The sequence below is a fragment of the Arvicola amphibius genome, chromosome 4 (assembly GCF_903992535.2).
Source record: "Arvicola amphibius chromosome 4, mArvAmp1.2, whole genome shotgun sequence".
Taxonomy (NCBI): Eukaryota; Metazoa; Chordata; class Mammalia; order Rodentia; family Cricetidae; genus Arvicola; species Arvicola amphibius.
The window spans coordinates 76,336,648-76,598,417 of NC_052050.1; the positions used below are offsets into that span (position 1 = coordinate 76,336,648).

At 44.7% G+C, this 261,770-nt stretch overlaps 2 protein-coding genes and 1 long non-coding RNA gene across 7 annotated transcripts; 2 read left to right on the forward strand and 1 right to left on the reverse strand.

The window, feature by feature from the left end:
* Positions 1-30,532: 30,532 nt before the first annotated feature.
* Positions 30,533-31,169, reverse strand: LOC119811279. Its single transcript, XR_005284964.1, has 3 exons — positions 31,078-31,169; positions 30,856-30,973; positions 30,533-30,665 (listed from the first exon to the last, which is right to left on the reverse strand). It is a non-coding gene; the product is annotated as an uncharacterized LOC119811279 (long non-coding RNA).
* A 58,051-nt stretch (positions 31,170-89,220) lies between these two features.
* Positions 89,221-205,960, forward strand: Adra1b (adrenoceptor alpha 1B). Of its 5 annotated transcripts, XM_038324708.2 has the most exons (8): positions 89,221-89,372; positions 89,529-89,817; positions 91,493-91,620; positions 147,513-147,707; positions 149,915-149,961; positions 150,468-151,609; positions 202,172-202,318; positions 204,820-205,960. In XM_038324708.2, exons 6-8 carry the CDS (start codon positions 150,661-150,663, stop codon positions 205,416-205,418), a joined length of 1,695 nt encoding a protein of 564 aa, XP_038180636.1. In that variant the 5' UTR covers positions 89,221-89,372; positions 89,529-89,817; positions 91,493-91,620; positions 147,513-147,707; positions 149,915-149,961; positions 150,468-150,660; the 3' UTR covers positions 205,419-205,960. The 5 variants fall into 5 exon arrangements, with proteins under 5 accessions (XP_038180636.1, XP_038180638.1, XP_038180635.1 ...); XM_038324710.2 differs by lacking the exon at positions 89,529-89,817 and having other exon boundaries at positions 89,222-89,372; XM_038324709.2 differs by lacking the exons at positions 89,529-89,817; positions 91,493-91,620 and having other exon boundaries at positions 89,234-89,372.
* Positions 205,961-232,673: 26,713 nt separating this feature from the next.
* Positions 232,674-257,476, forward strand: Ttc1 (tetratricopeptide repeat domain 1). Its single transcript, XM_038328330.2, has 8 exons — positions 232,674-232,769; positions 234,000-234,362; positions 241,986-242,046; positions 243,813-243,925; positions 246,844-246,880; positions 247,809-247,957; positions 250,020-250,074; positions 257,219-257,476. The coding sequence occupies exons 2-8, from the start codon at positions 234,033-234,035 to the stop codon at positions 257,350-257,352; spliced, it is 879 nt and encodes a 292-aa protein (XP_038184258.1). The 5' UTR covers positions 232,674-232,769; positions 234,000-234,032; the 3' UTR covers positions 257,353-257,476.
* The last annotated feature ends 4,294 nt before the right edge of the window (positions 257,477-261,770 follow it).

Genomic DNA, 261,770 nt, shown 5'->3' on the forward strand with positions numbered 1-261,770 from the left:
ATAGCCAGAATCTGGAAACAGCCTAAATGCCCCTCGACCGAAGAATGGATAAGGAAAATGTGGTACATTTACACAATGGAGTACTACACAGCAGAAAAAAAATAATGGCATCTTGAAATTCGTAGGCAAATGGATGGAGCTTGAAAACAACATATTGAGTGAGGTAACCCAGACTCAGAAAGACAATTATCACATGTACTCACTCATAAGTGGTTTTTTAAACATAAAGCAAAGAAAACCAGACTATAAATCACAATCCCAGAGAACCTAGACCACGAGGACCCTAAGAGAGATATACATAGATATAATCTACATGGGAAGTAGGAAAAGACAAGATCTGCTGAGTAAATTGGGAGCATGGGGATCATGGGAGAGGGTTAAAGGGGAGGGGAGAGGAAGGGAGAGGAGCAAAAGAAAAATGTATAGCTCAATAAAATTAAATTAAATGTTTAAAAAACAAAAAATCTTAGCCAAAAGCTTGTTTTTAACTAGCTCTTAAAATTTAAATTAACTCATATTTCTTACCTATCTTCTGCTACATGATGGTATCTTCTTTTAGTGTAGCAAATTCATCATGCTTCTCACGGCGTCTCCTCACAACCCTGAGACTCCTCTCCCCTCTTCAGCCCAGTATCCTCTTAATTTGGTTCTCCCTCCCACCTAACCTCATCCTGTCAAGCTATAGGTCACTCAGATTTTTCGTTAAGCCAATCACAGTGACATATATTAATACAGTGTAAAGGAATATTCTGCACACATGAGCTTATGGAGGGCATTTTAAGTTCAGCCCACCACCCTCATTAACCATGAGTCTACAATTGGTTCCAAGAGAAAGGGTTATCTTGGAAAGGATGCAATTCCATGCCCTCTCCCATGCTCAGGAGCAAGCAAAGAGAAGAATGCAACCAAGATCATCATTCAAGGAGCTTAGGAACACTGAATGGCCCAACACAAAATCTTAAACTTAACTAACACGTTATGAGATTTTTTGGAAGTTGTTTTGTTTTAAACTCAGCTGTACAATTCTGAAGAAGAAACTTAGCAGATGACAATGTTGTGAATTGAGGCTTGCATCTGCCTGGGTCTTTGCAACATTGCAGAATGGAAAGACATGCCCTTTAGTGATGGTTTGTGTTAACAGTCAATTGAGTTAAGAATCATCTGGGGGCATGCCTGAGGAGAGTTATCTTCATTACACTGACTGGTATAAAAAGACCCAGACTGAAAGTTGGCAGTACCACTCCCTAGGCTTGGAGTTCTGTCCTGAATGAAAGCAGAAAGCAGGCTGAGCAAGAATTCAGCACTCTCTTCTGAGGACACAATGTAACCAGCTGCTTCAAGCTCCTGTCACTGTGGCTTCCCGACTGTGACACCATAACCTGAGCTGTGAGATTAAAAAAAAAACGCCCTTTCTTCCTTGAATTGCCCTCCTCGGAGTATTTTATCAGCACCACGGGCATGGACACAAAAACAGCCTACCCAGGACAGTGGTCAAGGAAAGCACAGCACAGCTAACATACTGTGACATGCATTTGGTGGTCTTGGTAACCTCAGAGCCTGGTCAGCCTAAAAGGTGGTAGGTAGAGTGGAACCATGTACCATGGTCAGTCAAAAGATGTGGAAGTGGGGAAGAGCATGCTAACAGTTTAGTCAAACAAACATGAGAGGTTTCTCGGGGACCATGAGAGCCCACAGCCACTGCACTTCAGTGGTGCTGTGTTGTTTGTGGAGAGCACAATCAGGGTCAGAGTGGATTCTCATCACAGAAGGTCAGCTGAGCTATTCATTTAGGGCTTCTGAAAACTTGCACACAACCATGTTTGTCCATCCAGAAAACATCTGTCCCAAAGAGTGATAATGGCCAACTGGAGTGCCGCTGTCAGAGCATCCATTTTCTCCTCATCCCTACCTCTCTCCTGGCTCTGAAGGATTCAGATTCTGGGACAGGGAAGAAAAGATGCTCTCACCACCAGCACCTATCCAGGCCTTGCCTAAGCCCGTAACAGATCCATGTAGCCTGAGCTAGGGTCAAGAGAGACTTTAACAGCAGCAGTGCACCCAAGTGTGGTTAATCTAGCCTCGCAGAAACCATTTAGTACCTGAAACTGAGTGCAACTGACCAAGCACACATGTCAATCAAAACCAATAAAGGCAGTATGTGCATATATCCACGGTTCCATAAGGCGGCTGGAGGGAGTCTTCATAGTATTTCAGAGCTCAGTGTTTGAAGAGAGAAAGAACTCTATTTCCCACCTGAGTTCCCACTGAGCTCACCCCACTCAATAATTGGCTCTGAGGTGGTAGCATAGCTTAGCAGTCAGATGGCAATGACTACGAATATCTCTTGTGTATTTTTACATATGTAATGAGCATGTGTATGTGTTTGCATGCTCAAATATGTGTGAACACTCTTGTACAACTGTGGATGTAGGCCCAAAGTTGATGCCAATTATCTTCCTTAATCACGCTCTACCTCATATTTTGAGGCAGAGTCTCTCCTTACACCCAGAGCTCACTACTGTGTATAGTCTGGCTACTTGTGTTTTAAGTAGGTCCTAATCCTCATACCCATAGCACAGGCACTGTAATTATTGAACCATCTCCTCAACACCCTATTATTATTGTTTTAAATCATAACTTTCATTATAAACTGACTTACACCTTCTTAGTCAATACTGAAATACAACATACTTTGTGCATAAGAAGATGAAGAGATTTCTTATTCTCTTTTTGTTTTGAAGTTCTATATTTGGGGCTACAGAGATGACTTTGTGGTTATCAGTGCTTGCTGCACAATTATGAAGACCAGAGTTCAGATCCCAACCCCCACTTAACAATATGGGATCCTGAAAAATGTTGTAACTTCCAGCTCCAAGGGATTCTGCATGCTCTGCTGGCCCCTATCTGTCACACATAAGGGCAGATGTGGTCACAAAACACATATGCACATAAATAAAGAAAAACAAATCTCTAAAATGTTCTCATCTTCACAGAACCAATGTACCAACAAACATGTGGCCATCTGACTCTAACGATGTCCTTACAAAGATGAAAACTTCTTTAAAATTAAAAAAGAGGGCCTTTTCATGCTTTGAAATATGGCAATAGAGCTGGGCAGTGGTGGCACATGCCTTTAATCCCAGCATTTGGCAAGCAGAGGCAAGAGGATCTTTGTGAGTTCAAGACCAGCCTAGTCTACATAGCTAGTTCCAGGAGAGCTAGGGCGACACAGAGAAATCTTATCTCAAAAAAAACTAAATATGATAATAGCATGTCCATGACAATAAATGTGTGGAGAATGGCCTAGCTGGTCATTGTTCTGGTGAAGGCATGGCAATCAGAAGATGCTGTGGATCTCTGTCGGAACAGAATTCCTGTGTTATCAGAGCCCTTCCTCCTGTACCACATCAAGCTCTTCCTACCCTAGAACTCAGTTCCTTTAGTTTCTGTTCTTCTTTCTTAGAATGCCTGATCCATCAAGCTAACTCCAAGAAGCCAAGTCTCATAGTCACAGCCTTGTTCTGATAGTCACCCTTAGAATGCCCTGGCTAATCATCTTCCCACCTGGCTTCTACATTCCAACCTGTGAAATGGGAAGAATAGAACCTACACTATTTCTCTTACAAGCCCCTTCTAAGAATCAGTGTAGATGTGAGAAAGCTCAAAACACGTCCAAGCACACTCAAATGATTTCCAGGAATTCCAGAGTGTGATATCACTTATTAAAGACAGATGATACCCTTCATGTGGCTAGGTTGGATTTCAATGCACTTCAGACTATGGGAGTTCTAGTGAGGTGGCAAGACCAGGACAAAACACATTTTGACAAATCAGTGTCTTGTCCCACCATGATAGAAAGATCCTGTAGTGCTTCTGATAGCAAAATATCTAGACTTAGTGTTTGATCTGGACAGTTGAGAGTCTCTGTCCAAATTTACTGCATTGAAAAACCAACCCTTTTGTAACATTTTGTATGTGGGGTGTGTATGTATGCATATGTGCACATGCATGTGTACATACGTGAAGGTCTGAGGACAACTTGCAGGAGTCATCCTCTCCTTCCACCACGTGGGGTGTGGGGATTGAACTCAAGCTGTCTGGCTTGGTGGCAAACACTTTTATCCACTGAGCCATCTCACTAGCCCTGCTGACTTTTTAAAAATATTATAAAATAGGAGATTTGTCTAGAATATTCATTCTCTTTTGAAGTCTCCATTCCTGAGCTGATCACTTGTCTCATGTACAACAGTCTATCCTTTGGCTCATCCCAGACCTCTGCTTGCATAAATCTGATGTGGGATGTCCTTCTTTATACGTGTTGCTTTTATTGGTTAATGAATAAGCTGCTTTGGCCAATGGCTTAGCAGAGTAAAGCCAGGTGGGAAATCCAAACAGACATCTAGAGAGAAAGTAGGCAGAGTCAGGGAGATGGCATGTAGCTGCCAAAAGAGACAGATGCCCCAGAACCTTACCAGTAGGCCACAGTCTCGTGGTGATACACAGATTAATAGAAATGGGTTGATTTAAGATGTAAGAGTTAGTTAAGAAGCCTGAGCTAATAGGACAGACAGTAATTAATATAGTTTCTGTGTGATTATTTGGATCTCGGTGGCCGGGAAACAAAAAAGCAGTCTCCATTTACATAAACATTGCTTCTTATTTGATTGTGCCCATGAGGGTTGGCTCAATTGATGATCTAGTCACTCACCTGGCCTGTGTTCTGCCCTGGTTCAGGGTCTCCTGAAGAGGTGGTTTTGTGTTTGCTGCTGACAAGCAACCCCGGGACTCTCGAGCCAAAAAAAAAAACATTTCCATGGTTCCCCAAGAGGTAACAAAGTCCAGTTGTGGTTTCAGCAATTTAGATCAAGTAATTTAGATCCGAGTCTGCCCCTGCCCCAAACCTCAAACATGTTAACATCTTGCACGTGTCAAAAGGCTTATTTATGCAACTATTTGCTTGTCAAGCCTAGGAGGACATTCTGTACTTCTTTCGCTGAAATACTTGTATTTATGAGCTGTGGCTCGAAAACTAACTTTGGCAGCAGGAGTATTTGTCAGAGAAACATTCTATCAGCCCTCCATGAGGCACAGGCCCCACTTGGTCATCATCGTGGTGGCCGGGGCCGTCCTGCTAAGGAGTTGGTCTGCGGCTGGCTTCTGTGGGGAATGGATTCCAGATGTGCGCTTTTTTTCAAGTATAAAGAATTTCAAGTTGAGATAAGCTGCTTGATATTTCCTCCTTCCTTTTCCTCTCTTTCTCCCCTCCTCCAGCTCTAGAACTATGTGCAGATAACCAGCCCTGAGCATGAAGAACCTACCTATCGCCTCCTGCGTTTTTGTACCATGCCCCAGCGTGCTCTCTGACCTCCCTGCTCTAGTATCTGGTTATCTGCAGGGTGGCACACAGAGCGTCAGTCGCTTGGAGAACAGATTGCTCAGTGCAGTGTGAATGCACGCATATCTGGGACAATAGAATACCCACAAGAACCCAGTTGACAGTAACTTCTCTCAGAACTGCCCTTGTCAAACCCATGCACCTCTACCATGTCCTCGTGGTCGGCTTCATTGGCCAACAGTGTCTTGTACTGACAGGGGCCCTGAGCCCATCCATCATCACAGCTGATTTCTTGCTTTTTCAGAGCATGGCCAATGAACTTAAAATCATTTTTCACTCTCTTCGGGGTAGAAGGACCCAAGGGAGGTGTAGTCTGTGGGTGTGTACATTGTTCAGTGACAGATCTGAAAAGACAGGAGCATATACACAGGGACCTAGAGAGACTCAGAGGAATAGAGATGTCTTCCTACTCCGAGGGGTAACCATGGGACAGAGCCTCCAAAGTCTCTGCAGTAGTTTCGTTAGCTGCTACAGTACATTCTCATCCTTAAAAAGCCCTCTAAGCCTTGACGAAGGGCTTATTTCTAAAGGTCTTCATTTGTGGTGACATACTTGGTAATAATGGAGATAAAGTAAAACCCTTTATTCGCTTTCCTTACCATGCCACACATCAGAATAACAGTTTAGCATTATCCTCATTTATTAAATATTAGGCACGTTGTACACTCTCCTCTGGTTGTTAACAACAGAAAAGATTGGCATTAGGAGATGCCATCCATTAAAGCGCTTACCACACAAGCAAAAGGACCAGAGTTTTGCTCAGGCATGGTGGCCCATGCCTTCAATCCCAGAGCTCAGGAGACAGAGGCAAGTGTGATCTCTGTGAGTTCTAGGCAGCCAGAAGTACAAACTGAAGCCCAATCTCAAGAGCAAGACCCAAGTTCTGATCCAAGAGCCCATAGAAATCTAGTATCAGGTGGGCATGGTAGCCCAACTGTTACCACCAGTAACAGAGGACAGAGACCATAAGGGCATCTCCCAAGCAAGCTAGCTACCTACACTTGCCGGTATACTTGAACTCCGGTGGGAGACCTTCGTTCCAAGAACAACTTGGAAGAGCAGTGGAGGAAGATTCCCAACATCAACTTCTGGACTCCATGCATATACACCTGTACATATATATGTGGCCACACACATTTGAACAACTCTACATACCTATACATGCCTGTATATACCTGCACACACACACACACACACACACACACACACACAGAGAGAGAGAGAGAGAGAGAGAGAGAGAGAGAGAGAGAGAGAGAGAGAGAGAGAGAGAGAGAGAGAGAGATAAAGGGAAAAGTCTGTGAAGATTTATCATCTCTATTTTCAGGTTGAAGACAACCGAGGCAGGGGGAGTTGGATCAGTTCCCTGCAGTTACAGCTGATGATAATGGACTGATATCTGAACCTGGTTCAGATGGGAGAGAAGAGAGTAGAGATGAGAAGTGGAAGGAGGGAGAAAGATGGGAAGTTGAATCACAGAACCATCAGCTTGCTTTCCCTTCACTGCCCATCTAGCCCTAGTTGACCTTCCTGAGACATGCATGCTGCCTGAAGGACATGTCCCTGGGAGGAGGGCCCAAATGTGCACATCCAAAAGGCCTCTGGGGTTGAAGGCCTGCATGGGGGAGGATTGCATGTGGCCTGGGAAGGCCTTTTGGCAACAGTGGTACCCACAGATCCAGCAGGGGGTTACTTGGGGCCAAATCCACATGGAAACTCCTTGAAAGCTTTTAGGCCTGGCTTCTGAAACTCAAGGTCCCCTGAGTGCTTCACTTCACCAAAGCCAGTACACACAATCAAGCTGTCTACATTCATTCATCTCGTGTCCTTGGCTTTAGCCCCCCTTTCCAATAGTGGGCAATGCTTTCTGAGAAAGGCAGAACCAGGGACTTCATTCAGGTCACAGTCCAGGTTGGAGAGACTCTGGAAAAGTCTCCCTGGAGATTTGAAGGTAGACAGCTATAAACCCCAGATTTGGGCATGGACATAGTCAGTTGACTCAACCAGCAGAGTCCATAGAAGAGAAAAAACCGAGGAAGAACTCAGCAACTTCCAGAACTTGTGGGGGGAGAGTGGGGGTGGTGACAACTGTGCCTGGAATCTTCACTGAAGCAGAATTATTTCTTGAAGTCACCAATACTGCAGTTCTGAGTCTCCACATTCTTACAAGTTTGAGCATACCTAAGGTCATCATAAATGCTGTATCGTGTGTGTGTGTGTGTGTGTGTGTGTGTGTGTGTGTGTGTGTGTGTGTGTACAAATGAGTGCAGGTATCCTCAGGCCGGGGCCTCAAATCCCCCAGAGCTGTAGTTACAAGTGTGGTGGTTTTGAGCCACCAGTGTGGACGCTAAGACCCAAACTCTGGCCCTTTAAAGAGCAGCACTTAAACGTTGAGGCATCTCTCCAGCTCCAGCCATCCCAGGTCTTATCCTTATACTGCTAATCTGTGCACTTGGTTATGAACTCTGTCGAGAGATCTCAGTCTACTCCTCATACATATAAAAAGGAAGAGCACTTTTATCCTCTTTTGTGGAAGGTGGACAGGGTGGACAAGAACTCTTATTTAAGACAAGTTGCTTTTCTCGGGATGTGTACTATGGATGAGCTACACTATCTTAGAGTTTTATTTGATTATTTTTTCCTTCGCTGTGATAATACGCTCTGACAAGAGCAACTTAAAAGAGAAAAGGCTTAGGTCCATATTCATCCTACACTCCACTGTTACTGGGCAGTCAAGGGAGCAACAGCATGAAGCTATACTGCTTCTACAATAAAGAATCAGAGAGCAGTGAATGCATGCATGCTAGGGTTCAGCTTGCTATCTCTACTTTGTTTAGCCTAGGATCCCCTGCCCAGGGAATAGTCCTACTCACAATTAATATGGGTCTACTAACATCAATTAACCCCCCAAAGGCATGCCCAGAGGCTCATCTCCTGTCCCCAGATGACTCTGGAGTCTGTCAAGTTAAAAATTAACACTGTCATGGTTTCCTAGTCTTTAAAATGGGACTAGTGGTGTACATTCTCTGTAGAGGTGTTGGAAGGATAAATGACAACATGAATACAAAACGTTTGTGTTCCTGGCATATAATAAGTACTTGATAAAAGAGCATTCAATAGTAGCAAGTTAATTAAACATGAAAGCAAGACAAAACCTTAAGAATGGGAATGTATTTGAAAACTGTCTTAATATGAAGAATAATTAGTCTCTTACACAGATGGGTAAATCAAGTTCACAGATAGCAGATTTGGTCAAGTTGTAGACCCCAACTGCATGGGAAATGGACTCATTTCTAGAGTATAAGAAAACTGCTTCCAAGTTGAACATGCATCTAGAAATATTCTTTGCAGAGGAGGGAGAGAGGCAGGTGGGAGAGTTCAATAAGTGGAGTGGGGCACTAGATTTGGGTGCAATGTGTGTCTTTCAGCCTTGTAGATGGCCCTTACTCAAGGTCATCATAGGGAATAAACGGAACTGCATCCCATCCTATGACAGTAGGAAAACCAACTGTGTTGTAGAGGGAGACTTCGAAGCTCAAATCCCATTGGCCACTTCTTTTCTGACCTTGGGTAATTTACTTCATCTCTTTGAGCCTACCCAGGCTCTGGCACCTGGACACCAAATGCCTAATTTTTCAGTAACGGAAGTTAGCAATAGGTTCCTTCTCATTAGGATGACTATCCCTCTGCCTGCTCACCTCAGCTGTCAAGAAGCAAGGCACTGTGGAAGTCCATGGTTTTCCAGAACAGTGCCCTATGCTCTATGCAAAACCCTTATCTGACAGGGCCATGGGGACAGTGTTCCCATCTCACAGACACAGAAAAGTAGACCAGTGGATTCGAGCACTGTAGACAGATCAGTCCTGAATTGGGTGTGGTCCTGGCACTCGGGAGGCAAAGACTGAAGTGGGAGTTCAAGGCCAGCCTCAGGTACAAAGTGAAGGTGAGGCCAAAATTGTTCATTACACAAAATCCTGCCATCTACTACTTTATTTTACTCCAAATTTTACCATGTCTATCAAGAGGTGATTACTCTGAGTTTTCCTTTAATCCATAAGCCTTAGCCTGTCTAGCTACTTTTTTTACTACACACACATACACACACACACACACACACACACACACACACACACAGTGTTTTTGAGCCTCATTAAAATGACCCCAAGTAAATTTCCAGTTAATAAAGAAATTCCGAGCCACTGGTGTTGTGAGAAGAAGAAGAACAATGAAATCAAACACACTATTGAGCCCGAGCCGTATCAGTTACTAATGGCATGGCTCCAGGACATCTCTTATTCCTTAGCCCAGATGTCTTCACTTGTAAAACAGAGCCCACTCCACCGAGGACATCAGAAGAATGAAATAAAACATTGTATTTGAGCATTTATTACCGACAGAAGCCATGACTGTGGTTGTGAATAGGATATTAATGAGGAGTCAAAGCAGTTTACCCAAGATGCTAGTGCACCGACTTCAGATGATGTCATATCCCAGGTCTGCTATTTACAAAGAAATGAGCTGAGTTATATTATGTAACCTCATTTAACCTTAGCCTGTCTCTCTCTCTTTCTCTGTATAGCTGTGTTTCTCTGTCTGTAGACACACACACACTTTGTCATTTATGTATTTATGTATCTATCATCTCTATTTATCTATCATCTCTCTATCTGTGCCTATCTGTCTGTCTGTCTCTCTCTCCTCTTTCTCACTATCTATCTATCTATCTATCTATCTATCTATCTATCTATCTATCATCTATCATCTATGTCTGTCTGTTGATCTCTCTCTGTCTCTCTGTCTCTCACTGTCTCTATCTCTGTCTGTCTCTCTGTCTCTGTCTCTGTCTCTGTCTCTCTCTCTCTCTCTCTCTCTCTCACACACACACACACACACTCACACACGCTCTCTCTCCATCTCTGGAACAGTGGCACATGCACATATGTGACTATAAACCCATGGGACAGCCTTGGCTGTTGTTTCTCAAACAATCTCCCCTTTTCTTTTTGAGACAGGGTCTCCTGCTGTCCTAAAACTCATCAAGTAGCACAGGCCAACTGGCCAGTCAGTCCTGGGTATCCACCTGTCTCTGCCTTCCCTGTACTGAGTTTGGAAGGGCATACCACTACACTATAACCTACAAAATGGAGATGACAACATCATGGCATATTTTTTGTTTTAATGTTATTTATTATTATTGATTTTAAGAGAATAGTTCTGAGACTGTGGAGCTATTTAGGAGTCAAACCCAAGAGGTTATCATTTTTCCTGTCATCCTGTGTACCTCCCAGCATTCTTCATGTTTCCCACCTACTATTGAAAGGAGGCATGACAGGTCCTACAACCTACAAAACCACATACTACGAACTAGAGATCCCTTTAAAGTCTCTCTCTCTCTCTCTCTCTCTCTCTCTCTCTCTCTCTCTCTCTCCTCACTGCCACAGTTGCTTCCTTGGAGTCATTATGCAATTTCTCATCATTATGGAAACAGCCAAAATATCGGCAGCTAAAATCATAATTAATGTTATTAGGGGCAATGAGAAGAAAGGGGCCACTCAATTAGCAAAGTGTAAAATCAGCCTCTGGTAAACAATCCTGACAAATTGTCTGGAAAAGAGAAGCTTCCATCTCCCCGCCCATTTCTCACATTCTTTTTGAAATCTGTTTCAGAAAGACGGAGACATAAATATAGATTAGCACTCAAATAAATGACCAGAGAATCAAAATATTGGAGGGGAAGGAGTCTCCGATTTCCTTGCCTCTGATTGCAGCTGTGATTGTGCCTTTCACCATGCCTGTGCTTCCCAGGCATTCTGGGAAATTGAGAAGTCTTGATGTAAAGCCAGGTGTGGGGCTCTCTCTCACGTGACTGGATACTAGCCTCTGAATTCAGCAACTGAATGCCCTGAGGTGGAAGAAGAAAGCATGGGTGTCTCAGTTACTTTTCTATTGCTATGAAGAGACACCCATGACCAGAACAACATAAAAATAAACAAAAACAAACAAACAAACAAACATTTAATTCTGAGCTTCTTACACTTTCATAGGGTGAGTCCATGATCATTATTGCAGGGAGTATGGCAGCAGGCAGTCAGGTATAACCCTAGAGCAGTGGCTAAGGGCTTATGTCCTGACCCACAAGCAAGAGGCAGAGAGAGAGGCTGTGAATGGCATGGGACTTTGAAATCTCAAAGCCCACCCCCCAGTGACACCCTTCCTTCAACCCCCAGTGACACCCTTCCTTCAACAAGGCCACACCTCCTAATCCTTTCAAAGAGTTCCACCAACAAAGAACCAAGCATTCAAGCCTATGAGGCTGAGGGGCGGGGGATGGCGATTTTCATTCAAACCACCACAATGAGCATGTTTGCCCACAGGCTTGGATTGTTAAAGCCAGGGACCAGTGTGGAGAACTGCACAGTTATTCAGAATGCACATAACGAGGGGGCTCACCTGCTGTCAATTCTATCACAACCTATGAGCCTTTGACAAGAGTCTAAACCGCTCCAAAAATCGGTCTCCTACCTGTGGAGTGTCATGGGACTATGAAGAGGATTCAGCCAGAGTGCAGATATAATCCTGCGGCTAGGACCTGTCATATTCGTTCAGCATGTGCTTAACAGCAAGAAGGGACTGGATCGTTGGAATGGAAACCTCAGACCAGCAGCTGTGTTGACCACAGGACTAACAAGAACCTACTGAAGTCTTTGCAGAACTGAAGAATTACATCTGCTCCCAGTGGATGGAGAGGAGAAACGCGGGGCAAATGCCTGAGTGCTATGTGGTTCGGTTTTATTTTAAACAGGGTGTTAAGAACCCATGACCATGCTAATAAGAAAACTCCCACTCAACTACATCTCCAGCCTTGCTTTTTAAATATGTAATCACCACAGATGGAGATACCCACTAATACCAAGAACTTCTACGCCATGGCCCAGGATAGTTTGTTGAGAAAAAACAAAGGATCACAATGGTCCATTCATAAGTATTTCACCACGCTAAGAGAGCCACTGGGATTCCATTCTCAGCTGCTTATGAAATTGTACAGGAACAACTGGTGGATGCAGAAGTCCTACAGTGTATAATAAACTAAGTTATAATGAACTGTATGACATTTTCCATTTTTAATACCTGTGGTATGGTTATTAGGTTTTCACATATAGTGTGTTATCTACATGTAGTTGAACTATAAGCTTACCTTCTTTCTTCATCTAAACAGAGTTGAAATGTATTTGCTACATTCACAAATTAAGGATGTTTTCACAAACTGAGAAATAGAGGCACATGCTAATTAGAAAGGAAGAGACAGGGAGGGAAATGGAGAGGAAAAAGGAAGAATTGAAGGTAGAAATGAACAAAGGAAGGAAGGAGGGAGAGGAGAGGGAGGGAGAAGGAGGAGAGAAGGAAGAAGGAAAGAAGGGAGGGAGGGAAGGAGAAAGGAAGGAAAGGAGAGAGGGAGGAAGAAAGGGAGGGAGAAAGGAAGGGCAGGCAGGAAGGAAGGACATAGCTTATTCATCCAGTTATTAGAGCTTGGGAATCCCAGTTCCCAGAACCAGTGGGTGGTACATTATCAACCATTCCTACAACTCTGGAGCAGCCTAGCCACAAGCAGTCAAGCTAGCTTGACATTAGACCAATGGAATGACCTCAGGAGCACGCTGAGATCTTGGGTGCCACCGAAGGCACCCTCGTAGGTTCTCCTCTTCCCCATCCTGATGTCAAGTCCCTCATTCTGCCTGGATCAACAGAGCAGAACAGCACTGATGACGAATTCTTGCCCAATACGATCCTTGTCATGTGATAAATCTGTCTTCTTTCCATTCTCTATAACAATTGCACTCCTGACTCTCTTGTCTTTGCTTTTCCAGTGCCAGGATCACATCCAATTCAACATTGGTCTTTCTACAATGCCTGAGTCCACACTGGTCTATTTTCTGTGTCTGTGGGATTGGTACGATGTCCCCATGACCCGGTTAAATGAAGATTTTTTTTTTTGCATACAGCAGAGAGCATTGTTCCAGAAAGCCATGGGTTTCCACAGTGATTCAGGTGGACTCAACCTTGAGACGCCCCCTCCCTTGTGAAATGGGCTATTTGCGAAGCACTTTGGAAACTGCATCTAAGCTGTGTGAGAATAGTAAAAATAAAAGCAACAGTATTGCAGAAGGAAACTCCTAAGCTCAAATCCTCTATTAGCTGCCTCATTTCTGACCTTGGGGAATTTACTTAGCCTCTTGGAGCCGAACATCTTCAAAGAAGACCTAATATGAATTCCATCTAAAGTCTGAATCCTCACGAACAGGCCTGGGCAGATCCCATGGGCAAAGGACAGAATAAGGAAAAAGATCTGGGTGACAAAACAAAGCAAGAATTTGACACTGTTGGCCGGGAGCTCAGCTGGCCTGAGTGTTATATTAGAAAAGAAAAGCTATATGTTGTGCAGTCAGCACCCAGATAAAAGGAGCCCCCTGCTTAAACAGCATGCAGAGCATGTCGGCAAACAAAAGCCTTCATTTGCAGAAGCTGTAAAATGGGCTTTCGCTGCAACCATGTAATCCTGTGTCTGAAGAATGGCCCTTACATTTTCCCAAGTCACAGCACCCCATCCTTCGCTTCTTTTCCCTGATGATGAAAGACGGGAAATGATCCTCTTACAACCATACAAAAGAAATAGCATTTGGTTCTTGAGCCCAGACAACAGTGCTCCCTGTCCAGTCGGACCCCTGCTCCACTGCCTCCCCAAAGTCTTAGATGACTCCAGGCATCAGTATAACAGCATTGCAAGGGGTCTCAGGAAGACTGTCAATGGGTTAGCCAATTAGCATGGCTCCTTCCCAGCAAAAGAGATCTCTAATGGTAGACCACAATGGGATTCCCATGAAAATAAATTCTTCTTCTCCCCGAGGACACTGCAACAATTTCCCATTTACAGCGTTGTCCTAATAAATATAGAGGAAGTCATAATTCACTGCTATTATTTAAAATAGTCCTTACTTTTATGATTTCCCCTTGTGAGCAGGATATTTTTGATTATGCAGCAGCTGGGCTTTGCAAAAGCCCAGAGCTGGTGCTGCACTCTCGTTTGTCTCCTTCGTCCCTCAAGCTATTTGCTAACCTGAGTCAGAGGTGGGAGTAAGAGGTGTGTGTGGCGAGGAGAAAAAATAGAGACTGCCTCTCAGTGGCTAAAAAAATAATACTTATTATAGAGACAAATAAAGATTTGTTACCTTGAAAACAGTGATGGAGCCTCTGTGGGGATTGAGGGGCTGGGTTCTAGCCCTTGCTTTGGCCTTTTCAGGTGTAAGGACTTTGGATGCCTCAATTAACCCTGAAATAATGACAGACACTGGTCAAGTCTTGTGACTACAGGGACCAATATCCTCTCTTGATGCCCCCAAGACAACTTCCACAGGTCAGGACAGAGGAAATAGAGGCTCGGGGAAATTTGGACTGGCTTATAGCTGTGATCAGCCAAAGCTCCTAGAATTCAAACTCAGTTACAGGGCTTTCGATTCTAAAGGAATCATTTTGGCTTTGTTACACCGTGGTTTTTATTTGTTTGCTTGCTTGCTTTCGTAAACATTCTGTTGCCTAGGTGGCCTCATCTTCATGCAACCCCAGTTTCAGCCAAAGGCTGCAGCCTCCAAACACCTGTCTAAGCCTGGGTTAGACATCATGTCATCCAGAGCCCTCAACAGCAGCACCATGCTGTCTGCAAATGAAGGATGCATCTTACGGTAAACACCTTTGACCTCAAATACGCAAGTTCAGCCCCTGTGCAGATCCACAACATCCTCAAATGGGAAACTCGTGCCCTGTGCCTTAATAACACAAATGAAGAAACAGCCAAAGATGTAAAGGTTCAACTGGTGACCTGTTCTAGTTTGATTTTCTGTCACTGTGATTAACACTGACCGAAACACCTTGGGAAGGAAAGGATTTCTTTCATCTACACTTCCTGGGAATGGCCAATCATTGTGGAAACTCAGGGCAGGAGCACAAGCCTAGAGCCAGGAGGTGGTAGTGCATACCTTTAATACCAGCACTAGGGAGGCAGAGAGAGGGAGATCTCTGAGAGTTCAAGGCCAGCCTGATCTACAGGGTGAGTTCCAGAACAGCCAAAGATACACAGGAAAAGCTTGTCTCGAAAAAAAAAATATCTTTTTCTCTATGCTTCACATGCAGAAATATAGGGTGAAAAGAGATCAATACTTCCCAAACTGGGTTCCTTAAATCAATAGAACCATAGACTATTACCAAATGTCAGAATGCTCTATGAATTCTAGATACATTGATGCCCAACTAAACTACATGTGAGGTCTGATGTCTTTGCTTAGGGTTAAAAAATATGTCATTGCTGTACTGTATATCTGTGAGTTTCTCATGCTAACCAGAAACCCTGATAGACAGCTATTTATGCTTCTGGCTAATTAAAAGAACTCATAGAAATCCCTCATCCACATTTGTTCGCTCACTCATTCGATAAACATTTATTGACTAATTGTGCTATGCCAGGCTATGCATTCAGCAGGAAAGAAAATGAAATCCCCAACTTCAAGGCAGTAACATATAGTTTTAAAAAAGTGCATTTGCAGAGCAGTATGAAATGGACACTTGGGACTCAGAGGCATAGGCCTTAAGTCTCCACTCAAGTGCACCTTGAGGAATTCTCATTAATCTAGAAGCTCTCTGCAACGATTTTAATCCCAGACACATTCCAGCTGAGACTCTGTGCCCAGGTGAGTGTGGAGTCCAGTCTGCCTGCCCTGGACTACAAAGAGGAAACCGGTTGTTTTGGGGATACACAGAAGTTAGTTTTGCAAATGGCACCGGCTGCCCTAGAGTCTTAAAGCACTATCTCATTTGCATACAATACATCTTGGATCTTAATTTAGGCCCCGGGTGCCAAAGCCTTTTCCACTGAGAGGGAAGAGGGCAGAGAAGCCAAGAGCAAAGTGCCTGCAAGTTCCGCACTTGCTCTTTCATCTCCAGGGAAGCACAATTAACCAGGCGGCCCCTTCCCACCGCTTTCATCACCCTCGCTCAGAAATGAGCTTTCTGGGGGCACAATCAAGTGCTTTCAGAGCTTAAAGTCACAGCTCTTCAGCGCACGCTGCTTGTCCATTTCCATTTCATTCGGAACATGAAGGAAAAAAAGATTGCTCTTTGTCAAGGGAATAAGAAGCGGGGGACAAAGAGGAAGACAAAAGACCCCAGAAAATTTATATTCCAAGAGAAATAACTCCAGAGATGTGCAATGGTACAGGCCTGGGAAGCCATGCAAGCCTAGGTAGGTTCATACAAGGTAAAGTTACAGAATCCCGGAGTCCGGTTTTGTGCATCAACCTAAGGTGAAACTGAGTCCCCAGCGAAGTCCATAGTCGGTCATACGGTTGGCTGCGGGTAGAACAAGGACCAGAGCCTTCGTCCTGGGTCAGTTAACTCTGCTATCACATCAGGCTGCTTCTGTTTTCCCTTCCTTTTCTGGTTTCCACGCTGCTTTGATGAATTTATTATAGCGTGTATAATCCTCTCTGTGGCTCTAACACAGATACCCCCTCTCATTTTCAAAGGCTGTTCCCCATTCCACGCGCTTTCCCGAGCTATGCTAATTTCCATAGGGATCATTCCTGCTTTGTTTACTGAAATCACCACATTTGTAATCTGAGTCATGCGTTTGTTTATGTGGTGTTTGGCAAGTGACAATTTCCAATTTAAATTGCGTTAAGCACACGGGGGTGGGGGGTGGGGGGGAATGAACGTTTTGTTAGCTGCAAACTGAAAAGCTCAGAGGTAGCTCTTGCTCCAGGCACGACTTGGTTCTCGGGGCTGAAAATGCTGGCATCAGGAGTCCTCCCTTCTCTCCCTTTCTCTAGGCTGGTTATTTTGTCAGGCAGAGTCTTTACCTCAAGATGTCAAGATAGTTGCCAACAGCTCTTGCCTGTTAATAGCACAATTCAGGAGTGCATTCTCATTGTCTTGTGGTGCTTTAAAGTTCTCCAATAGGGGGTCTCTGGCTTTGTCTAGGTTCCATGCCTCTTGGAAGCCTGGTATGCTCACCTCCTGTGGGACTTCTGGGATACTTTCATCATTAGATAGTTATAGTATCAGTATAGGGAACACTTGGTTGCTATAATATGACCTATGGAGTATGTGATAGCTGGTGTTATTAGCAGAACAAATATACTGCTAAGTAAGACATGATGATTTCGTTTTTCTAAATAGCTGGAATTAAACAGCATGACACACACTGAGAGCTTCCTAAGCTCACTGATGGCAGCTCTTTCCTGACAGAACCAACTTCATTCCAAAAGTGTCCCATAGGCACCCGGGCATGCCATGTATCTTAAGTCTTAATGGCCCACAACTTCTTACAACCCAGGTATATTCTACAGACAATGATCTTTTAAATTTGTCACTGTGAGCCCTGACTTCTACAAGAATTTAGTGCAACCCCAGCCTCAGGCCTCCATCTTTGGAAGTCCCCTCTCCTGAGCCTGCCAAACCTTGACCCTTCCCCAAGGAGAGTCAAAGAAGCCTGCCAAACCTTGACCCCTCCCCAAGAAAGGTCAAGACCACTCCCACAGGTTATTTAAACTGCTCCCTAGAAAATAAGCACATGGTCTTCCCTTTTCCTCTTTGGACGTCTTGTCAGTAACTTTCTGCCCCACCCGGGAGCATGGGAGTCCAATTAAACTGGAATATCTTTTAATTTGGTCTGATTCAGTCTGATTGGGATTATTTGCATCGATGGAGAGGCTCATTTTTAGGAATATTCCTAACATTTAGCTCAGAACCCACTTCTGACAAACTTGTGGCAACTTTATGCCCATCTCTGAACCAAGCCTTGTAGCTAGAGAAAAATTATGCAGCAATTAGTTAGCCAGATCATGTGAGTAGCTGCATACCACTGACTATAATGTTGGATAGCTTTAATAACACGTATACTTTAGAGCCTGTGTAACAGCTCCTGAAAGCATGGAGCATAGAATGGCAGTCCCGGTGAAGAAAATGAAGGTCTCTTGCTAGGAAGACAGGAAATGGAATATTGAAAAGAAAAGTGTAAATCTATCAAAAGTCATGTTCCCCATTATTTAATATGCATGTCTTGATTTTCCCAAATTAAGCTTCAACTCCTTGTGGGTGAGGCAGAGTTCAATCTTTAATCAATGATCAATATATTCTTATTGATTACTCAAAAAGCAAATAAGCACTTGTACCCATAGAGAACACAATACTAGAGTGTTTGGAATGCTCTCCAAGGTCAGACTTCAGTCCAGATGTGGAACGCAGGTCAGCGCCACAAATGTAGCCTGAAGATCTGCCATGTGCCAAGGTAGGCCTTGCCACTGTGAGCTACTTAAGCTGTTGCTGAAAAAAAAAAGCAATCTAAGGAAGGAAGAAAGGGTTTCTTTTGACTCCCAGTGGGAGGGACAGTCCGCCATGGCAAGGAAGCACAACAATATGAGTTTGAGGTCACATGGCATCTGCAGTCAGGAACCAGAAAGTAATGGGTGTTGGCACTCAGCTCACTAACTCATTTGTATTTCGTCAGGGACTCTGTCTCATGGAATGTTGCCACCCATGGTTAAGGCGGGTCTTTCTATCCCAACTAACCTAACCTAGATTATTCCTCAAAAATACATGCAGAGGCTAACCTAAACCAGGTAATCCTTTACAGAAATGTCTGGAAGCTTGTCTGCCAGATCTTGTCAACTTGAAAATCAAAACTACCTGTCACTCTTCCTTTAAAGGAATTCACTTAATGGAGTAGATAAAGCAATACAGCTGCTTGTTGAGTATGTATTTTGTACTCTTTTCCATATACATTAATCAGAAATCTTCCTAAAATGGTTCATTTGCGTGTGAAATGTCTACCCAAGAGACTCAAAGGTTAGAGGCATTGGACACTGCTGTTTGGAAGGTTCTAGACCCTTTAGGAAGTGGAGCCTACATTAAGGAAGTCAGCTACTAGGAACTGCATCTTGTCCCAGACCTCTGTGTCTTTTGTCCCTGCTTTCTGTCTTCTGGTAGGTGAATGGCCTGTTTATCCACCTGTTCCTATCTCCATGATATTTAGTCTTGTTTCCAGAACAAAACAATGGAACCAGCAAACCACAGGCTGAAGCCTCTGAAACATAAACTAAAGTCACCCCTTCCTCCATTAAGTCGCTTACATCAGGTATCTTGCCACAGAGATGCACAAGAACCTAGGCAGGGCTTTATTGCCATGTAGTCACACCTGCCGAAAACTCAACATAGGGTCATCACACAAGAGCAAAACTCAATGCACAAAGCCATGACGTGTAAGTAGAGCTGAGAATTCTGCTCATGGGATGCTTCAAACTTTGTTCTTACAGGGGTAGGCTATAACTTGCCTAACACGGGCATGGGCACTATCCACAGCACTGCCCCCCTCAATAAAATAGATTCTGATGTTTGAGGTAAGCTTATCGAAAGGTTTTAACTTTTGGAATTCATTGCAGAACTGCTTTTACTCATCTGTCTTTTCTAGAGAATTCTGGAATTCCCTTAAAGGGCTTATTACCTATACACATATTACATATACACATACTCAAACACCCCTTTAATTTTACTTTTTAATAAATTGCATCCCAACCTCTTTTCTATGGGGACATCAAAACCATTCAACCCATTAGAAGAGCTTGTGCCAGATAAATACAATGCATTATAATTACGACTTTGGTCATAATTCTTTTTTTTCCCTTTTAATGGAACATATTCTTTGTGGCCACTGAACACTACTTCTGGTTGATTAGGCTCTTAGAATTTAATAAGCTTCAATAGGAAATGAATAGAATTAGTACAGCATCTTGAATAATGAGTTGTTAATGCATTTTTAATGACCGAGATGTTCTGACAAGAAACTTGTTGATTTTTGTCACCACAACGTTATTGGAAAAATGATCTGCACATACACTAGATGGTCTTTCATTGTGTGAAGTGGGATGATGTTTTGGTACATTCAAGAACACTCTTTGGGAAGCCAGTGTGATTTAGGGGAACCGCCGGGGAAGAGAGAAGGGGTGGGAGGGTAAAAGTGAGTGTGCATTGGATACTTGTATGTATTCGATTCATAGAAAAAACTCTCATACAGATATTGCTTTGTCTCCTTTGTAGAACCCCGTTTTACAGACGGATATGGTGGAAAAGCCTATCAAAGTTTCCCTTACCTTTTTCTTCTTTCTGTAAGCCTGAAGGACCATTTTTATGCAAGTGTGGTATTCTGCACAATTGTTCTGAGGTTTTTTTGTTTGTTTGTTCTCTTGTAATTTCTTCATCTGTTAAATGGAGATTGCAGGATGCACACATAGCATAATGTTGTAAGAATTAAACGGGATGACGCACGCCGAGCATCATTAGTTCATCCCCTCCCCCAGTGCCTTGATCATGTCATCCTGTCAATTAGTGTCTCCTGCTTCCCAGCTATAAAATACTCTTTCATGGGGGAAATTTTCCATCTTACTAGTCTCGAATACCTCACTTTATTTGTGAGCTGCTTCGGGTGAAGGATTGTATTTTACACATTTTATTTAATTCCTTGCATTTAGCACAATGTGAGGCTCTGTTATGGCTTGACTATGAAATGTCAGCCATAGACTCGTGTATTAAAGGCTTAGTCCCCAGTTAGTAACACTGTTTGAGGAGATGCTGGGGGTGACTTTGGTGGTTTATACCAAGGACTCAGTCTTTTCCTTGCTTTCTGCTCCCTTTCCTCCATGGAACCAAGGACTATGGACTGAAACCTCTGTGGGACAAAATAAATTCCTCATGTATTTGTCATATTGACATGAAATGACTACTCATAGCAGCTCATCAAAAGATCACCTATCCAAAATCGTCCTACGTGTTAAGACTGCTTCAAACAGACTTCTTCTCAAGAGGACGCAGAATGGATATTGGTACCTAGGATCTCTTGCTCTCTTTGTAGCATTGTGGCTTAAGAAAAGTTAAAATTGTGAAATTAGTTCATTCTATGACCTTTCCCTATGACATCAAAATTTAATTTATCCTTTGTTTTAGAAGAAGGAAATCAAAACTCCCTGTGATATTCTGTGATTACAATGATGTCAATTGTAGTAAAGCTATAGCCAGAAACCATCTTTTCAATAAATATGTACTTTCTAATTCTCCTTGAAGATAAATTTGAAGGATGACATTAAGTAGAGTTGACCCCAGAAGGAAACAAAAGAAGCAGCCAAGTACCCAGCAATTGTACTTGTAATGTTTTATTTTGGATGGATATCTGATGTACCTAAATGGATTGGGATGCTTAATACAGGGAGAAATAAGAAATTAGTAACTATTTGTCATGGATCATGATGGTGCTGATTGCTTTTTCTTTTTAGCAATTACAAGCTATAGTGCTAAGTCAAACAAATCACATGGATTATTTCATCTTCACAGCAATACTAGAAGACAGCTGTAGTTGGAGAAGGGAGGCTTAGAAAAGTCAATTCCCTTGGCAAACACATAAAATTAGTAAATAGTAGAGAAAGTATTATATCCAGTTCTGATACAATCAAAAATAACGTATTTAAGTGATTAGCTAGCCAATCCCAAGCTTCTCCTTCTCGTGCAAAGGAGAAAATTAAATAGCAATTTACACTTTTAAAGACGTACTTTTATTATTTTTAAATTATTTGGATATGGGGGCATGCACTTAAGTGCAGTGCTCTGGGAGTCCGGAAGAGGATATCGGATCCCCCAGAACTATGACGGTGGGCGTCCTAGGGTGGGCGCTAGGAACCAAATCTGGATCCTTTCCAAGAGCAGCGTGAACACACAGCCTCTGAGCCCGTCTCTGCAGCCCTGTCAGCTCGCTTTTTAAAATTACCACTGTATTTTAAGAGAATGAGAAAAATGCCGTATCTATGGACAAATTTTATTTAACATTATAACAAAACAATTGAAAGGACAGTATCAAGGTTTAGCTGTAGTCCAAAACTTACACAGTGATGTTGTGGATATCTCCCATCATCTACAACGTCGTGAATCAATAGCCTCATTTAACACACAAGGAAAACTAAACTTGTGACCATTCAAACAGCCTCCCCTAGTTCCCAAGAGTGACAGAAAAGAGCGGCAGAAAAGAGATCTTGAACTTGGGCTATGCGTTGTTATTTTGTTTTGTTTTGACCTCTTCTAGATGGTTTTATACTAGGAATATAGTCTACTATACAGAAAGACTGGAGATAACCTACTAGGCTTTTCAAGTTCTAAGACTTAAAAGACTTTTCATTTGTTTTACTTTGAGGAGACTTTCAAAGGCATCTCTCAAATGTTTGGGATTTGAGAAAGGAATGTCAAAACATACTTGTTCTCTTGAGAACTTCTCTATTAAAATCTTCATGCGATTTCAGACAAAATCTAACCCATATGCTTCTGATTGGTCTCTCCCAAATTATCACCATGTTTTGTAGGGCATTTGGAGTATCTTGAAACCTCTTGTCTTTAAAGCATGAAGTTAATTTTCCCACCAGAGCGGAGAACTTGGTTCTCAAAGGGAAGGGGTGTGTGACAAGTGACAAGCCACGGAGTGCATTTGGTTTCCAAACCTGGCTGGTGTCTGCTCCTAATGCCTCCTGTTGGAAGCCTCTGAGCGATGACACTTCAGAACCACACACAGGTTTTCACCTCCTTGTCTGTTCAGAATTCTGGATAGCATTTGGGCCAGATTTCAAGAGGAACAGAGACAGGAAAATTACATAAAGGACATCCAAACTGCAAAAGAAGACACACAGCTATGCTTATCTATATTCACAGATAACATGGTTGTATATTTAGAGAACTCTAGATTCTGCAAAATAAAATACTTTGAAAATAAATTAACAAACAAATATTTGATGGAACTACTAAATTAACTGAATAAAATAGCAAGATAGAGAATCAAAATTCACAAGTGAGTCTTTACACAGCACACTGTGCAAATAAAAGGGGGGTGGAGAATCCCAGAGATGCTGGCTTCAAACAACTGGTAGAGTGTTTGTCTGCATGCGGGAAGATTTGGGTTAAGCCCCAACACCATAAATAAGCATAACTGCAAAAGAATATGGCATATATTTGAAATTATACATTGATGAGAGAAACTGAGGAGAAAATATAAATAGAAAGATATCCCACTTACATGGATAGAAAGATTTAATATTATTAGAACATCTACAGGACCCAAAGTGATACACAGACTCAGTGAAATCTCTGTTGAAACCCCAAAAGTGTTTCTCACAGAGACAGAAAGAAAAATAATTCTAAAATTAGTATAGAATTATAAAAGGCTCCAAATATCTTGACAAAGGAAAACAGTTAAGACAAAATACTTTCTGATTTCAAATTATATTGCAAAGCTATAACACTAAAGCCACAAGGTACAATATTAGGAAAGACATGGATATCCAAGGGAATGAACTCAAATATAAACCATCAACTAAGTTACAAAGAGCATACTAAGAGTACACAAGAGAAAATAGACATGGCAGTGCATGCTGTGATCCCAGAATTCTGGATACTGAAGCAGAAGGATTGCTCTGAGCTCAAGGTCAGTCTGGGGTTCACAGTGAGTACCAGACCAGGAACACAAAACCCCGAAGAAAAAGAAAAGAAAAAAGGAAAGGGGGGAGAAAAATATGGAAAAATAGTCTCTTTAATAAATGGTCAGGGTCTTCATTTCTTTCCTAGTGCTAGGATTTTTAAAAAACTGGCAGAGGCAACTTAAAGGAGAAGGGTCTTATTTTGGCTCACAGCTCTAGTCCATCATAGTGAGGCAGTAAAGGTAACAGGAGCTTAAAGCAGGTAATCAGAGTGCACCTGCAGTCAAGAAGGCAAGCTAGTACCCAGCTCCCTTTTCCATGTTGTGCCCTTCAGGATTTTTTCTGAAGGAATGATCCTGCCCATAACTAGGATGGGTCTTCCCACATCAGCTAAAGCCATCAAGGTAAGTCCCTACTGACACATCCAGAGACTCATCTCCCAGGTGGTCCTAGACTCTGTCACATTGACAATGACAGTCAATAGTGTTGGGAAACCAAGATGCTCTCTCTCTCTCTCTCTCTCTCTCTCTCTCTCTCTCTCTCTCTCTCTCTCTCTCTCACACACACACACACACACACACACACACACAATGCTGCCAATGCTCTAGCTGACTCTCTACTGTGGAGGTACAAAACTGAGCAACAACAACTTGTAGCTAAAGTTGAAAAGAGATGTAAGATGTCAGTCATCACAGTCAAGATTATGCTTTGATTCTTGCCAAGATATTTGCCGGCTTTAAAAAATACACTGAGGGACTATTATGACTTCAGAATGAAATGTCCCATATAGATTGATCTTTAAGTTACTTTGCTGGGTCTATAATGTAAATAGTTAGATCACACATAGTACTATAGCCTACAGGATACAGAAAAGGAAGGCAAGGACAGCTGGAACTATGCCATTGCAAGAGTTTTGGATATTTGTGTGAGGTGGCAAAATACTCATTCAAATTACATTATACAAGGCAAAATTTTTACTTTATAATCCTTAGAGTAACCATTGATAATGCAATGCAAAGAGACACCACTGAAAAGCCAATAGAGAAGCTAAAGGGATTTTCATAGGACCTGCAAAAATAATTGAAAGAAGAAAGCAGAAACTAAAAAGTGGGAAAACAAGTTAGGCCATAACAGCACATACATTTAATCCCAACACTCAGCAGGCAGATCTGAGTTCAAGGCCAGCCTGGTCTACAGACCAAGTTCCTGGACAGCAGGGCTACACAGAGAAACTCTGTCTCAAGTAAAATAAAATAAAATAAAATTAAAATTAAAAGCGGGAAAACAATGAAATACTGAAGAGATGCATCTAAGTGCAAACACGTCAACAGTCATTAAAGGGTGATGAACTCATAACTTTGGTTGTTAATAATAGAGAAACCAATAGAGAAACCAGTTATGAGGTAGATGGAAAACCCTTCAGATAAAGGTAGAAATTTCCTGTAAATAAAATTGTTATAAAATGTAAAGGGTTTTCTAAAGATAATGGATGAAGCACTCACATAAATGAAAAATGTAACAGAGTATATATAAAATCAAGACAGAATGAAAACCTTTCTACAAAGAAATGTTTTATGCATAAAAGTACATTTAGGCACAGTCTTAGGGTTTCTACTGCTGTGAAGAAACACCATGATAATTGGAAGTCTCATAAAGAAAAAACATTCAATTGGGTGGCTTATATTTCTAGAAGTTTAGTCCATTATCATCATGGTGGGACATGGTGGCGTGCAAGTAGACATGGTTCTGAAGAAGGAGCTTAAGGGTCCTACATCTTGCCCCACAAGCAACAGGAAGTGAACAGAGACACTAGGCGTGACTTGAGCATTTATGAAACCCCAAAGCCCTCCCCCACAGTAACACACTCCCTCCAACAAGGCCATACCTACTCAACAAAGCCACACCTCCTCATAGTGCTACTCCCTATGATCTTATAGGGGCAATTGCATTCAAAATACCACAGGCAGAAAGAAAACAGATGCCCCATGGACATCTATGCAGTGTACAGATGTGCCATACAGAAAAGAATCATAAGCCTGGTATAAACTGAAATGAAATATATCTGAAGGCAAAGAAGCAATATCAAAGACAGAGATATTACAAATTAATAGAGGGTCAACTCATCAAGAAGATGGAGTATTTATTAATGTGTAAATATCCGATGAAAAGCATCAAAACATGTGAGGGATAGACAGAGTCAGCAAGCAGATAATAATCATAGCAGGAAGTTTAAGTCCTTTTCTCACTGATAAAATGAACTGGTGCTATAATGGAGACACAAAATATTAGTAAGTTATACACGAAAGATTGTCTCTGTCTCTTTTTCCATCTTGATTGTTTATGCATTGTTCCAGGGTATTGCCATTGTCTCTGGTGGCACAACACTATGTCTTCCAAGTAAGAAGAACAAATGGGGAAGGGACATGTCCTGTCCCTTACACATCATGGCAAGAAGCCACTCACATATTTCTGCTCTCATATCTTCGGTCAGAATTCAGTCACATGGTCACTCCCAGATACATAAGAGGATAGGATATGCAGTCCTATTCTGTGTGACCAAATGCCCTTCTAGAAGTCTGGGGTAGCACGCATAAATCTGGTAGCATGGAAGAATAAAGCTATGTGTGAGTTATGCTTTTCTCATTGTATGAGGAAATACCCAACCAAAGCAACTGAAAGAAGGAAGGGTTTCCTTTGGTTCACAGCTTGATGGTGAGGACAGAGCAGCAGGAGCAGGTGCTGGCTCGTCACCTTGTGTCTGTAGTCAGGAAGCAAAAGAAATGGATGCTGCTGCCCATCTCACGATCTCCTTTATCCACTTTCATTTAGTCCAGGGGATGGCGTTATCCACATTCAGGGTGCATCCTCCGTCCTTAGCTAAACTTCTCTGGAAATGTCCTTGCAGACATGCCTAAAGACATACCCACAGATGTGTTTGCATGTGACTTGGAATCCAACTGAGTCAACGATGAGGATTAACCATCACAGAATACGACGAAAAGCCTTTGACAAACTTACCATTTTTATGATTTCTTTGACTGGTCTTTAAATTAGCGAGACATTTTTTTTTCTCCAATTTATTTGTGTCTGTGAATGTGAGTGTGTGTCTGTATGTGAGTGTATGTACACTTACATGCACGCCTGTAGGAACGACACCCAACTTTTTCTTGGACAGATGAAAAACAACCCTAGTCAAAGCAGGAAAGAAACTTGTCTGAATTGTGTTTGTGTGCCAGTGCTTTGAGTAATGAAAACAGGCATTTATCTGGAGTTATTTCTAAGCAAAGGGTGCACTTTGGCTCCTCCGGGAACTTCAGTAGAATGGGAAAAGAGAAGATCAACTTAAAGACAGAATGGTTTATTGAAATAGAAGCAGTATTATTAAAATGTGGGTTCTCGGCCTATTCATATTGGAAAAGAAGAGAAAACTTGTTTGGAAGGTTATAAGGATGTATCATAGGACCTACAGATAAGGTTAACATGGAAGGTGGGTACTGTTTGTCAACACCGGTGATCCCGAAGGCACACGGGAGACCATAAGCCTGTTTCTGCCACCACAGACCGAGTGTGCCAGACCTAGTTTCCTGGCAGGTTGTATGCTTTGGGGCTTAGACCGCCCTAGGTTTGGCTCCAGCAGACTTAGGGCTGTATGAGCAGCCACCCTCCTCCCGCACCAGGTACAGGCAATAGGCTTGGTGTCCATAGAATTTCATCTTTACAATAGGCTATGGTATGTGGCTGCCTTTATTTACAGTCCAAGAGAACCCTAGGTGGCAGAACCCTAGGCAACCTTAACCACAGAGACAAGCCTACCATAGGGACCCCCACTAGAGGCTTTGGAATACCCCTGAGATCCCTGCAGTCAACTTGAGATGCCAGCCTGGGCTAGAACTTCAGGGGGACAAGACCTTCCAAAGGGGTATGATGGCAGGGCTGCTTCAAGCACTGGGGCCCAACTACTGCTCCGCAAAGCTGCAGAAGCAATCCTCCCAATTGAGTCTAGAAGCAGATGATGAACTTAAAGATCTTCCTAAGCACAAAGACTCAGGGATTACTTGGGACCTGTTACTGCTTGCTTTTTGTTCTCTTTTCTCTCGTTTGCAGTGAGAATACCCTCGGCCTGCCCCACCATTAGGTTTTGGAAGCACATAACGTTCGCTTTCATAAGCTCACAGCTGGAGAGCAATTTTCCTCGGGATGAATCATACCTTCATATCTGACTTAGATGATATTTAGATGAGACTTTAAAATTGATAATGGAACGGTTAAGACTCTGGGGTTACTGGGATAGTGTGAATATAATTTGCATTTGAGAAGGGCATTGGGGGGGTATAGCCGATTGGAATGCTGTGGTCTGAATATCTGTGTGCCCTGTCTCTCAAACTTTGTATGTTGAAGTCTAATTCCCGAAATGATGGCATTATGAGATAGGGCCATTTGGGAAAAGGCTGTATCATGGATTTAGTTTCCTCATGAAAGGCCTGTTTATTTAACTTTTCCTGAGGACACTCAAACAAGAGCATGCTCACCGATGACAGACCAAAGTATGAGTTCACCCAAGTTCATCTGATCAAATCAATGGGTTTATCAGGTGGAGGGGTTCTTACCAGAGTATGGTGACCCCAAGGCAGCTGCATCGCTGGCAGGTCTCACTCCAGCAGAGATGACGACTTCCCCATGGCTACACAGTCCCCTCTTCAGTCAACCCTCCTCCTCTGAAGATTCCAGCACGAAGTGCGTCGAGCTGACAGGGATGTGCAGGGGATGGCTGATATTTAAGGTGAAACTCTGCTGGTCTCTCCCACTTCCTCTTCCTCTGAGGAAATGTCAGCAGGCTTGGTCTTGAGGGTCTCTTGAGGCGGTCAGTTATAGGGACTCTAATCAAAATGGCAATGCCTGTTAATGCTCATGGGACAACAGTCTACAGTGGTACTCTTAAAGAAGTTAGCCAAGCATGGTTTTACACGCTTGTTATCCTAGCAACTTCGGAGACTGAGGCAGGAGGATGATGATTTGAAAGACAGCCTGGGCTACAAAGTGAGACCCTGCTTCAAAACAGTTTTTTAAATGAAAAGGAGACTATCAAAATAGAGGGCCTTGTTTTCCCTTCTGCCACATGTGAATACAGCAAGGAGATGCTGTCAAAGAAGAACAGACCCATGTCAGATACCAAGTATGCCACCACGTTGATCCTGGACCCCTCAGCCTCCAGAACCAGCAGAAGAAAAATTAGCATTCTTATGCCTCCCAGCTTAGGCTGCAGCTGCCCATGTGGGTTAAGACAGGAGGTCATGGATGGCCTGTTTGTTCCTCCTGCCTCCTTGGTGCCTGAAATGCTGTATGACACACAGTAGAGGCTCAGCGACCCTTCCTAAAGAAGTGTGTGTGTGTGTGTGTGTGTGTGTGTGTGTGTGTGTGTGTGTTTCCCAATCTGATGCTCTCATTGTTTGGGAGTTTCTGGACCTGTTCCACTGTTCCACTAAAAGCACAAGTCAGAAATAATTTGGGGCCCAATTTGACAAGCAATGTTAGGAATCTTCTAGAACAACTTAAGTAAGAGCTTTTATAAGCAGGAAAGGAATAAAAGAGAACTCTAACGGGTCATGTCCAGTTGGAAAAGACTCCATGTGAAACCCCTGGGTACCTAAAGCCTAGCCTGCCTTCCCTACTTCCTTCCTTTCTTTCCTCCTTCCTTTCCTCCTTCCTTCCCTCTTTCCTTCCTTCCTTCCTTCTTTAGGTCCTGTCAAAATTCAGGCTCTCTCATCAGGCGCCTGCCCGATGGGTTTGTGGAGATGCCTGAGATTCAGCCACCAACCGTTTCTTTGGATTTGATGAAGCCCGTTAGAAAGTGAGTAAGCAGAGAGTACGCATTAGACCGCTGCTAGTTAGCACCGCCCTAGAAGATTCCGTCAGGCTGCAGCAGGCAGGCGCCTGGGAAACAGGAGCATTAGCAGCCAAATTTCTTTGATTATGGGAGGAGCCCAGATCACAGCACACTGCCAAAAAAAAGAGCCGGGCAGAGAAAGGAGAGAAGGGACACAAAGCAGCACAGCCCAAAGACAAGCTACGACAGTGGGGAGGAAAGGCAGAGAGGAGCAAAAGCTTTGGTGGTCACTTCATAGATGTTTCAGGTGCTAGAGAAATGTTTGTTCAAGAATCAGTGTGGTGTGGTAGTTACTGATTTTAGTTATTTAGTAAATATATCATTTACTGTGTGTCCGGCCCCACTAAGGCTAAGCACTTAGCAAATATGAACTTGAACTTAGCCAAATTGCTGCCCTATCACAAGTCAGAGTTTAAAAGCCAGCGCTGCCATTTTCTGGCTGTGTGACCTTGGCCAGTACTTTGTGCCTTGTGGGGCTCATTTGCCAGCTATAAGGAGACAGACGGGCTGGGGCTTTTTATGGGCTAAGAGCCATCAAGGCAGTTTGTGGACTTTGAAATGTTTTACAAATTATTACTGATGTCAGAATGAAGTCTAGGACTGCTACAGCTTCTAGAGAAAGTAGTTTTAAAAGAAAAAATGTCATCTTTTCCAACTGGTAACCGCACCGCTACCATCGCTTCCGTACCTTGTGGGTTCTGGAGTTGGATGGTTTCGTTCAAGTCCTGGTTCCAAACCCATTTAGCTCCATGACTTCAGGCAAGCCTCTTAATCTCCCTGTGACTCGGCTTTCTCCTCTAGAAACCCAGGGCTAATAATAGATCTCCATTGGGCTGAGGCGAAACTTTTCAAAGAGAATGGAAATAAAGTACTCAGGACAGTGACCCAGAATGAATGCACAGTAAATGGGGCACCTCTCTGATCTTTTAAGCCCCACCATGGTACAAAGTAGGGATAATTATTGTGATTATCTGCACTTTCAAGGAGAAAGCAGAAGGCCAGAAAGGTTGGGTAAGTTCCCCAACTACACATACCTAGGGGCTGAGGGAGCCAGGATTCCTAGACAGGTCTGTCTGCCTTGGGCAATTTTGTGGTTGCTAAGCAAATGTTCTCACTGTCCATAATGACACACCAGAAGCACACAAGAGAAACCTTGAGCCAAAGAAAAAGAATCAAAAAGTTGGAAAAGGAAGAGAGGCGACAGGGACCTTACTTCTCTTTAAGTGCTAAATTAATGCAAAGGGGAAACGCCAAACCTTTAATAAGAACAAGAGAAGCTCCCAGGAGCCACCTGGCTCTGCCTCCTGCCCTGGCAGCATGATGAAACCTATCCGTTTGTGAACCAAGCTTGCTTGCCTTCCTCCTGGGCCATGACCCATGCCATAACCCTTGAGACCAGACAGACTAGAGCTGTAGCCAATGAGGTGTAGGTGGGAGGACAAGGACCTCCCCCAGATCAGGCCTGCCCCTCTCTCCTCCTTGCTAAACTATCCCTGCACTGGAATGTGGTGCTAAAGAATCACAAATAAGAAAGGTTGGAGCCTCAAGATGAGAGGGATATTTAAGCACCAGAGCGACCTCCTAGAGGCGAGCCCAGACTTTACATGAGGAAAAGTATCTCCCTCCCAAGATTGAGTCATCACAGAATTGAGGCTGGTTCGTTACCAAAACTAGAATAAATTTGCCAATATTTGCCAGTCCAGGGCGTGGGTAGGGTTTCTGACTATTGCCCAGCCAACTTCTGCTTTAATCTTCCACTCCTAATGAACTCGTTTCTTTCAAGAGTGCTCATTCGCCCGTTCCTCCTGCGTTCTATGAACATTTGCTAAGCTCCTCCCTCGTGCCCGGCACTGTGCTGGGCATGGGAAGGAGGAACGTCGAGACTTCCTGTCCTCACCAGGGTCATTCTTTCACTTAGACTGCTGAGTGACAAACAAGTAAGCAGGAGGAGAAGATGATATTTATAGACTTTGATAAGCAATTTGCAAGAAAGAAACAGACTTTGGAGACAAAATGCCAGGAAGGAGCATCACCTTTAGATGGGGGTTGTGGGATAAATGGAAAGCTGGCACCGAGGAGGTGACTAAGGTCCAAGCCACCATGGGGGACAGCCCTGGCAGACTCTGTGTGTGTGTGTGTGTGTGTGTGTGTGTGTGTACACCTTAGGACAACTATTACCTTTAACCTTATCCCTTGGTCTTAACTGCATATTCTGGTCCAGAAAATTCTCTTGTTTCCTTTTTGAAACGACAACACCCACACTTGCACACAGCTGTCTTGTCTCTACCTTCACCCAAAACTCCTACCCCCACTTCCAGAAGCAACCCCCCAGAACCCAGAGGCTCAGATGTTGGCAGCAGGCGCTGGAAACTGCCAGCAGCTTGTAGCAAGTATCCAGGTGAATGAGGAGGCCCCACAGACTCCATGCTGAGGCCACATCTGGGATCTCGGGGGTCCCACCCCCAGCACTTTACTTTTTTATTTCCCGGGGCAGCTGATTGCTGACTCCTCTCAGGTATTTGTTTTCTGATATTGGGAGGGAGCGGGCAAGGTTAAGAGCCTTCAAGGGCTCCCACTGGAAGTCCTCTCTCTCTCTCTCTCTCTCTCTCTCTCTCTCTCTCTCTCTCTCTCTCTCTCTCTCTCTCTCTCTCTGAGAACAGTTTCTTTTTTCAGGCTTAGAACCATGCCCCTGCCCCATTTGAACACCAAAACAAACCCAGCTGTCCCCAAGGCTGGGCCGAAACCACAGGAGTCTGGCTGGTGAGCCAAGGAGCCAGCAGGGAGAGTCACTCTGAGGCTTGGTCCTCTGGATCCCTGCTCTGCTCTGCTCTGAGGTAGGAAGGCTGCTTGCCTAAGGCCCAGCGTTAGTCTCATTAGGATCCCTCAGGGCAGCACCTCAAGGACAGAAAATCTGCCCTCTTCACCAGCAGGCTCGTGGGCAGTATTGCCCAGTTCTGTACACCCGAGTCCTCGTCCTCTGAAATGAGCTGATACCCATATCTTGCCCACCCTATTGATCTGGGGCTCTTGGACAGTTAAGGGACGCCAAGCCCCAAAGCTAAACAGCGTGGTCCAACTCTTTCTGTGCGTCATCATCTGTGGATAAAAACAGGCTGCTCCTGTCTTTCTTGCCCTGAGATCCGCGGGGTAGGACTTAGTAAAGACATCCAGAGGGTGTGGCAGGGAAGCAAACCATAGGAACAGGACTCTGTGTGCCCGGCTCCCGCCCAGGGAAGTCAGAAGAGAATTACACAGCTTTGAACTGTCCTTCAGTAGCCTTCCCAGGACGACCTTTACCTTCTGGGTGTGTTTCCCAACCTTAACTTGTAGCTTTGAAGGCCCTCTTCCCTCCCCTGACCACTCCTTGATTCTGGGTAGGTGATCCAGAAAGTCTAGGGAAGTACCTGGTTAAGAAGTCATCTGGACAGAGAGCCCCCCAACCATTTCACTCACCTTCCTCTACTTCCATTCCTACACAAGCCCCACCCAACACCCCACCCCCACCCAATCTGTATTTGTAAGCAGTTCCCTGGGGAAGTATTCAGCCCAAATCATTAGGAAAGGTCCACAGGTGGCTTCATACCTTTATGTAAAACAACAGAGCTTTGGTTGAGGTTTAATTTTTGGCCAGAGAGTACTTTTAGTTTTGTTTATATTTAAAACTCAGAAGAGTTCAAATGAAAACAAAGCCATATTTCTGGCTTCCATGGAAAACATAGTCACGGTCCCTGTGGACTAAGGTAGAAGGCACTGGCTGCTGCTTTGGGCCCTGGGGACATGGCCTGTGCCTCCAGGCCACACTCCTACCTATGACAGTGACAGTGCACCATTTCTTTTCCTTCCCTGCTGGTCCCCATAGGAACCCCAGGTCACAGCCTTTGGTTTCAAAATCCAATTACATCCTAGCAGAGAGTAACTTGGCTCTAGGTTGCAAGTCCATGTGTCAAACTGTGCAAGACAGGTCAAACTGTGAGAAGGGGTTTGGGCTCTTGCGGTATGTGTGAAACCAAACCATAGAAGCATGTTCCTCTTGCACAGTTGGGGGAACAAGGCAAACACGGTACATGACAGCAGGAGTAGAGTGGCTGGGACAGAGGGACTAACACTGAGACGGAAGCAGCATGGACTGGGGTCAGCAGGCGCACATGGGCCTTTTGAGCCTGCTCCTATTGGGTGATGCTTCAGCTGCAGATTCTGTCACTAGGGCCTGGCTAGAAGAGCAATTGAGCAGAGGCATGAAGCTCTGTCTCCTTGTTAGCATGGAATTTCACAACTCTTGCAGAGGTCTCCCCTTCTCCTTTCATAATTCCTTTGGTGCTGCTGAGGATAAACACTGAGGTGTTCAACAATAGCCAGACTCAACAATATCCTGCCTTAACAATCACTCCTCCGCTCGAGAATTCAGCCAGTGTGAAATCTACTTTGCTAAAGACTGTATCACTTTACTCTCCCGAAGATGCTGGAGGAGAAGAAAGCCCTCTGCTTCTGCTGGGCTGTCAATCAAAAGAGATGCAGGCAACAGGTCACCAACTAATAGTCAGAAATCATGGATACAGCTTTGTCCTCAAAGGACATTAGAGTATAGCAGGGAGTTTCACGCCATGCTGAAGGAACCCAGAGCAGGCCACAGTAAGACAAAGCTCTATTACTTATAATGTGTTATAGGGAATTAAAACAAATGAAACAGGGGACAGAAAGGCAGTTCAGCAGGTCAAGGTCCTTATCACCAAGCCTCGACAACTTTAATTGAGCTCAATTTCCAGGACCCACATGGTGGAAGGAGAGAACTGACTCCGGCAAGCTGTCCACTGACCTCCACATGCACACGCACATACAGTATGGGGCTGGAGATATGGCTCAGTGATTAAGAGCCCTTGATGCTCTTCCAGAGACAGGGGTTCCATTCCCAGCACCCACATAGCGGCTAACAACCATTTGCAACTCCAGTTCCAGGGGAGCCAACACCCTCTTCTGTCCTCCTTGGGTACTGCACGCACATGGTACAGAGACACGGTGCAGACAAAACACACATACACATATAAAATAAAAATAAAAAATGTGAATGCAATAGATAAAGAAATACAGTCTTTACAATAAAGGAGTTACATGAAGAGGTGGGGCTCGGGCCAGTAGAGAGGACCAATGAGGATTCAAGAGCATGAGTGAGCAGGAAGCAACACCATCTCATGCTGTCCATCCACTCCCCAGGGAGTACAACAACTTCCCACGGCCTGTCACTGCTCTAGACCTGGGATACAGGAGGTAATGAGATAGGCAAGAGCTCTCTTCTCTTGTTAATGGTTCACAGAGATGAGTATACACATTTTCATCTGCCAAGGATTCTGAGGAATATTAAATGGAGTTGTTGTCATGAACAGTGTGCTGCCTAGTTTTATGTCAACTTGACACAAGTCATTTGGGAAAGAGGGACTTTAGTGGAGAGTATGTAGCCACCCAACTGGCCTGTTGGCAAGTCTGTGGTTTACTTTCTTGATTGATGGTTGATGTGGGAGGGTCCAGCTCACTATGGGTAGAACCATTCCTGGCCTGGTGGTTGTGGATGCTATGAAAAATAGGTTGGAAAGGCCATGGGAAGCAAGACAGGAAAGAGCTCTCCTTCATTGTCTTTGCATCAGTTTCTGCCTTGAGTTCTTGCCCTGGTTTCCCTGAATAGTGGACTAAAAGCTAAAAAATGAAATGAACCCTTTCCTCCCCCAAGTAACAGTAGAAATCCTAACTAAGACAGGAGGTGACTAAACTGTGGTCAGGGAAAATCTTCTTGAAGAAGATCCAGTTGATCTGAGTCATGACATGGAGACAAACAATGTCATGATTTGGGGGCAGAAGTGGTGTAGGAGGTTCTTCTGTATTTGTGTTGCTTTCATTGGTCATTAAAGAAACTGCCTTGGCCTTTGATAGGGCAGCCCTTAGGTAGGCAGAGTAGACAGAACAGAATGCTGGGAAGAATGGTCAGAGAATGCAGTCATAGAGCCAGCCACCAGGTCAGACATGCTGAATCTTTCCCAGTAAGCCACGACCTCGTGATGAAATACAGATTATTAGAAATGGCTTAAATAAAGATGTGAGAGTTAGCCAATAAGAGGCTAGAGCTAATAGCCAGGGAGTAATTTGATTAACACAATTTCTGTGGGGGTTAAGCTAGCTGGGCACCCGGGACAAACAAAGGGCCCCGCTTATTCTACAACACAGAAATGTAAAGGTACTGAGTCAGAAATGATTAAAGTTCATAATGCATTTACAGGACTGAGAATGAGAGAGCAATTTAGAGATAAGTCTTGGAACACAAGCAGGAGCCACATCACCTGCAGTATTAGTAGGTGAGTGCCATTCAACTTGGCATGAGAAGTCAATGGACATAAGCTAATCAGCAACTTTCAAGGATTCTCTTACTCTTGTAGGAGTAATGGAATATAAAAAGGTACAAATACAAATAGGGAGATATATTACTCTGCTTCAGTGTCCATAATAAAATACCATAGATGCAGAGTCTTAAACAACAGAAGCATATATCTCTTGGTTCTGGAGAAGACAGCCAAGATAAAGGTGTTGGTAGGTTCAGCTACTAGGGAGGGTTCTCTTTCTGGCTTACACAAGGTTCCTTCTTGCTGAGCCTTTAGATGGCCTTTTCTTACCATATGTGTTCAGAGAACAGCTCACTCCCACTCTCTCCATAAATGTCACCCATCCTATTAGATTAGAGCTCCACCCTTTTATCCTAACTCGGTCTTGAGGACCTCCTAAAATACCATCTCCAAATACAGTCAGTGTGGGTGTTACGACTTCTTAGTATTAACTGGAGATGGAGAACAGGGATGTGTGTAACTTAGTGTTCAGCTAATCAGTTAAGATGACTGACAGGTAAGCTCAGAAGATCTCGAAAACCAGATGATGAAACAGGTTTGACCTTGATGAGGGGGCTGTTATCTCACACAGTCATATTTATATCTGTTTTATCATTTGGGTACTCATAATCTCTGGAAAATGAAAAGAAACTTCTCCATCCATGTCAGACTTTGTGGCCCTTTGCTACAAAAGATAGAGTGGGCCAAATACACTGAGTTTCTGTCTAAATTCCTTGGCCTTCATAATAGCTCTTACAGCTATTTAACAGTATACATATATTTACTATATATATTATGTATATATTGTATGTAAATAGGGAGCTGTATTATTCTGCTCCAGTGTTCATAATAAAATACCATAGACTGAGTGTCTTAAACAACAGAAGCACTTATCCTTTGGCTCTGGAGGCAAGACTGAGAGGTCACAGCCCCGTACATTCAGGATGAGACGGGCACTCTGGGTTAAATGATACTGTTGCTCAAACTACTTTCTACCATTTTCTCTCCCCATTGGCGCTAATACTGGGTGCTCCCTCCAATGCAAACTGAGTGCTCTGCCACCAGAAAGCTCGCTGAGGAAAATTTCTTATCTTTAAAGTTAAGACTAGAGAGTCAGACAAGGTGGCTCACATTTGCATGTCCATCACTTAGGAAGTGGAGACAGAAGTATCATGAATTCAAGGATGTCTTTACCTACCCTGTGAGTTCAAGGCCAACCAACCTGGGCTGCATAAGACCTGCCTCAAACAACAACAAAAATTAAGACTTGTTCTTTTCTTTAATACCAAATTGTAAATATTCAGAACACTTATAAAACAGAAAATTAATTCAATCTGTGCCTTGGATCAGTTCCTGATGGCAAATATTCAGATCATTTATAAAAGAGAAAATTAATTCAATCAGTGACTTGGATCGGTCATCTTATTTTCCTTGAGGAACTCAGAGATCCACCTGCCTCCTGAGTGGTGGGATTAAAGGTGTGTGCCACCACCACCCAGAAATTTTCCTTGCTTTTATTGAATAACTGGCAGATTGGACAGATGTTCTCTGACCTGTGCTTAAGGTTTATAAGAATAGGAAATTTGTTTGGGGAAGGCACAACTAGACAGGTCCAACGGAAGACGAAGTCACGCTAGTGTCTCACAGGGCTGACAGACTAGCTGGTGTCTATGAACTAAGCGGGAGTGGTTGAGCAAGGGCCCCCACCACGGCAATAATTCTCACAGAAAAGGAGGAGGAAGCCACATGTTTTCTTATCCAGTCTAGACGTGAGTGTCATACAAGGTTATTTCCATTCTGTTGTACTGCTCAGTGGAATCACAAGTCTACGTGATGTACTCAAAGGATAACAGACCTGAATTATCAGACTCTAATCCTTGATGGAGCACTGTCAAAGTCAACTTAGAGAAGAGCAAACAGGATGGGCAATACTGCAAGGTGGACTGTCTTGGTTTCCTTTCCTGTTGCTGAAATAAAGTTCCTGGACTAAAGCAATTTAAGGGAGAAGTAGTTTATTTTAGCTCACAGCTCCAAGTGACAGTCTACTGTAGCAGGGAGCTTGAGGAGGGACAACATATCACAGTCATAATCAGGACCAAAGAGCAAGGAATGCTTGCATGCTGACATTCAGTTTTGTTTCCCCTCTATAGGAATTCTCCTTCTAGGGAACAGTGCTGTTTACAGAGGATGGGTTTGCCCACCCAAATTAAAGAAGCCAAGATAATCCCCCACAGGCATTGCAACAAACTAACCTGACCTGGACTAGTTCTTATTGACTCTCTTCCCAATTATTGTGTGGCCCTGGCAAGATGCAGGGCCTGCTCTTCCCAGTGTTGAAGCTAATGGAGGTCAGAGACGGCTCTCCCACTCTTAGGACCATAGGGCCAGCTCTCCCACCTGTTCCAGGCACACATGGGTAGGATGGGGGAATGGGAGGACATCATTCCCCCATCCATGCTCTCACAAGACCAATAGGCAATGGGGACAGCTCTTCCATGTTCACAATTTCAGGGCCTGATCATCCACATCCACATTAACAGGATTGGCTGTATTGTGCTGCCCTGGTGAGGTACAGGGCCTGCTCTCCCAAGTGTTGCTGCTGTTGGAGATTAGGGATGGCGCTTCCTCTCTTATAACAACAGGGCCAGCTCTCTCACCTGCCTCAGATGTTGATGGGGAGAAATCATTCCCGGTTCATGCCGCCACAAGAGAAATTAAGATTTTTAAAAATATCCAGATGTTAGGTGCCATGTATATAGTGTTAGTCTTTATGGTAAAGGGCCGTTCTTGGCACCAAAGGACACATATCAGGAAGGATTAGCCATGGCCATCAAAATTGTCTTTAGGCATTGAGTGTTGTCAAATGTCTCTAGGAGGTAAAGACACTGTTAAAGCTAGCTAGAAGGTGCTAAGATAGACCTACGAGTCATGAGGTCTCTGGAATTAATGCAGTTCTTTTCCAGGCCAAATGCTTTACATCCAAAATAACTTTAACTACCTAACCAGAAACAACAGAAAGCTGGGTCTAAGAGAGAAGCAGACAAATGGCCTCCTGAATAATGCTGTTTTACCTGTGTATTTTCTGATTTTTCAGCCCTTTTTGTAAAGGCCTTGTGTTCTGCTTGGTGGCGCTGAGTAGAAGGCAAAGATTCCTGGGGGTGTTAGATATTCCAATCCAGGGCTTTTGCCACTAAAGAACAGGGGATGACTTCACATTCCGCATTCACAACACAAGATAGATGTTCAACATAGGTAAGTGATCTCAGCTGTGCCTGTTGTTCACGCTAGGATTTTTACAAACATATTTGGCTGAATTCTTATTCTCACTGCCTTTTTTGATTTTTTTTTAGAAGTGGGAAAACACTTGTCAAAATGACAGAGATGGTCTAGGTATCTGCTGTGTCCCTATTGCCCAACTAATTTATCCTTTCCTGCGGCACAAGTTACTTGCAATGGGAAACAGACAACTAGCCCTGGGGATGGCTGGAGCGTGGTCTCATGTGACAAACCCCACATGGAACAATCTGCTGAAGTAGAGCATAATCAGGTCCTACAGGGTTTGGAATGCCAGGCCAAGGAATTTCCATCTCACTCCCCAGGGATATGCTAGCAAGAAGTGTTGCTGTCAGTCAAGGTTGGGAAATAATGCTTCTTCACAAGAAAAATGAAGAATCTGAGAACTCTGCCCTCTTGTCCAATCCCAGTGGGTGATGGGGTTAATGTTCACCTTCAGCAGAGCTGACCTTCCGAACTTGCATTCTCTCCAGTCCTGTTTCTTCACTCTTTGGCCCAACTTGGTGAGGGAAGGACAGGAACCCGAGCCAAGAGTTCCCTGGAGAAACGAGCTGGGTCCTGTGTTGCTCCATTGCTCAAGGTGGATTCTTGACCCCACAAGGTCATGGTTCTTGCAAACTCTGAAAGGAGTGGAGATGAAGCTGCCTCGGTGGGGCTCAGAAAACACATCCAGGCTTTGGCAGTACTTGAGAGGATTCTAGAAACTTTGTACAAGGTTTTTATTTTGTTTTGTTCATAGACCCTTAAAGGAAACTGCAGTCACCACCTCTAAGGGCTCACTCTCCCATCATTCTCTTCCCATGAGCTGCCAAGAACCTGTCATGGCCCAGGTCCATCCCCAGCACCCTTCACTCCCATTAGGGCAATCACCTTCTTTCCCAACTTGTGGACAACTTTCACAGGGTCATCTCCAGGCAAAGGCACAGGGAGGTCAGGCTGCTAACAACCTCCATACACTTTTGCTTTACCTAGTGATTGCCACATTCCAAATGCCAGTTTAAAGATACCACCTTCTGTGTGAGTTAGGACAATCTCTTAAGGTGGATGTAGTTGTTGTCTTCATTTCTAAGTTATAGCAGGGACACGGAATGGCTTGTTAGCCCACAAGCTCATATCAAAGCCTGGCTATGACTCCAAAGTTGGGGCTTCATGGCCCTCCAAATCCTTCTCTGCATTTCCCTGGGGAGCTGACCCTTGCCCTGCTCCTTGGAACCCATTGCTTTGATCCTATATCTTCTCTAGTGAATTACCCATTCTTCCCATCTACAGATCCTAGGCCAGGTACAATCTTAGTTCTACCATGAATGAATTCTGTTTTATATCTTCATTAGTGTATATTAACTATATATAGATAGGTTAGTTTTATATATGTCTGCGTGTAATTTTTATATAGCATATGTATAAAAGGTCATATGAATTTCATTATGACTTTTTATGCATGTATATGATGTGAGCTTTTCCTCTTCCAAACTAGTCTTCTTCTATTTTATGTCTTCGTGTGTGTGTGTGTGTGTGTGTGTGTGTGTGTGTGTGTCATTGAATTCCAGTAGGGTTATTTGCAGGAGCGTGAGCACCTTACTGGTGGCTATTAACACTAAAGAAAATGCCTTTGTGAGCATGGAAGAGCTGTCCCCATTAGCCATCTGCCTTGTGGTGGCACGAGTGGCGGAAAGTCCACCCTCACCCATCAATGCCTGAGGCTGGTCCTGTGGTCATAAGAGTGGGAGAGCCATCCCTGACCTACACCAGATGCAACACAGGGGATAGCAGGCCCTGTACCTCACCAGGGCAACACACTAGAGCCAACCCTGTTAGAGCAGGAGTCAGGGAGCCAGCCCTGAGATTGTGAACACGGGAGCGCTATCCCCATTACTCATCAGTCTTATGGCAGCATGGGCAGGGGAGAGTTGCTCCCCCACTCACTCATCAACACCTGGGACAGGTGGGAAAGCTGTCCCTGTCTCTGGCAGATCAACCCTACAACTGCCTAAGCCCAGACCCAGGGTTATGACTTAGCCTGTCCCAATGTCCACCCTATCTATGATCTGCCAGAGAACAGGAAGGAACCTGACCCACAGACCAAAAGCTCCAGGAGCCCCACAATACAGGGCAACAACAGAATATCTAAGAAGAGTCCCAGGGAGGGCCCAGCATCATATTGCATAGCAGAAACTAGAGGCCTTGAACCAGACTAATGGCCCTTTGCAATGAGCACTTGCAAGTAAGATAAACGGACAAAGGGGTATACGGCATGATTCTCTGTGTTATTCTGCAGCTTCCATGATGATACTTTAAATTTTTTTTCCTTTTTAATTTTTTTTTTACTTTTTTCTCTGAAATTTTGTTTTATTTGATGGGGGTGGGGCACAGGAACAGAGAACTGATACAAAGGGACAGGGAAATGAATGGGATCAAGATACGTGATGTAAAAGACACATAGAATAAATAAGTTAATCTAAAAATAATTTTAAAAAGAAATGTCTCTCCACCTCTAGAAACCATTTCTTGCCTATAGAGCCCCAGAAAGGATGGCCTCACTTGCTGCAATGAATTAAAATTCTTCCAAACCCTCAGGATCTCAGTTTTCTCATCAATAGAATGGGGATTTCCTGTCCCTCCTAACATCAGCGTGGGAATTAAGGTAGTCTATGTGCCTCTGCGTCTTCAAGAGCACCTACCTGAAAGATCTTACCTCACTGAGGCCGAAGTAACTTTCATATGTCCTAAGGCTCAGTCTCTACTGGGACACTGAGCGCCCCAGGAGATCTCCACAGATAAATGCAAGCGGCCACTGCACCCAGGCAGCATGGTAGCTTCCCAGAGCACAAACACCTGCCCTTGGCTCTTTCCTCAGAGAGAGGTCACATTCCTTGGCCTAGTGGTCCAGCACAAGGAAGTAGAGCTGCCAGACATAAAATTTTAGGAGCTCTGTTTTATTTTGTTTTTTAACTTCTGAAACTCCAGGTTCTTTTGCTTGTCTCTGAGGCAAGAGGCGGGGAAGTGGAGGGGCGCTGGGTTCAGCAGAGAGCAGACAGGCTTCTTGCTCATAGTTGCTAAACAGAAACGCTGTCAACTCAGGGCTGAGGCCAGTGGATTTCACTGGAGTCAAGCTGTGAACCGTTCTCTGTAGACCTCAGACCCAGGCCTGACTTACAGAGAGCCTAGGCGTGCCATTTCAAAGCTGGGCCACATCTGCTGTATCCATCCCTGGGTTTCCACGACAAAGCACCCCAAACCGATGTCTCGGAACAACTGAAATTATTTAATAATAACTGAATTATTATCTTGTGGCTCTGTGGGCTAGGAGTCCTAGGTCAAGGTGTCGGCAGCCTTTGGTCCTTCTAAAATCTCTAGTGGGAGAGTCTCTCTGCCTCTTCCAGCTACTGAGGGTCCTTGGCTGATGACAGTACTATTCCAATCTGCCTCTGCTTTCCATACTAAACCACCTGGGGGCTGAGGACCAAAGCAAGTACCTCATGCAAAACAGGTAGTAGGTAAGTTCTCCGCCTCAGAGCCACATCCAGACCCATCTTGCCTCTTGCCTCAGTTTTCCTGTGGCCTCATCCGTGACTTCCTTTTTCCTCTCTCTCTCTCTCTCTCTCTCTCTCTCTCTCTCTCTCTCTCTCTCTCCTTCCCTCCCTCCCTCCCACCCCTCTCCTCCCCTCTGTGTGGTGTGTGTGTGAGTGCACACACACGTGCATGCACACGTGTGTATGGGTGTAAGTAGACATATATGTACAGGTGTATATATGCGCATGTGTGTGCATATATGTGAAGGCCAGTGGACAACCTCAGGTGTTATTCCTCCTGAGGTACTATGTACCTGTGAGTTTGTTTATTGGCTTGTTTTTGAGACAGGGTCTCTCACTGGTGCACTGCTCTGCAATTAGGCTAGGCTGGCTGGCCATTGAGTCCCAAGGATCCAGCTTACCCAGCCCTGACAGTGCCCACCATGTGTGGCTCCTTTATGTAGGTATTGAACCTGGGTTCTCATGTTTGCACAAGGAGCGTGTTAGGGACTGAGATAAATTTCCCATTTCTATAGGAGATTAGAATCCACTCCTGCCTGCATGACCTCATTTTAAATTTTTGTACTTCTGTAAGGGGCTATTTTCACATTTGATCATTCTGCAGCCCTTGGGGGTAGAAACTCAAGAGACTTTGTCAGGGGGCTACACGATTAACTCCTAACATCTATCCTCCCCACACGGTGTGCCTGTAAGAGAAGCCAGAGGCTTGAGAGGTGTAAGTTTGGGTTCCAATCCATCAGTGGTTAGCTACTTAGTTTTGACAGATGATTTGGGCCATAGTCCCTCATCTTGCTTCCATGCAGAAAAGCTTAAGTGAGATCACATGACACAGCAATTGTGTAGCTAGAGGTGGCCCCCGGGATCATTCGGCACTTCCTGAAATGTGCTCACCAGAATATGACTCTCGTGAGGTCACCTTGAATGAGGAGTGTGCTGGGGCTGGGAGCTTTCCTCAGGGCTTCTCGAGATGCACTGGCGTCTATGCGCAGAAGTTATAGTCTTCTTCCAGGCTTGGTGAGGCAGTAGGAAGGGCAGGGGCTGGTTTAGGGGAGTGGCATTTTCAGCGGCCAATCTGAAAGGTCCCATTATCTTCTGTATACTCTCTTCCCTGCCCAATCAACCATCAGAAGCTTTAGTTATTCGCCACCACAGAGCCTGACGGTGCATACGAAACAGATACCGCTCACCACACAGCCCTAGTGGCTTTGCGAGTCTCAAACCATCCAGTGATGGACAATGTTTAATTGAAAGGGACAACAGACTCAACCAAATCATTTCCATCCCCAAGTGAACCTTGAACCAAGGTTATACCATGTGGTTTAAGCCAGGCTGATCACATGACCCATCGATAGTAGCCAAACCTCTACTTCATGTTATATTTTGTGCCTAGAGTCCAGATGTCAAAAGCCAAAAGAAAGTTTGATTGTTTGAATGGTCTTTTGAGAAGAATTAATTTCAGATCATATTTATCCTTTAAACCAGAGTTTCCACTTGTGTGGTCTCAAAATGCCTTCACGGTCATCACAATCCCAAAGCCTCAGACAGCTTTGTTTAACAGTAAGTTGTATCTCGCCATAATGAGAAGGATGCCATTGTTTGACATTACTGCAAGCTCCCTGCTACCTGATTTTACACCTGAGAACAACTCTCATACTTCCTTTTGCATTTAGCCTACCGTGTATCATGTACCCAGTAGCCTCTGCCACCCTCTCCTGTCGACTTTAGAAAGAGAAGGTCAAATATCATGTTAACACAACTATAAAAATAGCTTTAGCATCACGAACCTCCTGAAAAGTCCTCCCTGGTCTACACTTGAAGAACTGCTTCTCTAATCGCAAAATCCTTTCATTCTTTGTACCTGTGACTTCAAGTTCAGGACACGATGGACTTGGGCTGTGGGTCACCTTACGTCATAGCCTGCTAGTGTGATCTCATTCACTAGAGCTGTGTTCTTTCCACAGGGTTTCAATCTCCCTACATTGAGGAGACACCAGTTGGAAAAAGTATTGCTCAGAGAGCCCGATGGGGCCACTACTTGACTGTGTGACCTTATACAGGTCAAGGAGCTTGAATAGTCCCATTGTCTCCTCTCCTTCTTAATTTTTTATTTGTGAAATAGACATACGCTTGACTCGTGCCATGGTTTGAAGGTTAGATTAGACAGTAGAAAAGAAAATGTTTCCTTCTTTAGAATATTTGAGGTAATATTGTTGCTACAATAACAAAAATCTAGCTCAAACAGGATTAAATTTAACTGAAAATTCTGAAGTTGCTTAGACCTCAGGTATGGTTTGACCCAGAGGCCCTCGGGAGTCTGGAGATTCACATGTCTGCCATAGTCTCAATTCTGTCCTGTGTAGCTTCAGTCTCAACTGTCCCCTTTCTTGCTAGTGAGCACGGCCACTAAAACTTGAAATACCACCTTCTTATGTCTTCCTACTCAATGGAATAGAAACCATCAGTCCCAGATGCTTCTGTAGCAAGAAACATTCTACCACAGAAGTCCTCTGCAAATGTCTCCTCTTTGGTGCAAACTGGTTCAGAAGCACCTCCACCAAAAACTGTATAAGAAGATCATCTGATTGGCCAAGCTAAGCAAAGTGTGCTCTGCAGAGGTACAACAACACATTGACTCTCTCCCGTCTTTTCGCTTGGAAACCCTGAGTTCTGTTAAGAAACAGAGGTAGGAACAACTGTTAGAAAGAAAGACAAATAATAAATGTTCAATATATCACAGGTCAGTATTGTTTGCCAAGGAAGGAACTCACAACACACTGTACAGTAAAAAGAGCATACCTGCTAAGATCCTCAGCTCACAAAATATATGTGTATATACATCCATCTGTGTGTGTGTGTGTGTTTAGTAGTAATGAGAGGGATTGGATTATGTGTGACTATGCACTTCAGTTTATTTACTAGTTTTGTTTCTCTGCCTGTTACAGAATAAAAACCATGCTGCTTCACATAAAATCTCCATACAGAATGTAGTCTAGGCCCAAGGTGACACGCAGTCACTAACCATCACACTTCCTTCACCAGTCCTGCACCTCCACCCTCTCTACGCCATCCTCGGCTCGAAAGCTGGCCTCTCTCGCCCTCCTTCACATCATCTGATACTACCCTGACCAAGTTGAAGCAGCCTCCAGACCCTACTTTATCTATATGATTTTTTCTCCAGCATCCCTGGAGAGCCATCAACCTCCTCTGACTCAGAACAGAAGGTAGCGCATTTTCATGCGTGTGCGCGTCTGATTTCCCCTGCTCTTCTTTGCTCCCTCTCTCTTTCTCCCACCTCTGGCTTCAAGCCCACCAATTGGCTCCTAAGACTTCATCCTGATATTTAGAATAATGGTCTTTTCCCACAGGTCATCAGCTTCTAATATGAATGTGTTTTCATCAATGGAAGGTGCAGAGTTGCAGGAATTATTCTACCACGGTTCAGAGTCGCAAGCTCGTTAAAGGCTGACTGTTGTACCTGCCAAAAGAATGGCAGAGGGAGAAGCCAGACGACTTTATTTTAATTTAACTAAGCAAAGAAATGCCCAGGAAGGGGGCTGAGGCCCCTAAGAAGCGAGAAAACAAGGAGAATATAAATAAACCACTAATGTCTCGACACCCGTTTTATTGACCTCTGAACTTCAACCGCAAAGGGGGACATTTTAGTCCCAAGCATAGAAACCTAAGGATGGGGCTGAAAGTGGCTCAGGGAGAAAGCGCACTTGCTGTGCAAGTGTCCCAGGCCTGAGTGTGAATCTTTAGAACCCATCAGGAAAGCAGGGTGTGGCCATGAACACCTCTAACTGGAGCAGTGTGGCAGACAGACAGGGAGATCCCTGGGGCTCAATGACTTCCAGCTTAAGTCCAGATTCAGTGCGAGATTGTGTCTCAAGCCAACAGGGGGAAAGTAAGAGGACACCTCCTCTGCCCTTTGAATGAACCTATAAACTCAAGGCCTTAAGAGCAGCGATTAAGAACTCCTAATCCAGGTTGTTTCCAGGATCTGGCTATTACAACCTAGATGCCCTTCAGTGGAAGAATGGATGAAGAAACTGTGGAATATATACATGCTAGAATACTACTCAGCAGTAAAAAACAATGACATCTTGAATTTTGCAGGCAAATGGATGGAAATAGAAAACACTATTCTGAGTGAGGTAACCCAGACCCAAAAAGATGAACATGGGATGTACTCACTCATAATCGGTTTCTAGCCATAATTAAAGGACATCGAGCCTATAAATTTGGGATCCTTGAGAAGATAATAAGAAGGTGAACTCCCAAAAAAAGATATAGTAATCCTCCTGGATATTGGAAGTAGACACGATCGCCAGGCAAAATTGGGAACTTGAGGGTTGGGCAAGACTGGGCCAAGGGAAGATGGGGAGAGAAAAGTGTGAAGGGAAGAACGGGGGGAGCTCGGAGGAATGGGGTGCTTGGGATATAGGAAGGGTGGATATGGGAGCAGGGAAGCATATATCCTAATTTAAAGAGCTACCTGAGGGTTGTCAAGAGACTTGACCCTAGAGGGGTTCCCAGGTTTCCAGGGAGATGCCCCCAGTTAGTTCCTTGGGCAGCTGAGGAGAGGGAGCCTGAAAAGGCCAGTTCCTATAGCCATACTGATGAATTTCTTGCATATCACCATAGAACCTCCACCTGACGATAGATGAAGAAAATGACAGAGCCCCACATTGGAGCACCGGACTGAGCTCCCAAGGTCCTGATGAGGAGCAGAAGGAGAGAGAACATGAGAAAGAAAGTCAGGACCGTGAGGGAACCTCCAGCTGGCGACAGATGGGGAAGGTGACTGAGCCCCACATTGGAGCACTGGACTGAGCTCCCAAGGTCCTGATGAGGAGCAGAAGGAGCGAGAACATGAGGGAGAAAGTCAGGAACGAGAGGGGTGCGTTCACTCATGGAGACGGTGGGACAGAACTAATGGGAGATCACCAACTCCAGTTGGAATGGGACTGGTGGATCATGCAACCAAACCCGTCTCTCTGAATGTGGCCAACAGCGGGGGCTGACTGAGAAGCAAAGGACAATGGCTCTGGGCTCTGATTCTTCTGCATGGACGGGCTCTGTGGGAGCCTTCTCAGCTTGGTCGATCACCTTCCTGGACCAGGGGGGAGTTGGGAGGACCCTGGTCTTAGCATAGAGTGGGGAACCCTGATGGCTCCTTGGCCTTGAGAGGGAGGGAGGGGAGGTATGGGTGGAGGGGAGGGGAGGGAAGGGGGAGAAGGAGGGGAGGGAGGGGGGAGGAGGAGGGAAGGAGATGGAAATTTTTAAATATAAAAAAAAATAAACCATGAGAAAAAAAAAAAAAAAGAACTCCTAATCCCACGGTCAGGTTTACTCTAGCAGGACCCGGCCTAACTACTGGCCTGGGAAGTTGCTTGGCATGTGGAATGATAGGTGATGATAGCCCCTCGCCGCTCTCAGCCTCCTCCGCCAGGCAACCATCACTAATCCATCCCAGCATCCCCGGCAGCTCAAACGTGACCTGAGAATTACAGTTACACTGGCAGCCTCGCTATTTTTTTTTTTTTTTTTGGTTTTTCGAGACAGGGTTTCTCTGTGGCTTTAGAGCCTGTCCTGGAGCTAGCTCTTGTAGACCAGGCTGGCCTCGAACTCACAGAGATCCGCCTGCCTCTGCCTCCCGAGTGCTGGGATTAAAGGCGTGCGCCACCACCGCCCGGCCAGCCTCACTATTTTTATCATGAGGAACATTATCAGGCTATCAATTATCCTATTCTAAAGGTTTCTAAATGCCCCCACAGAACTCTGACACCCTGTTTTCTCTTTGCTGACCCAAACTTTATTAGTCAAATATTCCTAGCTGGTGCTTAATATTCTTTCATAGTATTAATAATATCATTCATAAAAAGCAGCTGTTGTTGAACGCTGCTGTGGAAAGGATACTGAGGCACTGGCCACCCATCCAACTCTGACTGTCAGGGAAATTGTTATATGCACAAGAGAGTGATCCCAGGAGGTGGTAGCCTGCATGGCAAATCACAGATGCTCGGGAGCACCTGTGGGGCCGTGGGCTGAGCTGGAAGACACTGGTTCTTTTGTCTTTACAGATACCTTGATTCAAGAGGGCTCAGCCACTCCTCAGGGACTGACTGAGCCAGGCAAGACATAAATATAACACTGTTGTGTGGGCAGACTCCTTCAAGAATGACCATGTGTGTGACAAAGTGAGAGTCATCAAGAGCATGACTGTCCAAAGAAGTGACCATCACAGGCTTTCAAACCTCCACAAGCCTCTATGCATCTCTCTCCTTCCCTCCCAGCTATACGAGTCCCTCTGCTCATTCCCTGAGAAGTAGCCTGGTGGTGTGTGTCTTCAAAGATGCGGGGGGTGTGTGTGAGAGAGAGAGAGACAGAGACAGAGAGAGACAGAGAGAGAGAGAAAGACAGAGAGACAGAGAGACAGAGAGAGGGAGAAGGGGAGAGAGAGAAAGAGAGAGACAGAGAGAGAGGGAGAGGGGGAGAGAGAGAAAGAGACAGAGAGAGAGAGAGAGAGAGAGAGAGAGAGAGAGAGAGAGAGAGAGAGAGAGAGAGAGAGAGAGGAGAGGGAGACAGAGAGGAGAGGGAGACAGAGAGGAGAGGGAGAGAGAAAGAGAGGGGAGAAAGAGAGAAAGAGGGGGAGGGAGGGAGAGAGGATAGTATACATGTCATACACAAGGAAGGCGGGGAATGAAGTAAATGTAGTGGGGTTAATGGAGACTTCCTGCAGTGCAAGACCTTGTCTCTGAATGCTGAATAGGACAAACTGTTAAAACGCTGAGCTAAGGTAGAAGAACCCCCATCAGGAGAAAACTGCACTATGATGCCTGAATGAGAAAACACTGGGGCAGAGAGAACACAAAGAAGGAGGAAATAAAAAAGAAAACACAGGTCCAGGAGGATCATGCGATGTTCAGATGCTCCACAAAGGTCGTGATGGTGTAATTTGCCCACTGTTCACTACCTCCTCAGCTCTGTTAGCATGACTGCCTCAGCCTCTACACCACTCCCATCAGCTCTGGAACAAGGTGGGAAACAGAATCATCTGGTGATTGAATTTAAAGGTAGGAAGGAGAGCCCTCCTCCTAAGCAAATGGAGCCACTCTGGGGCACACAGCCAAGGCATGCATGCATGTCTCTCAGCTCACTGGCAAGGGACAAACCCACAAGAACCCACCTTGCTAGCCTGCACTCTAAACATATGAAGTAAATTTCTGAGCATAATAATGCTTCTGTGGAGACAATTATCTTTTGTTCAAGCCCAAGGGGATGGATGAGCGGGCTTTCAAAGACGGTGAAGCTGAGTGGGGTGGAGGAAAAAGAGATCGTTTTCCCGTTGGGAAGCAAACATCAGGGAGAGAAGAATATGCCTTTGGAGTTTACGTTTAAGACCACAAAGCTCTGCTTTCTTAGACAAACACACCACACCCCTGGAACCTCCTCATATCAAATATTAACATTTTCCAGGAGTTTCCATGGCAGGGAGGGGGAAGGATTCAGTAGTAGCTAGTTGGGATGGAAGGAAAATAAAAAAATCAAAGGAGAGAAAAAGAAAGAAAATTTTAGTTTGAATAAAAAGTAGGAATTATCAGAGGATCAAACTTTCTTGGTAGTTTCTCCCAAAGCAAGTAGCTCCTGTGGCCCAGGGAAGGGAATGTCACACAATGTCCTATTAAAGTTACCAAAAGAGCACTCTGTGAACACCATCTAAGCTGAGATCACAGGGAACTGATCTTGAATGTGAACACTAGTCTCATCCCCAAAGATCCGACTTCAGTGAGCTGGGCATGGGGTCCTGAATCCTTCTACCAAGTGCCAGACGTTCCTTGACCACCCACAAACACTGTCCTGATACTGGAAAGCAGAGATGAGGACCAGGGCAGAAGCCAGTCAGAGATCCTGACGACCATGAGGATGGGCATAAAATGCTGGATTACATACCCTCACACCTCTTCGCAGATGCCCGCAGCTCCCCACTGCACTTTGTTCCCTAACTGTAGATGGACAGGAACCAGACAGCCTCATGCTCCTGCACCATATCTCCCCCGCACTGTGATGGAACGACCCCTCCAAAGAAAAAAACCGTAAACTGTAAACCAAAATAAATCCTTCCTAAACTTGTTTCTAGTCTGTTTGACCACACCAATAAGAAAGTAACTAACACACTACCCTTGGGTGCCTTCTGTCCAATGTTGGGGACCTGATTTGACCTTACTTTGCTTTTACTGTAGAACCTCTAACTACCTATGGCAGCCTGAACCGTGGCCTCCACAGATACCCACATCCGAAGCTCTGGATCCAGTGGAGATGTCACCCTACCTGGAAGAACGGCTTTGCGGTGTGTTTAAGACACAGATGCTGAGTCAGGGACAAGATGCTGAATTATGCTAGAGGACAAAGATGTCTGTATCAGAGGGAAGAAGAGGGTCCAGGGAGCCAAGGCAGTGCAGGCAGAAGTCTCAGTGATGTGAACAAGGCATCAGCTCAGGAACGGGAGAAGTTTCTAGAAGCTAGAAGTGAACAGAAAAGAGGGACTCTCCAGAAGGGACACAGTTCCACAGGCACTTTGACTTTGACCTAGTGACACCCACACCAGGCAGCTGCCTCTCAGATCTATAAGATAACGAATTGGAGTCATGCTGAGCCAAGAAGTTTGAGGCAATTATTTTTCAGCAACAACTGAAATCGAACACCACAAATGAAGTTATAATGTATATTAATTTGGTGAGCTCTATCTTTGCTCAAAGAAGGGACACTTTCCATGAGGGCAGGGACTTAGCTTGTTCTTTGAAGCAACCCCAGCATCTGACACACTCTTGGGCATGTAGATATTATTCGTTCAATGAATACGAACCACTGTGGCTGCGCCTTTCTTTTCAGTGTCAAAAGAGACACGAGGACCTGGATCTTGGAACCAGAAGGCCCCAGCTTCGTGTGTACCGCAATCACATTCCAGATCCTGCAAGTCTAGATTTCAAGAAAGCGATTCTCCATCTCTGCAGATAGATGACTCCATGGTCTTTGGTGCCACGTCTGAGCTCACAAAATTCCTTTGACCCAGTTGTAGCATCCCGGCTGCTGGCCCACCATCTTCAGCACTAACACGCATCATCTAATGACACAGGTCGCTTCTAATCAAATGAGTGCCTATCGCTAGAGATTCTTAAGTGACTTTACCAGCACTACAAAATTATAAAATCAAATGTCGTTCCTTTTCTTCCTGAAAAATTCTCTTTTTCCACTTCTGTCGTAAGCAGAGATCTTCTGGATGGGCTCAAGAAAAATGGCTCCTCAGAAGGAGAGAGAACATGAGAAAGAAAGTCAGGAACGTGAGGGGTGTGTTCACTCATGGAGACGGTGGGACAGAACTAATGGGAGATCACCAACTCCAGTTGGAATGGGACTGATGGATCATGCGACCAAACCTGTCTCTCTGAATGTGGCCAACAGTGGGGGCTGACTGAGAAGCAAAGGACAATGGAGCTGGGCTCTGATTCTTCTGCATGGACGGGCTCTGTGGGAGCCATCTCAGCTTGGTCGATCACCTTCCTGGACCTGGGGGGAGTTGGGAGGACCTTGGTCTTAGCGTAGAGTAGGGAACCCTGATGGCTCCTTGGCCTGGAGAGGGAGGGAGGGGAGGTATGGGTGGAGGGGAGGGGAGGGAAGGGGGAGAAGGAGGGGAGGGAAGGGGAAGGAGGAGGGGAGGGAAGGGGGAGGAGGAGGGGAGGAGATGGAAATTTTTAAATATAAAAAAATAAACCATGAAAAAAAAAAAGAAAAATGGCTCCAGCCCTGAGCTCGATTTTCTGCCTCTTGCAGCATGCTATACTGCTCATGAGGCTGGTGCTGGCATTTTGCTCCTTCATTGACACATCTGTGAAGTACGTGGGTGAGTGAGACTGTAACTCATCACGGGGAGAGGCACAGCCCGTGGCGTATACCGTAACCATCAAGGACTCTCGTTCGCAAGTGACTACAATCCTTCCTCACAGTGTCTCAGCACACAGCAAAATGTGTTGGCTCCCGTGACTGATGGGCCTGTAAAAGTGCCAACTTCCGTCGTGATTCCGTGCTCCTCAGAAGTCACTTCTTTTCTACCTGTTGACTCTGCACCTCTCCTTTTTATGGCGTTTCATTGTGTCAGGAAATGTCTGTTCTTCTTCTTGCACCCTCCCTGCTCCCAGTGGGAAGAACAGCCATGATTCCTGCTCTGTAGTTTTCTTTGGCCAGTAATAGGTCGTATGCCTATCTCCAGCTACCACCTCCAGACAGGATGGATGTCAGGCCTGAATCTTACAGGCTTGTCTGTGAAACCTAGGCAGGGGTCCACAGTTTCTCCTGTGCTACATAGATTGTGAGTGGAGCTCTTGGCAGGAGTTTTTAGAGAAAAAAAATCTAGCACTGTATCCAGAGATGGAACGGTTATCGATGCACACATTGTTGGATGGACATCTCATACACATTTTCCAGCTTCTACGAGGTCACCTCTGGGAATGGGGAGCTCAATGTCTTAAGAGAGCTCTCTTTTCCCTTGCTTGTGCTGTGTTACTAGGAAGCTCTCACACTCCGTCACACACAACTTCCGTGAGCCATCCAACACTGATTTTGGAGCACCGGATGTCAACATGACAGAGAAGAGTTTTATCTCAGGGGAAAAAAAACAAGCTCTCCAAAAGCTGAGTGTGGCCTGCATGGTCATCAAAAAGGGATGTCACTCTAAAGGAGAGCATTGCCACTTGAGAACATCAGCATCGGACTTCCTCCTGGACTTGAATGGATCACTGCTGCTCGCTGGACCACACAATGGCTTCCTTTCAGGAAGCTCCTTGCCAATTAAACCTGGACTGAATTACGTATCTGCCTACAGAAGAATCAGGCGCAAAACAGCAAAGCACTCCTACTCAGAGAGAGATAGCGAAGAAGTGAGACTAGCCAAAAGAACAGATTAACAGATCCCAATTCTTTTTAACCTGAACCAAAGACGCTACAAGAAACAGGACAAGCAAAGGCTCCAGTAACAAAACTAAATCTCTCTCTCTCTCTCTCTCTCTCTCTCTCTCTCCCTCTCTCTCTGTGTGTGTGTGTGTGTGTGTGTGTGTGTGCGTGTGTGTGTGCTTATATCTATGGCTGTTGTCATCTCTATGTCACATCTCTCTTTCTCCTCCCCTTTCTTATCCAGCTTCCCTATCCAAGCCCATAGTCTAGAGCTAAGACTTTACATGGCCCATGCTCTACTCTTAGGAGTCAGTCTATGCTACTGATAAATAATAAACTTAATAAATATTAAGCTTATTCTCAATGATTCTTCCATGGTTTGTAATCCTTTAGCAGAAAGACGCTCATCTAGCCATATCAACCTAATACTCTATCAGTTTTAAGAATCTAAATACTTATTTTTAAAATCTACTCCTTTGAGACATGGGCGATGGCTGAGCAGTTAAGAGTGCTTATTGTCCTCCAGAGTACTAGGGTGCAGTTCCCAGCACACCTATCAGGCATATCACAAACAGCCTGTAACTCCGGCTCCAGAAGCTACAGTTATGACACCCTCTTCTGACCTGTGTGGGCCTCTGCACATACGCGTACATATTCCCACACACCCCACACACATACACATAATTAAAAGATAAAACATTTTTTAATCTACTTTGCCTACCAGGCATAAAGCCTTGGGGTCAGTCCCTAGCATGGCATGGGATGGTGGCACAAACATGTAATCCCAGAGCTGGGAAGGTGGAGGCAGGAGAAAATTCATCCTCTGATGCTTAGCAAGTTCAAGGCCAACCTAGAATACATGACATCCTGTGTTCAAATATTTAAAACTACTTGTGTAGTTTTAAATATGGGTAAAGATGTTGGCTATATCCATAATTCCTATCTATAACAGTCATTTTAAAATTCCAATTCTGTCATATCGGACACTTTAAGACACTTTCAGGATCTTTCAGTGAACATCAGGATGGATCTGATAACTATGGTTCAATATGAGTGTTCTTAAAAACAAATATGGCCCAAGAACTGCACAGATGACTCAGTCAGGCAAGTATATGCTGTGCAAGCAGGAAGACCTAAGTTCAGATCTTTGGGATCCACATAAAGGCTGAGTAAAGCCGTGCACACCTGCAGAGCCAGCGCTGAAGTGGCAGAGATGGAGAGATTCCCTGGAACTCGTGGGCAGTCCACCTTAGCCAAAGTGCTGAGCTCCAAGTTCACTGAGAGACCCTGTCTCAAACTACATGGTGGAGAGCAATTGAGGGAGATACCTGACGTCAGCTCCTGGCACCCAAAAATTATGCATGCACAGAGAAAGAGAGAGAGAGAGAGAGAGAGAGAGAGAGAGACCCAAATGGGATGCTCCCAAGTGCACAGTCCTCAGACTTCACAGCAAGCCTGCTCATCTTCACTTGGCCACTGGAAGCAAATGAGCCGAGCAGCCCTATAGCTCATGACAGCCAAGAGATGCTCCCAAGTTCTTCTGAAACCCAGACTCACTGCTCATGCCACATGTCACCATTGCCCATCTCAAAGCCACTCAAAACCAAATGAGCTCCATCTGGCACGATTCTCAGAGAACCCAGCTGAATTGCACAAGCCACTCCTTAACCCAATTGCTCATCACCATGCAAATACTCGTTCTAGCATTTTCTCTGTCGATTGCCAGCAACAGAAGCCTGCTCTCTACTTAGGATCCCAAAATGATCATCTGGCTTTCATTGTGCCATTAAAAACCAGCTTTTCAAAGTTTTCCATCAAGCTTGTATTCATTCTAAAAGAAAACCAGAAATTCTAAGCTACAACCGAAACAGCTTCCATATCCTCTAAGCCACTGCAGACTGTGTCAATATTCCCAGTGGTTGTTAGTACAGAAACGGGGCACCTACACCACTGGTTTTCAATGCTCCAGAGTGTCTGCACACAAAGGCATCAGTCTTGAGCACAGCCTTTGGTATCATCCTTTCTTTGCCTATGAAAAGCTATGCATAGTCCATACTTGGCCTTCCAGTGCAAGCACACCAAGGCTCTAAAACTTTAGGTAACTGGATAGTTGGCGCTGCAATGTAATAGTTATTGGGACAGCTTAAATTTGGGTTTCCTTGTCATTACCCATCAATAGATGCTCATTGGAATCTGGTCAGGGAATAAAGCAGCAGACTAAAAGCCCATGGGGAAACCACTCTCAATTAGCGTGGCCACTCTACTGATAATGGTGACAAGCACTAACAAGAGTTATACGGGAATGTGGACATCTGGGTATGTCCTAGCCATGTCAAAACTTAGACAAGATTAGCCCGGGCCTGGTGGCACAGGCCTGTGAGCTCAGCTGTTTGGGAAGCTGAAGCAGGAAGATGATAAGCTGGTGAGTGACCCTGGGCGGCACAGTGAATTCAAGGCTACTCTGGGCAACTTAGCGGGACTCCACTTCACACAGGAAAAGGAGGCCTGGGGATAAAGTTTAGCTGGTAGGGTGTGTGCTTGCTTGGCAAGAACAAAGTTCAATACCGCAGCACCCACCACACAAACTGAGTGGGGTCCCAGCACTCGGGGACTGTAGGAAGGTCAGAAATTAAGGCCATCTTGAATGCATAGGAAGTTCAACGCTAAGAATGTAACACGATGGTAGAGAGGTTGTGTGCACAAGAACCTAGGCTCAATCACCTCTCTCTGTGTCTCTCTGTCTCTCTGTGTTTCTCTGTCTTTCTGTCTCTCTCTGTCTCTCTGTCTCTCTCTCTTACACACACACACACACACACACACACACACACACACACACATGCATCACAAAGTTTGGAAACTTTCTGAGCTATACCGTAACTATCACATACCCCTCACAGACATCACTCACCACAATAGCTAAGATTGGAAGCCTGACTTTGCCTTTCATTCCTAAAGTGTGGTTAGAGGGAAACTGTCCCATGAGTACTCTTTTTTATTTTAATTGAAAATTTATATAGCACCTCTGATCATGGTTCCCCCATCTCCTCCCAGATCCTCCCCACCCATCCAACTTCATGGCTTCTTCTTCTTCTCTTTTTTAGAATGCAAGCAAGAAGACAAATAAAAACATCTAAACTGAATAAAACCTAATAAAAAAAGCACAAGAAACACACCCAAATAAATAAATTAATTAATTAAAACCCACAAAATCAGAAATCATAATATACAAGCAAAAGGTTGAAGGTGGACACACTGCACCACTACACGTTACTTCCAGATTCTCAATCATCCTTGGTGAAGCCATCGTGGTAAAGCTCTAAGGAGGGCTGGTTCGCTTGCACAAATCTTTCACTGAGTGTTTGAATGGGAAATCCCCCTTTTGAATTTTTCCCATTTCATCCTGCAGACCTTCTGCTGCTAGGTATAACCCCTCTTCCCAGACACTTACACCCCTCACCCCAATCAGGTCAGACCCAAAGAGGCTTCCCAAACTGGTCTGGTCTTGAGTCCTCCCTTTCTTCTGGTCTTCCTTGTTTTTGCCATCATAACTCTATATCTATAGCCTAGGCTCACAGGACCCTAGATGGGAATAGCTTCATGCAATTCTAATATCCGGCCTGGACACATTACCACCAACTTTACTAGAAGAAGCTTCTTTGACATGTCAGGAGACAGGGATATTTTGGTCTAACCGGTTGTAAGTCATAGTTGGAGACAGCTGCCCACTCCTCCTTCTGTGAGATGTTCTCACTCTCCACCATCCTGCTGCAGCTCTTCTGGAATGTCACCCTGACTCTGCGGTATTGACACTGAGCCAAAGTGTGTGACTCACCTGCATAACACACACAGCCTCCCCTAGGTGCTCTGCCTTTCTGCCCAAAGGCACGGGAGTCCGACAGCGGAAGGCATTCAGTTTAAAGCACATCTAGTCTAAAATCCTCTTGCACCTGTGGGTGTGTGCTTGTGTGTGCAAGTGCATGTAGTGGAAAGGCATGAGTGTGTGTGTGTGCACTGCTGTGCACTGTGCATTTGGAAGACACCTTCAGCTGCCATGGCTCAGGTACTGCCCACTTTAATCTTTCTGTTTTTGTTAGGCACATTCTCTCATTGGCCCGAAACTTAGAAAGTAGGCTGGACAATCAGGGGTCTGCCTGTCTCTGCCGTACCAAGGCTTAGACAAGCCAACACCTTATTTTGCAAGAGGAAGAACGTAAGAAGCTAAAGAACACTGCCGACCTCAGTGACTACAACAGCACACTTGTAGCCCACAGATCCAAGACCTGTCCATTCTACAAAGGCGCATCAGACCTGCAAGAGGCTGGGAAGGAGCTGCGTGTACACAAACCTGCCTGGTGTGAACACATACGCATAGCTCTGCATATTTCTTTAGAAGCACAAGCACCACATGTGTGGGTCTGCGTTGTGCTTGTTTTGTTTTCTGCTTAGTAACATTTGAGTATCTCCCACATGGTTACAGATGGTTCTTTCTCCTTAGAAAACCCTGCTCTCCCTGCTCGTGTCTTCCCATACCTGTGCTGCTCAGGCCAGTCAGCATCATCCTTGAGAAATGCGAGTAAGATCCCATCACCTCCCAACCTAAAAACCTTCAGTGACCTCCCGTTACTCTTCGGTTAAACTGGTCATACTGCCCAACCTGATGCCCAAGGTGCAGGGTGACATTGCTCCTATTCCTTACTTCTGTGTGGTCACACGGTCCTTACTGTCCGTAAAGGCACCAGGATTCTTCCCCAACCTGACAGACTTCCAGAATATTCTCCATATTCTCTTTGAAATACCCTCTCTATACACACATGTGTGTGCCTGTGTGCGCACACATACCTCATTTCATCTCAAAAGCTCATCTCACAAGGAACATCGTGGAAGAGAAAGTAGAAAGATTATAAGGGTCAGAAGTCAGGAAGGCTGGAGCAAAATGCTGTCCTCTGGACATGACAGTGATGTGGGGTTCCCCTCTGCATGCTGTGAATGTTTTTTGCCATTGGTTAATAAAGAATCTGCTTTGGGCCTATAGCAGAGCAGAATATGTCTAGGCTGAGAGAGATATAGAAACAGAGTAGGTGGAGTCAGAGAGACACAGTATAGCTGCTGAAGGAAACAGACACCCTGAAACCATGAGCCTTGTGGAAAAATATAAAATAATAGAAATGGGTTAATTTAAAATGTATGAGTTAATAAGAAGCCTAAGTTAGTAGGCCAAACAGTGTTGTAATTAATATAGTTTCTGTCTTATTACTTGGGTCTGGGTGGCCGGGAAACAAATGAATAATCTCTGCCTACACGACAGGACCACTGAACTCATGAACTCACAGCAACAGCAGATGCTTGCACAAGACCTGTCCAAGATCAAGACACTCAGCATTTATCGTAAGGCAAGGAGCTTACAAGGCCCCACTCCCAGCCATGGAACTACTGACAGTGAAAGACTTCTAGTGGAGGAAGAGTCAATTTTCTTTTAGGTGTGGCTGCTGGTAGATCGCCCAGGTTCCAGTGGATGGCTCCACACCCATGAGTATATTGTCAACACAAACATAGACTCGGTAGGCTGGGTCATATTTTGCTTTTGTTTCTTCAGAACACAAAAAAATGCAGGGGAGTGGGGGGGTGGATATGGGAGGGGTTATGGGGAGAAGTGGGAGTCGAACATGATCCAAATACCTTGTATGTGTGAAGAAATTCTTCTAAAGATTAATAAAAGACTTATATTTTAAAAAGCTTGGCCTAGACAGTGCCTCCTGCTCCTCTGAGCCACTCCCTTTGTACCTGCACCCCCACATTAGATCACTTTGGCAGCAGCAGGTCTTATCTCTAGGTTGCTATTCCTGGGTGTAGTGCATACATGAGTATCTGTAGGATTATCTGACATGTTTATGTCTCCCCATGAGACTGTGAGTCTCCAGCCCGGCAGCACTGTCTGCAGACCATGTGCTTCTCTATCTACCCTCAGTAGTAGGCCCTCGGGGGATGCTCATGGAGTGAGTGAATCCAAGGAAAGTCAATGGGACAGAGAACACAGGCAACCAGTAGGGGAAATCCGTCAAAGAAAAAGACCACTGTTCCCCAAAAGAGTCTCACCCCAAAACCCAGAGGTCACACACTAACCCTGAACTACAAGCTCAAGTGTGATAGTTATCCCCTTCTTTAAAAAGAAATCAATTGATTTCCTATTCTAAACCTCAGTCTGCCGGAGTGTAGGATTATGGGGGAAACTCCCCCTCTGCTTCTCAGTCATGAACTAGGCTCTAGAACCACCCATTGGTCATGAAACTACTGATTTCTTGACACGCTAGGAGAAAGGCATGCCTAATCTCCATGTATCCTGCATGGACACAGATCCCCGATCCCAGGGGGTCACCTTTGCTGTGAGGTCTCCTTCTCTCCTTGGAGGACCTCCACCGAAAGCCACACAAGTCTGTAGGCCACATATGGCCTTTGAAAGACCTGCAGCCAGTGCAGGAAGCCGCGTGCTGAGGTGATGTGCTGGAAGCTGGAGGTCTGAGCCTCTGCTCCCTGCCCAGGCCCACTCTCTCACTCTACCTCATTCCACAAGAGAACCAGCGGGTGTCTCTGCTTCCCCTGGCCCCCAAACAGACTGTGGTATCTTCTCGAAATGATTCCAGACCAGTTGAAGGGGGAGGCTGTTTCTGTTGACAGGAGTCCATGAAGCAAAAAGGCCAAGCTACCTGCTTCATGTGAGGACACAGAAAAGAAACAAGAGGATACAAGGACAGATTAAAGTTCCAGTCACTCATCTTGTTTCCCAAATCGTTCAGATGTCTGCTATGCTTCACTCCCTGCCTAAGCCTGAGTCTCAGCCAGGTGGCATCATCTACCAGAAAGTTCTGAGGTGAATGGGTGGGGATGAGAGGAAATGAGAGGAATGTTAAGAGGGATTAAGAGGCAGCAGACAGACGTCTGAGAGACCGTTCGCAAAGCTACACTTGGGTCTCATCACACGTCACAGTCACAATAAGCCCCTTATTTGCCTCTACCACTTTAAGGCTGTCTTCTGAGATCCTGATAGTGTAACTCCTATTCCTTTGTGGGGAGTTAAGTGCAGGCTAACCGGGTGATGATAAATATCTTCATCTATTTTCCATTCCTGCAACACAATACCAGAGGTTATAAACTTTATAAAGAAAAGAAGTTTGCTTAGCGCACAGTCTTAGAAGATGATGGTTTCAAATTGGCTGGCCCATCTCTTCAGGCCCTGAGGAAGGGCTTCTGGCTATGTCACAACTCAGCAGATGGTAGGAGCATGTGTGAGAGAATCCAGGTGTTGAGAAAGGAAGCAAAGCATTGGGGGAAGGGGCAGACTCTCTAACGAAGGTCTCTAATATGACCTGCAACATAGCAACGCAGCATGGATCCCTTTCTGTGTGCAATTCCCACAGCCTATTACCTTCTACTGAGTCTCACCTCTTAAGCGTTCTACCACCTCTATGGTACCACACTAGGGACTAAGCTTCCAGCATAAACCTGCTGGGGGAAAGCTTATCCAATCCACAGCAATGAGGATGGAGAGGTACGGGCAGGACTCCTATAAGGGATTGGTGGTGAACTGAGTGCAGGTGGCCCTCCTGGGATTGGACTGCTAAAGAGAAGTGTCCTCAGACCCTCTTCTTCACATCTGATCAAACCAAGAAGGATCTACTCACCCCTGGAAACAGAAGGGAGGATCCCTCCTCCATTTCCACCCCTCCAAGGTCCAGGGAGCATCAAGAAAGAGAATGAGACAGAGGAAGCTGTGGAATGTTGTGGAATGCCACCTTCTGGGCAGGTCATGGCCATGGCACACTTGAATGCTCAGCTTCTGTAATTAACTATGTAAGGACTGTACAAGACTTGTTGTGTCAACACTCCACTGTGAAAGAACTCACAAGGCCCCACCCATCCATGGGTGACACAGGCTGTTAATGTTTGCTGGAGTAAAAGAGAGACATATTCTTTGGTGATGTAGCCACCAGCAAGTCACCGTGTTCCTCTGTAAATAGCCTCAACCTGTGTCCTTGTAAGAAATGCTCTAGAGGAGGTCCCTGACCACCTAGCTTGCATAAATGCACCCAGCGGTTCTTTCAAGTAAGCCACGGCACTCAGAAGCCAAGCCAAGAGGTGGATGTGAAAGCCCAGCCTGTCAACAAAAGCATCAGTCATAATGCTTTCTCATCTGGGCGTCTAACCAGAAAGCATTCACCTGAGCTCAGCTGCTCTCTCCAGCAGCTTCCAGCCCTCCCAGGAAGATCTACCCATCCCACTCTGGTTGTTGCCCTTGGGTGAACCCCAGGAGGCTGGGAGGAGTTATTTTCTTAGCTGAGCTCCAACAGCCCAGCTGGCTCATGCCTCAAAGACAAAGATTCCTCCTCTAGTTTGTTGGCACTGATTTGTGCCAAGGATCCAGAGAAGGGACAGGCTCTGGCCTCCCATGGGCCTCTGCCAGGCACATGAGTTGGGACCAGGCTGTAGTCGGAGGAACTTTTGTCACAGAGAGCAGCAGCTCGGTCCATGGTGTCCTCTGGGGTCACGCGTCTCCTCACCAGGAATCTGCAACAGGTCCCTGTGGGATGATAAGCAGGGCAATGACATTTTGCCTCTCCTTGTCCTACATGGAGATTAAGAAAGCCAGGAGGCAGAATACCAATAGTCTTCCTGACTCTCCAACAAACCCTTATTGAATAAAGGAGTAACCGAGGGGAACACATGACTTTATATGAATAAATACAATCAGCACAGCCTTCTGGGGGTGTCAGAGTTGTTCTAGGGTGTACAAAAGTCATGTTAGATGCTCCCCATTTTACAGTTATGGCCCAGGTAGAAAAGGCAAGCTATGCAGTGAACTGTATTCATTTAATGCCCACTTCCTGTGCACTTATTCCACGTGAGTCACCATCCTAGGACAACTGACAAACAGCTCCTGCCCACACGGGGCCTGCCGTTTAGTAGTTGAAGGAGTAACTGATGGAAAGAGTGAATCCAAATGAGAGTAAAGTGGGCAGGGCTCGCAATGACAACAGCTTCTGGGGAGGAAGATGAAAGATGTCAAGACGAGGCCTGTGCTGCACAGATTCAGAGAGCACTGTGGGCAGGGCAACTGGTGCTGCCGTGGAGGGAAGACTTGTAGAATATTACTTTAACTATGTAATCTTTGTTACATTTGTTTATGCTGCATCTGTTTAATGATGTAAAGGTGTGTTGCTTGGCCTGCCTAAGACACCTGATTGGTCTAATAAACCTGAACAGCCAATAGGTAGGCAGTAGAGAGATGGGAGGGGCTGACAGGCAGAGAAGTAGGAGGAGGAGAAATCCAGGCTGAGGAAAGGGAGAAGAAAGAACAAAAGAGAAGGAGTGGGAGACACAGGGGCCAACCAGGCAGCCACCAGACAGAAAGACACGGAGTAAGACATGCAGAATGAAAGAAAGGTTTAAAAAGCCCCAAGCGAAATGCCAATGAAGAGAAACCGATTAAAATAAGTTATAAGAGCTAGAGGGACAAGCCTAAGATAAGGCTGAGCATTCATAACTAATAAAATATCTCTGTGTCATGATTTGGGAGCTGTTGGGTGGCCCAAAAGAAGGCCTGCTACAGCGACGGGCACCACCCATCCCAATCTCACTTCCACTTCTTGACGTTGATGGATTTCGAGTACCTTCCTCACTTGGAGCCTAAGTCTGCCATCTGCAATAAGATGATGATGCTCCATCTGCGATAAGAGGATGATGCTAGGAGTATAGATCTCTTGGGGGGCAGAGGATGAAGATGATACGTGAACAGAAGTCCTCGGATGCAGCCTAAACGATATCACCATGATGACCAAAAGCTTGAAGCCACTTTCGCAAATGCAGTTTGGGGACATACAGAGACGCCATGACCAGGAACCCAAGAAGGAAGAAGAATCTACAGTGATTCATTCTCTGGCTGTGAATACCGGTGGACAGAGCAAACCCTGGGTTAAGACAACAGGAGCGTAGGCTTGACTCTGCCTGGCATCCAGTCTCTGGATTACACTGGTTCTCACTCCTAGCTCTGTGCCTCAGTTTCCACATCTGAGGAATGGATCAAACGTTGGTGCTGGCCAAGAGCAAAGTAGATACGGCAGAAACAGCATCACATAGAGGCCCACAGCCTGTTTGTTTCTTGTAATCCTATGGTTCACACCCAGCATTGGACTGAATTCCAAGTAAAGAGGAGGAAACCCGAGTCACTTCTGTGCTAAGACTGGCCTTTCAGAGTTCTAAGGTTGACCTCAACCTGACTGTGCCCCCAAACCTTTGCTGCCCAGTTCAGGAGGACTGGTGTGTGCCCGAATGATAGTGCTGTTGTCTCAGAACACACTCTGCAGGATCAGGCTCTTCCGAGGCCACAAAGACCACGTGGTCACATAAGCCAGAGCAGGCTGGTAGATAAGACCTCAGAGAGGTGGGCCCTGCACGTGGGTTCAGGATGCACAATGGCAGGACTAATGACAAGCCTTGTGGGTGACAGGTGTTGTCCTATATCCTACGGTACCTACATGCCCCACAACATCCCTAAACGACAGGTGCATTTGTCCCTATTTCACAGACTGTAAGGGAGAGAAGCTGCAGTCCAGAAAGGCTCTATCACTTACCCAATGCCACACAGCATTCTGTCTGCAAACCTCCCGTGTCAGAGCTGTCCCCAGGGCAAACGACAGTGACGCATGGCGCATTCTTGGGCCAGCTGCCCCTCTAAAGCACACAGCAGAAGGACAGCCCCTGCCGCAGCACACTCCTGAAGCTTGCTGAGAGCTGAGTCATTTAATGGCAGTTGCCTTAAGAGCCACTCTCCAGCTTCCCTGGCTCCTGCCCCCACACGGTATTTCTCTCCTTTCTGTGCTGTGAACAGCTACATCCATTGCGCAGCCTTTGAAAGGCTGAGTTCTGATCTCAGCCTCACTCAGTTCACTACCTACAAGTCACTTAGCGGTGAAAGACTCAGTTTCCCCAATCTACACTCTGAGGATAACTGGTGCGGAGTCTACGGTGGGAATTGTTTTCTTTTATGGACAGTCTCGTGCAGCCCATGCTGGCTGCAAACTCACTAGGTAGCTAGTCAAAAATAAGCCTGAATTTCCACCGCTGTTGCCTCTGCCTCCAAGTGCTGGGGTTACAGGCATGTACCTTGTATGCATCTATTATACTACCTTGTCTGGTAAAGTAGACACTGAGGACTGAAACCAGGACTTCATGCCTATTAGTCAAGCGCTCTACAACACTGAGCTACATCCCCAGCCTGGAGAGGGTTACTGTGAAAATGAAGGCTGAGCACTTACCCCAGGGACCCACACAGCGGGCAGGCTCTGTCATCACTGCAGGTGTCATCATTCAGATAAAAATCAAAGTAGACCCCCAGCCCTTGCAGTGAGTGCTTCAGCCCCTGGGCTTGGATGCTGTGGATGACTTCACTTCTGGCGAGAAGTTTCCCAGCTATTGCACCTGCCAGCATGTTCACACTTCTCCCAAAGGCAAATGCAGACTGTGTCACATGGACGGGGGGCCTTCATCGCACATCAGGGAAGCATTTTGCACAAACAAATGTTACATCAACTTTTCATGGCTCTGGCTCCAGGCCAGCTATGAGTCAGACTTACAGTCCCATCTTCAAGCCAGAGGTCGTCCTGAGGCTTCCACTGCCTTTCTTCCCACCCTCCCTCCCCACCTGCTGTCTCCAGCCGCTGCCCTGCATCCCCAAGGAGCCAGGGATGAGAGATGCCGATGAGGTGAATGGCAATTGCCACGCTGGCCCTCCAGGATTTGTTAATGCTATTAAAAGATACCCCAAGTCATTATGGCCGCATTGTGGGACTCCACTGATTGCAGCTAATCTCTGGCTCCTTTTGTGTTCCTAATGGAGGGGAGCCTAGCATGAAAAAAAAGAGCCCATTCTATGCCCTTTTTTCTAAAATTTAGTTTAAGAAAAATAGCTAGGGACAAAATGTGATATTCAACAGCTAAAAATGAGTGAGATAAGAATAAAAATATAGAGAAGGTAAATTGCAAAGCCGAGCATTTTATTCAGCCCAGCAGACCCGGGAGAGAATAACCACACACACACACACATACACCCATGAGCTCGGGGCCAGAGGACAGGAGTCACTTGTGAGCACGCTGTTCCTTCTCCACCCTCTTTCGCCACCTCTGATTACATCAGTGAGACATTCTCTCAGTGCTAGTGAGGATTCAACACCCCCAACACAGTTCATCTCCCTTCCTAACAGCAGGAGCAGCCAGTGGCACCAGTGAGCAGGGCAGGGAGGGCTGCAGTGTGCGGCCAGCTGCGGTGTGGGGCGGGCTGCGGTGCATCCCTCAGTCAATGAGCAGTTCAGGGCGGGCTGTGGGGCTGCAGCCCAGCTGAGGACTGGGGCTCTGTGACTCAGTGTATCCAAATGCAATTAATAACAGTCTCCTCTTCTAGAGTTAAGCATCTTATACCATAGGTGGCTAGATGGGGAGTGGGAGGGGGTGTCAGGAGAAACTTGGCAACCCTAAAAGGTTTCAGATTCGAGGACCACCAAAACTGAATTGAAAAAAATCAAAATGTAATGAATGAAAGTGCTTTGGATCATTCTGGACTACACCACATCGTGCATCTTCTCTGCTCACACAGCATGCACGTGTCACAGTGGGCATGGTGTCAGGCCACAGGGCACCTGTAAGACTGCCTGTGTAGGTTAAAAGAGCCAACTGAAGCAGGAAACCAAATCAATCCCTGAGCACCTTGACTCTGGACCCAGAGCTAGTAAAAGAAACACATCCTGGATCAGAGACCTAAGCCAGGGAAAGAAACAACTTTATCCCCGAACCCAGAACCAAAGAAAGATAGATACTTTGACTCTGAAACCAACCCCAAAATAACACACTTTGTTCCTAGAATTGGAGCCAGTGAAAGAAATAAGTACTGGCCCTAAGATTAGAGCCAAAAAGATAAAATGGACCAATAAAAGAAATACAATCCAGACCTGAAATCAGAACCATTTCTGCCTCTGACCAACTAAACTAACCAATCCCTGAGCAGGGAAAACTAACCAATCTCTCTTCTCCCTGGAAAAATCCCCACCCCCTAAGAAGCCCTATATAAGCCCCTCTTCCTGTTCAGTTGGGGACTGTCCTTCAGCACCCTGGCAGAGGCAGCCACTCTCCTGGACTCCTCCTTCCCAAATACATCTCTTTCTCAAACGAGTCTTGGGTGACCATCTTCATTCACTGACACAGAATAGAAGAACTTGGCTGGAATATTCCTTAGGGGACTGAAAAACCTTGGTGAGATGCTCCCTTAGGGGGGACTGAGCAAGGCTGAGCAGAACAGAAGAACCTTGCTGGGGTGCTCACTTAGGGGGACTGAGCAAGGCTGAGCAGCAAAGTAACAATTTTTCACCTGAGCAGGAGGAGAATGCTACATTTCTATAGAGGCTTCCTCTTTAGCAGAGTGTTAGCAGAAGAAACATCTTGGGCCAAAGAAGTGAATAGCTCTTCTGGGATGCTCCATAAGGGAACAGAGCTCTGCTTTGTAGCACTGTCTCCAGGAGAAGAGCCAGATTGCTATATCCTGTAGAGAGACCATCCTCCACCGCATGCACTCCAACTTCCAGTAGCCTGGCTTCCCAACAAGTCAGGACACCTTTCTCTTCAGGACTGAGCCGTCCTGTTGCTGCTCCAGCCTCCAGAGCTGTCCTATTGTAGCTCTAAGCATAGCTTGGCTTCTCGATAAGTCAGGATAAAAATCTCCTGAGCTGTGACACACACACTCGCCTACAGCCTGGATCCCCTTAGCTCAAACTGAAGACTGATGTGTGCTATAAACTTCATGTCGTTAATTACATGAAAAATTCTCAGCTCTTAAGGAAACATAATAGTTTAATTATGGAGAGCGGAGGCTTTTAATATTTTCCTACCATCATTTAAGCATCAAATTAGTGTAACTTTGGGTTATATTGTGTCATGTTAAACAAGTACATCTTCCCAGCTCATTAAAATGCAAATTGGTCCATCTTTGCTAAATAGTAAAATCATATGTATGCCAAAGAAGAGTCTCAAAATGAAATTATTTGTGAGCTCTTAGCAGTAAATTTTTGACACCTATTTTATTTACCTATAAAACCTATGGTCATTTAATCTTTTTTTCTCATGGAAAAGTTTGTCCTGGTTGACTTTAACAATCAACTTATACAGACTAGAATCATCTGAGAAGAGAGCCCAGCTGAGGAGCTGCTTACATTAGATTGGCCTGTGGCATGTCTGCGAAGAATTATGTTTGATTCTTAATTGATGTAGGAGGGCCCAGCCCAGTGTGGGTGGTGCCTTTCCCTGGGCAGGCAGTCCTGGACTATATGAAAAGCTAGCTGACCATAGTCTCTCTGCCAGTTAGGTAGCAAGCAGCATCCTATGGTTCCTGCTGTACATCCTTGACTGGAATGAGTTCCTTGGTCAGAAGTAGTGCTGTGTGAAAGAGTCAGCAGGCCTGCCTTCGGGTTTCTGCCTTCCGGTTCCTGCCTTGGCTTACCTCCGTGATGGACTGCAGCCTATAAACTGAAATAAATCCATTACATCCCGAAGCCCTGGCACAATAACCAGGAAGATTAGTAAGGACATGTGCCTGGAGGGTAGTGGGCTTTTATCCTCATATTTACACACAGAGTTACCTTCTGCTTAGAGAACATACTCCAGGTTTTCTGTTTTTTAACAACAAAATAAAAAATATGTATGTGGCTGGGCAGTGGTGGCCCACGCTTTCAATCTCCAGCACTCGGGGGGGGGGGGGGGGGAAGTGGCAGAGGCAGGCAGATCTCTGTGAGTTCGAGCCCAGCCTGGTCTACAAGAGCTAGTTCCAGGACAGGCTCCAAAGCTACAGAGAAACCCTGTCTCAAAAAACCAAAAATAAATAAATAAATAGATAAATAAATAAAAGTATGTGTAAAACAGGTGCTTCAAAGCCAGCTCAAAGGCGTGTGTTGACCTGAAAGAATAGAATATTGCAGTAAAAACTGTGAAAATGATACTCAAATGATGGAATTTGGGCAAGCTTGAGCCAGTTCAACCCATGAACATTCCAAGGAAGGCCCTAAAACTTAGAGAGGGAAAATGATATCCAAAAGGAAGGAAAATGTCTGAAGGTCACACCACAAGCTGACAACAAAGTGACTCTAGAATCCTAAGATTGACTGTGGTAATGAGACTGGAAAGCATTAGAAAGTACCAAGTACACTGTTGCAGGACAATCTTTTTTGTACACTGTGAAGATGTGTCTCTGTCAAGGCACCTTCTGATTGGTTTAATAAAGAGCTAGATGGTCAATAGCTAAGCAGGAAAGGATAGGGAAGACTTCCTGGAAGAGATAGGAACTTTGGGAAGAAGAGAGACAGAATTTGCCAGCGAGACATGGAGTAAGTTGAATGTATGGTATGGAGGAGACATAAAAAGCCATATGACAGAATGTAGATTAATATAAACAGGTTAATTTAAGTTTCAAGAGCTAGTTGGGAACAAGCCTAGGCTAAGACCAAGATTTTAGAATTAATAAGAAATCTCTAAGTCATTATTTGGGAGCTGGCAGTCCAAAGAAAGAATGACTACAGTATTCCTTAAATGGGGAGAAGAGTTTAGGAGTGTCAATCAAAACTAAAGTTGTATGAAAAAGCCATAAGGAAACCTGGTACATAGCAAGAAAATTAAAGAAATATATTTTTAAGAATTTGGCCAATCATGGTGCCTTCCATCTTCAATCCCAACACTCAGGAAACAAGGCAGGAGAGTCTCTATAAGTTCTAGGCAACCTGGTCTACATAGCAAATCATAGAACCTAATGCCACCAAAAGAACATATGTAGTTTGTTGCCCACAAGAACTAGAGCAAGACCCTTTTGCTGAGGATACCATACACTGTAGTTATCAGACATAGAGAGATCAAGCTGGAACTGAGTTAGAAGCTTCCTCCCTGCTGTCTAGGCTAGTTTTCACAGCACCAGAAGGTGTTGAACCAGCTGATGGGAAGAAAATCATAAATGGTCTTATTCTGTGAACCCTGCATGTCACAACACTGATGTGTTGGGCATAATGAGTGAATTCATGCAATAGTGGCATGAAGATTATGGGGTTAACCAACCACTTTCTCATTAGATTTGAGGTCCTCTGTACAGGAAGGAACTTAGGCCTGGTACCCTAAATCTGATCAAAAGCCCATAGCTGAAGAAAACATAGACACTAAATAGACAGGTTTCACCTATCAAACTGACTCCTATATATTTGTGTTTATGCCCATAAATTAGTGCTGAGGTCAGCTTTTGTCAGAGAAGTTCCTTTTTGCTGTGGACAGGGGTTGCTGCAAAAACTCAAAGCTAGCCAAAGTGCTCTGCATAAAGGACTATTGAGTGCTCAGCCCTAAACTGGACATCTACATCACAGAGGATGAAGCAAAAAGAATCTAAGAGCCAGAGAAAGGGATAGAGTTTTCTACAGTCCTGTCTTCTGGGCCTGACATGACAGGTCCCCTCATGAACCCATAGCACTTAAATCACGTGAGTGAGATCGAAGCTACAAGCATTCTGTCATAGGACCTGGGAAGGCTCACTAGGCCATCCTCCTTCCTGGGGATCTGTAGGTAATTGATGGGTGCTGGTGAAGGGAGAGGCATTTTCTTCACTGGTGTAGCCATTGGTAAGTTGTCCGTGTTCCTGTAAATAACCCCTCACCCACATTTCTGGGAGTGACCCTAATGAGGCTGTCAGGTCACATGCACTCAGAAGACGTGAACGTAGAAGCAGAACTAATTGAAAAGAGGATGGAGATCAGAGGGAGTGGGGAGAGGCCAGAGAGGCATGTTATTATGTATAATTAATATATACTAACAAAAGTCCAGAGAGATGGTTCAGTGGGTAAATTCACCTGTTGCCAAGCCTGATGCCCTGAGTTTGATCCCTGTGCCCAATGTTGTAGAAGGTGAGAACCAAGTCCCACGAGCCATGTTCTGGCCTCCACACACAAACACCATGCCATGTGCATGCCCACATGCATATGCACACAGTATAAATAAACAAAATGTAGTAATATATACTACTTAAAAACAACAAAGTATATAAACAGAGTTAGAAAGATTGCTCAGTGGATAAAGTACTCGCCACATTAGCATAAAGGCCCGAGTGTGAATCCCCAGAACCCATATAAAAGACAGACAGATGTGACATCTAGCTGTCATTCTTGTACTGGAGAGACAAAGACTGGGGAACCTGGAGTAATCTAACTAGCTAGATGAGCTGGGATCAGGTTTTGTGTTCAATGAGAAACCTTGCCTCAGTAAAGTAGAGTGATTGAGGAAGATACCCAATGACAACTTTAGGTTTCACAAGGAAACACACACAGATGCTCCCCAGCACATGAAAACACACACACACACACACACACAAGAAAATTAATGAGTAGCATCTCTGGAAATGAGTGTCCACTCCTATGAAACCCTAGAACAAGCAGTAACTACCAGGAAGTTGTCAGCTGCAATGAGCCACTTTGCTTCACAAAACAAACAAAGAAAGAAAGAAATCGGATCATTTTCAGGGTTTTCAAAGAATTCAGGCAGGGCACAAAAACAACTTAGAACTCTGGATACTGTTTGCTTTGGCGAGTGTGCAAGACATGCCTTTGGGTTCCTTCTTTTCACAAAAGCACGCTCGGGCGGAAGCAGAAAACACTGTGATGACTTTTCATAGAAGCAGAAAGGGCAGTGGGGTAGAAGGTCTCACTGCAGAGCAAAGGATGAATTTGTGTGGTCATCAAGTAGCCTTTGCCTAACAAGATTAGATCTCAGGGTGAGATCAGCCCAGCGGCAGCTGACAGTAACAAACAAATCACCTTCAGTTCACACTGAGTGGCTACTGGCCCTAAACCCAAACATCACATTTTCAGTCTTCCCTCCTTTTGCTCTTTAGTAGGCATGCTAGAGGTCTTGTTTTTGTTTATTTGTTTGCTTTGTTGTTGGTTTTTACTTTTGAGACAGGATGTCATTGCATAGCCCTGACTATCTTGGAACTTGCTACGTAGACCAGGCTGGCCTTGAACTCACAGTGATCTGCCTACCTCTGTCTCTGAAGTGATAGGATTAAAGACATGAACCACTACACTGGGCTCAATGCTTTAGTATGAGTGGGCACTCTTCTTCACACCCCACTTGCTTCAAAAAGCACACTGAACCTCCATAACATCCATCCATGTTGGAAGACCAGGGGAAAAAAAAGGAGACTTTGATTAAAAAAAAAAAAGATCTACCTAGGAGTACAGGTTTCAGGAAATGGAGGAATAGCCAGGGTGGAGCACTGTTTATGAGGATCCCAAATGGGCATGTCTTCAGCAGCCAGGCAGGTTGTGGAGTGAGAGGAGCCTGCCCATAGGTACATTTTGAAATAAAGAGACTGTGTTCATCTCTCAGAGGATCACTCAGCCCCCATTACTTGCTTCCTTGTGATTCAGGCATATCCCCAAATATTCCAAAAGCTAACACAAGCCAAAATTCAGGATGAGGATGTGCCTCCAATGGCAGAATGATTACCTGGCATGCACAAAGTCCCCTAACTACTACCTAAACCAGGTGTGATGGTATAATACTGAAATCCCGGCACTTGGGAGGTGGATGCAGGGGATCAGAAATTCGAGATCATCCTCAGCTTCATAGTAAGGTTAAGTCCAGCCTGGGCAACGGAAGACTCTGTTTCAAAAAAGAAGAAAGGGGGAGTAGGAGAGAAAAGAGGAAGAAAAAGAAGAAGAAGAAGAAGAAGAAGAAGAAGAAGAAGAAGAAGAAGAAGAAGAAGAAGAAGAAGAAGAAGAAGAAGAAGAAGAAGAGCATCAAGAACCTACCTAGATTTGGTTTGTATTTAAATTAGTTTGACTTTTAAATGTCAGTGACTAGTTTGTTTTTTTCTAAACTCCTCAGGAAGTTCCACAGGAGCCTGTTCATACAGCTGTAGCCTTTAGTATCTCTGTATCCTACCCCCGAGGTAACTTTCTCAACTTCAGTCACCAAGCCTGAGCCATGACTCCATAGTTGACCCTCCGTCTGTTCCTCCCCATAGCTGTAGGTCTGTCCTTGTCCGCCCAAGTCCTCCTCTTTGCTTGAAGAAGGGCAGCATTTTGTTTCCATTTTGGTTTTTCTTGATGGGGGGAGGGGAACAAATAGGATTTAAGACACTAAAGAAGGAGACGGATGCAACAACAAAGAGGAGAGAAAGTCCTACAAGGTCCTCCGCCTGATGATACTTAGTCAATGTTGGTGACCAAATGACACAGTGAAAGGATGGAGTGACAGGCACGTGGAATTGTCACGCTGTCTCTTCTGTAAGGAATGATGCCTGTGGTCTGCCGCAGCAATGGTCGGCATGGACAGCCTGAAGCTGATGAAGTCAGGGTCAGACTGGGAGTGGAGAAAGGTACAGAATTTCAAATCACCTCGCCTGAGTCAGAGTCAGAATATGTCACTTGGAGACAGAAAGTCTGTATTTGAGTCATCGCTCTGCTAATTGGTAGCCGTGAGATTTGGGACAAATCATGAACTCCACCTAGATGTGGTTTCTGCATCTGGAAACAGAGGCCAGGAGTGCAGCTTCCAGGGGTAATGGGGGGGAGGTGAGTGAGAAAATGGGTTTTAAAGTGCTTTGTAAACATAAAATCAAGCCAGGCAGGAGAGACAGAAACAAGAGAATCCAATTATGCAGAGGGCGGTGAGTCAGAGGGACAGTTTGGGGTCAGCATGTTTCCTGGGCCATCTGCATCACTGAACTGTCAAGACAGCTGTTGGCTTAGCCTTGCCTTGACTCACCCTACGTAACAGGTGCCTGTTTCATCTGAAGTTTGACTTCGACCCAGTTGGTTGGATGATCTATTGGGGATAAGCTCATAAATCTGGCCAGTAAGTGAAGACAGCTAGGCCCAAAACCAAAAGAGAAAGCCACATCCTCCACCTGGCCTCGGGACAACTAGATCATCTATGAAACTCAGTCAACGGTCTGTCCCCATTGTTGGCCTGCAATGATTCCTCCTGGCCCTCCACGCTGGCAAAGAAGACTCGCAAAGAAACAAGTGCATCCAGGGTGTGGATTATTTATGTTCATAGCATGTGCCTTTACACAGATCCTTTAACAAAAGTTATGTCTGGCAACCACTTCGAAACAATCACAGAATCTGTGGTTTTCAGTAGTGAGTGAGGTAATAAAATCCAGCAGCCAGTTGAGTCCGTCTGCCCTTGGCGTCAGCAGCCAGAGGCTTGATAAACGGTAAAGAATGTGAGCTTTCGCCACAGCTATGCCGCTGTGGGCCATTTCATCTCTCCAAGTCTCGGCTTCCTCCTGAGAAAAATGGAAATAATAATGGGCACTTTCAAGGAAGGTTGCTGGGACTAATGTGTTTGCAAGATGCAAAGTGTGGCTCAGAGGAAGTCCAAGATGGTGGCTAAGGTGTCTGCTTCTACAGAAACCTCAGAGGCCAAGCTTAGGTCTAGGCCCTTGCTTCTGGCAATATGGCAGGTTCTAAATTGTTAAAAGTGAAACTACCCCTTAGTCAAAACTACTTAGAATGGGGGATAGAGAGAGCACTCAGTTAAGAGTGAATATTGTTTCTGTTGAAGACCTGGGTTTTGTCCCCAACACCAACATCATCTGACTCACAACTTCCCACAACTCCAACTGCAAAACATCTGATGCCCCCTTCCGGCTACCAGTCACACACACACACACACACACACACACACACACACACACACACTGGTTAATTTTGGTGTGTGATGTTTTTATCTACCTCCAAGGTTGTTTGCAATAAAGTAAGAAATAAATAAAAATAAATGTTTAAAGAATATGATGGAGAGTGACTTAGGAAAACACCTGAAGTCCAATCTCTGATTCCCACCCAGACATATAGAACCTAACAAACACGAATGCACACATGCATACACACACAGAGAAGGTTTATTTCCTTTGATACCCCACACGATCTTAAAGGCCTGTCCTAAATTCTTTGAGGAGACAAAGAGAACCTCTCCTGGGGAAAGTTACAAGGCACACAGGATAGCTGCACTAGGGTACGTTTTGTTTTGGTTTGTGTTGCTGCTCTTGTATGTTCTCTTACAGAAAGTTATGGATCTTTGCTTGATAAAAGCAAAAAACAAAAAAATCAAAAAAACAAAACAAAACAAAAAGAAACTCAACCTCTTCATTGTAAAAAATGTAGAAACCAGTACCCACAAAGCAGTATCTGGTTCAAGGACACATTGGGACAGTCAGGAGACAGACGTCTAGATTCCTGTCTCCTAATGCTTGTTAAACATAAATCATAATTAGTCTAAAGTATTAATTATTGGAAAATTACTATCTCTGGTGCATCTCTTCTGTCCTTAGGCCAAAGCTGCAGTTGGTGCAATCCATTCCTTGTCCTGTGATACACAGGTGGAAAAGGAATTGTCCCATCCAGAGGGAGGTGAAGACTTTCTCCCCACTCTGCACTTACAGCCTGCTTGGGATCAATAATAGAAACCAAGAGACTTCATCCTACAGTTTTTTATTGATACTCAAATTGGTTCACACAAATGCAAATCACGGCAAATGAAAGAAGGAAAAAATAAAGGTTGGAGAGAATCCATGAACCCCTGAACAGAAGGGTTCTGTGTACATACAGTATTTACTCCCAAGAAAGTCATTAAATTTCAATGTGATTTTCTCACATGTGTGCCTTTTTCTACTTCCCATGTAGATAAGATCCATATATGTCTCTCCTAGGTTCCTCATTGTTATCTGGAAGTGTGAGTTATAGGCTGTTTGCTTTATCTCTAAAAGGCACTTATGAGTGAGTACATATGATAATTGTCTTTCTGGGTTTGGGTTACCTCACTCAATATGATGTTTTCTAGATCCATCCATTTGCCTGAAAATTTAAAGATGTCATTATTTTTCTCTGCTGTGTAATACTCCATTGTGTAAATGTACCATATTTTCCTTATCCATTCTTTGGTCAAGGGGCATTTAGTTTGTTTACACGTTCTGGCTATGACAAACACTGCTGCTATGAATATAGCTGAGCACATGTACTTGTGAGAAAATTGAGCATCCTTTGGAAATATTCCCGAAAGTGGTATTGCTGGGTCTTGAGGAAGGTTGTTTCTTAATTTTCTGAGATCCATACTGATATCCAAAGTGGATATACCAGTTTGTACTCCCACCAGCAATGCAGGAGTGTTCCCTTTACCCCACAACCTCTCCAGCATAAGTTGTCATCAGTGTTTTTGATCTTGGCCATTCTTACAGGTGTAAGATGAAATCTCAGAGTTGTTTTGATTTGCATTTCTCTGATGACTAAGGATGTTGAATATTTCCTTAAACGCCTTTCAGCCATTTTAGATTTCTCTGTTGAGAGTTCTCCGTTTAGGTCTGTACCCCATTTCTGTTGGATTATTTGTTCTTTTGATGACCATTTTCTTGAGTTCTTTGTATGTTTTGGAGATCAGCCCTCTGTCTAATGTGGGATTGGTGAAGATCTTTTCCCATTCTGCAGGTTGCTGTTTTGTCTTGTTGACTGTGTCCTTTGCTTTACAGAAGCTTTTCAGTTTCAGGAAGTTCCATTAATTAATTTTTTTCCCTCAGTGTCTGTACTACTGGGGTTATACTTAGAAAATGGTCTCCTGTGCCAATGCATTTAAGTGTAATTCTCACTTTCTCTTCTATGAGGTTCAGTGTGGTTGGCTTTATGTTGAGGTCTTTGATCCATTTGGACTTGAATTTTGTGCATGGTGATAGATATGGGTTTATTTTCATTCTTCTACATGTTGATATCCAGTTATGCCAGTTATGCTTTCTTTATTTCTATTTTATAGTTTTTGCTTATTTGTCAAAAAATAGGTGATTGAAGGTGTGTGGATTAATATCTGGGTCTTTGATTAGGTTCCATTGGTCTTCCTATCTGTTCTTAGGCCAATACCAGGCTACTTTCAGTACAGTAAGTCTGTAGTAGAGTTTGATGTCAGGGATTGTGATGCCTCCAGAAGTTTCCTTATTGTACAGAAATGTTTTGTCAAGCCCCACGTCTTAAAGTTTCTACCACCTCTCAATAGGAGCAAGCTGCAGACCAGGCCTTTAAGATGGAGCCAGTGAGATGATGGCTCGGGAGGTATATGGGATTGTCGCACAGATCTACTAAGGTGACTTCAATCTGCAGAAACCACATAAAGGTGGAAAGAGAGAACCAACCCCACAAACTTGTCCTCCAACCTCCACATACATACATGTCAAGGCACATGTGCCTCCAACACATACACACACCGTGCCCCACATACAATAATTATAAATAAAACTTGTAAAGCTCCAAAGTATGACATAAAACATTCATTGGGTTCACTCTACAGACCCGCACAGCTCATGCAGATCAAATGACTATGCTCAAGCAAACAAAAGAGGCAGAGAAGGGAAAGTAAGCAGGCCACAGCTTCCCTGGACCTCTATCCCATGATCACAGTACCAAGATGAGTGTGAGAAATAAGGGGTCCAGTCATTCGTCCCAACCACTCTGCATGGGGACAGTGGCCCTAGAACTTAAAGGCACACCTTTTCACTTTATTTACATGTAAGCCAACTGTATCACCTGAGGCTCCAAGTAGCAACAATACGGTCTAATATTGGGAGAAAAGTAGACATGTTTTGTTACCATCTGTCTCCAAGAGCCAGCTAGCCCTTCTGAGGAATGCTGAGAGAAAGTTTGAACCCTTCCATTATTCTTAGATTTTCACCTTAGAAGTCCCCTCCCAAAACTGTGCCTTCTGTCTCCTGACCAAAGGACAGTTGATGGGGGGTGGGGGAGAAGCTATAGCCCTCTCCAAAAAAAATTAGCCTATAGTGATATTTCATTTGTATTTTAATAAATAAAGGTTGCCTGAAGATCAGAAAGTAAAGCAGCCCCACTGGTCGGCCTTACACACCAGGCAGTGATGACTCACAACTTCAATCCCAGTAGCCACACTAGTTTGCTATAGAAACCAGGCAGTAATGGTGCGCACCTTTAATCCCAGCTCTTGAGAAGAATAGAAGATGAGAGGCACCAGTCTGTTGTAGGTGGGGAGGACTGGACTAAATGCTGGGAGAAAGGAGGTGGAGTCAGAGAAAAGCCATGTGGCCCTGTTGGAAACAGACAGAACTTTAGCCCGTAAGTCACAGCAACGTAGCAATACACAGATTAATGGAAATGGGCTAAATTAAGATGCTAAGAGTTAGCCAATAAGAAGTTAGAGCTAATGGGCCAAACAGTGTTTTTAAATAATACAGTTTCTGTGTGGTTATTTTGGTTCTGGGTGGATGGGACGAATAAGCAGCCTCTCACTACAGCTCTCAGACACAGTCTCATTCTGAGATTTCTGGAGGCAGAATTGCCATTTCAGATTGAGGTAGAGGTAAGAGGCAGCGGTGACTGACTGTTTTGCTTTTCTGACCTCTAGGTTGAACCCCAATATCCGTCTCTGGGTTTTTTATTAATCTTGCTGCATCCGCCCTCCTCCTTAACCCCAGCAATTGACTACATGATGACCCATGTCTCCATGGCATAAAAACAGCAGCAGGAGCCAAGAGAAGGGCAGAAATCCTTTCCAGGCAACTTAACCCAGCTTAGTTCATTACAAATCAAAGGAATATGGAAGGATGACCAAAGGGAGCCAGAGAGTAGCTAAGGGTGTGCATTAAAAGGCTTCAGGTAAAACACAAAGCTAGCATTTTGGTCTGGACCATGCCAAACAACCGTCCCCATCATCTTGTGCTCTTGAAACGGATTGACCTGTTTCATTTGAGCAAACAGAACAATTGTTGCCATGCCAGCAGCATAGCCTTTAGTATCCCACTGCAACTTAACGAAATTCTCACACGGCAGCCTTGCACGCCTGCCCAGCTGATGGAATGTGCAACTTAAACACGTAGGCACTGAGCCAATGTCATGACAAAGTCAAACAGTCTCTGTGTAATGTAGGTCCAAGGCCCTTGCAACTCAATGAAAAACAGTTCTCTTCAGAGCTGGACCCAATCACAGTAGTCAGATCCTTCCCTAGTGGAACTGCACTCACCAAGATTGGTGTGCAGTGAGTCTCAGCCTTCCTAATGCTTCCTAATGTGACCCTTAGATAAAGTTCCTCAATTATTTCACTGCTACTTCATATAACTGTATTTCTGCTACTGTTGTAAATCTCAATCTAAATATCTGTGCTTTCTGATGGTCTTACGTGACCCTTGTGAAAAAAGGTTGTTCAATCCCCAAAGGGGTGGCAACCTACAGGTTGCGATCTACTAGAGACACTCCCAGCCCTAGTCACTCTGTTCCTTAGAACTCACTTTGGGGTATGATGTGCCCTGATACCTAAGGCCTGTGCACTGGAGAGGGTCCTCATGCCCCTAACTAGAGTCACAGATGGCCAATCTGTTTATCCGGGACTGGAGAGCCAAGGTACTCCAATGCTTCTAAAGGGTGAGTCAAGCATCTGCTATTGACACACATACATATATTAGTGACACATTTATATAGAGTGATACAAGTATATATCATATCCTTTGCCTGTGAGGGATAACACAACGCAAGAACTTTCATTTCCCGTTGCCTTATTATTACTTACTATTATTACTCTTGTCTTGTGGGTGTATTTTTTACTGAGACAAAATCGCTGACAAATGCTACTTCAGAATAGGAGGGCTTGGGACAGCCCATGGTTTGAGGGGATATGAGCTCAGTTTGTTTTGTATTTAATCTGAGTCCTCAGCTCAAGAGATGGTACTCCCTACATTCAGGGTGGATGGTCCCTCCTTGGTTAAGCATCCCTGGAAATGCCCCTAAAGACATGCCCATAAGTGTGCTTCCTGGGTGTCAGGTCCAGTCAGTGACTTCGTTATCTTGATAATGAAGATAGCAATCACAATAGGTTTGTCTCTCCTTTGTTTTCCAGATTATTTGCCTGCCACCCTCCTGCTTGTCTTTCTGTCCCAGATCCCCATCCAGAACGAGCTCACACTTGGCACTCAGAACCCTGTCTGAGAAAACCCTGTCTGAGCACTGAGCTTACACATATTTAGCAGCCTAATCAGGAGCTTGATTAAAAGTCTGACTAGAGTCAAAGGCATTCTCAGGTCCTTGGCCCTGCTCCCTTGGTTAGGCAGAGATGGAGGGGACCTCGACCATGACCTAATAAACATACCCATCCATGATATCATAATCTCCACAGAATAAATCAGGATCCCTTGTCTCTTCTCAGAGCTGCCTTTTAAGTGTTTAAGTGCAAGCCCTTCTTCTCAGAGGGGACCCTCAAAAGCACCAGGGGGAATTTCTAAAGAAGTAGCTAAAACACCATGTGTTAATGTGCAGCTGAGTGATACTCCCCATGGCATTTCCAGAACACAATAAAACATAGGCCCTCTGGGTGCCCGCACTAAGGGCTGTTCTAGCCACACCCACCAATCCAGTGAAGGCTACTCCTGCACGAGTCAATCTCCAACACTTACAGAGTCCTGCACATCAGCTGAGTGTGTTCCTGCTGCAAAGGGACTTGAGGGACAGCGTCCTGGGTGCCTGCAATAAGAAGCCGATGAATAAAACGTCTTAGAGATGAAGGATGGCAGAGAAGCTGCACAATCGTAGCTAATGCATTGGAACTCTCTAGAGCCAACATAACACTGCCTGGTGTGCAGTGCATGTTTAAAAAAAAAAAGATGCATGAACACATTTATTCCATTGGTTTATAAACTTTTCTCATAAAAAAAGGAAGTTGCTTCTTTCAAGGGAGATCTTGTAAGCAAAGTTCAAAATATAATGGAGATTAAAGAGGAGGTCCCTGGAGCTCGGGCGATGCTCTAGTGGCTAAGAGTGCTTGCTACTCTTGCAGAGGACAAGAATTCAGCCCCCACCGGGCAACTCACAACTGCCTATAATTTCAGCTCCACGGTTTCTGGCTTCCTTTTCTAGCCTTCAAGAGTACCCAGACACACACGTCACATACTTACACAGACACATATACATATGCATAAATAAAAATTAAATCTTTTTTTAGAAGAGGAGTTCCCTGAGTTAAATCTGAAAGCCCCATCATCCTCCCTCATCACCCACAGGTGTATGAGAGGCCCATGGAGGGGCGTCTCAGAGCAGAGTTAAGCCGTGAGCTGGTTCGTCCTCGCTTTCACAAATAGGACCCAGATAGCCATGTCTCTGGTGATGCCGTGAGTTTGTGCCGGTAGTTAGTAGTTAGCCAAGACGGTGGGGCAATGAGGATGAACACCACACGTGAGCTCAGATAGCGCAGGAGTCTTGACGGAAAGTGCCTGAGAACCCTGTCTGAGCACTGAGCTGTCCCTATCCAAGCCAAAACTCACAACCCTCTATCATTTCCATGTTTATTCATGTCCACAGTCTGGGCCACATTTTAACAGCCAAGGGACAAGTCAGCATGGCCGTTGTCAGCAGTGCAGCATCTCTTTCCACAGGTGCAGGGGACTGTCACCATGGCCGAGAGGACTCCATCCACCCTGTGGATGCTGCACCTGGAGAGTGGTCAGGAGCGAGCTCCCCAGAAGCTTTGGGTACATGTGTTCGTCCTGGGAAGCCAAGTTTGAGGTCAGGAAGCTGGAATGAACTGACTGTTTTTCTGGACAAGGAAGGAGAACAACATGGAAGAAAACCCTTCCGCCTTGTCTTCCAGGAGCTGTTAGGTTTCCTATGGCAACGTCTGGACCAAGGACATGGTGCCCACCCACCTCTAGTCCCTGAAGCCAGACTTCCCTCCGCCAAAACTGAAATTTCCAGGCCAGCTGCTTTCCTTCCAGGCCTAACATCAGTCCAAAAAGGGTGTGAGACAGCAAAGTGACCTACGGGTTTTTCGGATTCATGGGTAGAGGAGAAATAGTCTTGCCTTGTCTTTATGCGAAGCCTGGGTGTTTCCTCTGCTGACCTGGAAGGTGTATGGAATTTCTATAATGTGCGCTCCAATAGTGGACAAAGGTTATGTCTCAATCAAAAAGCAATTTTTTTTTCTAAAAAATAAATTAACAAAGAATGACTAGGGGTCAACCCAGTGGGAATTAGCTCTGTGTGCTGCTCCAGTCTCTAAAGGGAACACTGAAGGCTCCTCCCAAACAGAACATCTTTCCCGACCCTCACGTTTTATTTGTTTTGTTTTGTTTGAGTGTGTGTTTGTACATGGTGTATGCATGCGTGTGCATGCGTTTGCAGGTATGCTCACATGGAGGCATGAGTTCGACATTCTCCTCCTCTATTGCTCTTCTCCCTATTGTGAGGCAGTCTCTCATTGAACTTGGACCACATTATTTTGCTAGTCTGGTCAGCCACTGAGTCCTCAGGATTTACCTGGGTCCACACCCCCAGTGCTGGGGTTACAGGTGCACACCACTGCATCTGACTTTTGTGTAAGTACTGGGGATCCAAACCCTCAGGTCTTCATGTTCATGTATCAAACACTTTAGCCACTGAGCTCCCTCTTTAGCTCCCAGCTTCTGCTTTAACAGATGAAATTCAGAAGCTTAAAGGAGGATGTGACGGTCTGAATATGAACGAATCCCCTAGGCTCATATATTTGAAAGCTTGTTCCCCAGTTGTTGGAACTGTTTGGGGAGGATTAAGAGGTGTGGTCTTGTTGAGGAGGTGTGTTACTAGAGCAGGCTTTGAGGTCACAAAAGTCACACCATTCTATTTAGACTCACTCTCATTCTCTCTCTCCCCCCCCCCAAGCCCTTCTCTCTCTTGTGCATGTGGATGGAGATGTGAGCTCTCTGCTATTGCTCCAGCGCCATTCCTGCCTGCCTGCTGCCACACCCCCCACCACAATAGTCATGGACTCTAAACCTCTGGAGCCCCAAATCAAACAGTGTTTTTATAAGTTGCCTTGTCGTGGTGTTTGTCACAGTAATAGAAAAGTAACTAAGATGGGGGGGTTGTTGTTTGGCTAAGATCATGAAGAAATAGAATGGAATATCCATGAATAAAATGCCAGCTTTCTCTTTTCCAGTCCGACAAGTTTTTCTTTTCCTTTGCATACATGTATTATTAGTTCTTTGAGAGGCCATACAGTATAAACTTTTATCTAAAACAAAACAAAGCCTATTCTGTTACTGTTTTAGCTCTGCTTTTGTCTACTCTTTCTTCCTTCCTCCCTTCCTCCCTCTTTTCCTTCCTTCCTTCCTTTCTTTCTCCCATTTTTCTTTCTAACTCTGTGTCTAGCCTGTAGATTCTCATCAAATGTTTGTTCCATCAAATGGAAGCTGGGACAGTTTGAATGAGAATGGCTTCCACAGGCACATATATTTATATGCCTGGTCCACAGTTAGTAGAATTATTTGAGAAGAATTAGGAGGTGTGTCCTTGTTGGAGGAGGTGTGTCACTAGAGGGGGGCATTGAGGTTTTAAAAATCCACAACTGGCCCAGCATTGATCTCTCTCTCTCTCTTGATCTCTCAGGTCTTCATGGTTATGTAGCAGCACTTCACCAACTGAACCCTAAAGAGGTTTCTCTCTCTCTCTCTCTCTCTCTCTCTCTCTCTCTCTCTCTCTCTCTCTTTCTCTCTTCCCTCTCCAGGCAACTTGCAACTTGAGAGATATGCTCTCTCAGCTACTGTCCCAGCACCTGCCACCATGCCTGTCTGCTTTCTGCACGCTCCTCATCATGATGTTCAGTCTAACAGTCTACAACTATAAGCAAGCCCCCAATTAAATGCTTCTTCTATAAGTTGCCTTGGTCTGGTATTTTTTCATAGCAATAGAGCACTAGCTAAGACAGAAGTTGAGGCAGGAGGATCAGTCTTTTTGATGTGTTATTGAAGTCAGTGTCTTATTGAAAATTTTTGCAACTAACTTCATCAAGGAAGTTAGTCTGCATTTTCCTTTGGTTGCCTTTGTGTCTTTATCTGTTTTGGGTATCAGGGTAATATTAGTTTCCTGTTACTAGCTTGATACTGTTCCTTTGCTAGTTTTTGAAAGTTTGAAGGCTGTTGCATCTGAAAATGTGGTTAAGTTCACCAATGAATCCATCAGGTTTGGGCTTCTTTTAGGTAGGAGATTTTTAACTATGCTTCTATCTCAATTTATTATGGATGCTTAAATGTTTACCTCCAATTAATTTTGGTAAATCATATACATCTAGTAATTCATTCTTTTCTTTTAGATTTTTCAACTTAGTAGAATATTATGTTTTCAAGGTAAAATCCAACGATTTTCTAAATTTCATTGGATTTGTTGTGTGTTTTTGTTTGTTTTTATTTAAAAACAAAGAGCCTTTATTCAAGCTCAATCTTGGAGTCTATTTCTGTCCAATGCAGCAGTTGAGAGCAGAGAGCCCCAAGCCCAGTTGGGGTACTGTTTTTATCCTAGTAGAAGTTGGGGTGAAGGGATGCCATTTTATTTATTTATTTTTTCATTTGTAGCTTTTTTTTATTAAAAATTTCCGCCTCCCAATTACCCCCTCCCTCCTCCACTCCCCCTCTCTCTCCTGTCCAGAGAGCAGTAAGGGTTCCCTGACCTGTGGAAAGTTGAAGTTCCTCCCCCTCGATCCAGGTCTAGGAAGGTGAGCATCCAAACAGGCCAGGACCCCCAAAGCCAGTATGTGTAGTAGGGTCCAAATCCAGTGTCATTGTCCTTGAGGGATGCCATTTTATAATGGCATCTATTGCCATTATAAAGCCCTGTAGTTCTGATCTTTGAGTACAGCCAGATTATAATCCCAAATGACTTATATAGAAATAATAATTTTAAAGACATACAATACCTCTTTGGTTCTGCATAAAGAAGATCAAGTGTTTTCTCTTATTGAAAAATTATATTAGTTAAATCAATTGACAACTCTGAACCTATTTTCCTGGTAATGGGCATTATAGGTAGCCATTTTCCCCCACATCAAGGAGCTCCCCATTGACTCAGAATTTTAAGCTATTTTGGGCAGGGAGCACAGGATGACATGTTCTTTTTTTGTAACTACTTCACGCTGACATTGGGGCATTGTTATCAGGGCCCAAGAAGGCTAAATGGCTAATTGAAGGTAAGGAGGAAATTCAGGCAATGGGGCACTCATCAGAAGCATCTGGTTTGCTGACTCTGCTGATGCAACAGGAAACATTCACATAGACTGTACTGGTCCACATCAGCTTTCAGCAAGTCTCGCAGTCATTTGGAGCAGGTTGCTGTCAGCAACTGATGCTTGAATGTGTCTGCCAGTCAAGTGTAAACCTGTTGAGACAAGTTCAAACTAGGAACAAAAGTTAAAATTTATAAACATAAAGGAAAATATTACATTTGAAACTTTCAGGCCCATACTGAAATCCATATCATAGAAAAAGCAGATAGTGGGTATCTGTAAAAGAGAAGGAATAGACTCATGCCTTTGAGTCCTAGCAAAAACTACAGATTTGGGTATATTTTTCTCTGTCTAGAGAGCCAGGTATGGATTGGACAGAAATGTCTTTGACCTAATAGAAAGTCTATACCTAGATGACAACCAAAATAAATCTAAAATCTTGAGCTTGTGACCCAAACAATAAGTAATCATTGCTCTACCAGCTTATAAGAACTACACCACAGAAGACGAAAGAAATGTGAAACATTTTCCATGTCTTAATCATCTATTCATACCCTTGGAAATTGGATTTGTTGTAATGACTCTCTTTCATTAATGATTTTATTAATCTGGACTTTCTCTTTTTTTTCATTGAGTTTAACTAAAAGATTGTCAACCCTGTTTATCTTTTTGAATATTTTTTTATTGATTCTTTATACTTTTTCCATTTCATTAATTTCTGTTCTAACCTTACAACTTTATTTCTGTCTGTTGATCTGAGGTTTGACTTGTCCTTTTTCTAGCACCCTAATGTGCATCCTTAAGTTATTGATTTTAGATACCTATGATTTCTTAATGTGGCCACTTAGAGCTATAAACTTCCCTCTTATGACTGTTTGGTGTCCTGAATATCTCCCACATCTGGATTGTCATCACTTTTCCTAATTCTGGGAATTTTCCTGTTATCATTCTGGTGGAAGGTGAGACAGTGTCTCTCTCTATAGTTCTAGACATCATGGGATTCAGCAGGTGGACTAGGCTCACTTTAAACTCAAAGAGATCTGCCTGCCTCTGCCTCCCAAGTGCTGGTATTAAACGCTAAAACCTTTTCAAAATGTGTTCTGTGCCACAGTTAGTTGTTATTAGCACTGTGAAAATACATTACTTATCAACTATAACAGTAGACCACTTTGATTTTGATAACTGTTGAAGTATAAACAACCAAGGATCACATGGAGTGTACCTGGATTTTAGTTAATAAGATTAGGAGTAAGAGAATTTAGCTGTCAAGGATAATGATTATGAGATCAAATTTGAAGAGCAAAAAAGAAAATATTACAGTGGGGAAAGTTTTCAAAAAAAAGGAAGGTTAAGATACTGCTAGTGCAGTGAGAACAGAGGCTGTCTCAGAACCTTTTACTAACTTTTGGGACCCTACTCCTCATACTGGGTCACCTTGTACTGTCTTAATACATGGGGAGGTACTTAGTCTTACTACAACTTGATATGCCATGTTTTGTTGATACTCAGAGAGACCTGCCCTTTCCTAAATGGGATGGATCGGGGAGTGGAAACATAGGGGAAGGGGAAAATGAAAAAAAAAGATACTACTAGGGTCTGTAGATTTTAGAGATTGTTAAAGCTATGGAAGATTATAAGCAATAATTAAAAGGATAGATGATAAAGACAAAAGAAAACAGAAAAGCTTCAGGACAAGAGGCAACTAAGATGTGGCTGAGGAATACAGTAATAGACTGCATTAGTACTAGATTATCTCAGTAGTCAACTGAGAAATGTAATCAAACTTACTAAGAAATATACAAGCAAAGGTGAACACCATCATGAAGACATACATGAAAGAGTTAAGATTAAATACTATAAACTAAGAAATAAAAAAGAGTGTTTATAAAGTGAATTGCCAGTGTAGCCATGCCAGGTTGTAAAGTAGAGTTCTTAGACTCTTCTGCATCCAGCAGGCTCTACATGGTGCTGTGTCAGCTCCCTCCTTTATTCCCTTTCTCGGTGCCAGGCACTGTGCTCTGGGTCTCAGACCTTTATAGTGAATCAGTAGAGCAGGTTTTATTGTGTTGTTGAGAAACCCAAGGCAAGAGAGGGCTGGGTGACTTGCCCGGAATTGCACAGCTGATGGATGAGAGCCAAGTGAGCCAGGCTGACAACCTAGTCAGTAAAGTTGGAGGGCAGCACAAGAATCTGAATGCAATCCCTAGACCCCAGGTGGGGAAATAAAACCAGGGATGCTGTGTCTCTGTAATGCTGGGGAGGCCAATTCAGGCAGCCCTGGGACTTGTTGACCACCCAGCCTTGGTGAGTTCCACCCAATGAGATGCTTTGTCTTATGTGGGGAGAGGGGGAACACTTGAGAATTCCTGAGGTTGGTCTTTAAACCTACACATATACATACATGCACATGCACTCATTGCCTCACCTGTAAGCCTCCACATGCAATCATATACCCATACACATGTTTCATAATACGCACATAGTCAAATTTTCCTTTGGGCTGCTAGTTCATAAAAAAACAACACCAAGACTTACTATCAATTATGAAAGCTCAGCCTATAGCTTAGGTTTTTCCCTCTAGCTCTTATAACTTAAATTAACCCATTTATATTAATCTACATTTTGTCTCATAGTTTTTTTAGCTCTCTACCCTCTTGCACCTCATGTTTCCTCTCGGTGTCCTTTGGTATCTCTCTTGCTCCTTCATCTCCTCTCTCTCTCTCTCTCTCTCTCTCTCTCTCTCTCTCTCTCTCTCTCTCTCTCTCTGCGAAGTCCCACCTACCCTCTTCCTGCCTAACAAATGGCCATTCAGATCTTTACTAAGCCAATTGAAAAACATCTGGGCAAAGACACATCTTCACAGTGTACAAAAAGATTATTCCACAACACACACACACACACACACACACACACACCCCAAACAAACAAAAGACCAATAAGACAGGAAAATGCCAAAACAGAACAAAAAGTCCACAATAAAATAAAACAAAATACCATGGAGTGTGTTTTGTGTTAGCCATCTACTCCTTGGAATGGAGCCTGCCCTGAACTGGGTTGGATATATGGTACTGTGACCCTCCACTGGCAAAAACTGACTTTCCTTCTGTCTGTGAATAACAATTGCAAACAGTTTCTCAATTAGGGGTAGGATCCCATGTCCACGTCCCCTCTCAGTGCTGTGATCCCATCTGAATTAAACTGTGCAGATCAGTGTGTGCTGCCACATGTTTCTGTGAGTTCATTCTTAAACTCCCATCCCTGTCATTTAGACACTTCTGCCAAGAACTGAGGTGCCACCTCTCTGTAACTGCTCTGGCAGCCAGTCCTCTAATCTTCAGTACAACCCTTTGCTTTGCAGGTGTTTGCCGGCCTGCCCTGACTCCCTGGGGTAGCTCTGATTGAGTAACGAAGTCAGCAATAGAATTCACATCCAATAAGCTCCAAAACCTCTTAAGTCGAAAAATGAAATACTGGTCAGTTGTGGTGGTGTACTCTTGTAATCCCAACTCGTGGGGGCAGAGACAGGAAGATTAGGAGTTCAAGTTCATTCTCACCTTCTGTCTGGTTTGCGTAAGACCTGTCTCAAGAGAGACAGGGAAAGGGGGAAGGAGAGGAGAAGAGGGGAAATGAGCAGAGGGGAGGAGTAAACTAAAAGGAACAAAGAGGAAAGGAAAGAAAGTACACAAAGTTACTTCTTCTACTTAAACAAGGAGATGGACGCTCACTGACAAGATGCCCAGGACATGTTTCTCCGAGTTTGGCATATGGCCATCTAGCTGGTCATAATCTAATGGTGTGACTTTAGGCAAGTCATTTCAGCTCTCTGGTCATTGGCTTCTTTACCCATCAAACCATGAGTAGAACCAGATCACCCCTGGCTCTGAAACACTGAAGTCCTATTTTCTCAGGACCTACTAAAGAAACAGTCATCCAGCTGGGTGGTGGTGGTGGTAGTGCATGCCCTCTGGAAGGCAGAGGCAGGTGGATCTCTATGAATTTGAGATTAGTCTGGTCTACAGAGTGAATTCCAGGACAACCAGAAACACACAGAGAAACCTTGTCTCAAAGAAAAAAAGATAAGAAAAGAAACCATCATCCTGATCAAGCTTACTCCAATCGATGCTTTTGTCCAATCATTAACCAGGAGGACGGGCTGTTTCTGCAACCTAAACAGCAAAGTTCACTTTGGGGGCAAAGAGGAATATTTGGGGGATAGTGTGCATTGTTGGTCATCTCTGGGGACCTAACCTGAGTTGGCCTTAGCTTGGTGACAACAGGAAATCTAAGGGATCCTCGCAGAAACAGCCTTTCACTTTGACACGTCCACCTTGGGTGAGTACAACACTGTCAGCTGGCCGTAGCCAAGATGAATCTACTTTTTAAAATTGTTTGCGCTTTTTTGATCTGTTTGTTTCCTTAGTAAGTTTGGCTCAACCTCTTGTCTTTCTCTCTTCCTTATGCAATCTTCTGGAATGTGGCATCATAAAGCCCTAAGTCATTCACAGGACTCTGAAAAAGAAGTCACCGAGTAAAGCAGGCAAACTTAAGATGGAAGAGGAGAAGGTTTTATATGAGATGTAAAGGAAATGTGTGTTTACGTGCGGCTTGTAGCTGAGATGGTCACTGATTCCAATGGTCGTTGTCTGACTCTATGGCTTGCTCTTGGGGTCTCGTGTTCGGCTCACTGGAGAGAGCTACACCCTTTGCCACTGCACTGTGACTTCTCAGAAGTCTCAGGAAGACATCAATGAGTTGGTGATTTCGGGGATGGTTGAAGGTGACAGCTTTTGTTTCCTCCTTAAAGAAACTCAGAAAGCTTCCTCTTTGGTCAAAAATTTCCTCCTTCAATAAGCTCATCTGTGCTATCTCTGACTCCTGTGTGTTAATTAAACTTCCTTTATAAAGCATAAATACTCTCTTCCTAAAGCCCACACATAAAAACACAAATAGCCCCAGCGGCAGCTAGCCACAAAGCGAACTCTCAAAAAGGAAGTCCTTAATGAAATTGATTTTACTACATTATTTCCAAGGTGGTAGCTAGGTGCGAAGGGGTTTCTAATAAGCAGGCAAATTATCTTTTTTTAAAAAAGCCTTTTCAATGGCATATTCATGACACAGTGAGTTTTCCAGGTATAGCATGGGCAGTTTTGTGTTCGCTCAAAAGCTATAGCCTTCCAAGCACTATACTGGGCACTAAAGATACATACAGATAATAACTTTACTTATCCTTGTATCTGGTCATGTATATAGTGACGGACACATATAAACTGTTTCAGAGAAGTAAACGTAAGTGCTTTGTCCTAAATCCAACAGCAAGAAAGTTCCAGAACAGAGATTTCTTCCCAAGTCTGAGTTCAGATTTCTCTTAAAGACATCCTATAGCTTTTGTAATTGAGTTTTGACCAGGCAAAGTAAATAAATTCTTCATACTGGGGTTCTGTTGTTGGAGGAGTGGGCTGGGTTGATTCCTGTGGGAACTGGGGGACGGGTAGCAGAAGAGAGAGAGGTTTCCGGGAAGAGCCCATGAGAAGAGAAGTCCTAGAGATCAGCTTTGAAAGTTCTCACTGTCATGGCTGATGAGATGGCTCAGTGATCAAAAGCACTGGCTTCTCTTCCAGAGGGCCCAGGTTCAATTCCCAGCACCCACATGGCAGTTCACAACAGTCTGTAACACTGGTACCAAGGTATCCAACACCTTCACACAGACGTACATGCAGGCAAAACACCAATATGATAAATCATAAAACTACAATAAAAATAAATCACAAAAAGGGAAGCTATCCCTGACAGCCCTGAAGGATATCTGACCAGAGGTGCCTTGTGTAGGATTGGCCCTTATGAACTGTCTTCTTACTCTGCTTCTCTTGGACTGAGAAGTTACAAACTCACAGAGATGCTACCAAGGATAGACATTCACTCCCTGCCAAACTCTTGCAGTTTCAGTGATGATGCTTTGAACCCAAGTTCTGTGGTGCAGCAAAGTCTCAAATGGTCCTCAAGATCCTTGCCTTTTCCTGGTGGTGTGAGGTGACTCTTATTATCTATGCACTTCATTCCAGGTCCCCCAAAAAAACAGTCCTTTTTCTATTTTCCATAATAAATCTGTTTATGGGTTAGGAGTGTGGCTCAATTGATTGGATGCTTACCTAGTATGCACAAAGCCCTGGGTTCTATTCCCAGCACCACATAAACTAGGCATAGTGGATGTAAGCCTGTAATCTCAACACTTGAGAAGTGGAGGTTGGAGGATCAGAATCAAGGACACTCCTAGCTACATAGTAAGCTCAAGGCCAGCCTGGACTAATAGATGCTATTTCAAAGAAAATCTATTTGTACTGAAGTTTTTTAAGTTTTCAAGAATTCACTGACAAGTATCTGGTGACAGTCTGAGGGGTGATTATACAGAGCACAACCTAGCACAGCTGATTCCTTCACTCCCTGTGACTCTACAGGTCCTCCCTCTTGTGTTTCCGACTGCAAGGGACACATTTCGTCCCTGTTAAGACACCGCTTGACTCCACACCCGGAGTCTCAGCTACTGTGGCAGGTGGACTTGTCAAGAGCTTGTCCCCACATCAAGGTGGGTCTCCCCAGAAAGTCTTTTCTGATCAGTTGCTAAGACTATATAAAGTTTCCTCTTTTCTTCCCGTTTCATACTGAGATCTAGAGCACCAACCACTACTTACTATCTATCTGCAGTATTTCTTCGGCAAAATGAAAAACGTGGCCTAGAAACATAGCTAAATCATGACAATGTCCGCCGCATAGGTATGGGGACGAGAGTGAGATTGATATATAGAACCCACATAAAGAAGGCCACAGTGCTAGCACATGTTTGTAATACCAGAGCTAAGAAGGCAGAAAAGTGGATCCCTGAGGGTCACTGGCCAGCCAGCCTAGGACAAACTGGTGATCTCTAGACCAATGAGAGATCCTGTTTCAAAAAGAAACCAAGGTAGACAGTTCCTGGGAAACAACAGCTGAGGTTGACTTCGGTGTGCACACACTTACACCCAAACACGCATACACACATACAAACATACATACACACACACACATACAAACATACATACATACATATATACATACATACAAACATACACACATAGACAGAATTACAGACAGACAGATGGGTAGGTAATGATGGGTGGGGGATGGGTGGGTGGATGGATGGATGGATGGATGGATGGATGGATGGACGGACGGACGGACGGATAGACAAAACTAACCTGAAATAGCTGTAGCGGATATTTTCATTCTGCCCCAGGAAGTTGGTCCAGTAAGTGTCCGTCTTATCTACAAAAGGCAGTAATAGCAGTTTTGGCCTCAGAGTGTCGTGGAGGTGAAAGGAGGCGATCTGTAAAAAACACTTGGGGACCATTGTCCATGATGTTTGAGCGAGCAGAGTGTGACAGTCCTGCAGATCTCAGGTGTGGATAAACTGGGCTTCAGAGTCCAGGTCAATACTCAGCTGTGATAGTTTAATCTCAGTTGTCAACCATCATGAGAATTTCACCAGCATCATCCAACAGCTGTGGTCAAGAATTAGCACGAGGCGCTAAGAGACAACCTCACAAAGAATTCACAGAAAGGTCCTCCCTGAATTGAGGATATGGATTCTGTACAGGATGTAGTGACACGCACCCCCGTAACTCCTTTCAGAAAGAAATACAGAGCTGGCATTGCTGACAGCAAACACTTAGGTCAGTTTGTATTTGACCTTATCACCTGCAGACAGGGACTTGCCCAGAATGGGGCCATTTCATACAGGCTCTGGTCAGTAACTGATAACGCCTTTGCTACCAGGGTCCACTGCCCAGGGTCCACTGCAAGGCAACTCTAACAAGGATGGTGTCTCAACTTCTTCCTCTGTCCAGTCTTGCTTCCTTTCCTTCCTCTAGGCATCTGTCCCTAAGGCTACACCCTGCTCACAACTAGCTTTAGTATTGTCATGGCTCCCATCTTAGCACGATGAGCCCTGCTCCCAGTCACATATGGTTACAAGCGGTGCCCACTATGGTGGCAACCACGGTAGAGGGGTGTCATCAGCTTTCATCGCTAGGCTGATTTTTCAGGTTCATTCACCCTAACAAGTGAAGACACCATGCCAAAACTTATATTCTTAACAGTTATCCTTTGTCAAGACAGGCAGATGGTTGCCCTCTCCCCAGAATGAATTACCACAAAGTACTGATTGGCATATCTGAAAATGCAGCCTTTGGCTTGTGTGACCTTACCTTTCATCTTCTGGAGTGAGAAAATGTGCCTCCAGAACAGCTTACTGCCCTGGTGGCATTTCCCCACTGGGATTGAAAACACTGTGATTTAGATGTAGAACGGGCTCTCAGTCCTCAGGTGGCAGTATTGAGTAGTGATTACCTCATGACGTTGCTGGCTTCTCACGTGTCCATTGATGAACTCGTTATCTAAATGGACCATAGGAGGTGAAGTCTAGAGTCATGGCTATCAATCTTTCTACTGTTGAAATGTTTTGATAGTTACTCATGTTGTGGAGACCCCAACAATCAAATTAATTTTGTCGTTGCTACTTTATAACTATAATTTTGCTATTGCTATGAATTGTAATGTAAATATCTGACATACAGAGTATCTGATATGTGACCCCTCCAAAGGGTTGTTTATCCCCCCAAAGGGGTTGCAACCCACAGGTTGAGAACCACCAGTCTAGAGGGAGGAAGTGAGTCATTGGGAACTTGACTTTTAAAGGTATATCTTGTCCTGTGCCTTTCTCCCTGTCTCCCTCTTTTTCCTTACCTCTCTCCCTCCTCCCATCCCTCCTGTACACCACTGAGGGAGCCAGTTTGCTTTAACACAGGCCCCTTAACACAATGCCCTGCCTCACCACACAAGGCCCACAAGCAACAAAGCAAATGGCTATGGATTGAAGCCTCTGAAACTGAGTCAGAATAAATCTTTCCTTTGTACATTCTTTTCTAAGTTATCTTGCCACAAGGACAAGTGGTGATAACAAACACATTCTTGTGTTCCTTAGCAACTTCGTCTTGCCCTCTAGAGGTAGCTGAGGTTGTCCCTGACCTTCTGTAGAGTGTTCCATCTGAAGATCCCAGAATGCTTTCAGAAGTGCTCAAATTCAATGACGCCTGGCAGCTCCTACAACCGTGATTAAGAACCAAGAGCCCAGCAGAACTTCTCGAAGCTGTCCAAACTGACATTATTTCCTTCAGGAAGGAGTCAACACCACTTGCTGCACATCCTCTTCCTGTCTTCACTATTCAGATCCCATCACATGGCCACAAGCTCTGCAGGCATGTGGCTGGCCTCTTCTACCCCCGTACCCCTACCTCCCCACACCCCTACCCCCATCGACTAATACCTGCCCCTATTCCTCCTTCAGTGTCAGAACTGCACCCATTGTTCGCAGCATCATTGGCATTTTCCCCGAAGCTGGTGGTGACTCATGTCTCAGGGATCATCTCTCCGCTGTACACAATCCTCCCTATGAAGTTCAGGTTAGCTGTTCTCTGACACCTTCCGTCGGAGTGCTCTGAAGACTTCATTTGGTGGCCCAGAGGCAAACCTGATGGTCTCCAGCTTTATAACTGGCAGGGTAAAATTAGTCACCCGGCTTGGCTCTTCTCAGGAGGGATCCAGGTTCCTAAGTCTCAGGACATTCATTTCGGTAAGGGCTCACATGTCCATAGCATCCTGGCCTTCTTTAGAGGGACCTGGCTGAACTTTCCCACCAACATGCTATAGACACATATGGCCCTTCAATGCAGGCCTCTTTCTGCAGGATCCTTGCGTTCCCCAGGGATATTTTCACATTTCTGGAAAAGAACTGATCATTCACGAGGATGAATCGAAACTCAGAAGGATGCTGTGAGAAAAATATTGTGAGTCTTCCAGGCACGGATAAAATTGTATAAAACACTGACATCCTAGCAATTGCATTCAATGTCCTAACTTCACGGCAGCTGTGGTTCATCATCATTGCCAACTTGATTCGGTTTAGGGTCACCCTGTAAACACAGCTCTGGATGTTTGTACGAGGGTTTTTTTCTGAGACGCTTGATGGAGGTGGGAGGACCTCTCCTGAATGGGGGGTGGCACCTTGCTATAGGCTGGGATCTCAGACTGGATACAAAGGAGAATGGGCTGAGCAGCAGCGTTCATCTCTTCCTGCTTCCTGACTGTCAAGGCAATGGCACCAGCTGCCTAACGTTTCTGCTGCCCTGCCTCCCCTTCCATGACAGGCTCTATCCTCTAACTGGGAGCCAAAGGGATCCCTTCCTTCCACAAGCTCTTCGTGTCAGTTATTTGGTAACAGAACTGGTGGGATGGGGCTAAGTCCCCTCCAACCCACTCACATTAGTCACTTTGCAATACTGTGACAAACGCCTGACACAGGCCACTCGCACAGAGAGAAGCTTCGTGTGGGCTCCTGATTCCACAAACTTCAGTCCACTGTCGCTCGTCCGCTACTCTGGTTTGTGGAGGCTTAGGTCACCATGGCAGAAGGGCAAAGGATGGCTGTCCGCAGGTCTGGAATTATGCAGCTAAAGCCAAATGCAAATGTGTAAGCCTTGGGCAAGCAGTGCATGGAAGTGTTGGTTTGGTATCCATGGTCCCTCTTTCTTCATCACTTAAATATGCACCTCAAAATTAAGAGATACCACACCAAAATATAGCTTCCAGCTTCTTCCAAAAACTAAAAACATCTGGTCTCAGTGGGATAGCATTCTAGAATCAGAATTGACACCACCGGCTAAAGCCAAGTAGAAGAGCTAGCCCTTGTACAAGATATGCACAGTTTCCAATTAGTATTAATGTATTTTCAGATATTGTCCTGGCCATAGGGATATATGAGTTTGAGCCCTCAGGATTAAGAAAGGAAAGAAGGAATGCCAAGTACGAAAGGTTTCCTTACATTTGAATTCAACTGCTTTGGGGTAGACGTGAATATGTATTTTCAATGCTTTATTTAATAAAAGTTGACATATTGATGATTTCAAGGTTAGAACAAGACTCAACAACATTCTTGCTCTGAATCTAGTTTTCTATAATGTTTCTGTTTTTTTCCTCTGCTGGCAGAAAAAGGGGGAGGAGGGAAAAAAACTGCCATATCTCCAAACCCTGTATCTGTATATGGTGGCATACAAAAGAAAAGAAGGGAATTCCTCCTGCCGTGCTTTTCTCTGATATGGAAGCAAACTTTTTCTAGAAAATTCCAGGAGACTTTGACTGACTCGGGTCCCATTGTCCAGAATTGGACCATATGGCTATCCCTAAACCAATGGTTAGCAAATAAGAATCGGATTGTCATGTCTGAATGAAAGCACCCAAAGTCCCTCCTTAGCTCATGGCTACACGTACAGTCTTGGTGAAAAGGAGCATGTGGAAGATGGCAGGTGTTTGTGACACCTACCATCTGTGAAAGGTGTGGGCATATAGGGTGTCTTATGACTATGACGGTTGGGGAAGTCTACAGTGTTAGAGGTGTGGATTCCTTTTTATATGACTTTCTATGTGGACTGCTGGTCATCTCAACGTACTTTAATAAACTTGACCAATCTCCCTTTAATCCGTGGGGCCTGATTCTTCCTTCACACACTTAGCAGCTGGTAGGAAGCAACTCTCCCTTCTGACCCAGTTCTAGAACTTTCCACATTCTCTTCCCCTAAGGGATGGAAGACTTTGCCCTTTGGGGCAGGCCTGAAACCCAGTGCTGTGGTCAGAAGGTTAGCTTGTCTGCCTAAAATGCTTGCCTGAAAAATGCTGCAGACGTGACAGTCCCTGGGACTGAGTCACTCACCGGGCTCAATCCCTGGCCCGGTATTGAGCATCTACTCACTCACTTTCAAGCAACCCAGTGCTGTGCATCCTGGGAACCAGGTGCCATCTAGAGCTGCAGCACCTGGCATGTCACATGTCTCCTTATCAAGTCACCCTGCTAACACAGAAGGGTCCAGCATAGCTGCTGGCCATGCAAGGCCCTGGGACCATAAAAGCCTCAGTCTGAACCATTTCCTTCACACTGCACCAGACTGAAATGTCACCCCGGGGGGCTGTCCTTAGGGAGCCCTCCAGGCTCTCCGGTTGCTATGCACCCAAGTCAACAGCACATCCATCAAATTCCAAAAACTGAAGAAAAAAAAAGTGACCGCTTCCAAGCCCTGTGTCAGCACCATGCTCTGCAGCTTCCAGGATTCCAATCCTTCATCTCATCAAATTTTCCTGATGGCTTTGCCATGAGGGACACAAATGACATCCAATCATAGTTCTTTTCTTCCCACTGTGCACAGGCACTTATATTCCTGATCTTGTTTAACATTCTCATAGACTCTCTAAGGTAGGTCCCATACTAACACCTCTTTGTCAGCAGGGAATCAAAGACGATGCAGCTCACCCAAGGATGACCAAGATAGTGAGTAGCCGAGTCATGATGTAAGTTCAGATCAGCCCAGCACAAAATCGGAGCTTTCAGTAACTACCGCATTCTTCACAGTCTAGAAAGAGCCCAAATAAAGGCTTCTGGAGATCCTGATGGCAAATAACTGGCATTGTGTCATTACAGTGACTAGTCTCTGGCTGGGCATGTGGCTCTGTAGGAAGACTGTTCGCCCAGCATAGACAAAGCCCTGAGTATGGTTCTGGAGCTACATAAACTAGACATAGTGAGACATGAGTATAATCCCAGCACTAGAAAGAGACTGAGGATTAGAAGTTCTTGATCTTGCTCAACTACATAGCTTCAGCTTCTGATATAAAACATAAAACAAGTTCTGATTTTTCTGGAAAGGTGGCTATGTTTTGCCTAATGATTCTCTCCTTTCCCTGATCTTCACTAACTGGCCCTCTTTGTTCTCTTACCTCCCTTGGGCACAGCCTTAAGGCCCATGGGGTAAATTGTGTGTCTTGCAATACAGATAAGTGGACTTGTGTATCTTCAGCTGATGTGACCAGGACCTGGGACTTCATTAGGTCCCAGAATCAAAGGAGGAAACTATGAGGCAAGGCCAGATGCCAGAGTGACCTCTAAGCCAGGGCCATCAATCTCAGAGTGACCCACTGGGATCAAGAGTCCAGAGTAAGTAGTCAAGTGTTGCCTAAGCCATGTTCACAACCAGCAGCCAAGATCATGGTCCAGGGTCACAACCTGAGGTTTGCACTGAGCAACTGGTATCCAGCCCAGCTGTCTCAACTCAGAACACAGTTCATGGTACGCTTGAGCCAACAAGTTAGGAGAAGCACTTACATTCTGAGCAGTCTTTTCTCATTGCTATGACAACATACAGGAGAACTTAAGGAATCAGCTTGATGAAGGAAAGGTTCAGTAGGGCCCACAGTGTGATAGTGTAGTCTGTCATGGTGGGGGAGGCATGGCAGCAGGAGCCTGAAGTACCCATCACAATGCAACCACAGTGGAGAAACAGAGAGAGGTGAACCCTGGTGCCCACCTCTCTTGCCCCTTTTTTCTTCAGTCCAGGACCCCACTCCAGTCAGAGTGAGTCTTCTCGTCTCAGTTAACCCAGTCTAGAATCTGCCTCATAATACTGTCCAAAAGTTTGTCCCCTGGCGATTGTATAGCCTATAAATCTGACATTAAATATTGTCAGTGTCAATGCATTGGGACCAAAAGACCAAACAGACCTCACAGCAGTCCTGAAGTTCTGCCAAGCCAGGTCTGATCAATCAACTCAACCAAAGTATTACTAGATGATAGTGACATCTCACTCTTCTTAGGTGGCAGATGTCACTGTAAACTACCATGCTGGCACCATCTCTAATCTTTACCAATGTCCTCAAAAAGCAGTAGAGACCCATGAGTCTCCATTTTATACACGTATAAAATGGGGCTTGAGAGATTAGGTGGCCTGTCAAAGGTCTTCTGGCAGAAGTGACAGGGTCAGAGCCCTGAGCCGTCTGACTCCTGGGAGAATATATTCTTCTCTGTAGTATGTACCCTACCTAAGAGCAGGAGCTATGAGGTCTTTGTAACTAAGAAGTTGACAAGATCACCCATGCGTTCCTCGCTCAGCTAACCTCTTGAGCACCACCTCTGTGTCAAGAAGAGTCCTAGGAAATTGTGGGCCATCATGTATGAAGCATAGAGCCTGCTCAAGGAGCTTGGTGCTCAACAGCCCTCTTCTCCTGCCTCCCTGATTTTCTAGCATCCTTCAACATCAGACAAAGGGGTAAAGAATTAGCTTAGCCAGCAAAGTGCTTGCCTTAAAAGCACAAAAATCTGAATTCAATCCCCAGAATCCACATAAAAGAAAAGCTGGGCATGGTGGCACATATTTGTGATGCCAGCACCTGGGGTACGGAGAAGTACCCTTTGGCCAACTAGCCTACCCTACTTGGCAGGTTTCAAACCAATGAGAAGCCCTGTCTCGAAAAATAAAGTGAGTGGTGCCTGTGAGTGACAGACATAGTTGTTCTCTGGCCTCTGCCTACACATACACACATATACATGCCTACCTCCCTCCCACACACACACATGGATGCGCTCATGCACATACAACATAGCAAAGAGTCATCACCCCCTTTAGGAAAGAAGGGCAGGTCCCTGGATGCATATTTGCCATGTCAGGTGTCCTGTTTATTACAAAAGCATGACAGACGTGGGGGCATCTGGATGTAGGATTAGACTGTGTCATTTTGAACCAAAACAGCATCCTTCATGATCAGCAGCCTCTGTCAGCCTAGAAAGCTTCTATTTGTTTGGTGTTGGGAAGATTTGCTCAGATTAGCATAGGGATTTCCTGGACACTGGGAACAGAGACTCGGCAGCTGCTGAAGGAGCAGCTGGAGCAGTCAGCTCAGCTACTCCCGTGGCTCTGCAGCCCTGGAGTGACACAGCACTCCTCCGGGCCACAGCTCCGGGAGCAACAGGCGCCTGCCTGGAAGAGAACGCAGCAGTAGGAATGACATCCTTTGGTTATCCGATCGCTCTTCATCGGTGGTACTCCTTGGGAATGATTTCAGCCTCCCTCTTGAGCAGTCGGAGCTATAAATAAAGCTCCCCAGAGAGGCTGAATCGTGCCCTTCATCCTGGCCGCCTCTGTGACTCATCCCACAAGCCAGTTCTGCATCCATCTCCCTGATTACCAGGGGAGAGTGAGTCTAGGCAGGTCTGGAGGTCAGAGGTGTCCATTCTCACGGCGTGCCATAAGCATCCACTTACGTGTGGCCCTCGTGAACTCACGTGTGTGTCTGTGTGCACACCTCTGCCTCCTGTGGCAGGTTGTTTCGTTTTAAGGAAGCACCTCTTACACAGATCCAGGATGGCAGCCGTTAGTTAAGACTCCCTATTACCTCACAATACCTTCTCTGCAGAAGTGCCCTGAGCTATGCAAGGTGACACATTCTCTCGCATCTCTGGGGACTATTGTTGCTTAAAGCAAATAAAATCCCTGAGGTGCAGCAGAGGTTGAAGAAGCAGCACTTCATGAAGAGCAGAGTCTCTCCTAAAAGGGAAGAACAAGGAAGGCCTTGGTTCCTGAGGCCTTCTTCTTTCAGCCAGGATTTCACTGAATGCTGTACAACTCCAGCCTGTGTCTTCTCCCAGCATCCATAGGTGACAAACCTGCCCCAGAGAAGCTACACAACCTGCCTGAAATCACTCAGGCTGTGAGGGCTTGAAGTGCGCTCCATCCAGGAATTTGGGGCAGAGTCATAGCAACCTTCTCACCTCAGTGTTCATCAAAGGCTTCATGTACCCCTCAGACTCATGAACACAGGTCCTTCCGGTCCTGGGTAGAAGAAAACACAGCCCAAGGCAAGCTGTTGGCATTAGCCAGCTCCCTGCCACTGGGATGGAATTCCGGAGGCAGATTGCCTGTGACACATAGGGGCTGATTTCCCTCACAGGTTCAGAGAGCAGGAAGCCAGTGATGGCTCAGCTCTGGCTAGTGGTATGTCACCTTATCTATAGGGAATGGCAATGGAGTTCACACATTACAGAAGCAAAAAAAAAAAAAAAGAGGATGGGGGCTCCGCAACCAGTTTTTGTAACTCGTACTCCTGAAATGTCATTGAATGCCATAAGTGCTCCCACAAAGAGTATTCTCACTCTTGATTAGAGCACCTTCCTCCACGCACCACCTCTTAAAGGTACCATATCTACCACACATATTTCCATTCAGGAATATATAGAGAATAATAGTCCAACAATACCCAGACTGTACCGCTCCTCCATCTTTACTCACTGCCAAAACTCCCGGGAGCGCTGACTCTCAATCTCCACCCTTTTCATCTCTACCCATAAGCCTTCTCGTGCCCTCTGGCAAGAGAGAGGCCAACCCTAATTCCGTCTTCTTATCATCGCCTTTCAAATAGCCAGTGACAGCCACTGTGCTGTCTCCTCACTCAACTAGACTTTCACCCATTTCACACTTGACAAAACTTCCAATCCCTGAATGTATTTGATCATCACTGTATCCTCTGGGCTGGTACCCACAGTACCAGCCAGTTTGGGTTAGATAAATGACAGTTGGAAGGATGAAGAAAAGAGTGAGATCTTTCAGGGGCGCTGGTGCCATGACTTACTGCTTGAAGTCTTTTGTCTTAATTAAGGGTTAGCTGGTTGCCAGAAGAAAAACAAAAACAAAAACACCTCTGTCCTGACTTGTTCCGCGGGGTGGGGGGGGGGGAGGAAGAGGGAGTTCAGGCTTGATGGAAGGATGCCTCAAACTGAAAAGAAAGTTCTGTGGAGGTAGATTAATTACAGGGTCTTATAGAATGAGATATGTGTAAGAAACTACCCCCTCTTCCTCGACACCTCCCTCCCTCTTGCTCAACACCTCCCCTCCCTCTTCCCCATTCCTAGCTCCGTCCCGTTCTCTAACTCTGTGTGTCCCTCTCTTGGAATGCTGCCTTCCTCTACTGCTCATGGTCCAACATGGCAGCTGTCCAAAAGCCATATCCGCACACCGCTGCGTGTTCACCCAGATCTCAATAACAGAGGCTCCTCGTTTCAGGCAAGAGGAACTAATTTTCTGGCCAGACTACACCTAGACCAGTGCGGTGAGGAAGAATGACCCAGAAAAGACACAAGACTGCGCCTGGAGAGCAAAGATGGTATTGTTATAGAAGGGAGGTCTGGGGGGAGTTGTATGGCAGAAGAGATCTTTCTGACAGAAACTGTTTTTAAGACAATCTCACAGCATCACCCAGGCTGACTTCTAGCTCAAGAACCTCCTGTCTGAGCCTCTTGATTGCAGAGATTTCAGGTGTCATTCCCTATGTTTGAGTTTTACTTATATGTACTTTTTAGTTCTAGTATTATAAATGGTTCAGGGGAATTATTGTAACTTGATCTTAGGAGGAGGTTAAAGGAGCACTTGCCTCTAGCAAATCCAGCCATAAACTGTGGGGGCTAGGAACTGTCCAGACCTCTTGTGTTTCTCATATTTAAACTCAGGGGCTACAGAGCCCTGGAAAGCTTTACTGATGGCCACAGGCAACCTGGAGATCCCCCAGAATTCCCTCTTCTGGGACCATATTCTTCTGGACTTGTTATAGCCTTTAGCATCTTGTCATAAATCTTAGTGCTCTCCAAAAACAGAAGATCCAATCAGCAAACACTGAACACAAAACCCAGCCACAACCTAACTTCCTAGATTTATAAACTATGTGGTTGCTTTCATGACAGGGTGCATTACAGTGTGCATCAAACAAATTAATAGAATTATAGACTGGATGATGCCTTGGACAGTGCTAGCCACACTGCCACCAAAACACCAAAAGCTTCCTCAAACTTTTGGAATCTCACAGAAGTACCTGCAGGACCGAAAGTGAAGAAAATGGAAATCAGTGGGCATGCAGGTTTCGACCCTGGAGCATCTTTCCAGTTGTCCCATTGTTACTTCTACATCTTTGGTTGCTATGTGTGGTTTTGCTATTTTATAGGCAAGGAAACTGGCTTGGGAGGAACGAAAGAACCTAAGCATCATCACACAGCCAGCTAGGCCCTGGGTGGCATCGCTTCCCAGCTGTGCCAGTTCCCTGAGCCCTCTTTATGCTAGCACAGGTCATACTGAGACAAGAAAGAGAACAGTGATTTTTGACAAGGACAAGTGTCATGACAGCTAACCATCTGTGCCTTCCACCTGCAGCGAGGCACCAGGCATTTACTACTGATGTTTCCATGGCTCAGTAGTCTGAGCATACAGCTGTATGCTTGGCAGTGTCCAAGCTGCTGAACAGCGAGGAATTGGCGGCTGCATGTCTCCATCTCCTTACGCTGCCAAGCTTGCTCCTTGAGGATATGTTTATCTTGCAATTACTAGCTAGCTGGTAAAAGGGATAACAGGATGATTTCATTGCAATGAACAGATCTTAACTCTAGTCAGGAGAAAGAGCGAGAGACCAAAACGCAGACACACTGACGAAGAGGAATGTTGGGTAGCTCTACAAGCTGTCAGTGTCAAGGTCCCAGAGCTGAAATAAGTAATGACAAATCAACATTGCAGAAAAATAGACTAGTTGATCTCATTCCCATGGCCACTTCCTTAGTGAAGACATATTCTCTTCGGCAACTGTTGATTTTAGGGTCTCTCTCTCTTTCCCTCTTTTATTTTTTTTATTTATTTTTTTTATTTTTTGGTTTTTCGAGACATATTTTTTCTGTAAAACAGCCCTGGCTGTCCTGGAACTTACTTTGTAGACCAGGCTGGCCTCGAACTCACCAAGATCCGCCTGCCTCTGCCTCCCGAGTGCTGGAATTAAAGGCGTGCGCCACCACCGCCTTGCTATTGTTTCTCTTGACCCAAGTCTTGGATGCTGTGACAACAAAAGCCTGTCTGATGAGTGGCTTCTCTCCCAGTCCCTCCTGCGTCCTCTCAGACCTCCACTTCCAACATCACAAGATTCTCCTCCTATCAGTCCCCCAAGAGTTTTTAAATTATCAGGGCCTTGCGGGCTGGTGTTAGGATTCTTATATTTGACTCACACATGCAATTTCTTACCATAACCTCCTTTTCTCAGAACTTTGGAGGGATATCTTTAGGGTTGGACTAGGAAGCAAGACTCAAAAAGTGTAGCTTACAAAAGTATCGTTTCTCTGATATGCCATCCAAGAACGGGACGCAATTAAGGCAATCCTTACCTCCCTTGTGGTTGAAGACTTTTAGCTAAAGCCAGCATTCAGCTCCAATATATTCCCATACCAGGTCTCTTGGAAGGCCCATGGGAATATAATGCAAACAGAACCTCTGCCTCAGAGCCCCTGCAGTGGGACGCGAATCAGGCACACTCAGTGGACTTGGCTACAAAATCATTCAAACACATAACCTCCAAAGTCACTCCTTGTTTTAAAGCCCATGGCTCTCTGATGAAGCGAGTGGAATTTATTTCTCAGAAGAGTGCAATGAATGCCTTACTCGATGACTTATAATTCACTCTGCCAGATTCCGGAGACTTCCTGGTTGATTCTGGAGAGCGCTCCCATTATGTTGACCTTCCGTTGCTTGCCTGGAAGTTTATGACATCAGAGAGCAGGGGCCTGACCTGACTCTAAGGGGAAAAAGTTATCTCAGCGATGAGGCAATAGGCTCACATCTCCCCTCAAAGCCAAACATGCCTTTCTGGGTGCCTCTGGCCTGTTGCACAGCAGATGATGAGGTTCTCCATGTTTGACTGAGCTGGCAGCAGCAGGCAGACATGGTCTGAGCCATCTGCTCACCAGACAGTCTTCCCCATGGCCAAAAGCCAATGATAAATTAAAAAGAAAAAAATAAATTCAATTATCAGTGTGGATCTTAGTTATATCTCAGGGTGGGATACCAAAAACAAATCAGTTGTCCAGTGCAATTGAGGAGTACTTAGCCAACCCTCAAGTGACATGCTATCATGCTTAGGGTTTCTATCCAAAAATGGGAATGGTTTTTCATCAAGCCATCCACATTGATCCTTCTTCAGAATACAAAAAGTAATTTCAAAAAAAGAAAGAAATGAGCCGGGCGGTGGTGGCGCACGCCTTTAATCCCAGCACTTGGGAGGCAGAGGCAGGCGGATCTCTGTGAGTTCGAGACCAGCCTGGTCTACAAGAGCTAGTTCCAGGACAGGCTCTAAAAAAGCTGCAGAGAAACCCTGTCTCGAAAAAACAAAAAAAAAAAAAAAGAAAAAAAAAAAAAGAAAAAAAAAAAAAAGAAAGAAATGTGTTAACCATACAATCTGTGTTCATAGAACATGGAGGAGCTAGCTCAGTGAGCTACAAATGTTCAAATACACGCTTTTGCAACCAGAACTACTACTTAAGGGTCAGCTTGCCATCTTTGGGGACAGATTTGCAGGCAAAGGTGGTGAAAGATGCTTTGCTGTGTAGCCCACGGTATCACCAGCTCAGTTACACAAGACACTGGTGTGAGTGGCAGATGTTGGAATCTTAAAATTAATTCCCTTTGGCTGTTTCTTGAGTACTTGGCTATTCCACATGAGGTATTTCTAAGGGGATAAGAAACTTGGAAGCAAAAATGGTACATTTTGAGTCTTTTCTTATCGGAAGAGGCAGGGACCAAAATTAGCCCAACCCACACTGAGAACTCTGAGTAAGATCCGAATCACGGACTTTTGAAAGTGAAGAGAGCCTGAAAAGCAAGCCATCTGGGATAGTGTTAGCTATCAATTTGATAAAAAGCTAGAATTACCTGGGTGATGAGCCTTATAAGTGTATTTAAGAAGGATTATCATGATTGCCCTAACAGTGGTGGCAAGGCACGCCCGTTGGGTGTGACGCCATTCCTTAGGCGGGATCACGGACTGTGTACAAGTAGAGAAAGCAAGTTGAATCCCATTCTCTTCTGTTCTGACAATGGAGGCCATATGACCAGTTCCGTCAATGCCCTGCTGCTGTGACTTTCCCTGCTATGACGGACTATCACCTGCAGGTGTAAGCCAAACCTAGTTGTCCTCACTAAGCTGTTATTCATCAGAGCATTTTATCAAAGCAACAGGAAATGAAACGAAGACACAATCCAAGGCAGAAGCATAATAACACTAATAATAAAGTAGTAGCCAGGAATGTAATTCCCAATATCTGTATTCCAGCACTTGGGGAGACTAAGGAGGAAGGGATCATGTGAGTTTGAAGCCAGCCTGGGCTACATAGCAAGTGTTATACCAGTATGGGCAATTCTTGTATAAATATATACATATATATGTATATATAAATAAATAATAATAATAAATAAATAAAACAAGCAATTTTTATTGAAGATAGCGCACATTTGATCTGAAGTATTTCTACCACAAAAACATTTTGTCAATTCTTTCACAAGGAAAAATAATCAGGAACTGAGGCATCTCAAAACCTGAAAGGTGTTACTTCTCAAAGCACCAAAGGCATCTAAGACAAAGACCGTCTACAGAGTTGATTCTGATGAATATGAAAAAGACATGGCTTCTGCAGGAGCTGCTTGATCCCGTGTAAGGGAAGAATGAATGTAAGAAAAAAAGACTAAAACAAACAGTGACGTGCAAAGGCAGACACGGTGGAAGGAGTACTTTTAAACTACTGATGGCCTTACATTTTCAACCAGGTTTAAAGGGCATACACAAGCTCTTAGAAAACACATTCAGTAAGACAATGACCAATATGAACATGGTATCTTCAGCTACTATATAGATCAGAAAACAAAGTGATATGTATAAAGAGAAAGAAGAGGAAAGGAAAGGGGAGGGAAAAAGGAAAGGAAGAGATGGGAGAGGAGCTCAGAGAGCAAGTCAACCTTGATAAAGGGCATATGAGATTATCTGTATGGCTCTAAAAGGATATCAAAGATGAAAGAGAAACTCATAATCATAATGTATATTTGAGGAGTTCATAAAGAAGGGCTAAACTTGAAAACACTTAGTGGTTTTTAGTTCTAAAAATCTGGATAGTTCTTGAAGAAAGAATGCAAGTTCCACGTCTATCATGAACAATCCAAAGAACTATTGAATTCTATAAAATCATGGTCATGTAACGTTTAAATTAGGCTTAAGTTTTAAAAATGATATTTCACCTATTAGGTTAACTAGTGTTTAAAAGGCTGTTGAAAACCAGCCAACACCAGTTTATTGAAATCAGCTCTGTCATTCCACCCCTGCGCTGAGTTAGCCCGGGGAAATATTAAAGGGCAGTTTCACAATATTGACAGAAACCAAAGGCATCTGTGGATAATAGACTAATATTACCTTACCCAGAGAACTATTATATAAGTAGGAACACAAATATACTATTGTAGACTTATAATTGTACACAACAGCATCACATGTAGAAGCAAAGACACATTTTTATGAGCTTAAACTGCATTGTTCAAAACAAAAAATAGCTCAATCCATTATCATGCATAATTTATATCTAATAGGAAATGTGTAAGTTATATTTACTAGTTTGGAAATACCTCCGTGATATATTCAATAGAAAGCTGGAAAGCATAAATACAGTGGTCTGAGGATTTGGCTCAGAAGAAAGAGTGCTACCTAGCATGCAGGAGGCCCCGTGTTTGATCCCCAGCACTGTATAAGGCAGGCAGGGGGAGCAGAAGTAACGGGTGTTCAAGGTCATCCTCACCTACATAACAAGTTTTCAACTGGGATTCAGACTCAACCCCCCCTCGCAAAATAAAAGCATTAATACAAAGATCAAAAACCTAAAACTTCCACGTCCATTTATATAAACATAAGAAAGCTACTGACTACTTATATGTTCCATGAGTGGTTAACTCATCAATACTGTGGAATGGGCATGGAAAATTAAGAATGAATAACTAACAGGATACTTTAAGCATTGTTGATGGTCATATCTCAATGTACTAAAACATCTAGTGTGTAACATATAACTTACATCTAACTGTAAAAGTAGCTTAAAATACAATGCTTTAATGGCCAAGTATCAAACGCTTAAATATTTCTGTCACTAGCAAATGTAACTACGTATTTGATCGTGTAGAGGATTCAGAAAATGGTTACAATGAAAAGATGTTCTTTGTGTAACAGATGGTCTTTTTGTTTCTAAATCTACCAAAGATCCTCTGGATGAAACTAGACCTGTACAGTAGGCTAGGAGCCGGCAAACTGTATGCTGGAGTCCAAATCTGGGCAATACCTATGTGCTATAATTACTAGGGTACAGTTTAAGAATTAGCCATAGGTGCTGTTGTGCTGCTAGACCAGATTCCTCATCACAATGGTCTGTAAGTCTGGGGCCTTAGATGAAGTTTTCTAATTCCCAATACAATCTGACAAATTGTGTAATCTTCTGCTTCATGCGCTGTCACCATGTCTGATTAGAACCAAGATCAATCTGAACTCGGAAAATGTTAGCATAAGAGATTAACTGAGATGTATTAATTTCACTTTATCATTAGAGAAGGAACTCTACTGCATGTAAAATAAATAGGTGTTATAATAAGAACACTGATCATACCTCAGAAGCTAGTTGAAACGCAATAATAATAATTCAATGAGAAAAGAGACGTGGATTGTACTACAGATTTCTGAAATAGTTTCAAATCCATCAAGTTCCCTGTTCTCTGCTTCCACCTTTAACTTGGGTTCCAGCCAACTTAGGTTCCCAACTAGGGTTGCCAGACGTGAATGGGAAACGCCTTTTTCAACTGAGTCATCTTGCTAGCTCTTATTAAATCCTGTGCTGGTAAACCACACAGACTTTCAAAGAAAGAGATTTTTGTAAAATTGTAAAATACCTCTGGCTTGAGTGCTGATGGCTCACCTGTAACTCCAGGCAGGGGATCTGGCTTTCTCTTCTGACTTCTCAGGCACCTGACATGCGCATACCCACATACAGAGAGGCAGACATGCATATACACTTTAAAAACTCTGAAATTAGACACAGGAAGACAATTATCACATGTACTCACTCATAGGTGGTTTTTAAACATAAAGCAAAGAAAACCAGCCTACAAACCACAACCCCAGAGAACTTAGACAACAATGAGGACTCTAAGAGAGACATACATAGATCTAATCTACATGGGAAGTAGTAAAAGACAAGATCTCCTGAGTTAATTGGGAGCATGGGGACCTTTGGGGAGGGTTGAAAGTAGGAGGAGAGAGGCAAGGAAGGGAGCAGAGAAAAATGTAGAGCTTAATGAAAATCAATTTTTAAAAAAGGGAAAAAACTCAGCAATTGTTTTTACTATTAACAATTATTAAAACAGGTCAAGAAATACAGAGAGTAGTTAGCTAGTGAACCGTGTGGTTTGCAGTCTATAACTAGACAACTAATGTTTAAAATAAACAGTACTTTATATTGACTTCATTTAGCTTAAACATAAGTGAAAATCAGCACATTGTATAATAAACTGAAATATCTTTTATTCAGTGAGTTTTTGCTCTAACCTGAAAGAGCATTTGTTATACCAATAAAATAATGATGACATCACCAATTGTACAAAGCCATGGCTCTTCTTATCAATGCAAGGGCAACATTTCCCTACATACTCATAAATGCAACGCCATCAATGTCTAAAGTTGTGGTATTAAAGAAAAGGCAAATCACTATAGCGATATTTCATTTGTATTTTAGTAAATATAGTTCACCCTGAAGTTCAGAAAAGCAAAACAGTCTTACCTGTTTTGCTGGCTCTTACCTCTCTCTCAGTCTGAAATGGTGATCCTGCCTCCAGAATCTCAGAATGAGTCTGTGTCTGAGAGCTGTCTCCTCCCATTTTATATTCCTCTCTAGTGCTGGGATTAAAGGCATGCACCATTACTGCCTGATTTCTATGGTAAACTAGTGTGGCTACTGGGATTAAAGGTGTGTGTCACCACTGTCTGGTCTGTAAGGCTGACCAGTGCAGCTGTTTTACTTCAGGCAAAGTTTTATGTATTAAATATAAATGAAGTATCACTACAAATCACAGAGACTCATATTCTTGCCCCAGACAAAAACCAGTGTGTGAAGACCACCTTCTTAGGACCTGCCTAAAATCTGAGTCTACAGTTCAAAGGGGAGGGTGAAACCATTTCACAGATGATAACAAAACTGCCAGACAGGAAGATAATTTTTTTTTTTTTGGTTTTTCGAGACAGGGTTTCCCTGTAGTTTCTAGAGCCTGTCCTGGAACTAGCTCTTGTAGACCAGGCTGGCCTCGAACTCAGAGATCCGCCTGCCTCTGCCTCCCGAGTGCTGGGATTAAAGGCGTGCGCCACCACCACCCGGCAGGAAGATTTAATTAGTAGAAAACCTTGCTATCCTCTGGAATATCATAAAAAATCTGTGTACATTAATTATGCTATCCACATATGAAAGTCTCTTCCATTTTCAAAATAAAATCTGAATAAGAATAAAATAGGTAAAATACAGCCTGGGAGTACTCGACAGACTGAACACAGAAGTGCGGTGCATTCCAGGCAATCGCTTGCCAAAAGCCTGTCATTTCTATTTCTTGGAAGTCTTCTGCACAAGTTGTGTAGAATAAGGTAGAATAAGACCCTGAAAGAAAAAGCAACAACTATATTTGAAAGAAGCCATGAACAAAACTTCTGCAGAGGGTACGTTTGATGCATTTTTCAAGATGGTCACCACCCAGGGCAGATGCTGATTTGGTACTTGCTTTCAAAGAAGCTGCCTCTGTTGTTGACATGGGGTGAAGAGGTCCCGGCGCTGCCAAGCTGACCTCAGACTCGAGCCGTCCTCCTGTGCTGGTCTCCTGAGTAGCTAGGGCTACAGTTGTGCAACACTAGGCCTGGATTAAATATAAACCATGTTCTTGAGGCGGTATAGCAAGACTCAATTTTAAAGAAATCTATTCTCTCCTACTTTAAATTATTAAATGTGGTGCAGATAAAATTAAATGTGCTCTTTTCTCCAACTCTGTGGGGAAATGTGACAAGATACAAGGGATGGCTTATGAAAACACTGAGACGAAGCCAATGTCATTTATATTTATCCATTCTATTTATCCATGTAGAAGTGTCACCAACACTCCAGCCCCTGAGTTAGTCGGACAGCCTCAATGAAAGTCTTTATAAATATAAAATACTCTCTTCAAAGGCACCTTACAAGCCATCACTTATTGCTTTACTGGTTTCGTTTATTGATTGTAGAGAAGTCTATCATGTCTCTAGACAGGAGTCATATCCTAATCAACTTCCTAAGAGCACATCAGTTTTGTTTAGGCCTCCAGCCTCCCTCCACCTCCTTCAACCTCTAGTGAAGTGGTGGCCACCGCTGATTCCAGGGTGAACACCATTGCTCAAAGGTCTCTTGCCAGTGATAGGTTAGAATAAGCACGTGACCCAGCTCTAGTCAATGAGACACAGGAAGATATTTGTGGTTAGGATCCTATTTCCTATGAAATAGAGTACTAAAGGAGGCATCCTGCCTATTCCACTTCATAGAACCATATCTAAAAGCCACGCCCAAGACTCGTGTGAACATCCCGTGTTCAGCTAAGGGTGGGCGGCTGAAACTCAGGACTGCAAAATAGAAACAGAAGGGGGCACAGGCTCCCTATGTGTGTATATGTGTGATGTGTATATATGTGAGTGTGGTGTATGTGCATATTCGTGTGTGTGTGTGTGTGTGTGTGTGTGTGTGTGTGTATGCATGTTCCACATAGGGTGTTCAGAGGCCAGCCTCAAGTGTTTGTGTTAATCTTCCACCTTATTTGAAATTAGGTCTCTGTGTTGTTTGTAACTGTGTGTACCAGGTTAGCTGACCTGCAAGCATCCAGACATCTCTTGTCCTGCCTCTCATCTTGCTGTAGAAGTACGAAGATTGCAGCTGTAATGACCCCAATGCACCAAGATTTACATGAATTCTGGGGACTTGAACTCAGGTCTTCTCAAGTACTTTTTCCTAAGCTATCTCTCCAGCTCAAACCCAGGTTCTTAAAAACATCACTGATACGCTAACTTAACCAACTTTAGAGACAGCATCTCCTTCGATCTTTGCTCACACAAAATCACCATATTTGCATTTTAAAGTTGTTTTGAGTAGAAGATTTGACTGCAGATGAAAGCATCTTAAATCGGATGATGCTGTGTGCTAGTCATTACACTTGGTACTCTACAGACATCCCTCCTTAACACTTGTGAGAACTATGTGAGATTGATAACATATGAACCCCATTCTATACAGAGCAAATTATAACCATGCTGCTCTGAACACGTCCCATCTTTTCTATACTTGTAGGGGGTGGGGAGACACACAAAGCTTGAAGAGATTAAATAATTTGCTCTGTATCCACAGGTGACTGGCGGAACTGAGGTTGGCAACTGAAGCAGAATGATCTAGAGCCTGTCCCCTTAGCCTCCATGCTATATAACCCCCTGCCCAAAAGGGAAAAGCTTGTTTAAAAAAAAATGCTGTAAGTCAATGTCATCTGAAAGTGGAAAAGATGCAGTGTTCCTTTGATGCTCCTGTAACAATGATCTCAGCTTGTCACCCCCAAGACCATAGCCTAAGCCTCCTTTCTCATGAATCCCTGAGCCAGTCTTGCCTGGTTTAGCCCATTCTTTGGTCACTGCCCTGACCCCTTGTTCTCTGTGCTCCTCACCCTTCCACTGTCATTTCCATTTCTTCCTCGACTGCTCATTCGTGGATACCAGTAGACAGACATGTCACTCTCTCTCGAGAGTCCCCTGCAGGGCTGAGCACTCTGCCTGTGGGAAGTTCTCACCAGCAAGAGAGCCAGACTGTCTCTTGGGGCCTGCAAGAGAAGCTGGCACCTTTCCCATGCTAATTGGCTTTGGACTTGACTCAGCAGGTCTCCTGAGCTGGCCAGCAGACAGCCCAACTGTCTCAAACCTCTTAGGCCTTGGGTGGTTTCTGAGTGAGGGGACAGACTGATGTTGGTACTAACACCATGCTAATACTACAAAGAGCATGTGGCGATAGCCTTGAGTTGTGGGGTTTGTGAGACAGGAGGAAAATTATAGGGGCTTATAACTGAGATACGGGTTATTTGTCATGTCTGCTTCCAGGCCAGCTATGTGCTAGATGATAAATGCAAAATGGTGAGTAACAAAATCAGAGAGATGGCTCCATCATGAAAGTGTAAAGACCTGAGTTCTACCCCCAGAACCTGTATAAAAATACCAACAGAGTAGCTCACAGCTTGTAATTTCAGTGCTGGGGAATCTGGGACAAACAGGTATAGAGGTCTAGGGCCAGAAGTGTCTCTGTACACACACCACAGACACACACACACACACACACACACACACACACAGTCTTCTCTAAACTTACTTCTTTCTCTGTGAGGAGAGGACTGGGAATATAGCTCAGTTGACTCTCCTAGAATGCAGGAAACCCATGTGCATAAACCGGTGTATTGGTAGGTGTCTGTAAGCCCCTCACTAAGAAAGTGAAGGCAGAAGGATCAGAAATTCAAGGTTGTCCTCAGCTGTAGAGTTAGCCTGAGGCCAGCCTGGGCTGAATGATGCCCTGTCTCAAAAGGAAAGGAAGAACAAGAGTAAACATAGTGATATGGGGAATGGTGGTGATGATAAGCATGCTACTTGGCACAGTGGTGTGCAGGGTCTTCAGAGACAGTAATAGTGACTGAGTGAGGAGGAGGACAAAGGTGAAAGGTGATGGTAATGGTGATTGATGGTGGTGGTGGTGGTCCTGGTGGTCCTGGTCCTGTTGGTGCTGGTCCTGGTGGTGGTGGTGGTTGATGGAGGAGGGTCATCTGTCTATGTGTTACTTTCATTGGTTAATAAAGAGACTGCCTTGGCCCTTTGATAGGACAGAAAATCAGGTAGACAGAGTAGACAGAACAGAATGCTGGGAAGAAGGGAAGTGAGGCAGTCAACATGATTCTCCTCTCCGAGACAGACTCAGGTTAGGATCTTTCCCGGTAAGCCACCACCTCGTGGTGCTACACAGATTACTAAATATAGGTTAAAGCTAGATGTGAGAATTAGCCAATAAGAGGCTGAAACTAATGGGCCAAGCAGTGTTTAAAAGAATAATTTGTGTGTTGTTATTTCGGGTGTAAAGCTAGCCGTGCAGGAGCCGGGCAGGAACGCAGCCTGCTGCTCCTTCTTCTACAGGTGGTTGTGGTGGTGGTGGTGGTGGTGGTGGTTGTAAATTTAATGGATAGAAAATCTTGTACTAGTTCTCATGGTCAAAGTTTCTCCTTAGTAGCATCTCAGAGCAAGTCCCCGCATCATTAGAACATATTCTGTCTCTAATGTGTTCCTTGGCCCATGCTTCTTATCTCCTTAATGAAAACACAATTCAGTGCAAATGTTCCCCCCCCCCCAAAAGAAAAATCAAATGTTTTCCCCGTGGCTGCCTGCAAAGATAATTCCCCATTGTGTCAAGCTGAGATAACAATGAGCACCACCAACGCTCAATGGCGCCGATCAGTCAGCTGATGAACCAACACAGACATGGTTCATTTCAAGAGGCCCTGGTTCCAACAGGAAAACCAAGCCAAGTGTTCAAAGACTTTTTGGACCAAAGTGTTCAATAATATTCTGATGTTCCTCTCAAGCTCATGGCGAAAACATTTCTTCAGATATCCCCTAGGACTTCATGTATATGTGTAATGAGTTTTAGGATACTTGGAGTAGCAAAATATGTGTGTATTTGACATGAATTTGAGGGACGTTTGCATGCAGATTTATAAGTCTACTGATAAAAGGTCATCGTCCAAGTATCATTTGAGCAATGTATAGTGACACATTGAGCGGCTTTGATCCTCACTGTGTTTAGCTGGGATGTTTAGAAAAAGCCATGTAGCATAGTTATCCCCATCCTCCGGGGAACCCTTGATGTTTGGCACAGGTGCTAGCAAGTTTGGGAGTTTAGAAGCAATGGGGTAACAATGGAGTAACTCTACCGTTTCCATCCTTCACAGTAACAAGCACATCTATTTATATTTTCCAAACTGAGCGTTCAAATCATTCCTCTTATAACTTTTAAAGGTTTGGAAACCACTTTCCTAAGGATACACACTAATTTCTTGGGAGAAGAAACTGCACCCCAGGGGAGACAGCTGATTTGCCCAAGGTTACGCAGCTCAACACTAACCAAGTCTGGGCTAGAACCTCAGATTTCAAGATCCGCGCTTGCCTAAGAAAAGCTGGGCTGACAATGTGGCTCAGAGAGTAAAGATGCTTGCCACCAAGCCTGACTGCCTGAGTTCGATCCCTAATGTCCACATAGCAGAAAGAGAGCACTGATTCCCTCAAGTTGTCCTCTGGCCTCCACACGTGGCCATGATATGTGTGCCCACCTGTAGACAGACAGACAGACAGATATAAAAAATAAAAAGAAATGCTATTAAATGTTTCTTCTTGAGCACAGACACGTGCAGTCTTCACGACACTCACTGCGAAAAAGCACTTCTGTCCCCTCTCACTGTGAGTATGTGATACTGCATTTAACCCTTTGGGGTGAGAGTAGTATCGGAGAACATTTCATAGAAGAACAGATGTCCAAATGAAGTTTTATCTGGTGCATATGAGTTCATCAGACAGAAGGTCGAAGACAGAATGGAGCATTCTAGACATTAGAACTTTTCGCTGTTGAGAACTATGCTGCAGATGGGTATTGTTTTTAGCCAAATTAGGATGTATGTATATCAGAGTGCACTCAGGAAACTAGAACCATATGAGGAATTTCAAGTAAAGGGAATTCCGAGTAACTGGTTGCAAAGTCTTGAACATGAGAACATAAAGGAACGAGGGGCCAGAACCAGAGACTAAGATGCCCAGAAGGCAGCCAACCCTCAGGGGTAGAACAAGCAAAAGAACATGCCATTACCCAAGCCCAGAGGTGCAATTCATGACATCAGAAAGGGAGATGGAGAAGCAAGTCAAGACAAAGCCCAATAAGGATGGCTTCTCAGACCAGCACCGAGTTCTTGTGGCTAACATTGAAATTATCAGACCCAGCCACTCTCAAAGCCTACACAAGGAACAGCAGCACAGAAAGAGGGACTTCTCTCTTCATCCAACCTCCCACCTGCTGCGGTTTGTGATTTGGAGTAATCCAGGACTTGATACTGCACAAAACAGGGAAGGTAAGAAAGACATTAGGGAAAAGTAGGCAGTTAGGCAATGCACCCATATTTTCTAGAAGCAATCTTCCTCCCTAGGACCTTCCCTGGAGTTCTCAAACTCAAGGTCTCATTTCCCTTCCACCTTCCAAAGGCACAGCAATACACAAACGTGCTCATAGTCACAAATCCAGAACAATCCGGAAGTGGGCATATGACGTTCATAGTCTGCCCAGTACTTGAAGCTCCTTGACATCTGGGGAGAATTCTCCATCCCACAAAAGTCTACATTCTACAGCAGAGGTTCTCAACCTTCCTAATGCTGGGCCACTTTAATACAGTTCCTCATGCTGTGGGGACCCCCCACCACCATAAAATTATTTTTTTTGCTACTCCGTAACTGTAACTTTTCTACTGTTATGAATCACAATGTAAAGATCTGATATGCCAGATATTTGATATGTGACCCCTATGAAAGGGTTGTTTGAAACCCCTCCCCCCAAGGGTAGTGACCCACGGGTTGAGAGTCATTGCTCTAGAGTCTTGGTTTCCCAGCTTTCTTGAAGCCAGGAGATAGCACATCACCTATGTCCCACCGATTAGGCACATTGGCTCCTGGCCTTGGACTCAGAATCTAGTTACCAAAAGAGACAGAGACAGAGAAGTTCCAGCCTTACAGAGAAGCCACATCCAGGATGTGAGGACTACAGGGGTGATCATTCCAGGGGCCCCATCTGGAGTTTAGCAACACACAAGCTCTAGGTCTATGAAAATCTCACACCAGCTCTGTCTGTGTACTGGCTTCTGATCGCTAATCTTTCCAGTGAGAAGAATTTCAGCAATCTCATCGTCTGTCTAAATCATGGAGAACTGTCTGTTACTTATAACCAAGAACCTCAATGAGCATGACATCTTCATTTGTAACACAGATCTTTAACCTTGAACTCTGAATTTGTGATTACCTAAGGGATTATGGAAATTCATCCCCAACTCTAGCGAAGATTGAAATTAGCACTAGAAGATAAGTGGGTACTGTCATGGAAGTCTCAGATGTTTTGAGATATGGGAATGTGCTGGCTTCTTAAAGCATCCAGGGGTCTAGGAGCTCCTGCCATGACCATGGAGAAGGGTGCTTATGACCTTGAGGGTCAACTAAAAACCTAAGGACACTCTGAGTTGTCTTCCTGTCTCGCTCACAAGGATCTGACCCACCTAGAAAGTTCGTAACTCTACTCCCACCTCTCCCAAACCCTATCTGGCCATAGACTAATCCTTGCAAACTCTGAACCCCCAACTCCTTTCAACATCAACCAGGGATTGTTTGAGGAACAAGATTACTTCCTCACTCTCCTGTTCTAAACCATTATCTACTAAATCGGTCCTTTACAGCTGTACGACAAGCCACCCCAAAATTTAGTGACTTAAAGCAACAATTCTTTATCTTTGCTAATGGTGTCTAGGGATCAGGAAGTCAGCTCTGGCCTGATTGAGATAATCTGTCTCCAACCTACACACGATACCTTGAGGTCTCAACAAGAAAACTCAAGGACTGAAGGCTGTGCTCGCACACAGATCATTCATTTATATGTCCAATATGTCCAGTCGTTGATGCAGTCTGTTAGCCAGAGGCCTGGCTGAAGCCAGCCACTGAAACACCCACACAGGACTCCTGGATTCTCTTTACAAGATGGCTACTGGCTTCCAAGAGCCAAGAGAATCTTAATTGCCTTTTCACAGACTACTCAGAAGCCCCGTGAGGCCACTTCTACAGTTACTCAAGCCAGGTGTGAAGATCTGCCCTTATTCAAGAGAAGAGAATGGAGAGGCCTGCCTGCCTGGCAGAGTGCAGTGTCACGTGATGAAAACAAGCCTGCGGAGGGAGAGACATTCAGTGTCACCGCCTCGGACAGACATTTCTGCTATAGTCACTTTCGGTCATCGCCAGGCTAAAGAGATCCCTTTGTACCCACTGTCCCTAGCTCCTGTGACAGCTCGCTCTTCCCTGCCCTTGCCTATGCACCCCGCCACCTGCGTACAGAGACCCTGATACCTATCCATCTTCTACGGGGGTGGAGAGTCTACACAGTGAGATTCAGATGGTCTCCCGGCTTCTTCTTCCGAAGAAAAATAAATATCATAAAGCAAATGTCATCTCAAAGGGCTCTCTGCTACAAGCGTTAACTTGGCAATACTCATTTCAATAACCCTCCAAGCTATACGCTGCTTTATACTTCATACAGCTCTTCAGCTCGCCTAGGCCCCTTCAATCAATAACCTCCAAGATAACTTTCCTAACGAAAAAGTAAATAAATAAAGGTGCATGCAGCGTTAAGTACAAAGGAGGCTCAGTAATTGCTCACACTACCCTTCCTCTGCTCAACTTCTGCCTTCCTGCACTGTATCCATTAAGACCCAATCCCTCAGGGGCGGGCACCTCAGCAGTTCCGATAACTCTGCTGGGAAGGGAGAGAACCAGGTTAAAAGGCCGCTTCTACCGCCACAAGGGAGATTGGCCATACTGCACTCAACACTCCTGAATCCTGCAGGAACTGGATAATTTAAAAGTGGAAAAGCACCAAATAAATTGACTTCTTTTTTAGCCCTCAGGCGAAGTGTCTGAGAGTCATTGCTTATGGTTTGAGGAACCCCTTCTTGCAACCTCACATACTCGCCAGGTCTGCCTCCCTGAGAGGTAAGGGCAAAACTGTGTTCAGGGGAGCCAGAACTGGGTCCAAACTCCAGACTGTTCATCCAGTGTAGACACACCAGGTCCCCACTGTATGAGAAAGGGCAGCATTGGGTCTCGCTTATTTGCTGAGCTTAAATATTTAAAAGAGATCCTGTGGCTAATGAAAATAGTGTTCTTTGAGCATACTTGGTGTGGGCCCATCACTGAACTGAAGGTTTCCCAAGCAAGCATTATTTATTCTGAGAAGAATTAATTAAGCAAACACATGTCTTTGTATACCTACCAGGATTGTTATTTGATGTATTATTTGATGCTACTGCAAATGTGACCGAGAGGCAGCTATGTGAGGCTCCAGAGCCTGGGACAGCCACAGAATCCCATGGTGGCAACCCATGTCTTTGTGACTTGAGGTGATGGTGCCAACTGTCCAAGGGTTGACATTACATTGCAAGCTTCATCAGACCAAGCTAGAGTTTAGAACATGCCTTGGTAAACTGGATTTTCCCAAAGGAGGAAAGAGGAGAGGCTTGAATGGGCTCAGGTTATGCAGAGGAGCGCCAGGCCTGGGTTTTACATCTATCTGGCTTTACTACTTCCTAGCTGCGTGGCCTTCTCTGTAAAGAAGGAATAAAATAGTAAGATAATGAGCTTACTTGAGCTTCTGGCCCACAGGTAGTGGCTACTCTATGCTTGGTGAGGATGAAGATGAAGAGGAGGAGGTTGGGAGCAGATGCTACAAGGGCTGCCAGAACCTGAAAATTCAAAGTTGCTAACTGAAAGTAAACAGTACCTGCCTTTGTGTCCTTTCCTGGTGCTAGAATTAAATATCCTGACTGAAGCCGCTAGGGAATAAAGGCTCTTTTTAGTTCTCAGCTCCATCACAATGGGGAAATTAAGGGAGAAGGAGTGTGAAGCAGCTAGTCACATTAAATCTGCGGTCACACCACATCTGCAGTCACCACATCTGCAGTCACCCCACACCTGCAGTCACACCACACCTGCAGTCACCACATCTGCACTCACACCACACCTGCAGTCACCACATCTGCAGTTACACATCTGCAGTCACACCACATCTGCAGTCACACCACATCTGCAGTCACACATCTGCAGTCACACCATACCTGCAGTCACACCATACCTGCAGTCACACATCTGCAGTCACACATCTGCACTTACACTGCATCTGCAGTCACGCTACATCTGCAGTCACCACATCTGCACTCACACATCTGTTGTCACACCACATCTGCAGTTATACCACATCTGCAGTCACACTGCATCTGCAGTCACACTACATCTACAGTCACCACATCTGCAGTCATACTACATCTGCAGTCATACCATATCTGTAGTCACATAACACCTTCAGTCACACATCTGCAGTCACACCACACCTGCAGTCACACCACACATGCAGTCACACCACACCTGCAGTCATACCATATCTGCAGTCACACTACACCTACAGTCACCACATCTGCAGTCACACTACATCTGCAGTCACACCACACCTGCAGTCACACCACATCTGCAGTCACACATCTGCAGTCACACATCTGCAGTCACACATCTGCACTTACACTGCATCTGCAGTCACGCTACATCTGCAGTCACACTAATCTGCAGTCGCCACATCTGCAGTCACGCTACATCTGCACTTACACTGCATCTGCAGTCACGCTACATCTGCACTTACACTACATCTGCAGTCACACCACATCTGCACTTACACTGCATCTGCAGTCACGCTACATCTGCACTTACACTACATCTGCAGTCACACTACATCTGCAGTCACACTACGTCTGCAATCAAACTACACCTGCAGTCACCACATCTGCAGTCACACCACATCTGCAATCATACTACATCTGCAGTCACACTACATCTGCAGTCACCACATCTGCACTTACACTACATCTGCAGTCACTACGTCTGCAGTCACCACATCTGCAGTCACACCACATCTGCAGTCACACCACATCTGCAGTCACCACATCTGCAGTCACACTACACCTACACTCACACTACATCTTCAGTCACACTACACCTGCAGTCACACCACATCTGCAGTCACACCACATCTGCAGTCACACTACATCTGCAGTCACACATCTGCAGCCAGAAGGGAGCAATAAATGAAAGTTGCTGCCCACCAAGCACCATTTCCATATACATGGTTCATAATCCTGTCTGGGAATGACTCCACCCATAGAGGTGACCTCTTCCCTCATCAATTAATGTAATCATGGCAACCCTCACAGGCGTGCCCAGAGGTCCCTCTCCCCGATGCTAATAGGTTCAGTCAAGCTGACAATTCACACTAACCATCCCAGCTTCTGACTTAAAGAATAATTTACTTTATAGTAGTGTGGAACGAAACAAGTTCAGCAGAAACTGTACTTTGAGTCTGATTGGGAGGGGTTCAAGACAGGGTTTTTTTTCTTTAGCTTTGGAGCCTGTCCTGGAACTAGCTCTTGTAGGCCAGGCTGGCTAGAAACTCACAGAGATCTGCCTGCCTCTGCCTCTCAAGTGCTATGATTAAAGGCGTGCGCCACCACCCGGCTGATTCTGATTTTTCACCATTTCTTGGCATGGTGATATGTAATCTAACACTCTCTTGGTGCTCTGCCATGGTGCTAGCCAGAGCTCAGTTGCCTTGTATCAAGAGGAGAAGCCTCTGGTCTTCTGCCATGTCCTGTTGCTAAGTTATGGTGGTACATAGGTTATATGTATCAGATAAATTTCAGCTTACAATGGTTGCAGCTTAGAATGGGCTTCTCAGGATGTAACCCCACCATAAACTGTGAAGTATTGTTCATTACAAAATAAAATGGAAAGCAAGGCCCATGGACCAACACCTCACAGGTAAAGACTAAGGATTATACAAAGCCAGGAAGACACAACATCAAATGTCAAGAAAGACATGGTTTGTCCATTCACTCATTCATCTGTCTACCATCGACTCAGTAAGTGCTTCCCAGTCCTTGCTCCATAGAAGATGCCCTATTCTACTGAATAAAGGACAGGGGCAGTGCTACCTAAGAAAAACGGCCAAAGTGACAGTTAGCACAACTATCATTTCAGAAAGAAGCTTCTGGGAATACCAGCCCAGAGATTTGGAAGCTGTGCTGATGGGTCAGAGGCAGGCTGGGTACTTGTCGGCTCTTGCAGTTCTAAAACCACAGCAGATACTGAATCTGCACTAGGAATGGGGACTTTAAGAGGCTAGGTGGGCTGGATTAGAGAGGGCTCTCTGAATAACTGGTCCAAACTGTCCCATGTAAACCCAGTCACTCTTGAACTCAGTTTGAAGGAACTCATACCAGCCTTTCACATAGCACAAGCAGATAACCACCTGTGACCACAATGGGCCAGTCAGCCAAAAGCTGCACCTTGCTGAGCTACCAGTGAGCCCCTTACCACCACCAGACATCATGCTCCGTAGACACACGCCTATGGAGTGGCTCCGCTCACAGACACAAAGTGCCTGCTTTGGGCCAGCTCTGTTGCAGGACCCAAGATCCAGCCTTAAACAGGCAAACAAGACCCTTGCTGGCTTAGGTTCGAGCACTGGCCTGGGAAAACAAACAACTAAGAGCCTGTAACCTTTTATCCAAAGGTCTTTTATTCCTTTATTTGGGAGATAAAGATTTTCTTTCTGGTCTTAGAGAGAGGCACTGTCTGACATGTTCAATACCATCCGTGTGTTCTACCGTGTAGCACCTGAGCCAGCACAGCAGAGCCAGACATGTTAACAGTTCTACAGCTGTGCTCGTAAATATTTACCCTGCAAGAAGTAATTAAGAAAGCAGAGAGTTTCACATCTGTCAAGGTACAGATTTTGCAGCAAAAACTGCAAATAGATAGGTTGGAGAGATAGCTCAGTTGGGAAAGTGCTGGCCTTGCACGTGTGAGGATCTGAGTTCAAATCCCCAGAGCCCACATAGAATAAAGTGAGGCTCAGAGTAGGCAAAGACAGAAGGATCTCTGGAAGCGCAGGAGCCTGACGGCCTGGCCTATGTGAGAAAGACCAGTTCCAATGAGAGAACCTGTCTCAAATCAAAAGCGAAAGGAACCTGGAGAAAAAAAGCACCCAAGGTTGTCCTCTGACTTCCAAATGCACGCTGCGGATGCACACACCCACACACACAGGTGTGACACACACAGCCATGAATGTGCTTGTACACACATCCAAACATGAACGTTTATATTCATGTTATATTTTATATTTTTAACATCTAGCTTTCAAGGTGTCTGGAATTTCTCAGAACTGTGGAGAACAGCTATAAACCAGATCATTTTAGATAGCAATCTAAGAAATGAAGATGAGACGGTAACATGATCGGCACCCTTCACGCTCGTGTGCCCCTCATGTCACCCTTCCAGATGCCTAGAAGGTAACAAGGTCACTGTCAACTTGCAAACTCAGAGAGCTGATACCACTCAGAACCTCATTCTAGGTCAGCATTCCCTAAGCCGCCATCAAACGAGACACAGTCATATGCAGCTCGTGGCTAGCCCCCAAGATTCCCCCTTAAGGTCTAAGGAGGGGCGAGAGAGAATCAGACAGAGTTGGGGAGGGGTCTGTGGAGGGCAATGGGGAAGAGAAAAACAACATACAATGACACATGTGTGTGATGGCAGCATGACAAGCCCATTACTTTTATTTTTTTATTTTGTCATTAACATTTTTTGTTTATTTTACATACCAACCCCAGTTTCCCCTCCCTCCTGGCCTCCGTTCCCTCCCTCAACTCCCATCTATCCCCCTCCCCATCCGCTCCTTCTCAGTCTCCATTCAGAATGGGCAGGCCTCCCACGGGCTTGCACAAAGCAGGGCACATCAAGTTGAGGCAGGACCAAGTTCCTCCCCCTGTGTCAAGGCTGGGCTAGGTAATCCAGCATGGGGAACAAGTTCCCAACAGCCAACTAAGCTCCAGGGACAGGTCCTGATCTCACTGTTAGGAGTCTTACAGACAGACCAAGCTACACGACTGTCACACAACCCATTACGTTAAGCTAAGAAATTTAATTCGCTTTTAAATTAAATCCTTTTTTAACTTACAGCATTTATCTTAAAAGGAAATATTATTAAAAGAAAGATCATAAATAGAAAGATGGTATCTTTGCAAAAATACTTAAAAATGCACAGCCTTGTTAAACTTTTAGTCCTTCCTTCCGCGGGCTGCCTCGGTGATATCTAAGCAGGGCATACTGTGAGAACTTCTGGCACAGGCCAGCAAGTGGGTTGGAGCCCATCTGTCACCCTTATAGACCAGCATGAGTCTAATGTCACAAAGCTAGCCATGTGCCACACCGTACAACACCACACCATACCCGCGCTGCCTCCTTCCCACCCATCTTCTCCGCACACCAGCCTGGCTTGCTAAGCAGACCACAGACAGGGAAGCCCCAGGCAGGGCTGGTCCAAGGCCTTCACTGCCTCTGCCTCTCATTTAAGCAAGCCAATCATGCAGGGGCCTCGGCAGCTGCCATATATGATCATCTGCCTCTAAAATTCCAATGGCACTACCACACGACCATGCCTACTAGTCACCTCACCTGGTGTCCTATGAGCACAGACAGCAGGAAGGAGACCAAGGGACAGAGACAAAGAAAGGGACAAGGAGACTCCTGCTCCAGCAGTTAGTCTCTGCCCACCCCTATGTTATTAAAAAATACAAGCACTTAGTCTCAAAAGGAGTGTGTGTGTGAAGGTAGGAGAGAGAAAGGGAGGGAGGGAGGGAGCGAGGGAGGGAGCGAGGGAGGGAGCGAGGGAGGGAGCGAGGGAGCGCCAACAACACTCCCCAGTATTATTTTTATGTCTTAGGGGATAGACAGACTGAGAATACGGACACTAGGGGCTGGTCACGTGTACAACTTCTAACAAGACGACTTTAAAGACGTTGGGTTTTTTAGATGTTTATTATTTTAAAATACTAATCGTTGGTCCTTCACAAGGCCTTTACTTTTATTAGTTCATATAACCCTAGAGAGTAGGGTAAGAGACCCAGGAGAGGATCATTCTGAGGATTGAAGTTAGCCTCAGCCTACAGACCTAGAGCAATAAGGTGACAAGGTCTGGGCTCAAGTGCCTGCCACAGCTGGAAAACTGGCAAGGACCTGGAGGGCTGAGTGAGAAGGATCATGAGGCCCAGCCTGGACGGGCAGGCAGAAGTGGTGTGATTAATAGGCAGTGACTGTCATAGTACCGCAGGCAAAAGTGTCACTATGTGTAACACGCATTTGCCATCTTAACGGAAGAACTGATCCGTCTTCCAGATGCCTACGGGTGCCCACCCAGGCTACGCTCTGCACAGCTTTATCATACAGATCTTGATGGCTGTGGGAATTCCTAGACTGTGTAGTTGAGTATCTACACAGCTACACATAACAGTCCTGCTGCCATGACACCTCCTGAAAATTAAACCTGTGCTAGGGACATGATAAACTGGCTATAGAGATTAGCCCTTGAAGCAATGTTTCTCAGCCTGTGAGTCAAGACCCCTCGGGGGTTGAACGATCCTTCCATAGGGGTTACCTAAGAACATCAGAAAACACAGATGTTTACATTATGATTTATAACAGTAGCAAGCTTACAGTTATGAAGTAGCAATAAAAATAATTTTATGGTTGGGGGGGTCACCACAGCATGAGGAACTGTGTTAAAGGGTTGCAGCTTTAGGAGCGTTGAGAACCACTGCCTTAAAGGAACCTATTCAATGCAAAGAGTAGCAAATGAAATCTGCAGAACCCTCGCCCACCGTTTAATGTATTCCGAGTCTTCTAGAATGTTCTTTCCCCTTTTTGGACCACAGTTTTATAGGCTGTAGAATTAGTTATTTAAAAGACAGTGCCCTCAGAGTTGCTGCCAGATCTGTATGCAGTGAACTTTGATCTTGGATTTGATATTGTACAGTTCCTCCCAATCCGATGGCACTATACACCCTCATGTCTGCGGGTCAGGACTCTCCTCCCTCAGCTCTTAAGCTTCCTTCCATGTAACCGAGCTAGACCAAGCAGTGTGACTCACCTGCCCTTAACCACAGTGACTCTCCAAGCCAGACTGGCAGCACAATCAGGCCCAATGTGATACACAAGACCAAGGATTTTCTTAAAAGTTGGTTGGCTTGAAATCTTGGGGGACATCGCCCCTGAGAAGCATGGACAGTGCTTCAGGTGACAATGAAGGAAAAGTGTGAAAATGGACCTTTATCAAAGATCCGTGGTCCGTGGATAGAGAAACCATATCCTGGCCACGTCATGTGAGCTTTGTCCCCAGCTTCACCTGCACCAGGTAGTCACATGAGCCTAGTCAGCCCTTTGCTTCATCAGTTCGGGGTGCTATGTACACAGGTATGATCTAAAGAGCATATTTCTAGCTCTGGATAGAATGTGACCTTGCTGTCACCGACAAGAGCCACACAGAGGAAAAGCCTGTGAGTTGTTTGCTCTGCGCCACCCAAACACATCTCAGATCTCACGGCGTGAAATGAGGCCGGGAATGAAATACACCATTCCTATACACCAAGGCTTTCATTTCCCAATGCCATCAAAGCAGTCACTGGGAAGGGGGCTATGAATTTAAATTTTTCTTATCACAAATGCTTCCAGCACTCTTTTGAAGGTCTTCCGACCTAGGCTTCAGAACCTGCCAATAAGACTCTGGATCAAAAGTCAGGCATGGCGATGCATGCTTATAATTCCAGAGCTGGGAAGGTAATGACTGGTGGATCCCTAGGGCTTTCTCAGCAGCCAGTCTAACCTAATTGCTGAACTCCAGACCACAGAGATAGCCTTCTCAAAGCACAAAGTGAGCGGCTCCTGAGGATCCACGGCCGAGATCACCTGCCCTCTGATACATAGGCACACCGGCGGGCACACACACTCACAGGGAGGCTCTGAACAAAATTGCAGGCAACCCTTGTGAGCACGTATCAGGTGAGAGGGGCTATCACAGACCCCAGCAGATGGGCAGGGAGAAGAGGGCTACTCTGTTGACTGTTCATGTGGCCACCCCTAGGTCCAAAAGGCTTAGCCAATAAATACTTCAGGCTGTACACAGACGCCCATGGGAAACTGGGGAAACAAGGTGAGCTTGTGTGGCTCCTTCCAGTCTGAGACGTACAAGTTGGGACATTTCATGGTCTTCAGTCTCAACACATGAGCCAGAGGAGGTTTTGTTCTGTACCATGAAAACAAGAGACAGAGTTAAGCTGGTGTGTGAGGTTTGCTAAGGGCTTACCTGGGATCCTAGGTCCCTATTGCTAGGGACGCCCAGTTATATAGTAGCCTTCCACGTGCACATTATACTCAGTTGACTTAAATTCTGAATACAAGGAAGCATAAAATCACGTAGAACCCTACCTTACCTGCTCAAACATGATCTCAGTTAATACACTCAACCATGCATCACTTAGAGGGGAAAATTTGTTTTGATAAATGCATGATTTAGTTGTTGTGTGACCATCATAGAGGTCTAGCCTATGACTTCATTTGGGCTGTTTAGTGTAGTGTATTGCTCCTAGGCTTTAAGCCTATGCAGCATGGGGCTGCCCTGAATACAGTAATTTATTGTAACAGACTGGTGTTTGTGTATCTAAACATGCACAGTGTTTTAAAAACACACTAGGCAGTAGGGATTTTTCAGTTATCTGGAAACCCCATGTGATTGCTGCTGTTGGCCTAAACAACGTAAGAGGCAGAGGAATATGTTTATGCAAACACACTTGTGGTCTCTTTAAAGTGACTAAATGTTTATGTTTTATTTAGGTATATTTTTAACTATTCATGTGACTTGATATCTTTTTATTCCACTTTACATTATTTTATTTATACAATGACACCAAACATGGACTCTGGTGTGATTTTTTTTATCATCAACCTAAACAGATAATGGGTGGAGTGCTCAGTGGGAGTGTATGAGACTGGACGTTTTAAGCAGTTCCTTACAAGTGAGCCTGCCATCCAGGCTGCTCTCAGTTCTATTGGGAGGATAGGGAGGTGCAGCTCTTTTGTATCAAAACTCTGAGAAATAGGTCAGTATATACGCTTACATTTTAAATGTTTTATTTATGTGCATTGATGCTTTCCTGCTTGTGTGTCTGTATGAAAATTGTTGGATCCACTGGCAGCTGAGTTACAGACAGTTGGGAACAGCGATGTGGGTGCTGGGAATTGAACTTAGGTCCTCCGGAAGAGCAATCAGTGCTCTTAACCATTAAACCATCTCTATAAGATTTGTTTTACATAATTGTGTGCATGCATGCATGTGTGTGTGCACATGTGTGTGTATGTGTGTGTGTATGTGTATGTGTACATGAGTGCAGGCACCTGTGAGAGGCACAGATACCCTGGAGCTGGAGTTATTTGTGGTTGTAAACTGCTTGACATGTATGCTGGGAGTCAACCCAGATTTTCTGCAAGAGCAATATGCATTCTTAACCAGGGAGCCATCCCTCCAGTCTCCTGTGTGTTTTCATTTCTTAGGACAGGTTCAAGAAGTTGGCTTTCTGTATCAAAGGGGGTGTTTTGAGTCCTTCCCCCACTCCTTTCAGAATATATCTTGTTCCTTTCTCTCTGCACAGTGAGCTAAAAGCCCAGGCATCTTTGGTATGTGGTTTGCATCTATTTTACTCCCTTCCTTCTTTTTATGTAACCATGGATATTTTTCACATTTTGCTTGGGTGTCTATTCATTTTTTCATGATTGATCTCTAGGAATTTTTCTAATATCATGATATTCGTTGTCTATAACTCATGCATGCTCAAGATATACTTTAATATATCCTTTGTGCTTTAACTTGGTGACATGGAGGTTTTGAAATATGAGTTTTAGATTTTTATTTATATGTTTAAGATTTATTTTGTTTATTTGTGCGTGTATGGCTGTGCACTACCTTCATGCAGTACCACATGTAGAACAGAAGAGGGCAGCAGATGCCTTGTAACTGGATTTACACTATTTTGAACCATGATGTGGGTGCTGGGAACTGAACCAAGGTCCTCTTGCAAGTGCAGCCAATACTCTTAATTGCTGAGTCATCTCTCCAGCCCCAATAAATTTTTATTTATATTCTCATTTGCTTTAATGGTTATTCCTGGTTGGTACCATAGTTTAAAAAAAAAGAAAATAGAAAAGAAAAGGATGTTCTGAATTTTGAAAATATTTACCTATACTTTTCTACTTTGGTGATTCATATGTTTATATTTAAATCTAATTTATACATATATGTATATAAATGTATATTGGGATTGAAGACAGGAACATGTGCATATTAGTTAAGTTTTATTACTGAGCCAAACATATATGCCTGAGCTTTGCAATTTGTGCAAGAAAGGAAGTGGGTAGGGCTTTGATTTTATCATTTTCAAACATCCAAAAATCATTATCGTTGCAACAAAAAGATGTTACTTGTATACATATGTTAAATCTCATCAACAGCCCCACATTTAGATAGACAGTCCACTCCAGGCTAGCCTCTGTCAACACTACTATCTTACCCGAGTCACATGATTGAGATTCTAATCCAGTAGAATAGTCCCTCTCTAGCCCTTTTTTTTCAAATTTATGATCTCTCTTTAAGCATTTATTGCTAAAGTGTTATGGAATCATTTCACTAAGTTCCTTCCAAATCCTTCTGCTCTTTCCCATGGAGCTGCAGTAACTGGATAAATTGAATTGCAGGCCATTGACACCTTCTTAATACTTCCAGAAACATAATGTATCCTTTCATTTGCACAAGTCTTCTTTTATACCTCTCAGTAAAGTTTTATCATATAGGTCCTTTATGTCCATTATTAAAATGAATTCTGGAATATATATATGTATATATATATATGTATATATAATATAGTATAATAGTATATATGTATATATATACACTATTATATTTTGTTTTATTGTTAATTCATTCTGGTATATAGCAAGTCCATTAACACACACTGCTGTATACCTGTTTGGTGGAGCAATGGTCATGGAGGTGGTGAAACTGGACCAGAATAGCCCAAGGCAGAGAGAGAAAGAGGGTAGAGGAGAGAAAGAGAAGAAAGGAGAGAAAGATGAGGATGAGGACAGAGACAAAGAAAGTTTCACTTCTCCTGTCTCTCCCACCCCCCGGCCACCACTCCCCAACTGAGAACCCAGCCAGAAGCTGGTGAGGTGGCATCAACAGAGTTATAGATAGCCTCAGACACATGAGCAAGGGAGGCCAAAGACCTTGGACAGACACAAAGGGCAGCTTGTGACATCTTCAAGGCTCCCAACACCTCTAAAGATCATGCCTGTGCCCAATGCCAATGCTGTCACTCCACAATATCTACCAGGATGTGGGCCATTTGAGAATATACCAACAGGTGCAGAATTGAATGACCCAAGCAAGCGTATCACCTCCAATGGGAAATTTGCCTCAGAATGTATTTATGATTTTTTTTTCTGTAGAAACCGAAATGTAGAGTTATTTACCGTGTAAAATGCATGTAATTCCAAGAATCTCCCAAGACTGGAGACCACAGACACCTTATTCTAGAAAAGTCCAGTGAATCTGATTTCCCTCATTCCCACCCTAGAGTGGCAGGGCCACATTCCTCACAGGATAAAGTGAGGGGGACTTATCGGCAGGACCACCCCCATCACTCACCCTGGCATCCAGACAAACCACAAGACCCCCAGCAGGTTCAATACTGTTTTCAAAGTCTCTCAGAATACCACCGTAAACTGGGAAACTTCTAAGATGTAATTTTAATACTACATTATAAAAACACCTGCATTACACAGATGAAGACCATTCTCCCTGCCCACCAAAGCCTTCTGAAGGCTTCATGGGGATTTCAAAATCATCTCAGCCCTCCTCGGCATCAGAAATAAATACTCAAAGGACATATGGTGGAAGATAACGTAACTCAAAGTGAGTGGAACAATGATGGGCATTTCCTTCAAAGACTTTACATAAATGACCAATGTTGGAAATATGCTCACTATCATTAATCATCAGGAAATATGGATCAAAGCAATGAGTTATCACCACACACCCATTAGAGAAGTCACCAGAATGATTTAAAAGTCATTTTAAAAAAAAGTCAAAAAATTGCCGGTAATACCAGGGACCTGAGTTCAATCTCCAAAACCTAGATTTAAAATAAAAAAACAATCTGGGAACCCGGGCTAGTGAGTTGGCTCAGTGGTTAAGAGCACTTGTCGCTCTTTCCGAGGACCTAGGTTCAGCACCCCCATGATGGCTCACGACTACCTCTAACCCCAGCTCCACAGGTCCAGCACCCTCTTCTGGCCTTTGTGGGCACTGCACGCATGTGGTACACAAACACACATGTGGTAAAATACCTATATACATAAAATGGCATGAAAATGAATAACTATTTTTTTAATCTGGGTGTGTTGGCACACACACAATCTCAGCGCTGTGAAAGTAGAGAAAGACAAATCTCAGGGGTCACCAGGCAGACCTTCTGGCTAGATCAGTGAGTTTTTGCCAGTGAGAGGTCAGGTCTCAGGTGACAATATGAACAGTATTCTCAGAAACAACAGGTTGACTTTTGGTCTCCACGAACATACACATATATGTGTGCATGCGCATACATGCTCACACAAAAATAAATAAACATTTAAACCCACAGGAGGAATAAAACAGGAACTAACAAGTGTTGGTGAGGACGTCGAAAGCTGGGAATCCCTCTGTACTGACAGCGGGGTTGTAACAACAGCACCGCTGCTGTAGAACACACTGTGGAAATTCCTCAAAAATATTGAAATATCAGAAAAGCCAGCACTTCTCTCTCTGGGCAAAACCCAGAAGTGATGGAGGAGAGTTATCTGTCTATATTACTTTCATTGGTTAATTAATAAAGAAAACTGCCTTGGCCCTTTAAGAGAACAGAAAATTAGGTAGGCGGAGTAGACAGAACAGAATGCTGGGTAGCAGGCAGTGGGGAGATGCTTCAGGCAGTCGCCATAGTGAGTTTCCATGCTTCTCCTCTCCGAGATGGACGCAGGTTAAGATCTCTCCTGGTAAGCCATACCTCGTGGTGCTACACAGATTACTAAATATGGGTTAAAGCAAGATATGAGAATCAACCAATAAGAAGCTACAGATAACAGGCCAGGCAGTATTTAAAAGAATACAGTTTCTGTGTAATTATTTGGGGTAAAGTTAGCCGGGTGGCAGGACACAGCCCCGCCGTTTCCTTCTACACAGAAGAGGTGGTAACAAGATCTCAGAGAGATATTGGCCCTGTCTTGTTAACAAGAGCCAAGTATAGGGAGCAACCCAAATGTCTATTCATGCATAGATGAATAAAGACAAATCCGTGCTTACATACAATAGAATATCACTAATCCTGTCAAGAGGAGATCCCGTTGGATGACCTTGAGGATGTTTTATTAAATATAATATGCCACTGGGGGAAAAATGATAAATATCACATGATTTACTTTATTAGATAACTTGTTCTTTTGATGATCAGTTTCTTGAGTTCTTTGTATATTTTGGAGATCAGCCCTCTGTCCCATGTGGGGTTGGTCTTCACCCATTCTGTGGCTGCCATTCTGTCTTGTTGACCATGTCCTTTGCTTTACAGAAGCTTCTCAGTTTCAGGAGGTCCCATTTACTAATTGTTGCTCTAGCAGGTGAGGTCACAGACACAGGAATGTAGAACAGAAAATCCCGCTGCTCAGGGGTAAGAACATACCAAAAGTTGCTTAATAGGCACAGTTCGTGTCAAGTAAGATGGAAAGTTCTAGAACATACATGCTGTGCCAGTTTATAAATTAGGAGGGTAATTTTGTGCTTTGAGCTTTTGCTACAATGAAGAAGACAAAGCGAAGGTGGGGGTACAGAGAAGAGGGAGGTGGAGGAAGAGAAGGCAGAGAAGGAAGAGGAAAAGAAAGAACAATGTTTGCAGGAAAATCAAAGGTAGTCCAACACAAGGCACCAACAGGCCCGCCCTTGGGGCCGGCACCTTTCGTGACAGTCCTCTGTGGTCGCATCTTATTCCCTTTCTGCTTAGTCAACGGCACTGTTGAGGGTACAGTCTGTGTTTTGCAGTGTGTTTGTATCTGCCACATAGGCTAACTCTGTACCTGGCGCCAAGCCGCTCTCCCACCAATGTTACCGAAAAACGAATAATAAAACAACGGAGCTGTTAGAAAGGGGCCTCAGTTTCTCCGTCTATAAAAGGACCCTAAAACACCTGCCTTTTCAGCAGTCTGTGTGCTGGAGAAGTCCCCTCAGCCCCGCTTTGACCGTGGGAAGTGAGAAAGTGGGGGATATCCTTCCTCCCACCCCACCAGCTTGTGTCTGCTTCCATCCTGATGAGTCACCTGAGACCAGACACTGTCTCTCTTGGACAGAGCATGGCAAGTAGCTGCTGGGAGCAGCAGGCACATAAATCTCCGCTGTGTGTCCCCCTCCCCCACTGTTACCTAGGGAACACCCAGACCCAGCCAAAAGGGAGGTTCCCAGACACAGAGGGCTCTGGCCAGTGTCTCAGCCCTCTCCCTTGACAGCCCAACAGGCGCGCTTCCTCCTTCCACACCAGTCAGAGTCCTGTCCCTGTGGGAGGCCTTTAAAAAAGGATCCCAGCCAAGAAGCCCTGAAAAGTGTCAAGGTCTCTATTCCAAAAGCTGGAGGAAGCAAAAGCAATCAGCAAAACGATGGCACCAGGAATCAGGCCGTCGGGGGCCTTGCTTTGCCTGCCCATCTTCCATCAGGACACAGAGGCAGGCACTCTTCCGCCTTTCATGGATGTGAAAATTAAGTGGAACATGTATCAACTGCCTGGCATAAGTCCTGACATATAGTAAGTAGTTAATAGACATAGATAGAAATGTAATTGTTTCAGTTATTCATAGGCATCGTAATAGTAAACACGTACTGCCCTCACTCTACTCAAGTGTTATCTCGTGTACAGATGAGGAAACCAGGCTCAGAGAGGTTAAGTGATTCGCCCAAAGGCCTCCAGCTAAGAATCAGATCTGGTAATAATAACCAGCTAGCTGCTTTGAAGGACTGAAGTTACTCTGATAACTCCATGGGAATGCGTGGGGAAAAAAAACTGTCTCCCGATGCAGTCAGTTCTACTCACTCAAATGGCCCCCCTCCCTGTGTAACACCTCCAGACCTTGTTTCAAACACCTTTTTGTTTTCAAATTCCTCAGTCTTGAGCACTGGTGAGCTCTGAGTGGCCCATGTGTCCACCCCTAAATCTAAGGGAAAGGTCAGCCTGGATCTGGGAGGTCAGTGACCCAGAGGATTGCCCAAACAGTTGTGTGTGTGTGTGTGTGTGTGAATGTGTATGCATATGTGAATGTGTATGTGTATAAGTATGTGTGGTTATGGTGAGTATGTATGTGTGTATGTGTGTGTGACTGCATGAATGAGTGTGTACATGACTATGTTTGAGTGTGTGTGTGTGTGTGCTAGTGTGTGTATGAGCGTATAAGTGAGTGTGTGTGTGTGAGCGTGTACATGCATAAGTGTATGGGAGTATGGATAAGTGTGTGTGAATGTGTGAGAAAAAGTATGTGTCAATGTGTATGATTATGTGTATGTATAGGTGTGTATATGCATATGTGTATGAGTGTGTGTGAGTATGAGAATGTGTGAGAGAGTTGTGAACAAGTGTGTAATTACATGTCTGTTAGTGAGTATATGAGTGAGTGTATGTGTATGTGAGTGTGTATGTGTATAAGTGTGTGTGGGTATGGGTAAGTGTGTGTATGAGTATATGAGTGTGTGTATATGTGTGTATGTATATTGTATGAGCATGTGTGTGAGTATGCAAGTATGAGTATATGTGAATGAGTGTGTGATTGAGTGTGTGTATGTGAGTGTGTGTGTATGTGTGTGTATAAAGCCTAGATAAACATCTTCTAAAACATTAACAGTGGTATTCTCTGAATGGAGGCTGAAGGTTCCTATTGGCTTTCTCTGCCTTCCTACAGTTCACACCTGCCCTGTATATGCCTTCCTACAGTTCACACCTGCCCTGTATATACCTTCTTATAGTTCACATCTGTCCTGTATATGTCACTCTACAGTTCACAGCTGCCCTGTATATACCTTCTTACAGTTCACACCTGCCCTGTATATGTCTTCCTACAGTTCACAGCTGCCCTGTATATACCTTCTTATAGTTCACAGCTGCACTGTATATGCCTTCCTTCAGTTCACACCTGCCCTGTGTATGCCTTCCTACAGTTCACTGCCACAGTACAGTATGCCTTGATAAATCTGCTGCTACTCACTTAGTATATAAATAATGAAATAGTATATGGTTAATGTGAATACACTAAATTTCATGACTATTGTCTGGACTTCAGTAACCTCACTCTGGCTCTGCCTCTGGGTGACCACAGTCAAGGCGTTTGGCCTCGGCTTCCTTGCCTGTGACATAAAGGAAGAGCCACATGACTTCTCCCGTCCCCACCAGCTGTGATTCTGAACATTTCTTTCCTATGTACACTCAAGCAAAGTAAAGAATATAGATAAGAAATCAGTCCTGAATGTAAATGGGCTCATTTGCAAGGCCCAAAGATTTCATCAGAAGCTGAATGTGCTCTGCAGAACTCAGAGAGACTACTTCCCAGTAAAGTCCCGCTAGCCATTCCACCCAGGAAATCTCTCCAGGCCTTCTACGTGTAGGAAGAACTAATATTACTGAGCAGGCTTACTGTGTGTTAGGCCTGGCACAAGGTGCATTATCCACTCTCTAACCTAATTCACAGCACTTGCTGTTAGCACTGTTCAGCGTGAAACTCGACTGAAATCTCTTGAGATGCCCAGTGGGTCTCTTCAGGTCACCAGAATTCTGTGATCGGTGTTTCTTGGGCTCCACAGAGTCAAGGAGTTGAGGCTATCATTGGTGTGCATGAGTAACTTAGAATAATTTCGGTCCAAGTTCAAAAGTGAGGACGAGGAGCCACAGAAAAACGCTATTTCTCAGGGGCAACAATCTGACCCTGGAAGTGTTCCTGACACTCCAAGCCTCAAGACAATAGGGCATGAGGCTGGCAGACTTTGACTGAAAACAGGTTAGAAGGTTAGAGGGCAGCATGGGACCTTTGGATTCACTGGGCTCTTGGAAATGACAGAAGGGAAGGTCAAGGAGAGCAGAGCTCATTCCCAACACAAAAATCTCCCCACAGAAATACAAAGTTTACATAGAATCGAGTTAAGCAAACCTTCTCCTGACCAGTTCGCCATGTAGCAAACTCTGGCTTCAGGAATTGATCCGGGGTGGCAAGAAAGCGCTGGTTCAGAAAAAAAAAAAAGAGCACAGCTTCAAAAAAAATTGTCTTCATGAGGGCTGGAGAGATCACTCAGTGCTTACAAGTACTTCTGCTCTTACAGACAATTCGGGTTCAGTTCCCAGCAACTAAACAGCAACTCACAGCCATCTCTAGACCCAGGGGAACTAGGCATATGCATGGTGCACAGACATACATGAAGACAGATATTTATGCTCATAAAATAAATCTTTAGAAATATCTGCACATAGCCAGACATGGTGGCTCAAACACCCATAGCCTCAACAGTTAGGAGGCCGAGGATACAGGCAGTGTGAATCTGAGGCCAGTCTTGGTTGCATAGTGAGATCCAGGACAGACTATGTTAGTTACAGTATGAGACACTGTCTCCAAAAAGTGGGCTAAGGGTATCTCAGTTGATAGAGTGTTTGCCTGAGATACAGGACACTCTGGGGTCTGATCCTCAGCATGGTATAAACCAGGCATAGTGGCAAACACCTATAATCCCAATAGTCAGATGGTGGCGACGGGAAGACCACAGGTTCAAGGTCATTCTCAGCATCATCATGAGTTAGAAGAAGGCTAAGATACATGAGAGCTTGTCTCAAAAAAAAAATCTGATTAATTAAACGAACCTAAAAAGTAAAAATAACCATGAATAAAAATATTTACAAATGGGATGCCATGGAGTCAAAGTTTTCACGTGAATCTTGATTATTTTAACCCTAAATTAAGGCTGCTGTCAAAGTCGTCCCATTCGTTCACATGCATTTGCCCACTGAGAGACTTTCTTGTTCATCCAGCACTCCCTGGGTCCTTAGATAAACAAAAAGAAACATTTCTCCAACACACATGGAGCCTGAGTCTAGGGAGAGGGGGCAATGGTACTGTAATAAACACATAAAGAAGTGTGTGGGCACAGAACAAGTCGGTGCTACCAGTGACAAGCCACGATAGAAACAGAGAACAGGGTAACCTTTCCTTGCCTGGAATCAGCAGGAAAGTCTGCCATAGGAAGATCACAGGCAGGGGCAGGGCATCATAAAACAGGAAGTGAACTATTGGAAGGAGGACAAGAACCAGGAGAGAGGACCCCAAAAGTAACAGGAAGGAAGGGCAGGAGAGACGGCTCAGCAAATAAAGATGGTTACCACTCAGGCTGACATCTGGGTTCAATTTCCAGGGGGTGGATTGAGAAAAACAATTCCTGAAAACTGTCTTTTGCCCTAACACACACTCACACACAAATTAATTTTACAATTTTTAAGGTCATGGATGGGTAGATATGAGCAATGTACAGTGATAAATATGCATGACAATGGCATAATGAAATCTAGTGATTTTTATATGCTAACACTTTTAATTAAATTTTTTAAAGTAGAAAACAAGAAAAAGTAAGTGACCTGCAATCTGGGGATTGAAGGTGGGGTACAGGCAGGAGTGAAGCACAGCGAGTGGAAGACAAGGCCACTGGTCTTGGGCCCCACAGAGACAAGGCTGTCACTCAGATCACCTGGGTTTAAGGCCTTGGTCCTTCAAAATCCCTGTGTCCAAGACCCTCTGCTAAGTCATTTGTACTTTTGGGTCCCCTGCTTGATTATCTGTAAAATGGGCACATTGGACTTAATGATGTCTCCCAAACATGGTCCTTCAGTCTATTGTAAAAGAACCTCTCAGGTTACCTGTGCAAAACACAAACTCCTGTACCACATCAGCGCAAGAGCATCGAGTGCCCAGGAATCTGATTTTAGGCCTCATTGTAGGTTACTTTCTCAGCTCAAGTAGAGAACTCTACTCAGGCCCTGGAATTTAACTGAAAATGCATATTCTTCAGCATTTTTCTCCTGCTTTTTGCCCCCTTCTCTTCGTCCCCTTCCTTCTCAGGGTCCTGGCCCTCTCAAGGTCTGGGATCAGGGAGGATACACATGAACATTCCCGCCCCTTCCTTCCCTGTGCTCCCAGGGAGTGAATGGTCTCCCTGACTAAAGCGTTATTATCTATGAGCCTCACTGGCCTGATGCACAAGGAAAATTCCTATTGACATAATTGTTCCAGTGTCCAAGAATCACAAGCCATGAGCTTGACGCCCTGCTTGCGGAGTTCAGCTCTTTCTCTGTGCACAGCCAGCGCCACTGGGCCAGCTGCCCACCATACCCCACTCCCTGAGATCGCCAACACCCACACTGGCTTTGCCTCCAACCCAGGAAAGGCAGAATGATTTCCAGAGACTTCTGGGATCTCTGAATATGGCCATTTGGAAAGTAAAGGCAGATAGACTATCTCTGTGTACTTGGTAGAATTTGTGTGTTAAAATGAAAGAGTCCTGAATGCTGGAGAGAGAGTTCAGCTGGCAGTATATCTGCCTTGCAGAATCTAGGACTGAGTTCAATCCCCTGCACCCACGTAAAAAAGATCGTTGTGGTGGCACATGATTCTAATGCCAGGACTGGCAACCTAGATACAGGCGGATCCCTGTGGCTCACTGACCAGACAGCCTTGCCTAATTGGTGGATGGTACCTAAAGAGGAATGATGTCAGAGATTGTCCTTGACACACACACACACATACACACACACCCCACTGCACATGTGTGTATACATACATGCACTTCACCCTACACAAACACTTGGAGGAGGTAATCTTTATAAAGCATACAACATATGTATCCTGGGATACAAAAAGTTCTCTACAAATGTTCTCTATTATGGGTGTTCTTGTTTCCTCATGGAAATTTATCTCAGAAAACAATAAACAAAGGAAAAGAATACATCAGTCATGTCCATTGTCAATCAAGAGTTAGAAGGACAGATGAGAGGCTGGCTCAGCAAGCGTGTACTTAAATCATTCAGGACTGAGAAATCTGTTGTGTACTTTTCAGATTATACAAAAAGTATCAACTACAACTAACATTTGTTGAAAGCTTTCTAGGTTCCAGGCACAGTTCCATTTAATCCTCTCAACAACTTGCTGTGGTAAATATTATTAAAACCCCCATTTTATAGACAAACAGATGGGAGGTTAAACAAATGAAGGAGCTTTTCCAGATCGCGAAGCCCAGAAGAAGGGAGAGTGAAAAATATGATCTACCCAGATGAAACCAGTCTGGTGTGCAGCCAGCTGCTTCCTTAAGGCTAACTGGCATCTCACGCTGTCCTTGGGGTCTGGAGCCCCACCACCACCTGGCTCTCGCTCTTGCTCCAGCAAGAGCTAATGAGCAAGCTTTACAGACCTTAGAAAGACAATTATTTGGGGCTGGGGAGATGGCTCAGAGGTTGAGAGCACTGCCTGCTCTTCCAGAGGACCCAGGTTCAATTCCCAGAAACCACATGACAGCTCACAGCCATCTGTAACTCCAAGATCTGACACCCTCACACAGACATACATGTAGGCAAAACACCAACACACATAAAAATAAATAACAATTATTTAGTTGAGTTTCTATATTAGTCATGGTTCTTTGGATAAACAGAACTGATAGAATGAATGAATATATATATATATATATATATATATATATATATATATATATGGGGCATTTGTTCGAGTGGCTTACAAAACAGTGTCTGGGTATTTCAACATGGCTGTCTCACATCAGAGAGTCTACTAATCTGGTGGTTGATCTGTCCAGTAGCCTGGATATCTCAGCAGTCCCAATCTGGTACCGAAGGCTTGGAAGATACTTGGAGAGTTGCTGGTCTTCAACCAATGTTGGAAACTAGGAGAAATTGGTTCTAATACCAGTAGCAGCAACAGGATAGATGAACTTGCCAGCAAGAGTGAGAGCAGGCAGGCAAAGGATGCTCCCTATTTCCATATCCTTTTATCTAGGCTGCCGCCAGAAGGTGCCACACACATTTAGGGTGGGTCTTCCCTCTTCAAATAATCTAATCAAAGGAATCTCTCCCAGGAGTTCATGGTGGCTTCTCTTTAGGTTGATTCCAGCTTCTTGTCAAGTTGACAACAAAAATTAGATGCCACCATCCCTCACACTTCTTGGAGAAACTGAGGTAGGAGCCTGATGATGTAAGCTTTCTTGAGAAGCCCAGAAAGATTAAAAGAAGAATATTTTTAAAGAAGCACATGGTATTTGTAGGGCACAGTATGTGTATACTGTAGGGCACAGTATGATAATCTGCTGTGTATACACACTGTGTGATGATTGAATCTTAACAGTGAGGATTTCTATCTCCTGCAGCATCTGTCCTGTTCTGCATTGGAAGGATTCAGGCTCTCCTAGGTATTTTTAGATAATAGATTGTTGCTAGCATACCAACTCTGCTGTGCCCCTAGAATTACTTCTTCCTACTTCAGCTCCCATTACCCAGACTCCCTCTGCCCTTCGCGGTCTCTCCTCGCTACCCTACTGCTCTCTTCTCCCTAAGAATTGAAATTTATAGCTCCCACAGATGAGTGATGTCATCCAGTTCCATCCACATTACCCATAAAATGAATTTCAAATTTCTTTATAATTGCTTTCTTTTAATTGTTTATGCTAATTCTATTTGAGGGGTTTTCCTTTGTATATGTGCACTGAGTGTGTGCCTACTTACCATAAAGACCCAAAAAGGGTTGGGGAGAATATCACAGCCCCGGAACTAGAGTTACCACTGTTTGTTACCACATGGGTGCTGGGAACCAAACCCAGACCCTTTACAAATCGTCAAGTACTCTTAAGGACTGAGCCGTCTTTCTACCCCAAATTTCAGATTTTAATTTTTTGTTCATTTATCTTTGTTCTCGCTATTGTTTGTATTCCAGACTGACTTCTTTTTTTCCCCTCCCTGCCTCTCCCCTCCCCCCCCCAACCTTCCCCTAAGGTCCTCATGCTCCCAGTTTACTCAGGAGATCTTGTCTTTTTCTACTTTCTACTTCCCATGTAGATTAGATCTATGTAAGTCTTACTTAGTGTCCTCATTGTTGTCTAAGTTCTCTGGGATTGTGGTTTGTAGGCTGTTTTTCTTTGCTTTATGTTTAAAAACCACCTATGAGTGAGTACATGTGATAATTGTCTTTCTGTGTCTGGGTTACCTCACTCAAAATAATGTTTTCTAGCTCCATCCATTTTCCTGTGAAATTCAAGATGTTGTTATTTTTTTCTGCTGTGTAGTACTCCATTGTGTAAATGTACCACATTTTCCTTATCCATTCTTCAGTCAAGGGGCATTTAGGTTGTTTCCAGGTTCTGGCTATGACAACTATGCTGCTATGGACATAGTTGAGCACGTGTCCTTGTGGCACGATTGAGCATTCTTTGGATATATACCCAAAAGTGGTATTACTGGGTCTTGAGGAAGGTTGTTTCTTAGTTTTCTGAGAAATCGCCACACTGACATCCAAAGGGGTTGTACCAGCTTACATTTTCACCAGCAATTCAGAAGTGTTCCCTTTTCCTCACAACATCTTCAGCATAAGTTGTCATTGGTGTTTTTGATCTTGGCCATTCTTACATGTGTAAGATGGAATCTCGGAGTTGTTTTGATTTGCATTTCTCTGATGACTAAGGATGTCAGACTGACTTCTAACTTGCAATATAGGAGAGGCAAGCCTTGAACTCCTGACCTTCCTGCCTTCTCCTCCTGAGTGCCAGAACTACTGGCATGCATCACCACACTTGCCATAAGATTTCAAATTTTACAGCCAAAAACATTTCATTTGTACATATGACACATTTTCTTTATAGGAGGAGAGATATAATCCTTGGATCCTACAGAGAAGGGCCCACATTTGTGCTTTTCCGTAACACAACCCCAAAGACTTCTGCTTCCATAGTCTACTGAGACTTGCCCAGAACTTTCTGAAGTGTTTTTGCTGTTTTTTTTTTTTAGCAGCAACATCAAACTAGAGCCAAATGTGGGGTAGCAAAGAGATGAAAAGTATCAGCTTTCTCATCAGATGGCCTCTATTCCAATCCCATGTTTGCATAATTCCAGACAAGTTGCTGAATCTCTCCCAACCTCAGTTTCCTTACCTATAGAACAGAGCCAACAATATCTGTCACCAAAAAAAGTACTGTGGGGGGTTAGATGAGGTGACTCATGTGGGTGACCTTGGCATATGCCGGTGCCTATGCGCACCAAAAAAAATATCATTGTTAATATAAATGGGGCCACAGGAAGCAGGCAAAGTCCATCACGAAGTGCTTCACACTTCTGTGGGAGCAGAATAGATAGACAGGGCCTCTTGGGACTGCACATCTTGTAGCTAATGTCCATTATCCCAGATTTCTCTTGTTTAGAAGTTTCCAAAATATTTTCTACTCACCATCAGAGTCCCCATAAGAAGACAAGAGACCAGGAAGCCTCCTCTTCTTCCCCTCATCTTTTAAGAACTCTCCAGGCAAGCTTCCAAATCTTTTATTTGGTGTCCAGTAAACAGATGAGAATCTCTGGGCATTTCCTGTCTCATCGTTACCCAATGTTCTACTGAGATGAGCAAAGAAATCTCTCTCTCTCTCTCTCTCTCTCTCTCTCTCTCTCTCTCTCTCTCTCTCTCTCTCTCCCTCCCTCTCTCTCTCCCCCTCCCTCCCTCCCTCTTCCCCCTCACTATGTCCCTGTGCCCAGGTGATGCCCCACACAATTGACAAGTTTGCCTATATTCATCCAAGGATATCTCTACCCAAGAAGAAAGATAAGAAAGTGGAAGCCAGTCTAAGTTCACTCCTCTGCCTTGTTCCCCTGGGGCCTGTTTTGCCCCCCCACAACTAGGCATTTTGTCCAGATACAATTTTTAGATGCCCCCGAGGAAAAGATTCCCACCACTTCCTTTAAAACGCTTTGAACGCGGTGACCACCGCAAGTGAAAATCCCCCAAAAGCCTTGTGTGGTTTGGATCTGAAAGTACAAACGAGGAAGAAGAAAAAAGACAGAGAAATTCAAGCCTTGTGTCCTGTATTCCTTTCTCTCTTCCTTTAACCCACCCCCTTGTTCAATGTCAGACCCAATCCTCGGCTTCCCCATCATTTCAGACTGCAAAGTTTATGAGCGCAAGGAAGGCCAGCATCAATTCCCATCATTCAGTTCAAGTTGTGTTCTATGATAAATAATAAATAGTAAAACACTGGATTCATGTTGTTGCCCCAAAGTAAAAGAGAGAAGGAGGGAGACAGAGAGTAGGAGAAAGTCAAAAGAGTCACAGACAATTGTAACAGGATAGAAATAAATTGGTTAAGGGTCCAAACAAGAATTTGACCCTGAGGAAGTCACAACAAAGAATTAAAGAAAATCATGAGCAATAGATGCATACACACATACAGGCATATATGATAGGTAAATACATACATACATACATATGTACATACATAGTCATACATACATGATAGATGCATAAACAATGATAGGTAATTGACAATAGATGCACAAGTGACCATGATAATATACATACATGCATACCTAAATTATAAATATAAAATTACAGAGCATGTTAATGTAATAACAGTGGTAGCCTTTTATTGAGGGTTTTTGATAGCCAGCTTACAGCCTAAACTTTAAAGACCTGAGTGTCTTTCATTCGCACAACCGCCTACTACTATGTGTTTTGTCTCAAGGAATTGGAAGCATTATCCCTGGGGCAGAAGTAAGTTAAGGAACTGCAACAGCCTATATAGCTTGTCCGAAGGTCACCCAGCTGAGCTATTAAAACTGCATTCACACTGGGAGCCTGTGGCATCATGCAGAAACATGATACCCGTGGCAAAGGAGCTACGAGCATAGAGTCACATCTCTTGGCTACTGACACTGGCTCGGCCTCAAGACAAGCCCCATCCTCTTCCAGGGCCTTTGTGTCCCCACGTGTAAAATTAGAAAGCCAGACTCAATTAAGAACTTTCTACAAAGTTTCAGGGAGCAAATATAGCAAAATCTGGCTGTATAGGCCAGACGACCCAGATGTTGTAAAAACTCAGTTTTGCCCATATAGAGTGAAAACGGTCATAGCCTACACACAAACAAAACGAGTGTGGTTAGATTTCAATGAGATTTTATTTAAAATTAATACAAATAAACAGGCACACAGGTTGGTTTCATACACGAGCTATAGTTTATATACCCTGGACTAGATGATCTTTAGAGTGTGGTGGGTTGTTGGTGTAGTTGCTGCTGCTGCTACCGTTGCTGCTAGTTACTGTGGTGGCGGCGGTGATGGCGGTGGCAATGGCTGATGCTGCTGCTGTTCTGATATTCTAGAAGTCCCTGGTCCTGATGTGCAGTGGTAGTGCTCAGGATGAAGAGGCAACTGTGAGGAGCCTGTTGCCATAAGCTTTGGTGGCTGCCCCATGTGTTGTTAGGTGACTCTGGCATCATTTTCTCGGACACTGGCTAGCTGGCATAAGACTCGTTCTCAGAACCCACGGCGAGTTGAACTGTCCGAGCCTATGCACAGGCACCCTAGCCTTGCACCCTGGGCTCCCAGGCTCTCCCCTAAAGTGGGATGTGAATTCAGCCTCTGGATGACTTGGCGATTAATCGTCATCAGCTTGCTGCCGAGTGCTGTTCCGGAGCCCTCCCTGCTTACAGGATAGCGTACATGCACTGGATTGGGGGAATCCAAGCTTGTCGAACTTTACCACAGACAAAAGTCATTCTGCACACAGGGAACTGAGATCCCTCACTCTTGGGAGTCTTTGACATGTATGCTGTCTTTAGGAGTAGCATGTATGTCTGCTACAGATAAAAGGACAGGACCCTTCTTGTCCCTCTAGCAAAAATTCTCCCTCGAGAGCCCACAGCCCCAGGGTACTTCATGGATTTGGCACGCCACACCATCAGTGCCTCTTTCTTTTTCACCTCATTTATGGGGTGTTTTGCATCCTACCCATTCTATCTGCTAGTCCTGTTGCCTCATTTAATGACTGAACCACAGTTTCCCCATCTATCCATTGTCCACAATAGCAGCACCTACCTGGTATCATCGCCAAGATTAAATAAGACATAGTATGGCAAGCATTTTGGCCCCACACCAAGTACTTACCAAACGCCTTGCCATCCCTGGCTGATAGATGTTACTATCATCTTGCACTTGGCACTTTTCACAGAATATCACACTCAGTCTTCACCATGTCCTTAGGAAGCAGGAACTATGGTGATTGTTGCCTCACCAGTAGGGAAGCTCGGAGTCCAAAGTGGTTAGTTATGTGATTTACCCAAGATCACCAATTATGAAAGTGGGGTATAAACCCAGTCAGTTAGATGTCAAACTTCTGACTCTTAATACTTTATTCCCCTCCCCCAAACCACATTAGTTGCTTTTAAAGGATGGAGTGGAAATTACAATGAACCCAAACCAGCCATGAAGTCTTTGTCAGCCCGAGTACCAGTGGGTAGGGCAAGCTGGCCCTAGAAGTGCCTCTATAGAACCTTCTATGGGAAATGGTCCTGCCATCCTGCCTGCTTGACCTCCCCTCCCTCAGGGCCCTGGCCACATTCAGTGTTTCCTGCTGTGATTTCCTTCAAGCTAACACAGAGCCTTCGGCTGCATTTTTATTTTTTTAATCTCAGTCTGGTGCAGAGAGAAGGCTGTACTGCAGCTTTGAAGCCAGATAATATTGCTCTGCATACCGAGGCTGACTGCTCACTGGATAGCCTTGGTCGTGTCCAGAACCTTGCTGAGCCTCAGTTTCCTCCTTTGTAAAATGGGCGTGAGTCCCCACTTGAACTGCTATGGGGAGTGCCTGGCATATAGAAGGTTCTCTCTAAAGCATGTATTTCCTTTATTCCCCATGCTTAGAGGGTGGTGTGTGACAGGTTACCGTTTGCTTAGTTAATTCATCTTTGATTCCCCCACAACACTCTGTGTGGTACCTAGCACAAAAGCCACAAACCTGTCAATATCTGATTGGATTGAACCTGCAGAGAGCGAGACATAGTAAACCACAAGTAAAAATAAAATAACTGTATGATTTCAGGAGAGAGATTGCCTCCCATAAGTGTCCTAAGTAAAACCCTGCCAGCCTCAGTTTCCCCTCTGTTCAGACTCAGGGACAGCTTCTCCTAGAGGACTCACATAAATGGAAGTCTGCAACATCAGAGGTTTCTAATATAATAAGATGGGTAATGAAAAGATCCTTCTTCCCCAGGCCTCCAGTGAGTCAGAGCTCTGTGCTTGGCTTTGCCCCAGGGAGTGCTGAGAAAATGAAATATCGTCTGTAGCCTCATGAAACCTAAACAATTCCGTGGGTCAAAACTCTTCCAGAAGGGCAAAAAGGCATCTCCAGTGAGACTGGGGACGGAAGAGAGTAAAGAGGTGACCATCAGCAGGGTTTGATTAGTGGGGGGCCCTGCCTCATGTCTGCCATGAAGGCTGCTACCTGTTTGCTTTGTGGTGGGACATGTTTGTTTGGCTTGTGTGAAGGACGCTGGTGAATGACAGCATGTCAGAAACCTGCGAGGATGTTTGACTTCCCCCTCTGCTTCAATAAGCTCTTCCGCATCCCGACACCTGACTGATACCACAAATCCTCACCTGGACAATAAACTATTCTTTTTGGTAATATAGATAAGCCAACCCTGAATCTTAGATTTGCTCTCTATGATGTGTGTGTGGGTACACACGTGTGTGCATGTGAGCCTATGTGTGTGTGCGCACGTGTGTGTGCATGTGTGCGTGTGTACATATGTGCATGTGTGCATGTGTGTGTGCATGTGTGTTTCTTCCCTCCTGGTCTTTTGCCACCGTAAGAAAATAACGTTGGAGGCACTCGGTTTTCACATAGCATCTGTTTGCTGTTGATACATAGAGACAACTTCAGCAGATTCTGTGGTGTGCTGCTGGTTGCTTAGTAGCTTCCAAAAGTAATGCCCCGGGAAGTGAGAAATAGGCCACTGGTCAAAACGTGGACTGGGAACTTGTTCTTTATTCTGCTTCTCCCTTCCTGTACCCACATCCCTGACTTCGTACAAATCAGCTTTGCCCCAGCTCACCAGTACTCTCTTCATGCCCCGCATCACCCCTGAGAGGAAACAACTCCAGGAAGTATCTGCCTTCCTAGCCTTCAGGATATGTAGGAAACTGGGATGGTGTCCCACTGCCACCTCCCACAGGAGATGCAATAAAGGGAGGGTAGCCAGACAGATTTAGGGGCTAGTCTATCCAGCCAGCACACAAGGGTATCTGCAAAGGTCATCAGGACTAGCCTCTGTACACAATAGTACCAGAGCTGTCCAAAACCAAACCTCTTCATTAAGATCCCAGGCAGAAGGCTGCAGACACTGTCCTGGTCCACATCTCATTGTGTAAGTCAGGAATGGCTATTGGTGGCTTATTTTATGCATCAGGAGAAGCCCTATTCTGTGGGTCAGAGAAAGGGGTCAATGGCCCGACTACCTGTGCCAGCTTCCCTTTGCTTCTGCACCATCTCTATGATGCCAAAATGGTATGTTAAGGTCTTAGGAGCTCCTACAGATCCACATTACCATGAGCCTAGACATCTCATAGTTTTAAATATCTAAAGGCAATTTAGGTCAGATAACTGAAATGGGGGAGTCAGTTTTTGAGGATGTCTGCACCACAATTGGGTTCATTTGATTGATTGATTGATTGATTGATTGATTGATTGATTGATTTTTACCTCAGAGAAACTCCTTGGAACTGTTTACTTTGTGCAACTGGAGAACCTGTGCATTTTCATGGGAGAAGATTAAGGCTTTAAATGTATAGCGATACGTGCTCATAACAGCAGCACTTAAGAAGCTGGGACAAAAGGAAGATTACCATGAATTTGTGGCCATCCTGAGCGAACAGTGGGTTCTAGGCCAGCCTGGGCTACAAGTAAGACATTTCTCTAACTATCAAGGTCTGGAGCGGTGGTTCGTCAGTCAAAAGCATGCGTTGCTCTTGCAGAGGACTCGGATTCAGCTCCCATCACCTACACGGTGGTTCACAACTGTTCCAGTTCCAGTTCCAGGGGACCCCATGCCATCCTTTGACCTTCGCAGGCACCAGGCATGAATATTACGTGTAGCACACAGATGTGCATGTGGGCATAACATATATACACACAAAATAATACAATGAATCTTAAAAATGCAAACAAACAAAAACCTTGATCCAATCCAAAAAGTACACACAGGAGGGGAAAGGCAGGGAGGGGAGCAGAGAAAAATGTAAAGATCAATAAAAATCAATTTTAAAAAAGTACAATTAGAAAGAAATGAGGAATCCAACTTTAGGAACTCGCAAGTGAATCATCTTGCATCGCGCCTGCTTCCTCGCACCTTAATCAAAATACAGTGATTATCAAAAGGCAGAAATGAGAAATTTGGGATGTGGCTTGTGGACTGGAAGAAAGGGGTATCGGGTGTCTCCTTTCCATTCAACAGCCACTACCCTGCCCTGCTTCATGCCACTAGTATATGACTAACTCTCTACTCCAATGTTTGCTTGTGAGTCCATAGAGAACAGGTATGCTTCTCTCAAAGACCTGTTAAAGAAGAAAGAGAATAGGCAAGCCGGATGTGGTGGCTCACGCCTGCCATCCAAGGACTGGGGAGGATGAGGCCAGAAGATTTTGGAATTTGGGGGCATCATGGTAGTGTGTTCAAGGCCAGTGTGGGCTACATAGAAAGACCCAGTCAAAAAGAGAAAAGAAGAAAGAGGGGAGAGGGGAAAGGGAGAGACGGATACAAGTAAATGTTTCACTACCATCAGGAGCTCACTCAACAAATGTGGGTACCTTGCCGGCAGTAGTAACTTGGGCCCCAAACTGAGCCATTTAAAAAAGGTCTACCCTCTACTTTGTCCTATAGAGCCTGTGTGAATCTGCAGCTAAGTACTAAGTACTCAGCATTGGAGTAGGGAGAACCAGCAGTGGGGTTCAGCTCTTCTCCTCGATAAGTATATGTACTTGAACGAAGGGTTTACCTTCCCTGTGAGTTGGAGTCCCATCCTCAAAACAGAAATCAGGATAAGGCTAGTTCTTCTCTCATCAGGTCTTGAGAAAAGGCAAAATGAACTTAGCACACAGGCGAGGATCTATGTGTTCGCTTAACCAATACCGGAAGATGGAGACATGAGGATCTTGAGTTCAAAATCAACCTGGAATATAAAAGGAAACCTTGTTTCAAAAAAATCAAACTAACAATAAAACACTCTCTTGGTTTGCCTTTATTTTTTTCTCTTCTTGTATTTGCATACCAACACCCACCTCTGCAAACAGGCCTTGTAGCTTAATATCCAACATGAACACAAGGCAATGCAAGAAAAGATCCAACAGGATAACCAAGATCACCCAAGCCCCTTCCGCAGAGTTTGGTGGGCTGTTTGTCCACACTCTTTACAGGGCCAGCTAGCTCCCACCCCACTTCCCCTCCTTCCCTCACTCAACTCTCTCTTTTGTGACATTCCAAACACCTACTTATATGTCAAGTTCAGGCTGTAGATGCTGTCCAGTTGGTAGAGTATGTGCTTGCCTAGGATGCATGAGGCCCTGGGTTCCAGCACAAACTGGCAATGGTGATACATGCCTGTAATTCCAGCCCTCGGGAGACAAAAAAAAACCGAGAGTTCAGAGTGGTTCTTATGTTCCACAATGAGCTGGAAGGCAACCTGACTGTCTTTAAAAACAAAACAAACTTCCAATTCACGTTCCTCTATACCCTGGTTGCATGCCTTTGTCTTCAATTAATCTTCACTCCCGCCATGAGATGTCATACCTCAATCGCGCTGGTTCGTGTCTTTTGTCTAGTCTCTCTAGAATGTAAGCTCCCACACACCGGTCAGGAATCTGGCTACACCTGCAGCTGCTGGAGAACAGTGCCTAGGACCGAGCCGTTTTCTGAAAGTGAACATTAACAGCCTACCGAAGGAATGTGTGCCGGAATAAGTGAACGAACGAACGAATGAATGAATAATTGAACCTCTAGGTTTTATCAAGGCCAAAGAGGTTACAAGGAAGAAAAAAAAAGTATATGTCTGGTCTCAGGTGTGACTAAAGTCCCTACCACCTGCCTAACCCTGGGATTTTCTTCCTTTTGTAGAAGCCAGACAAGTTGCATTGGCTTGACTCCAGGAGACCCCATTAGAGGTAAGCATCCCCAGCCCACCTTTTAACTGAAGCGTGAACAGGAGGGGAAATAATCCCAGCGGGCCCCCTGGGGTGTATGAACCGGGATGCCCACACCCGGATCCCTGTTCTGTTCCCCACCCCATCCCCACAGAGGGAACAGTGCCTGGCGCGGTTGGTCTCCTGGCCGACCCAGCTGGCGGCGGCGTCGGGGCTGTGCGCCTTGGCTGGACCCGCATTGCCCCCTAGTGCCGCACAGAGTCAGGGCGCCCGGGCTTCCCCGCCTGATGTCACCGCCGTGCAGTCAGCCCAGAGGCGGCTCATTGAAAGCAGACCCTCCTCGCGATCGCTGGGCGGAGAAGGCACCGCGGTCCGCAGTCCCGCCGCGGGCCGGGCACAGCCGGGCACCCCCGGCCCGGCGCCCGCTCCTCCCCGCGCTCCCGCGCCAGCCCGGCCAGGCGCGCCTGACGTGGACCATTAAACTTGGAGCTGCCGCCTCGTCCCCTCTTTCCTCCTCCCTCTGACAGGCGAGCGAGCCGCTGGGTGCAGGCAGGCGACGTGCTGCCGGGCTGGGCTGCCCGGGGGAGATGACTTCTCGTCAGGAAGACGCCTCTGGAAAGAAGATCACGGAGGGAGCAAAGTTTCAGGGCAGCTGAGGAGCCTTGGTCGCAGCCCTTCCGAGCCCAATCTCCTTCCTGGCTATGGAGGGCGGACTCTAAAATGAATCCCGATCTGGACACCGGCCACAACACATCAGCACCTGCCCATTGGGGAGAGTTGAAAGATGCCAACTTCACTGGCCCCAACCAGACCTCGAGCAACTCCACACTGCCCCAGCTGGACATCACCAGGGCCATCTCTGTGGGCCTGGTGCTGGGCGCCTTCATCCTCTTTGCCATCGTGGGCAACATCCTGGTCATCCTGTCAGTGGCCTGCAATCGGCACCTGCGGACGCCCACCAACTACTTCATTGTCAACCTGGCCATTGCTGACCTGCTGTTGAGTTTCACCGTCCTGCCCTTCTCCGCTACCCTGGAAGTGCTTGGCTACTGGGTGCTGGGGCGCATCTTCTGTGACATCTGGGCAGCGGTGGATGTCCTGTGCTGCACCGCCTCCATCCTGAGTCTATGTGCCATCTCCATTGATCGCTACATTGGGGTGCGCTACTCTCTGCAGTACCCTACGCTGGTAACCCGTAGGAAGGCCATCTTGGCACTCCTCAGTGTGTGGGTCTTGTCCACGGTCATCTCCATCGGGCCTCTCCTTGGCTGGAAAGAACCTGCGCCCAATGATGACAAGGAATGCGGGGTCACCGAAGAACCCTTCTACGCCCTCTTTTCCTCCCTGGGCTCCTTCTACATCCCACTCGCGGTCATTCTGGTCATGTACTGCCGGGTCTACATCGTGGCCAAGAGGACCACCAAGAACCTGGAGGCGGGAGTCATGAAGGAGATGTCCAACTCCAAGGAGCTGACCCTGAGGATCCACTCCAAGAACTTTCATGAGGACACCCTCAGCAGTACCAAGGCCAAGGGCCACAACCCCAGGAGTTCCATAGCTGTCAAACTTTTTAAGTTCTCCAGGGAAAAGAAAGCAGCCAAAACCTTGGGCATTGTAGTCGGAATGTTCATCTTGTGTTGGCTCCCCTTCTTCATCGCTCTCCCACTTGGTAAGTTGGGGACTGGCAGAGGGGAGATAGACCTTTTTTCCCTGGGCTTCCTGATAGTCTCACCCTAAAGTTTTTGTGTTGGTTTGGCTATTTTTATTTTATCAATGTGTGTTTGGAGATTGGATAATACTGTTTGTTCTGCAAAGGCTTTGCAGATTGGGGAATTGGCTAAGAACCAACTCAGGTGTTGGTGAAAAAAAAAAAAGCTAAGGTACTAGGCACTTGAAATAGAAGCTCAGGCGGAGAATCTGGGATGTGGAATGACTCACTCGCTGGCCTCGGTTTAATAATTAAAAAGGACACGGGGCTCCAACATCACACCAGTGTTATTTCGGTAGTAACGATGTGTCTGAGAAGGCAGCGTCACTAAGGCAGCATACCAAATAGTTTGTAGTTACTGCAGACGCGGCACTGGGGAAGCAGGGAGGCGGCTCCTACAGAGAGAGGCAGTGTTCATTCAATATTTGCAGGGACCACGTTTCTCAACCTTGCAGTGGCTGCGGCCTCCCCCACCCTCCTCCCTCTCTGCTGGCTCTCCTCTCTCTGCACCGTCGTCCTTACCAGATATAACAGCATTTTCTAGCCACACAGCTTTTTGGGGGGCCTTTAAGTTTCTGAAGCTCGGGATTTGAGAGAGAAACATCCTCAGTTTTCACCCCCAAAATGCTCCGAACTCTGGTGATTTATGAAATGCTCAGAATTTAATGATAGCTGACCCTCAGCTTTGACTATAAGAAGCCAAAACTAAGCAAGGTGGAATTCAGTGGCTCCTGCCCAAATCTACAAAAATGCGTCCATCAGTTTTGACTTGGGGGTCCTAGTAAGTAAACTGTTCAAAAGGCTGCCCATTTCCTGCTGGAGCAAAAACAAACCCAAGGTCTAGCTAAAATAAACAGAGGGGAGGCACCGTGACATACTATTCACATGGCTTGGGAAATCCTTGTTCCTTTTCTGGTGCATGGATCTGCTTTGATTTCTTCTCCTATCCTCTGATGAGAATGTGGCGGGGGGGGGGGGGGGATGAATGGAAGTGCTCAGGGCATGGTACCAGAAGAGAGGGCAGCAACTGCATACATGCAACAGACCTCACACACCAGCCATCCCTGCAGGGTCTCTTGGTGACCAAACCCCCTCTGCAGCTTCTGCCAGGAACGGGTGAATGAAAAGGCAGTGAATGGCTACCAAGAGTTTCCTTTTTTTTTTTTTTTTAGGAAAAAAATCTATAACATATTGTCTCTGTGATCTTTTTTAAAGGAAGTCTGGCAGACTAATGCTATTCAGAAATATTTTTTTTCAATGGTGTTAAATAGAAAGAGCTTGAAATTCTGTCCCAGGAGTGATTATGTCCCAATGCAGAGGAGAATGAGTCTCCTTCTCAAGGTCTTGAGACCTTTGACAGCCTTGTTTGATTAACAATGGGTTAGCTTGAACTGCATTGGGCCATCTCTAAGATTGTGGTTCTGTATAGGTGTGATTTGGTCTCTCATCAGCCATATGACCTTGGGGTAATCACTGCTCCTCTGTGAGCCTCGGTTTCTTCATCTGCAAAATGGGACTAATTAGTCTTTGCTCCGAGGGGTTTGTGTTGATGTAATGAAAAGACAGGAAAGTATCTGAACCTCAGCAAGTATTTAATCCAAGTTAGATGTCAATACTCTAAATCAAGCCCCATTTACCCTAGTGGAGGTAGCAGAGGACTTCTTCTGTATCCTTTCCCAATCCTGCACCTGTTACTTCTTCCTGGATATACCCACCAACATACAGAGGCTATGACCAGGGCATGTTTAAGAAGAAAAGCAATCCAGTAGGATTCAGAAATGATCACTGGTGCAATCCTTGGCTCTGAGCTTCAAAGGGAATGGAAGCTTTCAACAAGTTGAAATGGAAAAAAATAGACTCAGGTGGTACGGGCTACAGAGTTCTGTTTGGTCTTGCTCATCAGTTAACTTTGTGACACTGGACTTGTTGCTGTGTCTCTCTGGTCTTCAGATCTCATGTATGGAGGATAAGATGGTTGAATGAGACCAAGGGAAAATTTAGTGAATATAATGACCGCCCAAGGAACTCCATAGTAACACAGCCCCCTGGGTGCCACCTACAGATGCTCAGATTCAGTCAATCAGGTGGATCTAGAGTCTACATGCTTAATCAGACCCCAGGAGATTCTGAAGTGGTGTACCACAGTCGAGTCTTTGAAAATCATTGGTCAGGGGGCTGGAGAGATGGCTCAGCGGTTAAGAGCATTGCCTGCTCTTCCAAAGGTCCTGAGTTCAATTCCCAGCAACCACATGGTGGCTCACAACCATCTGTAATGAGGTCTGGTGCCCTCTTATGGCCTGCAGGCATCTACATAGACAGAATATTGTATACATAATAAATAAATAAATATTTTTTAAAAAAAAAGAAAATCATTGGTCAGAGCATCTCTTACCCCCTTTGGAGCCTAGCATCCTTAAGTGGTACAAGCTTGGACCTTCCCTAACCACCCAGTGGTATGAGATGACATGGCTTTTCTCTGTATCCTATGCTTCAAGTTGCCAAGCCTGCCTTCCATGTCTTCTTTTGCTTTTTGCTCATGCCTGTTGAGACCCTGTCCTTCTAGTATTTGGGGTCCTTAGTGTCCATGCAATAGCAGTGGAAGGTCACTCACTTCCCCAGCCTGTGGTGCCCTCAGCCTTGTTCTCCTCTCCTGTCAGTGGAAACTTGACCATTCATGCCATGATCACCAGGGAACCCTCCAGTGTGTTGTCACTGAGTGGGCCCAATGAACATTATTCATCCATGGAAACACAATAGGTGAGGTCACCCATGTAGATGAGCTGTGGGTTTATAATGGCTGTGGAAAGGTCAAGAACTGAAACGGAAGGCACATCGTCAATGCTTATTTTCTGAATAATTTAAGAACATTACAGCAAGATGGGGCTGGAGGTTCCTACTTCCTCCAGTGATGCCCAGCAATATTGGGCAATAGGAGCATTTGGGGAATCTGAAGGGGGCTCTAAATTCTAAATTTTCCATCAAGGATATTTTCCTCAAAGGAGGCAAAAGCAGATGTGAGGAAGGGCTACGCTTGACACGCAGGACAGTACAGGTAGGAGTGACTTTCAGTCCAGCTAAGACTTGCAGGTGCCTGGATGGCATGAGATTTCCATAGCTGTGTTTGCTTTCTCCATAGGAGAGAAGCGTTGGGATTCCTTCCTGAAGGAGGGAAAATAGACATGGCCCTGCAGGACCCTGCTCTGGGGCCCCCACTTGTTTTTCTTCCTCCCTGATTTTTTAATTTTTGGGAGCAGGGTTGAGCCACCTGCAGAGAAGCCTCCCGTGGAGCCCTCCCCACCTGCGCCACCCCAGTCATCTCTCCTCAGTCATCTCTCCCCACCCTTTCCCTGTGACCTCAGACCCAGCTGCATCAGGGATCAGCGCTCATTTATTCAAGATCAGGGATGCGCTTCATCAAACAAGAACCTCTTTCTTTGGCCCCTGGAATTGGGCCAGGGAGTGACAGAGAATCTGGACCAGAATATAGTAGTATTTCTGTCCCATGGGCCATGCATGATGTCCAAAAGAACCTCCAGCTGCTTGGTAGGACAATGAAGAGCAACTCCCACCAGAGGGGAGACAGGCTGGCCACGGTCTGATGGAGTGGCTGGACTCTTCGAGGAGTGTATATTTCTGTATAAGGATGAGTGGTAGAAAGTGCCAGGCAGCCAACAAGCGCCTGGGGCTAGTGGGCTGTTTAGAAAACACTGGAAAGTTGCCTTGCTCCAAATCCTTCTTCCTCCTTTTGAAATGCTGAAAGGCACCAGGAAACCATTCTTGAACTAACTGCTCTCCCCTCCGAATAAATGAAGGTCAATTTGAAAGAAGCAGTTGTGTTCCATATAGTATTGGAACCAAGCAGCAATCTGTCTCCATCCATTTGTCTCTCTTCTCATTCAAAGGAGGGTGGCGGGATTTATGAACTACGAGCACAACTGAGAATGAAGGTCTCAGACATCAGCTAGGACAGTCACCCTCACAAACAGGTGTGGATCCTCCAACTCAGCTTTGAGAGTCCCTCGAGGAGAACAATCACTTTGAGAACTCAGGGAGGAGGGAAATTTTTTTATAAACAGGGAATCCTTCCTAGAAGAGGGAAACATTACTGAACCATTTATTAAATTAAATAATTTATTAACATTTGTCCATTTATTAAATATTTAACCAAAGTCTTCCTAAAGTGCCTACTATGTCTTTGCTTCTGTACTAGAAGCTGGATTGTTGAACCAAAACTAAATATGGTCTCTACCTGACTACTCAACACATGGTTATTGAATACATACCTTGTACAGACATTTTCCTGGACTTCCTATGGTCTTATCCCATTAACTCTCACAGAGATGCCCTGTGAGCTAACTGCTAGCTCCTTGTGGATGAATACACCAAAGCTCACCACTGTTAGAGTCTTACCCAGGGTCACACAGCGTGACAGCGCTAGAGCCAGGGACTGAGTCCAGCACTCTCAGAACAGACCACTGTCTGTCCACTACACCTAGCCTCCCTGCCCACCAATGGCAACCTGCTATCATAGTGAGTTCTCCAGGAAACTGCAAACCACCCTGTCACCACCCTGTCAGAAGACAGGAAGGACACCGTCATTGTAAAATCCTGCCCACCCCTAAGCGGGGGGGGGGGGGGGCAGGGAGGGAGACCAGCTAATAAAGTGTCAGGGCAGGCTAACTTAAAGCTAGATTTTTCTCCAAACCGCCTGCAGTGTGGGTACTAAGCATCCTTTAGAACAAGGCCTTTGTCAGTCAGTCAGCTAAGCTGAAGGAAAAAGTGGAAGGGAACTTGCCTTCCTCCTAAGAATGTGGGTCACATCTTTAATCATGCATTCATTCACTGAGTTAATATGAATTTACCAAATGGGTACTGTGTCGAGGGATTTTCCTAGAGAAACTATGGTAAGTAAAATAAGTGTCATAGAACTTACTTCTAGGGAGGTAAACAGGTATTTGAAGAAACACAAGAAGAAGCGCAAATGTATCTGTGATGAGAGACAGAAACTATTTAAAAGGGATACGTGTATGATGAGATCCCAGGGGAGTACCATGCAGGGAGAAGGCTGAACAGTTTAGAGCAGCTTCTTCTTCAAGAATATTTGTAGAAGAGAGATCCATGCAGCAGGAAGGTCTCCTGGAGCAGGAAATGATGGGAAATTTCCCAGAGCTTAGGATGGGAACAAACATGGGTAAGATTGCAAGCATGGGCAGAAGCCTGGCCATGCTGGGACTTTAGGCCATATTATGGGACGTAGAGGGATATGGTTCAGCTGCTGTTCTTGCAGGGGACCACAGTTTGGTTCCCAGCACCCACTCACATGGAGTCGCTCAGAACCACCTGGAATTGCAACCAGGTAATCTGATATACCCTGTTCTGACCTCCAAGGACACCTATGCTCATGTGCATAGTTACACACACACACACCATATACACACACCATACACACACACACACACACACACACACACATACACACACAAGATCTTGGAAAAGGTCACTCTGGCCAACATGTAGAAACTGGTTATGGAACTGGAAACAGTTAGAGGAAACAGTGACTTAGACCACGCAGGTGACAGTGGAAACAGCAAGAGGCAGACAGATTTGAGGACTCAGTGTGAGGGGGCACAAGAAGATTAGTGAGAGACGTGTGTCCAGAATAAGTCTGATGGTAGCAGAGAACCATCTGGGTACCGTTTGTTGAGCTGGGAAAGGCAGGATCAAGGACCACCTGAGCACAGGCAAGAGGGTGTCTCCCAGAGTATTCTCCAGACATCCTCCAAGACTCATGAAACACCACAGTGGGCAGGACCTACTGGGTGTTATTATGATTTGAGCAAAGAATATCTGACCCAAGGCTCAAAGCCCCTGTGGGGAAATGCAGCTATGCTAAGAGGCATCTGACAGGCATTGTTTTGAGAGCCCAGGCCCTTGGACCCCACCATCAACCTATTGTACCAGAATCTCTTGTGAGATCAAGAACCTTGGGCCCTTACCAAGCTTTCCTGGATGCATTCTTGTGCATCAGGTACAGCTTAGCTCTCCTTATACCTAGGAAGCTGTGGATGGGATACCCAATAGATATCCAAAGGGAAAAATGTGGCTAAGCTTCCATTGCACAGCCAGACATAGCCTCAGTCCTAGCCTGGTACTGGTCCAATCCATAGGGGGGAGGGAGGGATGACAGTGTCTCTCTCCTGGAGCCCCCCCAAAACAGAAATAAAGTGAGCACAGTGGAGCATCCTTCCCACACAGGGCATACTGTGTGGGGTCGTGACCCTGTAGGCAAGCCACATCATCCCTGTCTCTAAAGATGAGGACACCAAGTTCAGAGAGAGTTAATCACTTGCCCAAAGTCACACACCTAGCAAATGGTAGAATCCAACTCCGCACGTGGTACTCAATAAACACTCATTGTGCTAGCTCTATTGTTAGTACACTGCTTCCCCCAAATTCGTCAGAGATCTGATGCCCAGAGTTTCCACTGGCTCATGACAAAACGAGGAAAACATTGTGTTCTTTTAAAAATGAGATGTATTCAATCTAAATGACTGTCCTTTCAATCTGAAGACTATATCCTTTCTATTTTAAGACACCAAAAATAGCATTTTAGAAGGAAAGATGATAATGAATGGTAATGGTTGTATGTAGTGTGTGTGTGTGTGTGTGTGTGTGTGTGTGTGTGTGTGTGTGTGTGTGTTGTAATGTCCTTCTTGATAACTTTAAAAAAGAAAACAAAAATCTGGCAACTCTGTCAGTCGCCTCTAAAAATAATCTCAAATTTGAGTTTCCTAAGGTCTTGAAATCTTAGACAATACATAAAGATTAATGGGAAAGAGAAGGAAGGAAAGAAGGGAGAAAGAAAGGAAGGAAGAAATGTAGGCTGTAGAAATGAGCCGGTCTCAGCCTTCCAGTGAAACCAAGTGGGCTGAGACAGAGCAGCCAAGAGGGAGGAGTGGACTGTGCAAAGATAGGTCGGATGCACAGGGCAGGAGCCAATGGTGGAGGTGGGCAAATCTGCTGGGGCACGGGGGCCACATAAGTACCAAAGGGTCATCAAGGGCCCTGTGAAGGCTTTACCTGAATATATGTGAAGCTGTAAGAACAGTGGACGGCTGCCAGCCTCTGTCTGGAAATTGCTCTCTCCCACATGTGCAGGACTTGTCTGCAGCACCCCTACTCCCTGAACACCTCAGATGATGATATGCTAATGACCCCCACACTTTAGACCTTGCCACTTGGTGCCACCCCACAGCCTCTGACCTGTCCTATCCTCAGATTTGTGAGGTGGTCACTGAAATGATCCCTACTGCACAGTTGTGAATGTGAATATCAGGGGAGTTGGGGAGCTTTGCCTCAGAGCGGCTGACGAAGAGCTGACTATGAGTTCAAATCCAAGCCATCAGATGGGCTTGTCATTAAAGAGCTCTTGGGTGGAAGTGTATGAAAACATGAGAGGAAACCTCTATTCTTAGAAGGAGGCAAGGAAAGGCAGATGGCCACTGATCATAACCTCAAAAGGGTATAAAGAACATAAAAAATAATTGGGTCATTCCGCTGGCAAGATGAACCAAAACCTCTCTTTGATTGTTGACACTTTTGGAAGACTTTTCAACTTCATGGTTTATTGCCGCTAATGACAAGCACATTTGATCAGATTTCTATCAAATTGGAGGACAGAAATATTTAGAAACTCTCCCCCAGTGCCGTTTCTGGCTTCCGTACATTTGAGACTGGATTTGCCTCCTCCTCCAACCTACAAATGATGCCAGCACCGCAGGACAGTTCTCCATCACAGGTCACCCTATGTCCTTCCCTTGATGTCACAGGCCAGGCAAGCTGAGTATTTCTAGACACTGTGTTCCGCAGCGACTGGCTAGTGATGACCTAGCTATGCAGAAAGAGAAGGCTATGAACTACATACACGGAGTGCAGAATGCTGCAGCGGAACAGAACGTAGGCTTAACCCCACTGGCTTCCCCTGAAACAACACCTGCAAGGGGAAAGGGAGAGCAGGGAAAGCGATCCCTCAGCAGAACAGAATCATGGGAGTAGAGAGGGGTCCCTGTTGATCTCAGCTAATAGGCCTTACTTTGGAAAACAAAGTAAGGGCCTTGGATCCCTGAGGTTTCTTCCTGGATTTTCGAAAAACCCATGAAGAAAGGAGCCTGTCGGCTGGGCAGATGGGTTTGTGGATAAAGCACTCGCTGCATATGCATGAGGACCAGAGTTCAGATCCACAGAACCGACAGTAAGCTGGAATCGGTTATATTCATCTATAGCCCAGGAAGGCAGAGGAGCAACATTGCAGCTGGCCATCTGTGGATTTCATGGGAGTTAGAGGTTAGTTTAACCCTTGGTAGGAAGTTTTCAAAGCAAGGATCCCTCGTTTAATTCACTTGCTCCGGCCCTACAAGTGAGCCGCTAAGCTAGGGCTAGGATACCCAGTAGGCTCACTGGCCCTAAATCCTTAGTGACCAAGAGAGTGGCTGGAAGAAATGGATCGTTTCTAGAACCGGATAAAGAAAATGCTTTAAACAGTGAAAGCCTACAGGTTATAGAAGAAACAGACAGAAGGGTGGGCTGGAACGAGAAAGAAATCTAGTTGTGTGTTTAGGAGCTTGTAGGGTTGGTGTGACTGTTGGGAAGGGGGTCCTCAGCCCATCTGTCCGCCTCACCTAGCCTCTGGTAAGGTGCCTCACAGGTCAGACCGGGTACCATGGAATCCAAACTCCAGAGCAGCCTGTCCTCTTAAGGTGGTTAACATTCTCAGCCACACCCACCCACAAGTTAGCTGAGCTCTCCTCCATATACACTGTGCTACAAACGTTGCCCTAGTGAGCAAGTCAAACCAGAAGGTTCAGAAACATCGCGGTCTAGCCCAAGCAGACCATTCTTCGAAGAGCCTCCACTGAGTTTTTGCCCAGAGTCTTGCTCCCCTAAACTTTCCCTGTGGCCTAGTGGGATGAGTGGGGGGCTTGACATCACACTTCTCTGCAGGGCTTATGTGTGTATTGGAGGCTGAGCCCCAGAAGGAGGTCAGAATGAGATCAAGGGGTGGGGCTCACTGTCACCTGCAAGCATGGATCTACCCCATGGTTCTCAGGATCAGCACAGGGCCCGCAGATAGATGCAGGGAAGTATCTGGGTGAGGAGGATGATCCACCAATGAACCACAAAAGCTTAACATCTCATATAGTCAGGCCAGATGCAGTCCCCTCACATGAAGAGAAGACAGAAGGCCCTTTTTCCAAAAATCCGTTTGCACCCAGCTCTTTGGAATTTACCTGAATATGAGTGTTCTTAGGGGGAGGAGGGTTGTTATACTTCCATGACCGGCTTGGCAGTCTAATAAAGCCCCTCCCCAAAGTAAGCCCACAGAAGAGGCAGGAAGTCAAAGCTTACCAATTATACTAAAATGCAGTTATTATTGCGTTGAAAAGCAAATTGATTGTTGAGTGGGAAAGGTGCTTGGCATATTAAACAAACATGGCCTGGCAGCCAGTCAAAGAATCAAGCACTGTAGCTTCGAAGTGGTGACGAGAGGAAACGTTCCGTGAGCTCTGCAACAGATGGAACAGGATCGAGTAGACCTGACTTCTGTTGGCGACAACCCCTGCAGAGTCCTCTGTGGCCCCTGGCCTGCATTCTTGCCGAACAAAGGCAAACTTGCGGCCAAAAGGTTTGTTTTGTTTTGTTTGTTGTGTTGAAATATTTTTTTCTTCCCGTCCAAATTCACAGACTCCTCATAGCCTAGGCTGAGGACCTCTCCTTGGGAGGTCCCAAGAATAGACTTCTGGGTGTGAGGTTTCTAGACTCTGGTTTACAAAAACAAAACAACAACAACAACAACAAACATATTTCTTAAACTACTGTCTTAGGACCACAAGATGTTCGGTCTATGCCAACGCACTTTCTCTTTTGCTTGACTACTTCTTGCAGTTGGTTTGATGACCTACTTAATTTTTTAATCTTGATTAAGTCAGAAGAAAAAGAAAAATGGAAAAAGAGAAAAGAAATCTGCTTCTTCCAGGGCCAGAGTTCACTTACTCTGAGTACACTATCTTCCCGGCTGTAAAGTCAATGGTAAATTACTACAGGTACTTAGCTTCTGATATGTAATGTGATGTTACGAACGAGTTGGTTAGATACAGGTCTGTTAATCTATCAGGAAGTAGAATGTCCACGATATCTGCACAAAAAAGAAAGGCAAGCCTTTGAATTACATATTCAAATCTCATTTTTATTTTAATTTCTGCTACGTTTTATTTATTTTGTGTGGTAGAGGGATGCATGTGCCAGAGGGCAGAGGTTAAAAGACAACCACAGAAGTCATAGCTCTTTCCTTCCACCACGTGGGCCACACGGATGGAACTCAAGCAGTCCGGCTTCACAGAGCCATCTCTACCCACTGAGCCGTCTTGCCAAGCAGCAATCCCACTTTCAAAAGCACTGTGCTGGTGTGCAGAGAAGGCTCAGTGGGCAAAGCACTTGCTGAGGAAGCATGGGAGTCTGAGTTTGGAACCCTGGACCACATAAAGCCAGGATCCGTACCTCCTGCCTGGAATCCCAGCTTTGTGCAACAAGGTGGGAAGTGGAGGCAGGAGAATCACAGACCAGCTGGCCTGTTGCACACAGTGCTTAACAAGGGGCTCTGACTCAAACAAGATGGAGGGGGAAGACCGTCCCTGAGGTTATTTTCAGACCTACACACACACGCGCCTGTGTGCACACGCACTCATAAGAAACAAAAATTAAAACTTTTAGCTTATTCGTTTTCAAGGGCCACTTTAATGAGTAGGAGCAGATTATTAACTTTTCCTGTCCTCTTCTGAGTTCACATACTGCAAAAAGCAAATTCTACTTGTAATTAAAGATACCATATTAAGAAGATTAACAGAATGAAAATTCGGTTTAACAGAGTTGTTTGGACTTCCATGCTGTTTAATGAGTTCAGAAGAAAGATAAAGTATCCTTGGTCATTTAATCTAAGTGCATGCATGTATTCACACTTCACCTTGTGTGAGACTGGGTAGATCCTGCTGTTCTCTGTAGTGTACTCAGGCTATCCAGCTCTCCAGTTCCTGAGGACTCTCCTCTCTCCACCTCCTATCTTGCTGTAGGATACCTGTGATAACAGCTGCCTCCGCCAACTTTGTGTAGGGTCCGGGGATTTGAACTCAGGTCCTCACACTTGGGCAGTAAACATTAGCTCATAATTTTCCCTGTAATTTTATTCATGTTCTGCTCTCTGCTTCTCAGCCACAGAAACACTCACAAATTCTCCTGGTTCTCCCTGATGCTGCCACCGCCCTGACCACTCTTCCATTCAAAAACACAGCAGGTTGTTTGATGTTTTTTTCCTTTTGTGTTCTTGTCAAAATAAAAATTCTTCCTACTGTTCTCAACAGCAAGAAGCCATTCATTCATACATAATATCATAAATAAAAAAGACAGGAAAGGGAGACTCTCTCATGACGGTGGCCGATTCACACCCTCATAGACAGCACCTTCCATAAGGAAAGATACCAGTGGGCATTCCCAAGCCTCTTCCATGAGGACACTAACCCCAGCCATAAAGGCTCTGTTCTTATGACCTTCTCTTCCCAGGCACCCTCTCCCAACCCCACTGACAGGGATTTCTAACATGCAAATTCAAGGACAGCAGAACTGAGGCATTCCGACTACAGCACCGTCTATAATATCACACTTAGTATTTTTCTATGGACTTTCCAGGAGAGAGAGAGAGAGAGAGAGAGAGAGAGAGAGAGAGAGAGAGAGGGGAGAGAGAGAGAGTTTGGATTTTTTTCAACACTTATCAAGCACAAACTTCTCACCATACCAATAAATTCTCAATCTTCCCATTTTCTTTCTTTTTGTTTCTCCCATTCGGTGTGCTGTTGAATTCTATAATAAAAGGTACCATGATGTGCCTAGCCAACCCCATTATGTAAAAAAATCGGCAATGTGCTCATGAGGCCACCCACTCGCTAGATACAAGTTTACACTAAAGGTATGTTCTTATTATACCCTGGTCCTGGTCACCACCTTATACCTTAGTAAATTTTTATAAGATCAAATTCTTGAAGTGGAAATGAAAATATTCAGGGGTGGTGAGAGGCAGAGGTGAGACAGGATCTCAAGGAACCTAGGCTGACCTTGAACTTGATAAGGAGCTGAGCGCTGAGATTACAAATGTGTGCCACCAGACAGGCTTATGCAGTGCTGGGGACAGAGCCTGGGGCTTTATAATTGAAGGGCAGGCCCTCTACCAATATAGCTGCATCCTGAGCCCAAAGCTGCCTTTTAACTGAGAGCCCCTTGCTACTCAGGGCTCAGGAAATTTCAGGCGTCAAAGTAACAAGTCAGCTTCCTCCCTGAGGCTCCCAGACAAGCGTGAGTGCCTCAGATCCTCCCAGCTAAGTTTGGTCAGCTTCCCAGAGTTCAAGCAGGGCTTGGTGCTGCCATCTTGGAATGCAGCATCGATCTGCCAGAGGAAGCAGAAGCCTGGAATGTGCGCCTATCTCCCAAAAACTGGGAATAAAGAGTAGCTGCCTATGGTGTAAACCAGATTCAATCTTCCACTTAGCAGCCAAGCCCACCATGGTTCCCATCAATGCCTCCAGGCTCCAGGAGTGATGCCCCAACTTAAAACCATGAAGAAATGAAGGAAAATGCTGATTCCAGGCTGGTGCTGGGCCTCGGTTGATAGAATGTTCACCTAGTATACACAGAGCCCTGGGTTTCATCTCCAGCACCCATGAACTAAGAGTGGTGGTGCCCATCCATAATCCCAACACCAGTGAGGTGGAGCCAGGGTATCAGATGTTCAAGATCATCCTCAGCTAGATAGGACATCTGAAGTCAGCCTGGTCTGGAGACCTTGTCACAGAAAAAGAAAATGTTGTAGCTGTAGGCCCTAGCACCAAGGGACTGCATTAGTTTAAAAAAAAGAAAGAAAGAAAACCACAATCTATATTTAGGCAAGAGGATGACATGCTCACAACATTTTAGTTTCAGTATTCAAACTGTCCCCTGAAGAGCCCAGGCTCATACTCTGGGCACTCACTCAAGCACCACTCTGCACTCTGTAAGGGGAGCTTTTCAAGAAGTGGATGGGCTCTGGCTGGACAGGGTATAATTCAGTCTTGACCTTGAACCACTGATCAGGAAGGAGAGGCAGAGTTCTTTTCAGACAGGACTAAATCTAGGGTTGCTGGGACCGGCCGCTAGACAGATGGGTAAGGGGTAAACTTTGACACACTGCCCCAAGACCAGGATTTCAAAGGAACTGTGCAGAGGCAAGACCTCAGTCAGTGGAGTCTCAGAACCAGACTGGGAAGCCCTTCCTGTCATCTGTCACCAGCGCTGCCCTGCCACTTCTTATCTTTGTGAAGAGGGCATCACAAACATCCCCCTCCTCAGAAACATCCTCGAGTGTTCTTCAGGGTCCCTGGCTGCCCAGAACACTAGAAGGAATAGAGAGAAGCTAAAGTCAAACAGATCCAGGTCTCTAGCCTTGTCTCCACCCATCTCGTTGAGCCTTGCTTAATCCAGCTGTTAAAGGGGACTGGATCCTCCCCCTCGTACAGTGTAGCAAGGAATTGGTGAGAATATACAGGAAGGATTCAGCCAGGCCACAAACACTAGCAAGCAGTCCTTAGGCATCAACTGCTAACACACGAAGACTCGAATTCAGCCTCGGCCCAGGAACAAGGATAACAACCTGTCCATATCGTTATGATCAATCCATCATCATGAATTCGAAGAAAGGAATGCATCTTTCAAAAAATGGTAGTGTTCCAAGCCTGTCATCCCAGAACTAGAGGTTCAACAGGTCAGGGTACCAAGTTTGATCCCCAGGACCTACATCCTAGATAAAGAAGACCTACTACTGCAAGTTGTGCTCTGATTTTCACATGTACACTTTGGTGCACACACACGTGGGCACACACACACACACACACACACCACAATTAATTAATCTGTAAAAGAAAAACCAAGCCCATACTGCCATAAATTAATCTGTCTGAGATACTCCACCCTCAGTATCTCATTGATTGATCAGCCAGGTGAGCCTGCTCGGCAAGGAATAGCCGAAATCCAGCACCGTTTCTTCTGCATACCTAAGGTTTATTCTCTTTGGTAAATCAAAGTATAAGCCTCACCTAAAAACCTCGACCTGCAGGCTAATAGATTGACTGGAAGCTTTTCCTCGGTGCCTGTCTGCCTCTTACCCCCTGTGCAAAAGGGATTGCATCGTCACTTTCAGCCTCAGAATTGGTTCGTTGAAACCACAAATATTCCTCCAGCCCAAACGAACGAGCCCAAGGTCTGGCACAGTGATATGTAAATAAATAAGGCCTCTTAATGAAGTCAACTTCCTGGCTCCTGCTCTCAAGGCATGACTTCCAACGGCTCAGGGAGCCCAAGCAGTTAGGTAGAAAATAGGAAAGAGGAAAGAACGAGGCCAGCTCCTCTAATTCATCCCAGGCTTAGGGGAAACCAAGAATATTCTGCCTGTGACTGTCCTGGGCGTACCAGCTCTGAGCCACCTCCCCTGAGATTCAACAGTAGGGACAGCCAAGGATCTCTAGGTACCCCGCCCTCTGGGCTATGCTGATGCAGGCTCAAGTTCAAGACCCAACAGTTGGATGAGGTTAGACCATGCTCCCTGCATCGGTTCCTGTTCACACCAATCTAACAGAGTTCAGAAGATGTGGGACGTTGTTCTTGGTGTTACGGTTGACACATACCCTTTACTGTCACGGCGAGAATATTGAGTTCTTTGAGAAGTGAGGAAACTATTGTTTAGTGTTTAAACAGTGCTCCCAGAGCCATCCCTATAGAAAATGATTATGAGTGGGGCCTGAGCTGGACCAGCCCCTTGCCTAGTGATATTGAGAAAGACAAAAAAGGAGTGTCCTAGTTAGGGTTATGATTGCTATGATGAAACCGTGACCAAAACCAAGTTGGGGAGGAAAGGATTTACTTGGCTTACACTTCCACATCATGGTCCACCATGGAAGGAAGTCAGGTCAGGAAAGAAACCAAAGGCAGGAGCAGATGCAGAGGCCATAAGACAGTGCTGCTTACTGACTTGCTCACCATGGCTTGCTCAGCCTGCTTTCTTATAGAACCCAGGACCACCAGCCCAGCAGTGGCACCACCCACAGGGACTGGGCCCTCCCACATCAATCACTAATTAAGAAAATTCTCTACAGACTTGTCTACATGGAGGCCTCTTCTCCACAGAAGCTCACTCCTTTCTGAGAACTCTGGCATGTAACCAGGTGCTATAGAACTAGCCAGCCCAGTAAGCCAGTGAGATATTTCATTGAGTAGTGACACTCACCATCAGTTCTGAGGATCTGAGTTCAATCCTCATGGCCACATGGTAGAAGGAAGGAACTGATTCTTACAAGTTGCCCTCTGAACCTCTATATATGTGTTGTGACACACTCATGTACACACATACACACACACACACATACACACACACGCGCACACACACAGAGTGAGAGGGGCAACAACAAATCAGCCCCTCCCTAAGGGCCAAACTGTGAACCTTGTCATCATTTAGTGTTCCTTGATCACTTGTCCTGAGATTTGCATGGGTTCCCATCTCTCGTCTGTAAACTAATAATAATAATGCATTCATATCAAGTTGTTATGAGAGTTAATCAGGATACCAGATATAAGCATCTCTACCCCAGTCCCTGGAGCGCAGTAGAGACTAATGAGCTGCTGCTTTTCTTCTCTCTCCTCCGCTATGAAAACTACCCCATCCAGGACTGATTCTCAGGAAGTCTTGTTTATTGACCAATTAACTAATGTGATGAGTTAATCCTTGCGGAGGTGTGAATTTATGATAGCGGTTTTCTGTGTTAGCCTCCAAAACACCATTTGCCTCACAACCTGGGGCCTTGCAGTTTCACCATTAAGGTATGATTAAGGATGGAAATAAAGGGGAGGGGCCCAATGCAGAGAGACTTTCCCACACAGGGAGCCTTTCTCCACGTCTTATCACTAGAAGTCATGCCACCAGTGTCAGAGTGAGAGAATCCTAAGGAATTAACAACCAGACAAGAAAGGGGGTGTGCCTTAAAAGCTGCAAGTGGCTATTAAAAAATAAATAAATAATAAAGAAGAAGAAAGAAAGGAACCTCAGGCATCTGAATCTCAGGATAGGTGTGAAGAACACCAGATAGAAATCAAAGACTGATGGGTCATTTGCCAACGTTTAATACAATTGCTTGGGATCTGTGGAGTTGAATGCAATAAGGCTTCATTAAAAAGTAGTTATAACAACTAATAAGACTCTAATTAAATTAGCTTTCACTGGGCAGGCTGCTTGTGCAGTCCTAATTAGGTTATTTGCTGCCATTGGCTAAGCCTGCAGACAAAAAATGACTGTGTTGTGTCTTCCACTATGCTAGGAAAGCTGGGCCTCAGGCTGGGCAAGACCCAGTAAGAAAGCCAACATTGGCTGGGAATGAGGCTCAGCTTGGAGAGACCTTGCCTAACATGCAGGAAGTCCTGGGTTTTGTTCCCAATACTACATAAACCCAGCATGGTGGCGCATGCCTATGATCCCAGCCCTGGGGCGGCAAAGGCAGAATGATCAGAAGCTCATAGACACCTTCAGCTATGCAGGGAGTTGAAGCTAGCCTGCGGTGCATGAGTCCCTCTTTCAAAATGGATGGATAAATGAAGACACACAAAGAAACCATGCGTTTTGGGACATCTAAGCCTCACGTAGCCTTAGCTCCCCTAAAATCATAATGTTCAGTCAGCGAGAATCTTCATAGTCCCATTACCCTGAAAGCCAATTGTAAAAAAGGAAGGAGAAGTTAAAGAAAAATGCTGGGGCTTCATTAATAGATGAGGAAAGTGAGCTCACGTGAGATGAGAATCTCCTTCCATACTGTCTTCTGGAACTAGGACACAGCTCGGGATACCCATGCGGATTTCCAGTTGGGAATGAGAAAGAAGCAAGAAAGGCTAGGTTCTCAGAGGTCCTGGTTAATTGGGTGGGTAGGTGGTTTTAAATAGTGGAGGGTGTGTGTGTGTGTGTGTGTGTGTGTGTGTGTGTGTGTGTGTGTGTGTGTGTGTGTGAGGGGGAGCTGTGTGTGTCTATGTGTGTTTGTATGTGTGCATGTGTCTGTGTGTGTTTCTGTGTGTTATGTGTCTGTGAGTGTGTCTGTGCTTGTGTGTGTGTGTTTCTGTGTGTGTCTGTGTCTGTGAGTGTGTCTGTTATGTGTCTGTGAGTGTGTCTGTGCTTGTGTTTCTGTGTGTGTATGTTTCTGTGTGTGTCTGTGTGTCTGTGTGTGTGTGTGTCTGTGAGTGTGTCTCTGTGCGTGTTTCTGTGTGTGTGTGTCTGTGTGTCTGTGTATGCATTTCTCTGTGTGTGTATGTGTCTTTGTGTGTGTTTCTGTGTCTGTGTGTCTGTCTGTGTGTGAAGTAGGTCAGCACAAGCTAAGTTGTTGAGTTGCTTAAAAACACTCTACTCACTGCTGCCACAGCACCTTTCCCAGGACAGAAGCCTGGCCAGGCTGGTGTCCTGTGGAGCTCCCACAGGTGACTGCTGGAGTCCTGTGCATGCAGAACTAGCGGTCCACATTTGGAGTCACACACACACACACACACACACACACACACACAGAGAGAGAGAGAGAGAGAGAGAGAGAGAGAGAGGTTTATTTGACACAGTTTGAGGATGTACCCACCATGGTTAGAAAACAATGAACGCTGGTACTCAGCTTGCTTTGCCCCATTCAGTCTGGCACTCCAAGTCCCTGGGCCACCCCGTGCAGAGTGCTTCTTCTAACCTCGGTTGACCTAACCTTGAAAATCTCTCAAGCACCAGCCCAGAGGCTTATCTTCTAGGTGCTCCTCGAGCCTGTCAAGTTGACTGGTAAATTAACTGTCCCACCTACTTCCTCTCTCCAGACTTTGTGCTGCGCCCCTCACCAGCTGTACAGCCTTGGGCACATGACTTCATCTCTCCCAGCTTCCACTTGCTGCCTACAAGGAGGTGGCACTTTACTTTCACACTGTGTCTGTAAGAGCATTTAAAAGACTTTAAGTCAGGCAACCTATTAGTGGCCCACACTTAGATCCTTCCAGCCAGCGGAGCAATGACTTCCCCTGATTGGCTATACCCTAAGCCTGCGCACCCGGGGCCCATACACACTTCCCCCTCTGTACTAAAAATTCTACTTTTGTTTGCTCTTCATTTTTTTAAATATTTATTTATTTATTTATTTATTTATTTATTTATTATGTATGCAATATTCTGTTTGTGTGTATGCCTACTGGCCAGAAGAGGGCACCAGACCTCATTACAGATGGTTGTGAGCCACCATGTGGTTGCTGGGAATTGAACTCAGGACCTTTGGAAGAGCAGGCAATGCTCTTAACCTCTGAGCCATCTCTCCAGCCCCTGCTCTTCATTTTTGAAGGCACAGGGTCCCAGGTATTCCAGGCTTACTTCAAACATGCTATGCAGCCAAGGTTGGCCCAGAACTCATGATCCTCCTACCTCTACCTCCTGCAAGCTGGGCTGACAAACGTACACCTCCACACCCAGCTCTGCGCCATGAGTTCTTCCAACTCAGACGTGAAATCCTCTTTGCAAACCTGCTGCGGTGTCCCGGGGAGGAGCCATTACCTCCCTTGTACCTTCTCTGTCCAATGCCACCCCTGCTTCGGCACTCAGGGATCAGATGAGCTCAGATGTCCTTCTGCCTCAGGACACAGGGTCTCACCTCCCAGAGGTCTGGCCCACAAATGAAAAAAAAAAAAGGCGAAATCAAAGGAACTGTGAGGAAGGGGTGAGATTGGCTCCAACATCTGTCCAGCGTTGGAGCCAGCTGCAGTATAGACAGAGTATTTTGACGGACTCCTTATTAGATCAAATTCCAGTCAATTTCCTAAGCCTTCTCTTAGACTGACCTTGGCACTTCCTTGTGTGGTCCAGTTTCAGAAAGAATCTGGTTAATCTGTGTAAAAGTAAACTCCACCCCACCCTCAGTCTCTGCCTAATCAGGCATCCATCCTCCACCAGCCCCCAAGGACATCATTACTCTGGCTTGTCTTCAACAAGAATCCTATACAGGTTAGCACAGCACCGACTCCCTCCACCTGACCTTTTCTCCTAATGATTTCCTTCCACTGCCCCCCCCCCCGCCACCCACTCCACCTTGGCTATATATTCTCCCTTGCCCCTGCTGTATTTGGAGTTGTACCATCTCTCTCCATTGCAGTCTCATTGCTGCCATTCCCATTCGTATCAGGATGGTCCTGGATGAAGTCTCCTTGATCATGCTTTAACAGTATTATTTGATTTTTTTCTCCTTTAATTACAGAATCATATATGGAATACACAGCACATGTGGTAGTGGCTATAAGCATCGACAGTGGTTTTTATTCTCCTCTTGTGCTTCTCAGTCAACCACGTGCATTGATTGTATAGCAAGAAAGAAAACAGTTATTTAAGCCAGTGAGCTAGGACTGGCAGGATGGCTCAGCAGTAAAGGCCATTCAAGCCTTGTGACTGAGTTTGGTCCCTGGAATCCATCTAAAAGCAGGAAGCAGGGAACTGACTCCATGAAGTTGTCCTCTGATTTGCACATGTATATTGTGGCATATACATACCCACACACACACCATGCACATGCAAATAATAATAATAATGATGATAATAATAATAATTCCCTTATAAACAGGCAAGTTCCCAGGAGCTATACAGCGTGCAAACTTTGACAAACGTATCTCTGTGGATCTGGGGGTTCCCTGAATTTCACTGCAGTGTGGCTCTGGTTGGTGGCCTGGTGGCCTTTGGATTTCTTTCCTGTGACATTTGTGATAAAGTTTCTTTTTAACTGCAAAGTTCCTGTGGGGAAGCTGATTGCTGGCCCCAACCGGGATCTTCATGATGACCTCTCTGGTGGCTGCAAGTTTTACAAACAGAGGAGAGTTGGCAGTGTGTCTTCTAAAACACGAGCTACTGCCATGGGGTTGAGAATACAAGTTAAGGAGCACTATCTTCATTTTTTTAAAAATTGATTTGTTGCATTATAATTAACATCTCAACGCTTTCTTATTAGAGTAAAAATATAAATTGGATCCCCTCTAGTGCAGGAATAAAAAAATTTCAAAGAACAAACCAAGACCAGTTACTCCTGTTTGTCAGATGAGAATTTCCCTTACAAACATTAGCCCAGGATGGCCCTGAACACCCTATGTAGCGCAGGTGGGCACAGAAGTGGCAATCCTCTTGCCTCTGCCTCCCACCTGCTGGGATCCCACATGCGACCCCTGTGCCTGGCTTCAAACTGAGCTCTCTAGCACTGAGCACACACCCACAGGAGACTGCTCTGGGGAAGACTCTGCTGGAGGAGCTCAGACCTCAACAGCTCTAAATCCATAACTCCGGCCACTCAAGGTGTTAGGCTTTGATTTCCTGCCCGCGATGTCTGATGTCACCTTTCCCTAACCAGATTCCCTTGTAGCATCTGCCTCCCAATTTCTGTTTGTTTGTTTCTGGTATCCTGAACTCCATGAGAGAATTGAGGATTTAGGTGTGACCTACTTAGGAAAGGTTTTCTCTTTTTTATGGCTGGAGAGAGGAAGAGATTTGCTTGTCATTTGATGTCCCCTTCCCCCCAATCTTTACTTACTTCTATCATAAGTAAAATAAAGAAGATGTTTAAGGCGACAAGTGGACCACTTTCTCAGGTCGCTAAAATCCTGCTGTGACTGTCTTCCAGCGTGGGTAGCTGAATGACCACCACACTGACCCTCAGCCACAGTCCCGCTGTAATTGCCCTCCCTTCTTCCTTCCACTCCTTGTCTCCTTCATTCTTATTCCTACCTTATTCCCCCAGCATCTCTCCTCCTTTCAAGTCAATAGCTCTCTTTTTTGCTAACCTTTATCAGGTTAACACGGCTGTTTGCTCCTGGAATGTCCTAAGTAACTAGCATGCTAACAAATATGAGACATGGTGTGAGTTACTTCTCTTATTGCTGGCACCAACTATCTGACAAGAAGAAGCAGCTTACAAGAGGAAGGACTGACTTTGGCTTACAGTTTTGGGAGATACATTCCATTATGGAGAGAAAGACATAGTCACAGGTGGCTCCATGTTGTCAGGAGTGCGATACTGGGACTCCCCATACCTGTGTGGTGCATGTGTGAGTGTGTGTGTGTGTGTGTGTGTGTGTGTGTGTGTGTGTGTGTGTGTGTGTGTGTACACAAGCATGCCATAGCATGCGTGAGTCAGAAAACAACTTTCAGGCGTCAGTTCTCTCCCTCCACCATGCTTGAGTTCCAGGATCGAACTCAGGTCTTCGGGCTTGGTGGCAAGCTCCCTCACCACTGAGCCAACTCTAAGGCCCTCGAGTGTATTCTTTACCCAAGACTTGCTAGCTTAATTCAGCATCTCTCAGTGTGCACTTTTACCTTTGCAAACCCCTATTTGTGTGGGAAGCATGTCCTGTCCACTTCTGACTCTCTCAAGCAAGCTTTGTTTTGTTTTATTTTGCTAATAAAACATTTCTATAGATATCAATTTACTTAAGATGTCCCAGGAATGAACAGCCCCATTTATTACTGCATTGTTTCTGAACTTCCTTATGGTTGCCATCTCCTAGGCCCGGGGTCGTGCCTCCACTGCATCTCCAGGACAGAGGGTTGGGCTATTGTTATATTCATGATCACAGGGCAACACCCTGGGCTGCTTATCCTTCCACATCCAGATCCCCTCTCTTCTGAACGATGATCCCGAGTAGCAGAAGGCCTCTATTCACTTATTATTACACATCACACAGTACCGCACTGTGCCTAACACCCAGCCAAGAAAACATCAGAATAATGCTGAGAGATCTAGTCTCTCTGCAGGCTGTGTTATCATTTTGTCAAAATGCCCTTAATAACAGATGATTTGGAGCTTGTGATAGCTGAATTAAAAGGTGTCTGGTAGATGTAAGCCTTCCAAAGGCTCACAGTTAGCACCGCAGGCACAGGGCCCCACTCTGTGCCAAGGAAGTCATGCACATTATCGCCTTTAATCCTCCTAAGACCCCTGGGGCCACGGGAGAGGCTTGTCATCAGCCTCGTTTTTCCATATATGGAAGCTGATGTCCAGAAAGTGAAAAGCACGTGAGGAGCTCACAGTCGGATCTTCCAGGCACCACCTATGTACCAAGTGTTAAGGGGTGCTGCAGATATGGGAATGAGGAAAAGAAACACATATTCCCCCCCCCCGCCCCACTTTGATTTAGTAAAGCATCAGGCAGACAAACGCCAGGTGCTTATAAGCCTTAGTGAGGAAAAAAAGTGAAGTGGTGAGTTAGACAGGGTGCTGGAAATCAGAGGAAGACAATGTCGGGGGAGCACTCCCTTCTGTAGACTGAAAGTCACGTGACTGGAGCTGTCCTACAGGGATCTCAGGGACTACTCGGGCAAAGGTCCTAAGGTGAATGTGTATTTCAGATAACTGTCATCTAAAATGGCAGCAGACTGGAGGGAGGGAGGGAAGGAGGAAGGGAGGGAGGGAGGGAGGGAGGGAGGGAGGGAGGGAGGGAGAACCCACAAACTTTGTTTTCTCATTGGATAAAGGAGGGTAGATTGTAAGGGCTCCAGAGCAAATGCAGAGAATCTACAGAAGCTGTCCAAGTGGAAGAAATGACAGCATGAGATGAGTTCTGGTCTTCAACAGGAAAACTTAGGTCACTCTGAAAAAGCGTGATCCAGGATTTGCGAGGGATTTCAACCTCTATTTTTCCTTAGGTTAACTTTCTGTTGACATAGGAACACTTGCAGAAAAGTGTGCTGAACGTAGCATGCGACCTTATCCCTTTCGCCAAGTGAGCACACCCCTGTAAGTAACCCCCAAAATGAGACAGAAAAGGGTGTCATCCTCCAGCGTCACAGTGTATCCGTACGTAGCTCCTTAGGGCCTCTGTAAACCAGCTCATTCCGTCTTGCTTAACATATTCTCCCATTTCTACAATGACAGCAGAACCTACTCCTCCATCAAGGGTTCTCCTATACCGTCCTCCAAAAACACCTAATTTTACATTTCATTATACACATAATACAATAGACTGTCATATTAAAGGTTAAGTATAATGCTGAGCATGCTACTTTCAAACTTTGCATAAGTTCCTACTTCAGAATTCTGTCTAGTCGTTCTGTCTTAAGAGTCAGAACTCAACCTGGTAGGGCAGTTCATACCTTAATCCCATCACTAAGGAAACAGAGGGAGCTGGTGAGCGCAAGCCTAGCCTGGGCTATTCTAGGAAGTTGAAGGCCAGACTCACTTACCTCATGAAACCAGGTATTAAAAAAAAAAAATAGAGCTCACATAAATGTGATACAAATTCTGGAGATCCAGGAGCAAGCCTTGTCTAGAAGAATAACCGATAACCAGGAACTCATGGGCAGCATGGGCAGGGAGCCTGAGATCCATGAGCCTGTAATGCAGAATGAAGCCAGGATTTCAGAACTCTCTTCAGAGGGCAAGACATGGGTGGGAAATTCATACCACTGGAGCCCTTATTACATCCTGAGAAGAGAGCTAACCGCTTCTCTGTGTTGTCTTATCTAATCATTACAGTCCTCTGAGGCTGATCCACCGGACCACTAAGCAAACCACGGCCATGAGTCCTCAGGGCTTACAAACAGCAAAGCCAAGCCTCTAACCTGTTTTGCGGGTCCCCCCAGTCCCTCAACCACAGCCACTTCTTGCGTATTTCTTTCTTCGATCTGCACTAGGCAGACTGGAAATGCGGGCCCCAATACTTGGCTGCTGCTATAAGCCCCACTTTCTCCAGCGGTTTCCACTTTCACTGTCTTTTTCATACCTGGACTTTCCAATTAACGGCAGAGCCATTCATAAATGCGGTGGGGAACCCTGGCTCCGACTTTGCTTCCTTTCAGAGCGCAACGGCTCTTTAAGGCTGATGAAGTTTAAGGCCTGCCGTAAATCCAGGAAAGAAATGAATGAGCACTATTGAAATCGCCCAAGCCTCGAGTCAGACCACGTGAGAGACCCAGGAGCTACCGCGACAACTCCTTATTATCTGTCATTGAGAAGGGAGCCAGCAGTTAGCCAGGCAATCTAGACTGGCCACAGTAACCTCTCAGGGAGAGGAAGTCATGGTGTTTTTTGGTTACTTGGAAGCTGGCACGAGCTGTTGCCGAGTTCTTTGGCTTTGTGTTATGAAAGAAACTGATTTAATCAATGGCACTGCTGCTGTCTAATTAGCAAGCATGGCCATCCTCCTACATCAGTTCTGCAGAGATTAAACTTGGAATCCTGACTGCAGACCAATGCTCACTGCCCAATGGTGCAGGCCCTGACCTCGTCAGTCCATACCCTAGAGTTAACCACAGTGGCTCTGTAGCCCAAAGCTGGAGGTGCTTCCTCAAAAATCCAACCAGCTGGTCCTCTAGAATGCATGGTCTTGCAACCCAGATGGCTTTGGGAAAGCCCTGAAAGTGAAGGAGTCTCCCTTCCCCATAAGTGCCACCCTACCACCTGAACTAAGCAGTACTAAGCATTTTCGCCCTCCATGTTTATAACCCCAGCCCTCTGGAGGCTGAGGCAAGAGAACTGAGGGTTCAATTGTCAATCCTAGGCAATCAGTAAAACACTGTCTCAAAAACACAGAACAAAACAACAAATTTTATTTCTATTTCCCAAGTGCTCAACAAGAAAAGAAGGCACAGCTCTCACTTGTGTGTGTGTGTGTGTGTGTGTGTGTGTGTGTGTGTGTGTGTTTTGGAATGTGTGCGTATGTGTGCCTGCGTGGGTGTGCCTGCATGTGTACACACGTGAGATTACACGTGTGAGTATGAAAGCAAAGAACCTCGGGTGAGTTTCCCAGGCACCGTCCACCTTTTTTTCCCCTTATGACAGGATTTCTCCTTGGCCTCTAACTTGCCAAACAAGCTAAGGTAGCTGGACAGTAAGCCCATGGACTCTAGACCTCCCAAAGCTGGCACTGCAAGTGTACCTCCCCATGCCTACATATTTTTCACATGAGCTCTAAGAATTGAACTTGGGCTTTGGGACTTGCAAGGCAAGAACATTACCAACTGAGCTATCTCCCCCAGCCCCTTAGTTTTGGTTACTTTTTAATCATGTGTGCACTGCATACAGGCATGTATATGGAGGTCAGAGGACAACCTTGGGTGCTGGTCCTCACCTTCATCCTTGTTTAGTATCTTTCTCTTCTTTTATTGTCATAGAAACCTAAGTAAATACTCGGGGCCTCAGACCTGCTAGGCAAGCACTCTAACCACTGAGCCATGGACCAAACCCTTCTATTATTTGAGAAAGTCTCTTGTTATCTGTTGCTTTGTGACCAGGCTAGCTACCCAAGAGTTCTGAGGATTCTTCTGTGTTAGACTCATCTCCCCCACAGAAGCTCTAGAATTACAGATCATCATGCTATAGGCTCGGCTTTTATGTAGGTTCTGGGGATTCAGAGTTGGTGCTCACAATTGAACAAGCTCTTCTGCCCATTGAACATGGCTGTGTTTTCTTAAGACAGGGTTGCATGGAACCCAGGCTGATCTAAGATTTGCATGGCTTTGAATTCCTATATCCTCCTGTCTGCCCTTCCTGAGTACTGGGATTATAGGCATGTGTCACTCTGCGTGACCACAAATTCTCAATTTCCAGCCAGGCATGGTGTCACACACATTTAATCCCAACATTTGGGAGGCAGAGATAGGAGGATCTCTGTGAGTTCTGGGCTATCCAGAACTATACAATGAGAGCCTCTCAAAAACAAAAAAAAAAAAAAAAAACAAAAACTCTGATTTTCTGTATAAGAAAAGGAACCTGCCCAGAGCGGTCAAAGTCATGGTTTCTCAACAGTGATTAGCCATTGCTTTTTCTTTCACGAAACGGCTTCATTAAGTCAGTTTTGTCTTATTGCAAAAAGCTACATGTGTTCATTACAAAAAATTTAGAAAGCGAAAAGAAGATTATAAAAACCCATGCCCTAAGCAAAGCCGCTGAAAAGTCTAGAGCATTTATTGAGCCATTTTTCTGTGAAGAATATACATGCTGCCTTGTAATCTCCCCAGTGTCTTTCCACACTACAAATACTTCACTATAATATTGTATTAGTGTAATTAACTCTGAGGATTTCATGCAAAGTATTTTCATCATATTCACCTGTGACTCCTTCCCCTAACTCCTCTTGGATCCACCCTGCCTCCTTACCCCCTCCCAATTCCATGGCATCTTTTAAAAATCTATTTTTTAATAACCCACCCATACCTACTTGTGGTGCCCATATACTCATGACTGTAGGGTCCTCCGGTTGACCTAAGAGCAGTCACACCCTTCAAGAAAGCTGAATCTCCCTCCTCCAGAGGCTGTCTGCTGCCAACAGCTCCTCGGAGAGGGATGAGGACTCATGGGCCCCTCTGCTTCTGTGCTAGAATGCTGACTGGCTTCATCTTCTGCAAGTTATATGCAAGCAACCACAGCTGCTGAGTTCATTGAAACAGGAGGCCTGTCATGTGCAGAAAATATTGTTGAACTACCATCCTCTCTGGCCTTTGGTTCTGTCTTTCTTCTCTCTCTTCCACAATGCCCCCTGAGCCTTTTGTGGTAGGGGATGTCCCATTTGTGGTTGAGTTCACCATGACACATCATCTCTTCTCTTTAACCAGCTGGTAGTTTCTGCATTAATCACTTCCCATTGAGCAAAGACTCTTCTCTGATGAGATCTGAGAGGTGCACTAATTTGTGAGTATAGAGATATTACTATGGGAAGTAGTTTGATAGTATAAACATTTAGTAAAATAATAGCAGGTTCACCTCAATACCTGTGAGCTCCCTGACCATGGGTTCTTGGCCAGATTTGCAGTACCAGGCACAGGTTCCCCCCTGTAGAATAGACTTTAATTCAGGAAGCAGTTGGCTACCTTCATAACTTTCATGTCACTGCTGCCCCATGGGCATATCTTGACACACTGGTCATTGTCACAGGCTTCATAGATGGATAAGACTGATGGTAACTTCCCCTCCCCTAGTAGCCTACATAGAACCTTCTAGAACTATGATAACTAGCCAGCAGATAGGAAGCTTCCTAGTTAATATCAACTCAACTTTTCCATGTCAAGTGAACAATGTATATGGTGTCTTCAGCAATAGTATTTTATCAAATTCTAGTTGGCAACCAAGACCAGTGATGAGTATCTATATTGTTTGGAGGGTCTCCAGAATACTCTGACCAACAATTTGAGGTGAGGTATCCCACACCTGGCATTGGGCATTTGTTTAACAACCTATGGCTTCTGGGAGAAGGATTGTTCCTTGTGTATGAATACATACACATATGCTTATGAGTTTATATGTATGTGTGTGTATATATATATATATATATATATAGAAAGAAAGCTTATGAAATAGACACACTCTTTTCTGATCATACTTCATTAATCTTAACTGGTTAAATGCCATATATTATTAGGCCAATTACTTATGTCACATTTTTGAAGTTGATTCCAATTTCAGTCATTATAAATAATATGGCTATTGGAGAAGGCCCACTTATTGGTTCCTGGCCACCCAGCTAGCTTAGACCTGAAATAATCACACAGAAACTGTATTAATTAAATCACTGCTTGGCCCATTAGCTCTGGCTTCTTATTGGCTAACTCTTACATCTTAATCTAACCCATCTCCATTAATCTGTGCATCACCATGAGGTCATGGCTCACCAGCAAAGTTTCAGCGCTTCTGTCTCTGGCGGTGGCTCCATGGCTTTTCTCTGACTCTGCCCTTCTTCCTCCCAGCATCCAGCCTAGCTTTCCCTGCCTACCTAAGTTCTGCCTTGCTATAGGTCCAAAGCAGTTTCTTTATTCATTAACCAATAAAAACAACACATAGATAGAAGGACCTCCCACACCTTATGGCAATCAAATTTTTGTATACAAATTGTAACCCATATTTATTGATTCTCTTCCTCCATCATGTAGGTCCTGGGTATTGAACTCAGGCCATTAGGCTTGGCAGCAAGTGCCTTTACCCATACTTGTTGAGTTTTTTTATACTTTGGATGCCATACTACACGTTTCTCATGTATGTTTTCAGTTAACCCTCCAAAGAACTGTAGGGATAAATAAAATCTCCGTTTCATAAGTAAGGAATATGTAACTTAGAGAGATTGGCTTCCCCACAGAGATAGAGACAATGACTCTAAATTTTGACCTGTCACTCCAGCTCCAGACTTAACAACAGTAGCTGTTAAGATGCATTCTCAGAACCGCAGTTCCAGAGAACTCTGATACATAACTCTTGCAAGCTCTTCAGTCGTCTCTCTCAATTTCCCTCCAGACATCATGAGCCAATTTATACTCCCACAATCAGCGCGTGCTATTCTCCTCGCCAACACTATTAGCCTCGAATTGTTCGTTAGCGAAATGGAGCCCATTCTTAGTGCTTGGTCCTGCATGCGGACAAGCCAGCTCTTGATTGAAACAGTGATTTTCTTTAAATCAATGGTCCTTATTCCTTTTTTTAGTACAGGGCTCTTTGGAAACCCTGATGGAAGCTAGGAATCAGTTACAGAGAAATCGCACATCTGAGCATCGGGTGACCCTTTCCCTCTCAGGAGTTCACAGACACCATTTTTGGAGACTTGATGCCTTAACAACATTGGAAGTGAAACAGAAAGTGGGGCTAATGAACCCTGACTTCAAATGCTGGTTTTACCAGATCATCTTTTTTTCTTTTAATAAATCCATAGGGGAAAGATGCAACTCCAAAGAGACAAGGATAAAGCATCCGGCTTGACAAAGGGAGCACTAGCCATACAGAGGCAGGTAGCCAGGTCAAGACTGTCTCCTAAGGTCATTCTGTCCTCTCCTAAGCCAGCAAGAGCTCAGAGCAGATGGGCTAGCCTGCCTCCATTCATGCGTGTCAGCGACCTCTGAAGGAGTCTGGGATGCTCTTGCGGAAGAAAGAGCCTGAGATGCTCTTGCCAAACATGTTAGTTCACACGCTGGCCTTGTACATCCTACTCTTTTAGTATTTGCAAAACCTCTAGACATCAGCTCTCCTGATGCCCTCCTGGGAACAATCAGTGCGTTAACGCATGGGCAGAGGCACAAGGGAAAATGAAGACTGGAGCCCAGTCGGTCACCTCTTCTCGCTGCTACTGAGCCAGCTGGGGTTTTCTCTATGCCCTCATTCTAAGAAGGCATCTCTGTGAGAAATAGGGCCATGTTCCAAAATGAGCCATTGAGGCTCAGTGACACTGTCAGGCTTGGGGTTGAACATCAGGTTGAGACTGCAAGGAAGGAAGTAGACAAAAGAATTGGCAGGCCCGAGTGATTCCCTTTGGGGAGGCCCAGAGCAGAATTATGTTTGTTAAGTTGGGACGGGAAGGCCAGGCCACCGGGAAACAGAAAGAATATAGCAGTTTCTCAGACTAGAATCCAAACTGTGCTGGCCCAACCACCCAATCACAGCCACCATTGGGGTATTATAATACACAAAACCCTTTCATCCTAGTCAAAAATATGAGAAGATGACAGAAACGAGGATTTGGGATTCCTTTTAACACTGGCTTGATTCTGTGTTTTCATCTTTCTTCGCTTCCTCCGTTCTTCAGACATACCTTCTGCTAGCCTCTGGCTCCCATGGTGCTGCCCATCTGTATGTAATCTCAGGAAGATCTGTGACTTAAGATCCCTTCTCCTTCCACCTTCTTATGAGCTTTGCTCTGTGAGGTCCAGACAAAGGGAAAGATGATTTTTCATTTCTTAACAGTTTCTCCCAATTTGCCTGAGAGAAAAGGTCATCTGAAAGCTAATGTACTCGTATCCTGACATGGTTCCCCATCCCCCCCCCACCTTTACGTGCATTCCCTTTGAATTCTGCTCTGTATTTTGTTTTGTTTGAGATAAGGTCATGTAGCCTAAGCTTGCCTCTAACTCCTGATCCTCCTGCCTCTACCTCCCAAATGCTTTGCTTTCTCCGTGCTCAAAGTGTGCAGTGTCTTCAACAATAGAGTTTTACCATAAAGTTCCAGGGGGCAACCGAGATCAGTGGTTACAGACTGTATTGTCTGGGGGATCTCCAAGACTCTCCTGACCCACAACTCCAAGGGGAGGTTTCCCACATCTGACGCTGGGCTTTTTGTTTGGCATCCTACGTCTCTGGAAGGAGTATTAGCCTCTGTCTTTTTGATGCAAATATGAATTTGTGGAGGGGGGGAGGGAGGGCGAGCTTCTAAAATAGGAGATTTCCATTTGGCTTTTTAGGCACCCTTAGTGTGAGTTATCCTCCCCTGGTCCCTTCCTCTACCCTAGCCTCCCATCCCTCTTTCCACGTAAACCTCCCCCCCCACCACCATTATTGTCCTTCTCCCTCCACATCAGGAGTGTTCTACCACACCCCTCCCTTAAGCTCTTTCTACCTCACCTCTACCAGTGGCCCTTTTGTTATTTCCTTTGATTCAACACATACTCCAAGGTAAACACACAAACCTGAAGATTCCACACTAGGATCCTCCCATGAGTGAGAGCATGCAATGTCTCCCTCCATATAATGTTTTCTACTTCTATCCATTTACCTAAAAATTTCACAATTTTATATTTCTACACCGCTGAGTATGATTTCGCTGTATTTAGAGAGCACATTTCAGTTACCAACTAATGGCCATCTAGGCTGTTTCCATGTTATAGATATTGTGAAAATGGCTATGAACATAGCTGAGCATGCATCTCTGTGTCAGAAAATAAGAGTCCTTTGGGTTTATTCCCAGGACAGGTATAGCTCAGTCATATAATTCACCTATTTCTATTTCTATTGAGAAAGCTCCACACTGGTTTCCACAGCGTTTGCACCAATTTGCACTCCTTTTTAGAACTTCTTTAGGGAACCTGATAGCTTGGTATTTGCATATGAATAACACCTTAGAAGATAGTCGCACAAGAACTCACTCACAGCGGGCTCTGAAGTACTGCTTCCCTACTAAACCTCAGCTTTAACATCTGTGAAGTGTGCTGAGTCTGGTGACCTGGGACTGTGATCCCTGCTAGTTGGAAAGCTGAGACGAGAGGGTTGCAAATTTGAGGGCAGCTGGGACAACCTGGAGAGACCTTGTCTCAAAATAAAAGGGGAAAATAGGGCTGGGGGTATAGCTGAGTGGGAGGTGCTACCACCTAGCACTATGAAGCCCTAAGTTCAAACCCCCATACTATAAACAAACTGACAAAGAAAATAACCTGGGAAATGGGGACAATTAACAGTAGCTCCTACATCTAACCTCTGGGTACTGAACAGGATAACGCACCATAGGTGTTAGAAAGCCCCGCCACCTGACTGCTATCAGTTAGTGGTAGCTGATTTTAATGTTGTTTTGTTGTTGTTTATATCAAGACCACCATCTTCACATCATAAGGACCGCATCAGTCACTCATCTCATTGCTGTGGCTAAACACCTGACAGGAGCAAGGGAAGGGAGGAGAGGTTTGTTTGAACTCTCAGCTCCAGGGCAGTTGATGATGAGCCAGCTGACACCAGGACCTTGAGGCAGCTCGGTCCCTCCACATCCTTCGCAGTCAGGAAGCAGAGTGAAGGATACTGATGCTCAGCCTGCTTTCTCCATTTTATTCAGTCCAGAATCCAACAGTAATGCTGCCCCCAGTTAGGGCAGGTTTTCCCACCAGTTAATATATAACCTAGATAACCCCTCACAGGTATGGCCAGAGGTAGGTTTCCTCAGTGGCTCTAAGCCCTGTCAAGTTGGTTAACATGAGCCATCACAAAGGCCAAGTCCATTTCTAACCACAGTGAGAGTTGGCACCTGTTCTTTACTCTGAAATTAGGAAGCTGGACTCCTCTCAGGAGCAAAATAGCGTTCCTACTATAGGCTTTCCTGAAATGCATTCACTCAGAGCTCCCACACCTCCACGAGTAAAGGGAGTACTCTTCCCTACCATTCTGATCTGTCCTCTCAAAGATGGAACTTTTTCTTAAAGCAATAGTTTCCAGGCAGAGGCAAGTGGATATCTGTGAGTTTGAGACCAGCCTGGTCTATAAGACCTAGTTCCAGGACAGGCTCCAAAGCTACAGAGAAACCCTGTCTTGAAAAACCAAAATAATAATAATAATAATAATAATAATAATAATAATAATAATAATAATAATAAATTTCCAATAATGCCTTCTTCCCAACCAATCCCCTACAAGTCTCTCCTTCCCTATGTGTAACCAGCACCTCTGGTTTTCTTCCAGACACCCCCATACCCAATTTCTCATTGGGCATACAAGTCTCTAAACTAAAAAAGTCAGGGGTAGAAGGGAGACCAGGAGGTCAGGCCTAGAACTGAATCTCATTTTTACCACTGTGCAGTTTTGAACAACTTGCTTAATGACTGAATTGCTGTTTTCTGTTGTTGTTGGTGGTGGTGGTGGTTTCTATTGTTGTTGTTGTTGCTGCTGCTGCTGCTGATAACATTTAAACGGCACAGAATTATTGTACTCACCTCCTAAGCTGAACAAAATAATCAGTGAAATTTCCTTGATTCCAGGATCAATATTAATCTGCTTGATTAAATGCTCTGCCGGCTGCAGGCACTAGGAGATCTTCGATTGAGGCTCACTGCGAAGTGGAACAAAGCCTGAGATCTTCCTGCTGATGGGGACAATCTGAAACCCTGCATTTAAAAAGCCCATTTACGAGTAGAATCCCAGGGCTTCTAGGGATAGAGGCAGGAAGATCAGGAGTTCAAGGCCATCCTTAGCCACCTAGGGATTTTGAGGCCAGCCTGGGCTACATGGAACCCTCTTTCAAAAATAACAATTCAGGTCTCCCAGAACCACCAAAAGAACAGAGCATCTGGAATGGGTCAGGGAGCCCAGCATCCAGCATTTTCTCTGCATGTTTGGGGGGTCTTAGTCAGTTCAGGCTGCTCCAAGAAAGAGCCATAGGCTAGAACTGTTAGGTTACTCTATTTTCAGTACAGATGGGTTTCTGTTTCTCTTTTAATTATTAATTTTATGGTATGGGTGCTTGGCTGCATGTATGTATGTATATATGTCGCATGCATGGTGCCTGTGGAGGTCAGAAGAGGACATTTGATCCCTTGGAACTAAAGTTACAGAAGACTGGGAGCTACCGTATGGGTACTGGGAACTGAACCTGGGTCCTCTGCAAAACCAACAAGTGTTCTTAACTACTGAACCATCTCCCCAGCCTGTGTCTTTTCTCTTTTCTTTTTTTTCTAATTGTAACAATTTGTTTCTTTTGATGGTCCCTTCCAGATTTCAGGTCGACTGCTCCATCCTCACATGGAGGAGAAAGAATAAGAGCAATCTGGAGACCCTAACTTTGTGTTGTGTTGGGGATGGGAGCCAGTCTGTTACACATGCTAAGCAAGCACTTCCCTGCCCTCTAGAGTCCCATTTACTAGAGCCCTATTCCTTTGCTTTTTGTAGATTCCACCCTCAAGACTGAATCCCCAAAGACCCCCACGTCTGTATTCCATCACAGTGGAGGTTATGGTTGTCAGCCATGAAGTTCAGGACTCCTAACTACACATTGTGTGAGAGGTTGTTCTCTCATGGGACCATTGCCACCTGGGAGGAAAGCAGGGGGATCATCAAGGGACTGGAAAACAAGAGGCAGGAGGTAGGCTGCAGCCAGACATCCCCCAGGAACCCAGACATTCAAAGGGAGGACTTTGAATTGGAAGGACTGTAGAGAAATGACTAGAGAACATCTCACCTACTTTCCAAGAAGAGCGCCTCCTGATGATGCCTGAGTGGCAGTGACACGTGTATAAATAATACAGGGACAAATAGAATACATTGAGAATTCTCATAGTCTTCCCACGTGGCCACAGCCAACCCCACCCATCTCTGTATCTATCCTACAGCGTGTCTGTGAACTGAGCAAGGAATTGTTTTCCAGGCCCTTCCCTCCGGAATGCTGCCCTTCTATGAAATGTTTTTATCTGTGATAAAGGGCAGGAATTTCAGGGTTTTTTTAATTGAATTTTTTCAATGATCCATAAAAACATAAAGTACATAGTAATGGAATACAATGTGATATTTTGATACAGTTATACATTACATAATCTCTAAATTGGGGTGAACATAGGTAGTGTCTCAGACACTAAACTGGTCATTTCTCTCTCCTTTCTCTTACATATTTTTATGGTTTATTATTTTTATTTTATAGATATTAACATTTTGCTATAGTATATTTCATGCACTGCACACATGCCTGGTACCCATGGATGCCAGATAGGCTGTGTCCCTTGGAACTGAATTTACAATGGTTGTGAGTCACCAGGTGGGTGCTGGAAACAGAATCTAGGTCCTTTGCAAGAGCTGCTAGTGCTCTTCCCAGATGAACCGTCTCTCCATCCCTCTATCTCTTCCTAAATTTGAGGCAGAGTCTCACTAAGTGCTCCTGCTGGCCTAGACCTCAGAAGTCCACCTGTTTGCTTCTGACCCAAGACTAATGGAATCGCAGCATAAAACACCACGTACGATTCTGATCATTTCAAAACTGATTTTTCTAGTTTTTTTGAAATGCACCATGCATTCTTATTATCCACAGCCATGCCTCTGTGGAGCAGCACCCAGAGATTCTTGTTCCTGTCTGACAGACACAGCACCCAGGGTCATTTTAGGGCATGCTCACAGCCGTAGCCTAAGAGCCAGGATGAACTCCACGTTTCTAGAATCTGCGGAGTGGCTGCCAGTCAACACAGCAAAGAACAGTCATTTCATCATATAAAATTTCACAATGCCAGGCAACGTGCTTGGCTCTCAGGACACAAGAAGGCAAAAGGGGGTTCCAGTAAGAAGACAGAATACCCTGGAGCTGGGGACTGGCATCCCTCACTGTGCAGTCAAGGAACACTGAGGGCTCCGGATGACAAAGACAGCAAGATCCCCAGACATAGCCTCTGAGGGAACACTGTGTCCCAGATGGGACCAAACAGGTAGAAGGGAGATGTGCAGAGCCATCCGGGGTCCAGGGCCAAGCTAAACATGGAAGACTGGTCTAGAGCGAGGAAAAGTTTGATTCCCACCAACCAAAGGATGGAACAAAGGGATGAGTCAGAAAGAAAACTCAAATGAGCCAACAGCGGCAGGGAGACACGATGAAAGGAATCTTGCGGAGTCTAATGGCCTAAGTGGCCCAATCTGGCTGGTTTCCCATCTGGCTCCCCAAGGCCAGTAATTGTCCCTGTTCTGTCGCGGAGCCTTTCATCTGAGACACCTAGGCCTTTCAGTCCACTGAGAGGCTCATCTACCACCTTGGAGGAAGAATCAAGTGCTGGGTGGCCTATTTGTTCTGGGCTCAGAGAAACTCAGGCCAAAGAGACCCGGGTATTTTTTCTTCTAGCTTCAGGCCCATTTCAGAAATGGTGAGCACAAGGCTTAGAGTCAGAGGAAGGAGAGACCCTGAGAGTTCGTCGGTCCCTTGTCTCATACTCTATAGGCTTGGGCTGGAGAGGCCAAGCAATGGTGCCCACCAGATCAGATCATCTTTCTGTGTAGATGTCCCCCTGACCTGAGATCCATTCCTAGCACCCACATGGCTGCTTGCATCCTCTGTCACTCCAGTTCCAGGGGCTCCAACACCAGCTTCTGGCCTCAGTGAGCAGCAGGCATGCATACAGCGCACACACATACATACAGACGAAACGTTCACACACATAAAATAAAACAGATAAATCCTTTCAAAATTCAACTGTAGTCATGATCTCCTGAAACCTGCTACCTTTTCCTTTCTGATACTATTATGTAAGTCACCACAGACTAAACTTACCATTTTAGTAACCGTATGGCTTTTCACGGCATGAACGCTGCATGGTTTATTTTACGATCCCCTATTGTTGGCAATCTAGGTTATTTCTCAGTTTGGGGGAGCACTGCTTTGGTTCCCTACTCTTTTCATCTTGCTCTTTCAAGAACACTTCTAGAGGGCAAGTCCCTGGATGTAACACATAAATAAAAAACCATGCTCGTTTTGATCGTATTAGGTAATACCACGTTCCAGCCCTCACTCACACCCTCCACTGAAGCACACAAAAATGTCTCCTCTCCTGCTCCCTTTGCAAACAGAACATGAGCACTTTTTCCATCTAAGATTTAGTGTGTCTGTGTGTGTGCATGCGTGCATGTGTGTGTGTGTGTGTGTGTGTGTGTGTGTGTGTGTGTGCCTAATGAGTCCAGAAGAGGGTATTAGATTCCCTTGAGCTGGAGTTTCAGCTGATTGTGAGTCACCTTGTGGTTCTGGTCCCCTGCAAGAACGGTAAATGCTCTGATCTGTTAGTCATCTCTCCAACCCCTCCATAGCACTTTTCAGCTCTCATCTCAACCGTTAGCTCTCAAACATGTTCTTGCTTTTATTTTGCATTGTTTATGTGTAGAAGAATTTTACTTTTCACCAAGTCCTTAGCTGACCACTGTCCTTACCTTATTTTTTCAACCATCTGATTTGCTTGGTTTTCTACTTAATTGTTTTTCTCTGGCTGACTTCAAAGAAAGCTTTTCTGTATCAGAGATGCCCTTCCTTTTATTCTCTTGGGCTGGAGATGTAGCTCAATCGCACGGTATTTGCCTCACATCCCCAAGGTCCTGGGTTCAACCAAAGAATCTCAAAACAAAAACAAACTTAGTGTTTCTTTCAATTCTTCTTACGTCTTTGCTTTGAAAGATTGCAGTCTTTGGGACAGAGACTTAGTTCAGTTAGTCGAGTGTTTGCCTAGCAAGCATGAAGTCCTGATTCAGTGCCACTTAAACCCTATGTGGTCATGCATGCCTGTAATCTAGGCATCGGAGAGATGGAAGCAGGGAGATCAGAAGTTCAAAGCCATCCTTGGCTATGTAGAAAGTTCAAGGCCATGTCTCGTCCCCCAAAATAAGTAAATAAATAAATAAATAAAATTCGTGGCCTTACAGACATATCTCAACAAATTCGTCTGTATTTCTTCCTTACCAGTCCTAAAATTCTGCCACATCTTAAAGTATTTCTTTTATCAAACCCATAAAAATATTTGTGTATATTCTTTTCTGTTTTTTTTTCCCCAATATGAGGACTGAACTAGGGCCTCGTGCACCCTAGGCAAGCAGGCAAGCACTCTGCCTCTGAGTTACATCTCCAGTCCTATGATGACTTGTTCTTTTGTTGCTTTTTTTGTTCTTTTTAAGACAGGGTCTCACTAAGTTGCATAGACAGGAGTTGGACTTGCTCCATAGGTAAACGCTTAGGTAGACCTACAACTTGTGACCCTACTCCTACTTCCTCAACCTCCTATTACATATCTGTGCCACGAGGCCCCGCTCTCCTCTAATATTTGAATGAAGTTTTTGAATATGTAAAATCTTGAATTGTTCCAAGTCTATTTTTGTATAAGAAGCAGATGAAAAGTCAGAAGTAGTGGCACACACCTTTAATCCCAGCACTCAGAAAGCAGAAGCAGGTGGATCTCTGTGAGTTTGAGCCAGCCTGGTCTACAAAGTGAGTTTCATGAGAGCCAGGGATACACAGAGAAACCATATCTTAAAAAATAAAAAAATAAAAATAAAAAAGAAATGGATGAAGTAAGGAGGCAACCTCATTCCTTTCTAATTTCCTCCACATCATTTACAGATAATCTATTTTTTCTGAAAGCACTGAAAGGACACATAAAATTTCATGAGCATTTGTTTCTTTATCTAAACTATATAACTTTATGACTCTTTCTACCCTTTCCTCTATTTCCTGCCCTAATATTTATAACAGAGATCATATACACAGAGATGAGATAACTCATTTCCCCCACATTCACCCCATAATTCCTCTTCACTTTTTTCAAATTTCCTGGACATTTTCTCATAATTATCCTTCTATATTTCATAACTATGCATATGCTTGAATTTGGATTTTTAAAAACCCTACCTCCCCCAAAAAATGTTGGAATTTAATAAGGTTGTTTTGGACTTTAAAGGATTCTGGAAAGAAACAGATTTATGTTGGATAGGAACTTCTGTACAAAAGCAAGCTATGTCTCTCCATTTATACACGTCTTCTTGTTATGCCCCTTTATAAAGTTTTGTAGCTGCCTTCCCACAAATCTCACCAATGCTCAGTTTGTAAACCTTCTATAGGGAAAAATCACTATTTCCCATGAGGTCAAAGTATAGAATCTTTGGTGATGTGGAAGATTTCTCTATTCCTCTCTTTGGGCTGATGCCATCAGGTGAATCTCAGTTCCACCAATTAATCAACAGCTAATTAGTAGGTGTTGACTGTATGTCCAACCCCATGCTAGCAGTGTGAAACCTAGACCCCCATGTATAAAGAGTTTATGTGATGTCTTAAGAAACCTGTGGCACCTCCTTTAAATAATGAACTCTTACATTGACCTGTGCACTATGGGCTCTGTTTGGTGAGAAACGAGAAAGAAGTTAACTGTAGCAGTCACAGAAGGTCTCAAGGCAGAGGTGAGAACCGACCTGGGTAAAGTAAAATAATAGTAAAGCTAGGTAAAGAAGAGGAAGGGAGACAGATGTGGTGCTTGCCTGTGACTCTGCACTCAGGAGGCTGAGGCAGGCAAACTGCCATTAGTTCAGGGACAACATGGGCTGTGTAGTAACAGCCAAGACATCCTGGAGCTATAGAGCAAGATCATGTCTCAAAAGACAGAGAGATGGGACTAGATAGATGTCTTGGTGTTTAAGAGCATCTGTTGCTCTGCCAGAGGACCCAGGTTCAATTCCCGGCACACACGTGGTGGCTCTTGAGGCTCTGTAACTCCAGCTCCAGGGCATCCGATGCCTCTGGCCTCCAAGAGTACTTACACTCAAAGGTACACACCCACATGCAGAAACAGCAGATATTCTTAATCTGGGGGCTCAGCACTTCCTGGGTAATCAAAGAGGAGACCCAGTGAGCCTGTGGGTCCCTGAAACCATAAGACACGAAGCTATCTGCTTAACCAGTGCTGCCAGCTGAAAAGAATCCACAGAACTCTTGGCTTCTAGATACATGCACAGGTTTTAATGCCTAAAGAAAAATATATATAACGAACACACCATTAAAAAGACATAAGTAAACAATGCTGGCTTTCCCTTATCTCAGAAATGTCCTAAAGTAGAGAAATAATTATTGTGTGTTATGGAAGCTAGTCCAGCTTTGTGCCCAGAGGTACTCCAGTCTGAGTCCTAGTTCTATCCCTTAGGAGCTGTTTGTGATATTAGATGAGTCCCATCTGCACAAGGCCCCAATGTGTACCAATGTAAATTGAGACGACAGAGCCCAGCCCTCCTGCCTGACTGCTGCCAGCACCACCCAGATCTTAGGAGAGCTTCTCTGTGTGCTTGTTCCTTCTTCTGTTTTCACACCCCAGAGGAAAGAGGTTGTAAGAAGGAGGATAGTGAGCCAGGTCTGGAAAGGAGGGGGAGGAAGGGAGATCCATCCCAGGCCGGTGGACAGCGAGCGCTAGTAGAAAAGGGGCCAGAAAAACCAGCGCGTGTTGCTGCAGCTCAGTTCATTGCAGCCAAGTTCAATGGGTCTTAAATTCCAGCCCCAGCAGCTTGAACTTTATCCTACTAACTATTGGAGCCACAAGAGAACTGAGGACGAGGGAGCCAATCCCATGCTTTTCCCTGAGTACCAAGAGATGCAAGAAAACAAATTTTAAAAATAAATTTGTGTGACTGGGGCTGTAGCCCAGTTGGGAGAGTACTTAGCTGGTATGCATGAAAACCCTGGTTCTATCTCAGCACGCATAAACAGGTGTGGTCTGCCTAGCTATAATCTCAGGAGGTGGAAGAAGAGGGATCAAAAGTTCAAGGTGGTCTTCAGCTACGTACTGAAGGGGGTGTGTTGGCGGTGGTGGTGGTGAGACAGTGTTTTTTAATTATCTGTCAATTTTATACATTTATACAATATATATTGATCATATCTAGCCACTGTTACCTCCCTTCAGCTTCCTCCAGCCACCTCCCACCCAATCGTCCTCCCGGTTTCATGTTCTTCTTTATTTTTTTTTTTATTGTGTTTACAGATAGAGTTTAAAGCCTGCCTGGGCCACACAAGACTCTGACTTGAAAATGAAATAAAATGGGCACAGAGGAAATGACTCAGTCAATAAAGCGCTTGCCATGCAAGCCTAAGAACCTAGCTTGATTCCTAGCACCCACATTGAAAAGTCAAGTGTGGTATAGCATGCGCCTACTGGGGAGGCAGAGAGAGAAGGACCCCTGGAGCTTGCCGGCTGGGCAGTCTAGCCTAAAAGCAGGTTTCAGTGAGAGATCTCATCTCAAAAGACTAAGTGGATAACCTCTATGGATAATGCCTGGAACTGATCTTCAGTCTCCACAGTTGAGTGTACGTGTAAACTCTCACTCAGAATTCAAATAAATAAGTCCAACAGTGTGGCGAGGGATAACACCTCTCACCTCAGAGTCCTGTGCAGAAGTAGATCTGACACTCTGGATCAGAGGTGCTGTGTTTCTTTTTACTCCTGCACGCATGTGTGTGTGTGTGTGTGTGTGTGTGTGTGTGTGTGTGTGTGTGTGTGTGTCCCCGTCTGTTTATCCCTGTCCGTCTTTGTCTGCCTGTATGTATGTATGCATATATGTGTTGCATATGGGCATGGGCACACGTGTGTGTGTGTGTGTGTGTGTGTGTGTGTGTGTGTAGGCATGCATGTGTGTGTGTACAAGGACATGTAGAGACATAAGGTTGGTGCTGGGAATTATCCGCCATTGCTCTTTGGCCTTACTCGTTGAGGTGATGTATCTTAACAAGCCCGAAGCTCACTCCTGGCTGGTCTCACTGGCCAGTTTGCTCTAGATACACCCTCTCTCCTTCTCCTTCGCCTAGGCAGATCACAAGGCCCACCAGCATGTATGTGGGTTTAGGGATCAGAACTCCCATCCTCACGGTTGTACAAGCATTCTAGCTACTAAGCTGTCTCCCCAGCCCAGATACTACATTCTTACCCATGCCTACTGCCTCCCCAGCCCAGATATTACATATCTAACACATGCCTACCATCTCCCCAGCCCAGATATCACATATCTAACACATGCCTAGGTATTATTTACCCAGACGTTTCACTTTGACTGGCTATTCACATATGCCTATTTTATTATTTTTACCTCTGCTATTATTCGTGTAATGTATGTTCGTTACGTGCCTATCATTACCTGCTAGGCCCGATGCTAGGCTCTGGACAGGGAGAGGAGTCAAACCTAAGCTCTGTTTCCTAGAAGTTCATAGTCTAATCAGAGATGAGGCATAGACCAAAGAATTTAAATGCAAGGTAAAGAGTAACAGGGGACACATTTTAGGTACAGAAAAGACACTTGGAATGTTCTGGGTGGTAAGAAACTCTTAGATGGGGTGGGGCACCTGGTGTTTAAGGACATAAACAGGAGTGTGCTTCTCTTATCTGTCAGTGAACGAGAACTCAGGCATCAGAGATGTGTTTTTAGTTCTAGCCCATCCCTTCCTGGGCATGGGACCTTGCTGGCCACTTACCCCTCTGTGTCCTCCTCTGCAGTGAAAGGCTGAGTCACCCGGAGGACGCTGTAGAGGCCGGCTGCAAACATGCTATTTGATGTTTCCTCTAGGAACCAGTAATTGTAAACAGCTAGTCTGCCGACTCTCATTTCCAGCTTGTTTTCAAACTTCACATGGGTCTGTTGGCCCCAACGTCGTACTATTTGTCGGACGAGTTTGTGATCTTGTTCCAGGGTTAAACAGCAAATGAAAAACCTCGAAGGGAGTTTCCAAATCCAGGAAGGCTTCCTTTAACAGAGCCAACGCTGAACGAATTAGCAAGTGTTTTATATTTTTCTGGGTTTTATTGGGCCAAACTGTTTCAGCTGGGGAGACACAGCTTGACTGAAGGTTTAACCAAACACTGCTAATAAGAGCATATGGGGAGGAAAATAAAAATAAGTCCCCACTCAATTTCCAAGTTAATCAAAATGATTTCATCTCCCACTGGCTCCCCTGAGATCATGGGTTTGCCTGGTGATAACCGTGAAATAAGTCAAATCCGAGTTTATAATCCAGAGCCTCTGAATGCCAAACCTAGAGGGATGCTGCGAACCACCGGGCTCGATATTGATGCTCTGGACACCCGATGAACAAGGCTGCAAACTCTGGGGACTCCCTCTAGCAGTCTGCAAGCATGCTCACTGGCTCAGTCCTCGCACCAGTGTTAGGTGAAGGTTTTTGGGTATGTACAGCAAGGAGTGTGTGAGGAATAAAAAGAGTCTCCACTTGTCCCCACGGTGAGAGAATAAGGTCAGCAGGGCAGAGTCCACACTGGGGACAAACAGAGGTTTCTAGAGCGAGTGCTGAAAGGTTTCCTTTCTAGGTCTCTGCCCCTTGCCTGTAGGGGCCTTGGTAAAGCATTCTATCTGTGACACTGCGGCTTCATCAAACACAGGGACAGTCCTACTTCGGTCATCATGCTGTCATAGGAATGACGTAAAATATGTAATTTTAAAAATGGGCTAATGCATAACAAGGACGTGATTAAACATAATATCTGCTGGTTGCTTGGATTTTTTTAGTCTTTAAGTGACATTAACTGGGTTTTAACTGATTGCATAATTGGTTTGTATGGGGGCGGGGATTGGAAAACACCAGAAAGCACCAAAAGGAAAATTCACCCATAATTCCTCCCACTTGGGGGTAAGCCGTGTTGATAGATGTCCATTGTCCATCCTTCCAGTCTGTATATCTATCAGCACATATATTCGGTTTCCTCTCTACTGTTCTGCTGGGTAAGAGCTTTTGTTCAAGGTTGCCTGGCTTCGAAGACTCAAATTCTAAACTCTACTTTCCCACCTGCTCCATGACCTCTGGGAACTTATTTGTCAAATCTGGGCTTCTGTGCATCAGTCAGCACGGAGTAACTCATAGTCTATAGACCAGAAATGCAGGCTGGAGGATATACATGACCTGAGTGGGGCTCTCCTATGAATAGGGATGGTAAAACGGGGTATCTATCCTAGCTTTTTATACAGTTGCTGTGATAAAATATGTTGACTAAAGTATCTTAATGGGAGGAGGGGGGTTTCAGTTCATAGTTACGGGCTACAGTGCATCACTGCAAGAAGTCAAAGCAGCAGGAACGTGAAGCAGCTAGCCACATCCACAGAGAGAGCAGAGGGAGAGTGAACGCCTGCACGCCTGTACTCAGCTGAACTCTTGCACAGTTCAGAAGCCCCTACCAAGGGGAACTGTGACACCCACAGTGGAACTATCTCGACTAATGCGATTAAGACAATCCCGCACAGGAGCGCACATAGCCCCGCCTGTCTAGACAACCCTTCACTGAGACTCTCTTCCAGACTGCACCAAGCCGACAACTAAAACTAACACCACAGTGGCAAAAAAGCGGCCCTGCGTTTAGCCCAGCGCTAAGTGCTAAGAAAGAAGTTTGTTAAATCGTAGCTATTATTCTACAAGCATGCACGGTGGGCGCGGTGAGTGTTCACTCACAGCAGGTTGAGAGCATCCATCGCTCAGTGTTTACTCTCCAGAGTTGTGGGACAGACCCTTCAGGATGACCTCTTTGGAACTTGTCCAACCAACACACTCTTCTCTCTGTAAGGTCCGGTTGGGTGCTAGCCTTTGATCCTTAGACTTCACAATCCCCTTACGTCACTCAGAGAGTCTTAGGCACCAATTGGGTTTACAACACCATCTGTTCCCCCACTTTATCCCCCCTCACCCAAGCCTTACCTCCTCCTCCCAGCACCCCATTGGTAGAAGGTAGAGGGAAATGAAAGAAATGCCTCAGGCAAGTGGAGAGGTCTCACCCCCTCAGCCCTTCCAGAGGTGCTGTCTCTTTAGATCTGCTTAAGAAGCCTGATCCCAAGGCTCCAAGTAACCAGTGTGGCACCATGGGACCGCCAGCGTGGTGCTTTCCAGGGCTATCTCAGTTGCTGGTCAAATCAAATCCGATACGTGTTTGAGTGGCCTATGCGATGGCTTCAAACGACAGCTCTAAATGGGGCAAGAACCTCTGAATTACGTATTCAGTCGCTGATCAAATATTTACATAGCCTCTACTATGTGCCAGGGACTGAGCTCCTGAAGGAGAAAGGGATTCTCAGGTCATATCTTTCAATACTTTAGGTCCCTCAAAATTAATGCCTCTCACTTGAACATCAAAATGGCAAGTCCTTTCACCTGTACTAACCTCTCCTTTCTGAGGGAGAGAGAGCAGGCCCTAGGCCTGCCAGTATGGAACAGTCCAACAGGCACTGGGAGTATTGCTTCAGTCTATTTTCTTAACCACAGCTTTTCATTCATAGCAAATAACACAGGCTTTCAACTAGTAATAAAAGCTTCTCTCGAGACCCTTGATTCCTTTCTGAGGGACCTCGAGTTCGCAGTATAGTTCTGGGCTTGGGAGACGGTTCAGTGGGCAAGAGCACTCGCCATGCAAAGATGAAGACCTGAGTTCGAATCCCCAGCAGCCATGTAAAAAGTCAGACCATGGTCCCAAATACCTGTAACCCCACCCCTTAAAGGGCTTGGCAGAGACAGGAGGACTGCTGGGGCTTGCTGGTCACCAGCCTCATCCTGGGTTCAGTAAGAAATGCTGTCTTGGTGGAATAAGGTAGAAAGTGATCAAGCAGGACACCAGATAGCTTCAGTGTACATTCGCACTGATGTGCATACACCATATACGACACACACAAGAGCCTAGTTTATGAATTTATGTTCATTAAAGTAATGATTAAACATTTACAAACATAGCTTTTGTATGCATCTATTAGATGATATATTTTTAATTATCCTACAAAGAAATAGGTTTCATTATAGAAATTTTATACAATTTGTTTTAATTCATCTTCCTACTTCCTTCTTCTCCAACCCCCTTCCCCTCCACCTTGTATTCTATAAATTAGTTACTGAATGTGAATGAATTTAAAGAAAAGTATGAAGTAAATGGTGGCCCAGACGGACACTAGTAAGCTGAGTTTTAAGGTCAGGAGTCTTGGCCCTTAGAGGATTCCTGGTCAATTTACAACCATGATGACAGCAAAAAACAGATGTTTTCTGAGGAAAAAGAAATACAAGAAGGTTTCATGCAGTTCCAGCATCTCAAAAACCGTGTGGACCCCACCTTGCCCCCAAGTGAAAAAAAAGCATTATAGTGAGAGCCCCTGCCTGTGGACAGCGGCCACTGTCCCCTTCCTGGTGGCAGCCCCACTGGTGTCCAGGGAAGAGCAGAAGCTGCGTGACAGTGTGCTCACGGCAGCCACGAGAGCTGAATGCACGGAGAGTTTTAGCATGCCCAGCTTCAGCAAACATCAAGTCACTTCATCCCTGCAGAAAAAAAAAAAAAAAAAAAAAAAAAAAAAAAAAAAAAAAAAAAAAAAAAAAAAAAAGCTCTCATTTATCCAAGCATCTGAGCCCGACACTCTCAAGGTGCCTCTCCCACACTCCGCTCCTGAGAATGCAGATCTGCCTTCCCATAGCTTTCCCCAACTCCACCCCTCCAGAAACATGTGTTGAGTCCAGTCTACATTAGGTCCTAACGGCTCTCGGCTCTCCACCAGGCTGAGTGACCTTGAGTGAGTCACTCTCGTCCCTTAGCAGGCGCATAAGGAGACTTACCAAGGCCCGGAAATCTAAGGAGCAGGGGCGGAAGCATTGAGACTGTTTCACTAGCTGGAGAAACAGAGCCAGGCTCAGATACCAGCGATGTTCACATCGAGTTAGTGACATTGCCAAAGAGCCCGCTGCAGCCTGCCGCCCAGAACAGATCACCTGCCTTCCAGGAACCCGCTTTTCCTGTTGCGTTTACTCCTGTCTCCTGGCAGCCTGTTCCAAGAAAGGATCAGTTTGGGTGCCCAGGGGAAAAGACCGACATGGTCCATCTTCTTTCGTGCCAAAGAGGCTTAGCACCTTCTCTAGTTAACTGTGGCTTTCTGGCTCCTCTACCAGGGCACGGGCTGGTCCAGCAAGTAGAGCCTTAATCCTTCAATGTGTTGGGGTGGAGGTGGGGAGTGGGACTTGGGGGTGGCGAGTTTGAGCGAAGAAGCCAAACTATTCCTGGAATCTGTACCGGGGCACCGACAGTCCCTGACTCACAGTGCCCCCGTGTGGCGGGCCAAGGGAAGCCCATCCCCATCCCCTACCCCCACAAGGAACTGTGTGACTTCACAGACACTGAACTTCAAGGATGCAGAGTACTAGGCTCAAGCTAAGTCAAAAAAGGGAAACTGAAGCCCCAGATGGGAAAGTAATTAACCCAAAATGATATGCAAAGTTTTCAATCACAGGTCCCAAGTATTTTTTTATGACATTCCCTGACCCATCAGTACAGGAATAATTACTATGTGGTAAATGTCTATGACTTGGGAGTTGACTTGGGGCAGAGACTTGGTTCACAGAGCTCCCCTACAGACTTAGCAAACTGCATCTTGCTTAATCCTAAACAACACCGGGTGTAGTTGCCGCTACTCACTCCCCGTGACGGATGAGAACCGAGGTTCCTAAGGACCATATGAAACTTGCCCAGTCACATGGATGCAGGCAGGATATTCAGGGTTCTACCCACAAACAAATTCCATCCCAGCCCATCAGAAATCTCCGAGGATGCTGGATGCGGTGGCTCACGCCTGTGATCCCAGCACAGGGAAGGTAAACAGAGGAGGATCCGGAGTTCAAGGTCACCCTCAGTTACGTAATGAGCTTGAGCTACAGGGAGTATGTCTTAAAAAAAAAAAAATTAACAAACAATAAATGGCATCGCTGAAGGACTCACGCATGCTGACAAATGCTTCTAAGTCTCCCTGTGAAGACTAAGGATCTTGAATTTAAAACCGGTCTCTATGCTGCCTAGAAAGTTGGAAGGCAACCAGAGGCGAAGAGTGAACACCACCCTGTCTCAGAAGTGTTTATTGGAGAGCAGGGTGGTATCGCACTAAGGTCTAAAGGAAGAGAAAATAAAACAGAACACAAATGGGGCCAGAAAGACCAAAAGGGTGATAGCCAATCCGGCTAGCTGTCAGAGCCTAAAGTGCAGTTGCCCCAGCTATGCCTCACAGGGGAGTTTAGCCTACAAACAACTCGTGGGGAAAGTGAATGCCTGAGGCTTTTTATCGCTGCGGTTGGCAACGGGTAGCTATTGGAAATCAATCACCTGCTTGACTGGCATTGGGGAGCATGTAAAATAAATTACTATGCATCCAGATCAGAGTATGATGTGGCATTGGAGGGGGTGACATAGCTGTGTAGACCCAGGCAAGGGGAAAGATCTGAGCGAAGCAATTTAGGAAAAGGTACACATACTGTGACCTCTATTTAAAAAAAAAAAAAAAAAATCCCAGAAGAAAAGCACAGCTGTTAACTCCGGTTCTCTGTACTTGACTGGAGAAAGAATTTGTATTCCTTTATAGATTTTTTTTTGTAACAGGTAATCTTTAACTCAGCACTATCATTTTTATAGTAAAATATATAAATCTGCAGGGAGAGTAAAATTAATGTTTCCTATCTGGAAGGAATTGACAGTCTGGGTAGTGAACAAGGACTCAGCCAAGCCCAGGGCACAGCTTGGCAATATCAACAAACAGGCAATGAAATGGTGAGATGAGATTTGCCCGGGTGTGTTCCGTGGGACGTAGAACAAAGACATCACTCTGACTTGACCAGGGAGGATCAGAGCGAAGTTCCTGGTGGCCTGAAGGCTGGACAGGAGGCGTTGGTCCTCTGTATCCTCTAGTTCTACACCCAAGAGGTTAGCCAACTTGGTTCAGTGGGTAAAGGGCTTGTCACCAAGCCCGATGACCTGAGTTCGGCACCCCAGATCCACACGGAAGAAGGAGATAACTATAACCCCCCGAAGATGTCTTGTGAGATCTATATCCACTCCACGACGTGTGCCCACCTAACACAAAATTAAATGAATAAATAATTTGCATATATATTTGAGGGTAAAAATTGCGAATGTACTCAAGAGGTAGAGACTCTTTTTTTCCTTGTTTTTCCCTAAACACTGTAGTATAACAGCCACTCATATGTCGTTTGTATTGTACTGGATAGTATAAGCGGTGGATTTCTTATCAGTCACCAAAGGAGGATGCAAAGGAGACAGCAAGGGGGTCACAGGCAAATCTTGTAGCATTTTTCAAAAGCAACTTGAGCAGCCGTGGATGTTTATATTTCCAGGAGGTCCCCGAAATACACTAGTGCTGATGCAGAGGAGTGTGTGTGTGTGTGTGTGTGTGTGTGTGTGTGTGTGTGTTTCATTTTCACCCTCCCCCCATGCACCTTTCAAAAAAGCCACCCTTTGTTATCATTTTTAAGGTGCCAGATCATTTGTGAAGGGTTTAACGTGAATATTTTCTTCCTTCTCTTTTGTTTACTTCTTCCTTATTTTTTTATTTCGGTTTTATTTTTGTTTTTTGAGACAGAGATTCTTGTGGCCCAGGCTGACCTTGGAACTGAATGCGTCATTGACAGTGACGTTCAGTTCCTAATCCTCCTGCTTCCTCCACTCAAGGGCTGGAAGTTTAGATGTGCGCCACCACGCCCCACATACATAGATAGATAGTTTCACACACATACTCTAAAAATTCTGTGAAACAGTTATTGTTCCCACTTTATAGACGAGAAACTGAGGGAACTAACTAGCACTTCTAAAGTCCCATAGTCACCTCCGAACACCGGCCAGGTCATTTGAATTCTGCATTCAGTCACCCCTTATGCTGCCTGAACTGTCTGAGAGCAAAGAGTACCTTCTGCTCACAGGAGTGAACCACGTATCGCTACAGATTCCCATGAGGAAAACTGTCATCAGTCCTCTGCTTAGACTTTACAAGGCCATGGCCACAAGAGGTCATTTTGTAAGGAAGCTTAGCACAGGCCTTGTACCCAACACACAGTGCAGATGGTAGCCTGGATGCACACTAGCTCTTAACAGTATTGTGATTTGTGTAGTTACTCAATTCACCGCCATTTTCAGCAGGTTTGTCACCAGGCAAAGTTACACGTTTATGCTCAGCAAATGGGCGGTCTTGCTCTGGATCCTTCCCAGCTCTGGTCACATTGTGCCCATAGCCACCATGCTGGTTCCCATACTTCCCCGTGTGAAGGAGTAGGCTGACTGTCTTTGTGCTCATCAGAACGTCCCTCCCATGGGAGTGCATAAGGCTCTCATTCCTTTTCCTCTTTTGTTAAGACTTGTTTCCTGGACCCTCAGACTCTGCTATGGAAAGAAGCCCATAGCCTAAGATGTACAACTCACTCCCATCACAGGACACTGAGGGTTCACTCACTACAAGCTACATTTCAGGAGGGGCCTTCTGCACAGTGTCTCAATTCAAAGCAGTATCTTTGGATTAAGTGATAGGGCACAAGGCTTTTGGTGTAATTTGTCAGAATCAGAACGTGAAGCAGTTCCCTCCTTCATCCGTGGAAATCTTGAAGAAGAAACTCAGGGTGTTAGACTTAGCAACAAACACCTTTACCCACCCAGCCAACTCACCAGCCCAAGAGCAGGGATTCTGGAAGTATCCACACCACTTGGGAGTACTCTATCCATCTGTCAAGTTAGATTTCATGGTTACCCACAAGTCAGGCTCACAGTAGGACAGGACACATAAGACAGAACACGGAAGTCTTTATGCCACAGGCTGCACGGTAGAGTAATGGGTTGGAAGTACAAAACGTTCTGGAAATCGCAGTCCTGTTGTTTTAAATACATAAATAAGTAAACACAACAGGAAAACCTGAAAATGGATCGCAAAGAGGATTCCAAGTTTGAATCCGGCCTGCTACATATTTAGATCCGGTCTCAAAAATAATGTTGTTTAAACGTGACTTTTCTGCGTTATAAGGTTCTGCTTGTTTTTAAAATATGCATCTTCTCTTTGCTCTTTTTATAGCTCCTCTTTCTCTAAAAAGAGTGTTAATGATTGCATCTTTTTATTTGAAAACATATTTTGTATTCAGATAGAATTTAGTTTCAGTGCCAGCTAAAGTACAGACCTGCTGTGTAACCAGGAGCAAACTGCTTACCCACTCCAGGGCTCAGTTGCCTCATATTTAAAATAGAGGTTGTTTTTAATTGGACATTGCCATAAAATGACGTAGGGTCTCAAATTCAGGGGGTAAGCTGGCCGTGTTTGTGGGTCTCAGCCTTGCTTCGTCATCAGTCCACGCCGAGTGCTCTTATTTTATTGATTTATTTCCTTTTATCTCCATTTCCTATTCCATGTCCTTCTGCCTCTACCCCCAGGCAAACACTACGTGTTTCATATGATTCTGTGATGTGTTTCTTAGTTTGAAAATGTTTCACCAAGACACATATGGTTGCTTGGTGAATTACTTGAACGAAATTATTCATAAATCTCACCCCGCTTTACACTTTTTCCCGTGAAGAATGGTGTATTTAGACTCTTTCCTTCTTGCCACAAGGTATGCCCCCGTGGGTCAACAGCACTACACATTTTCCAGGTTTACCTATGCCTCCCTTCTTTTCCCCAGGTTCTCTCCTGTTCTCTGTCACCACGAACAGCACTATCAAAGGCATCCTCCTATGTGCCACCTTATGGTGTGATGTGAAATTCTTCGAGTGCTGTGACCTGTCCCAGCTCCAAGTGTGTTCACACTTAGTTGAACCAAATAATGCCAGTATCTACTCCCAGATGTCTACACAACCTGTCCCTTTAGCAGCCAAAGTCGGGGGCTCCTCATGTCCCCACAGCCTTACTTGGCAGCTTCCTAATGTTTCCTATCATCTGAGAAGACATGGTTTCTCACTTTGTGGCTTCTATTTCAATGGATTTAACAACCTGATACTTGGAGCATCTTGTCTGCATTTGTGTGAATTATCTGCTTTCTTTGCCTATGTTTTTTTTTTTCCTTTGAGTGCACTGCTGCTGGGAACCCTGTCTTCTTCTGGGTTTCTTATTTGGTCTTGCTTTTTTTTGTGTGTTGGGGAGGTGTTTTGTTTTTGCACCTTTGGCTGGTTACTTGATTGATTGGGAGATTTTTGTTGTTGGTTTTTTTTTATGATTATTTGCTTGTTTTTAGACAGAATCTCATTTTTCACTGCAGACTAACCTGACTCAGAAGCCCAAGCTGGCCTAGAAATATGCATTCCAGAATGACCTCAAATTTCCAGCAATCCTCCTGCCTCAGCCTCCTGAGCACTGGGATTACAGGCATAACTCAACATATAAATTTATTTATTCATTTATTTATTTATTTATTTTTAACATTTATTTGAGATTGTGCAGATGTGGGTGTCAGAGGCCAAACTGCAGAAACCAGTTGCCTCATTCACCATATTGGATTCAGGAACCAAACACATATTGCCTGGCTTAGTGGCAACTGCCTTTACCCACTGAGCCATCTCTTTTGTGATTTTTAAAAGGTGGGGAAAGCCGGGCGGTGGTGGCACACGTCTTTAATCCCAGCACTTGGGAGGCAGAGGCAGGCGGATCTCTGTCTCGAAAAAACCAAAAAAAAAAAAAAAAGGTGGGGAGAGAGAGAGAAAGATACCATGCAACAGAGATCAGGTGGCAGAGGTTTTTATTGGAGGAAAACACATGGTAAAAGGGGGGAGGGAGAGGAGAGACCAGCCTCTGTGGACAGGAGTAGCAGAAGAGAAGAGAGGAAGTGGGTGGGACAGACAGATGGAGACAGAGAGAGAGAGAGAGAGAGAGAGAGAGAGAGAGAGAGAGAGAGAGAGAGACAGAGACAGAGACAGAGACAGAGACAGAGACAGAGACAGAGGGGGGAGTGAGCAGGGCCCTTTTAAAAAGGAGCATAGTGAATGTGCACAGGAGGTGCTCTTAGTGAACACAGACAAGGATGTTTACTCCAAGGTGAGGCCAGTACAGATGCCCAAATGCTGACAGTCCCCTAGCAGACAAGGAGGAAGGCTTTTCCCTCGTTTGTCTTTGCAGTCCTTGGAACTGAACCTGAGGCTTCGGACACAAGACCTCTTCCGCTCTTTTTCCATGTTAGAGAGTTTCTTATATTCTTAATATCAACCTTTTAGCTGTTCGAAAGAATATAAACAGCTTCTCGTCTTGCCTTGTGGATTATACTTTCGAAGCACTATGTCATTTTTCTTCATTCCAAAATTTCCTTAAAGTCTTTTATGTCATCTTCTTTTGCTGTTAAGGGTGCATGTCACTCGTTTTGGGGTTTTTAACATGGCTCCTATTTACCATGGGAACAAATCAGTACATATCCCCTAGGTTTTTGAGAAAGATTAAATAATAATATAGGTAAAGCACCCGGCATAGGCAGCCAGGACCTGACTAAGATCAGGTGGGTAGAAGGAATAAGTGCTGAACTGTGAAACCTAACAGCTGGACTATAGAATCTGTTTACCTAAATCAGGAGAGGTTTCCTAGACAGAAGAGAAGTTATTAGCTGGACTTCATTCATCTTTCTTTCTTATTCATTTTATTTATTTATTTACTTACTTATTTACTTATTTGTTTGTTTGTTTGTTTGTTTTGTAAACCTGAAACTCACTAGGGATCTAGGCTAGCCTTGAACTCACAGAGTTCCACTTACCTCTGTCTCCCAAGTGCTGGAGTTAAAAGTGTACTCCACCACACCTGATTTATCTTTCGTTTGTTTGTTCCTGTTTTGTTTTGTTCCGAGATAAAGTTTCTCTGTGTAACTGCCATGGTTGTCCTGGAACTCGCCCTGTAGGCCAGACTGGCCTCAAACTCAAAGAGATCTGCCTGCCTCTGCCTCCAAAGTGCTGGGATTAAAGGTGTGTGCCACCACCACCAAGCTCTTTTTTTTTTAAATCTGTGTCAATGTGTATATCTGTGTGAGTACATATGATCATGCATGTAGTGTTCCCAGAGGCCAGAAGAGGACGTCAGAGGCATTGGATCCGGAATTTGGGGATTTCTCCGTGTGGGTGCTGGCATTCAAACGCTGGCCTTTGTGACAAAGCATCAAGTCCTCTTAACCAATGAGCACCTGCCTCACCCCCCAATAAATTCGTTTATTTAAAAATAGAAAAGGCTAGCTTGCAGGGATAGAAAATCACCTGGGACAAAACATGGGTGTGGGGAAACTGCCACCAAGCCGAGTTTAGGAGAGCTGCGGAGAAGAAACCTTACTGATCAACCACTGTCTTTCTGTCTGCACCCCTGCAGGTTCCCTGTTCTCCACCCTAAAGCCTCCGGACGCCGTGTTCAAGGTGGTATTCTGGCTGGGCTACTTCAACAGCTGCCTCAACCCCATCATCTACCCGTGCTCCAGCAAGGAGTTCAAGCGCGCCTTCGTGCGTATCCTTGGGTGCCAGTGCCGCGGTGGCCGCCGGCGTCGCCGGCGCCGCCGTCTGGGCGGCTGCGCTTACACCTATCGGCCGTGGACCCGCGGCGGATCGCTGGAGCGATCGCAGTCGCGGAAGGACTCTCTGGACGACAGCGGCAGCTGCATGAGTGGCAGCCAGAGGACCCTGCCCTCGGCTTCGCCCAGCCCGGGCTACCTGGGTCGCGGAGCGCAGCCACCAGTGGAGCTGTGCGCCTTCCCCGAGTGGAAACCCGGGGCGCTGCTCAGCCTGCCAGAGCCTCAGGGCCGTCGCAGCCGCCTTGACTCCGGGCCCCTTTTCACCTTCAAGCTCCTAGGCGAGCCAGAGAGCCCCGGCACCGAGGGCGACGCCAGCAACGGGGCCTGCGACGCCACGACCGATCTGGTTAATGGGCAGCCGGGTTTCAAGAGCAACATGCCCCTGGCGCCCGGGCACTTTTAGGGTCCCTTTCCTTCCCACCCCCCCACACACACCCCGGGGGAGGACACCATCGTGGGGGGAGGGAGGGCGTGGGGGAAAAGTGTCAGCCCCGGATAGACACAGGGTCTCAAGGGGACAAGGGGGAGGGGGGCGGGGAGAGGGGCAGCTGCTTTTCTGGCAGGGGCATGGGTGCCAGGTACAGCGGAGAGCTGGGCTGAGCATGCTGAGAGCCTGGGGGCCCCCTGACGCCGGCCGGCCGGGACTTAAGTCTCTCTCTCTTTTCTCTCTGTATATATATATATATAAAGAGTCCCCTCTATGCGTATTTATCTGTGGGTACACGTGCGTGTGTCTGTGCTGTGTACGTGTGGACTGCATGGGTGCGTTGTGGGGGGCCTGCCCGCCTGCGCGTGGAGGCGGAGTGTGTGCGAGCCCTGGCGAAGTCAGGTTTTATTGTTCGTCTCTTGACTTTGTACCTCTCAAGCCCCTCCGTGTTCTCTGGTCAATGTTGGCACTTTAATGGGGTTGGAAACCAAGTCAGATATTAAAAATCATTTCTCGTGTGTGGCTTCGAGTAATTTGTGGGGAGAGAGACAGGGAGAGCCTCGCATTCCCTCTTCCTTCATGTCTGATCGAATTCTAAGTCCTTTCTTTTGGGGGAAAGGGGTTAAGCTATCATATTATAAGTGATACTGTTGCTATTATCATTATCGTATTTATTATTTTATTTAGCTGTAAGGGTGAACAGGTACCACAGCAGGTGTGGGGGCCCGAAGACAACTTGAAGGAGTCAATACCACAGAAACTATAAACAATGCCATCCCAAAAGGTATACACACAAATACACACACCAAAATAAAAAAAAAAAAATCAAGCAATTTAGAATCCTCCATCTAGGATGTCATGAGTTAATCCTAGATGCACAGGTGTCCTAAGCTGAACTAGAATCATCTCAGCCAAGTCCTTGTTTCTACGGATGGATGCCTGCGGTTAAGAATTTGGCAAGGGTCGCCTAGATGGTTGAGCAGGTAAGGGTGTTCACTGCCAAGCCTGACGACCTGAATTGGATCCCTGGGACCCACGTGGTGAAATTAGGGGACTGAATCTGGCCAAGTTATCCTCTGACATCCTCTAAGGCATTGTGGTGTGTGGCACATGTACACACACACACACACACACACACACACACACACACTAAAATGCAACAGCAAGAATTTTCCGAAGTTTCACCAAAGTTACAAGAACCCATTAATTTTGCTTGTGTCTCCAGGACTGTGTGTTATCATGCCACAACTGAGGCCATCCTCCCAACTGCCTCTTCTTGCTCCTACATAGAATAGGGGACCTAAGCGAGGAGAACTGGGAAATAAACCTTATTCCCAGGGAAGAAGAAATAACTTGGGTCCTCCAAACACATTTTATTAGCAACACGAATCTTCCTTCAAGTGATCCTTCTACAGGATCCTGAGAGAAGAGAGTGGGGAACGCATGGAGAGGACAGAGCCTGGCCTTCTCAGGTTCCACCTCCCTCAGTTCCTTCCCTGGGCCTGTCCGGGTCACCCCAGAACCTCGCAGGTCTTGCAGGTCTTGTAGAGTGAAAGCAATTTGGCCCAGCCGGACCTGGGGTCAAGCCCTGGCTCTGCGGGGCCTCAGGCACTTCGCCTTGCTATCTCTGACTTCCTTTCGCTCCTACAGCCCACTAGGAAGTAACAAGGTTCATGAAGGTTGTCCCCCTCCCCCCGCCCCGTGTCAACGCGGACATGCAAATGTCTGGACATTTTAAATTTGGATCTTGGAAATCTGAAACCACAGGCACCAAAGGCATTTCCTGCGATGCTTGGATACAGTTAGTTCATCAGTGTCTGGTATCTGGAGGTCACCCAGACATTGGGGGGGGGGGGTGCTCAGAGTGGTGGCAGCTGCCTGCCTCCTTCCAGAGTGAACACTGGCCAAGTAGTAGCTAGCACCCCCCAGAGAGTACAGGGCTCCAGATCAGCCTCAAGCCAAGCCAGCATGACGCTGGCCTCTCCACATCCCTCACTGCATCCGGGCCCAGGGAGGGCAGTTTACCAGAGCTCTGAGGATGGACAGGTCGCCTGTGATCTGGACTCCAGCCTAGTACAAAGTCACCCGTCACTCTATACCCTCTGACCACCCAAATGCTGTAGGTCCATTTGTCACCTCTCAGACCTGCGTCAGAGTAAATCTGCCGATCGGAGTAACGAAGCAGGCAGCCTGGCAAGCTGGATTGACAGATCTCCCTCCAGAGCCAGGATCAAATCCCACCTCTGCCACTCAGCAGCTTGTCATGTTCAGCAGTTTATGTCACCAATCTAACCTCAACTTAATTTACTATGAGAAATTGACGATAAACAATGGTGTGTACATTTAGCCCTGAGGAGACCGAGGGATACGGTGAGGGCGGAACAGCAAATGCCGTGCCAGACACTCGGTGAGCATTCAGCAAACGGCAGCTATGCGCAGAGGTTTTCCTTATTCAGTAGTCTACGTGGATATTTGAAATTTAGGAAATCTAAATATATAGACCATAAATAGAACTTCAAGTTGTTCATAGACTCCATAGCCTTAGATCTCGGGGTTCACTTTTTTGCAAGGGGTTCTTTCAGTTTGTTTCTTTCTTTAGATAGGTCTTGTTATTCATCCAGTAGCATCCTCCTGCCTCGGTCTCCCAAGTGCTGGGCATATAGGTGTGTGCCACCATGCCTTGCCAGGATTCGTCTTTAAAAAGAAAGACACATGTTCATCACAGACTTAAAGAATGTTGTGGGCCAGAACGGTGTCTTACTTCAACAACCTCAGGAAGTTGAGGTTAGTTTGAAGACAGCCTGAGCTGAGAAGTCAGATACAGTCTTAAGACAAACAAATTTTAAACACACACACATATATATGTATGTATACCTATATATACACATCTATTGTATATATATGTGTGTGTGTGTGTGTGTGTGTGTGTGTGTGTGTGTGTGTTTTCTGAAGCCTGAAGAAACATTACTCAAAAAGATCAGGCCAAAATAAAATAAAAATAAAATTTTAAAACATGAATAAAAGTTAGACTAGTCTAGCACATCTCTAATCCCAGGGCTTGGGAGGTGAGGTAGGAGGATCAGGAGTTCAAGGCCAGCCTCTACATCCCTGAGCTACCTAAGACACTTTCTCAAGAGAAAATATTTTTAAGTTAGTAAATCATTGTGGATGAGTTGCGGAAGTGTCTCTCAGTGGATAAAGTGTTTGCTGCACAAACATGAGGATCTGGGTTTGAATCTCCAGCACCCATAGAAAAAGCAGGGCCCCAGCCCCAATCTACATATGCAATACAACCGCTATACTTATGGTTCAGGGAATGTGGAGTAACAGGATATGGAACAATTGTAAGAGCCAGAGGACCAGCATCCATAGCATCCTTCTAGACCAGACAGGGATGATGTACTCATAAACTCACAACATTACAGTTACCTAAGTAAGACCTGCATAATGACAAGCCTAGCCCACATGCCAACTCAGGGGAGAGTTCACGAGTTCCCACCCCTAGATAAAGAGCTACAAGGCAATCAATGGCTGCGGGGCGGGGGCGGGGGAGGGAGGCACAGGCAATCAATCTTCTCTAGTGAAGAACCTCCTGGTAGATTATCTAAATCCAAGTGGTCAGCCCTGAACATGTGTATGTAAGAGCAACACTAAATGGGCTCAGTATAGTGTGTGTGCATGTGTGTACACGTTCATGTGTGTGCACAGGTGTGTATGTGTGTGCATGCATGTGTGTATGTGTGTGCATGCATTATGTGTATTGTGTAGGTGTGTGCGTGTGTGTGTGTGTGTGTGTGTAGCAACAATAATTATAGAAAAGGTCATGAATTTGGGAGTGAGTGAGGTAGGAGAACACTGGAGGAGTTGAAGCAGGGAGAGAGATGGGTGGAAATGATATAAATATATACAAGATTCTCAAAAAAATAACTTGAAAAAATGAAGCCAGGCACCATGGTGATCATCTGGACCCCAGCACTGGAGAGATGGAGACAGGTAGACACTGGGCCTCACTGACCAGCAGTCCGGCTGAAATGGCAAGCTTCGGGTTCAGTGAGAGCTTCTGTCTCAAAAACTAAAGCGAAGAATGATTGCGAGAGATGCCGGCGTTCACCTCTGGCCTCTGCATAAACACACATCAGGTGCACAGCTGCATAAGGCATTTATGTGTGCACATGCAAACACATACACATGCTCACAAATTGCACATGCACACACACATTGCTGGTGGTTCTAAGAGTGTGACTAGGGAAGAAAGCATGGGTGTCTTAGGCAGCACACATGCTGTGGGTGAGGGCCTGAAGAAGGAGGCACAGAACAGCTGCCAGCATGCACAGGGGTTCAAGTCAGTGCTCCCATTCAGACCAGAAGCCACCTATGCGCCAAGTCTTGCATGTACGCTGAGGATCTGTTTAGCACCTACCTCCCAAGGTTAGGATGGGAGCTAAAGAAGACGAAATGTGAAAGAATTTGCACGAATCAGCACTATCTTATATGTTCCGGTTTGGTTTGGGAGACAGGATTTTATCACATAGCCACGTTGCCTTAAACTTATTGGGTAGCTGAAGTGAACCTCAAACTCACAACAATCCCTCTGCCTCAGTCTCCCAAGCGTTAAGAGTTACAGGCATGTACCCCATGCCTTCCATCCAGCCGTCTTCAATATTTCCAACATCAGCAGCTTCTTCAAACATCTGGTGACATATCTGCACATGGTAGCACAGGCAGGATCATCGGGAGTTCAAGGCCAGCCTGAGCTACATGGGATCCTGCTCAAAGATGAACCAGCAGGTACATATCCTTTTCCTACAAGCTCGATGGTGTGGATTCAGTCTCCAAAATCCACAGTGAAAGAAGAGAGCCAATTTCCAAAAGTTGTCTTCTGACCTACAAGCATGCACCATGACATGTGTGCACGCATGCACACACACACATGTGCACACACAGAGAGATAATAATAAACAATAAGTAAAATGTATTTTTAAAATTATCTGATGAAAATGGAGAGATGACTCAATGGTTAAGAACACTTGTTGCTCTTTCAAAGGACCTGATTCAGTTCCCAGCATCTACACTGTGGCTCTCAACCCTGTAGGATATGACGCTTTATTCTGACCTCCAATAGCACCAAGCACATATGTGATTCACATACATACACGATGCACATACATTCATGCAAGCAAAAGATTTATACACATAAATAAATCTAAGAAATTAAATTTTAATTGGTCTCATGATAGCTAATGAAAAATAAACATAGCGAGGCTAGTTTCATGTTTTATTCATGCCTTAAATCTCCTGATGAACTCATGAAAATCAACTTACAGATTTCTCAACAAATCCAACTCTATCAAAATGCAGAAGAACCTAAATTCACAGAGGTGGCGGCTGGGAGGGGAATCAATAAGAACTATGGACCTGGCCTGTGTCAGATTTGAAAATACAATGTAGAAGACCCAGGTCCAGTTTCAGGGAAATCAGTCTGGCTCAAACACACTAGGTCAGTAATTGCCACATCAAGTGTGTCACAGGTATAGATGGTCCAGCATCATTCTCACAGGGGTACATGGTCCAGCATCATTCTCAGCGGGTTAGACCTCATCATCAAGCATGCCACTGAGAATGGGATGGTGATGGATTCTTGATGTATGGCATTACTGGGAGGCAGTAAAAGGAAGGAGGCAGGACTTAGGTCATTGGGAGCATGTAGGGAGGGGCTGCATCTTGACCCTTTTTCTATACTTTTTCTATACTTCACATCTATCTAGGGAGGGAATAACTGTCTCACTACATAGTAACCTGCCACAATGGTATTCTGATTGAATACATGATGTCATGCAGCCATGACCTCTGAAACCATAAGCCAAAAGAAATCCTCCCCCTATCAAGTTGTTTCTGCCAAGCATTTGGTCACTGGAAGATTTTTCCATGTGATACTTGTCTTTTGAAACTTTTAAAAGTCACGAATTTAGCCCTTTTTGTTGGACACCCTTCCCAGGTCTCAGTGGGTTTTGCTGTGGTTGGTTAGTTGATTTGGATTTTAGTTTTTTGAGGTTTGATGCTCCTGAGCCCCAAGCTTCACAGATAAAACTGGAGTAACTAGATAATCTTCTATACACCATTGCAACGAGAAATCAATGAGCCAATCCAGGAAACAAAGAAATGAGAAACATTAAAACACACACACACACATTGCCAGGCATGGTGGGGCACACCTTTAATCCTAGCACTCAGGAGGTAGAGGCAGGTGGATCTCTGTGAGTTTGAAGCCAGTCTGATCTACAAACTGAGTTCCAGGACAGCAAAAGTTACAGAGAAACCCTGTTTCAAAAAAAAGAAAAGAAAAGATGAGAAAGGAAGGAAGGAAGGAAGAAGGAAGAAGGAAGAAGGAAGAGAGAGAGAGAGAGAGAGAGAGAGAGAGAGAGAGGCAGCAAATTAATATTCAATGGTATTAATGATAGGTCAGCACTATCAACAGTAATAAGGAAAGGGGCTCTTGAGAGAGGTTCTCCTATAACCCAAGCTGGCCTGGTATGTACTGTGTAATGGAGGATGACCTTGAACTCCTGATTTTCCTGCCTCTACCTTCCCAACATTAACAGGAATGTACCAACGCGTCTGGCTTATCACAGGGCTGGGATAAGAACCCAGGGCTTCATACCTGTTAGCAAGTTCTCTACCAACTTAGCCACATTCCTGGCCCTGTTTTGTTTTTATTGTTTATTTCTGATTATTTTACATTTATTTATTTATATTCATTCATTCATTTATTTATTTATTTATTTATTTATTTATTGTATATAGGGGAGCAGGCCACATGCCACCCTGAGGGTGTGAAGGCCGGAGGACAATCTGTACAAGTTGGTTGTCTTCATCCACCATGTGGATCCCAGAGATCAAACTTCATGTCAAGCTTGGTGGTTAGCTTGTTCACCAGCCGAGTCACCTTGCAAGAAGGTCTGGTATTCACTACATAGCCAAGGTTAGCCTCCAAATCACCAAAATTCTCCTGCTTCAGTCTCCCAAGGGCTGGGATTACAGACCCACATCTGAACGTCTGGAGTAGAGAATCAACTTTGGAAGGAGCTGTATACTCATAACACGCTGTCACATCTAAACTACCAAAAGCCGTAGTTCTCAGACTCGGAGAGTTTCCGGGTGTGGTGGTGCAGACCTGTGAACCCAGAACTTGGGAGATGGAGACAGAAGAATCAGAGGTTCGAAGGCCAGCATGTGCCACACTGTGAGTTCCAGGTCAGTGGAGCTACAGAGTAAAACCCTGTCTCAAACAAAATGATAAAACAAGCAAAAACAGGGAGAGTGGAAGGATTATTCAGAAAGCTTATTTTAAAAAAAAGAAAAGAAAAGAAAAAGCAGACATGTCTGGAGGTGGTGGTGCACACCTTTAATTCCAGCAATCAAGTGATTGCTGGAATTAAATTAAAGACTGGAGGATCTCTGTGAATTCAAGGCCAGTCTGGTCTACAGAGTGAGTTCCAGGACAAGTGCCAAAGCTACACAGAGAAACCCCGTTTCAGGAAGAAAAAAAAAAAGACATATCCTACCTCCCACTCTTTCCAACTGCTTTAGCAAATGGAAGACCCAGGCAGGCACCTGATCTGTCTGTCTATATTCTTAAGACACAGTTGGTCCATGACCAAACATCATCATCATTATCATCATCATCATCATCCCAGAAACGGGGCATTACATATTAACTCGGGTCAGCCTGTAACTCACGCAAGCTGGGCTTGAACTCCAGGTAATCCTCCTGCCTCAACCTTGGCAGTGCTGGAGTGACAGATGTGTTCCACCATGCGTGCATTGCTCTAAAGCATTATTGCCTTGGGAACGGGGCTAGATTGCACCCCATGCAAACAACTGCTGTTTGGTTTTTGGAAACCCTGATCCTCTTACAAACCACTATTTTGTCTGAACATCAGATACCTTCATCTTGTAAGGAAGGATATACATGTCAACTACTTGGATAGCCTGACAATGCCTACCGTCTTCTGGGACCCACTTTCCCCAGCACTATGTTAGAGGGGTCTCTCCTTCCCTCCCCAGGATGAGCTTCGCTGCTTTCCAGGCTTTAACTGCTACCCTCCAGACCCGGTTCCCGGTTGGTTTACATGTACACTCTTGCCCACGAGGAAGAAGTCTAGTGTGCAGACGAATGACAGTTTTGTAAGAGAGTCAGAGTTTCCAAAAAGCAAACCGTAGTTATTTTGATGCGTTTCGTTTTGGTTTTATTTCACTTGGATTTTGCAGTACAAGGGATTGAACCTAAATCCTCCTTACTCACACAAACTAGGCAAGAGTCTAAAACTAAGCTACATCTCCAGCTTTCGTGCTTTTTAAATAATGCAGGAAGGTTTCGACATGTGGAAGTATTTGCAGTCGGATTTCTGTGTTTTCTGCTCTTGCCAGAAGCTCTGCTGGGACACCACATCCGAGCGCTGGGAGCACCCCTGACCCGCGTGTTTCTTCACCGCGCTCAGCAGGCAGGCAACGCCACAGCTACAGCTCACCACTGGGAAAGAATAGGACCCTGGGGTTGCTCCTCGCCTCCTACAACCGAGCGTCCTTCCTGCATGCTTGCTGTTCCTTCTGTTCCTTAGAGGAGACAGGGACCCGCACCGAGCCACGCCCCCTTGCGACCAACAGGTTCTTGGAATGCGACCAGCTCGCAGTTGAGGCAGACGGGCGCGCCACCTGCTGTCCAAGGCGAGTACGCGACGCGAATGAATACATGCTTTGCAATTCAGCTTGGATTTTCTCTGCAGCCCTTCCCCTGGCTCCCATTTGGGGGAATGTTCTGGAATTCTAGATTAAGACTACTTAACCTGGAACCTGTGTGTTGGCTTCATCGAATCTAGGAACCCTGAAAACATCGTTCAGGGTTGATTATTTTTCTGGAAAGGGAGTAGTTTTCCTAAGTTTGACTAATAATGTTATGGTCTATAGACACTCACACACACTTTCTCTTGGGTAAATACCTAAGACTGGTATTGCTGGCGTGTCTGGTAAATGCATATTTAACTCTACAAAATTTGCCTGTTTCTAATATTGCTGGGCCAATTTACATTCCTGCCAGCAAGGGATGAGACAGTTAGTTTAACTCTGCCTCCTCGCCAGCATCAGACACATTAGTCTGCCATAATTGCAGTGGTTCTAATAGGCTGGTGCTACTCTCCAGGGGCTTACATTTGCATTTCCCTAATGACTAATAATGTCAAATGTCATTTATGTGCTTATTTGCCCTCTATACATTTTTAATGGTATATCCTAGACTGCTCATTTTTATTAGATATTTTCATCTTAGTAAGATGCACCGTTTCAAGCTGGGGTGTAAGATTCCTTAATTTATGGAGATGGAGACATATTTCAGCAGTTAGGAGCACTTGCTGCTCTTCCAGAGAACCCAGATTCAATTCCAAGTACCCAAGTTTGACACCCTCTCTTGGTCTGTGCAAGTACACACACTCAAGTGTGGAAGCCCGAAAATGTGAGCCTATTTCCACCTTGTCAGATGGTCAGAGAGTTTGAAGTTTGCTCAAAATTGTTGACAGCAACTAGGGCTACACATCCTGACCCAGGATGCGGTGACTTGGTTCTTTTGACATTAAGATGGTACATACAGGTAGAGCCACTCCATCCTGACAGATGGTCAGGCTATGCAAGCATACTTCTGCTCCTTCTTTTGTAACAGGACGTTTGACCTAGAGAGTGGCTGCCTTCAGGATATTTAGTCCAGGGTGGCTTCACTGTCTAAACTACAAAATGCTAATGACTTGATGTCTGTTGACAGAGGTTTCTGTCCCGCCTGGTCCTGCAAGCCATTCAGCCCCAAAGAAACACAGAGTTCTACATTAATCATAAACTGGTTGGTCTAGTATCTTAGTCTTCTTATTAGTTAATTCTTTCTTACATCTTAAATTAGCCTATTATTCTTATCTATATTAGCCATGTGGCTTGGTACCTTTTTCAGCAAAACAGTCATATCTTGCTTGCTCTATGTTTGGCTTCCTCCGTGTCTGGGGAATGACTGCAGACTGAAACTTCCCTCTTCCCAGAATTCTCATTGCCCCTCCTTTACTTCCTGCCTGGTCATCCTACCTAGCTACTAGCCAATCAGCGTTTATTTAAAATACAAGTGACAGGGTACAGACCTTTGTCCCACAGCAGATGTCTCAAAGTGTTAAAGCAATTAACTGTCCGAGTTGACTTTTGTATCATGTTAAAAAGTCTTTTGCTGCCTTCTTCCCCCTTTTGAATTGGGGCATAAAAGCATATGGAAAATTAAACACAGGAATTTCAGTATTCACTGGAACTCACTCCTGATACCATCCTGTTTTCTGTTTTATAATTTTACTCATGTCTTGTACTCTTTACTTATTTTTCTGATCCCTATGCCCCTACTCTGGCAAGAGGTATTTTTGTCAAGGCTGGTCCCCAACACTCAAGTGCACATATCCACACATAATTAAAAATAAAAAATTTTGGAAAGATTTCTCTATCTATATTGTATGCACTTCCGTGTGTGTGTGTGTGTGTGTGTGTGTGTGTGTGTGTGTATGTATGTGTTTGTGTGTGTGCTTTACAAACATTTTCTCCTAGTTGATACTATGCATTTGACTTCCTTAATCATTCCCTTTGAAGTGCAGGAATATTTAATTTTTGACAATGCATAATTTATTGATACCTTATTTTTGGTTCATGCTTTTTAATGTCGTATACGTAACTTTTCTATTTAAAAAGAACGCAGAGCTTTTCCCTTTAGTATCCATCAATAGAGCAGCAGTTGCCAAAACGTTCAATCCCTTTGTGACTTCTGATTGAAGCAAGAACCATGAAAGCCATCTCGGTGCACTTGCTCACCTTCCAAGGAAGATGAGATCTTCCAAAGAGCTGAGTCAGAAGTATAATATTCAATCTGTGGACCCTCAAAAGGTTGGTGAAGTTCGGGTTGTACAAGGTCAGCAGATTGGCAGTGGTCCAGGTGTGTGGAAGAAAGATGTCACCTGCATTGATCAGGTGCACTGAGAAAGGCTAATAGCACAAGTGCCCATGTGTTTATCCACTACACCCCCAACAAGGTGCTCATCACTAAAGCTGGGGGTATATATGCACATGAGTGAAGTGCCCGGGGAGACAGAAGAGGATACGGAACTGCCTGTAATCCTAGTATTTGGGAGGTCAAGGTAAGAGAATCACCACAAGTTCAAGTCCAGCCTAGGCCATGAGGTGAGTTCTAGGCCAGCCTGGACTACATAGCTAGACCTCACTTCAGAACTCAAAGAGAAAATAAGTGGTCCCGAGTGGGAGAGTGGTGAGATGAAGTTTACTTACAGAGTGGTGGGCCATTGAGACAGCGGAGGTCCTGCTGTCCTACCCTCACTGCTGAGGTTGGAGAAACAGTATGCTACTCAACGACTGACGTTAGGTCTCAGGAATTGAAAACAGAAGCTGCAGCCCTCAAGATTGTAAAAATTATATGTTGCGGATAAACTGTTGGTTAGAGCGCAGGCTGTTACCAGCTGCATCCAGTCCTAGCCCTGCTGCTCCGCCACTGTCACAGTGATCCAGAAGGATGCTTGAGGTCTGGGAATTGTCACTGAGGACAGAGGATCTGCCTTCTGGTCCAGACCTTTTGTGCTGAGGGAGCATGGGGACTTGGATGTGACTATGTCACAGAATCCCTCCAAGGGGACGATGAGAGAGTGAGTGCCGGTAGCCTCCTCCACTTCATCCTCCTGAGGTAAGGGAACGTTGTAGAAACAGTCCGCTGTGACATTTACTCACACTCTTCCAGGAGGATGCTGCAGATGGAGTTGATTCCCCTGAAAGGCGATTGTGGCAGAAATGACCCGAGAGTTCTCAGGTATACTCAGATTTCTTCTTATCATATCCAGGAGCCCCTCAAAGCAGTGATTTCCAAGAACTTCATCCCCAAATCTAAGGTCTAAGCATCTGAAGGGCTGGTGAGGTGACTCAGCAGGTAGCGGTATTTGCCAACAACCCTGGTGATCTGAAGTCAATCCCCAGGACCTTCGTGGTATAAGAAGAGAACCAGTGTCTCCAAGGTATCCTCTTTTCTACACACACTCACTGTGGCATGCACAATTACACACACACACACACACACACACACACAAGTGATAACAGAAAATTAAGACCTAAAGGGCTATTAATTATAACCATTAGCAAAAACAATTTCTTGTAGTTAATTCTTTGTAAAATTTCCCTAGAGGAGAAAATAGAAAGCTGGGAAATGGCACATTGTATAAGATGCTTGCCATGCAAACACAAATACTAGAGTTTGCATCCCCAGAACGTATGTGAAAATGGATGTGATAGCATGTGGACGGGAAGCAGAAACATAACCCTGGAAGTTCATAGGCCAACTAGCCTGGTCTACAGCAGCAGTAAACAACAGGCAGATGTCTCCAACATAGTAGAAATCAAAGATAGATGCCCGAGGTTGTCTTTTGGTTTCACCATGTGTATAGTGGCACATGTCTACTTAGATATTTGAGAGAGCTCTTAGTATCTTTTAAAATAATGTCCTGAAAACTTCCACATTTTGACATAGATGGCTGAATTAAATAACAAACCAGACCATGTGGTAAAGGGTTGGAAATGACGACAGGTAGTATTTAGAGGAGATGCCAGACAGTTATTGTTGACAGAGGTCCTGGCTACTGGCCAATAAGCGTTTTATTAAAACAATACAAGACCATTGTCCCACAGCATGTTATAATGGTACATGTCTATAATTTTAGCACCAAGGTAGATCATGAGTTCAAGGTCATCCTGGCCTCCACAGCAGGTTTGAGGCAGTCTGGAGTACATAAGACCTGAAAGAAACAAAGCGGGGTAAGGGAAGAAAGGAGAAAGTAAGAGAAAGGAGGGAAGGAGTGAGGGAGAGAAAGAAGGGAGAAAGAAAGGAGGAAAGGCCATCTTAAACCAATAGAAAATGTCACTGGTGTGATCGTTGCTAATATCCATTCTAGAAAAGACACTACAGATCAGTATTACTCTTCTTGAACTAAAAGCAAACAAATAAACAAACAAAAAACACTTGTTATTTTTGCTGGTTGTGGTGGCTCACATAACTATAGAGTTCATCACTTGGAGCCTGAAGCAGGAGAATTGCTACAAAGTCAAGATCACCCTGGGTTATATAGTGGGTTGTTCAACAATGAGACCAGCTCAAAAAGTGAGAAAAACTTATTTTAATAAAAATGATTGTGACAGAGATATTTTCATTATAACGGGCAATACGTTTTTACCTTTTTGCATACTTCCAGGAACCCAAACAGAACTGAGCCTTGTGTCTCGCTTCAAAAGGAGGCTGCTTTGCCAACATGAGCATCCTAAGCAGGACTGAAGTCATCAGTGCTGAAGGATAATGATGCCAGAAGGGAATGGGCTGAGTGGAGACAGCCCCACAAGCCCGGTGTGCTGGTGCACACCTGTCGTCCCAACAGGGGGGGTGGGGGGATGGGAAATCCGAAGTCAGACCAGGCCGTCTTTAAGGTTCACTAAGGCATGGGTAGGTGTCTCCAAAGACATCTGCTACACCTTCTAGAGCTTCTAGGAGGGGAGGAAGTGGATCTCTAGGAGCTGAGGCCTGATGGAAGGGAGTCAAATCACTGAGTGTCCTTGAGAGAGTGTCCTTGAAGTGACTATCAGGATCCCAACCAACTGCAGACTGAGACCTCCAAAGCTATGAGCTAAAGTGACCCTCTGCTCTCTTTAAGCTACCGCAAGTATTTTGTTACAGAAACAGAAAACTACCAAATGTGGCTTTACCCACATCCTGCATGACTCATGTATATCTGGTTCTGAGGGCAGAAGACCCACCTGCGCGGGGGCTGGAAGAGGGAGCTATTTGGGTCTGAAGAGTGTCGAGGCCCCTATTATCTCTCTTGTCTTTATCGCTTGCACCCTCCCTATGAAAACGGCCACTGCCTGGCAGAAACAAAGCGCCGGGGCTCACGCATGAAATCCGAGGAAGACACGAGAAGTTGCTCTAACCCGCGAATCGATACAAGCCTCCTGATTGCCTCCCTGTCTGTCGTCGTTAGCCACTAATTCTTAGATGCCTGGTGTCTGTCAGCATTTTCATAGCTGTCCCTTCCTGTGGGATATCATTAACATTTAACGGAGGCTGAATGTGAAATCTGTGTGGCAGAGCTGAAGTGGGGGGTGTGGGGAGAAGGGCTTAAGGGATTGTGAATGCATGTGTGGTTTTAAGACTAACTCAATTCAGCAAAAAGAGCATCGGACTATGACGGACCAAAGTAACAATACTATCTGCCTTTCGCCATACTAAATGTTTCGTTGATCCTTAGGAGGAGAGGCCTAATGGAAATGAGTCAGGTCACGGGGAGAGTGTCTAGAAGGGAGTATTGGGATTCCAGCCCCCGCCCCCTCCTTTGCGCTCTCATTCTCATCTAAGAAATCTCAAGGAATGCGGCCCAGAAGATGATATTTTCGTCTGTGTTGCTGCTGCTGCTGCGGTCACAAAATGCCTGAGACTGATTAACTGATAGAGGATTGGAGTTCATCTAGTTCATGGCACTGAGGTTGAGGAGTTGGAGAGATGGCGCATCCTCTAGGGAGGACTCCTTACTCCATCATGGCAGAAGGCATCAAAGGTCCTGATGGAGGAAATGAGTTAGTTCAGGTCTCTCCTCTTACAAAGATTCTCCTGCTACTGTAGGGGCTCCACGCCCTCTTCCTGACCTCAAATGACCCTAGCCACCTTCCGGAGACCCGACCTCCAAGTATCACTAACATGAGTCTGGGTATTGTTTACAATACATAGACTCTGGCTTTTTGTTTTGTTTTGCTTTTATTGCTTTTTGTTGTTTTTGTTCTTTTATTTTTTTTTTTTTTTTTGAGCCATGTTTTCTCTGTGTAGCCTTGGCTGTGCTGGAAATTACAGGCTGACTTTGAACTCAAGAGATCCATCTGCCTAGGCCTCCCCAGTGCTGGGATTAAAGGCGTGCACTACCAAGCTTGGTACAGAGACTTTTTAAAAGAATATTCAGCCGCAGCCATAGCTAATGTATTCTGGCAGGAGAGGCCATGCTCCTTCTACCATGTGCCTACATCTTCCTTACAATAAGGTCAGAATGTCCTTCTTCCAGGCAGGAAGAAGCAGGGGACAAGAACAGGAGTCACAGTGAGCTGAGTCTGTCCCCATGGAGAGTCTCACACATCTGGTTATAATATGTTCTGTGGTCATTGCTTGTCACAAATGCCTGCTATGTCGTTGGTGCTGTGCTAGGCATTCATATGTATTTTGACGTTTGCCTTCATTTCGCTGAGCACCATCATTCGTCTGTTTCTTGACTGCAGATGCAACTGGCTCAACCCTTGGTTGTGTTAATAAAGGAGGGGCAAGAGGACCTCTTAAAGGAATGGTCAGTCTCCTTAGACATCCAGGAAATGCAAATCAAAATGCCTCTGAGATGCTATCTCACACATGGCTAAGATCAAGAACACGAGTGACAGCTCATGCTGACAAAGATGTGGAGCAAGGAGAACACTCCTCCAATACTGGTGGGAATGCAACCTTGTGCAGTCACTTTGGAAATCAATATGGCAGCTTCCCGTAAAATTGAGAATCAATCTACCTCAAGACTCAGCTATACTACTCCTGGGCATATACCCAAAGGACGCTCCATCCTACCACAAGGACACCTGCTCCACTATGTTCACAGCAGCTTTTTTTCATAATAGCCAGATCCTGGAAACAACCTAGATGACCCTTAACTGAAGACTGGATAAAGAAAATGTTGTACATTAACACAATTGAATATTACTCAGGTGTTAAAAACAATGACATCGTGAATTTTTCTGTCGATGGTTGTAACTAAAAAAGATCATCCTGAGTGAGGCAACCCAGATTCAGGAAGACAAGGCTTATAAGTGGACATTAGCCATAAGGTAATGCTATAGACCGCAAACCCAGAGATGCTAAGTAACAAGAAGGGCTCAAGGGGGAACACATGAATCTCACTATGAAGGAGAAATAGAGTAGAAATCACGGGGGGAGGGAGGACCGGGTGGAGGAGGAGGGAGGGAGAGAGTACTGGAAAACACAACTGAGATCAGGGGCATCTCTGGGACAAGTTAGAAACCTAGTACAATGGAAACTCCTGGGAATCTATGAAGGTGACCCTAGCTAAGACTCCTAGCAATGGAAGATACAGAGCCTAGACCAGCCATCTCCCATGACCAGACAAGGCTTCCAGTGGAGGGATTGGGACACCAACCCAGCCACACGACCTATGACCTACAATTTGTCCTGCCTACAAGATTGCTAGGGTAAAGGTGGTGCAGAAATTGTAGAATGACCAACCAATGACTGGTCCATCTTGAGAGCCACACCATGAGAAGGAGTCCACCCCTGATACTGCCTGGAAGGCCAGGACCCAGAAGCTGGATGGCCCGGGGACCTAGAATAGAACCAACTACAACTGGCAAACCAAACAAAACAGAAGTCGATGAAATGATTCCTAATGATATTCTACTATACTCATAGATTAATGCCTAGCCCAATTGTCATCGGAGAGGTTTCATCCAACAAAAGTGTCAAAGACCCACAGCCAAACACTAGGCAGAGTTTAAGGAATCCTGAGGAAAAGGGGAAAGGATTGCAGGAGCCAGAGGTGTCAAGGATACCTGAAGAAAACCCACAGAATCAATTAACCTGGGCTCATAGGAGCTCACAGAGTCTGAACTACCAATCAGGGAGGCTGCAAGGAACTGATCTAGGCCCCCTGCACATATGTTACAGGGTGTAGTTTGGTCTTCTTCTGGGACTCCTATCAGTGAAAGCAGGAGCTTTCTCTGACTCTGTTGTCTTTGGGGATTCTTTCCTCCCACCAGGTTGCCTTGCCCAGCCTTAACAAGGAAAGGGTGTGCCTAGTCTCATTACAACTTGATATACCATGCCCGGTGGATAGCCCCAGGAGGCCTGCCCTTTTCTGGAGAGAAACGGAGGAAGAATGGATAGAGGCCAGGATGTGGGGGAGAAGAGAGTGGGAGGAGAGGAAAGGGGAAAAACTGCAGTCAGGATGTAAAAGCAAAAATAAATAAATACAAAAGAAGGTGCAGGTAATTGTGTTACAAATTTGACTGTAAATATTATTAACTCTATTTTAATATTCTTTTTCCTCCTTTATAATTCTCTTTCAAAGTATTTAAAAACAGATTTCAGCAAAGGGGCCATAGGCTTCAGCAGCTTACAAAGGAGTCTGAAACAAGTGAGGTCAAGCACCCCTGGATGAGCTCTCTTAGGCTCTCTGGCTGGCAATAAACTTGGCCTCTGACTACCATCCAGACAAGTCTCTTGAGCTTTTGATTTCCTTTGTGTTCTCTTCCGTGAAAATGGGAGCAAGCTGTACTTCATCCAGCTCAGAGCTGTTTGGGGAGCCAAGGATGTCTATACAAGCATAGAGCTGGTCCAAGGTCACAACACAACACTAAGCAAGGTGGTACCTGCCTGTATCTCAGTACCGGGGAGGCAGAAGAGGGTAGATTAAAGTTTAAGGTCAGCCTCAAGCACATAGCCAGTCTGAGGCTAGGCAGGACTCTAGGAGACACTGTCTGGGTAGAAAGAGGAAAGAAAATACCTTCATCCTGCAGAGCTTCGTACTGAAGCTTCTTCAGTACCGCATAAATGCTGAGGGATTCTTTCAAGATGATTTGACTCTGCAGTGCCACATAAACGCTGAGGGATTCTTTCAAGATGATATGACTCTAGATGCGTTTCTCAGATGTGACAATAATTCTCTATCACATCCACATAAATGTTCCTGCTACAGCAATATATTTTATAATGCCAAATTAGGGACTTAATTTGAATAAAATCTGATAATAAAGAGGAGACTATACCCTGTATTTGTTACTTTTCTGTTGCTGTGAAAAAAGAAAACCACCTTGACTGAGGCAACTTAGAAAATAGTTTATTTGAGGTTTATGATCCAGAGGATGAGAGTCAATGATGGTGGGGCCGATGGCAAGTGGGCAGAGCAGCAGCTGAGAGCTCACATCTCAAACCACAACAGGAAGCAGAACAGACACACTGGGGCTGGCAGGAGGCTTTTAAAACCTTACAGATTGTCCCCGGTGACACACTTCCACCAACAAGGCCCCAAACAGCCACCAACAGGGAACCAAGTATTCAAATGCCCAAGACTTATGGACAGCATCTCATTCAAACCACCACACATTCCACTTGCTTGCTTTAGTCAGCTTTCAATTACTGCAATAAAGAAATACCCTGACCAAGGAATTTATAAAGACAAAGGGTTATTTTGGCTACAGGTGTTAGTGTTGCTCTTTTAGAAAGTATGGCAGCACATCACCATGAGGTACACCTAGTAGAACAATCCACAGGCCTCATGGCAGAAAAGCAAAAGAGGAAGACAGATAGGTTGGGAAAGATTGGTACTACTAGTCCCATCAAAGGTTTGCCCCATGAAGACACCCTGGTATATACAAATTTCTCACGGCTCCATCTCCTCTGGATAACACCTCAGAGGGGAAAGTATGTATCACCACTTGGATATGGGGCAGAGGAGACTATGAAGACACAAACTAGCAGTGCACCCCAAATGAAGATGCAAGCTAGCAGTTCACCCCCAACTGAACTGCTTAAGAATATGAGAAGGCAGGGGTGGCGCACGCCTTTAATCCCAGCACTCGGGAGGCAAAGGCAGGCGGATCTCTGAGTTCGAGGCCAGCCTGGTCTACAAGAGCTAGTTCCAGAACAGACTCCAAAGCTACAGAGAAACCCTGTCTTGAAAAATACCAAAAAAAAAAAAAGAATATGAGAAGGTAAAATGAGATTACACCAATAGGCCACATAGCTCATATTATCTTGCACAATTTGGAAAACTTGAGATGGGGCAGGAAAGACATTTTGGTGGTTAGGAGCACTTATTGCTCTTCCAGGGAACCCCAGATTGGTTCCCGGTATTCATACTGAGTGGCTCACAACTGCCTCTAACTCCAGCTCTAGGAAATTCAATACCTTCTAGCCTCAGCAGACACATAGTACACCCACATGGCATTCACTTACACAGAAACACACATATACATGAATAAAAATAATAATAAATGGGGACTGAGACATGGCTCCATGGTTAAGAGTACATACTGCTTGTGGTGGTTTGAAAGAAAATGGCCTTCATGGGAGGTATGGCCTTGTTGGAGTAGGTGTGACTTTGTCGCAGGAAGTATGTAACTGGGAGCAGGCTTTAAGCATAGGCAGACTTTCTTTCCCACCTGCCACTTCCCAAATAATTAACACAGAGACTCAATATTAATTATAAATGCTTGACCAATAGCTCAGGCTTATTACTAACTAGCTCTTACAACTTAAATTAACTCATTTATATTAATCTACATACTGCCACATGGTGTTACCTCTCTTTCATCTTGCATCTCCTGTTTCCTCTCCTTGTCTCCCTGGCAGCTCCTCTGACTCTTCCCTTCTTCTAGCTTGGATCAGGTTGATGCACAAATCAGCCCATACAACATCATTAAAAATAAAAATTAAAACTCTGAAAAATAATCTTTTAAAAAAGAAGAACAAGCCCAGGTATTGGTTACAATGCTTCTAATCCCAGTACTCAGGAGGAAGAGGCAGGCATATCTCTGTGAGTTTGAGGCCAACCTGGTCTACAGAGCGAGTTCTAGGACAGACAGGACTGTTACACAGAGAAACCCTGTCTTGGGGAGGGAGGGAGGAAGGGAGGGAGGGAGAGAGAGAGAGAGAGAGAGAGAGAGAGAGAGAGAGAGAGAGAGAGAGAGAGAGAGAGAAGGAGAGAGAGAAAGGAACTTTAACAAAGCCAGGTAAGGTGACTTTCACCTATAATTCCAATTCTAGTACTCAGGAGGCAAAGGCAGGAGGATCCCCATAAGTTCAAAGCCAACTTTGTCTACATAGGGAATCCCAGGGCAGCCAGGGTTGCATAGTAAGACCCTGTCTCGCAAAACAAATAAACAAACAAACAAAATAAAGTTAAAAAGAGTTTCTTCATATAATAAAAATAGATAAATACCAAAGTTTTACAAATACATGGTATACTATATTTAAGACAGGATCTCAATCATATGGGGGGCGCTGCTGAGTCCTTTCTTGGTATATACTCAAAGACACAAAGTTCTGTGAGATGGCAAAGCACTTCCTATTGTGGTTTGAATGCATCAGAAAGTTCTCCGATTGCTTATTGCTTTGAGTCCTTAGTTACCACCTTAAGGTCTTATTTTGAAGGCTATAGAGCCTTGAAAATCTTGGCCTTGATGAATGAAATAAATGACCAGGAGAAGGCCTTTGAAGAGTATACCCACGCTGGGTTTCAGCTCACTTTCCCATTTCCTGGTCTGCTCTCAGGGACAGAACCACTCCGTTATGCCCTCACAGCCAGAACAGACTGAAACCCCTCTGAAACCATGAGACGAAACAAAACTTTCCTACTCTCTGCTGTTGCTAGGGTGTATCTCAGTCACAGAAACACAGCTGTAGGGCTTGAGTGAGAATGTTCCCTGTAGGCTCAGATGTTTGAACACTTGGTCTCTAGCTGGTGGTGATGCTCAGACAGGTTTAGAGGGTATGGTGGTTTGACAGAAAATGGCCCCCAAAGGGAGTGGCACTTGGAGGAAGTGTGTCACTGTGGGGGCAGGCTCCAAGGTCTCTTTTCTCAAGCTTCAGTCAGTGTGACCGTCATTCAACTTCTTGTTGCCTCTGAGTCAAGATGATGTAGCGCTCTCAGCTCAAGCATCACATCTGCCTGCAAGCCGCCCATGCTCTGCTTCAGGGACATAACGAACCGCACCTCTGTGAGTTCGAGGCCAGCCTGGTCTACAAGAGCTAGTTCCAGTACAGGTAGGGCTATTACACAGAGAAACCCTGTCTCAAAAACAAAACAAAAAAACAACAAAACAGCTAACTGGGACGGAAGGTAAGGCCTTTCCTGGAGGAAGTATGTCACTGGAGGTGGGCTTTGAGGTTACAGAGGGTGGCACCATTCCCAGTGCACCCTCTTTGTTTCCTGAGTGTGGTTCAAGACTTGAGCCCTCAGCTCCTGCTGAGAGCATCCAGTTCTTTCCCCCTGATGCCTCTGCTCCACCATCATGGACTCTAACCGCCTAGAACTGTAAGTCTAACAAAACTCTTTCTCCTGTAAGTTGCCGTGGTCATGGTGGCTTTATCCCAGCAGTATAAAAGTAACTAATAATTAAAAGTGCCTAAAAGAAGCTGGTGTTCAGGCTGGAGAGATGGCTCAGAGGTTAAGAGGATTGCCTGCTCTTCCAAATGTCCTGAGTTCAATTCCCAGCAACCACATGGTGGCTCACAACCATCTGTAATTGGGTCTGGTGCCCTCTTCTGGCCTGCAGGCATACACATAGACAGAATATTGTATACATAATAAAGAAAGAAAGAAAGAAAGAAAGAAAGAAAGAAAGAAAGAAAGAAAGAAAGAAAGAAAGAAAGAAGCTGGTGTTCTCAATTATTTCCCCAGTGATTGATAGAAACTGTGAGCTGTTTATGTTGAGGGAAGAAGCCTGGTTTATCCAAAGCATACTGCCCTTTTCTCCTGGCTTCAAGAGAAGTTCAGAAGTTAATGCTGTAGTTTGGGTAAGATACCTCCCATATTTGAAAGGCTCAGACACCAGAAGATGACACGATTCTGATGTGACGGAAGTTTTAAGAGGTGGAACCTAGCTGGGAATGAGTAGTGGCATATGCCCACGACCCTAACACTTCAAGGTCAGATGTCTCCTTCCACCACAAGCATTCCAGGGATTGGACTTTCAGGTCATTAGGCTTGGCAGCAAGCACCTTTACCTGCTGAGCCACCTCATCAGCCTCTGATGCTTGTTGTTGTAATAAAGCTTTATTGAGACACAAACATTCTTACTCATTTATAAGGTTGTTGCACTACCTTTTCAGGACAGTAGCAGTTGAGTGGCTGCATCAGAGACTAGATGGCCCACAAAATCTAAATTGCTGGCAGCCTGACCCTTTGTAGGAATGCTTTCTAATCCTTGTTGGAAAACCCTGCTGCATTTTTCCTCTAGTAGAGAAGACTACTCTGAAAGAGTTAGCTTTAAACATCAGGCATATGCACACACCTTTAATTCCAGCACCCGGGAGGCAAAGGCAGGCAGATCTCTGTGAGTTCAAGGCCAGCCTGAGCCACACAGTAAGTTCCAAGCCAACTCTGACTACTTAGTGAGACCTTATCTCAAATTTAAATTTAAAGAGAGAGAGAGAGAGAGAGAAAGAGAGAGAGAGAGAGAGAGAGAGAGAGAGAGAGAGAGAGAGAATTGGCTTTCTGCCTGAACTTACAAAGTGCAAAATGCACACAATGCATTATGTTTTAACATAGGCATCAATATTTAATATAATAAGAGGTTGAAATGTGTTTCATAACTCAGAATAAATTGTTTGTTCCGGCTGATGAATCCTGGTGGGGGAGGGCAAGCTCACTGTTTTGTTTATAATGGCAGTTTTGAAGTCTCTTTTTTGGCCAAATGACCAAGGTTGAGGGCAAATGGGGGCTGGGTATCTGGGAACAGGATGCCGACCTTCCTGGGTAACTCCTTCCAAGACTGCCAGTCTCCATTACACATGGTATCTTCAGCCATCCATCACCAGCCACAAAGATCTCATTTGCAACCAGGCTCTGAGCCATTTGCCTAAAACTGAACAATTACAGATTTTCTGGCCAAGTATATACCCACAAATATTACTGTAGATATAAATGACTTTCAAAGGCTCTTCTTATTTTTTTCAGTTAAATTACTCTATCTGTTCAGTGTCTTAGTCCTCTAGAAGAATGTATACCCTGTGGCTAGCTCAGATTTTAAACCCACACTCTGTTTCACCAGCTGTCTGTAACTGGGGGGTGGGTGGGGGTGAAGACAGACTTTTAAATTCTCTGAGCCTCTGTCCTAACATTGCAATAATAGAACCTACTGACTTTATATGTTTACACAATGAATATTTGAGTTTTGGAACTGAGGATATGGTTCAGTTAATAGAGTACTTGCCTCCAATACACAAAGACCTAGGTTCGATCCCCAGCACTGAATAAAACCAGATGTGGTGGTACAAACCTGTAATCCCAGCACTGGGGAGGTTAGGACAAGAGGATCAGAAGTTCAAGGTCAGCTAGATTTTTAGTTCAAGGCCAGACTAGGAAAAAATGGAAACCTGTCTTACATAAGTGAATTAATGAATAAATGAAGTAGTTTAAAAATCCATATTTGGCCAGACAGTGGTAGCACAAGTCTTTAATATTAGCATTGAAGAGACAGAGGCAAGTGGATATCTGGGTTCGAGGCCAGCCTGGTCAACAGAGAGTTCCAGGACAGCCAGGGCTATCCAGGAAAGCCTGTCTCAAAATTGTTTTGAACTAAAAAGGTGCATTTGAGTTCCTATTTTGTCCTGGATACCAGGAAAATCTAGAAACTGAGATATGAATCAAGAAATCAAGCAGCCAAGAGTGCTGTCCTTGTGAATCTTGACGTTCTGGGGAAGGGGGCATACTAGTCAACTAAGCAAATCGTCAAGGCTCTTCCAGATGGTGATGGACATGCAGGAGACCATGTGATAGAGTGACGCACTTACTGGCGTTAAGAGAAGACCTGAAGAAAGAGTGTGAGCAAGATAGGGAGCAGCTGGGCTGGAGAGATGGCTCAGTGGTTAAGAGCATTGCCTGCTCTTCCAAAGGTCCTGAGTTCAATTCCCAGAAACCACATGGTGGCTCACAACCATCTGAAATGAGATCTGATGCACTCTTCTGGCCTGCAGGCAGACACACAAGACAGAATATTGTATACGAAATTAATTAATTAATTAATTAATTAATTAAAAAAGATAGGGAGCAGCTGTCACCAGTGTCCCACAGAGTGGACACAGTTCCAGACATCTGGAAAAGGGAAAAGAGTATCTGTAAGTTACGAATAGCGAGTGGCTAAGAAGAAAAGTGACCCCAACAACAAAGATCAGAGACCGAGGAGGAGGCTGAATCACAAAGGTCTAGAAGGTCACAGTAAGGAATTTCAGGCTTTATTCTAGCCAAGATGGACAGAAAGTTATGCAAATGTTTTAACAGTAAAATGGTTAATAATTGTATGTGATTCATGTCAAGGGCTTGGTTTTATTGATTTGGAGTTCTGATTTTTAAACTTTTATTTAGTGTGGTGTGGTGGGATGTGTGTGTGCATGTGCACACTTGTGGGCGTGAATGCACACACGCTTGCTCATGCAACAAATGCCTTGGTGTGCATATGGAAACCAGAAGACAACTTGCGAGAGTTGATTCTCTCCTTCTACAGTGTGAATCCGGGGGTTGGACCCTGATTGTCAGCTGTGACAGCAAAGGCCTTTTATCCACTGAGCCGTCTCACTGGCCCCTGTCGTTTCGTTTTGTTTGTTTTTTGAGACAGGGTCTTTGCTAGCCATGAATCCATGATCCTTTTGCCTCTTTTGAGTACTAGGATTAAAATTTATATATATTTTTTTTTTCTGGAGACAAAGTCTCACTCGCCCCAGACTGGCCTTGTATGTGTTATGTAGCCAAGGATGATCTCAGACTGTTGATCCTCTTGTTTCCACCTCCCAAGTGCTGGGGATACAGGTGTGCACCATCAAGCCCAGTTGAAAGAAGCCTATTCTATGTTAGAGCTGTGTGTCAAGGCCTTATTAGGTGTTCAGGGCTCAATGCCTCATTTAAACCCCATGAACCATTACGGGGTAAGAACACTAATGCATCCTGATGGCAGTGTGAAGGTTCATTTGTCAGCAATAGTGGAAGAAGTATCAGGAGTCAATAGCCATGCTGTGTTGGTTGATTGGTTGGTTGGTTTGGCTGGCTGGGATTTTGTAGTTAGGTTTGGTTTGAGGCAGGGTCCAGGTATCACAAAATCAAACTATGTAGCCAAGGCTGGACCTTGAGCCCCCACCCGGGTCCTCTTGCTTCCATCTCTCAAATTCTAGAATTAATGGTATTCCCTGAGATGCCCAGCCAACCTGAGTTCTTTCGAGTACTTCTACTCCTATGAAGCTCAGATTCTTTAGGAGGGTTAGTTTTTACTATTTTTGTAGACACAGCCTAGAACTTACTATGTAAGTTCTGACCTTAAACACACAACAATCCTCTTGCCTCAACCTTGAAAGTGGTTGGATTACAGCCTTATGCACTGAGCCCAGATTGAAGCTGTATTCTTTTTTTAATGAGTTGTTTATTTCTATTTTATGTGCATTGGTATTTTGCCTCCATCTCTGACTGTGTGAGAGCATTGGCTTCCCTGGAGGTAAAGTTACAGACAGTTGTGAGCCGCCTTGTAGGTGGTAGGATTTGAACCCAGGTCATCTGGAAGAACAGCCAGTGCTCTTAACCAGTGAGCCATCTCTCTAGCCCCTTGAAGTGGGATTCTTATCTTACTCCTCAAAAGAAACTTTTAGAGTGAGCCACTATGAAGCATAATGTAGTGTACTTTTTAATTTTTTTAACACATAGAAAATATTTGCTCAGGAGAATTTAAGCTAAGCTAGTAACATTGTACGTCATACCAGGTGAACCAGATCACATAAACGCTATGGGAAACACAACACTAGCATGGTATACCTTTTGTTTATCTTAGTTAGTATTGGGGGGAGCAAGAAAAGAAAGACAGACAGTAAGAGGTGAGTACCAATGTGTGGATGCAGGATATATAAGTGTGAATCAGAGGACAGCTTGCAGGAGTTGATTTTCTCCTTCTACCATGTGGGTCCTGGAGATCAAACTCTGATGATCAAACTGTTGTCAAGTGCCTTGTCCCACTGAGTCATGTCACCAGCCCCTCACAAGCTTATTTGTGGGAAAACTACAGGTTAGAGCCAGAGATATGGTTCATGATTCATTGGGCATAATTAAACATCAAGCATTTTAATTCTTAAAGCATCTATATTTTTTAAAAATAAATTAAAGGAACAGTGTTTCTAACTTTTCTTTCTTTTTTGTTTTATTTTTGTTTGTTTGTTTGTTTTTTGATTATCGAGAGAGGGTTTTCTCTGTAGCTTTGGAGCCTGTCCTGGAACTAGCTCTTGTAGACCAGGCAGGGAACAGTGTTTCTGTCTATGAAATTTTGTATAGCTCTGTGGAAGTTATTTTTCAATTTTTTATTATTAATTTATTTGTTTCGTGTGTATGAGTGTCTACATGTATGCATGGTGCCCATGAAGACCAGAGGAGGGTATCAAATCTGGAACTGGAGTTACAGACAGTTGTGAGCTGCCATGTGGGTGCTGGGAACTGAACCTGGGTCCTCTGGAAGTGCAGCCACTGCTCTCAGCCACTGAGCCATATTTCTAGCCCCTTAGGGGAAATTCCTGACTCAGCCTAGGAAAGATTTCAACCAGATCTGATGAGAGGCTCCTTTCTCTCCCCCACGTCTCTTTAATTTTCTCCATCTTTGCTATCCAGTCTCAAGAAAAGGGACATTGTTTCCAATTTTGCAGATCCCTGGCTTAATACAGGATAGCTGGGGCTGTGGAAGCCTTAGCTCACAGGTAAAGGGGCTCATGCAGCAGCTGAACTCATCTATCTGTTTTTGCATTCCTTCTGTTCCACTGTATCATAAGACAGACTCTGAGAAACCCCGTACAACCATGATCAAATGAGTTGAACACCTATATAATATCAAGTGTCATAGACCAGTTACTCTCCTAGCAGACATCTTGAAAGGCACTTAGGAAAATACTGAAGGAAAATGTTTATTTGGTGATAAAGTTTGTTTTCGGATTCTTCTACACATTCTTATCACGAGGAACGCCAGAGTGACTTTTTAAAACAACAAACACTCGCTTTAAAAAAAAAAAAAAAAAAAAAAAAAAAAAAAGTGATGTGCCTTTAATCCCAGCACTTGGGAGTCGGAGGCAGGCGGATCTCTGTGAGTTCGAGGCCAGCCTGCTCTAAACGAGCTAGTTCCAGGACAGGCTCCAAAGCTACAGAGAAACCTAGTCTTGGAGAGAAAAAAAAAAAAAAAAATGTGCTGACTAAGTTTTGATGTAACTCAGGACAGCAGCTTTGGCTCATAGTACTGAGCCGCACAGTGACGTCACACAGCTACTTCCGCTCACTTCACGTTGGCCACTACATTTCCCAGAATGCTTTGCCAACGACGACGCCATTGGTCAGTGAGGCCGGAAGTGCACCTGATTGAGAGGAAGTAGATGGTCTCCGAGGCCAGAGTGCTGAAGAGCTGTCCGTGAGCTTGGGAAGAACTTCGTGGGTCTCGCGGCGTGGGGTGAGGAGTGTGGCCCGGGGGGACAGGCGCGGTATCGCACGGGAAGGCGCTTTCCCAGCCTTGACTCAGATCCGGGAGGGGAGCGACATCCGCGTAGAGACGAAGCCTGCGCGTTCCTGACCCTCCGTTTTAACTTTTCTTGGAACGGGCTAGGACGAATTCGGACTTTAACGCGACACTGGGTCATTGGCGTGCTTTTGCTGCGACCAGAGTGAGAGTGGGTGTTCTGACTCAGCTTCTAGGACAGGGGTGGTTAATAGGCTCCACGATAAAAATCACATGGTCATTTAAAAAAAATACCGGTGTCCTAGCCCGACTGCAGATCAATAATGTCAGGATCTGGACAGCAGAATTAATTGCACAGCGAGGGTTGAGAACCAACCCTTCCGATGCCTGGTTCTGACCCCCTGGTGTATCCTTTTAAAAATTCCTGCGCAAAGGCTCCCCCTCCCGAATCAGCTACCTAGACTATACCGCTTGCATTTCGATTAAGTTGATGGGCAGGGTTTGGGCACAGATGCCATCTTGCACTCCCACAAGAAACTTATTCTTCACCTACCAGTGACGATGGTGGTCCAGACGGACGTCTTTGTTTCCAGCTGACGACTTGGTCATTTATTCTGAACAAAGATTAGAACCGTTTGTTTTTCTTCTTGCCACGTTTTGCCTGCTGCCTAATGTTTGCTACCCAGAAAACAGTGGGATGTGGAAGAGTCACATTAGAATCAGCATTTTAATTTAGGGTATGGATTGAGGGTGTGACTCAGTGGTTATAACGGTGGCACCACAAGGTCTGAGACTCCATCTCCAACATCGTTGGGAAGTGGGATATCGGTCATACCATATTTGGCTAGGAAACTCTATCAGTTAAAATGATAATTGGCATTGAGTGTGAGTTTATTATCTATTTTTGGTGGGAGAACGGGCTAATACAGGGTCTCATGTAGCATAGGCTAACCTCAAACTTGCTATGTAGCCAAGGATGACCTTGAACTTCTAAACTTCCTGTCTTCCATCTCCCAAATGATGAATGCAGGATATTACCACACTTGGTAATATCCAAGTGTGGTAATATCCTGTTTTTTAAAAATAATGACTCCCAGTCAGAGAAAGTTAAGTTGTGTTTGGAGATTGGATGTGGAGGTTTGTTTAGGTATGAGACAGAATTTAAGAATGTGTAGAGACATATATAACCACCATTACATAACACATTTTTTTTTCTTTTTCCAGACATTTAGCCTCACCTCCCTCCCTGAACTCAGCATGGATGAGAAGTCAGAAAACTGTAAGGTTCCAGAAGATCTCTTCAATGGTTTGAAAATTATAGAGTCTCCGGAAGCAGAGTCAGCCAGCCCCCAGGTTTCTGACCCCAAGGGTCAGCCTTCGCAGAGCAAACTACCGAAGGATGATAGTGCCCATCCCCAGGAGGACCATGGAGAAGAGGAGTGTTTTCATGACTGTAGTGCCTCATTCGACGAGGAGCAGCCAGGGGCACATATGGTGGGAGACAAAGCCACTGATGATTCTAGTTCTGAACTCGATGAGGAATACCTAATTGAACTGGAAAAAGACATGCCAGAAGAAGAGAAACAGGTAAACGTGATGCTTAATCTGCCTCTTAAAGCCACTTTGGTTGTTGTTACTTTTGGGAAATATGGTATCTCAGTGTCATCTTTGCTGAACTGAAACTCAGTATGTAAAATGAACTTGTAGCAGTCCTCTTGACTCTACACTCTAAATGCTGAGGTTATACGCCTGAGCCACCATGCCTACCTATCTTAAAACTCTTAAGGTTTTAATTCATTATTTTGTTTTTGTTTTTTGAATTTTTTTGTTTTTCGAGACAGGATTTCTCTGTTAATAGTCCTGACTGTCTTGGAATTTGATTAGTGGACCAAGCTGGCCTCGAACTCATTGAGATTCCCCCCCCCCCCCCGCCTCTGCCTCCCAAGTGCCGTGATTAAAGGTGCATGCCACCACTACCATCTGGCTATTTGTTTGTTTTCTGTAATAGGGTGTGACCGCATAGCCCAGGCTGAACTTGACTCTCAGTCTCCCTGCCTCCACTTCCCTAGCGCTGTGACGATGGGGCATGCACAACCAGAGCCTGGTTCAAACCATGTTCAATACAAATAAATACAGTATTGACATGGTAGCACCTGATTGCAACCTCAGTATTCCAGAGATTTGAGACTAACCTGGAATGCACATTGAGACCCTTGACAGTTTAAGAAAAAAGAAAAGAAAAAAAACGTTCTAGGATGAAAGTCTAATAGACAATCCGATCCGTGATGAGTAACACTGTCCTGAGTGATTTCCCAGTGACAGACCTGAGATAAGGCAGTAGCACAGGAAAGCAGTGAGCATGCACCTTACCAGCCTAGTCTACAAAAGCTAGTTCCAGGACAGGCTCCAAAGCCACAGAGAAACCCTGTCTCGAAAAACCAAAAAAAAAAAAAAAACAAAGAAGTTGCTGGGTTTTTCCTGTGTATTTAGAACTCTGTCTTCTACCTTAGAGGTCTGTAACATGCTTATACCATGTTTCTACACATACAAATTTTGGATTTTTTTTCTGGGTTTTTTTTTTTTTTGTTATTGTTTGTTTTTATGTTTTTCAAGACAGGGTTTCTCTGTAACAGTTCTGGCTGTCTTGGAACTCACTTTATAGACCAGGCTGACTTCAAACTCACTGAGATCCAGCTATCTCTGCCTCCCATTGCTGGGATTAAAGGCATGTGCTGCCACTGCCCCGGCTAGATTTTTGTTGTTGTTGTGTTTTGTTTTGTTTTGTTTTGTTTTGTGTGGCATTAGAGATCAAATCCAAGTCCTTATAAATACCAGGCAGGTGCTCAATTGCTAAACTACATCTTGATTGCCACCTTCTACTTTGTCTTTTTAAGTGATTACTCCTGAAGTAAGTTGCTGAAATTTCTCTAATGAACTTTTTTTTTATTATGTATACAATATTCTGTCTGTGTATATGTCTACAGACCAGAAGAGGGCACCAGACCCCATTACAGATGGTTGTGAGCCACCATGTGGTTGCCGGGAATTGAACTCAGGACCTTTGGAAGAGCAGGCAATGCTCTTAACCACTGAGCCATCTCTCCAGCCCTCTAATGAACTTTTTGTAAATTGATTTAGAACTGTTATGAGTTGTACTTGTTAATCACTTATTAACAAAATATGACTGGTGAATCCCAAATACCTTGTTGTGGCTACAGAGCACAGTAAGTGTAAGGAACACATTGTGAAGGAAGCCTACAGTGTCCAAGCCACTAAGCTGAAATGTTACTTGTTTTAAATTCACTGGGGGGGGGGGGGGGGGGGGGCAGGTGGTAAGACCAAGACCACACATCTAGTAAATGGCCAAACAGATTCCACCCACTTAGATCTCCTTGACCCAGTTCCACAGTGTGGTGTAACATTTAATAACAAAACATCATTCTCAGCCCCCTTGCCCATGGACATCTGGGCAAGGTTTTCTTTTGGAGACACAGCTGCCCTCCTGGTGCCCTCCTTCCTTACTTGACAAGCCAGATAGTCTGACAAGTTCCCATGCTATCTGAGCTTATCTGCAAAAAGCTTGAATGAAGATTGTAGTTTATACCATCAAAGAGCTACTTGAAGTTTTTGGGATAGAACACCAAAGGAATAGGTTGAGATAACTCATGGGCAGATTCAAGGTCCATAAAGAATTACTAAAATGAGCCTGGTGTTGGTGGCCTTTAAGCCCAGCACTTGGGAGGCAGAGGCAGACAGATCTCTGTGAGTTCGAGGCCAGCCTGGTCTACAGAGCAAGTTCCAGAACAGGCAGAGGCTAAACAGTGAAACTCTGTCTCAAAAAACTGAGGGGAAACACAAAAGAATCACCAAAGTGCATTTCACATGAAGTATCATTTGGCAAAGCTGAGAAGAGGTCCAGCAACAACATACAAAACAAGGAAATTCCTAACTTTGATGAACTTTTAGAAGGGAGGGTAGTTTACTTGAAATGTGGCCCTACTACAAGATGAGCATGCCCTCATCCTACCATGTGCTATGAAGTTAGCAAAAGCACTAGACAGGAAGGATACAGGATGGTGAATCAGGTCATCATGGGCATGGGTGGCAGGAATCTAATCCTCTTGCCCTCCCTCCCACCTCCGAGCTTCTCAGTTCTCACAGTCACAGCTGGAGAAGCAGCAAAGGCATCTGACTAATCAATCCCCTTACTGCACATCATCTGTGGTCTTACATGAAACATCCTTAATTTACCTCTTATTTCTCCCCCTTCTTTGAGGTGGTTTGCTTGTTTTGAGATAGGCTCTTAAGATGTAGCCCTGGCTGGCCTCAAATCATGGCAATCCTGCCGATCCCAGCACTTCAGCTTCCCAAAGTATTGAGATTGCAGACGTAAGCCACCGTGCTCTAGTTTGTTTCCTCTTGAGACAAGGCCTTGAAATGTAGCCCAGGACTTGAACTCATTATCCCTTTGCCTCAGCCGCCTGCATGCAAGTATTGCTAGCATATACCTCACAGACACTTTTCACCATTAAATAAATTGATTTTAACATGAAAGTTATCTTTAGGGGGTAGGGTGGAGAGGATTTTGAAATGGGGTCTCATATAGGTAGCCCTGGCTGGCTTCAAACATCAAACACTGTGTAGCTTAAGATGACCTTATACTTCTAATCTTCCAGCCCTTACCTTCCAGGAACTGAGATTATAGTCATTCACCACGTCCATTTTAAGGTGTTGTATTTCCTGTTAATGTGTTTTATCAAAAGATAATTAAAGAGCAAAAATAACCAAGTTCGTGAACTATCTGAACAAAAATGACTCAGCAAATTAAATCAAGTACTGTCTAGTATTATAGAAACAGTTTTCCAGAAAGTCAGTTTAGGGTTCAATTTATGTCAGTAGGCTTTTGGTTTTTTGTCTTGTTATGTTTTGTTTTTTTAAGAAATATTAAGCTAATATCTGTATCAGTTAGTAGCCAAACCGGTCCTTTAGTACCAGTACTCGGAAGATAGAGGCAGACGGATCTCTGAGTTTGAAGCCAGCCTGGTCTACAAATCGAGTTCCAGGACAGCTAGGGCTATACAGAGAAACCTTGTCTCAAAATACAAAACAAGAAAGAAAGAGAGAGGGAGAGGGAGAAGGAGAGGGAAAGGAAAGGAAAGGAAAGGAAAGGAAAGGAAAAAAAGAAAGAAACAAAGAAACAAAAAACAAAAAAAGTTAGTAGCCAGACACAGTGGTGTGTGCCTGTAAACCCTAGGACCATACACATGCTAAGCCAGTGTTGTTCTATTGGGTTACACTCCAATCCTCTATTGGCTTCCATTTATTTTATGCTAGTAATATAATACATAGATTCAAGGTCTTGCGCAGAAGTATCCAATAAACCACACACAGGTTAACTGACTTGCCTGTTAAGAGGCAGAGGCAGGTGGATCTATAAATTTAAAGGCCAGCTTGATCTACAGAAGTTCTCGGACAGTGAGGGCTGTTACAGAGAGAGATCCTGTCTTGAAAAAACAAAAAAGATAGTTCAGTTCTCCAAGGCATGCCTGAAGACTCATCTGCCAGGTGATTCTAGATTCTGTCAAATTTACACTTAATATTGACTGTCAGAGAATCTACTCTCTAAGACCTTAAGTTCAGTATTATTGTCTACATACTAAGTATGTGCAGAAAAAAAATCACTCTTTTTAGCCAATATTGTGTCTAGCTCTGTTTATTTGACCTGAGCATACCCTTGACTCTACCGCTGTACTCCCCCATATGTATATATCCATCCATCCTTATGCCCTGGATAGTTTTATAGGGGGCTGAGGTTTTCTATTTTTTTGTTTTGTTTTGTTTTTGTTTTGAAACAGGGTCTCATTCTGTAGTCCAGGCTTAACCTGCACTTACGCCAATCCTCATCCCTTAACCTCTTGAGTATTGAAACTACAGATGTGAGCTATAGTGACTAGTTTTGTTTGCTTGTTTGTTTTTGGTTCAGAGTCTCATGAACTAAGTCTGGCATTAGCCAACTCCTGATCCTCCAGCTTCCACCTTCCAGATGCTGTGATTACAGTCTTAAACAGTTTTAGTGCTTTGGATTTCCTCTTTTGGTTAGCTACTTACAAGTCTGCCAGATCTAATGTCTGAAGATACTCAAGAGAAACAGATTTGGGGTGTGCATATATGAGCATATGGTATATGTCCATACGTGTGTATCTATTGAGGATTAAACCCAGGCCCCCGAGAAAGTTTTTATTGACTCCTTTTTTTTTTTCTGGTTGTGGATCAAGCTTCTGTCTTTTTGCATGTGTGTGTGCACACACACATGCACGGTTTGTTTGTGTGTTTTTGGGGGGGGGCAGGGTCTCTATGTAACCCTCAGTGTCCTGGAACTTGCTGTGTACTCCAGGCTGGCCTTGAACTCAGAGAGATCTGCCTGCCTCTGCCTCTCCAGTGCTGGATTAAAGGAGTGCACCACTAGTCCATTGAGAACTTGACTTCATAATCCTCTTTTAACCACTTTCCAAGTAGCAGAAATTATAGATTTGTATAGCCAGACCCAGCAAAAACAAGAGATTTCTGAATCTTGATTTTTCTTATCTGTAAAAGGAACTTCATGCTTACCTCTCATTGTCTTGGGAGCACAAAGAGCTGATGTGTGTGGCAGAAGACAGAAAGCAAGTAAATGCTGGATTAGTAAGCTGTGCTGAGTTTTCAGTGCTGTGTTGAAGACTGGTTTGGAGTCAGCTGTGATGTTCAGCCTGTAATCCTAGCATGGCGGGCTGGAGCATGAGGATTTTTGGGAGTGGGAGGGCAGTTCCATTCTGAGTGGGGGCAGGGCTTAACTGTCGAAAATTTCATCACTCATCGGGGGCACAAGTTTTGGGATTTTCCTTGCCAGTTTTTCTGATGGTTTATAGTACAGAGCAATGTTACTGTTTCCCCTAAGTTCTCTGTCCTCATGCTGAGTAAAAAGCTTGGTAATATTTCTTGATTCCAGTTTCTCTGGAAATAGAATTCAAGAGCAGATGCTGCCCTGTGAGGCTTCTCTGGGACATATTAAAGGTCATTGTGGAGGATCTTTGTTTTGGAGTCAAGTCCATCCTTGGCACAGTTAGGAGATCGTTAGCTTTCTCCTCAAAGTGCTGTCTGTAGTTCTTTCCTTGGAGACAGTCAACATGCTATTGATAACTGCATTAATCCCCCCTCAGTTTACACCATCAGTGGAGCAGGGGATAGTGACTCTACTGCACTGTAGGTCATTGGGTGACAGTTTATCAGCCAGAATAGAGTAATTGACCTCAAAATGACCTCATAATTATATTCCAGAACTCTTGTCTTTGGTAGTTTAACTTTTAGTCTTTCTAATTATAAAGAATTAATTAAAATTCTCAGGTTGACCCCGATAATCTATCCCTTTGTAGATGTGTCATGGCTTTTATCTTTGCCCATTGAAAATTGAATGTTAAATTTACCAAGGAATGAGTGGTCTCCTATGTCTTCCTCCCTCTCCGTTCAAGAGTCTCATCTACTTGGCTGCTTAATCTGAATCTGTAGAACCACCCTTATGCGTTGTCTCTGGAGAACAGACATGAAAGGAGGCTGAGATTAGAGTTAAAATGAGAAAATTGAAAGACCCTAAAAGCTAGACAGAAGCTGACCGATTTCTGCATTAAAATGACTGTTATCTGCATTTCTTCTGGGGTTTTCTTGGCTCTTCGGCATGCAAACCTGCATTCCCATTTGCAGGCCTCTTATGTTGGCATCGGGTTGAGTAACTACAACCTGTGTCTATTACTCCCCTTCCTAACAGGCAAGTCAGGTAACCTGTGTGTGGCTTATTGGATACTTCTGACCAAGATATTGAATCTAGACAAGGAGGTAACTAGAGCTTTTATTTGCTGCTCTTACAGTCTGTCTGGCTAGACTAATCATTTTCTGATCATTTGGTCATCAGGAGCATTGCTTTGTGCCCTACCTGTCTCTTCAGCCTGTACTTGAAGCTTCCCATTGATATCTGAGTTCCTGGTATCTTTCCCTAAATCTACTCCCTAATATATTTTGCTTAGGATTGTGTTTTTCTGTTGTTCTAAACCTGTAACCCATTCACTGGAGAACACACTCTAATCTTATGAGTATTGAGAAATAGGATCTTAGTGTTACAATTTTTTTCTTTTATCATCACTGCCACCTGTGTAGCTTACACTCTTAGAACATGTGGCTTCCTATGGGAAAGGGTGCATTTGCCTTTTACTTTTGGTGCTGGCTGTTGGATCCAGAGCCTTAAGTATGCTAGTCAGATGCTTTACTACTGACATGCTGTCTCCCGAAAGGAATTTCTGTTGTTCACATACAGATATCTGATAAAGAGTGGTATCAGTTTATGTTAGATTTTAGCACCCTTACCGAGATTTGGGTGTTCTGTTTGACCCAGCATCTAACAGTACATGGCCTCACTAATACATTAACAGGTCTTCTCCAGGGAATTAAATTTTTTATTTTAGTTTCTAATCTTTTTCTCAAGACAGGGTTTCTCTCTTGAGCCCTGGCTCTCCTGCTCTGTATACCAGGCTGGCCTCAAACTCAGGGATCTGCCTGTCTCTGCCTCTGGGATGCTGGTGTTAAAGGTGTGTGCCACTACCGCCAGGTATGGCTCCTAATCTTGAGAGTACCAGTTATTTAGGTTTTAAGCTTCATTTGTACATGAAATGGCTTGCTTACATTATTTTTTTTCCCTTTGAAGTTTTTATTTAATCAGGTTTCAGGATTAAACAAAGAGATGGGGGAGAGACTTCTATGGGATGTTTTGTTTGCTTGCCTGCTTGGGGGGGAGGGGGACTTTGGACAGAACACTGTCCAGTGGTGGGAAGCAGGCCTCCAGATGGTTCTTCCAGTTGGCCTTGGAGCAACCACAGTGTCACTTGTCCCTTGAAGGAAGCAGATGCAGCATGCCCCATCTTTCTCTGCAGGCTAGATTTGTTCTGCCTTGTGTTTGATAAATTGAAGCCACCTGTGTTAGTTGCTGAAATTATTAGAAGCTAAGAGGAGACACTCAAGCTTAAGTTTTGATTTTTGACACAAGGTCTCAGTTATAACCCAAGCTGACCTCAATTTCTCAGCATCCTCCTGCCTCAGCCCCCTGAACGCTGGAGTTACTACAGCATGAGCCACCACACTTCATTTCTAATTTTGTGAGAAATTATGTAATTCTTTGATCTCTTTCAGAAAAGAAGAGAAGAGAGTGCTAAACTAAAGGAGGAGGGGAACGAGCAGTTTAAGAGAGGAGGTGAGGTCCGCGGTGCCCCGTGTCTGCGCCGACCCGACCCTGTCCTCTCACAGTCCAGCGTACCGGGAACAGTAGCGAAGGGCTCTTACCATGATGCTCTTGCAGCAGCGCAGGTTTTCTTTCCTGTAACTTAGCTTTGAATCCAGAAATTGGGGCGAACTCTCTTCAGCTAGCTTGGAAAACCCTAACCTTCACATTGCTGTGAAAGTAGCGTCCCAGCCCCCATTTGCTGCTTTCCAGCAGAAGAGGAAACTAAGTTGTTGTTGATGTTGTGGTTGTTAGTGCTTTCTCTCCGGCCTTTTTGTTTGTTTTTGGGACAAGATCCCTTCCCTCTCTCTAGACCAGGATAGGCTGTGACACTCCTCCTCAGCCTCCCAAGAACTGGGCTTCTTAACGTTTGCCAACACACCCGCCTTTTTCTCGGGTTGTTGGTCAGATTTTAATTATTGTAACAAAATATCTGAGGCAGGCTAGCTTCATAAGGAAACAGGATGATTTAGCTTATAGTTTTGGAGGCTGAAAGTCAAAAAACGCAGTGGCTGCTTAGGTGAGGGTTCCATGCCAGGTGGCGGGAATGTGTGCAAGAGGAAGGGCTAACATCTCAAACCACACAGGAAATGAGGGAGAGGCCTGGGGATTAGGCTCAGACTTGTGACGATTTACTACCCTACAGACTCACGCCAGTGCACTACACCTGCTCTCCCTCCTGGGCAACACCACCGCTCACCCAAGGACCTGCCAGTAGACCTTAGTTTGCAGATCTTCTCCACGAGTGCATGAAACATTGGAGGAGCTAGCTGCATTCATACCCAAGCAGTGCTCTTGATTTCTACCCATTTTCGGGAATACTTTAGCTCATTCCAGAACATACTCAATGTTATGCAGTCTATCACATTCTCAAAGTGCACCTAGCTAAGAAATGGAGGGCACTCAAGTTTTCCCCTCATGGTTTTTAGGTTATTTTTTTTCTTATGATCCCTCCCCCGACCCGAAGGTCTTGCTGTGTAACCTTGACTGAGCTAGAACTCAGTATGCAGACCAAGCTGACCTTGAACTCTCAGTGATCCACCTGTCTCCTGAGGTTAAAAGTATGTGCCACCACATCCAACTGGTTTACTTTTTGTTTATTTTGTTGTTTGTTTTTTGAGACAGGGTCTCACACTCTAGCTCTGGTTGTCCTGGAACTCACTAAGTAGACCAGGCTGACCTTGAACTCAACAGAGATCCACTTGCCTCTACCTTCCTTGTGCTGGGATTAAAGGCATGGGCCACCCACCATGCCTGGCCATGGTTTACTTTTTTTAATACTAAAACCAATAGTTTATTTCTTCCCTCCCACCCCCAGTGCTAGGGACTGGGCCAAAGCTGTACACATACTGGTCAAACATTCCATCACTGAGCTACACACCAAACCTTAGGATTGTCTTCTGCACCTTGAATCATGGATCTTAAATTTAGTCTTTCACCTATCCAGTTCCCTAAAGCCCTTTGGAAATTCTTTTCTAAATTGCTGAACCAGATGAAAGCTGAGCAACCAGGGCACGCTGCTGCTCTGAGCATTGAGAGCTCTTGACTGACAGCATGTTCACCACTCTACCAAACACATGCCTGGTGCCACTGGAAAGAACAAGCGCTATTTACAGAGAGGAGAAAGGGGGGATGATGTTTAAAACCTAATAACCTTTGGTTCTGTGAGTAGCAAACTGCATTGAGATATGACAAAATGAACTCGTGATGACTGTTCCGTCTTACGGTATTATCCTCAGATTACATAGATGCTGAGAGTTCTTACAGTCAAGCCCTTCAGATGTGCCCATCCTGTTTCCAGAAAGATCGGTCGGTTCTGTTTTCAAATAGAGCTGCTGCAAGGATGAAGCAGGTATGAGCTGTTGGCCTTTTCCTACGTGCATGATGCCTAGTGCTTGTAGGCTCGTGTGTGATCTTCTGGTGTCCAGAACAAGTGCAGGGACTTCAAGCTGCTGTTCTTTTTCTACCATGCATTTCCTTGGTGGAAAGTGTATAGAAAAATACTTAGAAAAATTTGGCCAACGCTCTCATTAACATTAAAATGGCAGGACGAATGCTTTCATGAAGGCAGGCTGACAAGTTCCCACTCACTAGGGTGGCTTAGTGAAGCAGGGAGCCAAGTGGTGCACATCCCAGAATAACTGGAGCTGCTGCTGTTGAGCTTCTGAAATGATAAAGACTTGGAAGCACAGAGAAACACTAGTCCAGGCTAAAAGACACTTGTTACTAAGGTTTTGGGTTTTCTATTAAAAAATAGGAACACTGGGAGAAGTGGCTGACACTTGAGATGAAAGGTGTCTTTAAGTGCAAAATAGGACGACTAGGACTATTAGACAGAAAAACCGTGTATCAAAGAAAAGAAAAAAACAGGGCTGGAGAGATGGCTCAGAGGTTAACAGCATTGCTCTCCAAAGGTCCTGAGTTCAATTTCCAGCAACCACATGATGGTTCACAACCATCTGTAATGAGATCTGGTGCCTTCTTACAGCCTGTAGGCATACATGCAGGCAGAAAACTCTATATATAATTTAAAAAATCTTTAAAAAACAAAAGAAGGAAAAAACAAGGGATAGAGTCTTCCTACTATATCTAAGTCTTCTTTATAAAGAAGATCCAGGTTCCAAGTTATAAAACCATAAAAGACTAAGATAATTAGAGAGCTAGAGAAATAGCTCAGTTTAAGTGATTGCCTTGTACACACAAGAGTTCACGTTCTGTCTTCAGAACCAAAGAGAAAGTTGTGTGCTGTGGATGTGCTTGTAATACTGGGGCTAGGGGAGCAGATCCTTAGGACTCTCTAGCCGGCCAGCTTAGCTTATTTGGTGAATTCCAGGCCTGAGCAAATACTGGGGCTTACCTTGATGTTCAGGGATTCTGTTGGGAAACTAGTCCCCTGCCCCAGCTTATCTTCCAAATATCTTCCAAAATAATAGAAATCTTCTCTGTACGGAATTTTAAATTGTTTCATTGTATTGATTACTTTGATAAAACCTGATTATAGAATGTTTTTACTTCTCATTTTGCATTGATAACTAAAATTAGGTTATTAAAATGATACATACTGTCAGTAATGCTGACCCAACATAGCAAACTTTAACTAGACATTCAGTCTCCAAATCTATCACAAATCCTAAGCCATTTTCCACTATGGATTTATATTTTGTCTAGTGTGAGCGTACAATAAATAAGACATTTCAAAAGTAATTGTCCATACCATGAATATACTTCAAGTTTTCTCTCCACTCATGTACAGTTCACTTCCCTCGTTCATCAGTTGTGCTTCCTACATGGTCCACCTATGTTAAGGATTTTAATGTCCTCATTTTGAAGGTTTTTTTTCATTAGGAAACAACCATCTTTCTTTGGGCTCCTGCATTTCTTTTCTTACATGCTGTTGTTATTACATGTTTGAAAGACCAAAGATCATTAATATGCACAGTTTCAGGAACAAAGATGACAGCCAAGCATAACATTAGTATACAGGAGCAGAAATGCAAACATGGAGCCCAGAGAAGTGCTGCAGCCCAAGACCTCAGCATGTCAGAGCAACTAACAGGATACCTTACAGCAAGCGGGATGGTGGTAGTTATTCAGGGACTCCAGTTTGCAAAGGAAGATATGCTGAGCTAGCTATTTTCCATTTACAGTAATAGTTCTGACCTTCCCGTCTGAAGCCTTCTCTTTGTTCACATGAACAGTGTTTTGAGCTTGTCAGTGTTAAGTTGCAGCCTAAGTTCCACAGTTTTCATAGACAGTTCACTGATATCCCTCGCCAAAATATTTGACCATTTGTAAGATACAATAGCATTGTATATGGGGGGAAAAACAAAAACCAACCAGACAGAGTCTTCCTTTGTAGCCCAGAGCAGCTTCAAACTTAGGATTCTTCTGCCTCAGCCTAGAATAAAAGATTTCTCAAACACAGCTGGCTTTATGTGGAGCTGGGGCTGGAACCCAGGGCATTTGTACATACTTGTACATTTACTTTAATTATATACTGTAATTTATACATTTCAGTATACATTAAAGATTTTCACAATGTTGTACAACCATCACCACTGTCTAGTTCCAGAACCTCCATGACTCTGAAAGATTATTTCATACTTAACCACCAGTCATTCAGCCATCCCAAAATACAGTTTAGATGCTGCTCTAGAATGTTCAGTAAAATAGTATTTGCTAAAGTAGTCATTACAGTTGTAGAACAGTTATGTAAACCAACCTCTTTCTGTGATATTGTACTACTAGTTTGGACAAAAGACATTTGAAGTTGAAGGCTTGTTATCCAGCATTCAGTTCAGCCTGCTAGTAAATGGCATGAGAAACTGAGCCCACAGAAGGAGTAGCATGACCATGTCAGCTGGGACCAGAATCCAGTTCCCTTGATACAGCTGTGTTTCTAGAGACAGAAGCTAAACCAGATGCTTGTTTGACTTGTTTATCTTTCTGTCTTCGGTGGGTAAGTTAAGGTTTGTAACAGACACTGTACCCTGTAGAGGGGCCTGATGGTTCCAATTTAGATGTGGTAGTGTAGCCGCTAGCTACTGAAGAGAGCTGCTTTGTTATTCTGTGTGTCAGCCGTTTATGTTATGTGTGTGTGGAGTGCTTGCATGTATGTATGTGTGCCATCTGCACGCCTGGTGCTCTCAGGTTAGCAGAGAGTGTCTGATGGCCTGGAGCTCTAACTCCAGCAGTGCTGCCATGTAGAGCGCGTTAGCCCTTGAGATGAAACTAGAAGATATCATATGCTAATGTCATCTTTCCTTTCAGGACAAGAAGGAAATGGCCATCAGTGACTGCAGCAAAGGTAAAACTTCTGCTGACTAAAAAGAGCATTGCCTCAGGTAGACATACAGGTTTTGATGTGTACTCGGGCGAATGTCCCCTCACTGGGGCTTTTAAAGAAGTAGCTTTATTGGATGGCATTTTCAGAGGCACTGTGTGGGAGTCATCTCAGTAAGCATCCTTTCAGTGGACTTTCAGCCTATTTCCTATAGCAGTAAATATGTGAAAACACTTGGAGCTACCATGGCATCAGAATCAAGTGTGGAACAGAATTTACCTCCTGTAGCCTTCAAGTTACCTACCTTTGTGACTCATGGAGGATCTTAGTTGCAGAACTCACACACACAGCTCTTTAGATACTACATGTATACATCACAGGCTAGTATCTACTTAAAGGGAGAATGTGCAGGCTTCTTTTTTTCTGTGTTTGAATTGCTTCACTTAATATTATACTTTCTAATTTGATTTATTTTCCTGAAATTTTCTCCACAGCTGAATAATAGTCTACTCTGTATATGTACAACATTTTTCATGCCCATTTGTCTGTTGATGGCATCTAGCTTGGTTCCATTTCTGTGCTATCATAAACTGAGAAGCAGTAAGCACTAATGTGCTTATCTCTATGGTAGGATATGGCACTCTCTAGGTATATGCCTAGGAGTGGAATAGCTGATATGCTTATCTCTATGGTAGGATATGGCACTCTCTAGGTATATGCCTAGGAGTGGAATAGCTGATGCGCTTATCTCTATGGTAGGATATGGCGCTCTCTAGGTGTATGCCTAGAGAACAGCTGGGTTATATGGTAGCTCTAGTTATAATTTTTGAGGAATCTCCAAACTGAGGTCCGTAGTGGCTGTATTAATTTGCACCACCAGCAGCAATGAGTGAAGGTTCTTGAAAAGGTACTCAGGACCCTTTCTTGTGATAACAGTTTCTTTTCATTTTAGCAATTCAGTTAAACCCCAGCTACATCCGTGCAATATTGAGGAGAGCGGAGTTGTATGAGAAAACAGACAAACTAGATGAAGCACTGGAAGATTATAAATTGATATTAGAAAAAGATCCATCGGTACATCAAGCAAGAGAAGCTTGTATGGTAAAACAAATTTATTTTCTTGAATTGGGTATGGTAGTGCATGCCTTTAATCCCAGCGCTCGGGAGACAGAGGCAGGCAGGTCTCTCTGAGTTTGAGGCCAGCCTGGTCTATATAGCAAGCTCCAGGTCAGCCAGAGCTGTATAAAAGAGATCCTGTCTCCCCACCCCCCAAATATTTTCTTTTTCTTTTTGCTTTGTACTCGGTGACTTTTTAGTCTTTTGGATTACAACTAAATTCTATTTTTATGATTACCCAAATATATGGGAGACAGACCTTTGTGAAGCTACTTACGCACTGACCATGTACCATTTGATCTGCACTCTGAAAGTCACAGGAGCCAGCTTGACAGCACACTCCTGTAATCCTAGGACTGGAGCAAAAGAACATAAACTTGGGACTAACTGAGCTATATAGAAAGACCCTAGCTCAAAAAATTAGATAGATAGATAGATAGATAGATAGATAGATAGATAGATAGATAGATAGATAGATAGATAGATGGTAGGTAGGTAGGTAGGTAGATAGATAGATAGATAGATAGATAGATAGATAGATAGATAGATAGATGAATTGTATATACTTTTCTTTGTTGCATCAGGGATATTTTGTTCTCTATAGTGAGTTCTAAAATGTTATTTTGTGTGGATGAGTGTTTTGCCTGTATGAACACATGTGTACCACATGGTGCTCAGTGCCTGTGGAGGTCAAAAGAAAGCATCCGATTCCTCAGAAATGGAGATAATTGGTGATTATGAACTACCCTTTTGTGTTATTTTTTTGTTTGAGATTGTGGCTCACTCTAGCCCAAGTTGACCTCAAATTCATCATCCTGCTACCCCTTACTTTGTTTTGTTTTTGTTTTTTAAGATTTATTATGTATATAGCATTCTGCCTGCCTGCATGCCAGAAGAGGGCACCAGATCTCATTCTAGACGGTTGTGAGCCACCATGTGGTTGCTGGGAATTCAACTCAGGACCTCTGGAAGAACAGCGAGTGCTCTTAAATTCTGAGCCATCACTCCATCTCATCCTGTTTTGGAATTTTTGAAATAAAGTCTTAATATGTAGCTCTGGTTAGCTGCTAACTCTTTATATAAACCCGACTGGCCTCCAACTCTCAGTGATCCTTCTGCTTATGTCTCACAAGTATTGGGATTACAGGTGTGTGCACCAACTAGCCTATTCACCAAACTTTCATTGAGGTCTTCCTTTGGGTTAGACACTGTTAAGAACTGAGAAGGTGATGGGAACGCTCAGCAGTTAAAGGTGCTTGCTGCCAAGCCTGATGTCCTGAGATGAACTCTAGGGAGTGATCCCTAGAACCCCCATATGACAGGAAAAACCTGACTCCAGAAAGTTGTTTTCTGATACACACACACACAGGAGCTAAAGAGATGTCTAGATGGTTATGAATACTTCCTGCTCTTGCAGAGGACCCAATTCAGTTCTTAGAACCCACAGCAGGTGGCTCACAACCAACTTATACCTCCAGCTAGAGTATCCCACACCGTCTTCTGACCTCATAGCATAGACACACACACAAATGAAAATAAATATTATTTTTAAGAGAGCTGAATATAGGAGGTTAGTGGGAGTGAGGCTTGTGATAATGAACTCATTTGTTCCATTATTAAATTACAGCTCTTATTTACCGACTTATGAGAAAATGGGGAAAGGGTAATTGGAAGTGAATGTGGTTAAAGTACATGATATACTTTAAAATGCAATCCATTAGTTTGTATAATTAACTTACCCTAATAAAACATTCCAAAACATTCCCAGTGTTCTGGCACACATATGCCATTGATCCCAGCAGTTGGGAGTCTGAGGCAGGAAGAATGCCATAAATTCAAGTCCAGCCTGGAACAACACCTTGTCTCACACACAAAAAATCTTAAATACAGTGGTAAACTGGACAAGATGCTGTTTCCTCGGTTTTAGTCATTTGCAACATCAGGGCTTTATTTTTAACGTGCTCTTTATTTACATCATATTTTTAAACACTCCTCAGATTTAAATAAGAATTTTTCACCAAATGCTTATTTCTCCTTTTTTCCTCAGAGATTACCTAAGCAAATTGAAGAACGTAATGAAAGATTAAAAGAAGAGATGTTAGGTAAGTTTGCTTCCTTTCCTTTCCCTTGATCATAACAGCCAGGAAAGGTAGGATTGGCCCATCGGTGTTTTTATTGGCTTACAGAACACAGCAGCTCAGAATCTCTTTGAGGTGTGCGCTCTTATGTGCATGTGTGTCATTGAGACTGGGGTGTGTGTGTGTGTGTGTGTGTGTGTGTGTATGTGTGTGTGTGTGCGCGCGCGCGTGTCGATGCTTCTTTGCAGCAATACTAGGAATGAGGGCCTGCTCAACTGTTTGTAATTTCAAGGGGCACAGTATGGCTTAGAGAGGGGATCAGCTTTTTCAGGAATGAAAATTCTACCTTGTCTTTTACATGATAATTTCATAAAACAATTGGATTTCTCCCTTGCATAATCTCCTCTTAAGGTTTTAAGTTCATTAATGTGTAGTCATTACGGCCAGTAATGTCAGAATGACACGAGTTTTTGTTTGAAAATGGCACTAAAATGTCCCTTTAGTGCTAGAGAAAACATGAGAAATATGGGAAACAGATAGAAGGGTGGGGGGGGGGGGCTGAAGAGATTACTCAGCAACCCTGAGTTCAAAGCCACTATTAGCCAGACAAGGTGATGCACACCTGTAATCCGAATGCTGGGGAGACAGAGACAGGAGGGTCCCTTGACCTTGATGGCCATCTACTCTTACTGAATTGGAGAGTTCCAGGTTCATTGAGAGACCGTGTCTGAAAAAATAGACAGGAATAGAAGATACTCAGTGTTGACCTCTGGTCTCTATTTGCACATCTGTGTACATTCACACACAAAATGGGGCAAGGGTCGAGTGGCGGTTGGAGCAATGAGTGACTTATCCCATTATTTCGTTACTTCTCATATTCGCTAGAACATTTCCAAGCTAGAATCAGAACCTCTTGCATTGCATTTTACTAAAAACCTGGAGGTTCCAGACAAACCTTGCATTGTCTGTTTAATCTTTCTCATACATCCCTATTCAAAGGCTGCCTCATCTTCCTATGAATACTTTCTCAATCTTTGCTGTGCATTGCAAAGGCATAGGCCTAAAAGAAAATTAATGTAAAGTACATTAGCTTAGCCATATATGGCTTAACATCAGTATCTAGAAAATTCAAACAGACTTTCCAATAGATTCAATAGTAGGTGAATTAATGGACTTTTGCACAGGGTTTCTCTATGTAACAGCCCTGGCTGTCCTGGAATTCACTTTGTAGACCAGGCTGACCTCAAACTCACAGAGATCTGCCTGCCTCTGCCTTCCAAGTGCTGGGATTAAAGGCGTGTGCCACCACCGGTGAGTTCGAGACCAGTCTGGTCTACAAGAGCTAGCTCCAGGACAGGCTCTAAAGTTGCAGAGAAACCCTGTCTCGAAAAACCAAAAAAAAAAAAAAAAAAAAAAAAAAAGTGTGCGCCACCACCACTTGGCTGACTTTTTCCACTCTTCCCCCCTTTTGCCCATGAATTTTTTACATGATCCTATGTATACAGGGGTGTGTGTGTTTGATCTATATATCAAACACTCATTGATAATAAATCATGAACTTTATTAAAAATAACTCTTTGAGGGGCAAGAGAGATGGCTCAGTAGTTATTTATGCTTCTTGCAAAGAGCCAGGTTTGGCTTCCAGAAACCACATGGAAGCTCACAACCTTCTGGAATTCCAACTTAAGAGGATTCAGTGCTGCTTCTGACCTCCTCAGACTTCTCCATTCACATGGCGCATATACACACACTTAGACACACATACACATAAGATAAAATTAGTATTCTAGAAATGATTATTCTTTAATTTACCATGTCTTAAATATAGGAGCAAATTTGTATGGTAATGAAAATGTATTTTTATATAATTAAATTTAGGGTAAATATCTGATGCTGTAGGGCATAGAGCATGTACATTGATTTCAGAGTTGCTTGATATTTTGGTTTATAATTATCAGTTCTGAGACTGCCACTTGACATAAATACATACTACAAAGTGGCAGAAGTATATTTAGGGCCATTTGAGAAATTCTGCCCTAAAGCAAACCAAAATTACATAATTTTTTAAAAATGAAAATCAAGTCAGCAATACAATATTTTTTATTTTTTAATGCATAAATACTTTTTTATTGATTTTTTTTTTATCAAGCTCTACATTTTTCTCTGCTCCCCTCCCTGCCTCTCCCCTCAGCCCTCTCCCATGGTACCCATGCTCCCAATTTACTCAGGAGATCTTGTCTTTTTCTACTTCCCATGTAGATTAGATCCATTTATGTCTCTCTTAGGGTCCTCATTGTTGTCTGGGTTCTCTAGGATTGTGATTTGTGGGCTGGTTTTCTTTGCTTTATGTTTAAAAGCCACCTATGAGTGAGTACATATGAAATTGTCTTTCTGGGTCTGGGTTACCTCACTCAAAATGATGTTTCCTAGCTCCATCCATTTGCCTGCAAATTTCAAGATGTCATTTTTTTCTGCTGTGTAGTACTCCATTGTGTAAATATGCCACATTTTTCTTATCTATTCTTTGGTTGAGGGACATTTAGGTTGTTTCCAGGTTCTGGCTATGACAAACAATGCTGCTATGAACATAGTTGAGCACATGTCCTTGTGGCATGATTGAGCATCCTTTGGGTATATACCCAAAAGTGGTATTGCTGGGTCTTGAGGAAGGTTGTTTCTTAATTTTCTGAGAAATCGCCATACTGATATCCAAAGGGGCTGTATCAGCTTGCATTCCCACCAGCAATGCAGGAGTGTTCTCTTTACTCCATAACCTCTCCAGCATAAATTGTCATCAGTGTTTTTGATCTTGGCCATTCTTATAGGTGTAAGATGGAATCTCAGAGTTGCATTTCTTGATGACTAAGGATGTTGAGTATTTCCTTAAGTGTCTTTCAGCCGTTTTATATTCCTCTGTTGAGAGTTCTCTGTTTAGGTCTGTGCTCCATTTTTTTTATTGGATTAGCAATACAGTTTTTAAAATCACATATTCTAATACAACAAAATCCAAAGATTTGTTTACACTAATTTGATACTTACAATGCAGGGGAATGATGATAGGAAAATATTATCATTTCCAATAATTAACCATTGTTGCAGAAAGCAGCTGGGCATGGTGGCATACACCTTTAATCCCAGGACTAGGAAGGCAGAGGCAGGTGGATCTCTGAGAGTTTGAGGTCAGCCTGGTCTACAGAGTGAGTTCCAGAATAGTTAAAAATGCACATGGAGAAACCCTGTCTAGAAAAACAAACAAACAAACAAAAGCAGAAAGCTTTCATATGTCCAGTAAGATAATGCAGTTCATAACATGCGGTAGTCTTGAATCTGAGGGTGGTTTCAGGCAGCCATGCACATACACTCAGATACACATGCACTCATAATCAAAAATAAATGTTTTTGTTTAAAAAGTAAATAAAAGTGAAACTGGTCTGACATTTTCATGGTTCCTGAAGCTCAGCTGTAGAAGGACAAGGATAAATTCCTAGCATTACCACGCAGCTTTATGTAGCTGCTTGGTGAGCAAGGCTGTCATACTTCACCAGAGTGCTTGCTTAGAGATGGCTTTGACATGCATGTTTGGGTGATGATTGACAGCTTACTGGGAGAGTAAGAGGTTTGTACTCGGTGGCCAGACAATGCTGCTAATGTAAGTCTTAGAAGTATCTGATTATACCTAGACATTTCTCATCATTTGCAAAATGATTTATCCTATGCTGTTCCGACCAGGAACCCTTCTGGACAAAAGTAGCACTGTGAAAATTCTGCTCTAGTGGTTCTTTCTGAATCTCCTGTCTTCTCAGTTATTTGAACTGAGGTAAAAGAGTCATCTACCTGTGCTTATAGGCTCCTGAGTGATTTTCACAGAAAGGGGAACTATTCCAGCTGCTGTGTTCCTCTTGTTACTAGAGATGGAAGGTTACAGTCAGTTTTTCATCAGTGTCTTAAGATTCCAGTAACTAACTGCAAAAGGAAGTTGCCAAGTTGCCTTTGGAGACTGTTTGTCAAAATTTAGTAGAGGCCAAAATGCTCAGTTTCACGTCCACTCCAGACATACTGAAGTGAAATTGGAGTGGAACCCAGTGATCAGTCCATGTTCTGGCAACTCAGTTTAATGATCCCTACTTGAGAATATATCTGTGCAGTAAGGAGGGAGATGTGGTAGAGGCAGCTCACGTGAGGACTTCTGGGCCAGAGTAGGATGTGGCCATACCACAGAAGCATAAGGAGGAAATTCAGCTGAGCTAAGAGGCATTTTCTGAACAGCAGGTCAGTCACTGGGTTTCATCTTTCCCTCTTTGTGCTGTAGCCACAGCACAGAAGAATATCCCTGCTTATCCTTGCAGTAAACTGTCTCACACACAGTTAGGATCTTCAAAGGGATGCTTGCATAGTCAATCACTTGGAGTATTGTGATAGAATATTGCTTTGAGTCAGAGAAACTAAGATTAATCAGAGCTGGATCTTTAGTCCTACACTGCCATAACATCCTAGTACAGTAGGTTCTACCTCACAAGGGATATTATGTTGGCATGTTCAGGTTGAAAGTGCCAAGTTTGCTACAGGAGGGAATAAGGAAATCTGATTGTTGTCAAGGTAAGAGAGACATAGGATTAGCAGCCAGGGACAAGTATGGCAGATAGGCTGTCTTGGGGATGAGGAGGCTGCTTTAGCCTCTGAACATTGATTGGTCTAAATAGCAGCAGGAAAGTGTGCGTGATTGTGTATTAACCAGTCTTCATGGAAGTTGACTGCTTCTCTGAATCATCATCACAGACAGCAAAAGGTGACTTTTTCAGACAGTCATAACTTGAGTCTACCATATATGTTATTGTGTTCCTTTGAATTCACCCTGGCTAGGTTCTGGCTTCAGACTCTTCACCAAATATCATAGAGATGCTTGTTCCATAAGTAGATGGCCTCTTGTATAATGCCACAGAATTAACTTCCACAATACCCTAAACTTTCCCTTGGGTCTATTCTTCACTTTGTCACCAGAAGTGTCAACTTTAAAACTGTTTTCAAACTGTCAGTGGACTTCTACAGTGTAACAGCCACGGGGTCGGGACCTGAGTACAGAATGCAGCCTCCTGTCTTCTTCCCCATCCATTGGATGTATGGCTCACTGTCTCCATGTCTTTTATTTATCAAATTCTTTTGGGTGGGGGGTGAGGGGAAGGAGGGATTTGAGACAAGGTTTCTATGTGTTGCTTTGGCACCTGTCCTGGAATTCACTATATAGACCAGGCTGGTCTCGAACTCACCTGTCTCTGCCTCCCGAGTGCTGGGATTAAAGACATCTGCCACCTCTGCCCAGCTCAGATTTCTTAATCTATGTCACTGTGTTGACATTTGTGCACATTTTTACTTCGTCTGTACTACAAAAGAAGCTGCACACATGCACATTGCACATGTTAAGTGAATTAATACATCAGAAGGTCTTTCATAGGTCTCTGCAGCTGTGGAGACTTAATCCTGTTCTGTTCCATGTCTTTACCTGCCAGATAAGGAGGGGTCTTCCACTACAACTTCAGCAAAGCCACTGGGAGCCTGAGTAGCCTCCACCTGACCTATCCCTACATGCCTGGGCTGGCCTTGGTTTGAGCATGCTGATAGATTGTAGTTTCCTCTGCATTTGGAGAAGCATGGAATTTAGAGGTCCTCTGTAGGCAGGTCCTTCAGCCAGCTGGAGAAAATGAGAACCTAGAGAAGTTTGAGTACTTCACTCTTAGCTTGTAGTAGTCTTTAATACTCAAAGACCGTATTTCCTTCAGTACAGACAAGCCTAAGAACACTGCACTATGGAGCATGATGGCTCACTTTATAGCCCAGGCTAGTTTGAACTCATGACAGTTCTGCCTCAGCCTTCTTAGTGCTGGAATTACAGGCATGTACCACCACCCCTGTCCCAAAGATACCTTGTGTTTTGGTGGCCTTTTTCTCCTTGCCTGCTTTAACAACCTCAGAATGGGCTGCTGATCATGATTCAGGCTTCCCTGAGGACACCTGCCTGATTTTGGTATGCTGTGATGCCCCACCAAAACATCTGTCCCTATGGTTGTGCTCCTTGTCTTTTGGCTGCTTGGGGGTATAGGTCCCCAAGGTTTGTGTCAGTGATGCTCAAAGACAGCAGCAGTGAGCATGTGTGTTCCAGATTTCAGTTCGGGACACCTGCAAGAGAGTGATCACCCCCAGTTCCGGTAGCTGTCTCCAAGAATGGATTCACTCTTCACAGACACCTTCTGTGGACCATGAGACCACAAGTTCTTCAGTTGGTCTTCACTCTGGCTGGGGACTCAGGGTGGCAAATGTTGCTGCAAGAGCACAGGAAGGAGCATGTAGCTCTGAGGACTAAGATGTCTCTTACAATCTACCCTCATCCTTATCTCCATTGGAAAAACCTAGAAAAAAGTTAACAGTTTAGGAAACATTGAAACTTTGTATTCTCCCATCCCAGTCAGGAGTTCCCAAACACTCAGAGTTTTAAAACTTATCCACTGCTGCATGAATCCCCAATACCTCCTGTTCCATCTCAACACACAAGCTTATGGGCCTCTTCTGTCCTAGAGCAGTAGAAGAATCCTTGTTTATGGCATGTCTTCATTACTTAAGAGATAAGTGAGTAAAGCCGAAAGCTGGGGCAGTAGACACTGAACTGTGGAGGTTGATGGCGCTATACAAAAGAAAAAATATAAAAGAAATACCAGGAGTCTCGTGGAGGCTGAGTAGGAGGTTGAGTGTGCTTGGAAATGAGGAAGGCTGAGTAGACGTGTGTCGTGTTGGATTGGATTCTGCAGGCAGCTATTGCCATGTTCCTGGAAGCAGGCAGATCAGTTTGGGGGCTGCTGTCCTCACAGTCCAGAAGACCAGGTTTGGCCAGCACCTTCGCCCAGCACTCAGGATGGAAGTCCTTGTTCTTTGGTAATTATATAGCCAGCTTGACAGGAGGCGGCTTTGATCTTCCTTGGAGGAAACCTGAAGGACCTCAAGCTCCGGCGTCACTCAGGCAGTGGAGCGACAGCATCACTGAGAAGAGGCTGAGAAACCCTCCCAAAGCGTTAGGTTATTGAAAGCAAGCATATCTATAACTTGTGATGAAAGGCAAAGTCAACGGATACCGTCCTGCTTGTTTGTTCCGGCATTTATCTGAGCTGTTTTTATGTTGCAGGTAAACTAAAAGATCTCGGCAACTTGGTTCTGCGACCTTTTGGGCTCTCCACAGAAAATTTCCAGATCAAGCAGGATTCTTCTACTGGCTCCTACTCCATCAATTTTGTTCAAAATCCAAATAATAATAGATAACAGACGTAACAGTAGTCATAAAGGCCGACTGGGAGGCCGTGAACTGTTCACAAGGGGCAAGACTCTGCCAGTGTTTAATGTTTAAAAGCATCTTACCCAAAAAAGGCTGTGTAGTAGAACCCGAGCCACCTTCTTGCTCTTATTTTATGGTCAGGGTGGAATGTGCCTCCTGGTGTAATGAGCCTCGTTATTTCCATTTTAAGGTGGTGTCTGTGCAGCTGCTGTCCCTGGTTTTGGTGGGTTTTTTGTTGTTGTTGTTGGGCTTTTTGGTTGGGTTTTTTTTTTTTTTTTTTTTTTTTGGTGTTTTTGGTGTTTTTGGTTTGGGAGAAGCCTGCTTATCAAGGCTGCCCTCTTAGAGCCACACAAATGTGCTGGCCAGCAAAAGCCTTTCCCTAACCATGCAAGCCTGTCAGTTGGGTGATGACCATACTTGCTGGACAGGGTTCCCTCCTGCTGCCCCTCCCTGCTCACACTCTTTCAGAGGCTGCACTATCGGGGCTTCAGCATTCCTGAGTTCCTCTGTGTTAATAAAAGCTTTCTGTGACAGTTGGGGACTGCATTGTTAATTTTGTTCCCATAACAGCAGCTGAAGCAGACTCTGACATTCAGAACCAGTTCTGATTTCAGTCAGGGTCACTGATTCTGAACCCACAAGTCTAATGAAGATTTTTGCTGCTTGACTGTCTTGAATAAATGACCCAGTGTGCCAGAATTCAGAAATCCTGTCTCACAAGCCATCTGGAGCAACCTTTAGCTTTGTGTGGTTGTAAAATTAGTGATTCTAGGCTGGAGACGTGGCTCAGAGAAAGAGCACTGGCTGCTCTTCCAGAGGTCCTGAGTTCAATTTCCAGTAACCACATGGTAGCTCACAACCATCTATAATGAGATCTGGCGCCCTCTTCTGGCCTGCAGGCAGAACACAGCATACATAATAAACTTTTAAAGTGGTTCTGACCACGCATCAGTGCTAGTCTCAGTTTAAAATGGCTTCCTGAGTTGGTGTGTCTTTCCAAACAGAACCTGTTCAGTCCGCAGTAAGGCAGAAGTTGCAAGGAGAGGTTGGGTTGGTTTTTTGTTTTCCTTAGGCATCTGTTGATGCTAGTGAGTTTTTAGTTCTTAACCTACATCACAGTGACAATTGTTGCTAGTGAGTTTTTAGTTCTTAACTGGCATCAGCGACATGTGGACCTTATTTTGGAGATGAGCCGCCGTCATCCTGTGAGCTGTGTGGGACAGCTGCCTTGGGATTTGCACTATAATCTCTGTTGGCCAAAAACCTTTTGGCTAGGGTTTCTGTACAACTTGTGTGACTTTATTTCACATATCCTTTTCAGGGAAACTGGATGCCAGATTTAGCATTTAGACAGCAAAGCTAAGTATAGTAGCTAATACCTGTAAACCTCAGCAGTTGAAAGGCTGAGGCACAATGATCACCACAAATTCCAGGCTGATTAAGTTTCAGTCCTGGAAGACAGGCATGGGAATCAAGAGTTTCACACTGCACACCTTCCCCTGGGTTCCAGTGCTTTCAGGAAGAGACCCGGGACAGGTCAGGACCTCAAGGCCTGTGTGTGAGTTTATAGACACCATCTTCATGCAGGGCTCAAAGAGACCAGGAGAGGACATAGGGTCCCCAGAAACTGAAGTCACAGATGGTTGTGTGCCGCCATGTGGAGGGTGCTAGGAAGCAAAACTGGGTCCTCTCGAGAGCAACAAGCACTCTTAACTGCTGAGTCAACTCCCCGGATTCTACCTGCCTGTGTCCCATGGTGGCTATTTGTATTTTGTTTTTTTCTTTTTTGAGACAGGGTTTCTCTGTAACCCTGCCTGTCCTGGAACTAGCTTTGTAGACCAGGCTAGTTTGAGTACTGCCACCACTGCCTGACTGCTTTTGTTTTCTTAAGGACTCAAAATTAGCCTCAGATTCTCTATGTGCCCCAAGCCCGCCTCCACCTCCCAAGTGCCAGGATGACAGATGTGCCACTACACCTGTTCTGAAGAGCTACAAGGTAACCCGAGTGTCAGTGTAGGAAGTGTGCATGCTTTTTCTCACGTTCCAGAGACATCAGTGGGAGGTAGTGAAAGGGCATCCAATTGATCTACTTTCCCTGTGTGGTCAGGAGAGCACTTGATACCCTGGCGTTTCTGATTCTACTTAACTAGCTGGCACAAACCTTTAGTCCTAACCCTCTAGAGGCAGAGGCAGACTGAGTTCCAGGCCAGTCATGGCTACAGAGTGAGATTCTATCTCAAAAATAAAGGTATGGCCCCGCTGTTACCAGGACTTTTCACCAGTGCTCTGTTGGGGAAAAGTGTGTGTAATTCTGACGAACACGGAGGGCTCCACTAGGATCGCTCAGCAGTTAGTCTGAACAGTTATACCCATGAAGCTACTCTGCTCAGTCTTAGTCATGTAGAACACCTTCGGCTGTGCGCTTGTCTCCTGGTTTAAAGTTTTCACGCCTTGCTTTAGACTTTGTCTTCAGACTTTCGGAAGTCCCCATCTGTCCTGTAATTTCAGTGTCCCCACCCCCTCTGGCTATATTTCCACTATTTCTCATATCTACACCCACACCATATAGCGACTTTCACCTGGGTACTTGTCCACTGGTGGAATGTCTCCAGTGGCTTGACCAAACTTAGGGCTTTTATACAGTAAATTCATACTCATGTGAGTCTATTCAGCTCACCATAGATTACTTAATTTTTCGCTTACATTATGTATTTATAGCATTGTTATTTTCTCCTTCCACTCTTGGGATCCTGGATGCCCTCCCACACTGTGCTAGGGATTTAACTCAGGACTTAGGCATACTAGGCAAGGGCTCAACCACCGAGTTCAAACTCTAAGGCCCTTGTGTCTTGGGCAGCTTAGACTTCTGTAGCTCAGCCTAACATTCAACTCAGCCTCAGTTGACAGAGCCTGAACTACCAGTCATGGTTCATTCAAATCTGTTTTGGTTTTTTTTTTTGTTTTTTTTTTTTTGGTTTTTTTTTTTGTTTTTTTTTTTGTTTTTTTTTTTTTTTTGTTTTTTTTTTTTTTTTTTTTTTTTTTTTTTTTTTTTTTCCTGCATGTGCCTGTCTTAACAGCACTGCAGCCAGTTTGGACACATTACACTCTGTACGGACACAGAGGCTGGGCCACTGCTAAGCCTGGCCTCATGACTCATGTTACAATAGTGGACCTACATCTACGCTTCAGCAGAATGCCAAGACATTGGCTCTTCAGAGCTGCTCAAGTACACGGCATTGTACTTGTCTTGGCATAGAAGATAAGGACCACTTTAAGAATGTTAGCTGGGGGGTTGGGCAGTGGCAGCACATGCCTTTAATCCCAGCACTCAGGAGGCAGAGGCAGGCAGATCTTGTAGGCCAGCCTGGTCTATAAGAGCTAGTTCCAGGGCAGGCTCCAAAAGTTATGGAGAAACCCTGTCTAAAAAAAAAAAAAAAAAAGTTAGTTGGGCTGATAGGTTTTTTGATGCTGAGTTCCTGATTTTGCCTCTAAAACTACTGCTATCAGTTCACAAGGTATTCAAGCCAGACATGGGCATTTTGGTGTCATTCTGAATAGACAGCAGGGTGGGAGTGAATAGCAAGTGTTAAACCTGAAAGATATGTTTTGCTGAGGCTGTATTATCCTGTGCTAAGCTGGCCTGAAAACCCTGCCTTTTACAACCAGCTTAGCAGGGGCTAGGATGTCAAATTGGAAAAGTATAATAGGAGTCCAAGAGACAGTTCAGACATCTGTGCAAGTTAATAGCTTTATTTGCTGGGGATGGGGGAGCTTTGAGACAGGGTCTCCTGTATCCCAGACTGGTCTTGAATTTAGTTATATAACTAAGAATGACCTTGAATTTCCTATCCCTGCTGAGCTTGCTTTTCAGATAGCAGTTTATGTTGTAGCCCAGGCTGGCCTCAAACTTATTATTTTCCTGTTTCACCCTCCTGAGTTCTGGGACCTGGCTAAGATCTTTAAAGGGAGACTGTACAAGTCAGATACTACACAGAAAAAAAGTAGTGGCAAGCCTCTGTGCTTTCCTTACCTAGGTTTTCCTCTAGGCTTGTCCTTGGGGGTTGAAAGCATGGCCCAGTTGCTGGAGTTCACCAGAGCTGGTCCAATACAGCATGGCAGCCTTGTTAGCCTATGTCCAGAGGCAGCTGTCAGTCCTGTACCTCTCTGCTCCTTTGGTCTTCTGTGGTTACTCCTTTATCCTGCCTCCTGTCTTACTAAGCCCTCCCCCCCTTTTTTTTTTCCTCATCAGATAAGGTCTCCTTATCTATCTAGTCTTGGTTGGGCTAGAACTCACTATAAAGACCAGAACTGCTGCAACTCAAGATATCTGCCTACTTCTGCCTCCCTAATCCTCAAGCATGTGCCACCGTGCCCAACACTCAGCCCCTACCTTCCTTACGGTACT

Excerpts from the sequence above, each read along its gene's own strand:
- Adra1b (XM_038324708.2), top strand. The coding sequence starts at position 150,661 with ATGAATCCCGATCTGGACACCGGCCACAACACATCAGCACCTGCCCAT. Across the intron at positions 151,610-202,171 it reads CTTCATCGCTCTCCCACTTG|GTTCTCTCCTGTTCTCTGTC; the intron begins GTAAGTTGGGGA and ends TCTTTTCCCCAG. Across the intron at positions 202,319-204,819 it reads AGTTGAACCAAATAATGCCA|GTTCCCTGTTCTCCACCCTA; the intron begins GTATCTACTCCC and ends GCACCCCTGCAG.
- Ttc1 (XM_038328330.2), top strand. The coding sequence starts at position 234,033 with ATGGATGAGAAGTCAGAAAACTGTAAGGTTCCAGAAGATCTCTTCAAT. Across the intron at positions 234,363-241,985 it reads TGCCAGAAGAAGAGAAACAG|AAAAGAAGAGAAGAGAGTGC; the intron begins GTAAACGTGATG and ends GATCTCTTTCAG. Across the intron at positions 247,958-250,019 it reads AAGCAAGAGAAGCTTGTATG|AGATTACCTAAGCAAATTGA; the intron begins GTAAAACAAATT and ends TTTTTTCCTCAG.